General features: G+C 45.8%; 20 protein-coding genes, 5 long non-coding RNA genes and 4 pseudogenes across 37 annotated transcripts; 10 read left to right on the top strand and 19 right to left on the bottom strand.

Moving 5' to 3' along the window:
* The first annotated feature begins 864 nt into the window (after window positions 1-864).
* Window positions 865-6,622, top strand: LOC106866860. Its single transcript, XR_001407915.2, has 3 exons — window positions 865-1,232; window positions 6,217-6,400; window positions 6,483-6,622. It is a non-coding gene; the product is annotated as an uncharacterized LOC106866860 (long non-coding RNA).
* Window positions 1,612-5,378, bottom strand: LOC100835659 (probable LRR receptor-like serine/threonine-protein kinase At3g47570). Of its 3 annotated transcripts, XM_024463485.1 has the most exons (3): window positions 4,786-5,009; window positions 2,323-3,181; window positions 1,612-2,200 (listed from the first exon to the last, which is right to left on the bottom strand). In XM_024463485.1, exons 1-3 carry the CDS (start codon window positions 4,858-4,860, stop codon window positions 1,830-1,832), a joined length of 1,305 nt encoding a protein of 434 aa, XP_024319253.1. In that variant the 5' UTR covers window positions 4,861-5,009; the 3' UTR covers window positions 1,612-1,829. The 3 variants fall into 3 exon arrangements, with proteins under 3 accessions (XP_024319253.1, XP_010237523.2, XP_024319252.1); XM_010239221.3 differs by having other exon boundaries at window positions 2,323-5,378; XM_024463484.1 differs by lacking the exon at window positions 1,612-2,200 and having other exon boundaries at window positions 3,039-3,181; window positions 3,259-5,378.
* A 135-nt stretch (window positions 6,623-6,757) lies between the features above and the next one.
* On the top strand, window positions 6,758-7,960 carry LOC106866859. Its single transcript, XR_001407914.2, has 2 exons — window positions 6,758-6,978; window positions 7,345-7,960. It is a non-coding gene; the product is annotated as an uncharacterized LOC106866859 (long non-coding RNA).
* Window positions 7,961-9,714: 1,754 nt separating this feature from the next.
* LOC100826904 lies at window positions 9,715-11,349 on the top strand. The gene is made up of 3 exons (XM_024462867.1): window positions 9,715-9,750; window positions 9,826-10,123; window positions 11,012-11,349. Exons 1-3 carry the CDS (start codon window positions 9,730-9,732, stop codon window positions 11,092-11,094), a joined length of 402 nt encoding a protein of 133 aa, XP_024318635.1. The 5' UTR covers window positions 9,715-9,729; the 3' UTR covers window positions 11,095-11,349.
* Window positions 11,350-26,809: 15,460 nt separating this feature from the next.
* Window positions 26,810-30,081, bottom strand: LOC104584477. The gene is made up of 3 exons (XR_732186.3): window positions 27,969-30,081; window positions 27,735-27,832; window positions 26,810-27,416 (listed from the first exon to the last, which is right to left on the bottom strand). It is a non-coding gene; the product is annotated as an uncharacterized LOC104584477 (long non-coding RNA).
* Window positions 30,082-64,514: 34,433 nt separating this feature from the next.
* On the top strand, window positions 64,515-68,275 carry LOC104584476 (protein PYRICULARIA ORYZAE RESISTANCE 21). 4 transcript variants are annotated; one of them, XM_024455247.1, is made up of 4 exons: window positions 64,515-64,956; window positions 66,455-66,515; window positions 67,048-67,129; window positions 67,227-68,275. In XM_024455247.1, the coding sequence occupies exons 2-4, from the start codon at window positions 66,504-66,506 to the stop codon at window positions 68,024-68,026; spliced, it is 894 nt and encodes a 297-aa protein (XP_024311015.1). In that variant the 5' UTR covers window positions 64,515-64,956; window positions 66,455-66,503; the 3' UTR covers window positions 68,027-68,275. The 4 variants fall into 4 exon arrangements, with proteins under 4 accessions (XP_024311015.1, XP_024311014.1, XP_024311013.1 ...); XM_024455246.1 differs by having other exon boundaries at window positions 64,947-65,041; XM_024455245.1 differs by lacking the exon at window positions 64,515-64,956 and adding an exon at window positions 64,974-65,041 and having other exon boundaries at window positions 66,398-66,515.
* On the bottom strand, window positions 65,484-67,228 carry LOC112268937. The gene is made up of 2 exons (XR_002960500.1): window positions 67,018-67,228; window positions 65,484-65,981 (listed from the first exon to the last, which is right to left on the bottom strand). It is a non-coding gene; the product is annotated as an uncharacterized LOC112268937 (long non-coding RNA).
* A 38,146-nt stretch (window positions 68,276-106,421) lies between the features above and the next one.
* Window positions 106,422-109,995, top strand: LOC100826384. 2 transcript variants are annotated; one of them, XM_014901874.2, is made up of 9 exons: window positions 106,422-106,633; window positions 107,142-107,313; window positions 107,402-107,727; window positions 107,812-108,066; window positions 108,445-108,591; window positions 108,676-108,800; window positions 108,932-109,136; window positions 109,224-109,471; window positions 109,593-109,995. In XM_014901874.2, the coding sequence occupies exons 3-9, from the start codon at window positions 107,692-107,694 to the stop codon at window positions 109,759-109,761; spliced, it is 1,185 nt and encodes a 394-aa protein (XP_014757360.1). In that variant the 5' UTR covers window positions 106,422-106,633; window positions 107,142-107,313; window positions 107,402-107,691; the 3' UTR covers window positions 109,762-109,995. The 2 variants fall into 2 exon arrangements, with proteins under 2 accessions (XP_014757360.1, XP_010237521.1); XM_010239219.3 differs by having other exon boundaries at window positions 107,402-107,731; window positions 107,832-108,066.
* Window positions 109,996-110,461: 466 nt separating this feature from the next.
* Window positions 110,462-114,502, top strand: LOC100825760 (vacuolar protein sorting-associated protein 26A). The gene is made up of 11 exons (XM_003577277.4): window positions 110,462-110,643; window positions 110,777-110,851; window positions 110,953-111,027; window positions 111,119-111,191; window positions 111,580-111,624; window positions 111,958-112,069; window positions 112,205-112,271; window positions 112,554-112,598; window positions 113,412-113,467; window positions 113,562-113,737; window positions 113,925-114,502. Exons 1-11 carry the CDS (start codon window positions 110,641-110,643, stop codon window positions 114,113-114,115), a joined length of 918 nt encoding a protein of 305 aa, XP_003577325.1. The 5' UTR covers window positions 110,462-110,640; the 3' UTR covers window positions 114,116-114,502.
* Window positions 114,503-119,494: 4,992 nt separating this feature from the next.
* On the top strand, window positions 119,495-123,375 carry LOC100825451 (E3 ubiquitin-protein ligase At3g02290). Its single transcript, XM_010239218.3, has 5 exons — window positions 119,495-119,878; window positions 120,066-120,341; window positions 120,932-121,337; window positions 121,668-121,777; window positions 122,997-123,375. Exons 2-5 carry the CDS (start codon window positions 120,219-120,221, stop codon window positions 123,021-123,023), a joined length of 666 nt encoding a protein of 221 aa, XP_010237520.1. The 5' UTR covers window positions 119,495-119,878; window positions 120,066-120,218; the 3' UTR covers window positions 123,024-123,375.
* A 5,009-nt stretch (window positions 123,376-128,384) lies between these two features.
* On the bottom strand, window positions 128,385-129,455 carry LOC100825145 (BTB/POZ and MATH domain-containing protein 2). Its single transcript, XM_024454544.1, has one exon. It carries the CDS (start codon window positions 129,453-129,455, stop codon window positions 128,385-128,387), a length of 1,071 nt encoding a protein of 356 aa, XP_024310312.1.
* A 1,528-nt stretch (window positions 129,456-130,983) lies between these two features.
* On the bottom strand, window positions 130,984-132,209 carry LOC112272360 (BTB/POZ and MATH domain-containing protein 2-like). The gene has a single exon (XM_024462935.1). It carries the CDS (start codon window positions 132,197-132,199, stop codon window positions 131,129-131,131), a length of 1,071 nt encoding a protein of 356 aa, XP_024318703.1. The 5' UTR covers window positions 132,200-132,209; the 3' UTR covers window positions 130,984-131,128.
* Window positions 132,210-134,667: 2,458 nt separating this feature from the next.
* LOC100833817 (BTB/POZ and MATH domain-containing protein 1) lies at window positions 134,668-135,279 on the bottom strand. The gene has a single exon (XM_010240766.2). It carries the CDS (start codon window positions 135,068-135,070, stop codon window positions 134,717-134,719), a length of 354 nt encoding a protein of 117 aa, XP_010239068.1. The 5' UTR covers window positions 135,071-135,279; the 3' UTR covers window positions 134,668-134,716.
* Window positions 135,280-144,441: 9,162 nt separating this feature from the next.
* On the top strand, window positions 144,442-145,856 carry LOC112272361. Its single transcript, XR_002966060.1, has 2 exons — window positions 144,442-144,568; window positions 145,021-145,856. It is a non-coding gene; the product is annotated as an uncharacterized LOC112272361 (long non-coding RNA).
* A 404-nt stretch (window positions 145,857-146,260) lies between these two features.
* Window positions 146,261-150,778, bottom strand: LOC100833509 (putative disease resistance RPP13-like protein 3). Its single transcript, XM_010240765.3, has 4 exons — window positions 150,602-150,778; window positions 149,964-150,517; window positions 148,293-148,358; window positions 146,261-147,917 (listed from the first exon to the last, which is right to left on the bottom strand). Exons 1-4 carry the CDS (start codon window positions 150,761-150,763, stop codon window positions 146,378-146,380), a joined length of 2,322 nt encoding a protein of 773 aa, XP_010239067.1. The 5' UTR covers window positions 150,764-150,778; the 3' UTR covers window positions 146,261-146,377.
* Window positions 150,779-150,822: 44 nt separating this feature from the next.
* LOC104584935 (ethylene-responsive transcription factor 13-like) lies at window positions 150,823-151,615 on the bottom strand. Its single transcript, XM_024454543.1, has 2 exons — window positions 151,052-151,615; window positions 150,823-150,948 (listed from the first exon to the last, which is right to left on the bottom strand). The coding sequence occupies exons 1-2, from the start codon at window positions 151,613-151,615 to the stop codon at window positions 150,823-150,825; spliced, it is 690 nt and encodes a 229-aa protein (XP_024310311.1).
* Window positions 151,616-155,481: 3,866 nt separating this feature from the next.
* Window positions 155,482-158,927, top strand: LOC100833196 (disease resistance protein RPP13). The gene is made up of 2 exons (XM_003575772.2): window positions 155,482-156,308; window positions 156,416-158,927. Exons 1-2 carry the CDS (start codon window positions 155,482-155,484, stop codon window positions 158,769-158,771), a joined length of 3,183 nt encoding a protein of 1,060 aa, XP_003575820.1. The 3' UTR covers window positions 158,772-158,927.
* Window positions 158,928-159,900: 973 nt separating this feature from the next.
* LOC100832885 (BTB/POZ and MATH domain-containing protein 2-like) lies at window positions 159,901-169,692 on the bottom strand. Its single transcript, XM_010240763.1, is given in 4 exon segments — window positions 159,901-160,665; window positions 160,667-160,819; window positions 164,735-164,744; window positions 169,565-169,692. Coding segments are annotated over 4 exon segments (1,056 nt in total).
* A 2,187-nt stretch (window positions 169,693-171,879) lies between these two features.
* LOC112268637 lies at window positions 171,880-176,512 on the bottom strand (annotated as a pseudogene).
* Window positions 176,513-194,185: 17,673 nt separating this feature from the next.
* Window positions 194,186-195,434, bottom strand: LOC112268636 (E3 ubiquitin-protein ligase SINA-like 10). Its single transcript, XM_024454541.1, has 2 exons — window positions 195,033-195,434; window positions 194,186-194,257 (listed from the first exon to the last, which is right to left on the bottom strand). Exons 1-2 carry the CDS (start codon window positions 195,432-195,434, stop codon window positions 194,186-194,188), a joined length of 474 nt encoding a protein of 157 aa, XP_024310309.1.
* A 1,026-nt stretch (window positions 195,435-196,460) lies between these two features.
* Window positions 196,461-197,566, bottom strand: LOC112268882 (annotated as a pseudogene).
* A 2,780-nt stretch (window positions 197,567-200,346) lies between these two features.
* LOC112268711 lies at window positions 200,347-206,149 on the bottom strand (annotated as a pseudogene).
* Window positions 204,065-210,955, bottom strand: LOC100831974 (putative disease resistance RPP13-like protein 3). 7 transcript variants are annotated; one of them, XM_014903289.2, is made up of 4 exons: window positions 209,734-210,954; window positions 206,217-206,326; window positions 204,987-205,020; window positions 204,065-204,917 (listed from the first exon to the last, which is right to left on the bottom strand). In XM_014903289.2, the coding sequence occupies exons 1-4, from the start codon at window positions 210,771-210,773 to the stop codon at window positions 204,902-204,904; spliced, it is 1,200 nt and encodes a 399-aa protein (XP_014758775.1). In that variant the 5' UTR covers window positions 210,774-210,954; the 3' UTR covers window positions 204,065-204,901. The 7 variants fall into 7 exon arrangements, 5 of the variants coding, with proteins under 5 accessions (XP_014758775.1, XP_010237518.1, XP_010237517.1 ...); XR_001408032.2 differs by lacking the exons at window positions 204,065-204,917; window positions 204,987-205,020 and adding exons at window positions 206,627-206,745; window positions 207,461-209,477 and having other exon boundaries at window positions 206,185-206,326; window positions 209,734-210,936; XM_010239217.3 differs by lacking the exons at window positions 204,065-204,917; window positions 204,987-205,020; window positions 206,217-206,326 and adding exons at window positions 206,447-207,356; window positions 207,461-209,477 and having other exon boundaries at window positions 209,734-210,726; window positions 210,795-210,955.
* A 16,174-nt stretch (window positions 210,956-227,129) lies between these two features.
* On the bottom strand, window positions 227,130-227,934 carry LOC100831365 (annotated as a pseudogene).
* A 3,445-nt stretch (window positions 227,935-231,379) lies between these two features.
* LOC104584934 (BTB/POZ and MATH domain-containing protein 1) lies at window positions 231,380-232,393 on the bottom strand. The gene has a single exon (XM_010240762.1). The coding sequence runs from the start codon at window positions 232,391-232,393 to the stop codon at window positions 231,380-231,382; it is 1,014 nt and encodes a 337-aa protein (XP_010239064.1).
* Window positions 232,394-270,605: 38,212 nt separating this feature from the next.
* On the bottom strand, window positions 270,606-271,868 carry LOC100831061 (BTB/POZ and MATH domain-containing protein 2). The gene has a single exon (XM_003575767.2). The coding sequence runs from the start codon at window positions 271,697-271,699 to the stop codon at window positions 270,614-270,616; it is 1,086 nt and encodes a 361-aa protein (XP_003575815.2). The 5' UTR covers window positions 271,700-271,868; the 3' UTR covers window positions 270,606-270,613.
* Window positions 271,869-274,676: 2,808 nt separating this feature from the next.
* LOC112268865 (BTB/POZ and MATH domain-containing protein 2-like) lies at window positions 274,677-274,997 on the bottom strand. Its single transcript, XM_024455054.1, has one exon. The coding sequence runs from the start codon at window positions 274,979-274,981 to the stop codon at window positions 274,703-274,705; it is 279 nt and encodes a 92-aa protein (XP_024310822.1). The 5' UTR covers window positions 274,982-274,997; the 3' UTR covers window positions 274,677-274,702.
* A 138-nt stretch (window positions 274,998-275,135) lies between these two features.
* On the bottom strand, window positions 275,136-275,807 carry LOC100830757 (BTB/POZ and MATH domain-containing protein 3). The gene has a single exon (XM_010240761.3). It carries the CDS (start codon window positions 275,785-275,787, stop codon window positions 275,248-275,250), a length of 540 nt encoding a protein of 179 aa, XP_010239063.3. The 5' UTR covers window positions 275,788-275,807; the 3' UTR covers window positions 275,136-275,247.
* Window positions 275,808-284,406: 8,599 nt separating this feature from the next.
* On the top strand, window positions 284,407-285,240 carry LOC106866681 (BTB/POZ and MATH domain-containing protein 1). The gene has a single exon (XM_014902307.2). It carries the CDS (start codon window positions 284,407-284,409, stop codon window positions 284,767-284,769), a length of 363 nt encoding a protein of 120 aa, XP_014757793.1. The 3' UTR covers window positions 284,770-285,240.
* The last annotated feature ends 321 nt before the right edge of the window (window positions 285,241-285,561 follow it).

Here is a 285,561-nt window from a genome sequence, read left to right as displayed (position 1 = left end):
GGCCATGGCGGGGTGGGGCCGTACTCGTTCATGGCCCATTGGGTGCGCGCGGCGGCAGCGCCGCCGCCGTCGACGGAGAAGAAAACTAGTGTCTGCTTTAGGGCCATGGGCACGAGCTGCGGCGAGACGACCACGACCTCCTCGTTCCCGGACGCCTTCCACACGCCGGGTGCCACCCCACGGGGCCTGCGCCCGCACCGCGGCACCGCCCGGCTGAAGAAGAACTTTTCCCCGTGCGCCTCGTTGCCTGCACGCACAAATACATGATGTAATTGAATCGATAAATAATTCATCGGCATATGTTGTGAGCGTGGACGGAATTGGATCGTCGTATTGTACCTGGGAGGTCTGCTGGGATGATGCGGGCAATGCCTTCTTGCGAATGTTGTGCACCGTCACCTCCTCGTCGTTCTGCACGAACCGAACCGCTCGACAGCCTCAACAGTCCGCCACCGACCATGCCCACGCACAAGACAACCCAAGTTAGGACTAGCAAAACACAGACCGGCCGGAAATGGTTTCTCTCTGCTTGCTTACTTGCTCACTCTCGCTCACATATCAGATAAATCCATCGTGAGAGCGGGAGCAAGAGAATCATCAAAGGTACAAGCCAATGAAAAAATAATGAACCGTTATATTCATCGTAGATATATAAGAGCATTTTCAGCAGTAGCACCTAAAACAAAGTCCTAAATCCTGTTTAGAGGTTTCTCCCTAAAAAAATTATCTCCTATTTCATCTTTCTCTTCAACACTAGCCCTTATATCTCGGTCCCTATTTATTTTCTCTTATTACACTGACAATTGGGACCCACTTGTCAGTGGGCCAATTTTATCTTTTTTTTGGGCGAGTAATTTTATCCTCTCATCTTTTTCCCCAACAATTGGGGGCAAGCCAAGCCGAGGCCATGGCGGGCGGGTGGGGTCGGCCGAAGGCACAGGCGGGCTCGGCCCGGTCGAGGGCGGCGGCACGACGGCGCGCACGGAGGATCACGGTCGCCCGGCAGATAGGAGCCGCGGTGGCGCAGATCCGACCACGACGACGAACGAGGAGGAGCCGCGCAGGGATCTCCATGGTGGGGCGGCCACGAGGACGAGCGGGGGAGGAGCACGGCCACAGCCGGGAGCTGCAGACCGGCGACGGCGGCTGAGGGCGCAGCCGGTGGTGGAAGGGCCTCGCGGCGGCGAGGCAGAGCCCGGGACGGCGAGACCGGTGGAGGGGCAATTTTGTTGGTAAGTGAACTGAAGATCCCGAGAGTTGCAACGATTTGGGAGATTAATTGGATATATTCGGGGATAGTTCGTAGAATAAGATTTTTGTAAATGGTAAGTCTAGGGCTATTAGGAAATTTAATCTAGCCGAACATCCAGTAGTTACTGGGATTTTTTTACAACGATGATAATTACCCAATGTTATGAATTTCAGTTAAGGATTTTGTTAAAAAAAATAGGCCAACTCAAATGCATTTACAAATTATAGTATAGATGTTTTTTTTTAACCATAAAAACTCCTTTCATTAACTAGCAAAAAGGTTTACATCCCGGATGAGAAAGGGTACAATAGCGGGAGGGGGGGTCTCCAGCCAACTCGCAGTGCCTGAGAACTTGGCAATGGCACTAGAATAGGATAATCTTATATTTCACAGGGACCCTTTATTCGTAGTTCCATGTGCCCCCCGTTTAGTCTTTACAGAAAATGTATCGAATACAAATTTCTTATTACTGTTGGAAGTTAAATAAGATAATAAGATCGTTCTAAAACAAAGACATGTAGAGGCTGCATCTTGCAACCCCATTACTGTAGTAGAAGTGAGTTACAACAATGTTTATCTATTTCGTCAAATGTGAACACTGATACTTCTCTTTGGTGGTGACAAGTTCTGCATAAACAGTCTCCATTGTCGGTCGATCCTTCGGTGATGCCTCAGAGCACTTTAGACCAACTTGAGCCAGCTGTATAACAAAATGTTGTTCTTGGACCATTTCATGATTTTCTCCTTGAAATTCATCATATGTGTTGAGCCTGGGATCGCAGACATCACCAATTTTTTGTGGCAGTGCTGCTTCCACAAACTTGTGAAGATTCATACTATCCTTAAACATCTCATCAGTCGGATGCTTTCCTGTGATCATCTCTAGAAGAATAACTCCATAGCTATACACATCAGACTCAACTGAGATTTTGCACCCCATGCCATACTCTGCAATATTAAGAAAAAAATGCTAAGAACTCTATTTTAATTGATTGAAGCGTGACTAAATTGTTTAGGTGGTAAATAATATGATACATGAGATGCGAAGAATATAAGAATAAGACACTCACCTGGTGCAATGTATCCGACTGACCCTCTTGGTCCTACTATGCTTGATGAGTCACTAAATGTTGTTGAAGAGTCACTGTAAAGAAACTTTGCAAGCCCAAAGTCACTAAGACATGCCACCATTTCATCATTCAAAAGGACATTGCTTGGTTTCAGATCACAATGAACCAAAGGAGGAGTGCATTGATTATGAAGATACTCCAATGCAGCAGCTATGTCCACAGCTATTGTTATTCTTGACCCTAAACTCAATGCTGTTTTTGGGCTATGGTTGTACCCTTTTGGATGAAGCCAACTGTCAAGGTTACCATTATCCATGTACTCGAGAATAAGTGCTTTGAATTCATCTCCTTTTGTGTCAATGGTTGAGCATGAACTAATCACCCTTATAAGATTTCGGTGACGAATGCTTCGCAATGCATCACATTCAGCACGGAAGTTCTTTGGTGCTCCAAATTGGTCAAGTCTGAACACTTTAATGGCAATTGTGTATGGTTCTGACAAGATTTGACCCCTGTATACGAATCCAAGGCCCCCTGAACCGACAAGACTTGTTGAAGGAAAACCACCTGTTGCCTTAAATAAATCCTCGTATGAAAAATTCTTGAACTGCTTGAATGGTTGGTTCAAGAGTCTTTTTTCTTGACTTCTCTTCGCTCGCGCAATAGCAGCAACACATGCCAAGGTAACAAGAACAATCGTAGCAAGTGGAACCACTACAGTCACAGTGTAGCCTGTCTTCCGTTTTGAAGGTGATGTTGCGCAAAGGGGTACTTGTAGCATAGGAGAACTGGCACACAACTTGTTGTTTCCTTGGATGAATACGATACTTGAATTGGCAAAGATGCCACCTTCAGGGATCTGTCCCTCAAGATCATTGAACGATATATTGAGAATTTGTAAAGAGCTCAAAGACGTGAAAAATTGTGGTATTGTACCAGAGATGTTGTTTTGCGAAAGATCCATCATATTGATGCCTCTTAAGTTGATGAGAGATCCTGGGATGCTTCCTTGTAAAACATTTGCCTCCAAGTGGAGAGACTCCAGAACGAGGCACTGGCCAATTGAGGAGGGAATCTCACCTGATAATTGGTTGTTGGAAATGTTAAGTGAATTTAGATTATTTAATCGGCCAATCTCCAATGGTATGTGCCCAGTGATTTGGTTATAGGATAAGTCTAGAGCTTCAGAAAGTGTCAAAATGGAAAAGAGCTCAGCTGGGATGCTTCCATTGAAGTTATTGCTAGAAAGGTTTAGTCTCACTAAGGATTTGCAACTTGCTAAACTTGTAGGTATGTTTCCAGTCAATTCATTTTCCTCAAAATAAATTTTAGTGAGCTTCTTCAGTTGTCCAATTGATGTTGGGATTTCTCCAGAAAGGTTATTGCGGGATAAGCCTAGGATGGACAAGTTCCGAAGATTTCCTAATGTCTCAGGAATATGCCCGGAAAAGAAATTCATATCCATTTCAAGGACAGTGAGGCTTGTTAGTTTTCCTAACTCCAGAGGTATACTACCACTCAACTGGTTATCTATGAGGATCAATACCTCCAAGGTTTTTGAAAGATTGGTAACAGAAGTTGGCATTATTCCTTGGAGGATGTTTCTATCCAACCATAATTTTTGTAACAGGGTGCAGTTTGTTAGAGAGGACAAGAAGCTCCAGTCTCCAGCCATAAGCCTGTTTGCACCGAGATCTAGGTAACTCAACATGGACAGAGATCCCAGTGATGGAATGACACCACTAAATGAGTTGCTACGAAGATTTAGAACCTGGAGGTTTGAAGCATTAGCCAGTGAAGGAGGAATTGGCCCTTCGAATTGGTTCCCTTCCAGTATCAATTTTTTGATGTTTGGAAGGGCATTGCCGATATTGGTGGGAAGTTGGCCACCGAATTTGTTGGCACCAAGACCAAGATAAGTAAGAGAAGAGATTGTATAAAGTGCTGCTGGAACAATGCCCGCCAAGTTATTATAACTCAGGTCTAATCTTTGCAACTTGGCAATTTTACTTATGCTCTCTGGAATTCTTCCTTGTAACTTGTTCTGAGCAATCAAGAGCATAGATAGGGAGGAAAGGTTGCCAATCGAGGTAGGAATCTCTCCTGAGAGGTTGTTTTGGGTTAACATAAGGTATTCCAGTGGTGAGGATATCTGTGGGATAGAAGGAATGGACCCAGAAAGGTAATTATATGAGAGGTCTATGTAAGACAGGGATGTGCTATGGAATAGAGCAGGGGGTATTCCTCCACGGAGACTATTATTCCGTAGACTCACCCATGTGAGACGCTTGGTACTCCCCAAAAGTTGAGGAATGGTACCAGTGAGCTTATTGCTATTTATGAATAGTGCAGAAAGGTTGGCAAGTGAACTGAACTGCGATGGGATACTTCCTTCAATATTATTACTGCTCAGGATAATTTGCTTAAGGGATGAACACTGAGCAAGACCTGTAGGGATCTCACCTTCGAGAGAGTTGCTATATAGGTCGACGATCTCGAGATGGGAGCATGAGGATATTGTCTCTGGTATCTCACCATGAAGTGAATTCATGCTGAGGTTGAGGTATCTTAGCCGGGTTAAGCGGCTGATCATAGGAGAAATTTGGCCGCCAAGTTGATTGTTGGGCATGTGGATCCTAGTGAGGAAAGTGAGGTCAGCAATGCAAGGAAATATTTGGCCAACAATATTTACTGATTCAAGGTTTAGTGCTATGACAAGAGATGCATTGTGTGTGCTGCATGTCACCCCACGCCAATCGCAGTGTGTGGAAGACGACATATTTCGCCATGAGGCTAATGCTCCCGAAGGGTCATGGAGTTGGGACTTGAGGCAGAGGAGGGCTTGCTGATCAGCTTCTGTTTCATTATGGGCTGAAGTTGATGTGGAAAAGGAATAGGGAAGTTGGGTCAGGAAATAAAAGCGGATTAAGAGAAGCAGGGGTGACAGGTAGAGCTTGCTGGTTGCTACATGAGACATCTCTCTTCTCTGCACATTTGTTGAGCTGCTTTGGTCTATCTATGATCTTTGCCGACCAGAACACCGTTGCATCTTATATAGGCAGTCAGGCCTACTGGTTCTTAATAAGAAGTGTGGTGCAAGCCTGTCAACATCCACTTGAATAGTTTTGCATGAAAGACCAGGCATGCACTTCAACTTGGAAGATGTGTAGCGCAAAATTAGTCATCGGCCCTCTCAGTCAGCATTAATTGGAGCCTCAGTTTTCCTCATGAAGTAAAATTAGTTTCCTGTCCATCCAACATGAGCGCCTCCTTTCACTTTCCACGTCAATATTCATGTACATATGACTGATGCCAATTTCATTTGTGCTACATATGTTAAATAGCATTGACATTGACTTGTACCATGGTGCTCTAGTGGATCATGTTCCTTTCAGGAGTTAGGTGTGATTATGGAAATTCAAGTCCAGTGTCCTTGGCTTCCCCATATCCTTTTCTTTGCGGAGCTCGCCGTAGCCTTGTCCTCCCCGTCGGCTATCCCGTTGTGGAGTCCCTGGTTCTTGAGCAATCTCAGGCAGATTTCCATAAATCGCTGGCTCCCTCGGATCGAAGATGCGACGGTGCTATTGCTTTCTCCAACGCACTGATCCATGGATGGGGCCTCGCCAGAGTTGATCAGTGCACACACAAGCATCAAAATCTGGTGCATCTTCTCCCTGGATGGTGACACAGAAGGGATCGAGTACAGGATTGGGGATTGAACAGAGTAATTATTAATTATGGTTTTATTTTTGTACTAATGTGAAAATACCATAATACCCTTCCCTAATACTACTCTATTTAGGGCTAATGGAGTATTGGGTACCGTATAAACTGTCATATATTAAGCATACAAGTTCCACATCAGAACTAAAGAGAGTGCTTCTCTTGAACCAGGGTTAAAACACTTTGATATTTGCGAATGGAAATTAGAGCACGACATTCAGCAATATGTAGTTCCATTCCGCTACAATGCTCTGCTTTTGGAAAATGCACCTGGACATTTTGACTAGTCGTGGTCAGCCAAAATGACTTCATCTGGAAGTGCTCAGGTTGCAGGGCACCGGGAGGTTGACTCCAGGTCAGTTCACTCGGTCAATAGCCTCTTTATTGGAGGCAAGAACTTTTCCTGAGCTAATTATTCTTGTAAACTAATTTTGTAGCGACTCACTGTCATATTGGCCAATTCCACGGAGTTACAATAACCATGGATCAAATGTTTTTTTCGTTGGAGGACAGCACTGGGACACCAATGGTTTATCATGCAACCCTGTCCGGTTAATAGCTTCTTGTTGAAGGCAAGTACTATTTCCTTTTTAATGTTCCTGTAGAACACTCTGCACCATAATTGAAAGCGACATCAGTCATATATCGACCCAGTCCGGTCAATAGCTTCTTGTTGAAGCGAGGATTATTTACCTTTCGATGATCCTGTAGAACGCCATGGTGCTGCACACAAGTCAAGCTCAATGCCCCAGTCAATGGGTTAGGTTGCACGCATGTATTTGAACCTGCTACATATGTAAGTAGTAGTGGTACTTTTTGTCCCTGAGGCATGAAGAAGTGCTCAGGCGACGATGACAAGACTCTACTTTCTTCCAACCATATTGCTGGTGATCCATTTGATCCTGATTCTCACGTCTGGCACCCGTCTTGGTTGTAAGTAATATAACCTTTATCCCTGCGTATAAATTTTTCTTTTCCATAAAAGGATTTCCAGTTCCTGATTTCGTTAATGAAATCAAGTTTGTTAAACTGAAACCGAATGGAAATTAAAGGTAACAAGAAACTGGCTGGCCCAGGTTTTACAGCTAACCATGCAAGAAAGTATCGAACAGCTCGCACAATTAGAGCACTTAAATACCTGAGTTTTAACCTAATGAGAGAGCAGCAGCAGAATGTTGTCCTATTTAAGGAGACGAAACACCTTTGATCCATTTCAATGCGTTGTGTCACGGTAGATATGGAGGTAGAGATGAATTACACACGAATTGCCGTCCTCATTTGCCTTTTCTGATACTGCAGGCACTTATGACCCTCGTGGCAACATAATATATTGTCCAGACACGGATCCAGGAAAGAGGTGTGAGCGTCCGCCATGTTGAAGATGCGCCATGAAAATGGAGTTGACACAATTTATTGTGAACCGTGTTACTCCAGATTGAAAGATGGTGTGATATCATCCTATATGTACTCATGATCTGCTCTTTACCGGCAAAATAAGCAAAATTGTTGCATATGTACAACTAAGTTCTAATGACAGGGTACCATATCCAGATTGATAGGATGAATTTACAGCATCCTGGATCACGTTCTGGGCAGGAGTACTTCTGATCAAGACTCTGATCGGCATTTGGATGCAGGCTTTTAATTGACCTGTGTATGACGCTTACTTTTATGCACATTGTTACAAAATATTGTAATCTGAAACTCATGCACTCCCTCTGATCCTAAATTCTCGTCGTTGTTTTAGTGCAAATTTGAACTAAAACCACGACAAGAATTTAGGATATGAGGGAGTACAAAATTGCATGATTTTATACTTGCACTGGGCATAATTGTTTGTGTGATGTCAGAGAGCTATGTATGTATATTGCTGGTGATTAGAAGGAACCAATTAGGGTGCTATGTCTGGACATAACTGCTTTTGTGATGGTCATCAATTCTTTGAATTAACAACTAACCTTTCAACAGGATAGAAGTGATTTTCGAGAAATTCAGAATCAGGAGTTAGCAACTGAACATTTCAACAAATTCTATTTTGTGTGAGCGGAGATAGGAATTTATTTGTGCGGGTAGAGATGGGAATTTGTTGGAATGAAGAGCCTCTGAATAAGTTCTTAGAATCCAAATCAGAATAAATTGGATAAAGCCTGAAATCTAATGGCCCCAAATATGTCGGACTCTCCAAATTTTATCTGGAATCAGAATTCAACAAACTTATAGCCTATCTTGGTAAATTTGACGAGAACTTTCAATACGGCTCATGATTTGCAAGTTTAAATGTCTGGTAAACTCTATTCCGAATTTGACACTTGCATCTCTCTTCTCGGCACAGATGCACATGTGCTAAGCTGCTTTGGTATGTTCATGATCTTTTGCCCACCAAAACGTGGTTGCATTCTAAATAGGCAGTTAGGCACCATGCTTTCCAGCTATAAAGGATAATGAAGTTTATGACATATGTTTACATAATTGTGTAGGTGCGTTATGCAATAGTACAAGGATACGAGCCTGTCAACATCTTTGTGGGCTCCCACTTGTTCTTAGTAGTATGCAGTGTGGTTCAAGCCTGTCAACATCCACTTGAATTGTTTTCCGTGAAAGACGGGGCAGCTACAACGATTTTGAAGATGTCCTCGGGCAAATGTTAGTAAACAGTTGTCTCAGTCAACACTTATTGGAGGCTGAGTTTTCCTCATGAAGTAAAATTAGTCTCCGGTTTGCATGAGGGATGTGGGCAACCAAGTATACTCTTAGTCTCCATTGACTCCTCCATGTCGATATTCATTCATTTAAGATGCAGATGTTGCAAGATATCGACTTATACTTTATACCATAGGGTGTTCTAGAGGACCATTACCGTTTCAAAACTTAGGTATGATAATGGAAATAAAACCCCACCTTTTGTCCTTTTCTTTAAAACCATTATTCATATGTTGCAAGTCATTTTGTATACGATAACATATGAGGTGCAGGTTGAAGCTGCCACTAAAAATAGAGTTTTTCTTCTTTTACAAGACAGAAAATACCGCCAAACACCGACAAACTATTCAAGATCAACTGTCCCTTGGAAGATCGAGAGTGTAATTTTTTTTGTGGGTGTACAGTGTATTTCCTTTGAAACAGTGCTTAAAAATTATAGGATTATAGACCTCCAGATTTTCCTAGGGATGTGAGATGAATGCAGCAATATGTAGTGGCACTCCAACACGTTGCTCTTCTTTTCAGATCTCCAATGGACGTTAATTTTGACTAGTCATCAGTGGTGGTTAGCCAAATGTGACTAACACTGGAAGAGCTCGTGTTGGGCACATAGTGAGGTTGAAAGACCCCAGGTCAGTCCATCACATGGTCAGTAACCTCACTTTTTTGGAAGGAAGTATTAGCCTCTTATTCAAGGCAAGGACTTTTCCTAAGCTGGTAGCTCTTTAGTTACATTTACTTTTGAGTTACTCCTACCCCTGGTGGCATTTTCGTCAAGTTCAGAATATTTTTGCTCATCTGTTCTTAACTCAGTAAAATTATCAGTGAAACTTGAATTAAAGGATTAACCTTCGGCAAAGGCCTGCAGATGGTCTACAGTTTTCAGTCAACAAAAGGCCTGCAGATCGTTCATGGGATCTTTAAAGGTTCACTCAATATGCAGGTCTCGCTTAATCTGCAAATATATGTGAAAAATGCAGGAGTATGGAACTTACTAAATATCAGGTACGGAACTTTCTAAGTATTCTCACGCGATTCCTATAGAAATGGGACGTAGCTTGAACATTAGTTAATGCTCAGGACCAACTGTTGTTTTCCCTGGAGAAAGACAGCACTGGGACGCCACAGCTTTATTCATGCGACCCAGTCCGGTGGTCATTGCTTTTCAACACTTGCACCATAAATGAAAGCGGCATCAGTCATATATATAAACGTGTAAGACTGAAAGGTTTACTTGGTTGCACACTGGTGGTTTGTATTTCTGGTCCTGGAAGCATGACGAAGATGACAAGACTCTACTTCCTCCCAACCATATTGCTGGTGATTCATTTGGTCCTGATTCTCACCTCCGGCAATAGCACCCTCGTTCGTCGTGGTTGTAAGTGATAGAGTATGATCCTTTTCTTATTCGTGCATGCTTCTTTTTAATGTTTGAAAGAACATCCAAATCATGTTTGTTTAACTGAAACTAAATGGAAAGTAAAGGGAACCAGACACCGGCAGGCTCAGGTTTGCCAACTAACCATGGGGAAAGTATCGTCGAAAAATTCCAATTGTTGTGTTTTTCTTTTGATGGGCAACATTAGGTGAAGCCTTGTGGTATTTTTTTATCTATTATTATGAAAGAAAAGGTGACCAGTCTAAAAGAGGCTGTCTAACCTGAGTTCTAATCCAAGGAGACGACCCATCTAGACAAACAAGGAATTTTGGCCTCAAAGATAAAATCCATTGCTCTCCTTACAAGTTCCAAATGTTCCAAAGCATAGATATATATATAAATATAATCAGGACACGCGGGGAAGACAGCCCCGGGTATTTTTATAAGAAGAATAAGTTCTCACACAAACGAGAAGGTTTTTTTTAAACTCAACTTGAAATTCGCTACCCCCAAAAGTCGAACCCAAGACCTCAGTGTTTCACAAAGACCCCTAACCATTAGGCTAGACACAATATGCAAGCCTCTCATGAAGTATGTCTCTACAAAGTTGGTGTAAGTTTACCGAAGGGTTTGAGATAACCGATGGGCAGACTATGTGATGAAAAGAAAAGACCAAGATCGCTGCGCAAAGCTACAATCAAATAGGACATGAAGTAGCTAGTGCACCAAGTGAAACACCTTCGATCCCTTTCAAATGCGTTCTACACCAAGTGAAACACATTTAATCCCTTTCAAGTGCGTTGTGCTACGGTAGATGTGGCGACAAGAGATGATCCTGCCGGCACACGAATTGCCATGCATTCTCATTTGTCTTTTCTGATCCTGCAGGTACCTATGATCCGAAGGGCGTTCTGAAAGATTGTCCAGACACGGACGGAGGAAAGAGGTGCGAACGTCCGCCGTGCCCATGAAAATGGAGCAGAAACAGTTTATTGTGAACCCTCTTAATTGCGTGGCTTGTTTTTTCTCCAAACTGGCCTAGCTGCAGGTGTCTGTATCCAGATTGATAACATGCTGGTATAGCATTCTATATGTACTGATGATTTGCTATTTACCTGCAAAATAAGCATAATTGTTGCATATGATACGGACAACTAAGATGTAATAACAGGGTATCATATCCATGGCTCTATTCGTAACGAAATTACCCTCAATATTTGCTCTAAGACTCTCGCTCTGGATGCATGCATTCGGAGATCCGGACTTGGTCCAGAAAAAGTTTTCGAGAAAACCTGGATCAGGAGTACTTCTGATCAAGACTCTGATTGGCATTTGGGTGCAAGCTTTTAATTGCCCTCTGTATCCCGCTCACTTTGATCCATATATACCTACTCTCGATCTGCACGCTTAGCATCCCCAAGCATTAATTGTAAAACGCGCTAACCAGAGAAATTAAGTTCTGGTGTTTCCTGTAGAGAATAAAAAGAAGAAAAAAACTACAGTTGTCGCTGTTAGCTTTGGCCTCAAGATCGATCAGATCAAGAAATACGTGCACACACAGTCAGTCGGTTTGGTCAAGGACACGTGGTGTGCTTCTCTTTTATCTTTATTTCCTTCTCAGTTCTCACAATCTTGTTAATTATATAGCAGATATATGTGTATTTATACACACATAACTTGAATAAGGGAGGGTCAGCAAACAAAGGAAGCTCGACTGCAACTTGACTAAATAAACAAGTCACGTAATCAACTCTGATTATCCTCCAAAAATTAAGAAACCATCTTTAGACTCAACTAGGACTATATATCAGTTTGGATTATCCGTAATAATCCAAAGAAGAAGGGAAGCCGACGTAACTTGGATGGCTGGGCTTGGTCGATATCTAGACAAAACTCACATAGTCAAGTATTGTCTTAGAAGCATTCAGTTGTCCGCTGAAGTATCATCCGTGGAAGTTTGATTTTCACGGCGCAAGCCGCATGGTTGGCTCCGCCTTACAACGAGGGTGCGCATGGAAATGCAAATATTCCTGAAGACTCCAAATCCCACGGAGCAACTAGCCAGCTATCTTCCTTGCTGCGAGACTAAAGACCGACATGAACGTGCCAGATGTTGCTCTTGTTGAGTTGTGTTGGCCGACAATGGCGTCCACGACTGAACTGATCTAGCTCCATATATATGTAGGTTGATTTCTAGTCAGTAATTTCTGCATACGTGCCTGTTGTGTTTATTTACCGACCGAGACAGCTACTTGGGCATCAATGGTACATATGTAATTAATATACTGTCACAAAGTGCGTGGGCTGCAACGTTAAGAGAACTCAAATTGACATGGCATGTGAATACATTGTGTATCGATCAAAATTCAAAAGTCATTGCTCCAAGATTTCAATTGCTTTAATTGTTCGAATATCTCATAATTAATGCCATAGACTGCACATCCAAATCACAGGATCATTGTTCAGTTTTTCCCTTTTCTTCCGTAAAAAAATGTCCAGTTTTCTTGAAACAGCCTGTACAAACATGATTTTTTTTTAATTTTAAATGGAAACTTTTATTGATATCAAAGTTATATACAACCAAAGAATATCTAGTTGCTCTAAACTGAGCTTTTATTGATCTCAATTCATAGACTGGACCGCCACCCATTTGTGAGTAAAAAAGTCCCTGTCCACTTGCTCTAAGCTGTTGCGCGTTATCAAAGTCAGCAGGTACAAACATGTCTAGTCATGCACAACAATGTTTTTTGATGAGTCAGTGAAAGTGAATCAAGCTAGTTAACATGCATTCAGGTGCTCAGCTTGTCTTGAAAATGTATTAATTTTTGTAGAGGAAGGGCAAGTTCAGCTCAGCAGGCATATCACGCAAGATTGCGGCGGAATTCGTCTTGTGGATGAGAGCTGGCATGTAGAGCCAGTCGGTGAGTAGTCGTTTCACCTCAGTGAGGTTTGTTGGTGTCTCTCAGGGTATTTGAATTTCTCTCTGGCTAGGAAGAGTGCTCCAAAGATAAACGAGGCTTTTCGAATCCGTCAATGTCCCTACAGCCTTACACTCGCGAAGTTGTGTCTCGATGCATACATCCCAGCAACCAATGCGCTAGTCCTCTACCTGAAGCAGACACAACATTTAGGCCAAATAAAGCCTCCTCTAGTCCTCTGCTCTCTTTTCCGGCGAGTGCTCTATCTGCATATAGACATATAACTCCAAAACTGTTTTTTTAGAAACTTTCTTATAGAAAATTGCAGACGAGAGCTAATGGAGTGATGGGAGACCAAGAAAATAAAATATTAATTCAGCAAGTATTACATGTACCTACCTGGCCAGCACTGAATAAATAATATGAACATGTACACATGGTCCTCCAGTTCTATTTTGATGTACTGAAATTCATGGTTGGAGATTGGCATGTGCATGCTCAAACCGTAATCGTTTCATTTGATTAACGAATCACGTAATCGTGAAGATTTAATCACCTCGCATGATGCGGATCTTTCTCTCCTTTCAACCCCTTTCGCTCAAACTGAAATTGAAAATGCTGTCAAGGACATGCCTTCGGATAGAGCACCAGGGCCAGATGGCTTTAATGGTTTATTCTTCAAAAAATGTTGGGATATCATCAAAGGGGATATAATTTGTCTCTGCAACAACTTTTGCTCTCATAATGTGGATCTAGCTTGCTTGAATTCTTCTTTCATCACGCTCATTCTCAAAATTACTGCCCCACAGACGGTCAATGACTTCAGGCCTATTTCTTTGCTCAACTCCTGTCTTAAATTGATCACCAAGATCCTGGCCAATAGGCTCCAAAAAGTGATTCTGAAGCTCATCCACAAAAGCCAATATGGTTTTCTCAAGTCACGAACCATACAGGACTGCCTGGCTTGGACTCCGGAATATCTTCATCAATGCAAGCATTCTAGGAGGGAAATTGTTGTGATTAAATTAGATTTTGAGAAAGACTTTGACCTAATTGATCACTCTGCCATTCTTCTCATGCTTGAGAATTTGGGTTTTGACAAAAAATGGATAGATTGGATCGACAACATTCTCAGTTCAGGAACATCGGCTGTTCTTCTCAATGGCGTTCCTGGAAAATTCTTCCACTGCAGGATGTCAGACAAGGAGATCCCCTCTCTCCCCTTCTTTTCGTCTTGGCTGCAGATTTGCTTCAGGCAATTATCAACAAGGCTTTCTGCATGCATCTCCTTTTTTTTTCCATCCCCAATGGCGATTCGGAATTTCCCATAATTCAATATGCGGATGATACGCTCTTGATCATGCAAGCCTCCAGTTCACAGCTTCTTTGTCTCAAGGCTTTATTGGAGACCTTCGCACAATCCACTGGTCTTAGAGTTAACTTTGCTAAATCCTGCATTATACCGATCAACACTTCCCCTCTCAAAGCTAGTCTTCTTGCTGGGGTTTTGAACTGCAAAGTGGGTTCTTTCCCCTTTACCTACCTTGGCTTGCCAGTTGAAACCACTAGACCTAAAATCAAAGACCTGATGCCTGTTATTGATCGCATTGATCGTCGGTTGGCTGTTTGTTCCTCATATCTTTCCTTCGGAGGACGTCTGCAGGTGGTCAAGTCATTCATTTCAGCCTTACCTTCTTACCCCCTCAGCATCATTAAAGCTCAAGAGGGGTTTATTGAAGCCATTGATAAAAGAAGGAGAATTGTTCTATGTAATAAGTCTGAATTTACTGGCAAATGTAAGGCACTTCTTGCATGGGAACACGTATGTAAACCCAGGAGACATGGTGGGCTCGGTGTCCTTGATCTCATAGTCTATAACGAAGCCCAGCTAGTCAAATTTCTCTACAAATTTTTCAGTAAACACGATGCTCCTTGGGTCAGCCTAATCTGAAAGAGTCACTATTCTGAAACTGTACCCTCTCAAGACGACTCGAAAGGTTCCTTCTGGTGGCATGATCTTCTTTCCCTCCTTCCGGTCTTCAAAGACACCGCTAAGTGTCTTCCTGGCAATGGAATGACAATCTCCCTTCGGAATGATGAGTGGGAGGGCGATTGTCTGCGAGACAAATGCCCTAGAGCTTTTTCATTTGCCATCAATAAGGCTATTAGATTGCACCACCTAGCTGAAGTCCAGGATCCCTTGGAGTTTCTTGCCCAACCTGTCTCCCCCGAGGCCCTTTGGGAGATTCAGCAAATTCTGAATCTTTTTCACTCTGCTGCTCTTGATCAGGAAGATAATGACACTTGGTTAAGCATCTGGGGCAATGGCATTTATCACCCAAAAAACTTCCACGCTCAACACTTTGCACAATCTAGCCGCTCTCCTTCTTATGCCTGGATTTGAAAACATAGATGCATCCCTAAGCTCAAAGGATTTTGCTGGCTTCTTTCGATTGACAGGCTCAACACTAGGGATCTCATGGATAGAAAAAATTGTAACCCTGACGGCTACACATCCTGTTCCCTCTGCAACCTTGGTGTCAGGGAAACCAACGACCACCTCTTTTTCAGATGCAGCTTCAGTACTGCCTGCTGGGACTCTATTTGAGTGGGCTCTTTTCCTATCGGCTCCTTTTACAACAAGTGTGCTCATGCCAAACAAATTCTTCCGACAAATTATGCTAGTGAAATCTTTGTTACGGCATGCTGGAACATTTGGAAACTTAGGAATAGGTCTATTTTTGATAAGGAACGTCTTTCTCGTGTTGCCTGGCGTAAACACTTTGAAGAAGACCTTCACCGTGTCTGTGCGACTCACGGATAGCAATAGACTCCTCCTCCTAGATTGGCTTGTTTCTATTTCCTCTGTTCCTTAAAGTTGAGCTTGCTCAACACCTTGTAATTATCCTCTCCCTGCTCCCCCTTCCCTTGTAAATATTTTCTTTATTAATATATTTATATAGTGTCGGAATATTTCTTACAGTTTTCAGTCAAAATATTGTATTGTATACATCTTGTTGTTTGTTTAGGAGCAGGTATGTTACATGCATTTTCTTTTCCATGTGACCAAAATGGCCTAGTTCCACTATCAAATAATAACGGAATAACCCAAGTTCACAAGCATCTAAAGTTAGGAACACGATTGAACATGCTCGCCACCTACAGCCAGCAAGAACGCTTTCAGGGCCGCCGAATTTCACGTGAGTGAAGTCAGTTTCAGTCAAGTCGCACGAGCGCAGGAGAGCAAGCAAACATTGTCTTCTTCCTCGCCTGCGAATCAAGTGCGTCATTTGGAGCTCCCTCAATCATCTGCACATCAGTCACGTCCGGTTCATCATGATGCCGACGGGCGTCTCTCCTAATTTTCTCTGCCCTTGCCTTTAAAGACTCAAAGTGTCAACACGCTGGACAGCAATGAATTGCGGATCGATCATTGGCTTCATACGAACTGTTTCAGAACCAACTTAGCGATCCCCCCAATCGTCTAACGAAGTTTGACCCAGAGAACACGAGCAGAATGGCCGTGCCTTCTTTATAACGAGGGCGTGCATGGAAATGCAAATATTCACGAAGCCTCCAAATCCCACGGTACAGCTAGCTAGCTATCTTTCTTGCGGGGACACTAAACACTGACATATACATGTGCCCGATGTTGCTTGTTGATTTGTTGGTTGACAATGGCGCACATCGACTGAAGAACCACTACTACAGAAAAGCTTATTAACGGTCGAAAAACAGCATTAACGGTCGCCGCAACAGTGTCGGTCCCTCATTTTCGGTATTTAAAAAAATAATTAAAACCACAGAAAATACACAAGAAATACACAGAATAATATATACAGCACACAAAAATGTATCTCATCACAGAAAAATACATATAAAGCCGCATCACATCACTGCACATCACATCACATCATTTAAAGCATACAAATGTATATAAGCTGCATCATTTAAATCATATAAAGAATACAAATGTATCTCACTTCATCCCAGCTTCCTCCACACGGTAGTGCCCGTCAGGATCGAATGCAGCCTGCACCGGATCGTGATAGACGAGATACCTCGCATCCTTAACGTTCTGCATCCTACGCTCAACTCGGCCACCTGCCATAAGATACCAGACAGTCTTTGCCGGCCTGCCCTTCATCACTTCTTCCCCATCGTCTTCGCCAGCTCTGACATTTTTCTTCTTGTATCTCGATGCACCGCATATGTGGCAGCTATCATGGTTCTCGTACTCTCCAATGTATACCATGCAGTCGTTTGGACATGAATGATGTTTCACGCAATCTAATCCGAGCGGGCATGTATTATTTTTTGTCTCATATGTGCTCTTGGACAACTTGTTTGGCTGTGGAAAAATCGAAGCAAGGTAACTCAACAAGTTTGTGAAGCTCTTGTCTGACCAGCATGATGCTGCCTTCACCCTCAAAAGTTCGAGCGTCACTTCGAGCACGTTGTTTTCTTCACCAGCTCCATCATATAAGGGTGTGCTTGCGTCCTCCAACATTTTTTGAACTGAGCAGACTCTGCCTCATCTTCGGGGTCCTCCAGCTGGTCCCGTAGGTACGGGTCATCTAGCATTTCGGCAATCCTGCCACGTGGAGCTCCTTCACCTTCCACATTAGCCTCCTCATCGACCCTTGATTCTTACTCGGAATCATTCGCCAGATCATACCGCAGGACATCATCATCTTTGTTACCGCTACCGACATCAACCGCATTCTCCCCGTGACAAGTTCAACGAGAATAACCTTTCACAAAACCCGATGCCAGCACGTGCATCTGAACATCTTCAGGCTTCATCATGCATGTCTTTCCACATTTGCGACATGGACAACGCATCATCAAAAGTCCTTTTCGTTCCATATCACCTTTCGTGAATCCAAAAAAGACCGTCCATCCGGTTATCCATCGAGCATTGATTTTTTCCTTGGCGTACATCCAAGAACGGTCCTTCGATCTACAACACAATACCCAAGAAAACAAACAAAACAAAATAAATAGCCTAATCATTGACAAGGGGATTAAGGTGTTAATTAACCGGAGCTAACTAAAAAATTGAAATTAGAGACATTCGGAGAGAAATTAGAGGCCGGCGAGAAAGATCGGGAGGGGGAGAGAGCTCGCAAGCGAGAGGGAAGTTCCGGGCGACGACGAGGAGGCCGCATTTTGGCCGACGGCCGCGGAGCTCAAAAATTTGAAATTGGGGAACTTCGGAGAGAAATTGGAGGCCGGTGAGAGAGATCGGGAGGGAGAGATAGATCAAGAGGGAGAGGGAAGCTTCGGGGTCGAGAATCGGAGCTCGGCGGCCATGGCCGCCCGCCGGCCAAGAAGGCGGCGCCGCCGGCGCGGGGGGGGGGGGTGGGGAAGGAGGAAGGGGGAGGGAGGAGGGGCAACCTGGGGCGCTCGCCGGCGGCCCTGGCGCCGTCGGACAGCACCTCATCGTCGCCGGAGAAGAAGGGGCCGCAGCTGGTCTGTTACGACGCACGGCGCGACCAGCTGCGGCTTTGCCCAGCGTATTTAAACCGCGACGATTATCAGTGTCGGTCGGGGTTCGGGCGACCGTTAACGATAATCATGGGCACATCAGTAACGGTCGCGCTATGACGGCAGTTACTGATGAATGGTTCATCGGTGGCGGTCGGCTCTTAACCGACCGCCAGTGATGTAACTCGCGAGCTATGATTGTTCATCAGTGGCGGTCGCCTCGCGCGACCGCCACTGATGTATGGCTGGGCGGGGACGGACAGAGCCCACTCTGTTCATCAGTAACGGTCGCGCCGGATCCGTTACTGATGTGTCGTTGCATATAGACCGTTTTGTAGTAGTGAACTGATCTAGCTCCATTTATATATGAGCGATTTCTAGTCATTAATTTCTGCATATGTGTCTGTTGAGTTTATTTACCGGTCAAGACTGGGGCATCAATCTTATTACCTACTTTTCAGTTTATAAGGCATATCTTAAAAATCTTAAATTTTTAGTTTGTAAGACCATTTGCTTTGGAAATTATGGGCAAAATTAATTACATGGATATACATGAATTTCTTTGTAATTTTGGTTCCCAATCTAGAGCCAACCGATACATGAAGGAGAAATGTGGCAATTCATGTTTCATTAATACTTAATTAATCTTGCACTTAGCTAGTGCTCATTGGTTATTTTAATTTTGAGATAGGCCTTGCAAACCGAAATGGAGGGATTATTTAGAGCAAGTACAACAAGGTGATTTAAGCAGGATATAAGAATTTAAATATCATATTTAAGCACAGGTCGAGTCGGACACCTGACGGGTGGGCCCGGTATGTAAGAAAGTGTCAAATTGTCTAAACTTGTTATTCTGGGCTTGTTGTCACATTGTGACCGGAAAACTGTGGTTCTCCGGACAAAACAACAAAAGTGGGGCTGCGTGAAAAGATTGTCCTGAAATGTGTGGTTTTGTGAAATTTACTCATATATAAATGTGAAAAAAACTGCCCAACTAATTAACCATGGAAGTTTCATGGGCCACTTTAAGCTAGTTAGAGCATCTTTAGCAGGGCCCCTAATCAAGGCCCCTATCCCATTTTTAGGGGCCAGAGACAAAAAACATTCTTCAGCAGGGACCCTACTAGAGCCCCTATTCTAGGAAGGCCCTAGAAACACCTCCCAAGCCCCCATTCCCAAGGGCTCACAAGGGAGGCCCCTATTCCCTCCTCTCCATGCGACGTCAGCCTCCCATCTCTCCTCTCTCTGTACATAGCACGTCGCCGGCCGCCACCGCCGCCCCGCGCCTCGCCGCCGGCCCGTCATCGGCGGCCGCCCCCCCCCCCCCCCCCCCCGACCGCGCCGCCTCCTGCCTGCGCGCTCGGCCTCCGCAGCCCCATCGTTGCAGCGACGACCGCGCCGCCCCTCCACCCCGACTCTCTGGTCTCCCCGCCATGACACCCCCCTCTGCTAGCCTTTGCCCACGCCGGCGTCCAGCCCATCCATCCGTCGTCCCGTGCACCACGCAGTCTCGTCCCCGCCGCGTCCCCATGATGGCCACCGTAGAGGTAGGTCGTTGCTTTGTTCGTCTCGTGGGGAAGAAAGGCTTGAGGAAGAAAGGGGAAAAAAGAAAAAAAAGAATAAAAGACGAGTCTTTGACAAGTGGGTCTCATATGTCCTAAAGAATTTTGGGGCTGTGAATTAGGGACCACTGTTGAAGATGTTAGTATTTTTTTGGACCCTAAAATTTGAGGAGAGCTCCTAAAGGCTGTTTAGGGGCCTTGTTTTAGCGGCTCCTGCTGAAGATGCTCTTATGCCATATGGAGTACTGGTTTGATAAATAAGAAAAAATAAGGGAGTGCCTACAGCACAGTCGGCTAAGAAATCGTATTTCTCACTCGACCGGCTGTCCGGCCAGCTTGCACCATACGTCCTCATCTGTACGCGCACGCGCGTGTCTATGTGTGTTTCTGTGTGTGTGAGAGAGTTTGAAATCACAGTAAAAAACATCCGTTATTATAGAAATAAAATCCAGTCCCCACTTATATGATTCTCATGTATATTGTTACAAAATTTAAAACGGTGCTAAAAACTTGAAATTTTGAAAAATAACCGATCCTGACGAAAGCACACTCGCACAGCACAACCAACGCCACGGAGAAAGGAAAAGGCAACAAAAATAATAACGATCAAATTTTAAAAATTGCAGGTAAAAATTTATGCGCGGTTTTAAAATTGTAGGTGAAATTTTGTGCGCGGTTTCTAAAAATTGCAGGTGAAATTTTGTGCGCGATTCTAAAAGTTGCAGGTGAAAGTTATGCGCAGTTCTAAAAATAGCAGGTGAAACTTTATGCGTAATTATAGAAATTGCAGAGGAAAGTTTATGCGCCATTTTAAAAATTGCAGGTGAAAGTTTAGGCGTGATTCTAAAATATTACGGATGAAAATTTACGCGCGATTCTAACAAATTAGGACACAAGAAAATAAAATAAACGTGAAAATTAGTATTGCTATTTCACGTATAGGCAAAATATACAGTTTGTGAAATAGTGAAACTCAAAGTGTGCACTTAGAGATGTATAGAAAAAAAAAGACATAACGCAAAGGAAAGTCTACGGAAAATATACAGTTTGTGAAATAGTGAAACTCAAAGTGTGCACTTAGAGATGTATAGCAAAAAAAATAGACATAACGCAAAGGAAATCTACGGAAATAACAAAAGTTAAAATAAAAAACAAATCAAAAGAAGAAAAAATGAAAAAAACAAGTTACAGGTCGGGGGCACTCGAACCCACAACCTGGGGACGTGGACAGGAACGCCAGCCACTGAGCCAGCAAGCTTATATTGTCTGCTCTCGGTTGTTTCCTTTATTTAGCTGAGTTTAGCATTCATAAAAATTTCAGCACGAATCTCAGCACATGATCCGATGGTCCATGACATCGACTGAGAAAACGAATTTCTCAGGCGACTGCGCCCAAGCAAATCCGAAAAAAATAAACTGTATTCATGAACCAGGCGTGCGCATAGCCGCACACACATTACCTATAAAAATATACGAAAGTATAAAAGCGCATGACAAGGGCACGAAGGAGCACGGAAGAAGCACATGATTCACCTAGTGAAGATTTCTGTTTCACAGCTAGGACGATGACCTTCTGTAGCGTTTCTTCTTCTTCAAATCGGACACAATATAGCTAGGGCTAGGAGACATCGGGAGTTGTTTGGATGAACCAATGCTTTACCGGATTCGCTGAAACCAGTTCCGGACCCGGATCCTGATCGATTGATCTACACCGGTTCTGGATCCAGCTACAAATCGGCTTGGAGTCGTACCCAATTCGTTGATCCCGAACAAGCCCAAAAAAGAAAGCGCTCATCGCTGGCGCATAGGAAACACTCCTGCGGTCTGTCCGTCGTCATCACGCATTAGCAGCTCCTCCCACGCACTGTGGATGCACCCTCAGAGGTGAGATACTTGTCCTCGATCCCGAGGAGTAGGAGCAGGAGGAGAGAGAGAGATAAGCGAGAGGCGGCAAAGATACTAATTGTTAGCGGAGGGTTGCTAGAATAGGCCTCAGCTTAGGGCAGATAGGTCCGGAGCTATCCATTAGGATGAGAAGCTGGAACATGTCATTGGCCTGTTTTGGTTGGGCCTAGGCAAACAAACATTTCTGCATTTTTTTTACTACCTCCGGTACATAAGTGTATTAGATTTAAGTTATAGAAAGTTCAAGGCACTTATTATGAATCTTTTGCGGCTCCTTGTGCATGAATCCAATAAAAGCCTTTTTTTTTTTCGAAAAGGAGCAAAACCCCCGGCCTCTGCATCGATCGATGCACACAGCCATAGATTATTAAAATCATCCAAAGTACAAGTTGCCGGTTACAAAAGGAATATTGCATAGAGTGAAAGGAAAATATCAAAATCCTACCAGTCTAAGACCTACGCGCCATCCAAACCGGCTGAATAACTCTCGCGCTACCGTCTCCAAACGGTTGCACCCAGATTCCATACATTCCTGAGCCTCCGTCCGAAGAAGTAGGAACCACATACGGAGCCAATGGGACGCCTGAAGAACGACCTGCAAGAAGTTAGTCACTCTCTTGTTATGAAAAACCAAATCATTTCTGCAATTCCATATAGACCAACATATCGCACAAACCCCTACAAGGATGAGCGAGGCAAAAAATTTCTCAACACCCCTAAGTCACTGCCCAAACATATTAGAAATACAAAATGGCGGTGGTACAAGGCCATGTCAAGCCGGAAACATCTTATTCGATTCGTACAAGGCGGTGAATCTCGAACACCAACGCAATGAGTCTGATGGATCAAGAATTTGGAACTGATATTATTTGGTTCCTGGATACACAGATCCGATGTTGAATTTTCCCAATTAACCCCGGCTTACAAAACATCACGGTTCAGAAATACCATTTGCAACCCCAACCAATGTGCAGGTCGAGCACGTCCAACCACGTGCCAGTGAGCGCGCTCTAGATCACCATTCCATCTTGTTCTCTGTAGAGCAGGCTTGCATCTGCAAGGAATGGTACGACATAGTTCATCTATAAATGCCAGTTGAACCATATGATTACCGGTATATTCATACATCCTTTCATTCCGAGAAATATTTTTATACATATTGCAATATATCTGTTGCGTTTGACCAATTATACTTCCACTTCTGACTTAAGTCGTCCCACCCTATGAACCCGATGACTTTGGGGTGGGAGGACCTATTGAATATAACGCCTCTTATACTTCACCCTGGAAAAATCACACAAATCTAATAGCAACGCAACTCTGCTGGGTCATCGTTAACAAGGTCTGTTTAGATAACTAACCTTAACTCAAGTTGCCGTACTACCTAGAACCGGAGAACCCCCTCTGAACCTCCCAGCCCAATCAAGGCCCAACGGCAATTTGCCTTGACATATTTGTTCTACCGAGTGCTGTCGCAAGTTATTTTCCATTTCCCTAGCAGGGTATATCAAGATTACGTTCCTGACGCCTTCCAATCTCACGCATGCAGAGAGCATGAAACTCCATGTCAATCATCTCGTGTGTATGTACTCCAATAGGCAAGGATATGTCGATCCGGTTGACCAGTTGTGTGTACTCGAATCGTTTTCAACAACAACAACAACAACAACAACAACAACAACAACAGCAGCAGTAGCAGCAGCAGTAGAAAACCTTGATGCTTCCTCTGTCTCTCCTGATCTATGAAACTCTAGCTTCTACATTCGTCACCCTCCTTTATATTAGTTGAAACCAACAGGCGTATCTACAGATGACCATGGTACATATCAAGATCCAAGTATGCCCATGGTTGTCTCTGTTAATGCCGATACTATCACTACTACGGAATGGCACATCAGTAACGGGCTAAAAACGACATCAGGGGCGGGCGGCGCGCCTGCCACTGACTTGATGTCTGGGATGAGCACCCACATCAGTAGCGGGTTCAACAGCCGTTACTGATATCAACAACATCAGTGGCGGTCACCATTCCCCGACCGACACTGATAGTGATTTCGAGAATTAAAAAAAAAGCAGGCCCCAGTCCCGCGAATTCACAGGATCACAAATCAAATGACACAATTATTCACACAAATTCTATACATACACACAAATTATATGCATACACACAAATTCACAGATCAACTTCCTTGCCAAAATTGCTTCCCGAGCTAGCCACAAAGAAATCTTAGAGAGCGGGGGGGGGGGGGGGGATTTAGAATGAACCGAGAGAGGAAGAGAGAGGGAGAGAAGCAAGAGAGGGGAAGAATACAAATCGAGGTTGATGGAGGCAGATCCGGAGGCAGGCGGGCTCGTGGGCGCGCGGCGGCTTCCTCGTCCCCAAGCGGCGGCGGCCTCCTCACCTCCTGGCGGCAGCGAAGGGGACGACGGCGCTCCATGGCTGCAAAAAGAGAGAGAAAACTCAAGAGTGAGAGAAATCAGAGACGGGGAGAAAGAGAGAGATGGAGATACTCAAGATCCGGGGGCTCCATGGCTGTTGCTTCTCCTGGCGCCGTGCGAGACGGAGGAAGGGAGAGGGGCGGCGCTGCTGTGGAGGAAGCGAGAGGGGCGGGGGCAGATCGAGGAGGAGATCGGGGAGGAGGGAGGCAGATCGAGGAGGAGGGAGGCAGATCGGGGAGGAGGAAGGATCGGGGGGCAGGAAGGAGGGAGGAGGAGGGAGGGAAAAAGAATCGGGGGTGAGGAGGGAGAGATGTGCGGCGGCTGGGGAGGGAGTTCGCTAGCGTAGGGATTTTTATAGGGTCCCTCCAAACCCTAGGACTGGAATTGGACTGAGCCTTAAATTGGCTTTTCGGCCCAGCATTACTGGGGACATCAGTGGCGGGCCTTATCTCTGTGCCCGCCACTGATGTATGTTGTGGTGATTTTTGCAAGTTTTCGCATTGAATCATTAGTAACGGGCGTCATGCATTGGATCATTGCAAGTTTTGTGCGCCCGTCACTGATGAGGGGTCATCAGTGGCGGGCGGGAAAGGCCCGGGACTGATGAGGTTCATCAGTGACGATCGGAAAAGACCCGTCACTAATGACTCGTCACTTATGTTGTGTTTTGTAGTAGTGTATACTCGCATAAGTCGTGGCAGGCACAAGTAGTAAATATTCTACGTACGTACCAACCCATCGCAATGTTAGAAAATAGAAATTTCACTTCACTTTTTGTTTGGACAATTGGCAATTTAAGAGTATACAAAGTCTCTCCAGTGACCTCCCCTTCCTGAGCTACGTACTCTATCGTACTTGTCTGTCCCAACAATCGAAATGGAGCACCGATTGAGACAATGAACATAGAGGTGACTCGGATGGTCAGGCATGATAACAATACCACGGTCATCAACAGCTAGACCCACCTCAAGCCCATCTGCCCATGGTTCTAGCTCGTCTCTGCTCTGTTTCCGGCGAGTGCTCTACTGCTCTGTCTGCATATAGACATATAACCCGAAAGGAAAACTGGAATTTTAGAAACTTCCGTGTAGAAAATTGCATCAGTTCAATAATGGCATACCAGAGCAAAGAGCAAATGAGAGAGCAAGAAATGAAATTTTAATTTAGCAAGTATATATACATGTAACTTCCTGGCCAGCATTGACTGAATAATATGAACACTTACACATGGCCCTCCAGTTTCATTTTGATGTACTGAAATCCATGGTTGGTGATTAGCATGCATATGCTCGAACTGTAATCGTTTCATTTGATTACGAATCACGTAGAGCAATTGTGTATTGTATATATGTTGTTGTTGCAGCAGGTGCTACATTTATTTCCATGCGACTAAAATGGCCTAGTTCCACCATCAAATAATTAACGGAGCAACCTCACAAGGAGCTAAAATTAGGAAAACGAACAGTTCAACACATACTTGCCACCTAGAGAACGCTTTCAGGACCGCCGAAGTGCACAAGCAGCAAGTAAAGGCAGTTTCAATCAACTTGCATGAGCGCATAAGAGCAATCAAACATTGTCTAGCTTCTTCCTCCCCTGCGAATCAACTGCATCATTAATTTGGAGCTCCCTCAATCATCTGCACATCAGTCACCACCGGCTAAACATGACGCGACAGTGCCTCGCTTGTTCTTCTCTGCACTAGCCTTCAAGATGTCGCCATCAGCTCCAGATTATAAACCTGGCCCGTACGCCATAAAGGAACACGCTCTTAGCTGGGAATTTTATAAGCTTGTGAAAACATGCATGGTTCGGTTACACAACTTCCACATAGGCAAGCCCAAGGTAGCTAGGCCAGCTATATGAACATTTCGACTGGCAGGCATCTTGGACGAGTACTAGTCAATAGGCCATAGTAACAGTCCCCATGTTTCGTAGCAGTCCCCAGTTCCTTCTCAGCATATTGTCTTCCCCTTCCGCTTTAAATGCAGCTTTTACATGCTAGAGCAATTACAACCTAGCCTGCATACCAACAATTAATTATGAAACCCGTCTTGACAGAGCCTTTGTGTGCTCATAAGATTCCTCACGAATTCCCGTTGCATCCCAAGCTTATAACACGTGTATTTATGCATCAACGATTTCAGGTTTCTTTGGAGGATATACCAAACTGAGAGCATACTACAGGATAAGAAAAATATGCATTACTTGAACCATATTTATATATGATTTACATGCCGACATGCACATGTCTTCTCATGTGCATATTCAGCCAACACTGACAGATAGTAATATTTGACTAACCCTTTATGGAGTGATAAATTCCGTGTGTGTGTGTGGCTGATTATCTTTGTCCTATTTGGTACGAGTCGTTTCCATGCACCTTATTTATTACATCATGAGTCATGAGAGGTACTGGATCCACTCTCCTTTTAATGTACAAAATACAAAAAAGAAAAGAAATTGAAGCTTACTGAGTACTACATGCATGCAACCTAAATTTATTACATCATTTATTACAAATCAGGAAATTGAAGCTTAATGAATACATGCAACAAAATGCAATTATGACCGTTAAGTCCTGGACCATTTATTATGTCGGACTCTAAAAAACCTTGATACTCTGCTTTTGCCTTGTTCCGAAGAGAATAATGACTTGTTTCTCTCAAATCCCCATGCATGTATTGTTGCTTTCTCGGCGGAGATCAATACTTGTACCACATAGCACCGAGACGCAAAAGCTGTTCTTCAAAAAATAAGACGTGGAGACCTCTAAGAGAGGCTTTCCAACCTGATTCTAACCCAATAGATACGAGCTGAATACCACTATTCAAGGAGACAACCCATCTAGACAAACAAGGAACTTTGGCCTCAAAGATAAATCCATTTCTCTCCTTCCAAATGTTCGAAACTGAACATATGCTCCAAAAAATGTTCGATCTGAAAGCGGACATATGCAAACCTCCACGAAGTATGGCTCTGCAAAGTTGGTGTGAGTTTACAAAACGATTTGAGATAACACCGATGCGCAGATCCTATGTGATGCAAATAAAACACCAACAGTGTTGCGCAAAGGTACAATCAAATAAAAGATGGATTAGCTAGTACACAAAGTGAAACATCTTTAATCCCTTTCAAATGTGTTATGCTACGGAGATGTGGAGGCAAGAGATAAATAACACGCGAATTGCCATTCTCATTTGCCTTTTCCGATCTTGCAGGCACCTATGACCCGAATGGTGTTCTAATAGATTGCCCAGACACGGACTGAGGAAAGAGGTGCGAGCGTCCACGTACCGTGCTGACTGTGCGCCATGAAAATGGAGCTGGCACAGTTTATTGTGAACCAACTTAATTAACTTCGTTTGGCTTGTTTTTTCTCCAAACTGGCCTACCTGCAGGTGTTTGTATCCAGATTGATAACATGCTGGTATAGTAGCATTCTATATGTACTCATGATTTGCTCTCTTTACATGCAAAATAAGCATAGTTGTTGCATATATGGACAACTAAGATGTAATAACAGGTTACCATATCCTGATATCCATGGCTCTGTTCGTGACGAAACTACACAATATTTGCTCTAAGATTCTCGCTCTGGATGCAGGCTCTTGATTCCATTTTTGTTTTCCCGGTAAAGCCATGACTCTGAAAATGAGATGGGAAAACATGTGAGGGGAGCATCACACACGTTCCTGAACACTACTAGGCCTTACCTAAACACAGCAGTTTCTCTGTCCAACCTGAACTTGTTATTGGTATTTGTGTTAGGCAATAGAAGCAGCTGAGCACCATCCAATACCTTCACGGCTCCACGGCTCATGGATTAATCAATTTGGCAAATTAACTAAGGTTAAGAATTCGAATGCCTTCACGCTTTCGCTACAAGGAGAGAAGCAATTATGTGGCTTCTGCCGCCCCGTTCAGACATACGCAGTGAGGAGTTGGACGTCGCCGGCGGCCATCGACATTATGCGTATAGCTAACAGCCAGACCAGAGCATGCGGCTGAATACATACCAAAGGGGCCAAGAGTAACTAACTCGATTGTAACAGCGCGCACGGCGGCGTCCGTCGAAAACGCAAGCGCTGTTGTGGCCAGACATGGCAGAGAAGCGGCGGCCCCAGAGAAGCACATCGTGAGGGTGAGCATGGCGGCCGTGGCGGGGTTACTGCTGGTCCTTGGTCCGATGGGCATTTGCAAACCATGTACTGTGTAAAATTACCCTTATACCGCCGAGATGTGGAAAAAACAACAGAAAGTATCAAAAAGGCCCGTGAATCAACGGCTGGATAACATTTATACTATACTACTATTAGGATACGGTAGAAAAGCTCAATTTGTTTTTGCACTGCAGCCTTAAGTTTCCTTTTTGGCATGGTCTCTGGCCAGTAAGCAATAACATGTGTCATGGGAGCTGGTCTGCACTTACATGTGGTTCATTGGCTCTATTTGAACTGCTTAAGAACCAACTCACTGGTTCATGGGTGCCCAATCGTACAAGGAAATTCCGCGGCAGTTTGATATTTTCGGCGCAAGCTGGATGGTTGCCTCTGGCTCTGCCTAACGGGAACACGCATGTCAACGCAAAAATTCCCGAAGCCTCCAAATCCCACACGGTACAACTCGCGCGCTAGTTATCTTCCTTGCAGCGAGACTAAAGACCGACAGGTCGCGATGGTTGCCTCTGGCTCTGCCTAACGGCCGGGAACACACATCACTGCCGGGAAAACTCACTTTGCCGGCCTCCAGCAAAGACACAAATGCTCCCGACACGGGACCGCATACCGGTAAAGCCTCTTTGCCGGCGGTCTTTTTTTTTCCTTCGGCAAAGCCTTTGTCGTGGCCTTTTTCTGGCCTCCGACAAACAAAAGTGCAAACTTCGTATAGACGGAAGAGAGACGGAATAACCACGGGGCCAGTTGCTTTGCCGAATGCCTGCCTCCGGCAAAGATCGGTAAAAACAAAAAAAAAAAAGTCAGCATCCACCCGCCTGCTGCTGCCCCGTCGCGACCGCTGCTCGCCCACAGGCGCCGCCGAACCTACCCTGCGCTACCCGCCGTTCGCCGCCGGACCTGCACCGCCGCTGCCTCGCCCCGCCACAAAGAGGGGATAGAGGAGGGAGCGCCGCTGGCCGCTGCTCGCGGCGCGCCGTCTGCTGCCCCGTACGTGCCGCTGGCTGCTGCTCCCGCCTGCCGCCCGCACGCGCCGCGCGCCGCTGCAGCCGCTCCCCGCCTGCTGCCCCGCGTTGCTTCTGCTCCTCGCCTAGCCCGCCGCGCGCGCCGTATCCGCTCGCCAAGCCCGCAGCCCGCCGCCGCTGCAGCTGCTTGCCGCGCGCGCCGCCTTGTTCATCGATGCTGCTTGGCCCGCCCGTCGCCAGCCACCGCTCGCCTCTGCTGCCGCCCCGTGCGCCGCCCGCCGCTGCTGCAGCCCCACCACGAGGCTAAGGAAATAGGGGAGAGGGAAGGGGGCAGACCGGAGCCGCCGCTGCAGTCAGGCCTCGCCGCTGCCTGGCTGTGCCACCGCGGGGAGTGGAGGAGCTGCCGTGGGGAGGAGCTGTAGCCTGTAGGGGAGGGAAGGAGGAGTTTGTGGAGGAGCTGCGGTGGTGAAGAGAGAGATACGAAGGGATAAGGGAGAGAGAACAGGGTGGGGAAAGAAAAAGAGAGAGGAAAAAAACGAGGTAAGATGTGCGGACGGGATTACGCCAAGTCAACAATCCATGGTTCGCTCACGTGGATCGGTGACGTGCCAAATGGTCTTTCCCGACGGCCAGCCTCCGGCCTCCGGCAAAGACAATTTTTTTTTTGCGTCCACATATTTGATAAGGTTTGACCCATTTTAGTTTTGTGTATTGATCTAAATTTTTTATGGAAGGCTTATATACCTATAATGTCGTACCATGCTAAAAATTGTGAATTTTTTACAAAGTTTAGTATTTTTTCATTTTTCCCTATTAAATGGCTCTAGAAATTGATAAATAATTATTTTTAAATAAAAATTATGATTTACATCATAATTTCCACTCAAAAAGTGCTGGTTTACATCATAATTTGAAACAAGCGAGAAATGGGATAGAAAAGAAAAATACGAAAAAATATCTTTGCCGTAGGCCCAGCCGCGGGCAAAGGCTGGTGCTGTTCAAGTCCACGTGGCTATCTTCTTTGCCGGAGACTTTTCTTTGCCGGAGGTTTTTCTTTGCCGGAGGCCTTTTGTTTTCTTTGCCAGAGGATTTTTCTTTGCCGGCAAAGAACTTTGCCAGAGGCCCGAAAAAAAGCCTCCGGCAAAGAAAGTTTTTCCCGTAGTGCATGTCAATGCAAAAATTCCCGAAGCCTCCGAATCTCACACGGTACAACTCGCGTGCTAGTTATCTTCCTTGCAACGAGACTAAAGACCGACAGGTCGCGATGGTTGTTAGCTCGTTGAGTAATTGTTGGTCGACAATGGCGTCCATTGACTGAACTGGCCTAGCTCCATTTATATATGGGTCGATTTCTAGTCATTAATATCTGCATATACGTGAGTGTTGAGTATATTTACCGACCGAGACAGCTGTCAGGGCATCAATCCTACGTATGTAAACATACATGGATCGGTTGCAACTTAATGTCACAAAGTGTGTGTGGACAGTGGACTACAACGTTAGAACTCAAGTCGACGTGCTATGTGAATATATTGTGTATTGATCGAAGTTTTCGCTCCCCATTTCAATTGTTTTAATAGTTCAAATATCTCATAATTAATGCTATAGATTTCAAATCCAAAACCACATGATCAATTTTCAGTTTTCCCAAAGCAGCTTGTACAAACATGTGTAGTCATGCATAATCGAGCTAGTTAGCGCGTATTCGGGTACTCAGCTTGCCTTAGAAAATGTAATATTATGGAGGTGGGGTGAGTTAATTTGGTGTTGAGGGGGGTCACAGTAATCAACCTTTTTCAATTAAATTTTACCTATTTTTTCGTTTGGCTAACCATGTTTTGCCTGCTTTTGTGTGTATTTTCTCACGCGAAATTATCAAATAAGTTCACAAATGCTAAACTGAGCCGAAGGCAGCAGGTAGCATGCAAGATTGTGGCGTAAAAATGAGACTTTTGTTACAGATGCTGGCGCATATGCTAGTCGGCGAGTAGTCGTTTCGCCTTCGAGAGGTTATTCGTGCCTCACGGTACTTGAATTTCTCTTTCGCTAGGAAGATACGTGCCTTATGCTCACAAGAAGTGCTCCAAAGATAAACCGAGTTTTTTTGAATCCATCTCACAAGTCAATGTCCCTAGCTAGCCTAACAGTAGCCAATTCTTGTCTTGATGCATAGATGTTTTCTTTAAAACGGAGGTAAAAAAGTTCTATCTCATCTCATTAATTAATTAAATGTGCGTTGTCCAGTAAATTAACGGAAAATTCACAATGGATTCCGAGATCATCTGAGCTCTCGTTATCTAATCACAACATTGTGATTGATTCCCAAAAGCCATGTGTACGAGTGACTGCATTTCTCTTTCTAGTCATGTAGAGAACTGTTACTTGGCCCAGCGTTGAACCCACATGTTAATAGCACTAGTCACACGGGACCAATGGCTTGGTCATGTACGATGTTCTCTCTGCCCAATTTGCTCGAGTCTAGAGGTGCAACATGGTAACCCTCAGGGTACCCATTGAGTCACAAACTTGCAGCTCTACTCGAGCCCCCTCGGCCCTCTCAACCCTCTCTAGGGCCGGCACCTTTATATCATCTAGGTCTTTGCTCTGCCATTCACCGTCGAGAGTTATTTTCCATTTCCCACATGGGGATCTTCAAGTGTGCCATGAGTAGGTTCCTGACGCCTTCCAATCTCACCAATGGAGCATGCGAGTCCATGCATGTCCATCATCTCTTATGTACGAAGCTGCTTGCATTGCATGCAGACACAAAGCTGTGTCCATTTAGTTCACACCGGTGTGTGTATTCGAATGGTTTTCATCAAAATTAACCATCCTCTCTCTCTCTTTCTCTCTCTCTCTCTCTCCGCTTATCTGTGAAATTCTTGCTTCTACATTCGTTCGCCTCCTTTTCTAACTTGCATCTACAGAACGGCTTGTTATTTTCCGCACAAGAAAAAAGAAGCAAGAATGGCTTGTTATTTGTATGCACATGGTGGTCTCTATTGCCCAATACAATTCCACTGATATAACCAGGCTGAACAAGCAATAAATATTCTAACTGCCAACCATTGGAAAGTGAGAAAAGTAATTTCACTTCATTTTTTTTGGATAAATTGGCAACCATTGTAAAGTGAGAACTGCAATTTCACTCCACTTTTCATAAACGAGCAACCATTGCAAACTGAGCAATACTGTTTTATTCGCAATTTGGTAGCATATCAAGCTGATCCGCAGGGCTATAGAGGCTGGAGACCGATTCCCAGTACCTCGTCGCCCCGGCCGATTTGGGACTGCTAGCCTACGTGTGTTTTTTTAGAAAATTTCATAATTTCGTGTAACTGAACCATAGTTAACACAAAGCCGTATGCAGAACCATATTTTTTTTAGAAAATTTCATAATCGTGTAACCCGCGATTAAACACCCTAGTCACCTTCTCACTCCTGCAAGTTTTCGGGACCGACGTGGCTTCCGACAGGTAGACTCCACCTGTAATGAATCAAGCAAAATCGCCAATCCACTTGTTTCCGTGCTAACTGAGACAATTGACTCAAAAGGCGTGATTTTGCGGATGATTTTTGACTCAAAAGGCATGATTTTGCGGATGATTTTTTCGTTAATTGTGATTCAGCAACACAACCGCCAAAAAAACACGGTTTTGTAAAATTTACTCTTTAGAACTTGGTACCGTACGTGTGTGTGGTGCGGAGGCCGCATACAGTGGCCATCGGCCCAGCTCAATTCTTAGCAGCCTATCAGGTACCAGCGCAGCAGTGCAGTGCTAAGTAGTAGAATCAATTACGCGATGCACGTTTGGGCATTTTTTTTCGGGCGATCATGAATGCTTGGATATTTGATTCTCCTCAAGAGAGAACATATTAAGAAGAAATGAAAACAATTTTAATTTTTTATTATTTTGGTCGGTCTTAAAGCAAGGTGTATAATATTTTGTTATGTGTTGCTTAAAATTTCTCATCAGTTTGGCTATTACCGAAACTGAACGGATAATGGATGGCTATTACCGAAACCGAAACAAGTTTTAGTACAAAACCTTAAGAACCAGTATTAACCAAAAATCATATTAACCGAAATAACCAAACACACAACCTGATGCACCATAGCCTCCTCTGCTGGCGACAAGCCACCCGTATGAAGCACCACCGCGACCCTCCTGATTATCACAGAGCATCTCTGGCGACAAATTATGATCACTGATCGGCTGGGTGTGGCAACTATTGCATATAGCCAGGCAATTAATCTTAGAAAACAACACTAGTTCCGGATGAGCAGGTTGGTGCAGGATCATACTCTTGCCTCTCTTCCTGGTCCAAGCCCACGGAGCAAAGAGAGAGAGGAGTTGGCTGGGAGGACCAATCCAAGCTCTGAAGGGACTACGCAGGGAAAGAACGGGATGGGACCAACGAGGTACTGAACGCTTGTTCCATGAGTTCCTGACGACTCCCAATCTCACCATAGGGAGGGCAAACTCCATGTCTCTTGTGTACCAGAGGCTCGGGCGAGCCTGTGCATTTTTAGCTCAACTCCGCGTGTCTACAGAATCGCTTGTTATATACTGCTACCAACCCTACATGTAAGGTTGCTGTCAGGAGTACAATAGCTAAGACCAGGCTGGGACAAAAGCATTATATATTTGACGTATGCACCAACCACATACAAAAAGAGCAACTCAATTCAGTTTTACTAAACATTTCATTCGATAGTAGGCAAATTCTATCAATCTGATACCCAGATACACCTAGTCTCTGCAACTACACAAAGTTATTTAAAATGTAAATCTTTTATCTTTTCTTTTTGAAAAACACCCAATGTTGTCCCTCAAAAAAACACCCGAAGTCATTACAGCACATGAAAATCCCTGCTAAAACCACTGAAATCCAGCATACCAGAAGTATTCCATATGAATCAAGTCAATGACATGTCTGAACACAACTAGACATCTTCAGACCAAAACAAAAACTAGACATCTAACTTTTCCTGACAGTGAAAGAGAATAGCCGACGGGCCTTCGGCTATTTGTCAAATATCCGACAGTCAAATGAAATGCGTACGGTTAAACTCAGCCTCTTGGTAATATCATTTAGTTCCCGACAATTTCCTCCAATAACCGACGGGCTAAAAGTTACACTCAGTTATTTCATGTGTTTGACGACGGTCTAGGCTAATATCTGACGGGGAATAAAAACATACGCTATAGTTCTGTAAGAATTGGTATTAAAATTTCGTGTCAATTATGGTTATTACCGAGACCGAATGGACAATGGATGGCTACTACCAAAACCGAAACAAATTTTAATACAAAACCGTAAGAATTGGTATTAACCGAAAATCATATTAACCGAAATAACCAAATACACAACCTGACCGATAAACCATAACCTCCTCGGCTGGCGACAAGCAACCCATATGAAGCACCACGGCAACCCTCCTTGGTATTTCAGAGCATCTCAGGCGACAAATTACGACCACTGGTCGGCTGGGTCCGGCGACTATTGCATATAGCCAGGCAATTAATTAATCTACAAAAACAACATTAGTGCCGGACGAGCAGGTTGGTGCAGGGTCGTATTCTTCCCTCTCTTCCTCAGGTCAATCCGGTGAAGCTCACGGAGCAAAGAGAGAGAGGAGTTGACAAGGAGGACCAAGCTCTCAAGGGACTACGCTGGGAAAGAACGGGATGGGACCAACGAGGTACCGAACGCTTGTTCCATGAGTTCCTGACGACTCCCAATCTCACCATAGGGAGGGAAACTCCATGTCTCTTGTGTACCAGAGGCTAGGGCGAGCCTTTGCATTTTTAGCTCAACCCCGCGTGTCTACAGAATCGCTTGTTATATACTGCTACAGGCCCTGCTTGTAAGGTTGCTGTCAGGAGTACAATAGCTATAACCAGGCTGGGAGAAGCATTATATATTTGACGTATGCACCAACCACATACAAATAGAGAAACTACATTTCTTTCGACAGTAGGAAAATTCTGTCAATCTGATACCCAGATACACCTAGTCTCTGCAACTACACAAAGTTATTTAAAATGTAAATCTTTTATCTTTTCTTTTTGAAAAAAACCAAAGTTGCCCCTCAAAAAAACACCCAAAGTCATTTCAGCACATTAAAATCCCTGCTGTTGTACTAAAACCACTGAAATCCAGCATATCAGAAGTATTCCATATGAATCAAGTCAATGACATGTCTGAACACAACTAGACATCTAACTCTTCCTGACAGTGAAATAGAATAGCCGACGGGCCTTCGGCTATTTTTCAAATATCTGACAGTCAAATGAAATGCGTACGGTTAAACTCATCCTCTTGGTAATATCATTTAGTTCCCGACAATTTCCTCCAATAACCGACGAGCTAAAAGTTACACTCATTATTTCATGTGTTTGACGACGGTCCAGGCTAATATCTGATGGGGAATAAAAACACACGGTATAATTCTGTAATCCCCTAGAGTAAATTAGTAATTGTCGGCTGTCTGGTACAATTCCTGACGGGAATAAGATATAACCGACGGGAAACTGACTACTAGCTTGCGAAAGCTGCCTTATTTCACTTGCCAACTTCATATGTTCCTAAGCTCGTACCGATGTGGCAATTGAAATATCTTTATTTTATTCGGGAATCAACAAAATGCATTCATCACATTTGCCTCTCCTACGATTCGATTAATGTAAAATCAATCAATCTCATATTTAACAGCTCCTAAGTCATAAATACGGTAAAAAAAAGGTCCAATGTAGTCCGAGAGATGGAGTTAGCATCGTTGTAGACGATGCAGAGGTGCCTTGGATGGCCGAGCATGCTCACATTAGCCAGTTCTTCGAAAATGTTCAAATTTTTATATGAAGCAAAAAGAAGACTTACTCAAATTTGTGAAAAATGTTATAATTACTGTCTCTTTTTCCCATCAGCTCAAACTTTGGAGCACCGATTCAGTGTATGCAATTCAATACCAACTACATGTTCCAATTTCAAAAAGAAACTAAAACTTATAATCCATGAGTCCTTGGTAAACCAGCTGGCTAGCTTTAAGTTCCCTCTCTGCCATTGTCGCTGGGGAGGAAGCAATTATATGTGAGCTGCATATGGTTATCAGCACTACCTTGTCAAATGGAATTAGCGATCATTGGCTTCATTTGAACTGTTTCAGAATAACCTTAGCGATCCCCAGTTGTCCAATGAAGTTGGACCTTTAGAACACGAGGAGGACAGAACTTCCATGCCTGTTTTACAACGTGCATGGAAATGCAAGTATTCCCCAAGACTCCAAATCCCACGGTACAACTAGCTAGCTATATGTCTTCCTTGCAGCGACACTAAAGACGAACATACATGTGCTCGTTGTTGCTTGTTGAGTTGTTGGTCGACAATGGCGTCCATTGACTGAACTTATCAAGCTCATATATATGGGTCGATTTCTAGTCATTAATTTGTGTATACGTGTTTGTTGAGTTTTTTTACCGACCAAGAAGCTGCTAAGGCATTTACAGTACTTCGTCCTTGTCAGTTTATAAGGCATATCTTAAAAATCTTAAATTTTTAGCTTACAAATCCATTTTCTTTAAAAATGGGCATAATTAATTAATTACACGTACATTAATTTGATACTCTTCTATATCTAAATATGAGACCACCAGTGCCTGATCTTCCTGGCTCCCCATGCTGCCAGGGCATCATTTTGCTGTACTCGTGACTTGGGCCGCTTGCGAGCCTTCAGCAATCAGCAGCGCTACCTTTTCTTGAGCAGGACGCGTGAAACAATTATCGATCTTCATAGCCACAAAAATTTAGAAGAAACTAATTATGGGAGCTGACCCTGATCTTCTCCATCTTCTTCCTGGTTGTTGGCCCGGGCCCGTTGCCACATAATCATTTTCTGTTCTTCCAGGCTCCTCATGCTGCCCCCTTTTTTTTTTGAGCGACCTCATGCTGCCACATAATCATTTTCGCTGTTCTCGTGACATGGGCTGCCCCGCGATTTGGGCCTTCAGCAGCACTGCCTTTTCTTGTCCCCACGTTTTCCTTTCCTTCTCTCTTGGCGTTGGCTTTTCTGCCCCCCCCCCCCCTCTCATCCGCAGCGCCACGACGGATGATCTCCCGACCAGAAACGCAACATGACGCATGAAACAATTATCGATCTTAATAGCCAAAACAGTTTCAGAAGAAACCAATCATGGGAGCTGACCAGTCGTGTTCCCTTTAAAGATCCCCCTGGATTCACCATCTTCCCCAGCGTCAATCCCACGGTACAACTTCCATCCAGGACCTTCGCCAGGTTCGACTCTCTCCCTTCCTTTATTGAAGGTTTTTTTTTTTGAAAGTTAGCAGGAGAGCTGCTAAGATTCCATTAAGAAGAGTAAGCCGATGGCAAAGTACAAAAGGAGAAACCCCGCCAGAGAGATCCGGCGAAGAGACTCAAACGAAAAGAAGGCCCTGTTGCCAGGAAGACAGCCGGAAAAATAAAAAGGAAAAGAACACAATCAGCCAGGGTCAAAAGGGATCAAACCACCGGCGAGCTTCCCAAGACGAGCTTCGTCGTGAATCCGAGCAAGGAGCCCCGCAATAGGAAGGCGAGCCCCCTCGAAAATGCGTCGATTCCGTTCCTTCCAGATTTCCCAACAGGTAAGCGTAGCTAAGGACCGGGCACATTTCACCAAGGAAGGGCCAGAAGCCTGGTAAGACAGTGAGCAAAACCAGTCCAGGAAAGCAATGCGTCTCAGTTTTCCATCCCCTCCTTCTCAGAAGCCATCGCACTCCGAACCCGTGGCGACCAGGGGCAATCTTTAAGCAAGTGCTCAGCCATTTCCAAATTCCGGATGCACAGAGGGCAAAAGTATCCATTATCCCAACCACGGCGGAGTAGCACGTCAGCAGTGAGGATACGACCTTGCAGAGCAGTCCAGACGAAAAAACGGCATTTCAACGGAGCCGATCTTCCAGACGGAGCTGAGCCGCGGCACCTTGATCGCCCCAGTGAACTGTATGAGATAAGCAGACTTTGAGATGTAGAGACCTGACGGAGAGAAACTCCAGGAAATGGAGTCCTCAATGCCCGGGTGCAAGGAAACCTGGACGAGGAGAGACGCAAGGCAGCCCAGCTCTGTCCACCGAAAGTCCATGGGCCAACTCTAACAGCCAGTGATCGCCCCGTAACGCATCAGCGACCGACCGGTTCTTATGCGCAGAGATAGCAAAAACTGTAGGCGCAATAGATATGGGCGCAGCCCCAAAGAGCCAGCTGTCGAACCAGAAGGAGGCCTGCTTCCCATCTCCCAGCAGGACAGACGTTGCAACTGAGAACAAAACGCGATCCTCGAAGGAGCAGGGGGCGGCAAGATCAGCGGCATCAGAAGCAGGAGCAGACCATTTTTTCCAAAGCCAGCGAAGACGAAGAGCACGCCCGAACTTGTCCAGGTCCAGCACACTGAGCGTGCCAAGACTCACCGGGCGGCAAACCGCAGTCCAAGCAACTCTGTAGTGACCGCCATGGCAAGAGGCCTCCCCCTCCAGAGCCACGCCCGGCAGCGCGCGTTAATCCACTTGAGGAGCCACTTTGGGAAGCAGTGAACCGACATCATATAGATAGGGAGGGCCCCCAGCACTGCCTTAAAAAGGACTAAGCGACCGCCAAGCGAAAGAAGCTTCCCTTTCCAAGCAGCGAGCTTACCATCAAACTTTGCCATGAGCCCAACAAAGTCCATCCTCCTAAGCGAGCTTAAGGCCAGAGGCATGCCCAGATAGGAGCAAGGCAGAGATTGGATAGGGATGCCAAGAGGAGCCAGAATCACCGCAAGGTTCAGGTCATCACATCTGATGGGAAGTGCCGAGCTCTTGCTGAAATTGGTGCGCAGACCAGACACGTCGCCGAAAGTCCCCAGCAGCAGGCTGGTCGTACGAGCATCATCCACAGACGGGTTGATGAAAAGAGCAACGTCATCGGTGTACAAGGAAGTCCGGGCCTTGGGAATGCGACCCTTGAGAGGCGACAGCAAACTAGCCTAGGTAGCAAGGTCAAACAGCCGGTGAAAAGGATCCATGGCAAGGATAAAGAGGAACGGGGACAACGGGTCGCCTTGTTGAAGCCCGCGGTGGTGCCGAATGCGTTCAGTCGGGACACCATTCACAAGCACCATGGACGAGGAGGAGGAGAGAATCAAGGCGATCCAATCACACCAACAAGCACTAAAGCCACGAGCGTGGAGCATATCCAGGAGGTAGATCCAGGAGACGGTGTCAAAGGCCTTCGCAATATCAAGTTTACGGAGGATGGCTGGAGTGCGTGTCTTGTGGAAGCGCCGGGCCAAGTTTTGAACATGGAGGAAGTTGTCAGGGGCCAACAAGCTCACCGAGCCGAGGGGCAAGACGCCGCGCCAAAAGCTTCATGAAGATCTTCATCAAACTATGGATTAAGCTGATAGGCCTGTAATCAAAGAGATGCTCCGGCTGCGATTTTTTCGGGATGAGCACAGTGAGCGAATCATTGACCTAATGGAGAGAGCGACCACGAAGGGAGAAAATATGATCGAAAGCCATGAGGAGGTCCAACTTGATAACCTCCCAACAGGAACGGTAGAAACTGCCAGGGAAGTCATCCGGTCCCGGCGCCTTGTCCACCGGCATGTCCCAAATCGCCTCCTTAATTTCCTGGAGCGAGAACGGGGCGTCTAGCGCCGAGAGATCGGCCGACGGAAGCTGCAAACTGTCCCAGAGGAAGCGCGAGGAAGAGCCACTAGGCACCCCAAGGATGTTGGCGAAGTGACGATGGGCACTGGAGAGCAGGCGGGGCTGATCCACAATAAGATCACCAGAGTCATCGATCAGAGAGTGGATGGCATTTTTCTTGGAGCGCCCATTAGCTTTAAGATGGAAGAATTTAGTGTTTGCATCACCGGCCTTCAGCCAGTTAACCCGCGCACGCTGCTTTTGCTTGATGCGAAGGAGAACGGCAAGGCCAAGGGTCCGAGACTTCAGACAGGAACGCAAAACCGATTCAGCCGGCGAGAGCAAGCGGACGTCTTGGGCCGAATCCAAACGCAGAATAATCTGTTGGGCTGTAGCAAATTGTTGCTGCAGGTTGCCGATATAACATTTACTCCAGGCCGCCAGCGCCTTCCCCACACGACGGAGCCGACTGTTGAACGCAGAGATGGGGTCACGCCGGAGAACCGGAGCTGCCCACGTTTGGGCAACCACCTCCTGAAACCCGGAGACGAACTGCCAGTGAATCTCAAACCGGAACCACCTAGGTGTTTTAAGGAGGCCCTCATTCACAAGAAGCAAAGGGCAATGATCCGACATATCCGAAGACTGCGGGAGCAGCTTGGCTGCCGGGAACCGCAGCTGGTTGTTTGATGATTTGCACCGGATTCTCTATCCTCCCTGCAGAGAAGATGTTTGATGATCTGTCTCTTTTCAATGATTTGCTTTGCAAATAGCTGAACTTGGTTTCCCTTTGCAAGTAGGTAAGGTGAGTTCAAAACCTACACTACCAAAATTAGATCTGGGAGTGCAAGATCAGACTTGACCGAGGAACATGCTGTAGTGGTTGATTCCTAGTAGATTAACTATAGGGTGAAGTTTACGAAAAAGGTGATGAAACCTACACTACACCAACAGCCGAGAGGCGAAAAATACACTACAGCAACAACTGAGAGGCAGAAAATAAATTTATCTTTTTTTATATAGTTCATGACTCATTCCATAAAGACTTGGGTCGCTTTTTCAAGTATACAAATCCTTACATTAAATTAAGATCGTGGACGGACAGCAAACCCCAAAAGTATTACATCCTTCCGCAGAAGAAAGAAATAAACACAAAATGATACAGGGAGAAAATAGGATACACGAACCGTCTAGGATTGCCTGCCGACCCACCAATATATGCGGGTGGTGATATCTGCATCAGAGCTCTCCAATCAGTTGTCAGGATCATATGAGTCCACGACGGCAGAAACAAATTACGCTTACCGGTGGAAGTCCTATCTGCAGCTATTTCATTGCACATAGCAAGGCAAGGTACCAAAACAGCACTAGCACCGGACGATCTTCAAGAGGCAGTATTGTATCCCTCTCTGCACCTACTCCAACCCCTGGTGAAGCCCACAAAGCAGGCACAAAGAGGAGTTGGCGGGGAGGACCAAGTAATCACGAGATTGCGCTGGGAAAGAATGGGATGGGACCAAGGGGGAACGGATCGCTTGTTCCATGAGTTCCTGACGCCTTCCAAACCTCACTCATACATTAAATCCTGCAACTACATGGCTCATATTGTGTATTAGAGGCTCGGGGGCACCTTTACATTTTTAGCTTAACCAGAGTGCCTACAAAGTCGCTTGCTTTATACTGCTATCAACCCTGTCTGTAAAGTTGCTGTAAGTGGTACAAGACTAGCATATGAGCAGGCTGGCACAACTAGTAAATACAACTATGCACGAACCACATTCAAGAGAGGAATTCAATTTCACTTCACATTTTATTCGATAATAGGCAAATTATTACTCCGATACGAAATACGCCTAGTCTCCGTAGCTACACCAAGTTATTTAAAACGCAATTGTTTGTTCTTTTGTCGTTGAAACATAGTATGAAGTCATTTCCGCATTCCCTTCTTTTGTACTAAAACCATATTAGTGAAATCCAGCATATGAGCAGTATTCCATTGTTGATCTAAGCAGCCGGTGCATCATAGGATTTGTTTAATTCGTTTTTAGAGTCTTCGATTGTAATTAGGACACCATAGTATAAGATCTCCTAAGTCCAGGTCGCGTATGGGAATCAAACCGTATTGCATTAGGACTTTTCTTTGAGTCCGTTTTAAACTCAGATCGCCTGTGATCTGGGGTAGCGTCGTGTTGGACGTGGATTCACGTCGTGTTGGACGCGGGTCAGGCGCAAGCCTATATAAATCAAAGAAGCAGACAGAAAACGCTGCAGGTTATTGCGGCAGAAATCCTCTCCACCGAAACCACAGTTTTCCTTGCTTGATTGCGTGTAAAGGCTCGTGCCAAGTTGCAGGAACTAGGTCTGATCTAACAAGTGGTATTAGAGCTTCGTTTTGATCTCCAGGAATCGGCTGATCATGACGGACGGTGCAGCAGGAGGCGTGTCAAAGGAATCGACGTCGGCGACTTACCCTCGCCTGGATTGCAGTGACTATGCCATGTGGGTGATGAAGATGACCTGCGCATTGGAGGCGCAAGAGCTCTGGGACAGTCTACCCGGGCGGTCCGCTGAATGCCAAGGACGAAGCCCAGTACCGGAAGGATCGTCAGGCGCTGTCCGCGATCTACTCGGCGGTACCGAGAGATGTACTCGGTCACCTGGCCGGAAAAGGCTCAGCCAAAGAAGCTTGGGCAACAATCAAGACGTTGCATCAAGGCCATGAGCGTGTCAGAGAGGCAAATCTGCAAACGCTTATGAGGCACTATGAAAGCTTGAAGATGGATGATAGCGAGATGGTCGACGGATTCGCCGCGAGAGTGGCAACCCTAGTAACCTCCATACGTGAATTGGGGGAAAAGATCGAGGATGCTTCACTGGTGCGGCGTTTCCTGCGGGCAGCACCTCCTCGTTACATCCATATAGTCACATCAATTGAGCAGTGTGTTGACCTCAAATCGTTCGCGATGGAAGATCCCGTCGGAAGATTTAAAGCACACGACGAACGGGTCCGTGTCTGCCTCGGCGACGCGAAGGAAAGTGAGCAGCTCATGCTCACGAAAGCTCAACGGGTGAGCATGAAAAGCAAGTTGAAGCCGGAGGATCTGGAAGTGGAGTAAAGAAGGAAAAGCACCCTGGTACAGCAGAGGCAAAGAAGGGCCAAGGTGCCCAGGAAAACAACTCCATAAAACCTAAACCAAAATTTGATCGAAAGAAGATTAGGTGCCACAATTGTGGCATCTACGGCCACTTCAAGTCAGAGTGCAGAAAACCGCCGAAAGAAACGGCATATATCGCAAGGGAAGATCATGATGATGAACCTGCACTTCTGATGCTTGAGATTTGTGAGCTGCAGGAGGATGTACAGCAGCGCGCGTCCGAACAGTACGTGCCGGAACAGCAGCTCGTGCCGGAACAACAGTTCGTGACAGAAACGGTGAAGCTTGTGGAAAAGAAAGTACATCTTCATCGGAAGGATCGGGTGAAGAATGATGCCAATTCTTGGTATCTAGACTCGGGCGCTAGCAATCACATGACTGGCTCTCGAGCTCAATTTTTAGAGTTGAACACCGGCGTTGGTGGAACGGTGAAGTTTGGTGATGGAACCACGGTGCCAATCCGTGGACGGGGCACGGTGTTGTTTGAGATGAAGACGGGAGAACACAAGGCATTGACAGATGTTTACTATATTCCCCGACTGACAAGCAACATAATTAGTCTTGGTCAACTCGCGGAGAGGGGTTGCAAGATAGTACTTGAAGATGGAGACATGCTTGTCTATGACCGTCAAAGACAGTTGCTGGTTCGTGTTAGGCAGGCCAAGAACCAGCTCTATGTACTGAATTTGGAGCACTGTGATCCGGTGTGTCTCATCGCAAAGATAGAAGAAGAAGCATGGAAGTGGCATGCACGATACGGGCACTTGAATTTTCATGCTCATCGTCAACTTGGTCAGAAGGATATGGTCCGAGGGCTCCCATATATTGAACATGTGGAGCAGATATGCGATGGGTGTCTTGTGGGAAAGTAGAGGCATGCACCGTTCCCATGAGAGTCCAGCTACCGTGCTATTAAGGTGCTTGAGATGATACATGGCGATCTTTGCGGTCCCATCTCTCCACCTACGGCAGCAGGCAATAGATACTTTCTGCTGGTTGTTGATGATTTTAGCAGATACATGTGGTTGGCCTTACTGAAGAGCAAGGACCAAGCCCTGGAAGCATTTAAAAGATCAAGAAAGCAGCAGAAGTTGAAGCAGAAGCAAAAGTAAAAGCCTTCCGAACGGATCGGGGGGGGGGGGGTGAATTCACTTCAAATGAGTTCAATGCTTACTGCGAAGCACACGGAATTAAGAGGTATCTCACAGCGCCTTATTCACCCCAACAAAATGGCATGGTAGAAAGAAGAAATCAAACTATTTCGCCATTGCCCGGAGTATGTTGAAGAGTAAAGACTTACCGGGACGTTTCTGGGGCGAGGCCGTATCAGCGGTCGTGTACTTGCTGAACAGATCGCCAACCAAGAGTGTGAACGGCATGACCCCTTATGAAGCTTGGTGAGGAAGAAAAACTGAAGTGGGACATCTTCGCACGTTCGGCAGTATTGCACGTGTGAAGACCGTGGCTGGACACGTCGCGAAGCTTGACGATATAAGTACACCGATGGTGATGATCGGGTACGAGACCGGCTCGAAGGCATATCGAGTATATAATCCTATGACAAAGAAGGTGGTCGTCTCTCGCGATGTGATATTTGAAGAAAACAAGAAGTGGAACTGGGATGCAATCGATGATCCAAACCAAGTAAGGTATGATGAAGTATTTCATATTACCTATGATCGTGTTGTTGACGTAGGTCATGATGCTGGTCATAATCATGACCACAACAACGATCAAGAGGCGCCTCCCACACCGTCGGTGCAAAGCACAGCACCCGGACGGGAGGATTCAAGGACAATCAGTCCCTCTGCGGCGGCAGCAGGTTCGTCTGCGGCGGCAGGAAGTGAGGCAGGAGAAGCCTCTACCGCGGCAGGAAGTAAATCTGCCGAGGCAGAAAAAGATGCAGCGGCAAGGAGAGAAGCTGAGGAGCGTGCCGTGTCAGGAGCGGATGATGGCACGTCCAGTGACTCCGACGATGAAGTGGAGGCCTTAGTGCCTCCAGTACGTGTTCGACGATCAACTCCTGAACGTCTTTGACCTCTAAAGGATATTTACAAGAGGACCAAACCGATAACTGCAAAACCGGCTAGACGCATGCCACTGAAAGGTCGTCGCTGTCTCCTCGGGGCCGAGGAACTAGCGACATTTGAAGATGCAGAATCGGAGGCATGCTGGCAGCAGGCCATGTCTGAAGAGATGAACTCAATTCGAGAGAACAAGACATAGAGTTTGGTGACACTTCCTGCTGGGCATCTAGCTATTGGGCTTAAGTGGGTCTTTAAAGTATAAAAGGACTCAGAAGGAAACTTGGTAAAGTACAAAGCACGTTTGGTTGCTAAAGGTTATGTCCAGAAGCAAGGCATTGATTTTGATGAAGTATTTGCTCCAGTTCTGAGGATGGAAACCGTGCGATTGTTGATTGCTCTAGATGCACATGAGGGTTGGAAGTTGCATCACATGGATGTGAAATTTGCATTTTTGAATGGTGAATTGCAAGAAGAAGTTTATGTGAGCCAACCTCCTGGATTTGTTGAAGATGGCAGCGAGCATAAGGTGTACGGGTTGCACAAAGCACTATATGGACTTCATCAAGCCCCACGGGCATGGAATGCCAAATTGGACAAAACATTGTTGTCAATAGGTTTTGAGAGAAGTCAGCTAGAACATGCTGTGTATAAAAGAGGAGAAGGGAAAACTCGGCTACTTGTGGGTGTATATGTGGATGATCTGGTGATCACAGGGGCAAGCAAGGTGGAGATTGCAAAGTTTAAGAAACAGATGAAGGATTTATTTAGTATGAGTGACTTGGGGCTGCTCAGCTATTATCTTGGTATTGAAGTGTTACAAGTACTAGGAGGAATATTCATTGGACAAGAAGCTTATGCTAGAAAAATTCTTGAAGTGTCAGGCATGGAAGATTGCAACTCCACACAAGCACCGATGGAAGCCAAGCTGAAATTAAGTAAGCAAAGTGATACACCATTAGTTGATCAAACCATGTACAGGAGCCTTGTTGGTAGCTCGAGATATTTGGTGAATACTAGGCCAGATTTGACCTATGCCGTTGGCATTGTGAGTCGCTTCATGGAATCCCCAACTACAAAACACATGAATGCGATGAAACACATATTGAGGTACGTGCATGGATCAATTGATCAAGGCTACTACTATGCAAGAAAAAAGAAAGAAGCTGATCGGATGGAATGGTTTAGCGACAGTGATATGGCAGGAGATGTCGATGATCATAAAAGCACAACTGGGGTGGCATTTTTCTTTGATGGAAACATTGTCAGCTGGTTGTCGCAGAAGCAAAAGGTAGTTTCACTTTCATCTTGTGAAGCCGAATACATAGCAGCAGCGTCCGCAGCTTGTCAAGGGGTATGGTTGGAGCGTCTCCTCAGTGATCTCCTCAATCGTGAACCAAGGAAGGTAATCTTGAAGATTGACAACAAATCCACAATCTCTTTGTGTAAGAATCCGGTGCATCATGATAGAAGTAAACATATTGAAACACGGTTTCATTATATAAGAGAGCAGGTGGAAGATGGGAAGACAGAAGTTGAATATGTGAGAACCGAAGACCAGATGGCCGACATCCTTACAAAACCACTGGGAAGGATGAAATTGCTCGAGATGAGAACAAAGATCGGCATGATTGCAAGAAGTGAAGCACACGCAGCTTAGGGGGGTGATTGTTGATCTAAGCAGCCGGTACATCATGGATTTGTTTAATTCGTTTTTAGAGTCTTCGATTGTAATCAGGACACCGTAGTATAAGGTCTCCTGAGTCCAGGTCACGTACGGGAATCAAACCGTATTGCATTAGGACTTTTCTTTGAGTCCGTTTTAAACTCAGATCGCCTGTGATCTGGGTAGCGTCGTGTTGGACGTGGATTCACGTCATGTTGGACGGGGGTCAGGCGCAAGCCTATATAAATCAAAGAAACAGACAGAAAACGCTGCAGGTTATTGCGGCAGAAATCCTCTCCACCGAAACCATAGTTTTCCTTGCTTGATTGCGTGTAAAGGCTCGCCCTAAGTTGCAGGAACTAGGTCTGATCTAACATCCATATTAATTAATTAACTGATGTGCGTGAAAGCCATCTTATTTCACCCTTCCAACTTCATCTGTTCCTAATCTAGTCGTACTGATACGGACAACTGAAATATCTTTCTTTTGCTATGGGAATCAGCAAGATGCACATTTAACTTCATGACTCTTTTCTATCATTCGATTCAATCAATATAACTCGATTAATCGCATGTTTAACAGCTCCTAGGTCATAAATACAGTCAAAGGTCCAATGTAGTCCAACGACAGAGATGGAGATGGAGTTAGCATCGCTGGAGACGAAGCAGAGGTGCCTTGGATGGCCAGCATGCTCACAGTAATATGGTCATGAACGAGTACACCAATCCCAATTCCATACCTTCTATAGATCGTCCGGTTTCCTTACAGGGGCAGACACGGTGACATTTTGGCCAAACGAGCCACCTCCGCTCTGTTTCTGGTGAGTTCTAACAGGGGCATATACCCAAACAGTTTTTTTAGAAACTTCAGTATAGAAAATTGCGTACGTTCAATAATTAATGACATGCCGGAGCAAATGTGAGAGCAAGAAATGAATTTTTCACTTCGCAAGTGTTCATGTAATTACCTTGTCAGCACTAAATAAAGACAAGTATATTTTGACTTCAAATCTTCTCTCTCCTGATGATTTTCAATAAATCATTGGTGCTGAATTCTCCTGATCTTCACTATGTTTGCCTTCATGGTCATTGTAATTTTTTGTTCAAGTAGTCATGTATATGTATGTGGTGTTGCTTGTCATATGTATCTGCACGTGCACGGCTTCTTTGTAGCTGCTGTTCAGCCTTTCACCTTTTGCCTTTTCTATACTGTGCTTGCACATGACCATGTACATATGATCGGACTATTATCATATGAACAAAAAATTAACTCACTGGCCGCACGAGGAACTAATGACACTTCCAAGTCCAGCCTCAGAGGTATGTCGTGCACTCGTGCTGCTCAAATTTCCTAAGGGCGATTGGCTGCATGGTTGGGGGTGGCATGCTATCCTGTGTGTTTGCTCCAAATCGAACAAAAGTTGCAAGCTATTACATATGAGCATATTACGTATATAGATCCTGGCTCACGATAACATGGGCAGAGACGCAGTGGGAACCTCTGCTTGTTGCACCTAAGCTCCACAACTTCTTTCTGGTCATGTTTTTTCACTATGCATTCCCGGTGCCTTCCATGCCTAAGGCAGTGTGCATCTACACATTAAAGATGCCATATATTTTCCCCTCTTCATACCCTCAACACTTGCTCTAGCTAGATTATCATTTATTTTTCCCTTTGCTGAAACAACGACAGAACATGGCTCATGCCGAACGGTTGCATATGTGGTAATGTATGGTCCGGTGCTATAAATAAAGGGTTTCTATGCATTTTGTTGTGGCAAGTGCAAAATTATTCGGCCCTTGTCTTTATCAATTATCATCTGTGAATGTTAGTACTGCTGCGCATGCACGGTAAAAGCAATGCTGTACCAGGCATGCAGAAAACATATCAGTAATCCTCTCTTGGTATTTGTTTTCAATCAAGGAGCAATCGCTGGATTGGTACGAAATTTATTTTTGATCGCTATTTTTTAGACCGTGCATTATCATCGAGTCGTAATAAAAATCACGTTGGATATCCTAAGAGACATGAAGTGTAGTTTACCTATAGACAAGACACTCGTTGCCTCGATTGAACAATGACACTCTGTTACAGGTTAAAACGAATGACTCTCTGTTTGTTAACATAAAAGACCTCTTTATTTAACATCGAATAAACTTAATCATTCATTAGAACATGGAATAAGGAATTGCGTTGTTCATCAAGACATCTCCACGTAGGTAAAAACCACCCTCAGTTTATATGAAGGCCCGTGGATTGTGCGTTCCCTTTGCTTTCTAATACTATGAGTAAAATTCACAAAACCACACATATTGAGGTAGTCTTCTCACGCAGGCACCACTTTTTCTTAATTTGCATGGAAAACCACACATTTTCAGTCACAGTGTAACAACAAGCCCGTAATGACGTGATTAAGTGAGTTGACAGTATTCCTTATAGGTCGGACCCACATGTCAGACGAACCCGACCCAATTTGAAGAATTAGAAGGCAAGATTGAAGAGGTTACAAAGGTGTGGGCTAACGGGTCAGGTCAGGTTCGTCCGACATGTCATCTGATACGTGGGCCCGACCTATAAGGAATACTGTCAACTCGCTTAATCACGTCATTACGGGCTTGTTGTTACACTGTGACTGAAAATGGGTGGTTTTCGAGGCAAATTAGCAAAAGTGGTGCCTGAGTGAGAAAACTGTCCCAATACGTGTGGTTTTGTAAAATTTACTCCGATACTATTATATATGCATGTGGTTAATATATTTTTCTCCTTCTATCTTGCTACTCAAAATATTTCATACCAAGAAGAATACACGGAAGAAATTCGACTACTCCCAGCATTACTGTATTAGCGCCGCATATTATTGTGTACTTTTCCCTTTGCTCAAACAAAGATGGAACTAGAGCGATGCTGAACGGATGTATCCAGCAAATTTAAGACATTCTAGTCTGGTCATCTGGTCAAACAAAGATGGAACTAGGCAGTACAGTTTTCTGTTGCGTCGATCGTAGAGATAGTACATATCATGTACGGGTCACGTGCTAGCAAGAAGAATGCGCTGTTTTTTTGAGGGAGGACTAATGCTCTGCTTACTATATTGTGAGAATTATTCTCGTTTCTTTCATAATCTATATATAGAGAGAGAGAGAGTTGAAGTTTCACTACTAAGTTCCCGTAAAAAAAAAGCTTCACTACTAAGCCCTTGACGGTGTATATGTACCTACACATCAATCCTGGATATAAAAAATAACGGTGCTCTGTTTTTCCTTTTGTTCCAAAATGGATCCGCATGCATGCATGTGTTGTGTCGTGTGCTTTCTCCATGGACACGTACCAAAAGTTGGAACTGATATCATTCATAAATATTTCTAATACTCCCTTGGTCTCAGATTAAGTGATTCAAATTTATCTAAATATGAACATATTTATATATACTAAAATACGTCTAGATAAATGTAACATTTCGGCACTTAATATGGGACAGAGAGAGTAGTAATAATGTTTCAAAAGCTGTATCAAAAGTTGCAACTCATATCATTCTATGTGTCACATAGTGTAGTCAATCTCGAACATGAAATACCTTGCTGCCGAATTCTCTAAACAACATGTTGAGTTCACATGTAAATACCTGTGTAGATAGTATCTTTTCATAATACTCTGACTCTTTGAAGTAATATATTATCTCCCCCACCCTTTATTGCCTAAAAAAAACAGCTGGGGTGGGGAGGGGGCAAAACAGACCAATGCAACTCGCCTTAAAAACAACCAACCCTTTATGGTGCCGGCTACGAGTCACAGACAAGATGGCACTGGAACTCTCTCTCGAGCTTCCAGCAGATAGATATCGCCCATGAATCAGCAGGAGACTTTGTCGCCAACGAACGTAAGGCTTGCTGTCGGCGAGCTTCAGCACCGGCTGCCACCAGCAGAACGAAGGATCCTCTGTACTAGTTGCCTCCAGGCACATACTGAGGAGATGAAATTGATGCCGCCATAGATCAATTAGATCCTCTTGACGACAAACCGATCCAAAAGAGAAAAGACCCAGCAATGCGCAGATGACCCCGGTTCAAGAACCAGTCCAAACTCTATGCCTTCCCCATGTTTCCCAAGCCTATGGTGCATGTATATAAGCATTACACATGACATAATTTTATCCTTCTAACTCGAGCTCCTCAAAAAATTCATACTAAGGATAAATGCTCTGAACAAACTGTGATTAAGAAACAGACTCAACAGCAACGCTTATACCATTGTGCGTTTTTGCCTTTGCTGAATAAACACGCATGGAAGAAGGGAGATGCTAAATGGATGCATATATAAACGTATATACTCTGGTGTTCATAAATAAAGGTCATGGTACACTTTGTTTTGTCTTGCAAATCGTTTCAGCTCTACTCCATGGAGCACGTGCGAGCGAGCCTAAGAAATAGCAATGCTCTATACCTACTTAGCGCGTGCGAGCGAGTACTATGTCTATGTAGGAGCCATCCCATGATTTATTACTAGTACGGCAAAAGGTCAAAGCAAAGAGCTAAAACCCAAGCGGAATTGCAAACAGCCCTATCTAACCCTTTGCAAATTGGTGTTTCCTTTTGGACACCCAAAATCAAACGGCTACTTATTTTCATAATCAAAGGAAAAGTGCAATTTTGACCATTAAGTCCTGGACCATGTATTAAGAAAATGATGCTATGCTTTTGCCTTGTTGCAAAGCGAATACTGGGTGCGTTCTTTTCGGCTTTTAGGACCGGCTTCTTGTAGAAACTGCCCTCACCTAGCTTTCTGGAGAAACCGCATCATAAATTTAGCTAGACTTTCAAAATAGTTTAGGCCAAACTAGTTTAGTAGCCTAATCAAATTTAGGTGACGGCTTCTCCAAGAAGCTGGGGGAGGGCAGCTTCTCAGAGAAGCCGGTCCAAGAAGCCGAAAAGAACTGGCCCACCGACTTGTTTCTCCCAAAAGCTCATGCATACATGCATGCATGTGCTTTCTGCTTTCTCGAAGGAGATCAATACTTGTAGAACGTACCATCAAGGCACAAAGGCTCTTCTTAATTTCTTATATAATCGTGCATTTATAGTTATTGCAGCAAAGAACATGATTCCATGCCCTCACATAGCCACTTTTGTGGGAATACACACCTAACACGGTAACACCAAACTTTTATCCTTTGCAAATGAACTAGAAGGATGAAGAGTTCCCCTATGGTCTAAATGCAGCTGCTTAAGTCACCTCTCGATGAATGGAAGATTCAGTAGAGTACTATGATTTGTGAGATTGATCATATTGGAACATTTATCTTCATAACTATATATGTTAAGATTGGTAAACTGAATTTAACATAATACAACGAATCGAAGGAATACTTTCTGTTAGTTCATATCCCTAAAACTAACATTTGGACATGGTTATGATATGTACAACGTAATTTTGACCATTCATTTATGTTGTGGTCATACGTTTATAAAATATAAAGTTAGCATATCATGTTATGGGAAAAATTAGCAAGTATTACAAATAATATATGTAGAGTCTCATAGTTTCACTTTTGCGACAGAATCTACCCCCATTTAACAGAATTTGTACTAATGTACAAACTTGTGACACATATTACCGCCTTTAGTGTTTTTTCTCTATTTTACCCAAATTATGACAGGACAGGCCCACTCGTCAGCCTATGTTTTCCCCTCACCCTTCATCCTGCTCTTGCCGACGGCACCATGTATGACGCACGCTGGCCTTGTTCCACACAAGATGCGTGACGCAGTGATCCGACTGGATGGACCATGGGCATGCACGAGAGAGAGAGAGAGTACAATGTATTGGTACCAGAAGCCATGCATGGGTGCATGGAAGAAGACGCTTCCGGCCGGACAGGGAAGAAACCAACCGTTTTCTAGTAGATCGGATTGCTTGTTCGGTTCGCTTGGGACGCTGCACATATGAGGATTTTTCGCCCGTGAGTTAGGATCCCCGAAAAGATTTTTCGGATTAGTCATCGTTTACGGTATCTATCCGGGTTGTTTTTTCCACGCAAAAGCGAAAACTGGCGGTTATTTTTCGGATCAGGTCTCTTTTCGATATCCGCTAGAGATGCTCTGAGACACCGCCGGCTAGCTAGGCAATGCCACAGCGGCTCCCTTCTGCTGTTTTCCTGTTGATCGATGACCGCGCCATGACCCCCGACTGGTTCGAGTACCCTAACGCGCCGGCGCATGGCTTCTTGTCCTGTGCACGCCTGGCCGCGAGCGTGATCCGTGACGATGGCGGGCGGCGGTGAGGTGCAATCGCAGGAGCTTTGGATGGAGTGGCCGACAGCGTGGGCATGGACGTGAACGATGAACCTGCTTGCTTGTGTTGTCATGGCGTGCCGTCGCCGTGGAGCCGCATGTTAGGGGCATGGACCGAGACGAGGAGTGGGAAACCATTATATGGGGTAATTGTGTCACGAGTTTTAATTAAATGAGGTAAGTTCATAAAAATTATGTTAAATGGGGTAATTGTGTCGTGAAAGAGAAATTAGGGGGGTAAAAAATGGAATTTACTCATATATGTAGGTCTTGCAAATTTCGTTAATCAAAAGTGTCAGGCAACGCCACACACCAATGTCCAACAAGTCGATAAAAAAATAAGTCTGACACTGTTGCGTCTGCATTGCCGTTAGCCAATGCATCTCATATTTAGTTCGTTTGCATGTAGTTAGGCGTTAATAAGGGGCAGAGTACATTTTGTTGTGTCAAATGATTTCAGCTCTACTCCATGGAGCATATGTGTGCGTTAGAAAGATAAATGCATTAGAAAGATCAATGCTCTGCCTACTAGCAAATTGAGGAGCTGTCACATGATTTATTACGAGTATGGAAAAAAGGTCAAAGAAAGCAGAGCTAAAAACAAAGATTGCAAACAACCCTTGTAACCTTTTGCAACTTGGTGTTCCCTTTTAGACATCCGAAAGCAAACGGCTACTTTTTTCATGAGAAAAATGCTTAAAACCCCATATTCAAGTGCATGCACTTGTGAGTGTTATGACTTATGACAACTTACGACATGCTTTGAACATTTTGGTAATTATATTGTTTTAATGTTTTACATAACCCAGACTGGAGATAGGACCACCGTGTACACGAGCAATAAAACATGCTAGTTTGGCAAGCTTGTGTTTATTAAACCTTTCTACAGGATCTTTGAATCGTTTGGTATTTGGATTGCACTCAGGATCATTGGAAATGCGTCTCTTCAATAAATTATTTGCGGATTCGTTAAGTGGTTTGGCGTGCTAGCTAGTGTTCGCCCGCAACATGTTTAGAGAGTCCAGCATGAAAAGACATGTTTAGATAGTATATCGGGTGACTTTTGCTACGCCAGTCAACTATCTTTCCAAAGAATTAAAATCATTAGGAAGTGTTAAGTGGACTATGCTTGGGCAGCACAGAGAAAGCGATTTCAGACACTGTACGTCTTCCGAATTTATTCAGGTGAGGTCTTGTTTAAATGTATGTATCACCAGTCACCACAAAGAAAACGAGGATTCAAATGAATCATGGTTGAACTTTGTATTATTTTTTTTAAACGCTACTAAGTGTGTGCATTTGCAAACATGGACCTAACCGCTATACCGATCTCTTATGCTCCCTTGGTTTTTTTTTTCTGAAAAACGCAGTACAAACGCAGACGATCACAACACGTGTATACACAGATTCCAGCATCAGGTATCAGAGCCATGCATGCATGCTATGCACAAGAGCTTTGGTCCTTTTGTGCTCAATCAACGGCAACACCTGTTGCATCTGCAGGAGTTGACCAGGTTCTACAGACAGACGGTTTAAGCAACCACACCTACGAAGAAAAGATGATGGACCTATCTAGTTTCACAAGCCCGTGGTGATGGATCATCATGGATGGTGTATCAGAAGATGTGTGGAGGTTACCTATAGAAAATATAGGTGGAGCTTTGTTTCGCTAACGGCTATCTGTTCATATGGTTGCTCTATGCATTCCCCGTGCTTCCCAAGCCTATGTATGATGCATGCTTCTATCCTTCTAACTTGAGATCCACAAAATTCCATACCAATGAGGAATAGTCTAGACAAATTGTGATTGAGTAACAGACTGAGCATTGTCAATGCCCTGGGCCTTTGCTCAAACAAAGATGGATATAGAAGAAGGGAGAGATGCTGAAGAACGGATGTATAAATAAACATAAAAAAAACTCTGGTATTAAAAAAAGTGACGACCTATAGTACATTTTCCTGTGTCGTGCAAATCATTCGGCTCTACTCTGCCCTGAAAGACCAGTGCTCTACCTGCCAGTACTGTTGAGGAGGTATCTCCAAGGCCGGTCCCTGGTATTTTGGAGGCCCAGGGCGAAAATTGGAAAACGGGCCCTTAATACAAACCCCATTGATATCAATATACACGTATACAAAATTTCGTAGATAAACAGTGCTCGACGTGTTTGTGTTGTTCTTGAAATCAATCGAACCTCCATGATTCTATCAAATCAATTACTTGTTTTTTTCTGTCACTGCCGGATGCATATTTTCTGGATGACATGACTATGCTAAAATTTCAACGAACAATTAAGGACGTGTTTGGTTCCTGCATGGGCCTTGGCCCGCACCCAAACTGCAAAACCGGATATGTTTGGTTCCTGCATGGGCCTGGATGCTCCATGATGGGACGATATTGTAAGTGTGGGACAACATCAGCTGAGTCTGGCTGACGAGACGACGATGGGCGCCTCAGCCAGCCAGACGCACCAATGGGTCACTGCGTCCGCAAGGCCGCGATTCTGGGCACCAACCTTCTTGTCCGGCGGCTCTGGTTTCTGGGCAGTATCTGCGATTCGAAAAGCCATCTCTGGAGGTTGTCAAGAGTCTGATGCCCTCATCAAATTTTCTATCCCCATGATGCTGATACTATCCTGCGATTGCTATCCCGAGTTTTGACACAGATGACATGGTAGCCTGGCAACCAGAGAAACTTGGCGGCTTCTCCGTCAGATCAGCTTATAGGCTGGCGCTTGACTCGGCTACGGACGAGCAGATGGGGGGCGGCAGCAACTGTTCACAGGGGGATCGCAGAATCTGGGACGCTATTTGGAAAGTTAATGTACCTCCGAAGGTGCGCGTGTTCGGGTGGAAACTGGCAACCACTTCTCTTGCGGTCCAGTCGTTGCGGAGCAGCCGTATTGGAAGGTGTATGCCCACATGCAGTGTCTGCCGAAGGGAAGATGCTGGAGAATACAATGCAATCTTCTAAAATGTTCTCGATATTACAAGAAAGAAGACATTACTATGGAATACTCTAGAATATAAAATAAATAAAAGAGGGAACCTTCCAGTGTTTAGATATGCATGAAGAATTATGTAGAAGTTTTGAAATACTCTAGAATAGGAGTTTAAAATAAATAAATAGGAAACCTTCTAGTGCCTAGATATTTATGTAGAAGTGTGTGAAAGGCTTTAGATATTTTGTATCAATGGCTAAGATTTTGACACATGTCAAAGATCCAATGGCCATGTAGTCCTATAAATAGAGGCACTTACCTCACACCTTGTGTAGTAGAGAATAAGGAAGTGAAGAAGGTGGAGAACAAGGTGTGAGCAAGTGTAAGGTGTGTATGCTCTCTCTTGTACTAATATTCCTAAAGCAATATAGTACTACTTTGTTCATATAACTCCCGGTTAGGCCTTGTTATTTCTAAGTACTTAGTGCATATAAGTTGTGATTTAACGTGAGCGGATTCGCCCGAAATCACAACGGTCTTGTTTCAACGTGAGTGGCATAGCCGTCCGGATTCAAGACTTGCTTTAACGTGAGTGGCTCTGCCGCCCGGAAGCTTGCACTAAGTAAGTAGAAATAAAAAGGGACTAATCAACTACACCAAAGTAGTTGGTATAGGTGAATAGACCCTCTCGTAGTGTGTTAGGTCCACCTCGAATTCTCTACAGTTGGTATCAGAGCAGGCGGTCCGGGATCGTCATTTGGAGGAAGAGTTGTAAGCACGGGGTGCTTGCTTTGTTCGGTGCAACAAGAAGGCGCTGAGGGGAGACTCTGCTGGTGCACAGTCTGGGACTGTGAAGCTGGTCCGGGACCAAAGCTTACTTGACGCTGGGCGCAAGTCACCATGGCGGATCTTGCTAGCTCAAGCAGCGGGATCAGGAAGCTTAATAGCCACAACTATGGCTATTGGCAGACCTGCATGGAGTCCTACCTACAAGGTCAGGACCTATGGGAGGTCGTTGCGGGCACCGAAGCATTTCCTCTAGAGAATGCTGATGCCTTGCGGAAATGGAAGATCAAGTCAGGGAAGGCCATGTTTGTATTGAAGACGACCATCGAAGAGGACCTATTGGAGCACATCCGTGATGAGAAGACACCTAAGGAGGCATGGGAGACTTTGGCGAAGCTATTCTTAAGGAAAAATGAAGCACGGCTCCAGCTCTTGGAAAATGAGCTCGCAGGTATCTCACAAGGCAATCTATCCATCAGTCAATATTTTTCGAAGGTGAAGTTTATTTGCCGTGAGATATCCCAACTTGCCCCGGATGAGAAGGTGAGCGAGGCTCGGATGAAGAGAATCATCATCCACGGTCTTAGACCCGAATACAATGGGTTTATGGCTGCGGTGATGGGATGGCCTACTCCACCTTCAGTAGTGGAGTTGGAGAATTTATTGGTAAATCAAGAGGAGTTAGCTAAGAAGATGGGGAGCATAACCATAAAGGAAGAAGAGGAGGCACTTTTCACTAAGAAGAAGAGCCCACACCAAAAACAATGGAACCCCAAGCCTAAGTGGACAGAAGGTGGGAAAGAACATCCAAAGGAGAGAAGCAACTCTTCAGGGGGAGACCAACGAGAAAGACAAGGACCAAAATGGTACGAGAAGAATGCAAGGAGACCAAGTGATGGATGCTTCAATTGTGGCAAGGCAGGTCACTTTGCTCGAGAATGCCGATTTCCAAGGAGGTCAAATGATGGATGCTCCAATTGTGGTAAGAAAGGTCACCTTACTCGAGAATGTTGATATCAAAGAAGGCGTTATGAAGGAAATGTGGCCACCACAAAGGAGAAAGAGGAGATCACTCTAGAAGCATCCATGAGCAAAGAAGAATGGGACGCCGAAGCTGGATACTCTCAAGAGGTTGACATAGAAGACTTGGAGGAAGACATGGAGGTGCCAGCCCTTGCAATGGATGAAGAAGAGTTGGAGGAAGACATGGAGCCACCAGTCTTTGCAACGGATGAAGAAGAGTTGGAGGAGGACATGGAGGCGCCAGCCCTTGCAGCAATCAAGGATCCAAAAATCAACTATAAAGATGATTGGATCGTTGATTCTGGGTGCTCCAACCATATGACTAATGATGACAACAAGCTGCAAGATATGACCGAGTACAAGGGAGGAAAAATGGTGCTGACAGCCAACAACTCCAAGCTATCGATTTCCCATGTTGGAAAGACAGCCGTTCCAAGGTATGGTCCTCAACAACTCCAACTTGAGAGAATTTATCACGTCCCAGGCTTGAAGAAGAATCTGTTGTCAGTACCTCAACTGACAGCAGAAGGGAAGTATGTTCTGTTTGGTCCACAAGAAGTAGCAATCTTCAGAAGGCTCAAGGTGATCGGCACCCATCATGGAAGGGAAAAAGAGTGACTCACTCTTTGTACTCTCTGCTGAGTCAGCATACGTAGACAAGACTCGAAAGAATGAGACGGCTGATCTTTGGCATGCGCGGCTTGGACACGTCAGCTACCACAAGTTGAAGGAGATGATGGAGAAGCACGTAGTGAAGGGGCTTCCTGATCTTGATATCCGTACAGACATGGTCTGTGCTGGATGTCAGTATGGCAAGGCCCACCAATTGCCATACAAGGAGTCGCAGCATCAGTCAAAGGTACCTCTAGAGCTCATACACTCAGATGTCTTTGGCCCAGTCAAGCAAATATCACTTGGAGGCATGAGATACATGGTGACCTTCATCGACGACTTCTCAAGGTACGTTTGGGTATACTTTATGAAGGAGAAGTCTGAGACCTTTATGAAATTTAAGGATATGATAGAAGGTGAACTCGAGTATAAGATACGGTGCCTACGCACTGACAATGGGAGAGAATATTTATCCAATGAGTTCACCATCTATCTCAAGAAAAATAATATAAAAAGGCAGTTAACTTGCCCTAATACTCCACAACAAAATGGAGTAGCGGAGCGCAAGAATCGTCACCTTGCGGAAACTTGTCGGAGTATGTTGCACGCCAAAAATGTTCCTGGAAGATTCTGGGCCGAGTGTATGAGGACTGCAGCTCATGTGATTAATAAGCTACCACAAGTGAGGTTGGGGTTCAAATCACCACATGAGAAGCTTTGGAGGATGAAACCAGCCATCAGCCACCTCAAGGTATTTGGTTGCGTATGCTATATCTTTGTGCCAGATCACCTAAGAACCAAGTTTGAAAAGAAGGCGAAGAGGTGCATCTTCGTTGGTTGCGATGATGCTCGAAAAGGATGGAGGTGTTGTGATCCAACCACAGGTAAATGTCACACCTCAAGGAACATTGTGTTCGATGAAGCTTCTTCATGGTGGTCCCCTAAGAAAGAAGAGATTCCTGAATCACCTGACGTGGAGGAGGTTATAGAAGAAGAAAGAGATCAGAAGCTAGAAACCCCAAGTGAAGGAGAAAGGAGCTCACCAAGTAAGACCAAGAGTCCGTGGAAGACTGGCATACACCAACCTAAAGAGCCACAAACCGAGGAGCATGATCAAGAACTTCGAAGATCAACAAGACCCAGGAAGCCCAATCCAAGGTACGCTAATGCTGCTCTTGCCGATGAGTCTTTACCTATTGAGCCATCTTCCTATGAAGAAGCAGCACGAGGCCCTGAGTGGCAGAAGGCGATGGAAGAAGAGATTAAGGCACTAAAGGAAAACCAAACATGGGACTTAGTGCCAAAGCCAAAGGACGTGAAGCCAATATCCTGCAAATGGGTCTACAAAGTGAAAACCCGAACAGATGGCTCAATTGAAAGGTATAAAGCTTGACTTGTGGCACGAGGTTTCTCGCAGGAGTATGGACTGGATTACGAAGAAACATTCAGTCCGGTGGCAAAAATCACAACAGTTCGAGTCTTGCTTGCATTGGCTGCCAGCAAGTCTTGGGAGTTGTGGCAGATGGATGTCAAGAATGCCTTTCTGCATGGAGAACTTGACAAGGAGATTTACATGGAGCAGCCAAAGGGGTTTGAGAGCAAGAAATACCCCGAGCATGTCTGCAAACTAAAGAAGGCACTCTACGGGCTAAAGCAAGCACCAAGAGCATGGTACGGAAAGATCGGTGAGTTCCTAGTACACAATGGCTTTAAAGTTGCTCCATCAGACTCTAGTTTATTTGTGATGGCAAAGGAAGGAAGACTAGCAATAGTTCTAGTCTATGTTGATGACTTGATCATCACGGGAGATTACTCCGAGGAGATAGAAAGGACAAGGGAAAATCTCTCCGTGAGATTTCAAATGAAGGAACTTGGTGAGTTAAGACACTTCCTTGGACTTGAGGTGGAGCACACTAAGAATGGGATATTCTTAGGCCAACAAAAGTATGCGAAGGGCCTTCTTAAGAGGTATGGGATGCTTAACTGCAAACCTATTTCCACTCCTATGGATCCTAACGCAAGACTTCAAGAAGACAAAGGAAAGAACTTGGAGGATGCAACCATGTATCGGCAACTGGTCGGGAGTCTTATCTATCTGACACTTAGTCGGCCAGATATTTCCTATGCCGTTGGAGTGGCAAACCGATACATGAGCACACCAAAGAAGCCTTACCTTGATGCAATAAGGCGAATACTCAGGTATGTCAAAGGCACCTTAAATTATGGCATCCTATATAAGAAAACAAAAGAATGCCAGGTTATTGGTTACTGCGACGCCGACTATGCCGGAGATTGTGATACACGGAGATCAACCACTGGATATCTCTTTAGTCTTGGATCGGGAGCCATAACATGGTGCAGCAAAAGGCAACCTATAGTGGCACTGTCAAGTACTAAAGCAGAATATCGATCAGCGGCAGCGGCAGCACAAGAAAGCACCTGGCTTAAACAATTGATGGAAGACCTTCATCAAACTCCAAAAGATCAGGTATGGATTTTCTGTGATAACTTATCCACCATAAGGCTAGCAGAAAATCCTGTCTTCCATGCAAAGACAAAGCACATAGAGGTGCACTACCACTACATCAGAGAAAAGGTCCTTAAGGGGGAAATTGAGATGGTGCCAACAAAGACAAAAGACCAGACTGCAGATATCCTCACCAAGAGTCTCAACAAATCAAAGTTCGGGAAGTTTCGAGAAGCTCTTGGCATGGTCACCAAAGAAGCTTTGCATTGAGGGGGAGTGTTGGAGAATACAATGCAAGCTTCTAGAATGTTCTCAATATTACAAGAAAGAAGACATTACTATGGAATACTCTAGAATATAAAATAAATAAAAGAGAGAACCTTCCTGTGTTTAGATATGCATGAAGAATTATGTAGAAGTTTTGGAATACTCTAGAATAGGAGTTTAAAATAAATAAATAGGAAACCTTCTAGTGTCTAGATATTTATGTAGAAGTGTGTGAAAGGCTTTAGATATTTTGTATCAATGGCTAAGATTTTGACACATGTCAAAGATCCAATGGCCATGTAGTCCTATAAATAGAGGCCCTTACCTCACACCTTGTGTAGTAGAGAATAAGGAAGTGAAGAAGGTGGAGAACAAGATGTGAGCAAGTGTAAGGTGTGTATGCTCTCTCTTGTACTAATATTCCTAAAGCAATATAGTACTACTTTGTTCATATAACTCCCGGTTAGGGCTTGTTATTTCTAAGTACTTAGTGCATATAAGTTGTGATTTAACGTGAGCGGATTCGCCCGAAATCACAACGGTCTTGTTTCAACGTGAGTGGCATAGCCGCCCGGATTCAAGACTTGCTTTAACATGAGTGGCTCTGCCGCCCGGAAGCTTGCACTAAGTAAGTAGAAATAAAAAGGAACTAATCAACTACACCAAAGTAGTTGGTATAGGTGAATAGACCCTCTCGTAGTGTGTTAGGTCCACTTCGAATTCTCTACAGAAGAGGAGACAAACCATCATGTTGTCATCTCCTGCACGAAGGCGAGAGGACTTAGGCAGCGTATGAGAAAGGAATGGAAGCTGCCTGACGAATGTGAGCTGAGACACTCGGGCGACGACTGGGTGCTCATCATCCTCGACTCGGTAGATGCAGCTACAAAGCAACGCCTGTTATTCCTCTGGTGGAGGGCCTGGCATTTAAGGAATAATGCTATCTTTGGGGATGGCAAAGAGACGATCGAAGACTCTGCCAGGTTTATTACAAGCTATTCAGCGGCTATGGAAAATATCAAGAGAAGTGATAGAGAAATCCTGAACTGTTTTGGTAGCCTAGGTGCCTCTGGGGAGTCACAAAATGACCAAGTTGCTCAACCGGATGACATGGTGTCGCACACTGTCAGAGGGAACACCTCTGGGCGGGGGAAGGACACCTGGACACCACCGGACACAGGGTGGATGAAGCTCAACGTTGATGCAAGTTTCATCGAACAGACCAAGAATGCTTGGTGGGGAAGTGATTGCCTCTGCCTGGGGTGCAAGTGGCGGGTGCAATTCTGCTGCGGAAGCTGAGGCAATGGCAGCCAGAAACGGCATTGTGTCCCTTCAGCGCTTCGCTTCGCCGATCCTCCAGGTTTAATCCGACTGTAAGTTCCTTATCTCTTGTATGCAGGAGCCAGGTACAGACCTTTTGTTTCATCACCCAGGAGGCCTGTAATGCACTGTCACTGCTCCACCGCCACAAGTGCACTTGGGTGAATGGCACAGGGAACTCTCTTGCCCATGAATTAGCTTCCTTTGCTAGGAGCAATGGATCTGATGGGATCCTCGAACGCGATATCCCTGGGCCTGTCCGGGGCGTCGCTTGATCAAGTGTGTAATAGTGGGAGGTTGATTTAATGGAATCTGTTTCCTTAAAAAAAAAAAGAGTCTGATGCCGTCCGTCGATCTGCTGCGTGAGAATGCCGTCTCGTCCCGTCATACGCTCGATTAACATCCAGTCCCAAGTTAGAATCTGATCAGGCCAAGGTTCCAATAATGGACCGGCTGGCCAAGCCCATACATGATCCAGTGCGCCAGCCCACTAATACAGGTCTAGTATACTGTACTGTATACATGGATACCTGCGGGCCTCCGTGGACCTGGATTCATGGGCCCAGGGCCTATCCCATGATTTATCACTAGTACGAAGAAGGTGCAGACCTAAAAACCAAGACTGCAAACAGCCCTAGCTCGCCGTTTGTAGTTTGGTGTTTGCTTTAAAACGCCTGAAAGCAAATGGCTACTTACTTCCATAACCAAGGAACGCGAACTGAAATTATAAGATTTTCAAATCTAAAATGAAATTTTGACCATTACATCTTCGACCATGTTTTATCGTCAACGAGGGCGATAAAAAATCCATGATGCTCTGCTTTTGCCTTGTTGCAAAGCGAATGCTGAGTTGTTTCTCCAAATCCCCATGACTGTGTTGTCTGCTTTCTCTAAGGAGATGCTTGTACTAGCACGTATCATCAAGAGGCAAAAGCTCTTCTTAATTTTTATACAGTATAATTGTGCATGCATAGTTACTGCAACAAAGAACCTGATTCCATGGCCTCACATAGCCACTTTTGTTAAGAGTAGTAACACAACCAGAGAAGGCCAGCAGCACCAAAATTTTAACTTCGCAGTTGAACTAGATGTCCCAAGAAGGATGAAGTGTCGCCCTATGTTCTGGACACGGGCTCTCGATAAACGAAAGATGCAGTAGAGTTCTTGTTTGTTACATTATCATATTGGACAAACTATCTTCATAACTGTGTTAAGATTATAATGGATCCTCCTTGATCTCTTTGTACTGGTTCATAATCATATCCCTAAAGCTAACATTTGGACATGGATAATATGGTATGTACAACATAATCTTGACCATTGATTTATGTGTTTATCAAATATAAAGAAATTATTGTGTTCTGCAAAAAAATAGCAACTAATACCAATAATTTACGTAACAAATAAAAATGTTATGTTTTGGAATTATCAAAATCTGTTGACAGCTAGGCATGTTTATACTAATTACTGCAGCTAGTATTTGGTCTGAGTTTACTAGTAGGAGGTTACTCAGTGGCAGGAGATATCGATTTTGCTAACTCACACACATCCTCAATTAGTCAACAAATAAGGACAGCGTTAGAAGCAAATTCAATCGCAAATAAATTAGGATGGTAATTAAAGCTAACCAATGGCATGCCTACTCTGGAAAAATGTTGTTTTCTTTCAGTATTGATGCCATCCTTTATTTTCCTTGGAAAAAATAATCATATCATTCACTCGGAACTCCAAAGTTTGTTTTTCATGTACCAGTAAAGGAAGACTACTCAATGTTTTTTCTATCTCACTAAATGGGGTTAGTAGTGGCACAACTTTTACTAAATGGGGTCAAAAAACAGAAATCCCATTAAATGGGGTGAAAGCTGTCAAAGAACTGAAAATTGGCGGTCAAAATGGAATTCACTCCAAGTAATAATTAGAGCCTGGTAAACATGTTCTTTCTGCATTCTGTCTACGGCAAAACTGACCCACCTGCAGGACTCGACTAGGCTCTACAGCCAAACAGTTGGACAACCACGCATATGAACACAAGGTGATGGACATATTCACTTCCCTTAGCCAATGGGCCATGGTTCATGTGTGGTGTACGGTGTACCAGAAGATAAGAGGTTACCTAGAAACAATATACATGGAGCTTTGTTCCAGTAAGGTATGTCTGTTTAAATGGTTGCTCTATTCATTCCCTGTGCTTCCCAAGCCTGTAATGCATGCATCTAAGTATTCTATCCTTCCAGGTAACATGTTTCTATCGATTTCTATCCTCCTAGCTTGAACTCTAAAGAAATAGAATAGTCTAGACAAATTGTGATTGAGTAGCATTTTGGCCTTTGCTCAAACAAAGATATATAGAACAAGGGCAAGATGCTGAATGGATGCATAAATAAAGATAACAACTCTGGTGTTAATAAATATATGAGGTCCTAGTACATTTTGCTGCCCCGTGCAAATCATTTCAGCTCTACTCTACCGGTGCAGAGCGAGCGCGCTAGCAAGATATGCTCTACCTACTACGGAGTAGTACTTTGATCGGGAGCTATCCCACGATTTATCGTTAGTACAGAAAAGGTCAAAAAGCAAAGAACTAGGGTAAAAACCAAGATTGCAAAACCCTAGTAATAAAAAACCTGAAAGAACTTTGATCGGCCGTTTGTACTTTGGTGCTTTCTTTTAAACACCTGAAAGCAAATGACTGCTTATTTTCATAACCAAGGAACATGAATTTGAAACTGTACGGTACCAAAATGCAATTCTGACCAAGTCCGGAACTGTGAATAATCGTCAACTCTAGCCTAGCAATAAAAAACCTACTATGATGCTCTCTGCTTTTGCCTTGCTGCAAAGCGAAAAGGGACTTGTTTCTCCAGAATCCCCACGCATGCATGTGTTGTCTACTTTCTCAAAGGATCAATACTTTAAATTTAGCATCAAGATCCAAAAGCTTCTTGATTTCTTATAAATTGCCATGCATAGTCAGTGCAAGAAAGAACCTGATTCCATGGCCTCACCCTTACTTAGCCACTTTCATGGGAATGCTTAACACGGAAACACACTGACAGGCAACATCAAACTTTCTCCTTTCCAAATGAACTAGCTGTCTCCAGAAGGATGAAGTGTTGCCATGTGTTCTAGACGGCGCCTAGTTAAGTCTGCTGCCGATGACCACTCATTTAAGTTCTGGTCATATGTTTATAAACGTAAACAAATTATATTGTTATGGAAAATAGATAGAAATTATTGTCAACAATGAATACGTAACAAATCAAAATGTTAAGTAGCCTTTTAAAATATAAAAACTTATTCGTAGCAACTATCTGTTGGCAACTAGGAATGTTTCTGCTAATTACTGCAGCTACTATTTGGTCAGAGCTTATTAGTAGGAGGTGACTCTGGCAGGAGATATCGAGTTTGCTAACTCACACAACCTCAATTAGTCAACAAATAAGGACATCGTTAAATGCAAATTCAATCCCAAATAAATTAGGTTAGTAATTAAAGTTAGACCGATTGCATGCCTACTTTAGAAAAATGTTGTTTATGGAGGAATTAGGAAACACGTTACTAGTCTCTGCAATTTATACTCCTCTCTCCAGCCTTCAGACTTGACAGACGCCTACCTCTCTCCCTGCCTCTCTTTCTCCACACTACAGACTGCTTCTCTCTCTCCATGTAAGAAGCCAAGGAGGTCACACAACAAGCATGGCAGAGAAGGTGAGCTCTGTTTCTCTCTGTTTTGGTTTGCAAATTGCAAGATAGATGGCATGGTGTATGTGTTCTCTAATTGTGTGTTTATGCTACACGGATCACTTGGATTGATCTTAGAAAAAACCCAGAAAAGAAAAGAAAAATCTCAAGGGAATGGGAGCTGAGACCGGAGGGCATATATTCTAGTCTCTAGAACTCTGCATATATTCCTGTAGATGCATATGTTTCTTGTAGAACAAAAACCACATAGATGCTATCTACAGAAATACATGTGTCTGATTCAGCTGCACTGCAACTAGCAAAATTCAAGATTGAATTACTCCCTGTATATATATATTAAATAATTGCATAAGCTGAATGAAATTTGCTAATTAACTTTGATGTTGTAATCCTTAATTTGCATTCATTTATTCATGATGTAACATAAGGGAAGCGAAAAACAACATTAATTTGTTGAGCCTCCTAATTCTATATATGCTGTATATAAAAGAAAGGAATGTCTAATTACCTTTACTAATTCTGCTGTGTCAACATGCAGAGCTTTGTGCTAATCCTAACGGTTGATCTGGATTGCCGCCCATGCTACAAGAAGATCCGCAAGATCCTCTGCAAACTCCAAGGTACAGATTAAACATTAAATTCATCTTCATCCGTTTTTTATATATCTTCGTCTTGATCACTGCTACTGACTTGCAATTTCTGATCTCTTTGACACAGATAAGGAGAGGATCAGGACCATCTCCTACGACAACGGCAGCAAGACGATCGCGGTGGTCGGGCCCTTCGACCCTCACCGGCTCTCATGCAAGATCCGGTGCATGGCCGGCAAGGTGATCAAGGGCGTCGAGATCATCACGCCGGAAAGCGGCGGGCCGCTACCTCAAATGGAAGGGCCCCCACAGCCGCAACCAGTGAACAACGGCAACGGCAAGAAGAAGCACAAGGAGAAACCAAGGGAGACAGAACCTCCTCCGCCGCCGCCGCAGCAGCAGCCCGTGGAGCAACCGCCGCCGCCGATGCAACACGAGCACGAGCAGCCGCCACCGCCGATGCAGCACGGCCCACCGGACAGCCACATAGCGGCGGGGATGCCGGCGATGGTCGAGGAGATGCACCCGGGGGCGGGGGAGAGGCCCGCCATGCTGGAGTCCGAGCCGCCGATTGAGATCCCGCCGCTGCCCGCCGCGCCGCCGCCGGAGATGGAGGAGAAGATGAGGCCCAGGGAGAGGCTGCAGCCGCGGCCCATTAAGTCCGCTTGGGGCCCACCTATCGACGTGGGCCTGGGCCCGCCGGCGTCAGCGATGGTGGAGATCCCGTCGTGGCCGGCGGCGCCGATGGCGCCCTGCGGCTGCCCGTGCTACCAGGGGTACTACGAGGGGTGCAGGTGCGCCGGCTGCGGCAGGGTGTACGGCTACGCCGTCACCGCCGTGCCCGCGCCGTCGGGGTGCTACGGGGGCGGCGGGTACAGGCCGCTGTTCGTCGAGGAGGATCCCTCGAGCGCCTGCGCCGTCATGTGAAGTGAATCCGATTCTATTCGTCTCGACATTTTGGGGGGCATCTTTTGGTGTGGTGGGGAATTTTCAGTATCGATGCCCATCCTTTTTATTCCTTTGGCCTTTTGATTTCTTTCGTTTTCTTCTTTTTTCTTCGGAGAGCCCGGAGAATATATTAATGCCTTGCGTTAAGTGAGTTGATATATACGCTTGTGCAGAAAATTAATCTTCGCTTTGTAAACTCTGTGACATGCTTTACCATACCTTTGCACCGATCGTTTGGGCCTAGTTCGGTTACACCATTACCGCTCGGGATCCGCAGGGAATCAAGAGATTTTAGTCCAAATCCCATCGGATCCCCTCCAATCCCCCCAGGGAATCTTCTAACCGAACGGGCCCAGTGGGAATGGCAACCAACACAAAGGGTTTGTTCCGTATTGATGCTCTCGTGGTTTATCCTTTTCTTCCTGTTATCAAAGTGCACAAGAAAATGTACCTTTAGATTCGTATTCAGACGAATTAAAAAAAATTGTCACAAATATTATATTTCGTAACCAAAATTAGGATGGCCAGAAGAACATCATGTGTTGATTTGATTTTACGGGTTTATATTTTGTAACAAAAATAGGCCACGGAAAATAGGCATATTTTGTGAACAACTCTGTTTTTTTTCTTTCCCCTACATTTTGAAATTGAAAAGCTCCTCACGGCCGCAGGATCTGTCGCGGCTGGAAATTAGCCCGAGCTAGAGACGGTGCCTAGTCCAGCGGCCTCGGTGGCAGAAGGTGTGTGTGGGGGGCGGGGGATGTAGCTCCTGGACGGCCGGCGAGTAGCCCCTGTAGGAACGGTGACGAGACACAGCACGGTCGGTGGGCGGGATGGCGAGGCGTCGGCTGCGGGGGAGAAGGGGATCCTGGGCAGGTGGTGCGCGCGCCGGTTGCGGGGTAGATGGAGAAGGCGGCCGGCGGTGAGGAGGAGGCAGGATGGCCGGCGGTGGGGAGGGACGGGGGGAGGAGCGGCGACTGCACGGGAGGGCCCAATCCCGATAGGGTTGGGTAATGGGGACGAGTCGAGTGCGAGGAGGTCGGGTGCCTGTTATTTCCTGTGAATTCGGCGGTGGCATTTTCGCCGTGGGGCAAACTCGAATTGCTCATGCGGAGAAGCTTGGGAAACTGGTCTCGGACAGTTTATCCCGGAAGCTCCGTTTACACGTGATTTCAGAAGGGCTTCTCATTTCAGCCTGTGGGGAATTTTTTCTTCTTTTTCAGCTTCAGCTGACTGGAAACCGTAACCTGGCCCAAAGGCTGAAAAGAAGGGAGCCAAAGATAGGTATGGCACCGGCCTAACCGGTACATGAATGTTAAGGATTTGACACAAAGCAAGTTCCTAACTATTGGCAAACTAATTGCCAGATCGTTTGGAATATGCTGAGCATACAAAGTTCCCAAAGCTTCCCGTTCCCATGCATGGTAGCTAGCTTCTAGCATGGAAAGCAAGATTGATAGAGAATTGGAGATATGCATCGTGGTCGTGGGTGAATGCGTTGCATGTTTGCTAGAAAAAAAGATTTTTATCCATATTGGTTGGTGCCCAAGAACTAAACTGGCGTTGCATGTATGGATGAATACATATATCAATTGTCTCGTGGGTGTCTGTTAGGCCCATGTGTTAAGATATGTGTCGAATATGTGTATGAATAGGGTTACAATTGGACTTGGATTAGCGGAGGGTTAGATGTTAGAGTCGAATACGTGTAACCCGGGCTTAATATATAAAGGCACCGCGGGGTAGATCAAAGAGATTATGACAACATAATAGCAATAGGCTCGCAGGGGGAGCCGGCGGCTTTGTGCCGGCGCCTAGGGTGGCCGGTGTTGCGGCGTTGGGGGGAGGAGCGCCCGTAGTCATGTCCCGGGGATGTAGGCTTTGGCCGAACCTCGTTAACAAATATCGTGCCTCGGTGTCATCCTTGATCGTGCATCCGCCGGATTTCGTAACAAGTGGTATCAGAGCGAGGTTGAGGGGATGCGGAAGATCTTGTGGGAGGTGCGAGGATCATGCTCGACGGGCGCCGCGGAACGTCCAATGCGGTGCAAGGTGGAGCATGGCGGCGATCAGATTTGCGATCGGTGGAGTCGAACACTTCAGGCAGGCGGCTTGAACCGTTTGATGGGCTGCAGTTGGCAAGGATCGACCAGGCGTGGTGATCGGGCCGACACAGTGGCTGGGAAGACGTCGTGGATCGGACGACGGCTTCGGCTCACGATCAGACCGGCGACCAGACGCAGGGACGATCGGATAGATCAGGGCAGGATGCATCGCGGTCTAGCGGTGGATCGGGTGTGGTACAGGGCGGCATGGTGGCACGGTGGACGAGTTGTGTCGACAATGCAGGTGGCCAGGGTGCAACACGAATTTGTGCATATAATTTGCACAAGGGTGCGACTGTTACAAAGTGCTGGCGGCTGCGTGCTCGTGCAGCAGGTGACAGACACCAGAGTTTCGTCGGACGAGGTTGCGGAAGATGGATTGAAAATCTGAGTAAGAGTTCTACGGCATACGTGTAAAGACGGCGGCACACACGGATTTTTGTTCGCAGGTTTCCTTTGAATCGACGAAGGAAAGTCATCGGCGTGGGCACAGAGTAAAGGAAGGATTTGCATGCAAGACTAGTTTGGGCTCGGATTCCAAGAAGAAAAGGAAAAGGACATGCTTTGAGGGTACTAATCGGATTGGAATTCAAGGAGCGAAGAAACAAAAGAAAACTTGCATGTATATGTATGTTAGGCCTTCACGTGTGATGCTATTCTGGTCGGGTTCAAAGGAAAAAGGCAAAGGACAAAAGGACAAGGGAGGCCAGGTGCGGGGCGTCTAATTCCAGGATTGATAGGAAGGGGGTCAGGAGCAGGTGCCGGGAGGCCGACGGACCGCGTGCGTCGTAGCGTGGGCAGAAGCCGAGGCCGAGTCTGTGCGGCAAGAGGGCAAGGCCGAGTAGGACACCAGGAGAAGAACAGGGACTCAAAGAACTGATCCATGACATGATAAAACGTCAGGCAAGGCAGGTTACAAACCACGGAAGGCTAGCTGCAGGCTGGAGACAGAGGTCAAGTTCATCTGTTGCATATCATATTTTTCCAAGTGCCGAAGTTCTGCAGGAAGGAAAAAAAAGGATGATTGCATACAGAAGTGAAAAGATCTCAGGAGTTTCTCTGAAGAGCAGACTAGTGTTGGTTTGTCGGGAGCTTTGACAGGACGGTGGGTGCGTGCAGCGTGGCTTCAAGTGACGAGAGACGGTGCGCGTATAAGGCTAGGAGTAGCCTGGAGCGTGTCGTGAGGATCGTGTATCTACAAGGCGTCAAGCAATACACTTGGTGTTGAGATGACACGTCGCAAGGTGGAGCACGGTTGCAGTCGGACAAGTTCGGCTGGGGTTAGACGACAGTCTGGCAGATCGACAGAGATGTCGGTCGGAACAGAAGAGGACGGTGAAATCGGCGACAACGACATAGGAGCGTGAGTGCTGATGGTGTCCAAATTCTGTGGCATGGCAACACGTGGCACGGTGGGGCCTGAGATGGTGTGGGTATGCTACCCAGTAGACCTTGGCCAAGATTGCGGATGCTCGACGCGGTAATAGCGGCGAGGTGTGCGCTAAGCACGGGACACAGCAACAGACCAGGGCATATGCGGTCAGACAATGGTTTCACATGTGTGCAGGGGTGCTGAAGCAGTGTTGGCGAGTATCAGGTTCAAGTTGGTGACTGGGTCTATCGGGATGGTGATGGACAAGAATCGGCCATGGGGAATCTGAGAAGGTGTATTTTCAGAAAGTCTGGATTGTCAAAGGCTTAGAGAGCACATGGGCATATATTCTGTGATGTTCGATGCACATGGCAAAGTGCAGGCGATGGGATGCAGAAGGAGGCGGAGTGCTATAGCCGTGGGACATGTAGAAGACTATTCGAAAAGGATGAGAAAACTGTGAATTTGACTCAAGATGACTCAAGGGCGACAGCGAAATTTCTTCAAGTTTCATGAGGACAGTCAACGATAGCGAGGATGATGAGTTCGGGTAACTCTTATGTGTGGCACCTAACATGTGAGTTGTTCGACTTTCACATAGATCAATTAAGAAGCTACCAGGGTGACGATACATCGGTGTTGTCGAATATGGTGACTTTATGATCGGTGTGTGATGGTGTTGAACGGATACTCCGGGAAGTTAGGAACACAAGGCAGGAGTTTGGAGAACTTATTTTTGTCGGGAGAATTGACTGTTAATGAAAAGAAAGGGACTACTGTTGCAGGTGGAGTCATGTGATGTCAAAGAAGTACCAGTGGAGCTCGATGTTTCAAGTCCAAGGTACACGGAGGTTCGTGCATGACGGCTTCAAGATGGCGAGGGACATATTCGCCAAGATGGAGTTTGTTGAGATATGTGTCGAATATGTGTATAAGTAGGGTTACAATTGGAATTGGATTAGCGGAGGGTTAGGTGTTGGAGTCGAACACGTGTAACCCGGCCCTAATATATAAAGGCACCGCGGGGTAGTTCAAAGAGATTATGACAATATAATAGCAATAGGCTCGCAGGGGGAGTCGTCGGCTTTGTGCCGGCGTCCAGGGTGGCCGGTGTTGTGGCGTTGGGGGGAGGAGCGCCCGTAGTCATGCCCCGGGGATGTAGGCTTCGGCCGAACCTCGTTAACAAATACCGTGCCTCGGTGTCATCCTTGATCGTGCATCCGCCGGATTTCGTAACACCACGTACAATGAATACACATTAATAGAATGAATACGGATACAATGGACATTCATCCTATGTACTGTACTACCTACATATGGATGACTTTTAGCTATATTGATTGTGTGCAATTTTTTGCGCACATGGAGGTTGTAAATGACTTCAATTAAGCGTGTAGGAGCGAGACATCACAGTTCAAGAGCAGATTAATTAATCAAGCCGTCCATGTCGTGTCGTGTGCTTCCTCTAATCGCGTCGGACTCCCATGCATGTCGTCCCCGGAGGGATGACAACCAAACCCTACCGTGCTTTTATCCCCTACTTTGTGTTAAAAAGAAAACTTCATTGGCTCATACACGCATTACTTGTGCAACGAGACTCTGGAAATTCTAGTATTTTAGTTTGTGCAAACATTTATACAGTCAGTCTGTCAGTGCAACCGTAATTGGCACTCATACCACGCATGTCAACAACAATTCAGTTCGGGCTCCTTTGACGCTCTAAAGGCACACTCACGGCTGCCATTCCTCCTTGGGCAGAGCAGGGGATGCCTCTAGCGGAGGCGGCTGGTTTTCAGAAGGAGGCTACGGCTTGGAAGTGGAAGGCAAGGGCAGGCTAGCTTGTAGTGGGGTGTGTTCTGTTCATCTTCCTCCCTGGATCTTCATCTTCCTCCGAATTTCTCTAATACATTTGGCTTGTAATCCGAATCCTGTTCTATGGTTCATGCGACATCGACCTCATCGTCGGCACGCCCACCACCTGTTCGATGGTTCGTCTTACAAGCGATAACCCAGTAGAGTTTACTGCAAATCCGGCTAAATGTTTTCTTTTTGCGTGTGGGCAACGACGACCTGCTCCGCATATCACCTCCAAACTGTGTGATACCTATCACCTACACGGCCTGCTCACGGGATGTTCCAGATGCGGAGCATCGTGATGCCAAGGAGGTCCTCATGCATGAGACCCTCTGCAAGGTGTCACCGAATGTGGACCCAACATTGAAGCCACCATGGCCTTCATTTGGGTACTTCTATGGAGAACTGTATCAGCAAGGAGCAATGATACTTCCAACAGTCGATCGTATGGCATTTGCTCCTATACTATCCTTGTTTCCTTGGAACCCGAGTGGTTATTTGCCCGAAAATAGACCCAAGCTGTTCATTATACCTACTACTGCTTGTGGAGGTTCAACAATTCATGCTAGAGCCATTAGTTTTCAGTTCAGTGCTAACAAAAAGTGCTTGACATCACCGTGGGGTCCTGGCAGATTAGTCGTTGGTGGCTATAAGTGCATAATTGGCTTTTCTTGTACTGCCGTTCTATATCTTCCAACTCATAACAATTGGCTGATGCTTTGAAGACCTGATAATAGAGCTACCATACTGCAGTTCCTTGGTGGTTTGTATGAGAGATTTTGGTCCAGCAAGTTTTACTACAAGGGGAAGCAGCAATCATGGCCATAATTATTGCACGGATGTACTTTCTTGGTCCTTCTGTTGGTCCGTGTCACCTTTATGCAAGTGGCAATGCCATTCTTCTTCAACCAGGTGTAGCACCGGGGCACTCTGTACTAGCAACTTCTCTGCAGTCTAGAGGAATTCAAGCTACTGCTGTGTCTGATTGTGTGGCATCAATATATTTGGTGGTTTCTAGTGCACACACAGGTCTGAATTTTCCTGGCAGGCAACCAAGTCAGGTTCTTGTTCTTTATCTTGCTTTGAACCAGATTACTGAATTTCATCCAAGGGAATGAGCCCACGGTATTATGTCGTGCACAGCGTTCACCAAAGAATGCTACAAAGGTGCATGCTTTATGTTTGGCTTTCCGTTGAGGTCATGCTAGTCATTGACAGTTTATTACAAGCCTTGGCTCACTCATGCCTCACTGGTCACACTATTCAATGTGGTTCTGAACCTATGCAATGGAAGATTGCATGGTTATTCAGTCTTCAATTTGGGGCGAGTAGGTTTCAGTGTTATCCTGTCGTTTGTCTTGCTTTGGCATGGGAGCAGCAGGGCTCTACAACAGTTAAGGTTGCTAAATGTTATCCACGGGAAGGGAGCTACAGAGATTTTAAAATACCAATTGTGGAACAAAAGATGCTGACAAGAAGACATTTTATTCAGTGTGCAGATTATCCAATGGGAGATTGCATGGTCACTTGACATGGGGTGCTCTGGTGGCAACAAGTATAGACAACCATTCTCTGCAATAACGTTGATACATGAAGTTTATCTTGAGCAGAGCATGCAACTACACTCCGGTGCTTCGCTGCAATGCAAGCGCCTTGGGACCGTACCATGGCAGTTCGACATCACGTCCTTCTTACTTTTGGAATTCCTTTGAAGTAGCACTGGCGATTGATTATTTCTTGCAAGCCTTGGTCAGCTTATGCCTCAGTGGTTATGCTATTAAATTATTCATTGTGGTTCTGAAGTTACGCGCTTGATCATTTCATCTATATTCAGTCATGTCCTACTGGAGAGTGAAGTTCAGTTTTATTCTACTGAAAAGGGTTCCATATATGACTCTGCACAATTTCAGTGGAACATTGCATGGTCGAACATGAAGATCTCTGATGTTGGAAACAGGTTCATGCAATTCTTCTTTGAAGCTAGGAGGTATTCTCTTACTCAGGGAGATTATCTCGAGAAGTAAGTTGCAGCAAACCTCCAGTACTTCGCTGCAATGCAACGGCCTTGGGACCCCGGTGGTTCGCCAAGATGTTGGCTTGGGGACAAGACGAAGTTCAAGGGGGGAGGATTGTCAGCTACCTTATACCATTCGTGAGCTGGACAGTGGGCCGCGATGCTTGGGCTTGAGCCTAGACTGGACATACAGGAGACCTCTAGCACAAATAGGAGGAGCGGGACAATACGGAGAGGCGTCTGGTTTTCAGAAGGAGGCTACGGCCTGGAAGGCAACGGCAGGCTAGCTTGTAGTGGGGTGTGTTCTGTTGATCTTCCTCCCTCGATCTTCATCTTCTTCTGAATTTCTCTAATACATTTGGCTTGTAATCCGAATCCTGTTCTATTGAGTCGACCTAGTCGAGAGGTGTTCACAAGCAGATCTGGATGCCCAGCGATTCACCACTGTAGTACCTATGGGTGCTTGTACATCAAGAACTTGGAGACAAAGCTAAAGCTTAGCTACAACCTACTGGCAAACTAATCGCAGATGGATCTGCTGCAATATGTAGAGCATACAAAGTTCTTGAAGCCTCCGAGTCCCATGGTTGTTGTTTTGATGGTAAGAGAGATTAATTACTGCAGATTCATCAGTGGAGATATGCATGTACGTGAAATGCATTTGTCTGTTTGCTAAAAGGTTTTTGTCCACGTTGGTGTTCAAGAACTGAACTGAGACATATATGGATGGATCCATTAATGTAACTGGCAGTATGAGCCACGCATTTACCGGTAGAGCTCTTTTACGGTACTCCGAATTTAATATGAACCGTTCATTTGTCTTCATCTAGCGACCGGTATTATCTGGTACTCCATGGTTAGGCTCACGGAGTACCGATCAAAAACTACCGGAGTACCATGAATTGCAGGGCAAAATCGTAATTGCGTGACGGTGCTGGTGCTCAATGTGCATTAAAAAAAGGGATCTTGCTTTGCCAGACGCAGATGTTGCCACGCCAGCGGGCGATTAGAGCGCCGTGCCAGCGGCCGGACTAAGAGATGGAGCGAAGTGGACGAATCCGCCGCCTGCCGCGCCGGACAGCGGACGAACAGATGGAGTAGCTCAGCGCCGCCCCGCGATGATCACGCATGCACGCATATGGCTTTTGATGAATGGATTTATCTCTCTCCTAAAGACTTGTTGATTAATCACTTGATGCTCGAAGTGATTCATGCATCTTATCAAGATAAATTGATCGGGTCCATCCAACTCTAAAATTAATGATTCCTGCGTGTTCTTTTCTAAATGGCTGCTGACTAATCTAATTAATCACTTGATGATTCGTGCATGCATCAACCATGCTCCGCCACCGCTCGATTGGAGTTCCTCCGATCAGGATCGGGAGGGACCGCCACCACCACTTGACTGGGCTGGCCCAAATCGACAGTTTTTTTTCCTGGATCTTGTACCCTTTTGAAAATGTCTAATTTGCCCTTCAATATGGACGGTGAGATTTGCTCGGTACTCCATATAAGTTTTTGGAGCACCGGGGTACCGTTAAAATCCTCTATCGGTATGATTTGGTAGATACTTTTATTTTACAATTTCCCTATAAGATATTTGAATTCTAGTCAACTATTATTATTCAGACTATTAGAAAACATATAAGCTTCTCGCAAAAAAACATATAAGCTAAATGTACAGCTTGTGGATACATAATTGCTCTTTTGGAAAAACAAATAAGCTAATGTATAATAAACTGCTCTTTAATTTAATTAAGTGTGTTAGCTTGGTTACAATGCTTGGGCGTGACAACAAGGGCTGACGTGGTGTAAAACCATAGATTTCCCCTCTTCGCTCCTGCTAGGTCCTTGCTATCTATATTTTCTTGGAATATAGAATGAATTTCAAAATTCTAGGCCCAAAATGATGGCAACAAAACAAGCTGTAATAATATTTCGAGGATTCTTCTACGCACCAAAGATCTGAGCACACTGCTGCATTGCTAGTACTCATATACGTCACTTACTGAGCAGAGACAACGCGAGTTCTAATAATATTTTGAGAATTCTTCCACGCACCAAAAATAAGATCTGAACACACTTCTACGTTGTTACTACTTGTACGTCGCTGACTCATACAAATCCATCAAGCTAACACAGTTCTACATTGTTACTACTTCTACGTCACTGGCTCAGATACAAATCCAAGTTACTACCAAACTGTTGGTGATTTAAAGAACATATAGTATTCCTGAAGCATCTCATTCCCATAGTTGCTTCTTGGACAAAGAGACTAATTTGATTGCAGATCGATGGAGATATGCATCATGCGTGCATATTCTTTGTTTGGTGAAAAGGTTGCTGCCCACATTGGTGCTAAAGAACTGGCGTGGCATGTATATGGCTCAATGGCTGGATCAATTGTCTCGGGACTCGGGAGTGACCTGATCATCTGAGACAAAGCAAGTCCCTAACTACTGGCTACTGGCAAACTAATTGCAGATCGGTTCATGTAGTCTCTCATTCCCATTGTGGTTGCTTGATGGAAAGCGAGATTAATATTTGCAGATTGATGATCTATATATGCATATGCTTGTTTGCTAAAACGTTGTTGTCTACAGCGGTGCCCAAGAACTGAACTGGTGCCGCATATATATATGGATGGGATGGATCATTGTAGTATAACAGTTATCGTCCTGGCTGCTTCATGCGGATCAGCGGGAATATATGACTTCTGGGTGGATGACGATCGATCCACTAATTAATACAGTCGGTAATGTTTTGCTGCTATTATTTACTCATTTTTTGTTGATTGAACTTTATATCTACTTTGACTGACCTTTATACGTAAATTGGTAAAAATAATAATTTGCAATGAAATGGTTATGTGTGGGCTTCGCTCGATGCAAAAGCCGGGCTCTCTCCTTTTTGAAAAAAAAATTAACAGTGTGACCCACGTATTTACCGGTTAGATTGGATAGATATGTACTTTATTTTTTTTTATACTCACTCCGGTTGGAATTATTTGTCACGGATTTAGTACAAATACCTTTTCTAGATATTTGATGCGTGGTCAACTATTATGCAGAATATTAGAAAACAAATAAGCTAAAATGTACAACCTGTGGATACATAATTGCTCTTTTTTTAAAAACTCTTTTCATAATTATGCTACGTAGACACACCCACCCTACCGTATGAGCACTTCCGAAAGACTGGACCAGTAGATCTTGAAAATAATTAAGCTTATTATTAGTTTGGTTACAAATGCAAGCTGGAGTACTAGCAAAACAAATTGGATTCGCCGGAAAGGTACTGATGGCATTTGTAGCGCAGGCAGGCGCACGTGCACGTCGTCACGGTACTCATCTCCAAGAACACGGTCCACGGCGATGGTGGACTACTGGTGGTCATGCGATGGAAGATCCAGGCCCTGGCGGCTGCCGGCGATGCTCGTGGCTGGCGGCACCGATGGCGGGAGCGCCCTAGGGCAGCCCGTGCTACCATTGGTACTACGAGGGGTGTAGGTGCGCCGACTGCGGCAGGGTGCTTGCGGCGGCGGCGGCGGCGGCGCCTGTGCCGTGATACGAACTGAATCCGATTCGCGTGAAGATTTTTGTCGAGGGATCTTCCGCTGGAGCACCAGTAGGTGATGGGGATTGGGACCTCGGCTAGTCGGCTTCCTCAATCCAGATCCATGTGTTTCGTACCCGTTCTTCCCCCAATGGGTCAAATGAGATGCCCATATGAAACATATTTATAAAAAAAAATGAAAATATTTAAACGGGCCGTGCTCCTCAATCCAGATCGGGAGGAGGGGAGGAGGCAGGTATAGGGGCGCTGGCCAGCAAGAGGCCTTGGGCTGGGTTGAGAGATGAGATGGCCTGACCTAGTGACTTGTAAAATATTAAAACAAAAAACTGCTAAACGGGAAGGTAGAGGCCTGAGCACGGCCCGTTTAGAATCGTGCCGGGCCGAGCCCACAACGGGCCGGGCACGGTGGGTTCATGGGGTTGTGTCCTTGGCACGGCCGTTTGCCAGCTATATTCTCCGGCCTCTCCTCTCTCCATATGTCAACTGGCGTAGTATTTGACGAAATCACGCACAATCTACCATCATGCATATAACGAAATCTTCATATTTTCTTCTCTTTTGCCCCGATGTAGGGTGTCAAGTGGGAACCCACCAATAACCCACTTGTAGGCCAATTTTTTAAATTTTAGTTCAAATTTGAGTCAAAAAATTGAACTAGCAAAATCCCTTATAAACTAGAAGTGGGACATAAGCGGGATCCCGCTTACATTTCTACCCTCATGTCAGCGACCCCTCCTGCCCGATACCTCCTGCTGCCGAGCACTTCTAGCCCGCGGCCATCTTCTTCCTCAGATCCGGTGGCTTGAGCTTGCTACGCTCGAACGCATGCCTCCTCTGGCCGCCCTGGACCTCCGAGCGCCTCCCTTAGTTCCGGTGCCAGAATAAACAAAACACTAGAAGAAATCTGATTTCAGTTGGATTTTCTATATATAAAGCAAATCTGATTTCATTTGTGTGCACAAAAGTGTCATTTATTCAGAGTTACCGAAGCCTCCCACTCTCATCGTTGCTTCTCGGACATCCAGATTAGTTCGATTGCAGGTCGATGGGGTACGTGCGTTTATTGTTTGGCAAAAGGTTGTTGCCTATATTGGAGCCAAGAACTGAACAGGGTCTGGCATATATGAATGGATCAATATTTAACAGGTGTCTCGGAAGCGCATGTGATAAGCCTATATATCGTGAGTCTGTGACATAAACACAACGGATCATTGATCCTGTGTAACTACATCGATGATTTTCAGCTTGGTTATGTTCAGTACTTTTTGCACACCTGGGTAGCTGTAACTTACTTTAACCAAGTGAAGGGGTGGGGGCAATTCCTCACAGCTCAGGAACCACATTAATTAAATTTGTTCCTTGTGGCGTCATGTATATATATGCAGTATCGCCTGTGATATATACATGTTCACATGCACGTGGATTATCTATTGCTTGGTGTACAGTCCCTCTGTCCCATAGTAAGTGAAAAAATATTACATGTATCTAGACATTTTTGTGTATAGATATATCCATATTTGGACAAATTTGAGTCGCTTATTATGGGATGGAGGGAGTAGTATTTTACCGAGACCGGCTGCATGCAGTAAAATGGTGTCTGAAAGTTGTCACTAGTAAGGCATCGTCCCACATTAGGCTCACTACCGGAAAACCGGGCTTTGCCAGCGGCAAGCCGCCTGATAAGCCGATGGCAAACAATGGCTCGCCGGCAAAGGAAGCAAAAGGCCGTCGGCAAAGCACGGCCCACGGCAAACAGCAGGCTGCCAGCAAATAAACACTGCACGTGGGTCCGCTTGCGTGGTTAACGGCGAGCGAAACAGCGACCGAAAAAAAAATATGAAATTACTCTTTGCCGGCGGCCACGCGAAAAGACCGTCGGCAAAGAAATTAGTTTTCCCGCACATTCCCGTTCGAAATTTGACGTAGGCGCGAAGGAAAAAAAAAAAGAATAGCCCCCCCCCCCGGGGCCGGCCCGCCCGTGTGCAGGCCGTTTCCTGGGCCGGCCTGGCCTAGCGCGGCCCGGTCACCCGCACGCAGTGCATTGCAGGGCGGGGTGGGACATTTAGTCCCACCTCGCCACTTTAAGGGACCGCCGACCTGCGTAAATAGGGAAGCACCCTTAGCAGGTTGACTTCCTTCTAAACACTACTACCGCCCGATTTGCTCCCGGTTCGCTGCCCTGTGGGGACCATGTGTCCCGTACGCTTGCATGTGGGGTCGGTTCGGTTCCCCGTGGGCCCGACCTGGCCGTTTCGCTCCCGGGTATGCCTGGTTGAGCCTCGTTCAGGCCGGGCGGGCACTTTATTTTTTGTTAAATCTTTGCCGGCGGCCCCGAGGATAGGCCGCCAGCAAAGCTCGCTTTCACTTTTTTTTTAGTTTAATCTTTCGGATTTCCTTTTTATTTTTTCTTTTTAAACTCTTTGCCGGAGGCAGGCCGCCGACAAACTATTTGTTTTCCCGCATCCCCCGTCCGAAATTAACCGCCAACCGAAGGAAATCCAAAAAAAAAAGAGAAAGTACTCTTTGCCGGCAGCCACGGGAAAAGACCGCCCGCAAAGATTGCTTTGCCGGAGGCCCCTAGAATAGCCGCCGGCAAAGCTTTTTTCTTTGCTTTTTCTTTGTCTAGTTGTGATGTAAATGAACCATATTGTAAACACATGGAGCAACATATATTGTTGTTTAGATGAACCCAATTTGTACTTATAAAATTTAGTTTCCCAAATCATAAATTTGCATGCCCGTGAGTTAATTGGTTACGATTCATCGACGCATGAAATGACGAAACAAATGGTTTCCCGGCTTTCCCCTTGTACGTGGTGTGCCATGTATATGTAAATGAAGGGTGTGTTAGTGGTAAAATCAAATCCATAGCCCTTATGCGACAATTCCTTTGCAAACTATACTAGCGAATGGGCATGAATGTTCCACACTTGAGGGGAAAACTCTCAATTCAGACCGACGGAACATAATTTAGTCGGTCCATGGGATAGATGTTTGCTTTTTCATGTCCCCGTGTGCTAATAGAACCTCGAGGAAGATTAAAGTGTCATGAAAACACTAAGGAAGATTAAAGTGACATTTTCCGCACGAACATTCTGGAATTAGAGGGGGGAAACTCGCAACTGACACGTATGGAGAAGATTTCTGAGACGACTTGTGGTAGCCTTTTGGTTTTACATGTTCACATGTCCTAATACAACAAAAAGGAAGTCTAAAGTGACATGAGAACACAAGTTTTGGTGAAAAGCTACCCCGTAGACGCCACGAGGCCCGCAGGAGGAGACGATGCCTCAAATCACATGACGAATGGTCCAGAGAACTTAAAATCTTGGATGATGTCATCAAATGGGTATATAAAGATGGTGTTAAGAGGAAAAAACAATCCAAGTATCTGAGGTTGCACTTTCTTCACAAACTGGACTAACCCGCACGAACGTCCTGGAATTAGAGGGGGAAACTCGCAATTCACATAGACGACTTGTGGTAGCCTTTTGGTTTTACATGTTCACATGTCCTAATACAATACTATGATAGAGTAAAGTGACAGAAAATCCCAAGTTTTGGTGAAAAGCTAGTAACAAAACACTAAGGAACTATATCAAGGGAGCGTGAACATAGATGGCTATATCAACAACTATGTATGTGTTCTGTTTCACCCCTAACAATCTTGTTGGCTATATCAAGTTCTTCATTCGCGAGCCTCACCCCTAACAATCTTGTTGTGTTCTGTTTCAGGTGAAGGCTCATTCGGATAAATGACGCCTCATGCAATTTGAGGCTGTAGACTGCTCCCTCACGGGAAGGGCGAGCTCCGTGACGGATTACAATGCGACCGTCGAGCCCGAAGCCTACGCCAGCCAACTTGGATTTACCAAGGTGAGAACCTACCATGAGGTGTTTGAGGAGGTGCACGGCCCGGGGCTGATCCTAGACAGCAAGACCTGGATCCGGAAGTGATCGTGAGGGCGGGAGGAGGCAAGAAGCACGAGAGGTATACTTCTAGGGGAACGGCTGCATCGATCCTGCCACCGCTTCCAGCCTACCTCACCTCAAGGCTGCTTCCATGAGCTCAAGTGCAAGTATACGCAGTCGTCCCACCGCATGACAGTTCTCGGAGTAGGTTAGTTGGTCTTCGTTCACCACAACCCGTCTTTTCGCATTTCATTGGAACGACGATGATCTTGTAATGACATTGCAGGAGGTGGAGGGTCTTACCGAGCAAGTAAGGGCGCATATGAACGATGACATGGAGGCTAGGATGGCTCATATGCAGGCTCAGATGGATGCTCAGTTGAGGGCTCAGGCGGTTCAGGTGCAGGCTTCAGTGCAGGCCGCACTGAAGGCTCAGTACGAGCATCTTAGGGTATGTTTCACGCACATAATTGCCAAAATACCGTGGTATTAGTTTTGTAACTGCTACTCTTTGTCTTTTTAAAAACAATACGCAGCCGTTCCTCGCAAACTCCGCTCAAGAGGCGCCTCCCGTACCGATGTTCGACTTGGCGTTTCTTAATCTCCAGATTGAGCCTGCTCCACAGCCTAATCCACATACTCCGGTGAGTACACTTGAAACTTTTCAATCTCCATTCATTACTTTTCTTGCTTCCATTTAGGGTCGGGGTAAATGTCTAATCATGTGTTCAACAGCATCAATCCGGCCGTGGCTCACACGATCCTTCTTCGCACGCAAGCGTTGCTAAAGGCAACCCTCTTGGCCAGTCACCAGCTCCCGGTCCCTGACTCGAGTAAGTTGCCTCAACCTTGTATCATCTTGCCGTTTGTTGGTTTGAAACTTACTTTCTTGTCTGCACACGTAGAACTACACAACGTAGCATCACTTAGGCATTTTTTAGCCTTATGGCTCACTTTGCACCATCTTGGAGCAAATTGAGCCTCTAGGGCATAGAATGGTGCCATGGTGGCAATTATGAGCCAAATAGCCCTTTTATGCCTCATTTTGGAGCCCAAGTTTTTGGAGAAAAATGCGCCTCTTGGGCACAAAATGGTGCCATGGTGGCAATTATGAGCCAAATTGCCCTTTTATGCCTCATTTTGGAGCCCAATAGGCTCAATTTGCTGAGCAAAATGCGTCTCTTGGGCACAAAATGGTGCCATGGTGGCAATTATGAGCCTTATGGCTCATTTTGGAGCTCAAGAGGCTCATTTTGCTCCAAAATGGTGTAATGTTGACTAAGTGGTGCATAAATGCCACCAAGACACCATTTTGGAGCAAATTGAGCCTCTTGGGCACAAAATAGTGCCATGGTGGCAATTATGAGCCAAATGGCCCTTTTATGGCTCATTTTGAAGCCCAAGAGGCTCATTTTGTTCCAAAATGGTGCAATATTGGCTAAATGGTTCATAAATGCCACCAAGACACCATTCTGAAGCAAAATTGAGCCTCTTGGCCAAGCTAATGCTCTTGCATGCGACCAAGTCACCATTTTGGAGTCAAATGGCTAATTTCCCCCTTCAAATACGACGTATGTCACTTCAATACCTTATTTTGTTTCTAATTGTGCAATTCCAACTCTATTTCATAGGTTTATATTGGTGCATGTCCAAGGATCAATGGATGGTGGATGTAGAAGGTTCCCGAGTCACTCTCTTCTTTCTTTTCATGTATATATGGATATTTGGCGGATGAACAGTTGTAATATGTTGCAATCTTGTGAGACGAACACTTGTAATATTATGTCGTGACACATAGATGTGATGTTTCGGACTTGTGAGATGTATGCTTGTGATGTGAAATGGTCGCGTCTATGATTTGTATGTGTTGTGCTGTTTGAAACGAGCTGTCGTGTTCATATATATATATATAATATGTGCTGTTATATATGATTTTAATTGCTGGGATAAACAGAAAAAAAATTTGGCCTCTTCTCTGGCGGCCACCTTCGGCAAAGCGACCACGTGGCGGCTGCCTATGCTTCCTGCGGGGCACGTTTGCTGGCGGGTTACCAAGGGCCTCCGGCAAACATTGGTCTATTTGCTAGCGGTATTATATGGATGGCCGCCAACAAAGATAGCTTTGTTTGCCGGCGGTTTCCCTAGGGCCTCCGACAAACATGGTATTCTTTGCCGGCGGTAATATACGAAGGCCGCCGACAAAGATAGGAACGCGGGCCTTGCAGGGTTGACGCGCGGCACGTTGCCCTTCTTTGCCGGTGGTTTTTCCGGGGCCGCCGGCAAAGGCTTGACGAGCGGGGCCCACACGGCGAGACGCGGCCCGTCGGGCTCGTGCCGCGTGGCAACTGTTTGCCGGCGGTTTTTCTTGAGGGTCCGCCGGCAAACAACTAACATGTGGGTCCTTTCTCGGGCGAAACGGCGTCGCCGTTAACGAGGCCAACCGTCAACTACTTTATTTAGCCGGCGGCCGTTGTTTTGGCCGCCAGCAAATACTTTGCCATCGGCCCGACAAAAAGCCATCGGCAAAGATGAGTTTACGGCTAGGGTCCATACCGAATGCCTTTGCCGGCGGCCCCGAGGGAAAGCCGCCGGCAAAGACTTTGCCAGGGGGCTTTTTGCCTTTGCCGGCGGCTAGCCGCGGCAAAGGAGGTTTCCACCGTAGTGGCTAGTGAACAAAGAAATGATATACCGAGACTCGGAAACTAAAAGTGTGTTCTATTTCAGGTAATGTCATGTCGTGCTCATTTCTGACGTCACTGTATCAATCGTCGCCATATTCTCCTCATTAGCTTTCCATCTCTAGCTCCAACCACATGCAAAATTGTGAATTTTCTTGCTCCCACCACTGGTAAACCATGGAATGGCACTCACATGCCATAGATCAGCTCCCAGGGGTGGCGTTATGATTAAGCTGTGACATCACTCTACAAGACATCGATATTAACTTTGCAAGAGGATTCAAACACTAGCACTGCACATGGTGAGAAGATGATCATGTATATGTCGATTTGATTTAATGGGTTTTTGTCCTATCTTGTACATTACTCTATGCTCTGAAACTATTTTTAACCAAAAACTAGTATCTGTTTATACTTTTCTTTACATCATGAAATTGGCAACGAGACTCAGAATATTCGTATTCTATTTTAGTTGTGCATGCGTGCAAACAGTAATTGGCAATTTTGGTATTCATACAGGCTCCTTTGTCATTATAGAAGGCACATCGATCTCGGCTAATATATCTCCTTCGGCAGAGCACTAGAGCAGCATGCCGCGGACAGCCGGATGTAACTCTTTTTTTTTCGAAAAGGGGGCTCCCCGGCCTCTGCATCGAAGTGACGCACACAGCCAATTTATTGTAAAGTAAAAACATCTCAGTACAAAATTCACGAATCACACAAAGTGAAGACAAAAATAAGCCAAATAAAACAAAGATCCTGAAGGTAATTCCTATGCATCTTGCAATCTACCAACAGGCCGTCAGCCAGCCAGGTTGGAGATATCCGGAGCGACCGTTTCTAGCCGAGTGCACCCAAAAGTCGAAAGCTCATGCTTGTCCACAGAGAGGAGGAGAGGCCAAAAGCGGATTAGAACGGTGGCCCTAAAAATAACCTGCAAAAAGTAAACAACTCTAGCCCTGTTAAAAATAATATCATTTCAACAATTCCAAATAACCCAACAGCAGACACTCTCGCCCATATCAGCCGGATGCAACTTATCTGGCCAATTTGTGAGTCGCTCGTTTTCTCGCATGTAGGAGGCATGAAGGCACGGCAGCCGCGACGTCCCTTCGAGCACATCTGTAGAGACGGATGCCCAGGAATTCGTCTATGGGTACTTGTACATCAAGAGGTTGGAGACAAATTAAGCCAGTCCTTAGCTACAGCCTACCGGCAAACTAATCGCAGATGGATCTATGCAATACTTAGAGCATACAAAGTTCCCCAAGCCTCCCAGTCCCATGGTCGTTGCTCGAAGGAAAGAGAGATTAATTTTTGCAGATTGATCGATGGAGATATCCTGCATATGTGAAATGCATTTGCTTGTTTGCTAAGAGGTTGTTGTCCCGGAACTGAACTGGCGTTGTATATATGGATGGATGGATGTATCCATTAATGTATACAGTTGGTAGTATGAGATTTGGTAGGTGTACTTTATTTATTTATTTATTTTGTGGATACATATTGCCTTTTCGTAAAAAAATATTCTTTTAATTAATATAGAGTTTTTTCCCCAAAAATGAGAACAATCTGACTTTATTGATCAAAAACAAAGTACACCATAGCATGGCAATGGAGATGAAGCAAAAGGGAAAATATTTAGTTAGCGAGTGCACTGCGCCCGCAAACTACAGTTGCTCAGAAAGAGGAGGGAGATCGCACAGAGAGAGAGAGAGCGCGTCATCTACGGTCTTCAGAGAGATAGCAGAGAGAGAGAGACCATAGGTGACAGCCATGGCCTATTTGCCACGGGTCCGTCACCTACCACCTGGCCCTCACATGGCGCGACAGCCACCACATGATCTGCCGCCGCCCAGAGACGCTGCCGCGAGGGCAGGGGAGGCGAGATGCACGCAGGCGAAATAGCGTCCAAGTAGGGTTACGGCGGGACTGGGACCCAGCAGCAGTGGAAGGAGGCAGTTTATTAGAGTATATGGGCTCAAATCTCAATGCAAATTTGAGGGGGGTGGATAGGAGGAGCAACACGCTTAGGGGTACAAAATCCACTCTCATCTCAAAAGATACTTGATGAAACTAAAACCTTCGTCACGATTCTTCATCACGAGCAGCCGCCGTCGGTGCGGTAAGGCCCACTTGACAGCCACATAGCGGCGGGGATGCTGGCTGTGGTCGAGCTAGGAGATGCACCCGAGGGAGAGGCCCGCCATGCTGGAGTCCAAGCCGCCGATCGAGATACCGTCGCTGCCCGCCGCCGCAGATGGAGGAGAAGATGAGGCCCAGCGAGAGGTTGTCGCCGCGGCCTGTTAAGCCCGCATGGGGCCTGCCGTCGGCGATGGTGGACATCCTGTTGTGGCCGGTGGCGGGGATGCCCTGCGGCTACTCGTGCTGCGCCGGCTGCGACAGGGTGTACGGCTACGCCGTCACCGCCGTGCCCGTGCCGGCGGGGTGCTACGGTGGCGGTGGTTACAGGCCGCTGTTGGTCGAGGAGGATCCCTCGAGCACCTGCGCAGTCGTGTGAAGTGAATCCGATTCGATTCGTCTTGACATTTTTCCTTTTGAGAAAATTGGCTGGGAGACACAGTTATTTTGTGGCTTTTGCCGAAACAGACCGCTGAAATGTGTCTTTGTCCAGTACCATTACAATTTCGTGCACATTTTTCCGAACACATCGTATGGTCCAAAACGAAAAGTTTGACTTTTCTTCACATTGAATTATCATTCTACCCTTAGCTAATGTGTCTAGAATTTTCCAAACTCTTTGTCCGAAGCGTTTTACTCTCCTGCGGAGTGCAGCAACAAAGGGGATGAATGCCCACATCGACCAACGGCGGACCCTAGTAGATGTCAAAAATCGATTTGTACAAAGGAAAAAACTGTTGAAATCAGATTTACGATGGTAGTCCCAAGTAAAAATGTCAAATTCTCAATTTTAGTCGATGCAGTGTGTTCTAGCAAATGTCCACGAAATTACAATGGTACTGGGCAAAGACACATTTCAGCGGTGTGTTTCGGCAAAGTCTACGAAATAACGGTGTCCTCCGACAAATTTCCTCTTTCTTTTTTGGGGCATCTTTTGGTGTAGTGGGGAATTGGAGAAAGTGTTAGTTTTCTCTCGGTATATATCGATGCCTTCCTTTATTTTCCTGGGTCTATGATTTATTTCAGTTTTTTTTGTTTGCTTTTGAGAGAATATATCGATGCCTTCCTCGCAAAAAAAAGAGAATATATTGATGCCTTCCTTTTTCAGTGCCGGAAATACTTCACGTACGACACTACGTGTACGATTTCTGCACGACGTGTGATCTGGCTTAGTGCGTTGCCTCTGCTATGTCCGAGGAAATACTAATCGATAGCATATCTGTTTAGATAATCTATTCCTGTAGCTTTGTGAATTTGTATATATTCATTGTCAGTGTTTTATTTATTTGTTTGCTAAAGGACGCTGATCTATCTATAAACTCTACAAAGTTGAAACCCATTAACTACAGTTAATTTAGCGAGCTGCACATACAGCCTATCCACATCACCACCGCCTGCGCCTAACATCGGAAGAAAATCCAGTTGCCACCCCTTCCTCTCAGTTCGTCCACCGCGGCTCGATCTGCGTTGACCGGTGCCCTCTTCTCGCCGGCGGAACAGAGACGCTCTCCTCTGGCCATCGGAACGGATCCATCATGGCCCAAAACAGCCACCGCCTCCAAGCCCCTGGCCCGCTGGCCGCCGCCGCTCGATCTCCGGCCACCGGTGAGGCCGCCCTCCTTTGGCCGGTGGTATGAAGCAGTCGTGTCCCCCGAAACCTTCCTGAGGTCCTGATGCCCCTGCTCCCTAGAGTCCCGAGGTCCCGCCGCCTTCTGCTCCCTCGAATCCCCCTCCCGCCTCACCGCTCCGAGCTCCCAGCCTCTTGCCGCCACCGCCGCCGCTCGACGATCTCCGGCCACCTGTGCAACCGCCCTCCTTTGGCCGGTGGAACGGAGCCTTAATTCGTGTCCCCCACCACCGCCCCGAGGCCGAGATCCTGCCAGCCCCTGCTCCCTCGCGCCCGTGGTCCCGCCACCCCTGCTCCCCTTCCTGCCTCCGATAGCCAGGTCAGCGGCAAATGGGGTCAGAGGCGGACGTGGTGGAGATGACCGCCCCCCTCCTCGGCAGAGCTAGCAGTGAGGTTCATCCTCTCGCTGCTCCAGCAGCCTCATGTGGCAGACTGCTTGATCTGAAGGCGAGCGTGCCCACGAAGACGAAGGCATCGGGATCCATTTTTGCCCAACGATGCGCCTCCAGCCTCCTAATCTATCTACATATTTAATTCCCAACGGCCCAGCCCACTTAGGCCTATCTATATTAATCTGTCAGCACTTACCTGGACGGTTGGGCCTTGGCCTTGGAAAAGACAACGCCCAACACGAGACACACCTGGCTGTTGATTTTTCCTTTTTTTTTACCAGAGTTTATTACTTGAACTCAAGTTAGTATAGACAACTAGGATTATTGGGATATATACAATGTTTGAAGTGTCAAATCCAGTGAAAATTTTGTCATTTGCATCGAAAACAACTCTTAAAGTGTTCCACTGAAAATTTTCTCATCTGCATCAAAAACAACTCTTAAAGTGTTCTATATTTCTGTTTTGATTTTCGTTGAGTACCATATTTAAGTTCCCGCAGCAACTCGCGGGGGAATCACCTAGTTATAAAAGTTCATCGGCAGTACAAAACAGCTCGAACTTAATAAAAATTACATCGAGATTTTTGGACCACCTGACGAACGCTACCGCAGCCAGAACGAGCCGTGACCTGTCGTTGTCACCGCTCCCATGCCGTTAAAGTTTGACCAAGTTTAATTAAAATTTTGCCTACATTTACACCTCGAAATTATTTCGGTTAAAAACAACATGATATGTATCTTTGTAGTATAATTATTTGATATTGGAATTGTTAGTACATTTTTCCATAACTTTTTTTCTTGAAAGAATTTTTCCTCAAACTTGGTCAAACTTTATGAAATTTGACCTAGGACAAAACTATAAGATCGTATATTTAGGAACAGAGATAATACGTCAGAATATTTTATTGTTTCATTGAATAAAATACTACTCTCTCCGTCCCATAATTCTTTACGCTATTTTAGTTCATAAAATATCGACAAGAATTTTGAACTAAAACAACGACAAGATTTATGAAACGGAGGGGGGTCCGCCCATCTCGCCGACAGGTTCGTGTAGAAGAAGTTACACCCCGAATTCAGAATCTCCCATTGTAGCTACTATGTCAAATGAACCCGAAATCCCGGTTCCGCCTGAACCAAGCACTCACGACATTCTAAAGGCTCTGTTGGCCAAAAAGGAAAGCTTTAACCGGGCCATCAAGAAGTAAGTTCCTTCTACTGCACCTCAAGCACCTCCGGTTCAGGTCTTTTATGATTGTGACCAATTTCCTGGCCCGTTGGAAGGCCAAAGCTGCCCAAGTGATTGATCTCCCCCCCTAAAAGGAACAAGTTCGGATAATGAGAGTAGCAGCAAAACCCAATAAGGTGTTCGTAATTCTTTTGCGTGAACTGACCAAAGCCATCTGATAACTAAAATAGTGCGCTCAGTGCTTTGCATCTGCTGTGTGCAAAGAGAAGAATAATGGCAATCCTAGTATCATCGTACAGAAGTCGTACGAATAACATATACGTATATCAGCGCTCGGTTTTCCTTTTTCTTTCTGTACTACTTTTTTCTACTCCCTCCGAACCATTGAATTAAATCAGCGATATTATTATGAATTGGCGGGTACCAAATTTCACAAATTGGAGCAATTTTTTTTTATAATTTTGGCACAACCCAACATCTCCTCACACCTTAGCTTCACCTCACCCCGTCATCTTCTACTTTCATAACAGCCGTTGGATTTAATCGGCGGTGCAGATTAGAAGATGCCTCTTCGAACGCGTATACAACTTGCATAGGACCGTACTTGGCATCACTTAAACAACATCATGATGTATTCCGTAGCGACGAACCGTGAGTTTGATGACTAAAATGCACCAACTTTTCAAATTCGATGACCGCACGTGCGTGCATTCTACTCCCCTAGATATGATTGATTGGACTAGTTGTATTGTTGTATCTATTTACTCCGACCGTTGGCATGGAAACACTAAAGATTGTTTGGCGCTGCTCCTGTCCTAAATGGTACACGAATGTTAAGGATTCGACAAAAACAAGTCCCTAGCTACTAGCAAACTAATTGTAGATTGGTCTGCTGAAACGTGCAGAGCATACAGAGTTCCCGAAGCCTTCCATTCCCATGCAAGGGGGCTTCTTGGAAAGCAAGATTTGTTGCTACAGATCGACAGAGAATTGGAGATGTGCATGTTGTCAATCCCCTGACAATTGCCTCCGCCTGCCAGTTCTTTCGTGATCCTCAAAGTCGTGTGGAGCAGAGAGATAGGACGACAAACTTCCGCTGCAATACCTTGTATCCAATCAGTGATTTACGAAAGGAGATGAATTTCAACGGTTTTTCCGGGACCCAGTAAATTACCACCGTAATATGTTACCAGTGGAAAATTCCTCGGAGTCTCCAACGGAGCCTAAAGAATGGTTTGGCGCTGCACCTGTCCTAACAGATGCATGAATGTTAAGGATTCGACACAAAGCAAGTCCTTAGCTACTGCCAAACTAATTGCAGATTGCTCTGCTGAAATATTTAGAGCATTCAGAGCTCCCGAAGCCTTCCATTCCCATGCATGCATGGTAGCTTCTAGCTCGGCAAGCGACATTTGTTTTTGCAGACCGACAGAGAATTGGAGATATGCATAGGTGAATGCATTGCTTATTTGCGAAAAGATTGTTATCCATATTTATTGGTGCCCAAGAACTGAACTGGCATTGCAAGTATGTATATGTCAATTGTTTCGCTATTTTTTTTAAATAATACGATTTTTTTAATCATTTTTAAAAATAATACGCGTTTTTTAAAAATTTGAAAAATAATACGGCCTCGGCCTCTCCCAAGCCGATTAGGCCCAGTCGGCCTCGGCCCGGCCGACTGGAGGCGGGCACTTCGGTGCGGGCCGACTGGCGCCCCAGTCGGCCCAGCCCAGGCCGACTGGCCTTTCGGCTTAGCCAGGGCCGACTGGAGCCGAGGGGGGCAGGCCCTCTTTTCCTTTTTCTTTATTCCTTCCCTTCTTTCTCCCTAGGCCGAGCAGCCCAGCGCCCAGCTCCCTGCGCCCGTTTTCTCTTCTGTTCTTGCTCTCCTCTTCTTCTTCCTCAAAAATGCCTCCAATTTCTAGCCAAAGTTAGTGAGTTTTGATCCCGTTTAACGCACAAAACTGCATCCCCTTGCTATTTAGCACCCAATGACACCTTGATCTACTGTTTTCGTAGAACATGTAGAGCTAATTTCGTGTTGCTAAGTTGGGGCAATGGTGGTGGTTTGGAGGAGTTTGGAGGTGGTGGTGGTGCTCATCCGGTGACTGTGAGGCTGCTCGAGGTTGGCGTTCACACGCTTCAAAGGTAAATCCCAATCTCTCACATATTTATCCTAGCACTATCCTATAATGTATATGTTTATGAGGATATGTGTGTATGTATATATAGAAGTATGTTCTAGCATTTGGTAGTGCTCATTAGTTTGAACAACGGTTAATGTCGTACTGCTTACTATTTGATGCGTCTAAATATTATGGCCGGTAGTAATATGTTTTGATAGACTAGATTTTTTTTTATGCCGTACTGTTTAGTATTTGACGCGTATTAATATTTTAAATCTGCCGTACTGCTTAGTATTTGACGCGTCTAAATAGTATGGCCGGTAGTAATATGTTTTGATGGGCTAGATTTTATTTATGCCGTACTGTTTAGTTTTTCACGCTAATATGCCGTACTGTTTAGTATTTATCGTGTATTAATATTTTTAATATGCCGTACGGCTTAGTATTTGACGGTCTTAATATTTTTTATATGCCGTACTGCTTAGTATTTAACGCATCTAAACAATTTTTTAGGCATCAGAGATGTCTGGTGTAGTGAAGTTTGTTTTTTACTACGGTTTCGGTACTGTCTTAACAACTGAGCACGGAGCTGATCTGAGTTAGTTTAAGTATGTGGAGTTGGATCTAACGGCCCCTCAAACATGGACGTTTAGTCAGTTGCAGGAATGGTTGGTAGGATGTTTAGCGGTCAATCCTGAAACATACACCGTCCGTGTGCAAGCATTGTGGACCAAGTCAAGTTCAAATATTTTCTGAGTTTTGAGGCCGTTAGACCGGACATCAAAGTGGGTGCGCTGGTAGAAAGTTGCGAGAAAAGGGGAACTACACCTGTCGCCTTAATCCAGGTTGTCGCTCATGAGACCAATCCAGCTGAAGGCGAGGGTGAATCAAGTTATGACTTGTCCAATGCAAACTCTGTGTCGAATGCTGGAGGTGGTGGTTATGAATCAGGCCAGAGCTCCGGCGCAGTAGGAGAGGATGAGTACACTGGCGAGGCAGATGCGGACGAAAAAGATGGTCACTTGCAGAACCAGATGAAGGATGAAGATACAGATGGTCATAGTTCTTATGACGATGAGTCTCGTGAGTCGGACGAAGAGGAGGTGCCGATTCCTGCATCATGGAATCAGCACTTCTCTTCAGCTATGACTGTGAACGATGGGCACGACTCTGCATGGCAATATCATCAGAACAACATTGTGAAGGATGCCAGATTTCCTGAAAAGAAACATCTGCAGGATGCGATAATTGCTTCGGCAATGTCCACGCAAAGGGTTTTCAAAACAACAGTCTCTTCACAAAAATATCTGACAATGGAGTGCGAACAAATAGATTGTCCCGGGAGCGTGCATGGCTATGTTCCTAAGTATGACACAGATTGGGTTGTGAGTGACTTGGTGTTGCACACATGTGTCATTCCCAGTATCCCTCAAGACCATCGTAACCTCTCGTCGACGCTTCTTGCTCGGTTGCTTTACACAGAGATAGTGGAGAGCAAAGCAATGGAAGTGAAGTCCATCATGCATAAGGTCAGGGTAAGGTTTAAGTACAACATTTCGTATGGCAAGGCTTGGAGGGCTAAGCAGAGGGCTCTTGAGGAAAGATTTGGTTCGTTTTTTGACTCGTACGACTCTGTTGTCCGCCTCCTTCATACACTGCAAGCCCGTAATCCAGGCACCTATGTCGACATCCAACACTTCCTGCACCCAGAGTATCCAACTGTGAGGGTACTGCAACGATTGTTCTTCACTTTCGGTGCATGCGTCCAAGCTTTCCATCATTGTCGACCGGTGATATGCGTAGATGGCACTTTTCTCACTGGCAAATACAAGGGGCAGATCTTGACCGCCATTGGTCAAGACGTCAACAATCAAATTGTTTCGCTCGCATTTGCTTTCGTGGAGGGTGAGAACATTGAAAGTTGGCTATGATTTTTCAGGCAGCTCAAGAGAGCAGTTGTGCATGATAAGCCGAATGTGTGCATCCTTCATGACAGACATGCAGGCATACTCAGTGCGATAAGGACACTGACAAACCCTGGGCCTGATGAACAGACTCCATGGCAGGACATGCAGAGTCGTTGGTGCATGCGGCATTTGGGGGCCAACTTCTTCTCGTAGTTCAGGAACAAGTCACTTATGAATCTATTCAAGAAACTCTGCAAACAGAACCAACAATGAAAGTACACTAGGATACGTGGTTATCTTGATGAGTTCACAAAGAAACATGTTAGGGAGAGGACAGCGGCACGAAACGCAGCGGTAGCAGCACATGTAACAGCAGTGGCTGCACAGACAGCAGTTGGAACAGGACCATCTGAGGAAGAACCTGTTGGGCTTTGTGACTTGCCAGGGTTTGACCCACCCGGCACTAGGAGAAGGGTTGGGAGGCAGATTAAAAACTTTCAGCAGTGGATAGAGCACGAGCCTCTGGAGCGGTGGTCTTTGCTGCACGAAACACATGGCGCTAGGTACGGCGTCATGACTACTAACCTGGCAGAGAGATACAACTTTGTCCTAAGGGGAAATAGGGCTTTACCACTTACAGCCATCGTCGAGGGTATTTTTCATGGCACGGTGAAGTATTTCAGAGATAGATGCCAAAGAGCTGAAATGCATATCATGAACAACCCAAATACACTGTATCGTGAAAAGATTATGAAGTACATGGATGAGAAGATGGAAAAGGCTAGGTCTCATACTGTCGTCGCTATCGGTAATCAAGAACACATGTTTGAGGTGCGCTTGCCAACTGACAAGTTAGGAGTTGGAAATGAATTGAGGACACAGGAGGTGAAGATTGGAAATGAAGCGTGGCCAACGTGTGAGTGCACCTGCAACAAACCAAAGTTGCTTCACCTTCCTTGCTCACATGTACTTGCTGCTTGCGGGCAGCTAGGGATGGACGCAATCTCATTTGTGTCTCCCTATTACCTGAAAGAGTCTGTGCTTAGTACATGGACGGGTGAGATGTTAGGGTTTCGTGCAATGGGCAATTTCAACAAGGTAACCCTCGGTGAAAAGCGGTACATCCCTGACCCCGGGCTACTGCGGACAGGCACAGGCAAACGCCCGTCCAGGCGCATCCAAAATGATATGGACGAATCTGAAGCCGGAGGACCGTCACGACAATGTTTTCTATGCAACCATTTTGGCCATAGGGACACTTATTGTCCAACTTTCGGCACTGGCAGCCCGTGGAAGAGGGAGAGTGGACGACGAGGGAGAGAAAGAAACTAGACTATGGCCTTAATATGTACTCTATGTGAAACTATATGTTAATTTGTACCCTGTGTGGAACTATGCTATAATTTGTACTCTATGTGGAACTATGTTTTAATTTATACTATATTTGAAACTATGTGTTAATTTATACTCTATGTGGAACTATGTGTTAATTTGTACGCTTTGTTCAATTATGTTTTAATATGTACTCTCGGATTAACTATGCTTAACTTTGTATTTTATGTCTAACTATGTTTATAAATGTTGCAGGTACAAAATGGAGATAGTATCATTGCTATCTCCGGAGATTGAGAGTAAGCATCGGGCTGCTCGATTGGTGGCGCATCCTGGGAGTGTCGAGCCCCTTGTCACGCGCACTCCTAAGGAAAATTGGATGATACACCCTGCCTGGATTCAGCGGTATTTATTCATTCATCCCTTGCATGTCCATTTTATTTATTCATCCCTTGCATGTTCATTTTATTTATTCATCACTTGCATGTCCATTTTATTTATGCAGTTTGAAGTGGTCTGGCCTTTTACCTTCCGCACGACTTGTTGAGGCAAGTCGTGCGGAAATGGTAGAGGGCGAGTGTCGAGGCTTCAACTCTATACGGCTACAAATTGACCACTCGCTGCTGAGCTGCTTAGTGGATAGATGGAGGCCCGAGACACACACGTTTCACTTTCGCTGGGGAGAGATGGCTCCTACTCTCCAGGATGTGTCGATGCTGCTGGGACTACCATTGGTGGGTGATCCCATAGGACCGTTGCAGGCACCAGCTGATTGGCAGGAGGGTATGGCACTACGTTTTGAAGGTATGAGTTAATTTGTACCCTATGTTTTAATTTCTACTCTATGTGAAACTATGTGTTAATTTGTGCCCCAAGTTTTCAAGGTATTCTTGCCGGAGCTGGGCCACTCACCTCGGAGGCTCATGGACCTAAGCTAGATTGGTTGCTCAATTACCAGGTTACATCGATGTGTTTTAAGTTAATATATCTAAGAGCATACCTCATATACTTGCATGGATTTACTAACACTTGGTTTTTGTTGCATGCAGATTCAGAAGTTTGGGTATCCAGAGACCCAAATGACTGAGCCTCAGATCACTCGGAGCCTTGAGGCATATATAATGTGGCTTCTCGGGAAGGTGATGTTCACCAAGAACCACGTCACCACCATTAGCGCATGCTACATCCCTATTGCAGTGGAGATCGCGAATGCAACTTGTGGTGACGACATCACACAGAGGAGTTGGGGTTCGGCTGTCTTAGCGGCTACGTACCGAGGTATGTGCAACGCTTGCCAGCTTGCGTCGCCCAAGCATGTGTTTGTTACGTACTTTGCCATATATATGTAATACTCTTCGTGCCAATTGCAGGCTCAGTTGACACAGGATTTACAGGCCGAGTTCGCTGCGCATGGACGTTCGCTTTCGACCGGTCCACTTCTACTACCACGGGAGCCCCACCAGCCCTGGCTTAAACGAATGGAGGAGAAGCTACGCTCTGTTTACGCGGCTATCACGTGCACCCGCACTTCGGACGTCGTTCACCACCAGGCATCCGTACGGACCCTCGTCCCTCCACGCACCAGCAGCGGCCACGTCAGCAGGAAGCACCGCACCTCCGACACCACCCGCGTCCACGTCTACCAGAGCAGTCGACGCCTAGGCCACCACCTCCTGAGCAGGCCGGAGGTTCGTCGTGGCACTAGCCGCAGTCTTCTTTCGACTATTGGCACCAGCAGCAGCCCTCTTTTGAGGCTGGAGGTTCGGCGTGGCAGCAGCAGCCCCCCTCTTTTCAGGCTGGAGGTTCGGCGTGGCAGCACCAGCAGAGTCCCAGGATGAACTTCGAGTTTCGTCCACAGACCTAGCCACAGGGTATGTATATTTCTATCTATTGTGTTCATTACCATGACTGCTACACAATTCTAATGCTAAGTACTTTCCCACATGCAGGAGCCTACGGGCATCAGTCGTCGTTGTCCGAACCCTCGTGGGGTAGTGAGCAGGATCACGCTCAAGGAGAGGACTATTCTGTCCAACACAGCTGGATGTTCAATACTCCGCCACCAGACCCCACACAGGAGGATACACAGTATCGTGAGGATGGGTCCGTGATTCCTCCGCGCAACGTTGCGCCACCTCATAGGTATGGCTAGACCACGCCACAGGCACCCCCGGAACGCCGTCCCAGACGCCGTGCCTGATATTTGCATGTAGGTCCTATGTATGAGACATATTTCTACCTATGTATGAGACATATTTCTATCTATGTATGAGACATATTTCTACCTATGTATGAGAGAGACATGTTACTATTTTTCGCATTCTTATTCAAGTTACATTTGCAAATAAAAAACGGCAGGACTAAAATACATATGCAATAGAAAGACTGAAATTAAAACCGACAACTTAAAATAAGATAACCTAACTCTAGCCCTACGAAGATGAAGTGCTTTTGCCTTAGACGATGATGTGCTCTTTCCCTTCGACGGTGCAGTACTCTTCTCCTTGGACGATGAAGAACTCTTACCCGTTTTGCTTGGCATGAAGATATCTTCATCGGACAATGATGTACTCTTCCCCTTGGACAATGATGTGCTCTTTCGCTTTGATAGTGCAGTACTCTTCCCCTTGGACAATGAAGAACTCTTACCCATTTTGCTTGGCATGAAGATATCTTCATCGGATTGCTCCTCTTCAACCCATAACAATTGATGTTTTCTAGCCCATTGTAGGTATGACTCACTCTTACCTTCACCGTGCTTCTTCCACCTTTCGTGCAACCTTAGCAGTTCTTGCCGTATCTCCGCAGAAGTCCTCAATGGGAAATTGCACCTATATAATTGGTGGCCCAGCTCAGTTAGTAGGGTGTCACTACTAATGAGTTCGTCCCATGGAACTATCCTATTGTCTACCTTAAAATCATCGGCTAACCACAATAGCTCACGGGACATACCTGACCAAAATCTACGATCATCTGGGAAGCCAAACGACATCTTCCCATACGGAAATGGTGAGACTACACTTCCATACCATGGACGTTCTTTTATAGTTACAGAAGATACAAATAGACGGGAAACGGTGGCGGGAAAAAAGGCGGGAAACGGTGGCGGGAAAAGGAGGCAGGAAACGTTGGCGGGAAAACGAGGCGGGAAACGCTGGCGGGAAAACGAGGCGGGAAACGGTGGCCGGAAAAGGAGGTGGGAAACAGTGGCGGGAAAACCAGGCGGGAAACGGTGGCGGGAGAATGAGTTTGAGAGCCTATAAATACCTCATCTCCGGTAGTCATCCAAGCAACCTTCCCACTACAGTTTTTTCCAATATTAAAGTGTCCCCCAATGAGTTTGCCTTGATCCGACCAGGGCGAGAGGCCGAGGTGGATGAAAGATGCGATGTTGCCTCGGGGGGTGGAACATCTCAGGTGTTGGTGCGGCAATCTATGCAAGGTGAAGGAGGTGACAGATTTTTCAGATAAGCTGGGCATGAGGTTTTTCATGTGCGCGAACTATGAGTATGAACCACCTGTCCCGGTTTCGCAGTTGTCGATTTTATCCAAGTTGTCGAATCTTTTAGTTCAAAAGACCGCAAAGATCCGAAACAAAAAATGGGCCTAATTGCTGAAACCGACTGCGCCAGTCGGCCTGGGCGAAGCCAACTGGGCTTCAGTCCGCTGAGCAGCCTGCCTCCAGTCGGCCTGGCCGAGGCCAACTGGGCCTAATCGGCTTGGGCTAGTCCGAGGCCAAGGCCGTATTATTTTTAAATTTTTTAAAACATGCGTATTATTTTTGAAAATGATTAAAAAAATAGTATTATTTAAAAAAATTATCAATTGTTTCGTGGGTGTCTGTTAGGCCCATGTACTGTGAGTCCATGACACAGATACAATGGATCATTCATCCTATATATGTACTTGCATATGGACGATTTTTACCTATAGAGAAAAGTATTTTTTCCGTCCCTCGGCTTGTCGAAAAGTTCATTTCTCGTCCTTCAAAAACAATTCATACTTTTTTCATCCCTCAACTTTCAAAACCGGACACTTTTAATCCTTAAGGCTATCCAAAGCGGTTTGTCTAGCCACATGTCCGGTTTGCACTTAATCCCGTGACCGCTGAGGCTGTTGAAATTGGCTGTCGTCGTGCTCTGGATCTCATCCAGGCACTCGTTGTACTTCTCCTCCATCTGCATCATCCATATCTTGATAAAAAAAAATAAGTGAAAAAACTATGCGAAAACCAGACACGTGGCTAGGAAAACCACTTTAGATGGACCGAGAGACTAAAAGTGTCCGGTTTTGAAAACTGAGGGAAAAAATGCAAAAAAAAATTTGAGGGACAAAAAGCGAACTTTCCGAAAAGTTGAGCGAAAAAAAATTTGCTTTTCTCTTAGATTGACCAATGTGCAATATTTTTTGCGCACATGGAGGTTGTAAATGACTTTAATTAAGTTGTAGGGGCCAGACGTGACAGTTCAAGTCTTCAAGAGCAGACTAATTAATCAGGCCGTCCATGTCATGTGCTTTCTCCAATTACGTCTGACAACCAAACCCTAGCCCTGCTTTCATCCTCTACGAAAAACTTCATCTCTTAGGCAGAGCAGCGATGCCGCATGTCCCCTTGAACCGGAGACAACACATGGCCATGCTTTTTTTTTCTCTAGGAGAGTCCCGTCTCCGACATCTGCATCAAAATAATGCACACAACCATTTTTTTTTATTCAGACAAGTTTGACAAGATGAATAAAACAACCAAAACCTAAAGCCACCAACTTATATACCTACAGAAGACCAACAAACGTCATGAAGAGGGTGGCTAATAACGAGTCCCTGTGTATTTCTGCACATCACCACCCAACATCGAAATCCAGAGTCACATTATGACACAACCGATGAGACAAATCCTTAACATGTGTCGTATCGCATGCGCGTGCTTCAGATTCTGCCGACACCGCCTTCCAACAACCAATTTTGAGGACGAAGATCAAAGCACACTGAACTGGCCAGACTTAACTGAGGAAGCAAGCCTGAGGCATGCATATGAACAATTTAAACTTTTTCATCACTTTCTTTTGTTGCCCGATCCCGTTCGATCTATTGTTGTTGCTGAGAATAAAAAGGAACACATATGTTCAAGCAAAATGCGGTGTTGTCGTGTGGCAAAGAACTATTGATGTCAAACTAAAAGGGCCATCTACGCTGCACGTGACAAGCACCATATGGGACAGCATCACTAAAGGGAAAGGAGAGCGGGCGTCTTGTTGCTGAGAACAAAAATGAACAAAAATGCTCAAGCAAAGTACTGTGGTGAAAGCAACAATTAATCCTCGAGAAGGGAGGAAAGAGTTCACTTGTTTGGGCACCTGCTGGGCTCCCTATTCGTAAATGCACTTACGTACGTGACGGTGGGTGGCAAAACACCAGTTGATGTAAAAGTAGAAGGGCGATCGATCTACGCGATCCTGGAGAAGTACAAGTTTTTGAGAGAAGGGAAAAGAGAGCACGTTTTCTCGCTGATGACGGAGGCAATGAGGCACGTACAGCAGGGCGCCGTGACGTGTCTTCTAGCACGGCAGCGGAGCCGGATGATCAGCAATTCGCGCCACTGTAGTCGCTGAGGGTACTGCGGTGCAAGCACTCGGAGACAACGCCAGAGCTTAGCCAGGGGCGGAGGCACGAAAAAATCATAGGGAGGGCCGATTAAAAAAGACAAAACTTTATATTCAAAATTTTGTCAAAAAAATAAAACTGTTGGTAATATAAAAATAATTTCATTGATTCTTCTGCCATAGATAACATATTGTTTATAACAAAATGGCATGCAACCGTTGATATCATATAAAAGAAAAATCTAGGAAAGGACAATAGAAGATAGGAAACTAACATGTTTCAGGCTTTCATCTAAACAACACTCGACGTGGTGCTCGATCGAACTCATCTGTAATTGTATCCGTCGATATCCCAATTGCAATCTCCTTCTCAATATAAGTTACCAAGCAATCCCTTAGAAATCCATCTTCCATTTTACTCCGAAGCCTTGTCTTCACAAGTTTCATTGCTGAAAATGCACGTTCCGTCGTCGCTGTTGAAACCGGTAAAGTAAGAACAAGCCGAATCAATCTGTTCATGAAAAAACAGTTAGCGGTTTTACCAATAATTATTTAAAGCAACTAATACAACAGCGAAGAACATTATATACCTGTCGATCAAGTGATATTCATCTGCTTTCCCAGTTGCTGCAAGTTGTTGACAAAGTTCTGATATGGTTGTTAAATTCTGAAACTTGGGGCTTGTGGGTATGACACTCTCATAATGCCGTAACTAACATCTCAGAATGTTTCTTTCTTGTTCTTCAAAATCAGCAGGATAGAACTTTGTAGCTAGAGAACATATACTATCAATACTACATGAACTGAATGAATTTTTTGGGTCCAAGGAAGTGCATAGAATGAGAAGCTCCGTCGCTTGTTCGTTGAATCTGCAATTCAACTCTTGTGCTTGCTGATCAACAGCAACCATGAAAATATCATAGCGATAATGATGCTCAACCGTAGATTCATCCCGAGCACGCGAGTTAATGAAATCCACATATAACTCACTGAAATCAGGAGTTGTAACTCCATGCTTCCCACAGAACAAAATCACATCAGCTTTTAGCTCATTCCAACCATTATCTCTTAGCTCCTGAATCAACATTTTTGTAGTCTTAACATCATCCATGGCATTCACAATATCTTGAGATTTTTGTTGCAACTTTTTGCACCGCAAGTCTGTAATTCCCATAAGACCTTTGCTCGTGCTGAAGGTGAAGTTCCTGAACCTTGAGCAGTAGCAATACTTTTAAGTACCAAAAATGTGGATTTGTATAATTTCAAAAGGTTGCAAACGGAAGCATAGTGAGAACTCCACCTAGTGTCACAAGGCCGTTGTAAAGTTCCAACTTGATTAGCCCCCGTACCAGTTTCAAGCTCACTTAGCTCACTTAGATGCTCCATTTCAGCAACTTGATTAGCATGCAGCTCATCATTTCTCTTATTGGAAGACACAACCGTATTGACAACAAGAGCAAGATGGTCAAAAAAGTTGTGAACATCAACTACTTCTTTATATGCAGAAACAAGAGCTAGTTGTAACTGATGAGCAAAACGATGAACATAATATGCATAAGGGCACTCTTCCATGAATTTGGCTTGTAGTCCATTCCACTCTCCATGCATGTTACTGGCACCATCATATCCTTGTCCACGAATATTTTTCACATCTAATTGATGTTGAGCCAAAACAGAACACAGCTCTTGTTTTAGAGTAGCTGAACATGTATCCGGAACATGAACAATATCAAGAAAACGTTCACGAGTGAAGCCAGATTTATCAACGAAACGAATAACCACGGCCATTTGCTCTCTTTTAGACTCATCCCTCGACTCATCAACAAACAAGCAGAACTTAGCGTGACCAATTTCTTTACGAATTTCACTTTGCACATTACAAGCAATGATATGCAAAATCTCTTTCTGAATTGTAGGTGAGGTATAGTTAGCATTCTGTGGAGCATTACCCAATACAACTGCACCAATTTCCTCATGTAAGAAACTAACAGCTTCACCATTTCAAGGAAATTACCTTGATTTTTTGAACCAGCACTTTCATCATGTCCTCGGAAGGGGCAGGCTTGGAATGCTAACCACCGTAGTGCATCGATTGTTACTCTAAGCCGAAGCCTATTCCTCTTGATATCCTCTGCTGTTAGCGTCACCACTAACTATTCCAAATGACATGGCTTATTCTTCAGACTATCATAACACCTGACAGCATAATTGTCAGCAGATTTGTTATCCTTTCCCATGTGAGTTAAGAACGCACATTTTTTCCCATCATTAACTCTCTTCCACTTATTGAATCCTTGTACTGTGAACACATCAGACCCTCTCTTTCCAATTGGCTTCTTGTAAAATAGAAAGCATGGAAAACAATAGACTGCATTTTTCTCTGGTGAATATTCTAACCAAGGAAAGGTCTTGAACCAATGATACTGAAACCTGCGTGGATGGAGTACTGAATCATCGAGAGGGTACACATCCATGTGAAACTGATATGGCCCATGCTTCATATATGCTTTACGAGCTTGTTCTTGATCATTAGGAGGATATTCTGAAATTTGACACCGTAGACCTGGTTCCCTTTCTACTACCAAAACAGCAGAATCATCATTCCCTCTCCCTCTCTGAACCTCAGGTGGTGCTGCTGCTGGTGGTGTACTTGGAGTTGGTGTACTTGGAGTTGGAATTTCTTCTACTGGTTCTTGCTCTTGTTCATCACAACTGACGCCTTGTTCATCCACCAATTTAGGGCCAACAACCGAATTATGTTGTCCCGAAGCTTCGGCTCTTACTCTCTTCCAAAAATAAGAATGCATTGTTATAGGCTTTCTTTTATTTTGTGCCATGATGAACTGATGATCACTTCGGAACATGAACAATATCAAGAATTTTTTTTTTGATAGCCCGGGCCGTGGCCCCTGCTGGCTCCCCCGCTATCTCCGCCACTGAGCTTAGCTACGACCCAAACTAATCGTAGATGGACCTGTGGCAATCTCTCGAGCATACAAAGTTCCCCAAGCCTCCGAGTCCCATGGTTGTTGTTTGATGGAAATATTGCAGATCCATCGATGGAGATATGCATACGTCAAATGCATTTGTGTGTTTGCTAAAAGGTTGTTGTCAATGTTGGTGCCCGTGAACTGAACTGATGTTGCATATATGGATCAATTCATTAATGAATAGTTGGGTTCTTTTTTAGGGAAGCCTATTATGGCTAGCTTTATTACTTATCAAATAATAGTAACATCGTCAACAAGAGATTGAAGAAGAAAACTGGGAGGTTGGTAGTATGAGCCACCCATTTACTGGTAAGATTTGGCAGACACTTTTTCTCTCCCAAGGAAAGGCCTGGGATCCCGGAGGGATTACGGGTTACCAAACGAGACCTAAAAGGGACAAGCATGAAACGGGTGCACGGTGGACCAAGACCCAATACTAGGGAGTTAACTCAATGGTGTATGCGCATGCTTCAAAGACGCACCAGTCCATCTTCTGCGCCCGTTCGTTTGCCAGCGTCAGCGAGCCAAATCGGCTCTCCTCTTAGAGCAAGGATTTATCGACGGTTATAGCCCACCAAAAGCTAGATTGATCTGTCCATCGATCCCAAACGTGTGTCCTTGCCCGGCAAGGCTAGGTTAGCTTTTGCCTTAGATTCAAACGCTCCCTAAGTCGCCAAGCTTCACGTGCAAGTAGAGCCAACCAGATTATTAGATAATCCAGTCGTCCATGGCTTGTGCTTCCACCAACCACATCCGACTCCCGTGTCATCGTCCCTAGAGGGACGGCAGCCCATACCCTAGCTAGCCCTGCCGCCACCCTCCTCCCATCCCCTTCCTCCTCGTTACTGTCTGTGAAGGACACCAAGCAAGCCCGTGTGTCCAAATTAAGGTGATGACAATGAGGTATTCCACCTTGGTGGTATGCTCACGGAGAAGTTAATGCATGCATCGATGTTGTCGCGGGAGATATATAACGGGGTCGTCACATTGGTTCTCATCGATGTGCCTTTCGAGGCGAATGCATGGTCCCTAACCCCTCCCGATCGAATAGTTCAGCTGCTGACTGGGATCCGTACCATGGCATGGTTTGTCTCGCATTTTACAAAATCCATATGACAAACAAACAAACATGATTTTTCAGTCCATAGTTCGGATTTGGATAAACATAATCCTAGTTTCCAGCATAAATCAAAATTTTGATTCCCATTTCATTTCTACCCCCCCAAACGAAATGGAACCAAGACCCCCCAAACAAACAGGCTGTAAAATGCAAAAATGATAACGGGCCGGATATATATGGGCTAACTTACTGACCCACCCAACCATGGAAGTCGCCATCACTGGCCCTGCAGGGCTATTGCTGTCGCGTAAAAGGAATGGAATCAATCCCAAGCAGAAAAGGCCCACGCCGGCGCTTCTGTCCACAGAAAATAACAACTCGCCGATAACGCTGCCCCCTTTCAAAAAAAAAAAGATAACGCTGCCGTCCTCCTCCTCCTCCTAAGCGTTCGTGGACACGCCCCCACCACGTCACCCCGTAAACCCCCTGCCACCTGACGATCTGACCCCAGGCGCTGTATCCACGGTGCACCGGTCATTCGCTGGACCAGGTCCGCGCAGATCTACCTGTTTCACTCGGTACATCCAGAGTCGCTCGCCACTGAAGCCGTGAAAGACGAGGAAATAGCGGCGGAGTCGGCGACGAGCGAAGACGGCGAGCGGCGGCGGAGGCGGAGGCGGAGGCGGAGGCGGAGGCGGAGACTGTAGCAGGTGCTTCTTCAATCTCATGTTTCTTACTCTGCTTCTATTCTAGTGTGGATGTACTGTGCGGGTGGGACGGGCGGAACCGCGAGGGGAGGGATCGACCGCGGGGAGAGGGGAGAAGCGGCGATGGCGCGCCGTGGACAGGGAAGGAAGAGGAGGAGAAAAATCAGGGGAACAGTGGGGGATTAGTTCGACCGAGAAGAAGAGAAACGGTGGGAGGGAGATTCGATCGGGACAAAACCGTCCGGTCCTGTTGAACCGGCTTTTTGACCAAAAAGAATACTCAGCAAAGTGCTCCGTACTAAACAATTCAAGAAGGGCAAATCAGCAGAGTGGCGAGCAAAGTTGGGGCAAACGATCAGTTACATTAAAAGAGAATGCAAATGGCCAAACTAGCAAGAAAGTAGGGGCTATAGATCAAATTCCCCGTGGCTGCCTCTGCCCGTGCCCCAGCTTGCCGTTGTGGCGTTGTCTCGAGATCACTAATATTGGCCATCTTCATTTTGTTGCGCAGGGATGCTTGTTTCTTCCTCTCCAGCTTTGTGATGCATTGAACAGGAGTTGGAAAATTCTCTTGTAATGGCTGAGTGCTCGCTGGCTACAGTCAGAGGCCAGTATCGAGCGAGATGGATCCATTCCAACGGCAGGCTCTCCTCAAGAAATGTATCAGCCAGGATGTCGAAGAGGTAGTAGATTTACTCTTGCATTTTGTTGGTCCGGACCATCTTTAGTCCCCGGGCTATAATTCATCTTTCTGTTTTCTTATACTTCTAGGAATTACATTCACAAGACTCATATGCCATGTCAGTCCAAATTTAATTCTGCGAAAGAATGGAAAAGCGGTGCATTTACCTCGTTTGGTTCTCATGGAAGGGATCACAGGCTCAAGACTCAAGTTAAATGTTATTTCTTTCAGTCCTTAATTGGTTCCGGGAGTATGGTCTCACCCAACTTAATGCTACTTTCCGATGAAGTTCTTCTGGTAATCAGCATAGTTTTTGCATATTTGGCCGGAGTTGCACCCTCCCAACGTACAATTACTCAAACCAGAAGTCCCAGTGCTAATGAACGTCTTACAGCGCCAAACTGCTCTGATTCTGGTAGGTAAGAATAGCTGCTTTAGTATCACTACTTATCTAGATGTCAAAACATTGGCTTGATAGGAAAAAGAACTACTAATGCAGTTTTATTTTGCACTTGCTAGGAATGCAAAAAAATTGCTTAACAAGAATACAGAATTTCATCCCAATGATACATGGAATGAAGTGAGAGCTAAACTTTCTTCAGCCTTAGAAGCAAATTGTCAAGATGGCAGTTTTGATAGCAAAGAGGATGTACTCAAGAATGATAGGAAAAACTACCCTTTGAGTATGCTTGCAATTCATGGTGGTCCCAGGTTGCGGCTTCTTCTGATGACATTTCAACTTCTCGAAATGGAGGCAAGAAATGCACTGCACGTATTCTTCTATAATGTTATGGGTACAATTATCGAGTGCTGAAAATTTTCTATGCATACTTCACGTAGTTTAAATAAGTAGCTGAGCTATTTTCTACTAAAAAGCAGTGATACTCTCCTCCTCTAGGTTTTGTTGGCTTCAACTAGCATAGTACCTCATGTAGTAAAATTGTTTTCTTTCTAATTTATTGACAATTTGACTGACACTATTATGGTTGTGCAACATCATTTCTGAAGTGAAGGGCAGCTGATATCCTGATTTCCTTTTTGCTCAAGTAGCATTTGACCCAATCATGTTCATTGTTATAGTATGCCTGAAATTCATATGCTAAGATTCTACTGGCTGTCTGACCTTATGCAGGCTAGAAATATCTCTGAAAGTTCTAAACTTTTAGATGGGATTGGTTGGTCGCAGATGTCAATTTTGTTGATAGATTGCCTGATTCAACCAGCATTTATGAAATGGATTGAAGAAGAACAGACCTTGGAAAATGGCAAGATCGATGAAGTATATCATCAGTTTGAACTGACGTCCATTTCTCCATATTGATTATACCCTCAAGTGTCTTTTGTTTATTTCTTTCTGTTCCAGAAGCTTATGTTGGTGATTAGTAGAAAAATAAAGGAGGATGATGGGATCTTAAAGAGATTCAACAGATTAGGGAAAGCTGAGCTCTACTTGGATCTGCTCTTTTTCGTAAGATTTGGTTCTGCCAGGTACTATTGATACGCCTTTCTTGAACACTATAAGCTTCTTCTGTTCAACCTCTGCGCTGTTTTTTTATTTAGTGTCATATTTAAGAAGTGTAAGGTGCATCATGACATTCTTATTGTCCATTTCATGGCAGGTCTGACAGCTACTTTGATGCCAAATTTCTGGCTGAAAATGGAGCAAGAATTTTGGAGGACCTGGTGATTTTCTTAGCTGATGTGATTGCTAGTATTTATCTAGAGATTATGTCAGTTGATGGTGATATGCCTACCGAGGTTGTTGGCTCCAGCTTAGCTCTATGTTCGCTCTCAACAAGAGAACTTCAGAAGCAGCGTAATGAGGTACTAGCTGTGGATGGTACAAGCTGTTTGTTATTTTTTTGTTCTTTGTTGTGGGTTTTTTAACCGAATGTTCCTGTATTTTTGAAGGTGGCAATAAATGGTTGGTTGCACCAGTACTTCGAGTCAGTTGTGTCAATGTACGAGGACAGGTTCGAGTTGTATGTTTTACGCAGAAGAGCGCATGAAAGCCCAGTAGATAATCAAGATGAGAAAACTAATTGGTGGAGGCCTGCATTTCGAAAGACTTCTACTTCTACTCCACTGGATTATGTTTGCATAAGCCCATTTTCTCTTCCAGTGAGAAGGACGAAGGAGCTAAGAGCTTTGGCTGGATGGTATCCCTTATCCGCTTTCTATTCCACGAAAAGTTTATTCAAATAATATTTCGCATTCAACCTGGGTTAATGTATATCAATTCCTATAGCATAACTATGTTGTGATGTCATCATGTTACAGGAGGTATTACTACAGCCTGGTCTTGGAGTTGTCGGATATCGCCATGCCTTTTGCAAGGGCGGTTTTCAGTAGAGTGAGCGCTGGCGTGTCATACTTCTGGGTGTCGATGATTGGAAGATCCCTGGGCCTGATTTTCTCAGGGATAAGACAATCGCTCGGCTGGAGATGAAGTGGTGTTTCTCCAGCTTTTATTCTGACTCCTCCAATCACCATTCAGCATTATTTCTGACTCTAATATCCATTCAGCTTTATTTCTCACTCTTGCAATCCCTCTTCAGTTTTGTCAACTGTTAGGCTGTGCATTCGTCCCCAAAAGAGAATGATTCTCGTGCTCCTTTGTAATGTTTCATTTCAGATTATGTATAAGGAAGTTATTAGTATTATTTAATTTTTGCCATCCTAATCTTGTCAACTCAGATATCAGTGTTTATCTTAAGAAATATCGGTTTTGTCGATGAAAAGTTTGTTGTTCTTTCTCTCATTTGACGGCACGTGGATGTTCTTGAAATCAAAATGCAATAATACTCTCTCCGTTCCATAATAAACGTCGTTGATTTAGTATGGATCAGAGGAAGTAGGTTTTACAATCTCATGGGAAATCGCATGCCTTGATAAAATGGACAAGCAATGAAATGAAATACAATAAAGTTAACAAATCCCATTTTAAATAAAAAGTTAGAAAGGCACACACGCAAAGTTATTTATCAAGCATCAATACGGAACAAGCTTTTCAGATGCCAATATACCATGGGCAGAGGTGTTTTTCTTGATAGATCTAACATAGCAACAATGGACGGCTCAGATTTTTTCGGCCCACCAGATGGACGGTGTCAAATGCATCCGAAGCCCCATACGCAGCGCAGTAGAAGCCAGAAACGCCAGCCCATCGAACTCTCTCCCCTGAAGCCCCACCCGGCAGTTGACGACCAGCTCCAAGCCCGTCCGCCCGCGAGCGACGCCGGCGATCTCCCCATCTGGACTCCGGCTGCGGCGACCTTCCCCGGCCACCTTCTCCGCTCCTGAATCCGCTCCCTTCTCCGCCGGCGCCATGGTAACTAACGCGATCACGCCCGATCTTGACCACCTCGCTACTACTTCCCTTACTCGTTCCCCACCGAATTGGCATCTTTTACCATGTCAGATTGTGCTAGATCCCACTCTGATCCCCGCTCTTCTTGGCCCAGAATTACATCATAGGCGCCTTCAAGCCTCCCTGCGACATCTTCGTCACCTTCTCCGATGAGAGGGGCCGGAAGCAGGTACGGCGGTCCGGTCCCTTCTTCATGTTGCGCCCCGTTTACTGGAGAGGCTGTTTGGGTTATTAGACTCACTGTGGGTGTTGTGATTCCTTTCCTTGCAGGTCCCCATCAAGAAGGATAACGGGAAGACGGCGATGCTGCCCTCGTTCCAGAGCCTGGAGACGATAGCAGGAGAGGTGGTGCCAGTGCTGCTTCTTGCTTGCCCTGTGTTTGTTATAGCGTGTGAAGTCGATTGTTGGCATAGAGTTGTGATTAAATGGTTTGCAGGTGTCGATAGCGCCGGTTCCGGGTAAAAGGATTGAGCACACGGGTGTTAAGATTGAGCTGCTTGGTCAGATAGGTACTGCTATGCTACTCCCTCAAATGCTTCCTTGGTGTGATTGGTTATTGGATATGATATAGTATGATTTATGAACATAAGTGCCCCAGTGCCTGTGGTAATTGATCTATATGATGCCCTGTTCCGCTGTTAGGAATTTAGCATACGTGTAGTTCCAAATTGTGGAATGCTATATTTGTCTGTACATACCGTCAATGGTATTGTGAAGTTTCATTGCCATGACAGTTTACAAGATTTCTTTGCTGGAGGAACTGAAAAAATAAAATAAAATAAATACTCCTGAACACTGATCATTCTTTTGCTTATCTATAGACTATTTTAGTAGTGTCCTTTTCAATACTTCAGATCTTGCTAGGTATTAACATCTTTTTTTGACCATTTCTTACAGAGTTATATTTTGACAGAGGCAACTTCTATGACTTCACTTCATTGGGTAGGTTCTCTCTTGAAGTCATCTTGAATGCACTATTGTACGATAGGCCAATAACTTTCTGTGTGTTTTTATTGTCAGTTGTTCATTTCCTTTTCTTTTGCTATTACACATTAAAACTTGCTAAACTTATTTTGAAGTTTCTCTGGATGATACTTTGACTTGCCCGCAAAATGTTGTTGGTATGTCACTGCTTTATATGAAGTTTCTCTGGATAAAAGCATGAATGAAGTGACCAACGTATTCTCATTTTATTTCCTTTCTTTTTAAGTTAGCTTATTATGTATACATCAGCCCATTTCATCACCTGAATTGCCTTTTTTTTTGTATATGCAGTGCGTGAATTAGATATTCCTGGTGAAATATATGAAAGAAAGACATATCCATTCGAGTTTTCTACTGTTGAAATGCCATATGAGTCATATAATGGAACAAATGTCAGACTGAGGTAAGAAAGAAATGTTGAAATACATGTCTTATGGTTTGCACAATTAATACAAGAATTGTTTGCATGCTGCACAGCATCAAACAATTAATTAACACTATCTCTAAACACTCTAATGTACACTTCTTATGCTTGCAGATACATCCTGAAAGTGACGATTGGTAGAAACTATGTTGGCAATATTGTGGAATCTCGGGATTTCTGCGTAAGTACTATAAACTCCATTCCATTGATCTCCTATTTGTGACAGTCAGCATAACTTTGGTAGATCCAACTGGAAGAACCACCATAATTTACTTTGCGTATACTCTAATGTTTGTTATCTTAGGTAAATTGGGTGTGAGAATGTCATATGATATGTATACTTTGCTGTATTACACCCTTTGCTAAAATGTTCTTCAAAGGGTTCCAAGGAATCACATTTCAGCTTTGTAGTATTCGTAGATTTTTGTGGATTATTCAGTTACGTTTGTTCTCTCCTTTTCAGGTAAGAAACTATTCTCCTCTTCCTTCAATCAACAACAGTATCAAGGTTAGTTCCAAGTAACTGGATGGGTTGTAAATATGTAAATTATGGCCTGAGCAAGGTCTTCTTACCGATTCATAATATGTCATTATGATGGTGGTCCTTCAAATTATTTTTATGTTCCGTTTAACCAAGTTTAAAGAAGTTAGTAATATTGTTATCTGTTAACTTAAAGAGAGGAAGGAAGGTCACACCTTACTAACTTACCTGGTGAAATACTGAAAATGGTGCTAGCACCACTTCGACATCATTCATGAAATCGCAATGGTAACCGGACAAGTTAACAATGATCTCGATCTTCTTGAAAACCAAGTCCTTGCAGTCAGCGGTTGGTACCAAACAAGAAGGGGGGAAAAGGTTTTACTAGTGTGCAAACAGCAGGAAGTCTGAAGGGCTGGAATATCACCAAAGAACTAGCCATGGACAGGGCTGCATGGAAGCTTGCTATCCATGTGCCAGAACCATGAGTTGGTTGCGAGTTTTTATGGGTTTCACCTCTAGCCTACCCCAACTTGTTTGGGACTAAAGGCTTTGTTGTTGTTGTTGTTGTTGTTGTTGCAAACAGCAGGAAGTCCATTCTGATGTTTATTTGTGTTTTCATGGTCTTTCCCTGACTAGCTGTTCGCTGGAGTACTTAGTCAAATTACTATTATAAAAATGCAACATCTATAGTAGTTCTCATGTCTCACTTCCCACTTTATACTCTCAAATGGCACTAGTCGCTTATCTGCATCCTTGTATAACTTTCATTGTTCAGTGTGCTGAAGATACATGTTCTAAACCTTGTAATATGATAATGAACTTACCGTTACTTTTCAGATGGAAGTTGGAATTGAAGATTGCTTGCACATTGAATTTGAGTACAGCAAAAGCAAGTAAGTTTGGTACCATCTACTCTGTCCCAGTTTGGCAATATGTTCTGATTGCCACCCAATTTTGCACACTCAGTATACTGACCACCTTATTCAGGTACCATCTCAAGGATGTGATTGTAGGAAAGATCTATTTTCTTCTAGTCAGAATAAAGATAAAAAACATGGAGCTTGAGATTCGTCGTCGTGAATCAACAGGATCAGGTCCTAACACATATGTTGAGACTGAGACACTTGCAAAATTTGAGCTGATGGATGGTGCCCCAGTTAGAGGTATATTACACATCTTCAACACCTACTTTCCAGTTTTGCAATGTTTTCAACAAACACTACCTGCTGAACACTTGGTTTGCTCCAAGGATTAAGTAATACCAGTTGAGGTGCCTATTGTAAATCCATAATTTCTTGGTGAGAGGTTCTCTTTACTGGTTGCTGAGGTCACTGATTTTCTTTTCTACAGGAGAATCTATTCCAGTAAGGTTATTCTTGACTCCATACGAGCTAACCCCAACTTACCGCAACATAAACAACAAGTTCAGTGTCAAATACTACCTGAACCTGGTCCTTGTCGACGAGGAAGACCGGAGGTACTTCAAGCAGCAAGAGATCACGATGTTCCGCCTTGAGGAGACTCCGCAGCAATCGTCATAGGCTCCGTACTCTTGCTTCTGGAATCTGCCAGTAGCGTTTCTCTCAAATGTCAACAACTTGGCACGATGTGCATTCCTGTACAGAAACTCTCGAGAAGAGCCATGCAGTTCCTAAGTACCGTGTGTCATTGCCCCTTTCGTTCTGCCTTCTTCACTCCTTCCATGTTGGTAGGATACAACCATTTCTACATTCTGGTACTGATGTCCTTTCGCCCTGTTTATTTTCTGGCGTGTAGACGTCTTGGGATAACCATCTCTGCTGCTACTTTGCTTCATGAGTTTTAGTTCAGTTGAACTTGATGATGTATTGTGGTCACTGTCACATCGTCTAGTTGCATAAAGTTTCTGTATTTTCCTCTCCTTTTTCTCAGCTATGATTTAACGTTAAGGGCCCCTTTGATTCAAAGGAACTTTATAGGAAATTTAGAGGGTTCTATTCATAAGTAATTTTTCCTTCATAGCTCGTTTGATTTGCAGGATTTGAAACCATAGGAATATTTTCTATGGACTACTTTGCATGCAATTCCAAAAGAAAATTTTCATGAGGTCCAACCTCATGGAAAATTTCCTTTGTCTCTATGACAACAATGAGAAGAATGTAATTCTTTAAACAAATCCTGCATTTTTCCTGTGGGTCAATCAAACAACTTCTACTACACATTCCTGTATTTGAATTTCCATAGGATTCAACATGCCATCACATTCAAATCTTATGTTTTTTCTATTCCTGTGTTTTTGAAATTCTGCAAATCAAAGAGGCCCTAAGGTTTGCAACTGTTGTAATATGAAAGGAACATGTAGTCTTTGAAGTGAAAAAATAGTAATAAGATAGGGAAAGAAGAGGCCAAGAGAGGGCCTACAGAATCATGGAGAAGTAACATGAACTCAACCGAAAGGGCCATATCAACCAAAGTGATGTGGGTACTTTTGTAGATGGTTCACACAATTTTGTTGACAATCCAGAAAAAGTTGCTGCTTCTGGATGCCAGCTAGTTTCTAAACTTGGGAGGCTCTTGGCCTTGATACCATCTTAATACTCTATTAATACTCCCTCCGATTTTAAATTTTTGACTCAAATTTGTCAAAACATGGATATATCCATATTTAAAAAATATCTAGATACATGTAATATTTCGATAACAATTTAGGATCGGAGGGAGTAGCAACTTAGCAGTGTGTTTCTCCTTCGGGTGAAAAATCTATTTTGTAAATATCAAATTTTTGGGAGAAAATATACATATAAATGTTCACGGGTCGTTTTGTGATTGTAAATTTCTATGAGAAAAACAACAACCTGTGTAAAAATACTTGATGCTTCCAAAATGTTGGTTTCATAGCTCTAAATTTAGTTTTAAAGGAAAACAAAATTATTATCAGGGGCATTTAAAAAAATGTCAACCCAAAAGCAGCAGCTCTCCCCCCTTGAACCCGTTCCTCCCTCCTGCGGGCTGCGTTCACTGTCCAAAGCAGAGAGAATCTAGCAAAGACCACAACGCTGCTGCATTATTCTGCACCAATGCAGAAAGCGTCAAAGCGGCAGTGCAATGTTTATTCCAGGCCTCAACCTTTCTCGATCATGGAATCTCCACGGCTAATTTCGGGCGACGGAGTCAACACGACATTGCTTGGTGTTTCTTCTTTCATTCGTGATGCTGTCGGCGTACGTGACGGATCCGCCAAGGCGCCGATGCATCCCCGCCGCTCGCTGCCAAACAGAGCAGCCATCGGTGATGTCGTTTTCTACAGTAGGTGATGCTTTCCCCAGGTTCTCTTTTGGGCTTTTGGCAGATTGTAGCTAGATTGTCCTGCTCAGCTACTAGTATGTTGCGCTCAAAAAAAGAAAAAGAAAAAAAAGCTACTAGTATGTGAGTGGTAGATAATTGATCTCGCGCAGGCTCCGTTTGTTAAAGAGGTGTTCAAAAATATAATCTACTCTGTATATGTTTTTCGAGTTTATTTTAAAATTGATTTGCTTTGAGATGCACTTGTATATGTCTCCATACATGCCTGTAATTTTTTTTATTAATAAATATCTTCATTTTAGATACGAGAAGAATGTGGGGGTCTGTAATCAATATTAGCAAATAGTGTATGAGTTGTGCCACCGCTTTATAAACATACATTTTTTCCATGAATATAAATTTTTCTTCATGGGATCGGCGCCAGCATGTAGTCATTGATAAGGAGAAATAACACACGTTAGGGCATTCCAGCGCTCGCCCCTTAGCTCTGGAACATAAGAAAACAACTGATGTGGCACTGCAGTTGATGTAAAACGAGGAAAAACCGGTTTTTATGTAGAAGCTGATCCTTGGCCCGTAAACCGAACACACATTTATTCTCTTACATCCCGTCTGGCCGTTGCGGCAAATTTTCTCTCGATGTGGGAGCTGGAGTGAAGATCCTGAAGAGGTAATTTATTGCAGGGACGATTCCGAGAAACAATCCATCAAGAGTACTCGTTCTTAGGTGACGTGGCAGCTATGGGACGGAATGTCTCGCTAAACTGCTTATTTCACTTTTCCAAGGGGTACCGGTTCTAGCTATAACCAAAAACACAAAACCAGAGAAACAGAGAAAGAGATTGAAAGCTAACAATGAAAATAACCATGACCAATAAGACGGCCTATTCGGTGAAAACCTCTCTTCGATGCAAATCATGCAAACTCCATAAAAAAAACCATGTATGCAAGTTTCAAAAAGTTGTTACAAAAATTCCTTACGTTGGAGGTATGATGTTATATAAACATGGAAAATTTTAAATTGAAAATCAAATACGTTGGGAAGAAATTAAAAAGAGAAATATACAAAAGAATAGTGTTAAAAAACAGTGAAGGAGCACTAATTTCGCTGCTATCAAACGCAATTGAATTTGGACATCAAATTTATACATGTATAAAACATTACTTTTTTAACATATGTACTTCCTCCTATCCATAACAAGTGTCGGAAATTTAGTTCTTTCAGAGTTGTTTGACTTTTTTGATGCATTTTACACAATTTGAACTGTAAATATGATGGTTTTCACCGGATACGACGCTAACGCTAACGACCGACGGGATAACAAGACATATCAACAATGATCCTCGTAACTTTTACCAACGGATGGAAATATTTTGAGATGAACCCAACAACCCTAGGCCTGGTAAATGGTTTGGTATTAAACGGTTTTAATGGTTTGGGTTCTTAAATGGGTTTTGTTTGGGCGGGTGGAAGTGATTCGTGTTCACAAACGGTTTGGTCTGGTGCGGTTCTTAGGTGAACGTGGTTTCGTTCGGTTTGGTCTGGGGAAAAATGGTCAGATCTCAATCCATGGGTTCCAACAGGTTCAATCCATCGATTCTGGACGGGTTCATTTGTTCTTTACTCCCTCTCTCCCCGATCTCCCTCCAACACCCAAATCCCAATCTCCCCCGCCGCTGCCAGAATCGCGCCGTCGTCGACCGGCCAAGTCCCCTCTCCCCCTCGCCCTACCTTACCGTATCCCCATGGTGAGAGAACGGCCGTTGCGGAGTCGCTGGAGCCGGGGATCAACGACGCCGGCAGTGGGGCGAATAGTCGGAGCAGGGCGTCACCATCGGCGGGAGCTTGGGCGAGGTTGCGATGTTGCCCGACGCCGTCATGCGCGAGCTTCCTCCTCGGGTTCCCTTCGTCTTCACGTGGCAGGTGACGATTTCTTACCCCGAAGCAACAAAAAGGAAAACCTCATCTAGTGTTCTTGATTATTATTTTCGTAGGAAAAGTTGTTCATCTGTGTTCTTGTTAACAATTGGTGCTTGATAGTTGTTTCTTTCTTCTCGTTGGTTATCAAACCAGCTGCAATTTGCATGTAGAATCATTCATATTCAGTGAAAATTTTAAGCATGCAATTTATTATTGCAAGTGTCAATACTGAACTCCATCTAACATATAAAATCTCGTAGTTAATCACATGTTACACCCAAAACTCCAACCAACTGGTATTTTGCTAACCAAAAAGGATGGTAATGTGTGTCTCAAGAAAACCAAATGTAAGTAGCAGTAGGCATGTGCTTTGGTAAACCAAATGAAGTAGCAGCAGACATGTAGTCAGCATGTATGATAATTTTATTGCAGGTTCATTGAAGCCTCAACCCAGTACTTGTTGACTAAATTAGCTTTAAATATTGGAGAAAATTGCAGCTTAATATGTTCAGCAATTAGAGAAAATGGCAGGCGTTCCTAATGAAAATATCTTGGTGGTATGAGGTCGACAAGGCATGTCTAAGCGTTTTATCTCTTCAAGAGTGGACACTGCTGAAAATAGACACATTTGATTATCTTGAAAGAACGCAATCTGTTGGTGATGATTTGCAGAACCTCCTCTGCTGAAGCTCCTCCGAAGAGACTTGCAGTTGCAGCAGATGATTCACAGTGTGAATTTTAATCTCGTTTTATGTCCGAAAACTTTAATTACCGTATATTCCAGATTGTTGAGCTACTAGTACATTGGTTCCTTCCACTTATCAGGTTTGATTTGTGTACTCCTATGTTCATGGTGATATATGTAGATGATCAACTGAAGACTTTCTCTGATGGTTTTGTTGCGATACTGCTGCATGTTTCTTCTTCACTATCTCAGTGTTGTCAGTCCAGATTCATGCTAATTCAGTGAAGTAAAATACATCAGTCCTCAGTCCAGTAGTGACCTTAATGTGTGCTTTGTAATCAGTCCATATTCTTCCAGTGTGTGTCTATTCTGTTATGCTATAGTCCTTCTCTGTTCTAGACTCTGTCCTGTTTATTAATGAACATGCAAAGTTTCTGACAGAAAATCGCAAATTGCAACTGAGAATGAGAAAATAATGGCAGCTGGGATATATTACTGTCTGCTGGTCTTTTTATTTGTTATATAGTGCTGGTAATAAGCATAGATTTTTACACTACCTTCCTTGCCAGTTGAACTCGATCAAACATCCACGCGGTCGATGGCGGCACAGCAGCATGGGGGATGCAACAGAAGATCCCGTTGGCCAGCTATATGCACAGCCATAGTTGCTGGAGTCCGTGCGTGCACGGATAGGTATCTCAGGTCATGGTTTGAAACCATTTGAGAAAAATGGGTTTGAAGAAATGGTTTGGACTGGTTTGTTTGAGGTGTCATTCGGTTTGGGCTGGTTCGGTTTCTCACAAGTTAATCATAAATTGGATTGATTAGGATCTCCGTCCTATCCGGCTGTGGTTTGGCTTGGATATGGTCTGATTCTAAACCATTTACCATGCCTAAACAACCCTGCGAAGGACGAAAACAGCAATATATATATCTCGATCTCGAAGTGTGTAATCATCGGACGTGACGGTGAACGAGATGCCTAGTAGGCTTTTAAACATGGACCCGTGGAAAGAAAGAAAGGGTCGTTGTACGCCGGCACGCCGCTCATCGCAGCTGGTGACGCGACCTCTGCTTCACCCCGTGTCATCGTCCTCCTGACGCGTGCAATCCCCTCTCCGGTTCCTCAATATCCCCTTCCCCTCTCCCTCCGCCTCCTCGCCGAAACCCCCCGCCGCCGCCGCCACCTCCCTCCGACGCAAAAGACCCCCCTCTCCCCTCCGCTACCTCCCCCCGTCGAGCGCCGACCGGACCCCCCGATCCCTCGTCCCTCCCCTTCCGGTAAAAAAAAGGCCTAGCCGCTTCTCGCTCCGGAATCCCGCCCTTCTCCGTCGCGGACGATCGAATTCCGCCGCCGGGTGGTGTTTCTTCTCCGAGATCGGTACCAGTCGACCACACCCCACCCAAAGGCCAAAGGTACCATGAGCTAATGCTACTCCTGATAACCAGTTTGTTTATCCGTTCCATACGGAATTAATTCTATGGTTCTGTTCAATCCAAACCATCTGGTTGGACAGCACTTCGATACGATTTTTGTTTCCTCCGGGACTGGGATGGTATACGATGGGATGGTCTTGACTTGCTTTCCGTTGATTGATCATAGGTGTCATTTCGAGGTGCCCTCCGCCCAGAAATCTTCGGATTTGGGCTCTGCTGCTGCCTTTTGAGGAGTAGTTGGTGCCCTGAGCCCTGTCGGTGGGCGGTCTGCTGTCCTGGTTCGAGGAGCTCTATTCAGGGCTTTTTTTTTTCTCCCCTCATGGGTGCTTTCTGCTCGTGTTTGCAAGCCGATTACTCCGACCACCATGGGAACCAGGCGTCCGGCAGCGTGTACCGGAACTGCATGTGCCTCAGGTGTTTTACCCAGCAGCTGATCAACGCGGTACGTCGTCTCTCTCCTGCGCGTTGCTTCATTGGGGTTGGTGTGGGAATGATTGGTTGGTTTTTTGCTGCCTTCAAATTAGCTCTCCTGGATTATCATGCCAATACACTTTTAACATGCCAATACACTTTTATGTTCTCTGTTAAGTATAACCTGATGGTATCTATTGGCACATAGTCCAAGGAAAAGCAATCACCAGTGGCTATTTGTCCATATAATCCTTGTACGAAAATAGTCAAGCACTTGTATTGGATATAGTTATACTGATTTTGAAGGTAAGAACTTGCTCTTCCTTCCACTTATTTGGAGTCTTGGACATGATTTATCAAAAACAAAGAAAGTATCTAATTCACTACTGTTGCCCTGCTTATATATTACTCATAGTGTTCTAGTAACTTAACCTTTTGTGAGTTCTCGATGTGAATGATTGCTGGTAGAAACTAAAACCATGAGACAGCCACTACAAATTATTTCTCTACCACTTATGTACTGAATTCAAATACGTAATCTCTCCTGTAATGAGTTACTTTAACATGGATTTATCTCATACATGTAGAAAATCATTAGATTTTGTCTCTTTTCTTTTTCAGTACACTGTTTTATTCCGAGTTGGAACTGTCCATGCCGTTTCTCAAGCTATTGAAGCCACTCCACTTGATTCATCTGAAAGTTCATTCGATACATATCGTTCACCTCCAAGACCACTGCCGTATGACGATCCTAGATTCTCCCCTCCTCTGCGCGACTGGTTTGCGTCAAGGCATGATCCTTCAAGCCATTCACCAGAGGAATCAGAACCACTCAGAGCAAACTATGATGAGGAAATGGAAACAATGAGTTCAGTGGACAAGCCAATTAAAACAAACTATGACACAAAAATGAAAAGGTGCAGCTCTGCTTATGGAGATAAGCTGTCCAGAAAGGAATCTGGAAACTACTTCACATACTTTTCCCCATCTGCTGAAGATGAAGATGTCTGCCCAACATGCCTTGAAGGTAATACTCACTAATCTTACCAGTGTTAGACGGAGTGGACGTAGTACAGAATTGAAAGCATAAGCATTGCCTATGTTTATTGCATGACCAAAAATGACAGCAAGATGATTAATCCACTTCTTTCGTCTTTAACTTCTTGCTTGGATTCAATTTCTGGGTGATGTGATCTTACCAATCTTGCATTATATACATATTATCCTGCTACTTTGTCACAAGATAGATGGAGAGCAGATTCTGAAAAGCTTTCATGAATTTATGTTCTATGCTGATTAATCGAAATATACTTGTAAATAAAATAACCTGATAAACCATTACCTATCTCAATTGCAGATTATACTTCTGAGAATCCTAGGATAGTAATGCAGTGCTCACATCATTTCCACCTTGGCTGTATTTATGAGTGGATGGAAAGAAGTGAGGCATGCCCTGTTTGTGGAAAGGTAACTCTGCTCTATTAATGCTATTTCATTATACTGTTACATTTTGTTCTACAATGGGGTCAGTAGACCGAATTTACTTTGGAATAGTGTAGGCATTGCAGGACGTGTCTTTGTATTTTACTTATTCAGGTGCCATATTATGTGCTTCAAACCTCCAATAGGGCAGGCCCTTAGTTGCAATTGTTATACAATGATTGCGATGCAGCATTTCTTTGTTGGTTACACTAAGTTCAATAGGGCGGAACTTGATTTGTTAGTACCATTGCAGAGCGTCTTACATTTTGTTCTGTTTGTGATCAAATTTACTTTGGAATAGTGTATGCATTTGCAGGACACATCTTTGCATCAACTTCTTTTATGTGCTACATTATTTGTTTAAATAAGTCGGACCTTTTATTGCATTATACAATTGATTGCACTTCAGGATTTACTTAGTGGTTGCCTTCAAGTCATGAGGTTGCATAGCAACATGATCAGGAACATTTAGCTTCCCCTTGCGGAAGTGCCATCTCATTGCCGTATAATTGATTTCACACCTGGAATGTTGGAATCTGAAAGCAGATGAATGCTGTATCATTAGTGTTCAGGGAAATGGGCTAGTACCAATACGAGTAAAGCTTTGAGCTTATTATTATTCGTTGTCCTTAGATAGCTTGTTAATCTCCTATTGCATCTGAATGCATGGCAACTGATAATCTGAGACTCCTCAGTTTGTTGATCTCCTCTTAATGTCTTAGCACTGAACGCATGGTGGGTCCAGGGCAGATGACTATAGGTCTAGTTTACTTACATAATGGTACGGTAATTTTTAAGCCTCTTCAGGTAGAATGAATGGTGATACCATAACTGTTTATTAGCACAACAATTTTTGCTGGGAAGGGAAACTGAGCATCTACATTAGACAGACGAAGATAGGAAGGAGAATGCTGTTTGGGGCAGAAGAATGCCTACCTAATTCTGATGTTGAATTCAAATTTAAAATAACTAAAGTAGCAGGACCATTGATCAAAAGATGGGAAGCCAATGTTTGTTGACTTGATTGCCCCCAGCTTTTGTGGGTTGCTGATTTGATTTTATATTCTCGATTTAGATGCCGTAAACCTCTGATAAATATGTTAATGTTATGCTGTCGTCGCAGTATATCTTGCTGCTATTTTTTGCAGTATGTTTTCCTTGCATTGACTCAACTGATCTTTTGCTTCCTCGTGATTCTCTGCAGAAAATGGAGTTCAACGAGACAACTTAGTCCTCAGATTGAAATCTGTCTTGGATTAACAACTCAAATGGTAATCTGAAAATACAGGTACCTAGTCCTGCAAAACTCTGTACATACACCCTTTAAGTATTAAATCAGCAGCGTGCTCTCCTTAGGGATACTGGAATCCTCAGAATTTGGACAGTGCATATAAACATTCTTTTTTCTTTTCTTTGAAATGGCCGGCAGGGGAAAACTTGTTCCCCTTGGTTTGTCTGTGCCTCTGCGCTGTTGCGACATGTTTTGATTTCCAGTGGTTGTGCCACTGGAAGACTGTAAATTGATGGTATGTGTTCATATAATATTATTCATATGAAATCCATGGCTCTGGGGATTCATTACATGTTTGGCTCCATGGCTTTTAAAATACTTCCATGGGCTTCCATGAGGATAACGGTGCCCAAACGACTTCAGACCAATTATCACTTATTCTCTGAAACTCCTTACTGGATTGTTTGCAAATCAGTGATTTTTTGGAAGTAACGGACCTTTTTTATTCATCAAAAGCAAAGCACGATTGTTCATCCATATGGAAACAGGCATCCAGTGGAAACATGGTTGGCATTAGTACAAGAGAGAATGGAAAGTTGCCTAGTATTGGAGCGTCTAGACCTGACTGCTATATGAAGAACAGAAAAGAAGCCTTGCAACGCCTGAAAAAATATCCACGTCTATGGTGCCAAATGAAGGTCATTAGGTCCATTGTGAAATATATTATTATACTCCCTTCGTCCCACATTAAGTGACTTAAATTTGTCCAAATAGAGATGTATCTATATCTCAAAAGTGTGTAGATACATGTAATGTTTCGTCACTTAACATGTGACGGAGCGAGTATTATCTTGGTTTGACACTTTAGATGTTGATACTTTTGCTGTAAGTTTGATCAAACTTTCTAAAGTTCAATAGTTAACAAAATTTATATGCCCCACGTTTTAGAAAGTTTATAGTATAGCTCGGGACCTGAAAAGCATTTTGATCAAACTTTCTGTTCTTTAGTCATGCGGTTGTCCAAATCGACACAAACCATTCAAATTGTGTATCTCACCGTACATGAAACATGTCTTTCTATGAATAAGTACCAAGGTCAAGCCCAATTACTGGTCGTTCTGGCTTGCAAATTGGTGGACGTATTAATGTTTAGTATTATTAGGACCAGCAATGAACAATATTGCCAGTATATGTGGATCAAACAGAAATGCTGCGGATAACTAATGTGAGCAGAGCAACAAATCAGAAGGATCAAAATAATTGCACGCACAAACAAAATCCCAAGTGCACGACACATGCATGGTTCTTTACTGTGCGGACAATTAGTTCCCAATTGCACAAATTCAGCACGCACCCCTCGAGCCTATCAATCAGGCATACATTTGTTTGCTGCCAAAGAAGCAAGGGGCGGCCACCATTAGAGACTACAGATTAGAGACTACAGGCAGATTAATCTTATCCATGGTGTTGGCAAGTTGGTGGCTAAGGTCTTCGTGAACCGTCTAAGTCCTGCCCTCCCTCAACTTGTTGGTGGTCACCAAGGGGCTTTCATTCGAGGACGTTGTCTTCATGACAATTTCCTCTTAATTCAAGGAACGGCCAGAAGGTTGCATGCCCTTCAACGTCCAGCAGTCATCCTAAAGCTTGATATCTCTAAGGCCTTGATTCACTTCACTGGGACTTTCTATTTGATGTGCTGCGTTGGATGGGCTTTGGTGATAAGTGGTTGGGCTGGATTGGGGCGCTTCAAGGCTCCGCATCCACGAGGGTTCTTGTCAATGGTGTGCCGGGTGACACCATTGTGCATCGCCATGGACTCCGACAAGGTGATCCCCTCTTGCCGATGTTATTCATCTTGGCCATGGACGTGCTCAATTGGATGTTAAAGAAGGCAGAATCTTTTGGTCTGTTGGAACGACTTGCTCCTCGCGGTCTTACTCAACGGGCATCCTTCTTCGCAGACAATGCCATCATTTTCATGAGGCCGGTGGACAGTGAGCTTCTCGCCGGTGTTGCTTTGCTGGAAAAGATTTTGGGGAGGCATCGGGCTTGCGTATTAATTTCCAAAAGACGTGGGCACATCTAACCCGATGTTCTGAGGAGCATGATACCTTAGTGAACCAGATTTTGGTCTGCGAGGGGAAACCTTTTTCATGCACATATCTGGGCTTGCCTTTGGGCTTGCACAAGCCATCTGCGGCCAAGCCTTCAAATTCAAACTAAAGTTAAGGTAGATCCAGAGGTTCTCAAGTCATCCTCCCCAAGCAACTGAACAAAACATAGAAAAAGGGCACTCGCCAGAAACTATAACACTTCTCAGATGCAAAGGATTTTGGACCAATTGGATCGTCTGGGCAATGGTAACTCAAAATTGTATGTTTTTCCTTGGGATTCTTTTCCCCAATACTCACAACTTGGAAACATTTTCCACATAATAGAAAAAGCTTCTCTGTTTTGAATGTTCGGTGATTCTAGGTGGGGCACGTGCCCCACTCGGTCTTACCGTGCGGCGCGATTTCAACTGTTCGATCAATCCCTATTCCCGATCCCCTTTCCTCTGTTCTCTCACGAGTCACGATCCCCTCTGCCCCTCTCCCTCTCCCTCTGGTTTTTCCCGGACTGAAGCAGGGCACGACGGCTCCCAAATTCCGAGCAGGGCGGCGCCGCAGCAGCAGAGCGGAGCCCAGACGCAGCGGTGGAGCGGCCAGGGAGCAGGGCCCGGCCACAGCGGCGGAGCGGGGCGCGGCAGCGGCGGAGCACGCGCAGTTTTGACGGAGCGGGGGGCGGCCTCAGCGGTGGAGAACGGAGCGTCGGCGGCGGTGCAGGGCACATGCACTTGGGGCCGACGTCTTTCTCTTCGTGCCCGAATCTGGCCACCGCTGCGCTTGCCGCTGTACGATGAGTCGGTGACGCCCCATCCGTTCCACAGTTCACTGCAGCAGTGGCGGAAGGCTATCACATGGAGCTTGTTTTCCTAATAGTTTCTGTTATGCATTACAGCGATGGTCGCGTGCACCAAACGGAGATATCAAGCAATAACTACTTCACCAATTTGCCGAATGAAATGGCCACTACAGCCTACAGAGATTTTGAACTATCTCGTCCACGCATCAACGAATCACTAGGGGATTCACTAGAAGCGAGTAAACACAACCTGTTTTGTCGTGTTGATCCTGTATTCTGTTCTTCTCATATGTGGTCGGGATTACCGCTAGTAAGTGTATTTTCTAGATGATCTTCTAAATGCTTTCATTGCAATGTCTATGTCTTGTTCCATGAAGTGTGTATGCATGTGTGATCTGGCATTGAGGCGAGTGTTTTTTTTATCATCCTATTAGGTACTGCCAACAATTACAGCTCGTTTTGGCTCCGTTGTTTCGGCACCCATGGTCCTCTTATTGAACCTAATCGTCATATTGTGTTTATTTGACATGCAGTTTGGTAAAAATGTCATATTCTTTAGTTTTACGGCTTTGCTATTTTTTAGGCGATTAAGAAATAACTATTTTTTAGTCGATGATAACAATATTTTGATTCAATCATCGAGATTCGTGTAAAATTAATTTCGGTCCCTTAGTTTTAGTTGACGTGTCGGCCACCACCCTACTCCCTCCGATCCAGTAAATCCAAGACACTTTTTTTGTATCCAGGGAGTGCGTCCCAAAATAAGTGTCATAATTTTGTTTAAACATGTATGTATGTAGACACGTTTCATTGTGTAGATTAGCTCATTTTGAAGAAAAAAATTGACACTTATTTTGAGACGGAATGAGTAGTAGATAGTTGCCGTATTGTTTGGTCTTAAATACTGTTTGGCTCTAATTGACATATTCTTTGCTCATACTTGTCATGTCCCAACAAGTACGCATAGTTAATTCGGCAAGTAGGTATAGGTAGATACAATTAATCCGGCAATTAGGCACGGTTAATCCGGCAATTAGGAACAATTAACCTCGCAATTAGGTTTAGTTAACGTGGTAATTAGGAACAGTTAGCCTGACAATTAGGTTTATTTAACCTGGCAAGTAGGCACAGTTAACCCGGCAATTAGGCATAATTAACCCGACAGTTAGGCACGGTTAATCTGGCAATTAGGGATGGTTAATCCGGCAATTAGGCATGGTTAACATGGCAGTTAGGTTTAGTGAACCTGGCAGTTAGCTTTATTTAACCCGGCAATTAGGCTCGGTTAACTTGGCAGTTAGGTTTAGTGAACCTGGTAGTTAGGTTTAGTTAACCCGGCAATTAGGCACGGTTAATCCGGCAATTAGGCATGTTTAACATGGCAGTTATATTTAGTCAACCTGGCAGTTAGGTTTAGTTAACGTGACAATTAGGAACAGTTAACCTGGCAATTAGGCACGGTTGAGTTAACCTGACAATTATGCATAATTAATCAGACAATTAGGAAACAGTTTACCGGGCAATTATGTTCAGTTAACCGGCAAGTTGGATCAGTCAATCTAGCAATTAGCCAATTAGACGCAATTAATCTGACAATTAGGTTTAGTTATCCCGGTAAATAGATATAGTTAATCTGACAAATAGACACAATTAACCTGCAATTAGGTACGGCTAAACTGTCAAGTAGATATTAATAAATCGGCAAGTAAACATTGGCTAAACTGGTAAGTAGTTAACAAAGATATGTTATCCGAGAGTACTTGATGATGTTTTTTTCCCGTTGTTTTTACCCGGCTCTAGTTTATACTACCCAATAAGGTTTTTTAATAGGTTTGGGCTAGTATAACTAAGGCCCACTATTTTTTCCTGGCAAGCTGCTGCTGACATGGGCTGGTCATAGCAAGACCACGCGGGCAAGAATGGGCCTCCTGGTGCGCTGGCACGCGAAGGAATCGAACCACCGTACGTACGTGGGGGAACCGGGGAATCGAGCTGGCGCAGCAGACGCGCAGCACGCGGGCGTCGCGGGGGAATCGAGCGGGCGTGGCCGCGGGGGGCGCCGCTGCGTAAGGCAAACCAGCGACGCCGCTCCGTAGTCCTGTCCTTGAATGTTCTATACCCAGTTTATAATGCATTATATCTTCAAAAACGGTTGAGCTCAAATATATGCAGGAAACTAGGCAATATTGTTGACTTCATATAACCATAAGTTCTTTAAGCATACTACTAGCGCTTGCATGGCAACTTGTAAAAACTTGGCGATCAGCTGTTGTAACCTTCTCCTCGAAAGATCAGGAAGCAAGCTTTGGCGATCAGCTCATCTAGAACGGAGGGCCAACTCCCCTTTAGGTGTTCATAACCCTCGTATGTAGTTGCATGGCCACTTCGATCTGAAAAATTAAATATCAGGATAATTTGGATAAATCTCAAGAATTTGAAGCTTTGAGCTCGAAGATTTCAAGGAGTGGCGGCCAGCTCCTCAAGAACACAAGGGCAACTTCGCGTCAGGTGATCAAAGCCCTGACATGCCCTGGCCGCCTTTAGGTTTCCCGGAGCAACGAGGAAGTTCAAACAAGCCTCCTTGAGTGCGCCACAACCATGCTGCTCAGCTAACGCCAACGTTGTCCCGACCGTGCTGCTGCAGATGCGGCTACACAGCTTGTCCTCACAAATCAGTTTCAGCCTGTCCATGTTGTACTTGTCTGCTGCTACAAGCAAATGTTGAGCCACTGCTGCCGTTTCATCCTTGTCCATCTCAGGCAGCGAGTCGGTGTAGCTGAAGTGTAGAAGAGCCTTGAACACTTTAGCTTCCACGTCCTCAATCTTTACACAATCTGCTTCCTTCTCCTTCATCGAACCGAGAAGCTCCTCCTTGAAGACCGGTGACCGAGCGGCGAGTATGCACCGGTGTGCGGCGAATGTCTCTCTGCCGACATCAAAAGTAACATCGGCAGCATCACCGGACAATAGGACCTGGCCAAGATGTTTTGTGATGTCAGATAGTGGCACCGCAATGGCCGGCGCTGTGGGCTCGGTGATGATCTCCTTTGGCATGGTGACATCGCACCGGATGCTGAAAACGTCATCCCTGAGGTGGAGGGATTCCTCTAAGTCCTTCCACTTGATGAATTTAGTGTATCCCCATGATCGATCTTTGCTGGAGAAGGTGCGGATCTGGTTGCTCTGGAAGCTGTACGCCGGCACTGGTTGCATGTCTTGGCCAAGTAAACTGAGCCTGTACTGTGCCTTGACTTCATTGGCATCATCGCCGTGTTCGAGACGTAGATAGATGGATATACAATCGGTGGTGTCTGAGACGTTGCCATCAGGATAGTACATCACACACCAGCGGTGGCCTCCCTCGTCAAACTTTCCGAATTTGATAAATTTACCATTACCAAGGCCCTTGGTGCGGGAGTTGCCGTCGATCTTGAGGATGTGCGACCCGGAATCGGCATGGGCGACGATGGCCGACGCGGATAGCGGCGACGCACTGTGGACGGAAGACGACGGGCAAGAGGCGGACATGGTGACAGAAGCGACAGGCATATGGAGACGTCCGGTTTGGGAGCCCCTGAGATTCGCTTCTTATTGTTACGATGTACTCCATACCCTAGCTCAACCTGGGCCTGGGCCGTCTTTCCATCTCCATCGCTGCCGGAAATCTTAGTCTGAATATTATCGATACCATCTTACATACTCCGTAAGTCCGTATTGGGCTGGCCTGGTAGACCCAACCAATCAACCATGGCAGAACCGTCGTGTGCTGGGGTAACACATCTGCGCCATCAGGAGTAGCCGTCGATTCTATTCTCAAAAAAAAAAAGAGTAGCCGTCGATCTTGAGGACGTGCGACCGGGAAACGGCGTCGGCGACGATGGCCGAGGCGGTCACGCGCACAGCGCAGACGTGCCGACGGAAGACGAACAAGAGACGGACATGGCGACAGAAGCATACGGCAGAGACGTCGGGAGCCCCTGAGGTTCTCATCTTTTTTTTTTCTTGAGTTACGGTGTTCCTTATCTTGGCCTGGGCCGGCCGGACCTCTTTCCCTCTACTGGAAATATTAATCCTAATCAATTTGATGCACCCTGTTAATTTCTAAAAAAAAATCAATTTGATGCGCCCAAGAATTAATCGATCTAACATACCTGAGTACTCCGTATTAGGTTTCTGATCTTGGAATGTTGGATTTAATCTTGCTAGTCCGATTATACATATGTGCTAGTGTGTTGGAGTTGTGTTTCAAGTTAGATGTGAATTAGAAATCGATCAAGTAGAGTCCGTGTGCTACTAGTACTAGGTTTTGTTAGTTCTCTAGTGTTCTAACGTGCTGTTAGTCCTAGGTGTTCTTGTTAGTTTAGGAATCGTGTGTGTGCATGTATGGTTTTTTTTTCGAGAAGGTTGCATGTATGTTTTAGCACGAGTTATTTGTGTTCAAGTAGGTCAATCAGTTTGGCCTTTCCCCAATATATGTACATGCAAATATATGCTATCATGTGAGATTAGGGAAAAAGAAATAAAGAAAAAGAGGGTACCTGAGGCACCCCGGACAATAACTTTTGATCGTCCTATGAGTGCGTGCGATTTTTCATGTGATTGATCCTCACAAAGCCAACATGCAAGCGAAACAGAGCAATGTTTTGCCAAGCTAGCTACGAGCACAATACTGATTGGTACCTAATGCAATCCGGAGATTTGATGAGTAAATTTTTCATCAAAAAGATTTGATTAGAGTAAATTACGTTTCAACATAATAGCATGCAAAATGTGGTAACTACACTAAATCTCAGATAAGCTGTTCCGTTTACACTAAATTCTCATAGCGAGTAGCAATATCTGTTCCCCTTTGAAATCTTTCCCCTAATTTCCCTCAAAAAAATATTTCCCCTAATAGCCAGAACAGGGAACAGTTATGTACAATGATCAAAAGCTTCTGATCTTTTTTTATTTTACTTTTTGTATACCCATGCTAAAAACTTTATAAAATGTGTTCTTATATTTTGAAAAGACTACTGGGCTCAGCAATATATGCAGGAAACTAATCCTCGTTTCTTAGACTTTATATATATGTAACCAAAAGTTCTTAACATACTACTACTAGTACTAATTACATGCTCACTTCAGAAAATAGAAATTGCAGCACATATAATTCAGATAAATCTCTAGTTTCTGCGTGCTACTTTCAACCGTATAAGAGATCATAGTGCAAGCTTGGCCACAAGCTCCTCTAGAAGAGAGGGGCAACTGCGCTTGAGGTGCTCATAGTCCTCGCTCGCCATGACCGCCTTTAGGTTGCCCGGAGAGGTGAGGAACTTGAAGCAAGCATTCTTGAGCGCGCCGCAGCCATGTTGCTCTGCCAGCGCCAACGTAGTCGCCACCGTGCTTCTGTTGATGAGATTGCACAGCTTGTCGCCGCATATCAACTTGAGCCTCTCGATGTTGTACCTGTCCGCAGCTTCAAGCAAATGTTGAGCCATCGCTGCCGTGTCGCCACCATCATCATCCGTCTCAGCAGGCAGTGAATCGGTGTAGATGAAGTGGAGCAAAGCCTTGAACACTTTCGCTTCTACACCGTCGATCCGAACGTGGGCTGCCGTCTTCTCCTTCATCGCACCGAGGAGCTCCGCCTTGAAGACCGATGACCGGGCGGCGAGCATGTACCTGTGCGCGGGGAACGATTCGCCGCCGACATGAAAAGTGACGTCTGCCCCATCGCTGGCAGAGAGGAGCTGGCCAAGATGTTGTGCCATGTCAGACGGAGGGACCTGGACAGCCGGCTGGGATTGGGTGACGATCTCCGTTGTTAGGGTGACATCGCACCGGACACTGAAAACATCATCCTTGAGGTAAGAGGATTCCTCCAACTCCTTCCTTCTGATGAATTTACGGAAGCCCCAAGCTGTATCTTTGCTGGAGAAGGTGCGTGTCTTCTTACTCTTCCTGCTGTACGACGGCACCGGCTGCATATCCTGGTCAAGCAAACTGAATCCGAATTGTGCCTTGACTTCATTGGCATTAGCGCGATCGAAAGCTAGATAGATGGATATCCAATCTGCGGCTTTTTCTGAGACGACGTCACCGTCGGGGTAGTATAGCATGCGCCAGCGATGGCCTCCGATGGCGAACTTTTCGGATTTGATGAATTTGCCGTTGCCGAGGCCCTTGGTGCGGGAGTAGCCGTCGATCTTGAGGATGTGCGACCCAGATACGGCCTTGGCGACGATGGCCGAGGCGGACATGTCAACGGAAGACGGACAAGGGACGGACATGGCCAGTAGCGCCCAGTACAGCAGCGACGTATACGAACGTACGGTTGGGACTTGGGAGCCCCCGTGAGGTTCTTATTGTTAGCAAGGCCTCAATCCAGACCGGCCGGAAGTCCAAAACCTAATCCACTTAGGACTTTTATTTTGGACGTGATGTAGAACTACTAATATATGGTCAAAGTCTATCTATCTACCTACCCAAATAATAAAAGGAGGAACGTTTCCTTCGTCGTCGTCCGTCCGTGAATTTTGCAATTTGCTCCTTCAAGTTTTTGTTAATTCAACCCGCCGTCCAAATAAAGGACGGAACTGGGTTTGTTTTCCAAGGTTTTGGCTAAACTGCAATTTTGCGTCTCCTTCCACGGATCTCTCCCCGACTCATCCCTGAGTCCCCGACCCGCATCTCGCCCTGCCTCCTATTGGGTTGGGACCCAAGGCGATGTCCCGCCGTGCCACGGATCTGAGTTTTTCTGCAAGTTTGCCGCCCTCCCCGCGCTCTCTCTCCATCTGCCGGCCCAATAGCTGCGGCGGCGCTCTAGTTGCCACGATGCTGCTCCACCTTCTACGGCCGGGCGCTCGCCTCCGCCCCGACGCCGCGAGCCGCCCGTCCCTTCATCCACACCGACCTCCTGTGCTTCACCGCCGCCGTTCACCCACCGGCCACCCGAATCTAGAGCGCCACCCATGGCCTCCTCAACCCCCGTCTCGCCTGCCGCTGCCGCCTTCTTCGGCAACCGCCGCTGCCTCCTCCTTCCCTGTTCCCTGCGTCGCCTCCCTCGCAGCCGCTCGTGCCCGCGCTCAAGCTCCCGCATCTGCTTCGCCGCCTGCCACGCCAATACCCTCCTCTCATCACCTGGGGCCAGGTGCCGTCCGCTGCCGCGGCGTGCTCGTCCACCTCCTCCGCTAGCGGGTTCTCTGTATGGTTGCTCACGCACGGGCTGCCGCTGGGCAAGGAGGCCATCCTGGAGCACCCAGTGCCTAGCACCGGTGGGGGCAAGGACCGGCCTCTGCACCCTTTGGACAAGGTGGCCATCCTGCAACGCCCCGTGCCTAGCTTCGGTGGGGGGGCAAGGACCGGCCTTTGCACCCTTTGAAGAAATCAACGATAAGTCGGTAATACAGTCACTGACTCAGAATTCTCACGTTCAGGAATATGAAAATTATGGATTCCATGGCAAAAGCAATTGTTCCGTTAAATTCGATTGAATGTCAAATTATCTTATTGTCATTTCAATGAACGTGAATTTTTGTGTGCATATGTTTAAGAGGCCGTGGCAACGCACGGGCACTGTACTATAGATCAATAAATAAAGAAGAAAGAAAGACAAAAAAGCAAGGGCCTGTTTGGTTCGGTGCCCATCTAGATCTGAAAAAAAACCCAGAAGTTTATGTTTATTTTGTTCTTGTTTGATAACCAATATTGGTTGCAAGTATTAGCAATCACACATTTTTTACCAAACGATTGGCAAAGTGTGGACCAAGAAATTCTTGGCCACAATATTGGAAGCTAATTTTTGTCAACATTTGGTACCTAGGCCAGCATATATATGGCACAAACCAAACAAAATTTCATTAAGCCGCCACATGTCATTTCCTGATTGGACCGACAGCTTAGTGCACCCGCTAGGTCGAACCTTCTTGGTCATGCATGACCCATCCTTGACTCACTAGCTAGCATGTTTTTACTGCTGGGCTCCATTCTGCTCGTGAGACCCATCGCCTGCCCACGAGACCGAGACCCCCTATGTGGCGGTCACCTCCGAGCCCGCTTGGCCGTGCCCGGGTGACCACCTAGCCGCCGACTGACGTGTGAGAAAAGGAACCGGAGAGGGAACTTTTTTCCATCCACCTGCCAAACACGATGACCACACTCCATTCCAAAGCATAAACAGAGTAGAAAGTCTTACTGGAGAGGGAACTGGGATGGACTAAAGAGAAGCTGGTAGGTTCGGAGATAGATTTCCAGTCCTTTCTAACAGCAAAACAGGTTTCCCAAAGTCAATTCATCCAAGTCGGAGTCTCCACGCTGTGGCCCAGAACCATAACCATTACAAGGCTCGCTGTGGACCATTTATGGGCGGCAGCCCAATGGACCACTACGGAGTGGTCTTCTGCGCCCCCCAATCCTTGGTCGGACGGTTGATGGGAACATGAGTAAAACCATGATGTATGTTTCCTTTGGATTCGTAAAATCTCCCCCCTAATTGGCCGAACTTGTAAATGGCTATGTAGAATAATAAAAGTTTCCGTCAGTTTTTTTTTACTGTCCATGTTGAGAACTCTTATAATTTCAAAAGTATGCAGGAAACTAATTAAGTAGTCTCGTTTAATAGAATTTATGGAACCAAAAATTCTTAAACATACTTTTTGTACTACTTGCATGGTCACTTCAGAAATCAGAAGATAGAAATAGCAGGACATATAATTCAGATAAACCTCTAGATTCTGTTAATTTCAACTGGAAGTGGTCATGGTGCAAGATTAGCCACCAGCTCCTCTAGAATAGAGGGGCAACTGTCCCTAATCTAGGTGCTGAAAGCCTTCGCTGGCCATGACTGCCTTTAGGTTGCCAAGAGAAGCGAGGAACATGAAGCAAGACTTATTTAGCGTGCCCCAGCCATGCTGTTCAGCCAGCGCCAACGTAGTCGCTGCTGTGCTTGTGTTGATGAGACTGCACAGCTTTTCTTCGCATAGCAACTTGAGCCTCTCCAAGTTGTACCTGTCTGCTGCAACAAGCAAATGCTGAGCCATCACGGAGATGTCCTCTTCTTCCATCTCAAGCAGCGAGTCGGTGTAGATGAAGTGGAGCAGAGCTTTGAACACTTTGGCTTCCATGTCGTCAATCTGAACGTTGGCTGCTGTCTTCTCCCTCATTGGGCCGAGCAGCTCTACCTTGAAGACCGATGATGGGCGAGTATGCACCGATGCGCGGCGAATGTCTCCCCGCCGACATCAAAAGTAAAGATTATCCTTGTGTTTTTGGTAAGAGGAGCGGGGGGGTGTATTGAATCAAAAGTCTTACTTAAATTGTCTATTGTTTCCTATTATATGTAATCGCTTTCTGAGATCACAAATACAGAAAATTTCTTCCTGCATAATTGCTACTACCATAGGAGTGTCAGTATAACCTAAGCATGACCATATATAATCACAACGTGTGTCGATGCGAGGGGTAGCTGATCTATTGAAGCGCCATTGATCCAGATTCCAAAGCAAATCCAACACATTGTGGCACACCTATCGGATTTCTTCAAACGCCATGAACAATCGCATCTACAACATTAAGAGGGTTTATGAACGGACGAGTCACGAGCACCGGAAGAAAAAGGAAGAAGCACACCAACCAAATCAAATGTCTAGGGCACAAGCAGGTAATTGTTGTACTGACCATTTATGGTAACGCCCCGAGGTGGCTCGCCGCCCTCCCGGCGCCGCCAATGGTTGCGCCCCGCGGCCGGAGGGGCTCCTTGGCTTCGCGTCTCCACAGCGGCGAGGGAGATATCCTGGCCATAAAAAATACGCGAACAAAAAAACAGCAAAGTGATCAAACTGTTCACTTGATCGACCGAGAAATTCTTACTTTTGAGGCGTCTGAGCCCCTAGCTAGCAGAACTTAAGGAAAAAGAAATAACATCACATTACTGCCCCAAGACAAAGAATCCGGAGCCCACACTGCTGATCTCACATCACTTATCTCTGCGTTCCTCATCTTGACATCCAGCGTCTCTCGTGCTTCCTCTCATACCAAACCCCAAACCCTAACTCTCCCAGATCCCTCTGTTCGCTACGCCGCGGTGTTCAATCACCCACTCACCCAGCCATGCGGATCTGCGACGCCGCCAGCCGCGTGCTCGGCTCCGAGTACTTCGACGCGCTGCGCTCGCCGCCCAATCCTGCACCCCGATTGGAGCTTCAGGCCCCGCGTCCGCCGCCGCGGCCAGCGAGGCCCCATCTCTGGAGCAGCGAATCCCATGCTGGAGGCGACAGCTTCGCCGCTGGGGCTTCCTCCGAGCTGCTCTGCAACACCAGCCAGTCGGTATCGAGCTTCGAGGTCCAACATGACCTCTTAGATCTCAAGGTCAGCACCCTATGCCCCCGGCCGTCCTCTCTCCTCGCTGCGGTCGTCAGTATTGTGATCCGCTTTCATTTGTGTGCCATAAGATCTAGTCCCAAGCTCGCTTGGTATGCGGATGCTTTGTTCACTTCTCGCTGCTCCCTAGGGTTCATCCGCGGTTCAAAACAGGTAAGGAAGTAGTCGATCGTGTCCAGTAAGTTTGAGATATGTGTTGCTATATGCACAAAAGTGTGTTGCTAGCTCCTATAGCAACACATATAGTATGTGTTTGTTATTGCTAGTGTTGCTAAGGTTGATCAACTGCAACACAATTTGAATGTTGGTATAGAAACAGAAATGTGTTGCAATGCAGCAACACTCTTTTTGACATGTACCAACACACGTTAACATGACCGAGTTTACACTTACTAGAAACACAAAAATTAACTATTGAAACACATGTAAAAAAGTACATGCAGATTATGTTCTGTGTTCACTCAGCATGTGCAAATAATCTTTACCCGGTAGCTAGAGAAGCCAGTGGTCAAACAAAGAACACTCAATATATATAGCATTGAATTAAGGAAACAATTACATATTAATTGTTCACATCATTCCAGATATAACAAGCACAGCTGATTTTAGGTCTAAACACTATGAAACACAAGAGAAAAGTTGAACAATAGTCGAGATTTTAGTTCTAAACTATGAAACTTAAGTAGGCCTATATATTCTTCACAACTTCAGTGCTTCATCTTTATTTGGCTAATTAAACTCTCATCAACCATTGACCTTTTCAACCTGCATGGATAACAATATATTGCAAGGGCATAAATATGAATTATAATATATACGAATCAGTGAATTTGATTCAAGCAAAAACATTTAACGTACAAAAACTGAATGCCAAGCAATATATTTCCCTTTGGCATCACCAATTGTCTTGTACTGCCCCCATGGTCTTATGAGCTCCTCTTTTTCTTCGAAGAGGGTAAGTAACATGCCCTTTGACGTCTGGATCAAAACTCAAGAGAGTAGCAAATGCTAGATTCACTTTGTTAATAGAGGTGAGCATGACTGTGGTGCCAACCTGTATTGTCATTTAATAGATCATTAGGGAAACATTACTTTATCTACAAACAAAAAAAGTAACAGCAGTTTTCATGATTACCACAATCGTAGAAGGACGACTCTTCTTTGACGTCGCCTGGCTCGAGATCTTATTTTGACTCACTTCGTCCTGTTCTTGTAGGTAGCATCTTGTTTTTTTGACCCAAAAACATTAGGAGAGGCTCCTACTGCGGTATATTAATAAATAAAGGATATGTACAGGAGATTACATAATTACAAGGTGGGACAAGCCCCAGAGAGGAAAACTAGAGGAAGTCTAGTATAGTGGCAATTTCAGAGGACAGGTTTTGAGGCACCCTAAAGCCTAAGAGAATGAGATCAGCTTTCAGTCTAGCTCTCCAGGTTTGGATGGTTGCTGGAGCTCCCTTGAAGATTAAATCATTACGGATTTTCCAGATATTTCAGGTAGCTAGAGCAAAGACCTCAAAGAAAATAGGGCTGCCAAAATTGAGTTTAATCTCTGGGAGGATATCCAAACAGTTAGCCTCAATGGGCCAATGAATCCCAATCTGTAACCAGCACTCAGAGCTAAAAGGGCAATTAATGAACAAACGATTGAGGGTTTCTTCCACTTCAGCATCACAAAGAGCACAGTTTATATCACCACCAACCATGAAGTTCCTCCTATTCAACATATTCCTGGTGTTAAGTCTATCACTGAGCAATAGCCATGCAAAGACTTTAACCTTCATTGTGACTTTAGACTTCCAGATCCATTTAAACGGCCTAGGAACCTCAAGCCTTTTGAAACAAAAGGAGTAAAATTTGCTAGAGGAAAAAACATTGCCCCAAACTGGTTTCCAGGAGTCATTTCTCATAATAGACATATCAGCATCTGCAATGGCCTGATCAAGGAGCTCAATTTCAGAAAAAGCTTCAGGGGACAGAGGAATATGGAAAGAATCCTCCAGATTTCCAATGTTGCAGTAATCAGCAAGGGAAATGTCAACATTCTTAGCAAAAGAGAAGAGACAAGGCCACTTCTCAGATAGAGTTTCATCAGCCCAAGTGTCCTTCCATAACAGGATAATGTCTCCCCTCCCAGGTTGGCAAGAGGTGATACCACGAAAAATAGGCATTAATTTGAAAATAGATTTCCACCAAAAGGAGCCGACAGGAGTAGCAGCAGGAGGAGCACCTTGTGGATAGTAGGACTCATAGATGAGGTTAACCCAAGGGACATCCATCTTATTAATGAACTTATCTAGGTGCTTCAGTAGCAGGCCTTGATTTTGAACTCTGAGATTGATGGCACCCAGTCCACCTTTATCTAGGACGACACACACGGTCCCAAGCAACAAGGGAGTTACAAGAATCACCATTTGCAGTTTTTTTACTCCACAAGCATCTTCTCCTGATTTTGTCAATTTGCTCAATTATCTTCACAGGGAGCTGAAGGGAGCACATTGAGTAGGTGGCAAATGAGGAGAGAACAGAGTTAACAATCGTAAGTTTGCCCCCATAAGAGAGAAGGGCAGTTGTACTGGACATTCTCCTCTCAATCCTGTCAACTAGAGGAAGAAAATCAGAGAACAAAGGTTGAGTGGTGCCAACAGGGAGACCCAAATAGGTGAAAGTCATAGAGCCCACTTCACAACCAAAGATGCCAGCCAGGGCCATTGCTCTATCAGACTCCATGTTGATGGGAATAAGACTTGACTTATGAAAGTTGATCTTGAGTCCAGTGGAGTCAGCATAGGCAGAGAGAAGGTGCTTGATGTGATTGAGCTGGGAATCACAGGTAGGTAGCACAAGGATAGTATCATCAGCATATTGTATGACAGGAAAATCCCCCTCTCTCTACTGATAGGAGCATGAAGATTTCCAAGAGAAAACTCTTTATTGATGATGGCTTGTAGTAAATCAGCAGCAAGGACAAAGAGCAAAGGGGAAAGAGGGTCCCCTTGTCTGACTCCCCTAAGGCATTTGAACTGCTTGCCAGGCACACCATTTAAGAGCACAGCAGATTTCCCAAATAGCATCTTGTTGCTGCTTTTGCTTCTTGTTCTCTTGTAGTTAGACAAAATATAAATCACAAATATAAATTTGAGGCCATATTTTACGCTAAAAAAGTAATTCCTTTTTTCTCTATAAACAAAAGATATAATATGAATAGTCTTGCATGTGTTGCCACTGTTTTTCCATACACATCAAAGTTTTTGTCTTGCGCATCAATCTGAATACGGCATGCACTAAGTTGATGCTACAACATAAATATTAGAGAAAAATTATTCCATAATAAATTTTGATATGGGATGATAAGGTACCTGAGCACTATGCTCTATCATTTCCTGACTTAAAACATTGGAGTTCTATATCAACAATGGTGCCTTTTGAATCACCATGATAATTATGTCAGGAAGGACTAGGAGAAGGTACAGGCAGATGAATAGAAGGTCAGGACGAAATCTGAAGTGGATAGTATGTGGATTTGTTCGATCAGTTTCTTTCTCTATTCTCATATGGTTTCACAAGTTTAAGATGTGTTTTGGATGCAACCTCCTTTGTGGAATTGGTTCAAATCCCCTTTTGGTAGCTAGCTGTTGTTACTGCCATGTTGTGCCATTGTGCTTTCAGATCCAACTAATTATAGGGTTTTACTCCAGAGTTTTGGAGGAGTTCCTAATTTACATGAGGGAAAACTACGCTGATATAAAAATATCTGTTCTGGATTTTACCACTAAGTCGAGCAGTAGAACCTTACTTCAGGTTTTTAAATGTGTGTATGGCAAAACATATTTTCAAGTAGATGGTAGTTGTAGTTATTAACTAAACTGAGATAATGATAAAGCACTTAAATCACTGCATGTGGAGTTGTATAAATATACTTATGAAATTATGAATCTGTCTGACTATTGAAAACAGAGTATAGTGGGCTGATTTTGTATACATGTGGGTGCTGTGATTTCGGAAAATTGACCAACCAATACTATCCACTATGCCCCATCCAAAAATTTATACTGAACATGATATGAAATCCAGCTAGAAACAACAGAGTATGACATCATAAATTATTTGAACGGATCAACAAAAATGAATTACCCTTTCATGTGGAAAATCATGCGCAGATCTTGATTCTTTTGATTCTTTTTCTAGGTTGTAGGTTGTGGCCAGCGGCCAGTATGTCAGGGTTCAACCCTAGATCGATCCACGCCTGTTGTTTTAATTAACCCATGTCTTCTTTTTCTTATCTTGGTCACTCAGGATGTGGACTTCGTCAACAGAACTTACTACGCTGGCGTCGATGTCCCAGTTGGCCGTCTCGTTCAGACCAGCATAGGACACCGTAATGTTGTCCAGAAGAAGGCTACTGAGAGGGAGCCACAGAAAAAGGTGATGCTTGAGAGTGAGGAGGGAAAGGGTGTGGCTGCGGGAGGAGCGGAACAAGTTATCTGGAGGTGCAAGAAGAGTGATGGCAGGAGGTGGTTCTGCAAGTGGACAGTGAGCAAGCCCAATTCGTTCTGCTCCTACCATGCCAAACAAAAACGTGTGGCGGCACCACTGGCTGCACCAGTAGGATCCAATCCCTCCATGAGCTCGGAGCTTGCAAGTAAGAGAAAGGCCGTCGACGCATATGAACCATACATATATTACGACGGTTTCGGCCCATCCCGCAGCAAGAGGTGCTAGGTAGAGCACTAATTTGCTCCACACTTAGCTTACCTTAGACATTTAATGCAAACTGTGTGGGCATCTTATCTGTTGTATTATCTTTAGTTTCTCCGGGAACCACATACTTAATTTTATCAGTCAAATTTGGAGTTTGGACAGAAAACTTGTCCTTCGTATTGTGGAATTCAGAACAGATATGTGGGTGCTCTTTTGTATGACAGTATGACAATGTGACCCCACATTCGGAAAGGAAAGAGAAAAATTGACACAGTACCACTATGTGAAACCTAAGATTCCAAAATTCCACTAAAAAAGCCAAGCTTTCCAAAATGCCACTGCAACTCAGTTTTTTCATTCCAAAATACCACTACTGTCAACTGTCAATCCTATTCCGTTAGTCAAACCATTAAGCACCTGTCAGTTTTTTCTTATTCCTGAAATTGCCCCTCCTGGGAAGAAAGAAGAGCCCCCAAATCCAGCCCTAAACCCAGCCAAAGACCTCCTCCGACTCCTCTTCGCATGGCTGCTGTTATTTGCTGAAGAGCTCACATTTGCAGGTCCTGATGAGTGTTTCCACTCCCAACAGGTTGTTAATTATCAATTAAACCAAAGCAGCAGCTTATCTTTCAAGAGGAATCCACTCACCTGGAGCGACTCGACGGTGTTGGCTTGGCGAGGCCTAGCGTGGTGGCGGCGCCGGTGTGTGCCATGTGGGTGCAGCACCTGAATGGCTGTCGGAGGAGGGGAGTGGCGAAAAACTGACAAGTGCTTAACGGTTTGACTAACGGAATAGAGTTGACAATTGATGGTAGTGGTATTTTGGAGAGAAAAACTGAGTTACGGTGGCATTTTGGAGAGCTTGGCTTTTTTAGTGGTATTTTGGAATCTTAAGTTTCACATAGTGGTATTGTGTCAATTTTCTCGAAAGGAAATCACATGTGCACCTCCGCATACATACTCCCTCTATTTCAAATGTAGGGCGTATAATTGTTGACTGTCAAAGTTTATACAGCTTGACCAAGTTTATAGCAAAAGGTATCAACATACACGGTGTCAAACCAAGGTACTGTGATTCCAATGTATGTAATGATACTCATTTGACACCCCGAATGTTGATATGCTTTGGTATATGGTTGGAAAAAGTGGTATATGGTTGGTCAAAATCTAGAAATTCTAAACTTTTGACAGTCAGCAAAAGTTATACGGCCTACATTTTGAAACAGAGGGACTACATGACAACAAATCCCATCACAGAGCATGCCCTACAACTGCGAACACGCAACAGTCATGTTCTTACGTTTGAGTATAACAGTATGGAAAGCGGTTGCAACAATAAATTACAGTCTAATAGATGCCAGTAAAAATACTGTATATATGTTGATATGTTGCCTTTGGGTTTGTAAAATCTTTCTCCAAATTAGCAGAACTTGTAAACAACTATATGTTGAGAACTATGAAGTTTCTCAGTTTCTATGTCGAATGATCAAAAGCTTCTGTCAGTTTTTTTATAATTTCAAAAGCATGAAAGAGACTAATATAGTAACCCCGTTTAAATAGAATTTATGTAACCAGAAGTATTAAACATACTACGAGTAGTATGACTTGCATGCTGACTTCAGAAATTAGAAGAAATATATAGCGGGACATATAATTCAGATAAATCTCTAGATTCGATTACTTTCATGGTCACAGGGCAAGATTGGCCAACAGCTCCACCAGAATAGAGGGGCAACTGCTCCTGAGGTGCTCAAGGCCTTCGCTCGCCATGACGTCCTTCAAGTTGCCCGGAGAGGCGAGGAACTTGAAGCAGGCTTTTTTTTTATCACGACACATCCATGTTGTTCCGCCAGCGCCAAAGTAGTGGACACTGAGCTTCCGTCGATGAGATTACACAGCTTCTCTTCGCATATCAACTTGAGCCTCTCGATGTTGTACTTGTCATGCCACTACAAGCAAATGTTGAGCCATCGCGGCAATGTTCCCCTCTTCCATCTCAGGCAGCGGATCGGTGTAGATGAATTGTAGAAGAGCCTTGAACACTGTTGCTTCCATGTGATCGTCATCAATTTGTACGTGAGATGCAGTCCTCTCCTCCATGGAACCGAGGAGCTCTGCCTTAAAACTGATGACCGAGCAGCGAGTATGCACCGGCCGGTGTGCTCGGAATGTCTCCCCACCCACATCAAAAGTAACCTGATCCACTTCGTGCACGAATAGGACTTCTATTTTGGACGTGCTGTAGGACTATTATATGGTCAAAGTAGATCAATAAATAAAGAAAGAGAATGAGCGGGGGCCTGTTTGGTTGGGTGCCCAATTAGGTCTGCCAAAGAAATATAAGTTTATGTTTATTTTGTTCTTGTTTGATTACCGATATTGGTTGCAAGAACTAGCTATCACAGCTTTTCTTACACATTTCTACAAAACGATTGGCAAAGTGAGGGCCAAAAAATCTTTGGCCAAAAAATTGGAAGCTAATGTTGCCCAACATTTGGTAGGGCAGCTAGTATATGGCATAATTAACATAATTTCATTACATGTCATTTTCTGATTGGACCGACAGCTCAATGCACCCGCTCGGTCGAACCGTGTTGGTCATGTATGAGTCTCGGAATGAATTGACCTTTTTTGCTGGAAACCTGCTTGCTGTTAAAAAAAGGGATAGGAATCTATCTCCAAATTAACCGCCCGCTTCTCTCTGTCCCAGATATTGAGTTCCCTCTCCGTTAAGACTTTGTACTCTGTTTATGCTTTGGAATGGAGTGTGCGAATGGAAAAAAAAAACTCCCCCTCTCCACTTCCCCACTCTCACGTTAATGATCGTTGGGTTCGTAACAAACTTGGTATCAGAAAGCCTTCTCCATCGAGACGGTGAACAACGAATGGAGGACATGTCCCAGCAAAACAAGCCATGGCCGTGATCATCGACGGCTTCAGCTAGTTGAGTGGCTTCAGCAACTTCAAGGAGTGCCTTATGGAGATGTAGGCCGCATTCCGCACAATCCAAGTGATTCCATTAATTGGTGGCAGCGACGATCGAGTGCTAGTTCGTGGTGGTTTGGCGGGATTGCAGACGGCAATGCAGTGCCCGGCGGTGGTTGGTCCGTTGGGGTTTTACAGTGAGGTTTGTGCCGGAGATAGGGAACATGAGAGTGGACGGGAGGCGACCGCCGCATAGTATAGTAGGTCCCGTGCGCAGGCTATGGATCTCAGGAGCAGAACGGAGCCCGGCAGTGAAAACAGGCTAGCTAGTGAGTCAAGGATGGGTCATACAATCCGAGTTGAAGTCTCCACGGTCCACAGGCGCACCGCTGTGGCCCAGACACACAACCCATTACACAGCCCACTGTGGCCTGTTTATGGGAGGCAGCCCAATGGACCCCTCCGGAGTGGTCTTCTGCGGCCCACTAATCCTTGGTCGGCCGGAAGACGGATGATGTTGAAGAGCTGGGCTTCCGCGGTCGGCCGGAGGGCGCGGCTCTGGGGTGGTGTACATGGTGCCCGGCGGCGGCGGCGGAGAACGACAGCACGTGGCAGAAACCCTTGACGCCTACACCCTCACCGCCAAGAACATGGTATGCGGTCGCCCGATCCATTGCGAGACGGTTGCCCCTTTTTGCGGCGTGATTTCTGTTCCTTGGGTCTATCTACTTCCTGGATCGAGATCCGATTCCCATCTTGGGGTAGTTGCCGTCTGCTAGCTGTAGAAGGCACCTTGTGGAGATGATCAGTGCCAGTGTATTTCAGTACTACTAGTATATTGGTCTTTTTGATGAATTGACTGGTAGATCCGGCAAGGAGTGCAGATCCGCTGCAGCTTAATTTGCCTTTGAAAGGGATTCGCTTGGGCAACGAAATCAAGTTCTGTTCCCCTTTTTTCTCTTATTGAATTAACTACAGTAACTGATTTTGTTTTTACTTTTGGATTTTTGGATATTTTTCTGGATTTGGTATAATTCAACAAGAAAAAAATAAAAATTTCGACAAATTCCTTTTTTATTATGTGATAATTTTTTTTTTGAAACAGGAAAAACTCAATTAACTGGAGAAAGATCAGGGTTACATAAGTTGTTTGCCACATCATGCTCCCAACTCGGAGGCAAACCAGCTAAACTTCTTGAAGAGTTAGACTCTCTAGCGAAACGTGCCAAGGCGTGAGCCGTAGAGTTGGCATCTCTGCGGATCCAACTGAACTTACAAGATAAGAAGCAAGAAGCTAGCTGCCGGATTTCCTGAAGAAGGAAGCATAACTCAGACCTGCTAGCAACATCACCCTGAAGGTAATGGACAAGGGACAGGCAGTCACTTTCAACCACGATATTAGCATGATGCTGGCCATCCATCGCCTTCAGAGCCTCCAAACAAGCCAGGGCTTCAGCCTGTAGAGCCGACGAGCAGAAGCCACTAGCTCCCCAGGCGGAAGCGATAGCATTGCTCTCGTTGCACCGCAGAACAGTGCCCCACCAAGCTTGATCCATCTCAGCAGAGAAGCTGGCATCAACATTCAATTTCAGCCAGTTCTGAGCAGGGGGTTCCCACCGAACCCCACCGGTTCCATGGAGAGAAGGACCAGGAGGCCTCCGGGAAGGAAGCGCCTGGCTTGTGATCCGTCCATCGCTGAGCCGCTGAGCCGATCTTTAGTCCCGTTGCTTCCGCCCAGGCAGCACAGGATCGTTTCGTCGTCGCTTCGCAGATTTTCCATCGTCGTCGAGTAATTCGCAATAAAAGTGGCCGAGTCTTCAATTGTAGCTTTGCCATTACCAAAGATGACATCATTCCTGAGATGCCATGTCCTCCACCACAGGAACAAGAGATGTTGTCTCGTCACCATGTCCGCCGAATATTATGTGATAATTATGAGAACCAATCCTACTACTTCTTTTTTTTGCGAGGAAATCCTACTACTTCTCGTCCCGGTGGTTGTTAATTTGTTCCTCAGCAGCAATTAGGGCTAATTTGGTTGCAAGGGTGAAAGTATCTTTCAAGGGCAGGTTAATGGAGTTTGGTAGATCGGGAGCTGGATGCACACGTGCTCTGGCAGAAGCCCAAGCTCGGTTGACGACGAGACAACGGCGATGAATGATCTCAGCAGCAGTCAAACCTGCCCTTAGGAAAAGAAGGATTGGACGCCCGAAAGGCTAAAATGCACAAACGGGAGACTTATACTATATACTCGCTATTCAAACCCCATTTCCATACATGATCCACAAACTTTTCAAAAGTTCCAGTAGCCTTCTCTGGATCATATAAACATCAATTTCAAAACTACTCCATCTGACCAATACATTTTTCAGTGGCATTCCAAATTCTAAGTTCAAATCTACTCTGTCACCATGTGAAGCAACCCCATGGCATGTCATCAGAATATCCCCCAACTATTCATACTAGAAGTCCAGATATTTATCCTCATCTCTCCCTCTATCACTACCATGGTCATCATAAAATACCCAATCCACTAACTGTATGTTGATTTTAGGATTCCATGGGTGATTGCTAACGGTGTCCATCAAGGCGGACTCTGCATCAGCACCTTCACCCCCAATTTTCACGGAGATCTCCTTAAGACCCGTCAAGCGCTCGATGTTGATACGTGCAGTGCCGTGTTGATCCACCGTCGGACCATTAAAACCAAGCTTGAGAATCTGGAGATTTGGCATTGCGTATGTCTCAAATTTCAGCCAAGGTACGCTGCACCTGAACTTGAAATACTTGAGAGCAGAGAATCCTGTCTTTCCAAAGACGACCCTTTCTGCAACTCTTGTCCGGACGTAGAACGAGACAGCAGTTAGAGCAGGCAATTCTTGGAGATTGGCCACATCATTCATAGACAGTGCCTCGATGGAAATCTTCAGAATGCAGAGGCTGACAAATTCTCCAATCCACTTGGGAACCCTGGAAAGTATGCAGCTGCAGGGCAGCCACTCGAATCTTTGAAGTTGGAGAAGAGGCGTCAACCCATCCCAGGAAACAGTTGTTACTTCGGATGCACTGCCACCGCGGACAAAATTATTTCTACAAGTTCCAATAGGAACAATGGTTAAAGTTTTCAGCTTGTCATGTCCTCCGACCAAAGAGGAGAGAGCTTCCATGCTTCTCGCAAGATGGTCGGAAGGCGGCACAGAACATGTGAGGCGAATATCCCTAAGGTTGATGAGCTTTCCACTTCCAGGGCTCCCCGGGCTAATGGATCCTGTGCTGCCAATACAATCAAACTGCACACTTGTCTCGATAGGAAGATGGAGGTGAAACAGGCATGGAAGATGAATAATATCCAATGGAACAGCACTCACTTTTGCATCCATGTCCAATGTTTCCAAGTATTGCAACCCTTTCATATGGTTTGGTAGTTCTACGCAGACACCACGTGCAGATGCAACCTTCAAGTATCTCAGCTGAAACAGTTCAGAAATCCCAGTGAGGTCTAACCTGTCGTCACCGTGATGACCAGATAATTCAATGTTGAGAACGCGAATAAGCGTTAGTTCTGCAACAGAAGGCATGCACTTGGATAATCCAGAAAATTTAAAAGACCGAACTTGTGAGGTTCTGATGTTTGCTGGCATCTTTGCATATTTTGAGTCGCCGAAGTGAAGAGATAGGCGATGAACATTATCAGAAAGTGCCATAGTTTTTCGACGATAATCTGCTGCCGTAATGAAGTTCTCTTCTGCAGACTTGTGTGCAACAAAATCATGTATCATGTCATGAACCGTGCAGGACAGCACCTCATTGTTGTGGTTCATACATAGAGGTTGGAGGAACCTTCGCTGAACAAGTTCATCAAAATAGCTTGCTGCAACTTTCTCCATGTCTTGCCCTTCTGCTGCATTGATAAAACCTTCAGCGACCCATTGTTTCACCAAATCATCCTTGCAGATGGTACGGCCCTCTGGATACATACTAAAATAGAGCAAGCATGTCTTCAAATATTGAGGGAGATTGTTGTAACTCAGGTTCACTACTTGTCTCATTTCTGAGGTAGAATTTGCGCGCAGAAAGGTGGTTAACGAATTACGTATGTGTATCAACATATCCATTAATATGACAGGCTGGCTTGCTAAAAGACCAGCAATGCTGGCGGTGGCCAGCGGTAAACCACCACATAATCCAACAATTTCATTTAAATCTTCTTCAATTTCACTTTCAGAGCCAAGAACTTTGTCAAAAAATAGTTTTCTTGAGTGATAATCATCCAGAGGTTTCATCTCAAGTACATACTCAGAGCGATAACAGCAACATGATAATGCAACATCTTCGTTTTGTGTAGTTGTTATTATTATGCTGCGTTGATTATCCTTTGGAAAAGCGTGACTGATAATATCCCATACTGATGCATCCCACAAATCATCAATAATAAGCAAATACCTGCATGCCAGTAATTTTTGCATGTTAGGTATGTTGAAATATATCAAGAACACTTCCTAACAGTTTGAACTTTAAACCTTTAGGTTAATTGGTTGGTGCATCTGTTTAATAAGGTCTCAGAGTTAAGAAGTCTCTAGTTCAAACCTTGCCAACACACTATTAATTAAATTAGTTGGTAAGGGGTGTGTTCCCTCCTAAAAAAGGATATATTTTCAGGCTAATAATACTAAGATCGACATTACATGGAACTAAGTAGAAGCAATATTGTTCTGAGATCTTAGATAAAAATAATCAACACAAAGTAAATTGTTGAATAGCAAGAACCAAGTAGATATGTGTGTGGCTTATTGGTGGTATCACTCGAGGACAACCCTTGAAATGACAATAGGCAAAAAATATGAAAACTGGAATCTGGTCATGCCAAATGGGAGCTCGTGCTCTCTCATCAAGAAAATATTCTCCATACATCCGAAATATTTGGTAAGAACCATAGATGACAATGTCCGAGTATTATGCGCAGGTTTTAAGTTTATTGAAACGTGGAAAAAAATCAACTACGTTGATTTTCTAGCTCCTCATGCTTCTAATGTTTATGTAGAAGGCAAACAAATTCATTTTATCTTGAAATTTTTGCAGATGTATAACCCATTCCAATATATCCATACAAGAGTTTTTTGGGGAATATATTGCACTTGCTAGACACATCTTTTGAATTTTTCAAATTAAAGAGATCTTATGGTTCTAAAGCCATACACTGGTCCTCATTGGGCAAAATGCCCATATATAAGTATATAATTACGACTACATTAATTGGCTATACCAAAGAAGGCGAGGTCTGAGCAAACTGCAGCGTAGTGAGTAAGTGAGCAAGGGATCTATGTTTATAAGATTCTTTGATAAAAATGCCCATATATAAGTATATAATTACGACTACATTAATTGGCTATACCAAAGAAGGCGAGGTCTGAGAGCAAACTGCAGCGTAGTGAGTAAGTGAGCAAGGGATCTATGTTTATAAGATTCTTTGATACATTTGGCAATCTTTAATATAAAAGTTTATGGACATACATGGACAAAGGTCGTATATAAATTATAGAGTAAAATACATCATTAGTCCATGAACTCGGCAAAAATGAACACTTAAATCTTTAAACTGGGACTATTGTGTCACTTTAGTCCAAAAACGGTTCGGCGAGGCTCAATCCCACCACGTGCCCGCCACGTCGGATTCGATCACCCTTTCACCTGCATCCTCTCGTCAAAATTAAGCATTGTGTGCTTGATAACAACCTTAGGCGAGGCGGCGGCTGCAACGGCGTGGTTCTCAGGGGTCAGGATCCCTGTCTGGGTGAGGCCGCCTTGCCCCTAGCGAGCGGCTCGGGCATGATGATTTTGCAAAAAAAATCCTGAGAAAATCGAGTAGCTGCCCGCGGTCCTGACCGAAGCTGACGTGGTGGCCACGTGGCGTATTTAAGCCTGGATGAACCGTTTTGGACTAAAGTGACACGGTAGTCCCAGTTTAGTGGTTTAAGTGTGCGTTTTCCGAGTTCGTGTGTATTTTACTCTAAATTATATGTGTGAGAAAAGAGGTATTACTAGTAGTACCTCTTATCTTGTAGATGTTTCCTGATGCTGTCAATAAGCTCAAGCTGCTTACAATCTTGAGGGGGCTGTTGACGTTGGAGTTGCCAAAGAATGTCCCTGAAAACCCTCTTCATATCAGGCTTTTGGGACACCCGAACGAAAGCTCGGCAATCATATTGCCCACCAAAATTCTTGTAGAACACTCTGGCAAGTGTAGTTTTACCAAGACATCCAGATCCAACAAGAGATACCACCTTGAGTTGTTGATCCCTATTGTTAGCCAGAGAGCTGATAAACTCGCTCCTCCAATCATCAATTATTACATCAAAAATTTCTTCGAACGGTGCCCTCTGAAGCATAGGACCGACAGACACACATCTACGCCTCAAGCTGCGACAATCGAGATCATACCTCTCATGCCGTTCAATGGCCTCCCGGACAAACACTCTGAAGTCCGATACCGTGTTGACGATCTTCTGGTGCCTGTTGACCCTCTTTGGGAGAGGAGTGATCTTAACATGTCTAGTTTCTGCCACCAGTTTGCTGCTCTTGACATTCTTCCGGGGACGAGTGATCTTAACACGTCTAGTTTTGGCCACGAGTCTTCTGCTCTTGATCTTGGCACGGTGGACGACGACAGGGACAACAGGCTGCAGCACAAACTTGTCCATGTAGTCCTCGATGTCGTAGGACAGCTCGCGCACCTCTTTCATCCAGCACCTGGCCGTCAGGGGAGGGTCCTCCACCTCTGACAGGTTCTCGAGGTATGCGACTATTTCCTCGAGATCATCTTTGAGGAGTCCCACCCTTTCCTTGACCATCTTCGGCAGAGTCCTGGTTCCGGGTCCGGCACCGGGAGCCAGCAGTGCGTGGAGCTTCCCTAGAAGGGATCCCATGGCGCCCAGGGAAGCACAGTGAGGAGAGCTTCTTTGAGGTTGAGAACCAAGCCAGGAACAGAACTGCAGCTCGTACTGGAGATCGTGCTCCTCCTCTTCGTCCCACCCCCCTAGATGCAAGGGCAACGGTAGTGCAAGCGCGGTGTTGCTGCTGCTGGTGAACAGCTCTTGGGGCAAACCAGGGAGCGCATGCGCATGTACTGCTGCTATTGCCGGTGCTGCTGCAGACCCGTCGACGGACGACTGTGCCAGCATCGAGGTGATCCTTTCGGTAATCCCATCCGTCAACCCATCGACGAAATATGCCGGCTGCAGGGCATCATCATCATCATAAAGGAATTTGAATGGCGACGCATTATTCAGCTCCCAAATTTGTTGTGCATAGGGGAGGTGGTTGAGCCGCTCCGACCCCTCCATGGTCAACGATGCGGGCTCTTTCATCTCCTTCTCGTAGCTCATCCGCCGCTGTGCCAGCGCGGCGGCCTCATGAGGGAAGTTAAGCCGGGGAGAGGACTTGCCTTGGAAGTCGAAGCAGGCACTGTCGTAGGCCCGCGCTGCCTCTTCAGGCGTATCGAACGACCCCAGGTAGAAGCGCCTTTTATTGCGGGTGATCTCCGCCACAAACTTTCGTCTCCCCGGCCGCGTGCGCACGCCGCGGTAACCACGTGCTACCGCCAGCGGCGCGGGCGACGCCGAGGCTGTCACGTGCGTTGTCTCCTCCTTTGCCGCCGCCGCCGTCGCCGTCAACTCCTCGCCCTTTCCGGAAGAGCTAGCCATGCTCGCCATGCACCAGCCAGCTGCTCCTGCAACGAATTGTACTAGTATCTAACTGGGGAGTAACTTCCGGCTTTGGCCTGCTTAATCAATTTTCTCCGTAGGTGGATGGGTGGAACAAGACATACATCCACGGGTATGGACGGGTACTCCAAAGGGCAGCCTACGAGGTGGAGAGAAGAAAAAAAAAAGGGGGCCGACGCTAGGTGCCAGTCGGTGATGCATGGGAAACCCCGTCCACCGTGCGTGATCGTCGCAGCATGCATCATTTTTCTTTACGTTTGCAACATTCGTTACTCGCAATGTCAAAATCCCATTTAGCATTTCGTTGCAACGTAGTACATTGGAACACTTGTGACTTGTAGTCTTTTCGTTCCATAATTTTTTATACAAGTTCATTCTAAAATAAACGAATGTACACACTAAAACGAGTCTAGAACTGCGTCAAGAATTATGAAACGGAGGAAGTAGCATTTAAAAACACTGTTTGCTACATTAAAAGAAACACCGACCTCTTCTAATCTCTGCAGGCAGCTCCAGCGACGGTAGCATAGAAGGGCTGTTGTTCCAGCAAGGGAAGACGAGAGCGGGTCACGCATCCTCCAGCGCCGGCAAAATTTTGCAGGTAGCAAGAAGTCTCGGTACTGTAAGTCTGTAATAGTAGGGACGAAACAATTTATGGTGTGTTCGGACGTGGTATGCTCCATCGATCCAGCTTCTCATCCCGATTCCAGCTTCCCGTGTAGAGCTAGAAACGTTCGGTACTGCTCTGCTCTACTATTGGGCTCAAAGCCCATTAAGCAAAGTTGGCCCAGCCTGTTGTTGCCTCCTTGAGCTGGTCGTGACGGACTGCCGCCTCCACGACGTCGTCGCCATCCTCCGCTTCATCTACGACGCCACCATGGTCCTACACCGACGACCTCCTCATCGCCGGGAGTAGACACCGACGATCTCTTCACCGCCGGGAGCAGACCATGGGGTGGCCCTCGTCGCCCTCGCCGAGTCTGATCGCCGGCATCGTCATCCCACTCCAAGGAGGCGAAGCCAGCGAGGGAACCTGAGCAGCCCCAGGAGCGATGGTGGGGAGCCGCTGCGTCGCCGTTCACCACGCCTCCTGCTCGTCCTCCGCCTCCCGCCATGAGCCTGACCGCAAGAAGCGAGAACCCGCCTCCGCCATCTAACTTCTTGGAGTTACGGTGTTCGGCATTGCTCTAGTTTGGAGAGTTGGTAAGCTAGAAGCAAGCGGACTTCCAAACACACCTTTAGCACACCTTTTTTGTTTGCTCCAATGCTTCTAAGTATGACATCTCTGTATGGCATACAACCTTCCTCTGTCAGCATAGTATTTCGAATAGAGATAAGTGTCTTCTTCGTCCATAAACTATTGTGTGTCTGCTAACTTCGTCTCTCAGCTTGCAATATCGGGTCAATCTTGTCCTCTGAGCGGTTTAGGGTGGTCAACCACGAGTTAGAACCGACATGGGGATGTTTTCTTTGACACGTAGGCAAATTGAGTGGCAAATTTGGTTGGGCCGTAAACATTTAGGTTCATTTGGGTGAGGATTTTTTAATCTCGGACTTGTGTGGAAGAAAACATCAGAGAGGGAGGGAGAGAAAGAGATGGAGATGGTGTCGGTGGGCCCACCAAAATTGTCAAACCCGGTTTGAGCACGCTAAACTGGGCTGAGGATGATATTGATCCGATATAGCAAGTTGAGGGACGAAGTTGGCACCAAAATTAGTTGGGAGACGACGTTTTGAAATACGCAATAGTTGAGTAACGGAAAATTCAGTTATCTTTTGCGAAAAGAGCATGTGCCTTATGTTGGTCTACATGGAATTGTTATAATAATATTACAGTTTTGCTATAGAGTAGTTGCCTATTTTTAAGTTAGAGATCAGCCGACTTGTTTGGCTGTTGGATATTATTAAACGACAAGAGAGGGAGTAGTGGAGATGACATTTGGTAGTAGATTTTAATTTAACGACTCTTATACGTTAACTTAAATTTAAGTCTTTTAATTTACTTAAAAATCAGATGACCGAAAAATAGCCACACCCATAATATTATGTTAATAGTAAAAAAAAACTATGAATAGTTCAGTTAGTTGAGAGGGTAGCTGGCACAGTTTCACTACCTAGGTTTAAGTCTTTGCAAATGCGAGTTTAGGTTTTTATTTATACTTTCCGGCTCGGTCCGAGGCCACGTTGGCTTGGTCCGGCTCGTCCTGAGCCTGCAATACGTCCAGCCTGAGCCGAGAAATATTTTGGGCTCGTTTACGATCGAGCCGAGCCTAGCTCGCCTCGGACCAGACGGCGGCCCATCTTAGCGTGCTCTCTTCTGAATTCTGATCCCCTCTGCGCAGTCATTTTAATCTATTCCCCTCGATATTCCTGGCCATCGGGCCGACCCGGCACGGCCCAGGCACGAGGAGGCAGTGGCCCCGCAAGGCACAGCCCGGCACAGGTCGGCATGAAATGGGTCCGTGCCGTGCCGGTTTGGCCCACGGGCCTCATCTGCGAAAAAAGCCTGGCATGTAGGGATTTCGTGCCTGGTCCGACGGCACGCTAGCCCGACAAGCCCAAGAAGGCATGGTGGTTGCTGGTTCGGCCCGTTCGCCTGTTTCCACCGTTGGGCTTCGGTCGATTCGTTAGAAGGGCACGATCCAGAGGTGCCGTTCGTGCTTCCGATAGAAAACGGTGTGTGAACTCAACGCTCTCGCGAAATCAGCGCTCGAAATCAACGCCCGCAGGCTGCAGTCCCGTACCATTGGCCGGTCGCCCCGCGCGCGCGAAATCAACGTGCCGCGTGACCACGCCTGCGCCCGATTGGCCTCGCGTCTGCGCCCGATCGGTCTCGCCCGAAATCAACGCGCCTGCCTAGCGCGGACGACCGGGGCTGGCTACTGGCGGCCTGGCGCGGACGACCGAAGCCCGATTGGGTCGCGCGGTTGGCCCAGAAGCGGAAAATCGGGATCATGCTTCCGTGCGATCGTTCCTCTCGTTCTAAAAACCGTGTCTCGTACCACTCGTTACGGCTTTTTTCCTGCCGTGCCGTGCCGGGCGATTTCGTGCCGATCGTGCCGGGCTCGTTCCCGTGCCGTGCTAGTCCCGCGATTTGTCATGTCGTGCTCGTGCCAGCCCACGGGCCGCATCTAAGAAAAAAGCCTGGCATGTGATGGGCTTCGTGCCTGGCCCGGCCCGATTTGCCCGTGCCGTGCCGTCCCGATGGCCAGGAATACCCCTCGGCCACTCAACCCGACCCGATCCCTCCCCCAACCCCGCCGATCTAGCTAGCCGCCCCAACCCCGACACGATCCCTCCCCCGCTGTGGCACCGGGCCGCCGTCGCCACGCCATGGACAAGGGGAAGGAGCGCAGAAACTCGCAATATCTCGGCCGGTTTTCTCCAAATCTGGCATCTCCTTCTCCCCCGACTCCGGCGTCACGCCCCACGAGCAGCAGCTTCCAGAGCTTGACGGCGCGGGCATCTTCTTCTTCTCCAACCTCCGTGGACCAGCCGAGGTGGACGCGGACGTCACCGGCGACCAGCTCGCGGGCCGGACTGAGCCACGTCCGGTCCCAAGCCGAGCTCGCCGGCAGCCACGGACTGAGCGGATCGCCTCGTCGACGTTGAGCCCGGCTCGGACCGGCTCGTGTCCATCCAAATTAGTAGTAAGTCGAAGGAGATCTCTCTAGGAAACTCAGCTGGTCTGGTTTAGAACATCACGTCAAGATAACGACTTTCTCGTGGAGCTCAGCTGGCCGGCTTCATTTTGTCTCCATGCCTGTGTTTCTGGCCTCTTTCCCAAATCCACCATATAAATTCTAACGAGGGAAGGAAGGAAGTTGGCAAAGCTGTGGAGGAGAATGGAGACGGCGGTGGCCACCGCTTTCCTCGGCAAGATCGCGCCGAAACTATTCGCATTTCTGAAGGAAAAGCATGCGCAGCGGCGGAGCCTGGAGCGCGACATCCAGTACATCAGGAAGGAGTTCCGCATGATCACCGCCGCCATCCAGGACCACGATCGTCGTCGTCGTCATCTACGGCATAGCAATGGCGGCAGCGACGACGACGTGCAGACAGTCTGGATCCAGCTCGTGCGCGACCTGGCCTACAGCATCGAAGACTGCGTTGACCGCTTCACGCACCGCGCGAAACTGCCTCCGGCAACGTCGTCGTGGCTCCGGCAGACTGTCCACGGAGTGAGGACGGCGACGACCCGCAGCAAGTTCGCCGCCGCGGTCCGTGAGCTCCGCAAGATCTCAGAGGAGGCATCCAAGCTGAGATCGTGTTATTATGTCAGCAGCGGCGGCGGTGAATATAACACCTACTTCTTGGATTCGGAGACGCCGACCCACACCATTGCAGCTGATCTGGTGGGCATGGACGAGCCCCGTGACGAGGTCCTGGAGCTGATAAGGGAGACCCAAGGCCAAGCGAAGCAGCTGAAGGTGATCTCCATTGTTGGGTTCGGTGGTTTGGGGAAGACAATTCTTGCCAGGGAGGTGTACGAGCATGAGCGCTGTGGCCGGCAGTATGAGCCACGTGCTTGGGTTCATGCCGGGGAGAGAGGCGCCGGTGATGTTCTTGAGGAGATTCTCGATGAACTCGGCATGCCGGTTGATGCGGCCACTAATTGCGGCAACGTTATCAAGCTCAGCACAAGAATCAGAGACTTCCTTGGGTCCAAAAGGTATTCATTTTAAGAAACCTTTATAGCTAGCTGTTCGGAATGAGTAGTTGTCCTGCTCTGTCTCCTGGATTTTAATGTTTCATTTTCTCAATCGGACTCTTAATTAGGTTCTTCATTGTGATCGATGACATGCGGAAAGAATTTTGGAACATCATAAAGAACGCCTTCCCTGCACTCAATGGCATGAGCAGCAGAGTCATCGTGACAACGGCCGTTCACTCCATAGCAAATGCCTGCTCTGCTCATGGCCATGTGTACATGATGAGAACTCTTAACGTGGAAAACTCGAGGAGGCTGTTCTTCAAAGAAGCTTCCCTGGTTGATCCACCGCCTGATGCCGAGCTCGGTTCCGAGGCGCTCAAGAAAGGCGACGGTCTGCCACTTGCTCTTGTCACCATTGCCCAGTTCTTGCAGAGCAGAGGCAATCCGACAAGGGTAGAATGGGCAAAGGTGGGCAACAATCTTGGTGAGCTCCTGGAGACAAATGACACCTTAGCAAGGATGAATAAGGTGCTCGTCCACAGCTACAGCAGCCTCCATGATCATGTCCTCAAGGCCTGTTTGCTATACATGGGCATTTTCCCGGGTGGCCGTCCGGTCAGGACAGAGGGCCTGATAAGGCGATGGTTAGCCGAAGGATTTGTCGAAGATTGTGGTGCTGCAAATGACAGATTCAGGGAGCTTGTTGACCGGAGCATCGTTCTGCCTGCTGCTCTGAACAGTAACAATAATACAGAGGTGAAAACATGTCAGACCCATGGTATGATGCTCGAGTTCGTGTTGCGCAAGTCGGTACGGGAGAGCTTCGTCACGTTGTTACATGGCCAAGATCGCCCACCCGGTGATGATAAAATCAGGTGGCTTTCTCTTAACCATTACTCGGGGAATCCAAGCAATGATTTGTCTCATGTCCGGTCTCTGACCGTATTCGGGAAGACGCACAAATCTGTCCTGGAATTCTCCAGATACGAACTGCTGCGGGTGTTGGATCTAGAAGAATGTGATGATCACTTGGATGACAAGCATTTGTTGGAGATATGCTACCTGTTGCTTCTCAGGTATCTAAGCCTAAGAGGCAATAGTACCATTGAAGTGCTTCCCAAGGAGATCTCAAAGCTTAAGTACTTGGAGACGTTGGACCTAAGAAGGACGAACATAACGGTTCTGCCTATACAAGTCCTGAAGATGGCATCTCTGATTCATCTGTTTGGAGCGTTTAAGCTCCAAGATGTTGGCCGGAAGCTGATGAGTAAGCTACAAGCATTCCTGTCAGAGAAGAGCAAGCTGGAGACACTATCAGGATTTGTTACTGACGAGAGCCGCCAGGGATTCGCACAGCTCATGGGTCATATGGAGCACCTGACGAAAGTGAAAATAAGATGGGAGTCCACTGTGGATGACAACAGCAACCACAATCATCTCTCAAGGGCCATCCAGGGCTTCATTGAGAGAGGCACCAACATGAACGATACCCGTTCACTATCACTGGGCTCCACCTCCAGTACAGAATGGCCCCAAGACTTGCTCAATTTCTCACTGGAAAATTCATGTTATCTTCACTCGTTGAAGCTACATGCAAACAACATATGCAGCCTGCCACTGTTTGTCACCATGCTGAGTGGCCTTACTGAGCTATGCTTCTCATCACCAAACAGTCACCTCAGTGGGGATATCCTTGTTTCTGTCAGTAGAGTGAGCTGCTTGCATTACCTCAAACTTACAGCAAGCCAAATGGGCAGTTTGGAGATAGAGAATGGGGTGCTCGATAGCCTGCGAGGCCTATGCATAGTGGCCGAATCCATGGCCGGATTAGAGATCAAGCAGGGTGCTCTGCCGCGGCTCGAGTCGCTCCGGCTTCTCTGCAAGGATCTAAATGGCCGGGTTCTTTGTGGCATAAAGATGGAGTGGCTCGGACGACTTAAGGAGGTGGCTCTCCACGATGGAGTGAGCGAGGGAACGAAGCAAGATTGGAGAGAAGCAGCAAAGAAGCATCCGAAACGGCCCAAGGTACTGTTTATGCAAACAGCACATGTTGTCGACAGGATGCAGATGGGAAGTGGTGACGAAAATTCAGAGAGCTACGTAGCACCAACTCCCATGGCCGAAGACACCGTCCAAGAGGAGGTTAACTACGAGGGATCTGTCGTGCGGAAGAGGCCGGCAGGAGTGATTGCCAGACTGATCCATGGTTCCAAACTCTGTGAATGTGAATATGAAAAGCAGAGGAAGCAGGAACGGGAAGAGGCAGCGGGGATGCACCCGAAACGGCCCAAGGTCTCGTTTGTGGATACAGTAGTGGTGGAAGAGGTTGAGGTGATGATGCAGATGGAGCAATCTGCGGCGGCAGCAGCTCCCATTGCTGTGGGTGACGATGAACTGCGGCCGGGAGAAGGACGTGAGCTCTCTGTTGCGGGGAAGATAGCCGGACTAACACGACACTTCAAACGACGTCGATTCTTCTAGCAAGGAGGCCCAAGTCCTGATTCCTGAGGAGATGTGCTTTTACAGTGTCCTGCATCTTTTGTTTCATTGAGGGAACCTGAATTATCTCCCTTGGCAGTTTATGATTCATAGATTACATATTTTTCTTGTTTTTTCAAAGAGGAGGGCAACTCTCAGTCTCTGCATATCAATTGAAACATAGCAGTATGGAAATCGGTAACAGCACAAAATTCCAGATGACATTAAAACCATTCTGTATGTTGCCTTGGATTATTAAATTTGTTTCCCCAAATTGGCAGAACTTGGAGACGGCTGTGTAGAATGATCAAAAGCTTCCGGCAGTTTTTATTGTTTTGTTATCCATGTTCAGAACTCACATCAATTGAATATAGCAGTCTGGAAATCGGTAACAACACTAAATTCCAGATGACAGTAAAACCATGCTGTATGTTGCCTTTGGATTTGTAATTTTTTTTCCCCAAATAGGCAGAACTGAGACGGCTATGCAGAATGATAAAAAGCTTCTGGCAGTTTTGATTGTTTTGTTATCCATTTTGAGAACTAGTATAAAGTGTGTTCTTATAATGTCAAAAGTATGCTGGAAACTAATTAAGTAACCTCGTTGCATAGAATTGATGTAACCAAAAGTTCTTGCACATACTTCTAGTACTACTTGCATGGTTACTTGAGAAATCAGAAGATAGAAATAGCAGGACATAATTCAGATAATTCAATCTATAGATTCTGTTACTTCAACCGGAAGAGATCACGGTGCAAGCTTGGCTCTGGAATAGAGGAGCAACTGCTCTTGAGGTGCTCAAAGCTCTCGCTTGCCATGTTGCCTTTGGATTTGTAAAGTCTTTCCCCTAATTGGCAGAACTTGGAAACGGCCATATAGAATGATAAAAAACTTCTGTCAGTTTTTTTAATGTCCATGTCGAGAACTATAAAGTTTGTTCTTGTAATTTCAAAAGTTATGCATGAAACTAATTAAGTGACCTCGTTTCATAATATTTATGTAATCGAAAGTTCTTAAACATACTACTAGTACTACTTGCATGATCATTTCAGAAATCAGAAGATAGAAATAGCAGGACATATAATTCAGATAAATCGATCTCTAAATTCAGTTACTTTCAGCTGGAAGTTGTCACGGTGCAAGCTTGGCCACCAGCTCCTCTAGAACAGAGGGGCAACTGCTCTTGAGGTGTTCAAAGCCCTCGCTCGCCATGACGGCCTTCAGGTTGCCCGGAGAGGCGAGGAACTGGAAGCAAGCCTTCTTGAGCGCACTACAACCATGCTGCTCGGCCAATGCCAACGTAGTCGCCACCGTGCTTCTGTCTATGAGATTGCACAACTTCTCCTCACAGATGAGTTTCAGCCTCTCCATGTTGTACCTGTCAGCAACTACAATCAGATGTTGAGCCACTGCTGCCGTGTCACCGTCGTCCATCTCAGGCAGCGAGTCGGTGTAAGTGAAGTGAAGAAGTGCCTTGAAAACTCTGGCTTCCACATCCTCAATCTTTACACGAGCTGAGGTCTTCTCCTTCATTGGACCGAGAAGCTCCGCCTTGAAGACCGATGACCGAGCGGCGAGGATGAAACGGTGTGCGGCGAATGTCTCCCCGCCGACATCAAAAGTAACATCTGCAGCATCACCGGACGAGAGAAGCTGGCCAAGATGACATGCCACGTCGGACGGTGGCACCAGGACGGGCGGCGGAATGGGCTCAGTGACGACGATCTCCTTTGTCACGGTGACATCGCACCTGACGCGGAAAATATCATCCCTGAGGTAAGATGATTCCTCCAAGTCCTTCCTTTTGATGAATTCATTGAATCCCCATGTTGATCCTTTGCTGGAGAAGGTGCGAACCTGGCTGCTGCATCAGACGTACAAACGGCACTGGTTTCCTATCTTGGTCGAGTAAGCTTATCTTGAATCCAGCTTTGATTCCATCAACACCAACGCAGTCAGAGCCCAGATAAATAGATATCCAGTCGGCATCATCCGAGCCTTCACCTTCGGGGTAGTAGAGGATGTACCAGCTATGGCTTCCGACATCAAACTGATGGGTTCGTTTCATGGAAAACAAAAAATTTCGTACGAGAAGTGCGGAAGAAAGCCAAGATAATATCTACTAGATGTAATAGATGTAATAGATGTGAGGGATTATGAGTATCATACCCTCGTAGACCACAAAGCGTTACGATCACGGGATCGTTGTTGGCGTAGTGGTACTTTTGATGAGATCGATCTCAATGCCGAACGTACGGCACCTCCTTGGTATCCACACGTACGGCTTGATGTCGTCTCCTCCTTGATCCAGCAAGACGAGGAGGAGAGGTTGACGAGATCCCGGCAGCACGACGGCGTGGTGTAGGATATGGTGGAGAGCTCCGCGGGCAGGGCTTCGCTGCGCACGGGAGAGAAAGAGAGGGGATCAGGGTAGAGAGATCCAGCTGAGGGCTTGGTGTGTTCTCTCCCCCTGCCCCTCACCTCTATTTATATAGGGGATAGTGATCAGGATTTGCCCCTCCTCCAAGAAGGGGCTAGGGCCGGCCAGGGGAGTCCCGGAAGGATTTTTCCTTCTATCCGGCCTCCCCACGTATGTGGAGTTCCACCACGTGGTGGAGAGCTCCACCAAAGGCTTCCTTTCCACCTAATGGGCCTTTCTCTAATCAATTACTACAAAGGCCCAATTAAATTCTCAGGAATAATCCGGAACATTTCGGAACCTTCCGCGAACTTCCGGAACCTTTTAGAATATTCTCGGTCAATACCGGAAAATATCCCGAACTTTTCCGAAACCCTGAAACAGCTTTTCCATATATAAATCTTTATCTTCGGACCATTCCGAAGCTCCTCGTGATGTCCTGGATCCCATCCGAGACTCCGAATCAATATCCGATATCACCATCTATTTTCTCATCGAACCCTAACGACATTAATCGTTAAGTGTGTGACCCTACGGGTTCGAGAACATGTGGACATGACCGAGACACCTCTCTGATCAATAACCAATAGAGGGACCTGGATGTCCATAATGGTTCCCACATATTCCACGAAGATCTCATCGGTTGAACCACGATGTCGAGGATTCAATTAATCCGGTATTCAATTTCCTTTGTCTCGCGATATATTACTTGTCTGAGATTTGGTCGTTGGTATGACCATACCTATTTCAATCTCGTTACCGGCAATTTCTCTTTACTCGTACCGCAATATAATATCCCCATGACTAAATACATTAGTCACATGCTTGCAAGCTCATTAGGATGTTATATTACCGAGAGGGCCCAGAGATATCTCTTCGTCACATGGAGTGACAAATCCCAGTCTTGATCCATACAACCCAACAAACACCTTCCGAGATACCTGAAGAACACCTTTATGATCACCCATTTACGAGATGAGGTTGATGTCCACAAAGTATTCTTCCGGTACTAGGGAGTGGTATGATCTCATGGTCTAAGGAAATGATACTTGACATAATAAAATCATTAGCAATTTAAACTTAAGTGACACGATCAACAGCTATGCTTAGGTTTGGGTCTGTCCATCACATCATTCTCCTAATGATATGACCTCGTCGATAAATGACAACACATGTCTATGGTTAGGAAACCTTAACCATCTTTTAATCAACGAGCTAATCTAGTAGAGGCGTATTAGGGACACGGTATTTGTTTATTTATCCACACATGTATTTAGTTTCCTGTTAATACAATTATAGCATGGATAATAAACATTTATCAAGAATAAGGAAATATGATAATAACAGGCATATTTCCAACAGTCTGCCACTTGCACTAGAGTCAATAATCTAGTTTACATTGTAATATATCTAACACCCATGGAGTGTTGGTGTTGGTCATGTTTTGCTCGTGGAAGAGGTTTAGTTAACGGGTCTGCGACATTCAGATCCGTATGTACTTTGCAAATCTTTATGTCACCATCCTTGACATATTCACGAATAGTGTGAAACCGGCGTTTAATATGCTTGGAATTCTTGTGAGACCTTGGCTCCTTGGCATTGGCTATGGCACCAGTGTTGTCACGGTAGATGTCCATAGGATCCAACGCATTCGGAACCACACCTAGTTCGGATATGAACTCCTTCATCCAAACTTGTTCCTGCGCCGCTTCTGAAGTAGCCATGTATTCCGCCTCAGTTGTTGATGTTGCCACAACGCTCTGCTTGGAACTCCTCCAGCTAACAGCACCACCATTCAAAATAAATATGTATCTGGATTGAGACTTAGAGTCATCCGGATCAGTGTCAAAACTAGCATCGACGTAACCCTTTACGACGAGCTGTTCGTCACCTCCATAAACAAGAAACATTTCCTTAATCCTCTTTAGATACTTAAGGATATTCTTAACCGCTGTCCAGTGCTCCATTCCTGGATCACTTTGGTACCTGCTAGTCAAACTAACAGCACGAGACACGTCCGGTCTAGTACACAGCATAGCATACATAATAGAGCCTATGGCTGAAGCATAGAGTATATTATTCATCTTTTCTCTATCTTCTGTCATAGCTGGACACTGAGTCTTACTCAATATCTTACCTTGCAACATGGGCAAGAACCCTTTCTTTGCTTGATCCATTCTAAACTTTTTCAGAACTTTGTCAAGGTATGTACTTTGTGTAAGCCCTATCAGGCATCTTGATCTATCTCTATAAATTTTGATGCCTAATATATAAGCTGCCCCACCAAGATCTTTCATTGAAAAACTTTTATTCAAATAGCCTTTAACACTTTTAAAAAGTTCTATATCATTTCCGATCAACAATATGTCATCCACATACAGTATCAGAAATGCTATAAAGCTCCCACTCACTTTCTTGTAAATACAAGCTTCTCCATGAGTTTGGACAAATCCAAACCCTTTGATCACCTCATCAAAACGGAGATTCCAACTCCGAGATGCTTGCTTCAGCCCATAAATGGAACGCTGAAGTTTGCATACCTTATTAGCATCCTTAGAATCGACAAAACCTTTGGGTTGCACCATGTACAACTCTTCCTCAATGTGACCATTAAGGAACGCGGTTTTGACATCCATCTGCCAGATTTTGTAATCGAAAAATGCAGCAATTGCTAACATAATCCGAACAGACTTTAGCATCGTTACGGGTGAGAAAGTCTCATCGCAGTCAACTCCTTGAATTTGCCGAAAACCTTTTGCGACAAGTCAAGCTTTATAGACGGTAATATTACCATCAGCGTCAGTTTTCTTCTTGAAAATCCATTTGTTCTCAACGGCCTTTCGGTCATTGGGTAAGTCTACCAAAGTCCATACTTGGTTTTCGTACATGGATCCCATTTCGGATTTCATGGCGGCTAACCATTTTTTGGAGTCTGGGCTCATCATCGCTTTCTCATAATTCGTAGGTTCATCATTGTCTAACAACATGACATTCATGACATGATCATTATGCCACTCAGGAGTGGTACGTGTTCTTGTCGACTTGCGAAGTTCTGTAGTAGTCTCATTCGAAGCTTCATGATCATTATCATTTGCTTCCTCTCTAGCTGGCGTAGGCTGCACAGGAACAGTTTCTGGTGCTGCGCTACTCTCAAATTCGAGAGAAGGTTCGAGAACCTCATCGAGTTCCACTTTCCTCCCACTCATTTCTTTCAAGAGAAACTCCTTCTCTAGAAAGGACCCGTTCTTAGCGACAAACACTTTGCCTTGGGATCTGTGATAGAAGGTGTACCCAATTGTTTCTTTAGGGTATCCTATGAAGATGCATTTTTCCGACTTGGGTTCGAGCTTATCAGGTTGTGGCCTTTTGACATAAGCGTCGCATCCCCAAACTTTAAGAAATGACAGCTTAGGTTTCTTGCCAAACCATAATTCATACGGTGTCGTTTCAACAGATTTAGATGGTGCCCTATTTAAAGTGAATGTGGCTGTCTCTAATGCATAACCCCAAAATGACAATGGCAAATCAGTAAGAGACATCATAGACCGTACCATATCTAATAAAGTACGATTACGACGTTTGGACACACCATTACGTTGTGGTGTTCCAGGCGGTGTAAGTTGCGAAACAATTCCACAATGTCTTAAATGCGTGCCAAACTCGTAACTCAAATATTCACCACCACGATCCGATCGTAGAAATTTAATTTTCTTGTTACGATGGTTCTCCACTTCATTCTGAAATTCCTTGAACTTTTCAAATGTTTCAGACTTGTGTTTCATTAAGTAAATATACCCATATCTACTTAAGTCATTTGTGAAGGTTAGGAAGTAACGATATCCACCGCGCGTTGTAACACTCATTGGTCCGCACACATCAGTATATATGATTTCCAACAAGTCACTCGCCCGTTCCATTATGACTGAAAACGGGGTTCTAGTCATCTTACCCATGAGGCATGGTTCACATGTATCAAATGATTCAAAATCAAGTGATTCAAGTAGTCCATCAGAATGGAGTTTCTTCATGCGTTTTATACCAATATGACCTAGACGGCAGTGCCACAAATATGTGGAACTATCATTATCCACTTTGCACCTTTTGGCATTAACATTATGAATATGTGCATAACTACTATCGAGACTTAATAGAAATAAACCATTCACAAGTGGTGCATGACCATAAAAGATATTACTCATATAAATCGAACAACCATTATTCTCTGATTTAAATGAATGACCGTCTTGCATTAAACAAGATTCTGATATAATGTTCATGCTCAACGCAGACACCAAATAACAATTACTAAGGTTTAAAACTAATCCCGAAGGTAAATGTAGAGGGTGCGTGCCGACGGCGATCACATCAACTTTTGATCCATTCCCGACGCGCATAGTCACCTCATCTGTTGCTAGTCTTTGTTTATTCTGCAGCTCCTGTTTCGAGTTACAAATGTGAGCAACTGAACCAGTATCAAATACCCAGGTGCTACTGCGAGTACTAGTAAGGTACACATCAATAACATGTATATCAAATATACCTTTGACGTTGCCAGCCTTCTTATCTGCCAAGTACTTGGGGCAGTTACGCTGCCAGTGGCCAGTCCTCTTGCAGTAGAAGCACTCAGTATCCAGCTTAGGTCCAGATTTGGGCTTCTTTGCGGGAGTGGCAACAGTTTTGCCACCCTTCTTGAAGTTTTCCTTCTTGAAACTGGTGGTCTTATTGACCATCAACACTTGATGCTCCTTCTTGATTTCCACCTCCGCGGTTTTTAACATCGCGAGGAGATGAGGAAGTGTCCTATCCATCCCTTACATATTGTAGTTCACCACAAAGCTTTTATAGCTAGGTGGTAGTGACTGAAGAACCCGGTCAATGCCTAATTCATTAGGAATCCCAATTCCCAATTTTTCTCAAGCGGTCGGCGTACCCAGACATTCTGAGCACGGAGCTGTTCTCCTCCATCTTGCAGTTAAAGAACTTTTCGGAGGCTTCATACCTCCGCACGGGCTTGGGTCTGAAACAAAGTATTCAGTTCCCCAATCATAACATTTGCCGTGTGGTGCTCAAAACGCTTTTGGAGCTCAGGTTCCATACGAAGCAAGAGGCCGCATCTAACTACATTGTGGTCCTCAGATTGAGTCAGCCAGACGTTCCTAGACTCAGTTGCTGCTGGTTCTGCACCAAGCGCTGCATCAAAAGCATAGACCTTTTTGGCAGCTTCGAGGATAATCCTCACATTACGGAACCAGTCCGTAAAGTTGCTTCCACTGGACTTCAGTTTATCTTTCTCTAGGAGAGTATTCATATTGAACATAGTACGATCCATTGATCTACAGCATATTTGCAAAGACAATTAGACTATGTTCATGATAATTAGTTCAAGCTAATCAAATTACTAATGAACTCCCACTAAAATCAACATCCCTCGGTTTGTTTAGTGAAACATGATCCAAATCCACTACACCAAGTCCGATCATCACGTGAGATGGAGTAGCTTCAATGGTGAACATCATCATGTTGATCATATCATTCATATGACTCATGTTTAAATTTCGGTTCCTTGTGTTCTGAGGCCATGCCTGTACATGCTAGGCTCGTCAAGTTAACCAAAGTCTTTTTGCATGCGTAAAACTGGCTTACACTTGTTGTATGCAAACGTAGAGTTTATAACACCCGATCATCACGTGGTGCTTCAAAACGACGAACTTTTGCAACGGTGCATACTAAGGGAGAACACATTATTATCTTGATATTAATAATGCGGGATCATCTTATAATGCTACCGTCGTCAACTAAGCAAAATAAGATGCATAAAAGGGATAAACATCACATGCATAAATAATGTGACATGATATGGCCTTTTCTTCATGTGCCTTTGATCTCCATCTCCAAAGCACGGGCATGATCTCCATCACCAGCCTGTCGCCTAGGTCCTCGGGCGTCAAGTATAGTTGCCTCCGCCAACTATTGCTACTACAACTATTGCTACTAGTAGCGATAAAGTAAAGCAATTACATGGCGATTAAAATGTTGACACGAAGGTCATACAATAATTAATGAGACAACCATACGGCTCCTGCCGGTTGCCAAACTCATTGACATGCAAGTCGTGAAATATTACAAAACATGATCATCTCATACATCAAATATATCATATCATATCTTGGCCATACCACATCACATGCTCCTACAAAAACAAGCTAGACGCTTCTATTTTGTTGTTGCATGTTTTACGTGGCTTTAGGGGCTGCACTAAAAGAATCGTTCTTACTTACGCAAAAGCCACAACGGTGATATACAAATTGCTTATTAACCATATAGGCCTCCCATTGCAAATCAGATTTCAACTATACTGGGAGAGACAGACACCCGCCAGCCGCATATGCAATACAAGTTGCATGTCAATTGCGGAATCGGTCTCTTGTGCGATGACAAGTAAGGTTGGTCCGGGCCGCTTCATCCCACTATCCCGCGAAATCCAAAGTGCACAAAAGAGGTAGCAACATGAACATCAACGCCCAGAACCAAATTGTGTTCTACTCGTACAAAACATCTACGCATAGATCTAGCTCTGATACCATTGATGGGTTCGTTGCATGGAAAACAAAAAATTTCCTACGAGAAGTGCGGAAGAAACCCAAGATAATATCCACTAGATGTAATAGATGTAAGTAACGAGAGGGATTATGAGCATCATACCCTTGTAGACCACAAAGCGTTATGATCAAGGGATCGTTGTTGGCGTAGTGGTATTTTCGATGAGATCGATCTCAATGCCGAACGTACGGCACCTCCTTGGTATCCACACGTACGGCTTGATGTCATCTCCTCCTTCTTGATCCAGCAAGATGAGGAGGAGAGATTGACGAGATCCTGGCAGCACGACGGCGTGGTGTAGGATATGGTGGAGAGCTCCGCGGGCAGGGCTTCGCTACGCACGGGAGAGAAGGAGAGGGGCTCAGGGGAGAGAGATCCAGCTGAGGGCTTGGTGTGTTCTCTCCCCCTGCCCCTCACTTCTATTTATATAGGGGATGGTGGCCAGGGTTTGCCCCTGCTCCGAGAAGGGGCTAGGGCCGGCCAGGGGAGTCCCGGAAGGATTTTTCCTTCTGCCCGGCCTCCCCACGTACGTGGAGTTCCACCACGTGGTGCAGAGCTCCACCGAAGGCTTCCATTCCCCCTAATGGGCCTGCTTAGGCCCATTATGGGATAATTAATTAGATTTCTCTAATTAATTACTACAAAGGCCCAATTAAATTCTCAGGAATAATCCGGAACATTTCAGAACCTTTCGAGAACTTCCGGAACCTTCTAGAATATTCTCGGTCAATATCGGAAAATATCCCGAACTTTTCCGAAACCCTGAAACAGCTTTTCCATATATAAATCTTTATCTCCGGACCATTCCGAAGCTCCTCGTGATGTCCTGGATCCCATCCGAGACTCCGAATCAATATCCGATATCACCATCTATTATCTCATCGAACCCTAGCGACATTAATCGTTAAGTGTGTGACCCTACGGGTTCGAGAACATGTGGACATGACCGAGACACCTCTCTGATCAATAACCAATAGCGGGACCTGGATGTCCATAATGGTTTCCACATATTACACGAAGATCTCATCGGTTGAACCATGATGTCGAGGATTCAATGAATCCGGTATTCAATTCCCTTTGTCTCGCGATATATTACTTGTCCGAGATTTGATCGTCGGTATGACCATACCTAGTTCAATCTCGTTACCGGCAATTTCTCTTTACTCGTACCGCAATATAATATCCCCGTGACACATTAGTCACATGCTTGCAAGCTCATTAGGATGTTATATTACCGAGAGGGCCTAGAGATATCTCTCCGTCACATGGAGTGACAAATCCCAGTCTTGATCCATACAACCCAACAAACACCTTCCGAGATACCTGAAGAACACCTTTATGATCACCCATTTACGAGATGAGGTTGATGTCCACAAAGTATTCTTCCGGTACTAGGGAGTGGTATGATCTCATGGTCTAAGGAAATGATACTTGACATAATAAAAGCATTAGCAATTTAAACTTAAGTGACACGATCAACAGCTATGCTTAGGTTTGGGTCTGTCCATCACATCATTCTCCTAATGATATGACCTCGTTGATAAATGACAACACATGTCTATGGTTAGGAAACCTTAACCATCTTTTAATCAACGAGCTAATCTAGTAGAGGCGTATTAGGGACACGGTATTTGTTTATTTATCCACACATGTATTTAGTTTCCTGTTAATACAATTATAGCATGGATAATAAACATTTATGAAGAACAAGGAAATATGATAATAACATATTTATTATTGCCTCTAGGGCATATTTCCAACACAAACGGTGAGGACTTGATGAATTTACTGTTGCCGAGCCCCGTGGTGAGGGAGTAGCCATCGATCTTGACAACGTGCGACCCGGACACGGCGTGGGCGACGATGGCCGACTCAGACGCCGAAGACGGAGAAGCGGCGGACATGGTGGCGAAAGCGATCGAGCTAAGGATCTGAATTCGGTGGTACTTACGGAAATGGATCGAGTTGCTTCGCACAGGACGGTTTCTTATATAGTCGGATGATATATAGCCGGATTATACACGATGATATACTCCAGCCAGCGCTATATAGCTGCGCGCGACACACGAGCAGTCGTCGTTGGCCGCCAGGCGAGGAGACGCTTATTGATCGTTGCGTGTGACCATTAAGTAATGTGTTGCATGCATGCTGATGATAGACGGAGGCGATCGAGGAGGCGAGACGGGAACCGAGAAGCCGCGCGCCCGTCTGGCTTTTCACGTTACTTTCTCCTTATAGTTGTTGTTGTTGCTGTTTAAGTATTATTTCAGTTTCTCTATTAAACAACTCTTGAATATTTTAAAAGAAATATTACATAAATTGAGTTATTTTAATTCAAAATTATCATCACTAATGCTAAATGAACTTTTGAAAAAAAATTGGTCAAATTTATTACAAAACTTGGAGATTTGGAACCTAAGTTTTAGAAACTTCTTCCGAGATAGTTCTTTTTATGAAGCTTGTAGCATTTTAAATTGTGTTTTGCTAACTTATTATTTTTATACAAAACTTAGTTGCCCATAACATGGCACCATGTCAAAAGTTTTGAATTTATGACAATGTTTATGTATTATTTCAGTTTTCCTATTAAACAACTCTAGAATATTTTCTAAAAACAACAGTTGCATAACTGGGGTGATTTTAGCTGATGATAATCATCATTAATACTAAATGGAAGTCTAGTAAAAATTGCAACTCAAAAATTGGCCAAATTATTAGAAAACTTGGTTCGAACTTCAAATATGGAGGTTTATTTCTGAGATTGTGTACATTGTGAACCATGGACCATTTCAAATTTGTGTATTACTTGTATTTTTATTCCAAGCTTATATAGCCATAACATGTCACTATGCATCACAAATGGTTTTGATGTTTGACAATATTTCGGTAACATTTCAGATTTTCCTATTTTCTATAAAATGGTAAAAAAATGTCTACATAAAAGGGGTGACTTTAATTCACATCACTCATCATTAATGCCCTAGTAAAATTTTCAACTAAAAAATGTGTGGTTTACACCATATTTTAAACAAAGAGGTGAAATGAGAAGAAAAAAAATATGACATTGGATTGGTCGATTGTCTTATGATGGACACTCAACAAAGAGGGTCAAGCCGACAGCCGCGATGGAGGACACAATGGGTCCACCGGCTTTGCTGTGTGCACTACCTTTGCGTAGTGTATTTCATCTATTTTGCCGAGAGTATTTGTTTGTTTTGCCTAGTGCTTTTCCTTGCCAAGTGTGTGTTGTATATTCTGCTGAGTGACATTGATAAAAAGCCACCGGCCTGGCAAAGCTACGACACGAATAGGTCTCTGCCGAGTGGCCGAGGAATAACACTCGACAAAGCCCTCGGCAGACGACAAAGAACCGTTTTCCTGTGGTGATCAATCTTACATTCTTACTTGCCAATATTACCTCTCTTCCTCAAATTAATATATCCTCTAGCAATCTAACGTTTGAGAAATATTGGATAAGAGCTTCTGATTTATGGAGGATTTATGCTCCGTGTCTTTTACAACATGTTTCAACCTGAATCTTTTTGTCGTCTAGATTTGTTCCTGATCTTGCACGAGAAACGGTGCAATGTTTGCCAAGCTACCTGGCAGCACAATACTGACATTGGTATCTAATCTAACTCACCGCCCACAACACTGTCAGCACACACGACGCCGTGGGCACTCCTGCATCGGTTCACCGTCTTCGCCACGCTGCGCCGCGACCACGCGACAGCCGTCGGCTTAATTAGACGCATAGCAGCACTGCAACTGAACTTAGCAGTACCGAGTTTGGAAATCGGTAGGAACACTAAGTTCCAGATGCCAGTAGAACCATATTGTATGTGTTGCGTTTGGATTTGTAAAAGCTTTCCCCTAATTAATTAGCATGTAGAATGATATCAAAAGATGACTGGTCTGATATACACAGGAAACTAAGTAAGTAACCTCGTTTTTAGAATTTATGTAACCAAAAATTCTTACAGACAACTAGTACTACTTGCATGGTCACTTCAGAAAATATAAATAGCAGGTCCAGTAGGACATATAATTCAGATAAATCTCCAGATTCTGTTACTTTCAACAGGTAGAGATCATGGTGCAAGCTTGGCCATCAGCTCCTCTAGAACAGAGGGGCAACTGCTCCTGAGGTGCTCAAAGCCCTTGCTCGCCATGTCTGCCTTCAGGTTGCCTGGAGAGGTGAGGAACTTGAAGCAAGCATTCTTGAGCGCGCCACAACCATGCTGTTCTGCCAGCGTCAACGTGGTCGCCACTGTGCTTCTGCTGATGAGATTGCACAGCTTTTCTTCGCATAACAACTTGAGCCTCTCCATGTTGTACTTGTCTGCCGCTACAAGCAAATGTTGAGCCATCACGGCAGTGTCTTCTTCCATCTCAAGCTGCAGCGTGTCAGTATAGACGAAGTGGAGCAAAGCCTTGAACACTTTGGCTTCCATGTCAAATATCTTAACATGAGCTGCGGTCTTCTCCTTCATCGGACCGAGGAGCTCTGCCTTGAAAACAGAGGACCGGGCAGCAAGCATGTACCTGTGCGCGGCGAACGATTCACCGCCGATATCAAAAGTGACATCTGCCCCATCGCCGGTGGAGAGGAGCTGGCCAAGATGACTTGCCATGTCTGACGGCGGAACCAAGACGGCTGGCAGGATGGGCTCGGTGAAGATCTCCTTTGCTACCGTGACATCGCACCTAATGTTTTTTTTTTGACGAAAGAAGCACAGCATGCCTTTCATTAATAAGTAGTCGAGAAAACTCAACCGGAAGAAAAGTAACAAGTTATGAATTTACAAAGGAAGAGAGAAAGACAAAAGACCCCAAAAGAAATCACGGGACATCATCGTTTCCCAGACAGGAGGGCACCAATCCCTAAAGAGTCGGCATGACTCCAAAGACGGGCGTCCTCTTGAATGAGCTCCACCGTCACCCTCGCCGAACGTCTGCGATTCTTGAAGATCCTCCCATTTCTTTCACTAGCATGGTGGCCCTCGCAAATGCGAGGGCAATGTCTAAAAATGTCCGTTAAATAGAATTTATGACTTGAAATGTATTTATATTCTACGAATAGAATCATGACCAATTCATTTTAATTATTTAGAAACTCATTTACATGTACTGAAACATATTTTTTTTGCGAATATGTATTACAATATGAGCATTCATCTGTTGGATCCTCCTATAATTATGGAGTTCGACCAACATATCCTCAGTCCTCACATACTCACTCCGTCCCATATTAAGTGCCTAAATATTACATGTATCTAGACGTATTTTAGTGTATATAGATACGTCCATATATAGACAAATTTGAGTCGCTTAATATGAGACGAAGGGAATATATAGAATGTGACATGGCACAACGGAAAAGATCAACAAAACAACTGCAGCTTTAGTTGATACCAAAACAGCATGCATATTTGCCGAATACATTCTTGACCAATACGCACCTGTTGTTTCACCAGTGTAGGCTGCTCTCTGTATGCAATACCACCAAAGAAAGCCAATATGAATTAAACCATTAAGCACGTAAAGCCTGGAGGTTCGCTAGATGTTGTATTATATGTGTTGATAGATCCACAGAAAGAAAATAAACATAGTGTTACATGTACCTTAGCCCTGGCCATGAAGCATAAGATAAAATGGAGCTCTTGGGCAGAACGCGCAGAAATGGTGATAAGATCGAGTTGATCATTTTGCGGCGGCTAGCAATAGCGTTGAGAGCCGCCAGGGAGTGAATGGCAAGAGAAAGTTTAGTTTGGAGTTAGGGAGAAGAAAGTCTACATTGAAGTATAGGTGGTCAATTCTCTTCAACTTGTTCTTAAAGTGGAACTTCAAGTTCTATGCATTGTTGTGGTTGATTAATGGACTCAAGTACTTGCCGGATGTATTGCGTTTTTGTACAATACTACATCCCATGGAAAAAAAAGCACTGTGTTTGAAGTATGCTCATTCTTAGTAGGTAAAGCATATATTGTTGTTTACAAAAAAAGCAAACTTAGCCATTGCTTATAAAATTGATTTCAGTACACCAAACCGTCAAAATTATTGCACTTAACACACTTTAAATAGCTCCAGAAGACTTAATCCAGCAGATCTCATCCTGACAAAACATTGGGTCCAGTGCAAGGCATATTAATTATGTTAAAGTTCAAGACCCTACATTAACACATAATGAGAAGACCTTATGTACTCATTTCTATTTTGAAAATTTAGTTTACTAATAAATGCTCAAAACCTATAGCAACTTTCTGCCAAGAGGAAAAACTAAACCATGGAGATTCTTTAGGTGAACTCACCTTTGAGCTACATTATTCTCTTTCCATTCCTCCTGAATTATACATGCATGTTCACGTTGATGTACCCATACGGTCAGGCCTGCCAATTAAAATGGCAGGTTTGATTATGGAAGTGCAAAATAAAGTGAGGCATATGATCAAATCTGTCATGAAGAATTTTAACTTCATTTTGAATGTTTGCACTGTACAGAGCAACACCACGAATTAATGCTTACCTCTTTTCAGATAGGCAATGAATTTTATAGTTTAAGTAGTAATGTGGGGGAATTGAAATCTATTTACACTGATTGAGCAGATTGTCCCAACATATAATTATAATTTGCTAGCCATTATATGTTTTTAACCCATGAATAAAATGAAAACAGAATGCATGATGCATTGTTTACGATTTGGTATAGCACCATAATTTCAGTGCGCATTTCGAAAATCCAACCGAGTATCGAGCTTCTCAATTATGATTACATGTTAGCTCAAAATCATTTTCGGGCTTATATTTTCCACAGCAGTTTCTGTACTCCCTACCTATATGGATTTTCTAAATATAGTATATGTCTACATATGCATACATGAATAAAGTTCTTTCCCCAATGGAGTTAAACTTGGCAAATGTTATTCACTGTCACAATGTTGAGTCAAAGCTAACATAATGTACTTCTAAAACAATTACGACATGAGTTGCAGTGGAACAGGAGATAATATGCTTACCGAAACCAAATCAACATGAAGTTCCCAGTAACATGTGAAAGTGCATTTGGTCTAGAATTTGCTTGTAATCTGCAGAGTTGTTAATATAACAACATCCATCGATATAAGCGTACCCAACGTGGTTGTAGCCAGATTTAGTATTGCTTCTCATTGTCGAAAAGCATTTACTTTACTTGCTTTTGCATTGATTGTTCTATGCTCTCGCATGCACAACTATGTGTTTTTAAATACTTATTCTTACTTTTTTGCTGTCAAGAATGAAGATACAACCATGGCACACTGATCACTCAAACATATCAAAATAATGCAGCCAGTAATATGGAGTGGAAAACGGTAGAGATCAAATTAGTTTATGACATACACCGAGGCTGACAGAGGAGGGTGTAGCGAGGGGAGGATGGAGGAGGCGCCGCAGTTGAAGGGCCGGCGGCTCTGCCTCTGCGGAGATCGGGAGCCTGGTCGAGATCGAGAGGCCGGTAGGTTGAGGCCTGGAGGCCCACGTTGATTAAGAAAGATATCAACGGCTCTGATTTAGTATTCTACCACATCAATGGCTAGATGTTTTGCTTTTTGTTGGAATTTTCTAGCCTTTCTGTCTTTTTTGTGGTTGCTCCGTCATGTACTTTTAGTATATAATAGATTCCAGATAGCCCATAGTGTAAGAAGGAACAAAGAGGTAGCCCCTTTGATTTCCGCTTTGGTTTTGCCGATGGAGATGGCATTCATCCTATCAGACCACCAAGAGATGACTGAGGAAGTGTCGTTCCAACTAGGAGGCCGGAGAGGGGGAAGATTGAAGCGGTTCCCAACGAGGCACCAAACCTGCCGGGCGAAAGAACAGTCAATGAACAGGTGCACAACATCCTCAGGCATAGATGGGCAGTGAGAGCACCATTTATCACAGTCGATCCCTCTCAACATGAGAACATCAGCTGTCGGGACCCGTTCATGCGCCAGCAGCCAACCAAAAAATTTGCATTTGGCAGGAGCACGACAATTCCAAATGAGTTTCGCAAGGTGAACCTTGACAAGGCCATGGAATTGAGCCTGATAAGCCAAGCTAGCAGAATAGACGCCTGAACTTGTTAGCTTCCAGATAATACTGTCCGGCAAGGTAGGATAGAGTCTGATGAAGGAGACGAAATGGAATAAATCCACGAATTGATGTAAGGCCGCCGCACTGATCGAGAACGCCCTTCAAATCATGAATCCAGTTATAATTGATGAGCGCCTGAGAAAGAGACCGGTTCTTCTAATGTTGAGAACATCATCCCTGAGGTATATAAGATGATTCCTCCAAGTCCTTCTTCTTGATGAATTTAACGAAGCCCCACGATGATTCTTTACTGGAGAAGGCGTCGATCTCTTTGCTCGACTTGCTGTACAACGGCACTGGTTGCATATATCGGTCAAGTAAACTGAACCCGAATCGTGCCGTGACTTCATTGGCGCCGCCGTGATCGAGATTCAGAAAGATGGATATCCAATCGGCAGATTCTGAATTTTCGCCGTCGGGATAGTAATGCAGACACCAGCGATGGCCTCCGACAGTAAACTTCTCGGATTTGATGGATTTGCCGTGCCCGAGGCCCTTGGTGCAGGAGTAGCCGTCGATCTTGAGGACATGCGACCCAGAAACGGCGTGGGCGACGATGGCCGAGGCGGACAGCGGCGACGTGCCGATGGAAGACGGAGAAGAGACGGACATGGCCACAGCTAGCAGCGACGGTTGGGATTAGGGCCCCCGTACTTGAGGGTTTTTATATATTGTTACCAAAAAGGCCTGCAAACCGGCCGGAAGTCCCAAACTAATCCACTTGGTGCACGAATAGGACTTTTATTTTGGACGCGGTGCACAAAATGACTAGTACAAGCGGACCCCGCAAGAAAACAGGCCGTCTGCGACTAGCCAGCAGCACTGCAGCAGGAGTAGAGCGGCGAGCTAGCGACTTGTTTTTAGGCATTTCTCTGATTTTTTTTTTAAATCGGTACTTCCTCTGATCTTAAATTCTTGACTCAAATTTGTCCAAATATGGATGTATCTATTTTTTAAAAACGTCTAGATATATGTAATATTTCGACAACAATTTAGGATCGGAGAGAGTACAATGTCGTAATTTTCTACACATAACATACAAATTCCACTTGATGATATATTTGTATCGTGTTTTTGGTAAATTCAATATTAGCATGTTTACTGTTGGGGAGTAATATTTGGGTTAAAAAAATCACTAGTTGCAGTATAAATCGGGAAAAAAAAATTATACATTGGACCACCCTGACGCAAAATCCTAGATCCGCCACTGCCCACTTGAACCGTGTTGGTCATGCACGACCCGTCCTTGACTCGCCGGCCTGTTTTTATCTTCTTGATTTATCCCTTGCAATCCAAATCTATCCAACGGTTCATTTGGAGGTACTAGTGTTAATTTACAAACCCTTTGAATTACCCTTGTACCAAACAAGGTCATGGGTAAAGCGGCGATATTACCGGGCCCGGATCCTCCCGGTGTGTTTTTCACCATTGATGGTAGCTTCGAGATCCGTGGACATAACTGTTCGTAGTGTTTATCAACTGTGAAAACGCACCCCGAAAAAAGAGTGTTCCCGCTAACGTGAGAGAATTGGGACCGCGCGCCGGAAAGGAAATTTGGCATCTAGTCCACATAGTAGTAGCAGGTTAGGAGCAGCTCGGGCAGAACCGTAGTTGTCACCGCCCCCTAGATCCTCCTATCCCCTCGCCCCTGCCAGAGGAAGCCGACGCGGTACGGTGGACGGCGGTGGCGGGGTCCTTTTTCGTTTCATGAGTCCTCGTCTCCTCGATCTTCACGGTGTGGTGCAGGCGTTGGTCCAGACACCAGCGAACAACTTCATCTCATCACGTGAATAGCTCAATTGGGGCAGGGTGAGGCCGGGGAGGTCGCTCTGCCTCACCGCGTGGCCGAGGAACTCCTGCCAGAGCTAGGTGGCGCGATGCCGCTGACAAGGAGTGCCGCCACCGCGTCTGGTCAGAGGCCTTGTGAAAGCGCGTCGCCCTTGCATGGAACCGTTGGGATGGGATTGACATCGGTCTTGAGTAGGTGCTTGACGATCGGCGGCGGTTAGAGATGGAGATGGCCGAGACAACCACGCGCTGGAGCCAGAGAGCTCCTAGCTCGCCATCAGCCGCCTCCGAGACCGACTCCGGCGACAAGGCTTACTAATAGCTTTTGTTTTTGGCTCATATTTATGTCTTTTTGTCATTGGAATTGTCATTTGACTTGATATTGTGATATGATGGTGTAAGTAAAAGGCTAAAGTCAAAAGTCACATTTTTACGTTTACAATTAATTTCATTTTTACCCCCTAATTTTATTTTTTTGACAAAATCTACTTTATTTAACATAATTTTGTTCTTCCTCCGTCCAACAAAGGATGTCTCAATTTTGACTAAATTTTTGAATGTATCTATACACTAAGTCATGTATAGATACATCCAAATATTAACAAACTTGAGACATCTTTTGTTAGACGGAGGGAGTATAAATTTAACTAATTTAAGCAAACTTGTGACACGAATTACCACATTTACGCTGCGGCAGAGACACGATGCTACGTATAAGCAATATTTTGCGCTATGCCCCTGTTAGTGCTATTAGCACGCTAAACAGTGCTATATGCTATTTCATATAGCGTCGCTATTTCTTTTAGCGTCCAAAATCAAAACAGTGCCCTGTCAGCCTAAACGCCCAGCTGGCCCAAACTGTCTCTGGCTCACCCGCTCAGACCTAAGACCTAACACACGCACTCGAGCCATCTCCAGCTCGACCCCGAGGGCGGCGGCGGCGCCAGCAGATCGTCCAGCTCGCGTCAGCCGTCTCGGCAGCGGTGGCTCCTAGCTCCGACCCAACCTTTCCCACCCGCACGATGTCGCAACCAACTGCACCGCCGGCAAGTGAGCCACCAGGCAAGTTTCGTTTCAACATTTCTGCTTTGTAGATGACTAGATGTAGCGAACTAGCTTGAGCACAGCTTGGCAGTTCATGACTCGATGTTAGTCTAGCTTGCGCCGATCTCAATGGTTGGATCGGCATCGACTTAGAAATAGTTATTTCTCGGTCGCCTTAGAAAGCAGCTAAACTGAAAAGAACAAAAAAGGTCCGACTATGACACACTATCATAGTAGACCTAGAAACAGCAATTTCTCATTCAATGATCATAATCGTCATCTACATAAAAAAAAGGCAAGACGACTGAACCCTAGGCGCTAGCAGAACTGAAGGAAAAATAATCATGTTACTGCCCCAAAAGTATGTTATCAGAGGGTTGTTAGCTTTGACTTATTAGGAATAGTTATTTCTCCTTCGTCTTCAAAATAGCAAAACCGAAAGAAAAACGGATCCGACTACGGCACTATTGCATTGATAATCGATCTAGTTTTGCAGGTCTTGTCCAAGTCAACGGGACTTGTCCAATGGGTACTGGAGATGAGGTCTCAGGGAAAGCAGATTGAGATACTAGGTCTTTGGGATGTACACTGAGAGAAAGAGGGCTTGAAGAACAAATGTTGAAGTTGCTTACAAGTGTATCAACCATAATCCTTGCATGAGGCCAAGCATTCAAGATGTGGTCTCCTGCCTGGACACTGCAGATGTGAACCTGCCGGTGGAGATGTAGTCAAAGGAGAACAAACCAATAGGAAGTAATCTTGTATTTCACCAGACTAGGTTTAACTTCATTACTCCCTCTGTCCAATAAAAAATGTTTCAAGTTTGTCAAAATTTGGATGTATCTGGATGTGACTTAGTGTATAGATGCATTCAAATTTAGTCTAAGTTGAGACATCCATCATTGGACGGAGGGAGTAGAAGGTTTTTCTAACAAATTGTACAGTCTTGTGTGTAGTGCACATACCTGTAAAGGAAAGGCCCCTAATCATCAGCCTATGTATTCAGTTTTTCCTTTTTTGTGTGTGGAAGCATTTCAGCTCGAGACTCAATTCCATGATCATCGGAAGTGGGTAAAAATCTGTTATTAAATTCATATTCATTCATTTAATTAGCTGTTCAGTGTACATACTTCCAAAAGCAATCATGTAAAGCATGCAAACGTGTGGGTAAACAATCTCAAGGTCTCAGGGAAGGCTGCGGATTTACATGATAGCTTTGAGAACGATAAATGACGTGGACTGTGTCCTTGCTTCAGCATTTCAACACCTAGTCTCACTCCGCAGTACAATACTATGAACTAATATTTCAGAATTTGTTTCATTCAGAAGCATCTCCTCATACTCTATAGGACTTCCTTTTTTCAGGAGGTTTATAAGCCTTTCTCAGGTGCATTACTCTTTACTTAAATTGTCTATTGTTTCCTATTATATGTAATCCATTTCTGAGATCACAAATACAGAAAGATTTCTTCCTGCCTAATTGCTAATACCATAAGAGCGTCAGTATAACCTAATCACGACCATATATAATCACAATGTGTGCCGATGCGAGGCATAGTTGATCTATTGAAGCGCCATTGATCCAGATTCCAAAGCAAATCCAACACATTGTAGCACACCTATCGGATTTCTTCAAACGCCATGAACAATCGCATATACAGCATTAAGAGGGTTTATGAACGGACGAGTCACGAGCACCGGAAGAAAAAGGAAGCAGCACACCAACCAAATCAAATGTCTAGGGCACCAGCAGGTAATTGTTGTACTGATCATTTATGGTAACGCCCTCGTGGTGGCTCACCGCCCTCCCGGTGCCGCCGATGATTGCGCCCCGCGGCGGGAGGGGCTGCTTGGCCTCGCGTACGTCTCTCCACGACGACGAGGGAGAGATCCTGGCCATCATCTACCAACATAAAAAATATGCGAACAAAAACACAACAAAGTGATCAAACTGTTCACGTGATCGACCGAGAAATTCTTACTTCTGAGGCGTCTGAGCCCCTAGCTAGCAGAACTTAAGGAAAAAAATAACGTCACATTACTGTCCCAAGACAAAGAAATCCGGCGCCCACACTGCTGAGCTCACATCACTCATCTCTGCGTTCCTCGTCTAGACATCCAGCGTCTCTCGTGCTTCCTCTCATACCAAATCCCAAACCCTAACTCCCCCAGATCCCTCTGTTCGCTATGCCGCGGTGTACAATCACCCACTCAACCAGCCATGCGGATCTGCGATGCCGCCAGCCGCGTGCTCGGTTCCGAGTACTTCGACGCGCTGCGCTCGCCGCCCAACCCTGCACCCCGATTGGAGCTTCAGGCCCCACGTCCGCCGCTGCGGCCAGCGAGGCCCCATCTCTGGCGCAGCGAATCCCATGCTGGAGGCGACAGCTTCGCAGCTGGGGCTTCCTCCGAGCTGCTCTGCAACACCAGCCAGTCGGTATCGAGCTTCGAGGTCCAACATGACCTCTCAGATCTCAAGGTCAGCACCCTATGCCCCCGGTCGTCCCCTCTCCTTGCTGCCGTCGTCAGTATTGCGATCCGCTTTCATATGTGTGCCATAAGATCTAGTCCCAAGCTCGCTTGGTATGAGGATGCTTTGTTCACTTCTCGCTGCTCGCTAGGGTTCATCCGCGGTTCAAAACGGGTAAGGAAGTAGTCGATCATGTCCAGGAAGTTTGAGATAGCAACACACATACGTGTTGCTATATGCACAGAAGTGTGTTGCTAGCTCCTATGGCAACACATATTCAACACATATAGTATGTGTTGTTATTGCTAGTGTTGCTAAGGTTGATCAACTGCAACACAATTTGAATGTAGGTATAGAAACAGAAATGTGTTGCAATGCAGCAACACTCTTTTTGGCATGTACCAACACACGTTAACATGACCGAGTTTACACCTACTAGAAACACAAAAATGCAACACATGTAAAAAAGTACATGCAGATTATGTTCTGTGTTCACTCAGCATGTGCAAATAATCTTTATCCGGTAGCTAGAGAAGCCAGTGGTCAAACAAAGAACAATCAGTATATATAGCATTGAATTAAGGAAACAATTACATATTAATTGTTCACATCATTCCAGATATAACAAGCACAGCTGATTTTAGTTGTAAACACTATGAAACACAAGAGAAAAGTTGAACAATAGTCGAGATTTTAGTTCTAAACTATGAAACTTAAGTAGGCCGATATATTCTTCACAACTTCAGTGCTTCATCTTTCTTTGGCTAATTAAACTCTCATCAACCATTGACCTTTTCAACCTGCACGGATAACAATATATTGCAAGCGCATAAATATGAATTATAATATATAAGAATCAGTGAATTTGATTCAAGCAAAAAATTTAACGTACAACAACTGAATGCCAAGCAATATATTTCCCTTTGGCATCACCAATTGTCTTGTACTGCCCCCATGGTCTTATGAGCTCCTCTTGTTCTTCAAGAGGGTAAGTAACACGCGCTTTCCAGAATTGGTTTCCTAACCTAATACCACCAACTTGTGCATCTGGATCAAAACTCAAGAGAGTAGCAAATGCTAGATTCACTTTGTTAATAGAGGTGAGCATGACTGTGGTGCCAACCTGTATTGTCCTTTAACAGATCATTAGGGAAACATTACTTTATCTACGAACAAAAAAAGTAACAGCAGTTTTCATAAATTAATCTGTACCACAATCATAGAAGGACGACTCTTCTTTGACGTCGCTTGGCTCGAGATCTTATTTTGACTCACTTGGTCCTGTTTTTTGTAGGTAGCATCTTGTTGGTGCTTTTGCTTCTTGTTCTGTTGTAGTTAGACAAAATATAAATCACAGATATAAATTTGAGGCCATATTTTACGCTAAAAAAAGGAATTCCTTTTGAATCACCATGATAATTGTGTTAGGAAGGACTAGGAGAAGGTAGGGGCAGATGAATAGAAGGTCGGGACGAAATCTGAAGTGGATAGTATGTGGATTTGTTTGATCAGTTTCTTTCTCTATTCTCATATGGTTTCACAAGTTTAAGATGTGTTTTGGATGCAACCTCCTTTGTGGAATTGGTTCAAATCCCCTTTTGGTAGCTAGCTGTTGTTACTGCCATGTTGTGCCAATGTGCAGTTCAGATCCAACTAATTATAGGGTTTTACTCCAGAGTTTTGGAGGAGTTCCTAATTTACATGAGGGAAAACTACGCTGATATAAAAATATCTGTTCTGGGTTTTACCACTAAGTCGAGCAGTAAAACCTTACTTCAGGTTTTTAAATGTGTGTATGGCAAAACATATTTTCAAGTAGATGGTAGTTCTAGTTATTAACTAAAATGAGATAATGGTAAAGCACTTAAATCACTGCATGTGGAGTTGTAGAAATATACTTATGAAATTATGAATCTGTCTGACTATTGACAACAGTGTATAGTGGGCTGATTTTGTATACATGTGGTTGCTGTGATTTCGGAACATTGACCAACCAATACTATCCACTAGGCCCCATCCAAAAATTTATACTGAACATGATATGAAATCCAGCTAGGAACAACAGAGTGTGACATCATAAATTATTTGAACGGATCAACAAAAATGAATTACCTTTTCATGTGGAAAATCATGTGCAGATCTTGATTCTTTTTCTAGGATGTAGGTTGTGGCCAGCAGTCAGTATGTCAGGGTTCGACCCTAGATATCGATCCACGCATGTTGTTTTAATTAACCCATGTCTTCTTTTTCTTATCTTGGTCGCTCAGGATGTGGACTTCGTCAACAGAACGTACTATGCTGGCATCGACGTCCCGGTTGGCCGTCTCGTTCCAACCAGCATAGGACAATGTAATGTTGTCGAGAACAAGGCTACCGAGAGTGAGCCAAAGAAAAAGGTAATGCTTGAGAGTGAGGAGGAAAAGGGCGTGGCTGCAGGAGGAGCGGAACAAGTTATCTGGAGGTGCAAGAAGAGTGATGGCAGGAGGTGGTTCTACAAGCGGATAGTGAGCAACCCCAATTCGCTCTGCTCCTACCATGCCAAACAAAAGTGTTTGGCGGCGCCACCGGCTCCACCAGCAGGATACAATCCCTCCATGAGCTCGAAGCTTGCAAGTAAAAGAAAGGCCGTCGACGCATATGAACCATACATATATTACGACGGGTTCGGCCCATCCCGCAGCAAGAGGTGCTAGCTAGAGTACTAATTTGCTCCACACTTAGCTTACCTTAGACAATACATGCAAACTGTGTGGGCATCTTATCTGTTTCATTATCTTTAGTTTCTCCGGAAACCTCATACTTCTATCAGTCAGATTTGGAGTTTGGACAGAAAACTTGTCCTCCGTATTGTGGAATTCAGGGCAGATATGTTGGTGCTCTTTTGTATGACAATATGACAATGTGACCCCACATTCGGAAAGGAAATCACATACATGCTCCCTCTATTTCAAATGTAGGGCATATAATTGTTGTCTGTCAAAGTTTATACAATTTGACCAAGTTTATAGCAAATCATATCAACATACACGGTGTCACACCAAGGTACTGTGATTCCAGTATATTTAATGATACTCATTTGACACCCCGTATGTTGATATGCTTTGGTATACAGGGGCGGAGACAGGTCCCAGGCACACCAGGCCATGCCCTGGGGTGTGAGTGTGCTGCCCTTCAGACTTTTAACCATTGTTCATTACAGTTCACTTGCTGTTTAGCACTGTTCAATGAGGTTGGCCTGGGGCGTGGCCCAATCCTGGCTCCGTTACTGTTGGTATATGGTTGAAAAAGGGGGTATATGGTTGGTCAAAGTCTAGAAACTCTAAACTTTGACAGTCAGCAAAAGTTATACGGCCTACATTTTGGAACAGGGGGAGTACATGACAACAAATCCAACCGCAAGCACTCCTGTGATGCATCGGCTCACCGTCTTCGCATGCTCTACACTGCGAACACGCAACAGTCATGTGCTTACATTTGAGTATAGCAGTATGGAAAGCAGTTGCAACAATAAATGACAGTCTAATAGATTCCAGTAAAGATACTGTATATATGTTGCCTTTGGATTTGTAAAATCTTGCTCCAAATTAGCAGAACTTGTAAACGACTATATGTTGAGAACTATGAAGTTTCTCAGTTTCTATATCGAATGATCAAAAGCTTCTGTCAGTTTTTTTAATTTCAAAAGCATGAAGAAATTAATTTAGTAACCCCGTTTAAATAGAATTTATGTAACCATAAGTATTAAACATAGGGACTAGCTAGGGCTCAGTCGACTGAGAAATATGATTTCGCGGTCGACCGGCCAGCATCCCTGTCCGTATGTGTCTGCACATGCATGTGTACGTGTGCGAGTGTGTACGTGTGTCAAAATAAAAAGCATTAGTCCTTATATTAATAAATCAAGTTCCCACTTGTATACTTCTCATGTGAATTGTTACGAGTTTGAAACAATGCTAAAAACTTGAAATTTGAAAAATGACTGATCCTGACGAATGCACAACCAAACTCCACGAACAAAAGGAAAAATGCAACAAAAAAATAAAAATAAATTTTCAAAATTGCAGCTAAAACTTTATGCCCGATTTTAAAATTGCAGGTAAAACTATATGCGCGATTTTAAAAATTGCAGGTGAAACTTTATGCGCGATTCTCAAGATCGCAGGTGAAACTTTATCATGATTCTAAAAATTGCCGGCGAACCTTTATGCCGATTCTAAAAATTGCAAGTGAAATTTTTTGCGTGATTTTAAAAATTGCAACTGAAAGTTATGCGTGATTCTAAAAATTACAAGTGAAACATTAAAATTGCATGTGAAATTTTTTAATTGCACTAAAATTTTCAGAATATGCAACTCGTCCAAAAAAAAATCGGGATGCAAAAAATAAAATAAGTGTACAAATTATCTTATAATGCTATTTTACGTTAGTGCACATATATAAAGTAAACAAAAGGTAAGAGAGAAAAATAAAAAGCAAAAATGAAGCGATTTGTAAAATAAAAAACAAAAATAGAAAAAGAAAAAGAAAGGCAGGGTTGAGAATCTAACCTGCAACCTCTGCAAGAGACTAAATATCAACACACCACCAGGCCAACTGCCTTTCACTAATTATTGTTCTGTTATTTACTTACTTACCTTTTCTTTTTTCCGCTGTCGGCTGATAAATTTGTTTTCTCATGCAACTGATCCCTAGGAAATCTGTTAAACATACTACGAGTGGTAAGACTTGCATGTTGACTTCAGAAATTAGAAGAAATAAATAGCGGGACATATAATTCAGATAAATCTCTAGATTCGATTACTTTCATGGTTCCCGGTCCAAGATGGGCCAACAGATCCACCAGAATAGAGGGGCAACTCTACTGAGGTGCTCAAAGCCTTCGCTCACCATGACGTCCTTCAAGTTGCCCGGAGAGGCGATGAACTTGAAGCAAGCATTTTTTTAGTGCGCCACAGCCATGTTGTTCTGCCAGCGTCAAAGTAGTGACACTGAGCTTCCGTCGATGAGATTATATACACAGCTTCGCTTCGCACATCAACTTGAGCCTCTCAATGTTGTACGTTTCACCACTACAAACAAATGTTGAGGCTGGTCATAGTGAGGAGTAACTTAGAGTAGTAATATTCTTGACTCAAATTTGCCCAAATATGGATGTATCTATTCTTAAAGAGGTTTTTTACTGTACCTTTTGATACTAGAGGAAGAAATGAGTAGTAGAACATTGATTAGTAGGGACCGGACCTTTTTTCCCTCGAAAAAAAAACCTTGACCGGGCTAGGCCCATCAGACCCAGAACTGCCAATGACAAGCCCAGAACTGCCGATTAGAATAGAAAGAAGTCCATATTTCACCCTCAAATGTCACGCTCCGGCCGCATAACCCCCTGAAGTCCAAAACCGGTTATTTAGGCCCCTAACTTCCGTAATACCACTTAAATCACGCCCCTAAGCGGTTTTAGAGCCCCTAAGGGGTCCGAATCGGTTAAATGGGGCTGTCTTCTTCCCGTAGCTCCCGAAATCCCCAAATCCGCCCTCGTGCTAACCCTAAAAATCAAGAGGCCCCAATCCTCGGCCACGGCAATCCCATCCCGATGGATCGCAGTTCCGGCTCATCGACAAGGTGGTATGGTGCTTCATTACCAGGCAGCTCCGGTGGTTCGAGCTCGTCGTTTCCCCCATTGTCGTCGCCCATCCCGTACCGTGAGAAGCCAATGGAATACTCGCCGGCAGTGCTACGCGACTGTGGGATGAAGTCGCCACGTTGGATTTCATGGAGCCTGAAGAACCCAGGGAGGAGTACCACACATGCCCCTTACGTCGGGTAAGTTTTGCAGTTAAATGGGGCTGTCTTCTTCGCGCTCTCTGTCTCTGTCTCTAAAAATTTAGGGTTTTCGTCATTTGAAAATTTCCTTTGTGGGTGTTTTAGGTTTCTGGCGGATGCAGCTTTTTTCGTTGGCATGACCCAGCAGCTACATCGTTTTTGAGAGATTTAATTGGAGATCTTCGTGACTGCTGTGTCAAATCGAAGAAGGAAAATGAAATGCTGAAGTCTGAACTTGGAGATGTTGAAATGCAGCTTCTTCAAACAAAACAGAAGCTGGATGACGAGGAGAAGAAGGTGGTTTCACTACAGAATGATGCCAACAGAACAAGGAATGAGATGCGAAGTCTGAAGATCTTCATTTTTTTTCCTAGTTTGTGTCTTAGTCTGTGTTATGTGGGCAGTGATTGGTATGTAGAATCCACTGAAATGTGGGCAGTGCTTCCTATGTAGATTCTGTTATGTGGGCAGTGGTAATAAAATCAGATTCTTGAATGTTGTTGTTTCGCATGAGAATGAGAACAGAAATTTGGCATGTTATGTGGGCAGTGGTAACAAAATCAGAACAATAAACCAAAACCACAGTGATTAATTGATTCCAGAACAATAAACCAAAACCATAGTTATTACTAATTCCAGAACATAAACCAAAACCACAGTGATTACTAATACCAAAACCACAGTGATTACTAATTCCAGAACATAGACACTTCCAAAAGACTTTCAAGTTTCACAACATTCCAAATGTAACTATTCCTATTACATGGATCACTTCTCAGATGAAGAGCCTTCGTTACCATTTTTTGCCATTTTGGCAGCCTTAAATGCAGCCAGGTTGAAAACACAATGAGAAGGTTGCAACATCTTCATTTTGGTTGGCTGGGAGCTTGTCTGTGAACTCTGGCTTCCTCCAATGTTGCAAGAAGTTTCTTTCCTTTTGCTTGGTGCTCCCCCAATCTTTAATGCAGTTTGTTTCCTTGTAGCTACTGATTCCTCTTGAGTATATATTCTTTCTTGTTCCTTGGTGTAGGTTGGGGTGCAGGATCCTAATAATTCAACTTGTGTTAGTATTAGAAAATGTACAGATGAGTATTGTAAATAAAATGCATACCTTTCCTTTACTAGCTTGTTTTAGCATTTTCAGCTTCAAAAGCAGCCTTGTCAGCTTTTCTCTTCTTTGTTGATTGCTTCACTATATGAGCATTGACATTATGGTTGACATTGGGGTTGTTCTTGCAGCTCTTCATGTTGTGGCCCTGTCTATGGAATAGTCTACATGTGATTTTTGTGCCAACCTTTGACATCTTACTTCCCTTAGGTGCCTCTCCTGGTTCTCTTCTCCTCTCTAGCTTAGGCCTACCTGGCATCTTGATGAAACCAGGTGCTAGTGGCCTAGGATGGTCTGCTGTTGGCCAACTTTCCTCTCCCTCAAGTGGCGCCAGACAGTGATCATATATCTTGTGATATACTGCAATAGAGAAGCAGTTTGCAATATAATCATCAACCTGCTTGGAACTCTTGTAGATTGCACTGATGGCATGGCAACATGGCAAGCCTGACAGCTGCCAATACCTGCAGGTGCAAACCCTGTTCTCCAATGAGACAGTAAACTTAAATCTACCATGTTCTATAACCTCAAACCCATCCTTTCCATTCCAAAGAACATTGCAATTTGCAGATCTGTTGATGTTCTGTTTCAACTTCTTGAACACATTAGGACATATTGTCCCTTTCCACTTGCTTGTCTTGCTTCTGCACTCCTGTATCCTCACCATCATCTTTCTTCTAATCCACTCTAGCATTGAGACAATAGGCAGATACCTTGATCCCAGGATCATGTTGTTAAATGATTCACACATGTTATTATCAACTGAATCACAGTTAGAACCTAGCTTCAAGTGAGCCCTGCTCCAGTGTTCAGGAGATGTTTTCATCATATTTGCTGCTCCTTCTGGTGTTACCTGAGCCAGCCTTGCCCTGTTATAATTTAAGAGCACTCTATTTGGAGATTTTGCACCCCTCCAGAACAGCTTCTGAAGATCATGGTCAGGGTGTTTTTTCTTCCAATTAGCATATATGTGTCTAGCACACATCCTGTGCTCAGCCTTTGGAACTAATAGCTCAATAGCTCCAATCAAACCCTGCAAGTGAGTTGTACATAGTCAGCATAAGCAAGTATTAATTGAGATTATGGCAGTGAGACAACAAATTACTAAGTTGTATACCTTTTGCTGATCAGATATGAATACCCATCCTTCTCCTTGGTCTTTAATTTTGAGATCTTTATCCAGAAAGTTAAGAAACCAATACCAGGAATCTGTAGTCTCCTTCTCAACTACTGCCCAAGCTATTGGGTACATCTGTTATTTGCATCTCTACCTAATGCACATAGCAACTGCCCATAGCAAGCTCCTTTGAAGAAGCACCCATCCAGCCCAACTACTCTCCTACATCCAGCTAGAAAGCAATTTTTACATGCATTGAAGCACATGTAAAACCTCTGAAATACATGCCTGCCATCAGGCTGATCTGAGTCTAGCATAACATGCACAGTACCACCTGGGTTGCTTCTCAACAATTCCAGCTGATAATCAAAGACTTGAGAATATTCACCATGGGTTGCATCAAACATTTTCTTCAACGCAATATTCTTGGCCCTTTTACATTTGGAAATGTGTACATCAACTCCAATGTCCTGAAGTACAGTTTCTTTTATGTTTTCAAGCTTCCATGTAGGGTTTGTCTTAATCAACTTTCCATATTTGGCAGCAATCACATTTGTTGTTACCAAGTTGTTGTCTCTTCTAGGAATACAATGATGTTCATCCACTAATGTAGAAACTTGCAACCACTTATTCTTGGTTGTCTTTGATGCATATATCATCCATTTGCAATCAGGCCATGAACAATGAGCTCTTATCTTATCCTTCTCATCTTTAGTGAAAAGCAGATGTACATGTTGTTTTATCCCATACCTGATGAGAGCCTTCTTGATGTGTTCCTTGCTCCTAAACACCATACCAAGCTTGAATTTTGCCTTTTTAGCTTTGCTGTCATACCTAGGCCATTCACTTTTCCTCCTTTTGAATATCTTTCCTCCTTCACCATCACTCTCCTCATCATAAGAGCAATCATCATCTGAATCGAAGTATTCTGTTTTAGACCCTTCATCTAGATCTGCTACATTCTCTTCAACAACATTATTATCATTGACAATTTGACCTCTACTGGCACCCATTTTCTTAGCCCTCTTCTGCCTCCTTATCTCTCTAGCAATCTTCCTTACTTGTTCTGCTTCTGAGTCCTCACCTAAACTGCATTCTTCTGGAGGTACATATTCAATGTCACTTTCATCTTCAGTATTTTCAGGTTCCACTTGTTCCATCTCACTTGTTTCATTCTTGGCCCTTTTACTTGATGGTGCTACTTCAGGCTGAGTTGATGACTTTGGACCTGGATGTTTCCTCTTGGCTTCGCTTGCAGCTACTGATTTAGGTTTAGGCTAAGTTGATGGATGTGGAACTGCAGGTATTAAGCTCCTCTTTGCTCTCTTCTTCTTATCTTCCTAACTGTAACCATAAAACTGCCTGAAAGACTCTAGTTGTGCATCTAGTTCATCCTTAGTTGGGGTCACATCTTTTGAGGTGTGTGTCCTTCTCAGAACTCTTGGGTGTGCTAAACCCTTCTCTCCTTGGTGAGATTATAAGATTCTCCATGTCATCTTTTATTGTTTCAACAGAAGGTGCATCACATAAAAGTGCAGACATAAATTCTGAATCCACTTCCTGTGCTTGGACTAGAGGAACTTTACTTCCTTTATGCTTTGAATATGTCTCACCAATTCTTATGTCAACCACACCATCATCTTGCTCCTGCTCCTGTGCCTCATTGTCTGCCTCCCAGTCACTATCCTCAGCATTTTCCTGTTCCACTTCATCAGAATCAAAATGCTCCACATAGAGTTCCGCAACACCACCATTTGTCATGGCATTATCCATCCTCTTTACTGAATCATCATCAAACAACAGAAACAGTCCATCCTCCAATGAGTTCCCAGGAAAGAGCCAATGAATCTTCAGTTGCCTCTTAGCATCATACCATTCTGTTTCAGCACAGATCAATTCCTTAAGGGATTCCTTGATTTCATAAAAGGACAGCTTATCTCTCTCCAGATGAAAAGTATACTCTGCCCCACCCACATACTGCAGTGTCCCTTTCGATCTAACAAATAGCCCACAAATGCGGCAACTGATTGAGATGTAATCGAGCGGGTCGAAATCCTCTGAGCCTAAAAATCGAAGAAACCCTACGTCAATTTCGGAACAATCTGCACTAACCCTACGAACTAACCCTACGAAACGAAGAACACTAACACTTAGATGAGAAGGAAGTGGAAAAATCTGATGGCACTGACCTTTATCCATGGTGAGATTCCGCTGACCGACCCGTGCTGCAGATCATTCGCACGCGCCTTGCTCCGATTCGCCGTGAAGGGTGCGTCGCCGCCACGATGGAGATGGCGACGGCTCGACTGGGAAGGGAGAGGAGATGAAATGACAGAACCGAATCGCACGGCGATTTGGTTCCCGTACCAACCGATTCGGCCACGTCAACGTCACCAAAAAGCCTAATCAGCCCCTACACCGCCCTAAATGTGCCACGTAGGCTGTAAAACCTCTTAGGGGCGTGATTTAAATGGTATTACGGAATTTAGGGGTCTAAATAACCGGTTTTGGACTTCAGGGGGTTATGCGGCTGGAGCGTGACATTTGAAGGTGAAATATGTCGATAGATCGATACCGTTGTCGCTGCCTGTGTCGTCGCCGCCTCCACCGTCTCCGCCCCATCGCCGTCGACGCCTCCGCCGGTGCCGCCCCGTCGCCGTCGCTGTCGCCGCCCCCTTCAAGCGGTCGCGGATCTCGATCTCCTCCGCCTCTCTGAGTCGGTAAGCCCAATCACAACTCTTGTTCGATGGTGCATGCGAGGTTATTAGGTTCGACGAACTCATCTGCTCTGTGGTGAACTACGCCCTACAAAATTCCTTCTGTAGGTTAATTATTAGATGAACTTAATCAAGTGATCTTTTTTGATGGGTTTTTCTTGTCCGCGGACAAAAACAGACAAATGTCTTGTATTTGGCTAGTGCCCTTGGAGATGCCCTTTATAGTTGTGGTACCGTGTAGCACGCCTCGCTGAAGTTGCGACAGATAAGCGAGGCACCCACCTACTCGGTCAAAGAAATCGCCCTCATCTTCTTCCCTCTTCATCTTCACCAGAAAGAGCCTCTCAAGAATCACTTTCTCGTGCGTGCAAAGAGGAGGAACGAAACGAGATGCAGGGCGCCGCGGGGAAGAGCAGCAGCACTTGGCCCTACTCCAACGTCTAGGTGAAGCAGGAACCTGGCGCCGGAGCAATCGTCGCGGCGGAGCAGCAGGGCTCTCCAGTTGGCATCACGGTGAAGCTGGACATTAGCGTGCTCCAATGCCCCATCTGCTTCCGCCCCTTCAAGCCTCCAATCTTCCGGGTACGCACGCACCTACTTGATCATCTTCTTCAGTAGTTAAACCTCCCATGGCCGTGGATCCATTCACCTGGAACGAAGGCAACAAAACATTTCTATTTTGTGTTACTTGTGCAGTGCAAAGGCGGCCGGCACACGGCGTGCGAGAGCTGCCTGGCGGAGATCCCGTACAAGCAGTGCCAGGAATGCGAGCATGGTGGCGGCTTCGAGCGGCCGGTGCCCGGGGCTGGAAGAGACAGTCTCCTCCGCCCTGATCCAGTGCGCGCATGATGGCTGCAGCCTCTTCGTCCCCTACCACGAGGCCAGCCAGCACCAGAGCGTCTGCCCGCACGCGCCCTGCTCGTGCCCGGAGCCCGGCTGCTTCTTCCAGGCGCCCCCCGTGGCGCTGCTTGCGCACCTCACGGCCTCGCACGCCATGCCGGTCCACAAGGTCCCTCACGCCAAGCTGCTGGCCATGGGCATGGGGCTGCCGCCGCGCCGGCACCTGGTTGTCGTGGAAGACGACAGCGGCTTCCTCCTCACCGTTGCCGGCTGCCCGGCCGGCATCACCACGGTGTCGGCCGTGTACGTCATGGTACACGGTGAAGCTGTGGGCCAACGGGCCGCCCCCGGCGCCAGCGCCGGGGATCGTGTCGGTGGAGATCGTGGCGGTCTGCTGCGCGGCGCCCGGGGCCGTCTACATGGAGGCGCTGCCCGTGTTGATGGTGCTGGGCAGCTGGGGAACTTCTTGGTCGGAGCTGGAGCGTCCAAAGAGCTGCGGCTCAACATTCGCGTCGAGAAGATGAGCTGACCGGCCGTATATGCTAATGCAGCCAGCGATTGTAAGTGTCGTCTGCAGGTGTCACTTCTTAATTAGCATCCGATGATCTAGCTCAAACGAAGCAGTAGCTGTTTGGATCAAGTAATTAACATCTTTAGGGTTAGAATGAGCCTTAATGTGATGCCTGTGCAGGCTAAGTGTTTGACAAATTGATGGCTTGGCATCTATGCTCATACCGTCTATGTTAACTGAATCCTACTACTTGCTTCCAATCTGATGTTACTCCTATGGGTGTATTATCTCCTTTACCTGATTTGCTAATACATTCGCATGCTCTAGATCACTGCTGGGTCCAACGCAAATGTTTATTCTTTGTTTCGAGTTAAGGAAAATGCAAGTGCTCTGCCACAAAGCCCAGAACAAATGTTTATTTTCCGTTTCCAGCTTAGGAATGTGCCAATATGTTCTTCCAAGATTGATAGCATGTTGTGTTATTACTAGACTAGAAATTCCATAGTTAGACTGTTCAGTTCATTTGCAATTTTGTGTGTGTCATCTGTATTTCAGGGTTGTTAATGAATCTAGAGAAGAAGCTCCTCTATTTTCTTAATCCAATCAATTTTGGAATCTCAAAATTCATCAAAATTAACATTGTCAATCTGTTTTTGTAGCATTGTCGAGTAGCAGTATTAACAGATACATGCAAGATCATCTACAAGTCTCGGCCTTTGTGTGTCCTTTGGTTTGGAGCGGTATGTTAGGCTAGACTTGTTGATAATAGGGTAGCAAGTGGGGGCCCACTTAAGTCCCACTTCTAGTTCATTTGGAATCTGCTAGTTCAAAATTTTGACTCAAAATTTGATCTAAAATCTAAGAATTGCACTAGAAGTAGGACTTAAGTGGGCTCCCACTTGCAATCCTAGTTGATAACATTTCAGGAAAGATTACGCATTTCTGTTTGCGAAATCAGAAGAAAAATAATACCTATAAATAAACCATAAACTTGTGATTGAGTGAATCGGCTATGTGATATTTATCAAACATGAAAACCATAGGAAGACTTGTTAAGTAGGATTCGAATCTCAGAGCATTGTACGGGTTGATTAAGATGGGTTTCTCTACTTGTGTCTTCTATACATTTTTCATTACCAGCTCCAACTACTTTTGAAAAATTGTTTTTTGAATAGTGTACTGCTCTGGTCTAACTTGCGGCATCATAGGTAACACCTCAAATTGCAACCTTTTTTTCCAAATATTCTTGGCTATTAGAAAATTGAAGTGCATTCTCTCCATATGTTTATATAGAAAAAAATTGAAAAATAACATTTGTGGCATTGTGAGTGTCAAACAAAGCTGCAATGTTATTGTTCAGACATCCCTTATTGGGATGTGAGTTTGTTTTCTGTTTAGTTCCTTATTAGACCTGAAACCCAGAACTGTCATAAAATGTGGTCTGAAGAAATTAGTGACCTTGGCATGGACAAATGTGATGAGTGGTTTATTGAGTTGCATTGTTTCCTTAGATTGTTGCACAAGGTGTGGGTTTAAAAACTTATCATCTCTATTTTGCAACACCCTTTTGGGTTAAAACTTATAATCTGCTTACTTTGTACTCTAACTGTATGAGTTGAACCGCGGTTGACGAACAGAGGACCGTGAATGATGGGAAATGGTGGGAAAGGGAAAAAAATTTGCCGATGCCACGGCGCCGTCCCCCCCTGACGCGGACCAGGGACATTCCCATGGCCGAGCTGCTGCCATTGAGCGTGCCGGCCAGTGACACAAGGAAGACGGTGCGGTCGTCTTGCCCGAGGACGAAGTGCCATGGCTGAGACAGTGGAAGGGTGAGTTTCAAAGGGTGGCCGTAGCTGACGGTGAATATGGCCCGCGCGTGGGCGGTGTCGAAGTGGCCGAGCAGCGCCAGCGGGGTGCCCAGGAACGAGCAATCGGGCTCAGGGCACAAGCAGGGCGCATGAAGGCATGTGCGCAGGTGGTTCATGGCGTTGTGGTAGACGATGTGGAGGCCGCAGCCGAACTCTCTGTACACGCACGACACCTTGGCGGCGGCGAGGATGGCGTTTAGCGCGGGGCGGGAGGGTCGTTCCGTGCAACTGCAGAGTTCGCCGTGCATGTGGCGGCAGTAGTCGCGGCAGCACACCCACGTGCCCCTCCGCCTCGCACTGCAACAAAGAAAGAAACCCATTCAAACGTAAGAGACCAAACAAATTTCATCTTTCCTCTATTCCTAATCGATCTAGAAATAAATATCTTTGCATCGATCGACAACTTGGTTGGGGAGACTCGCCTCGTAGAGTGGGGGCTTGAGGGGGCGGCAGCAGCTCTTGCAGTGGAAAATCCACGTCCATGCACGTCATTGTGTGTCGGAGGGGCGAAAATCCATGTTGGGCCTCCCGCCAAGCTCGTGCGCTGGTACGTGTCGATCTCCTCGCCCTCTCCACACGCTGGAGTCTATATGCCTTGAGTCGGCCAGCCAAGCTGCATGGGCTGAGAGGTAGGGATGGCTCAAAGGCCCATTTAAGATGGGCCAGGAGTAAAAGACAAAAGAGGGAGAGAGAGGAAATAGCAGGCCGGCCTTGTGGAACGAGCAGAAGGCAAAATCCATCGAATGTTTGAACCATTTTGAGTTTGAATAATAAAGCAATATTGTTTTATTCTGTATCCGTAACAATAAAAATCAAAATTTCAGTTAAAATATAGTGTTTTCCCTTTGGATTTCTAAATTTTGCACTATTTCACAATCACAGACCTTAGAAGCAATTTATGCAGAACTAATGGCTTTAAATTTCATATATTCGTGTTTAAAAAATATCTTGTGTTTTAAAGACCGGAACTACCTCACGTATGACAGTCCATGTACGATTTGTGTGCCATGAAAGGAATCAGTGGTGATTAGGAATGGTGAAATTATGATCAACTGTTGATGTGCATTGCAGTAAGAAAATCGTACTGCTTTCGTCGTACGTCAAGCAGTGCTCTAGAAAATCGTACTCCTTTCTTCTAAGGCAACCACAAGTTCTTAAGCATACTATTAGTAAAAGTAGGTGCATGGTCACTTCTAGAAAGAAAGAAAAATAGCAGGATGATTTGGACTAATCTGATACAGATTTTTTAACTTTGAATTAGAAGATGTCAGGACCTAGGCAAGGTTGGCGATCAGTTCCTCTAGAATATAGGGGCAACTGCTCTTCAGGTGCTCAAAGCAATCACTCTTCATTATTTCCTTCAGGTTTCCTGGAGACGCAAGTAACTTGAAGCATGCCGTTTTGAGCTTTCCACAACCATGCTGCTCTGCCAGCGTCAACGTGGTTGCCACGGTACGGTGCTTCTGCAGATGTGATTGCACAGTTTCTCCTCGCAAATCAGCTTCAGTCTCTCCCCGTTATACCTGTCCGCTGCCACAAGCAAATGCTGAAACATTACTATCGTGTAAGCCTCATCCATCTGGGGCACCATGTCGGTGTAGATGAAGTGGAGCAAAGCCTTGAACACTTTGGCTTCCATGTCATGAATCTGTATGCGAGTTGCCGTCTTCTCCTTCATGGGACCGAGAAGCTCCGCCTTGAAGACCGATGGACCGGGCAGCGAGTATGCACCGGTGTGTGGCAAATGTCTCCCCACCGACATCGAAAGTAATATCTGCCGCCTCGCCAGCCAAGAGGAGCTGGGCCAGATGTTGGGCCATGTCGGACGGTGGCACCGGGACCTTGGCAGTCAGCAGCGACGGCAGGATTGGTCCGGTGAAAATATCTTTTTGCACGGTTACATCAAATCTGATGCTAAAGACATCATCTTTCAAGTAAGGCGATTCCTCCAAATCCTTCCTTTTGATGAATTGCGCGAAGTCAAATAATGATGGTTCTTCGCTGGTGAAGGTACGACTCTTGCTGCTGGATCTGCTGTACGATGGTACTGGCTGCCCATCTTTGTCAAGCAAACTAATCTTGTACTGCGCTATGACTTCACTGGAATTGTTGTGATGGAGACGAAGATAAATGGCTATCCAATCGGCGTTATCTCCTAGGCCGTTGCCGACTTGCCGTCGGGGTAGTAGTGTATACACCAGCTGTGGCCTCCCACGTCGAACGCTTCAGACTTGAGGAATTTTCCGTTGCCGAGGCCCTTGGTGCCGGAGTAGCCGTCGATCCGGACGATGTGCGACCCGGACACGGTCGGGGCGACGATGGTCTATGCGGACAGTGGCGATGCGACACCGCCGGCGGCGGCGGCAGAAGAGGCGGACATGGTTTCAGCGGCGGAGCATGAGCAAAAGGGAAGAGGGGGCCTAAATAATTGAGTGGAAATCTAAATTAACAGAACATCTCAATCTCGATCAAATATCAGAATCACAAACGGGACAACGACATACCTAATAACCGGTAAGCACGGCGTCGGGCCGACGGCGGCTGGGCGCCGCCGATCAAGGCAGGAAGAGGGGTTAATAAGGGGGAATGGAGGAGATTTGAGGTCTTGAGGAGTGTGCTGATAAGGTCGCCATTGGGGATTTGAGGAAGAGAGCCGTCGGCCCCTCGGGTTCTAGGGATTATAGGTCGCCGACTCGCCGTTCGGGGGGGGGTTTGGGGAAGAACAGTCGGCTGTTGGATTGTGTTGGCAATGAAGCTTGTCCGCTGACGGGCTGCAGTATGGGCTGGGATGCTGAGAAGTTATACTGGGCCTTAGTATTTTCTGCACATCTGAGGGGTTGCGGCCCAGTTTGGCTCTAGTATTTTCTGCACTTATGAAGGATAAATTGGTGCTCTGAAAAAAAGGATAAAAGGAACAAGAAGGTGAAGCCATTTGTGTTCTCTTCGTTTCATAAAAGTTGGCGTATTTTGTTTCGTTAAGACAAGCTTTTGATCAAGAATTACCCTATTAATATTTAAGCTATATGATACGAAATCATGAAAACACACATATCAATAGAGTTTTTATTGATCAAAACCTTGTCTTAACGAAACAAAATATGCCAACCTTTGTAAAATGTGGAGGAAGTACAAATTGTACAATGGTTGACGATTTTAGGAACCGTCCAACCGAGTTGATCCAACGGTGGAAAAATAGTTCGTAAAACAAAAGTACTGAAAGTACTAGAATTATCGATAAAATATAGTTTTATAGGATCGATGAGACAAAATGCTGCATCTAGTTTCAGATTATGAAATAGGGGTGTCCTACAAGTTTATGGGAGGAAGCGGGCGGCGGCGATTCCAGGACGAAGGACGCCGGCGGCAGCCAGATCGAGGTCGACAACGGCGGTGGTGGTGGTGATTTCATGGAGATGACGACGGTTCCTGGAGGCACAGCTGCCTCTGTCCACGCGCACCGTGTCCAGCAGGCGGTTGCGGCCGTGCAGGAGGCCGGCGGCGGGTTTGATCGTTGCTTCTTGTAGTTCCTCTTTTCAGAGTCGAACATCAGAGTCCACGGCGGGGACAAATCAACACCGGATCGGTGGCTCATTGAGTTGCGGGCACCGGCGGACCTACGTTGGGGCCAAAGTGGGCCGTGGCCCGCCCTGGTTTTTGGCACAAACAAAATCTACTACTCCGCGGCAGCCCAGCAGCCCCGCAGAGGCCTACCCTCCTCCCCTTGCGCTGCACGACGGACTGCGACGGATCGAAGCTCGTAGAAGCCAGCGCCGGCCCGCACGCCCCCGCTGCTCGCCCCGCCGCGCCGCCTGGCCCCGCCCGGTGCGCTGCCTGGTCCACGCCCGTTGCCCTGCTCCGCCTCGCATCGCCGCGCCCGCCGCCACTGCTGCTCTGCCGCGCGCGCCGCCCCACCCCGCACGCCTCGGTTGTTCACCCTGGTCGGTTGCTGGCTTGCTGCCTTGCCTCCTCTTCCCCAATTTCAATCACATACGTTGGTTCAGTTGCTGCCCTGCGCCTGCTGCGTGCTGCCCCTCTCCACTACACTGACGTGCGCCTGCTGCCCCTCCTCTACTACTGTCATCCTCTATCGACGGCCTAATCGCTGAACTGCACCTGTTTTCAACAGGTAAACAGCCATGACGGAAAAACGGTCCAATTGAACGCTACATAAACCATTCGAACCGGTGGAAACCACCCCGTATTAGTGCATTGGACCAAACTTAGTTCAACATGATTTTTTCATATTACTTTCGGGCTGCGAAAACATATGTAATATTGATTTATGTACCAAATATAGTCAAAAAAAATTCAACATGACTTTTTTATCTGGACTTGTGATTGATTTATGAACGATACACATGTTTTCGCAGTCCGAAAGCAATATAAAAAGTCATGTTAGACTTAGTTTAGTCTAATGCACAAGTTCGGAGTGGTTTCCACCATTCCAGGTGGTTTATGTATCGTTTAATCGAGTCGCTTTTCCGTCTTCACCATGCACTCCACTTGAAAGTTGGTGCAGTTCAGCGATTGGCCCTCTATCAACACCACTGTCTATCAAGATATTTTTCTTTCTTTCCTCAAATCCCTAGTTTGCAATTTATCAATTTGATGAAATTTGTTTAGTGAAGTGCTATGATTCAGAACAAAAGTTTATGTTCTCTTTCAGTATGGCCCGTCCATGAATTTATGAATTTTTTTATAGCTCCGCCACTGATTGCGGGGGTACGATCGCTTTCCAGGATGGGCCAAGCGATTTGACCGGCTAGATGAACTCCAGTCGAAGCTGAGTTCCGCGTCTTCCATCCTGTAGCTGGTTCCGGCCAGAGGCAGCGGGTCTTCCAAGCTAGCGGATCGATCTGCATCGAGAAAACGATTTTGGTGCATACCCACGTTACAGCACATCAAAACGTGCAGATTGTTTCCTTGAGCAGCTTCTTCGTAATTCACAAGTGAAATCGGTTGTTGCTAGGAGCAAAATCTTGGCGACTAGCGATTTGAAACGGAGTACGCAGCGGTAGAGTTCGCCGGAGCAGCGATGAGACGCGGTAGGCCTTGATCCCATCTCAAAACTGAATGCCGGCTCTGATACCAAGGTAATCATCCGATAATCAACATACAGAATTAATTTCCGCGGGAGCATTGAGAAGTACTACTCAACAATCATCGTAAGAGCTCGTGTGTTAAACATGTCACAGTGCATTCTCGTATCTTTAGGAGACGTTTGAGCTAAAATATATGCAGGAAACTAATCAACGACGGTCCCATTCCCTTCTTCGAGGTAAAATCCAAACGGCTGCTACATTAATCAACAAATTTAACAGAGGGGCAACCTGTCTTGAGCTGCTCGAAACCATCGGTCGCCATGACTGCTTCCAGGTTGCCAGGAGCGGAGAGGAACCGGGTGCACGCGTCCTTGAGCAGGGAGCAACCATGACGCTCAGCCAACGCCAGGGTTGCAGCCACGGAGCCCATGTCGATGTTCTTGCATAACGCCTCCTTCGCAGATCTTCTTCAGCTTCTCCAGCTTGTACCTGTCCGCCGCTGCAAGAAGCGGCTCCGCCATCGCCTCGAGCTGGTCCGTCTCCGGCGCCGAGTTCGTGTAGATGAACTGGAGCAGAGCCTTGCACACGTCGGCGTCCATGTCGTCGATCCGTAGCTCGGCGGTGTTCCCAGGCAACTCGAACAGTGGCAGCGGCGGTGCGACTGCTGCAGGTTCCGGCACCGGCACGGCGGCGCCATCGAATTCAAGCCCAAGGTCGACGGTGACATCGCACAAGAGCGTCAGGGAATCGCCCTTGAGATGCTTCTCCTCGTGCAGATCAGCGTGCTTCATGAACTTTGCCCAGCCCCAGGTGCAGCCCGGGTGTTGGGATCTACGCGTGTGCAATGCCTTACCGTCCTGGTCGAGTATGCTCATCTCGAACTTATTAGCCGTTGCGTTTGCGGGCTTGATGAAGTTTGCCCAGCCCCAGGCCGGGGCGTGTCGGAGGAGGTAAACGGAGATCGATCCAATCCTCGTGCTCCTTGTGCTGGCCGTTCGGATAGCACCTTATTTGCCAGTCGTGGCCGCCGACGGCGAACGTGCTTGAGTGGACGGCCGCGCCATTGCCCACCGTGTCCGTGACTTGCGAGTAGTCGCGGATCCTGAACACATGCGACCCCGTCGCCTTTGTCGGGCGAGTCGGGCTGGACAAGGTGGAAGCCGAGAGCTGTTTCCGGCCGGCGGCGCGCAGGGCAGCCATGAGCGCCGACATTGACATGATATTGATGGGAGAGCGTGCGTAGATGCGAAGGAGAAGATCCACCGGGTAGGGGCAACTCAATGTGTGCTTTCATTGGCTGTCTCTGGGACCTTGAACGGGGCATTTGTTGTGACTTGATCCGCGCCGGTGTGAAGTGCGGAGCGCGTGGAGGGCGTTCAACGGGGCATTCGTTGTGACTTGTGAGTATACTGACTCCGATTGTAGGTATAAACGACAAACGTGTTAACTAGTTCATTCATCATTGTAATTTTAAACAATTGGGCAACGGACTCCGATTTGAGGACAGTTCGCTCGGGACTCGTTGCCAAATCCTGCAGTGACGCAGGTACAATACAATAACTAGCCCCTTTTAACATTCAGACTCGCTTTACAGAAGATTACCTTTGCTAGATAGATAAAAATAAAGGTATTCAGAAGAAGAAGAGGAAAATACTGAATTTTGACCGTCCAGAAAAAATTCAGTATTTTGTTTTGGACAACACAAATTTTTGGTGTTAACCGAAACCGTAACCGATTTCGTGGCTAATTCGGTTGCCGGTTGCTGCTAACCGAATTGTGAAAAAACCGAAAACCGAACGCCCAGTCCTTACAATAATTGGGCTATTGCAGGAGCAGCAGCTGAGTGTCAGCAGATCAAGGCCCAGGAATTCAAATAATGTTCTGTACCATCTGTTTGGGTGATTACAAGAGTGGCACATATCGCGAGGTGTCAGTGAATCATCTAGGATTCAGAACGAACGGGCGATGGGCCGTGATGCAGCGGGACCATGGTCCCAAAACAGGTCTCGTTATTCCACATTTAACATGATGGAAACAAAAAATAGACAGCTAACCAATCACTTGATCAAACCAGAAATCCTGATGCCTCACATGCCTACGTAGCCACCGAAGTTGGAAATTCGCTAAAGACGACATCAGAACAACTTGGTCGTACATCGTACTATATGGATATAGCTATATTTACATATATATATATATAGCTCGGTCAGAACTCTCAGCTCAGAGTTCTTTAGCTCGCTCGTCTCATATTTATAGGACAGAACGTGAACACATACATAATTTTTTTAGATGTTATGAAACTATCCGTCCCTCAGTCTACCTACTTCAATTTTAATGTGCACCTACCAACTCAAGTATTTCCTTCACTACCTTCACGGCTTGGCATTCCTTGCAAAATTACAACTTGAAGTAAGTTGGGAAAAAGAAAATAAAGTTACTTGGAAGCCTGCAAGCATGGATAGTGGGGCGACCCATGATAACTGTGGTCTTCATTTTCGGTTTAGAGTCACAAAGTTAACTACTCGACCAGTCCCATTGCTGATGTATTCGAACCGACCAAATGTAACTTGTGAGCAGATCACCAAGGTGTCCAATAGTAGGTTTAAACGACCAACATGTTAACTAGTTCATTCATTATAATTTGAAACAATTGGGCAACAGACTCCGATTTAAGGACAGTTGGCTCAGGACTCGCTGTAAAATCCTGCAGTCACGCAGTACAAAACAATAACTAGCCCCTTTTACCATTCAGACTCACTTTACAGAAGAAAATTACCTTTTCCAGATAGATAAAAATAAAGGTATTCAGAAAAAGAAGAAATTAGTGAATTTTGACCGTCCAGGACAAAATTAAGTAGTAATTTGTTTTGAACAACACAAATTTTTGGTGTTAACCGAAACCGTAGCCGATTTTGTGGCTAATTCGGTTGCCGGTTCTGCTAACCGAATTGTGAAAAAACCGAAATACGCCCAGTCTTTCTGGCATCAACAGTGTACAGTGAACCGACCAAATGTAACTTGTGATCAGATGACCGATATGTGTCCAGTCTTTCTGGCATCAACAGTGTACAGTGAACCGACCAAATGTAACTTGTGATCAGATGACCGATATGTGTCCAATTGTAGATAGCAACGACCGACGTGTTAACTAGTTCAAGTTCTCAATTCTTTTAGGACCATTCATCCTTATAATTTGAAACAATTGGGCAATGGACTCCGATTTGAGGACAGTTGGGTCAGGACTTGTTGTCAAATCCTGCAGTGACGCAGGTACGATACAATAACTAGCCCCATTTACCATTCAGACTCACTTTACAGAAGAAAATTACCTTTGCTAGATAGATAAAAATAAAAGGTATTCAGAAGAAGAAAATACTGAATTGAAATCACTTTGTCTGCGGATGCAGTTGTAGAGTGAGGCAAAGAAAAGTTAGGAGTAAATGATACTTGCACTATATGCATATACTATTCTCATCTTTGCTCCTTTTGCTGCATGTGAAATTACATTCTCAAAACATCGGCCGATAGATCTGAGTTCTTAACTTTACTATTGGTGTTTGGAAGTATGGGGAAAGAAGCAGAGCCATGTTGCTTCCATGTCGATAAATCGATGGGTTATTTCTATGTCCCTAACCTTGGGTGAAAAATTTAGCATGTGCGAACTGCGAAGGTGCATGGACGTAAGTTAGAAGTTCAGCTAAAACAGAAGTCCAGAGCTTGCCAGCCAATCATATGAAAATAATTGCTTAAATCTTTTTAAGCGGCAAAAGAATACTATAGGCCTTAGGCCCTTAGGTAAAGATATGCAAATGTTACACTAAGCTACGCACTTCAACTTGTTCAACGGAATCTCAATATTGCATGTTCCTGTACCAACAGAATAAGTGGTCTCTGCACTGTATTTGCTGGTTTCTCTTATGTTACCAACTGAGCTCTGTTTTTCTTACTACACAAAATCCTGGTAAATTTAGTGATTCTACTCGTTTCCAAGGGCAGATTCCTGATTGTTTGTAGATGATGCAGAAAGAACTGGACCAGTGGGAAATCACACGATCAAACCAGAAATCCCGATGCCTCACAAGCGTGGCTATATAACTGGTTAACCGAGTTGCGGGTTTAGGTTTAAGCCCGACGTATATGCATACGCACATATATGACTTGAGGAAGCATTTGGCTCTCTGTTCAAGTATCTTTTGCCCTCTCATTTACTAGTATTTATAGGACCAAAGGATATCACACCAATATTTATTGAGCTAAGGCCAACCCCCTCCTCTAACATCTTCCACCCTCGCCGCTACCTGAGAAGGCTGCCTGGCAACTTGGCAAGCCCACGGTGTCCCTGGTGGCAGGCATGTCTCTTAAAAATGAACAAGAAACAAAAGAATGTAAAGCATGCCTAAGGGCCTAAGCAGTCCTGTTGTCTCGCAGTCCTAAGCAGCAATTGGAGTATATATCTTGACAATAACTCCACCGAAATTTAAGAAAAGAAATGTAACTCCCCGGGCTCTGCAGAATGAGATGCATGTTGCCCAAGCCTTTATAGGAACCTATATGTGACTTAAGACGAAACATAGACCATGAAACCTACATATGACTTACACAGTTAGACGAATCATTTGCGACACACTCCCGTAGCTCTTCTGCTCTCCCATGTTATATATGATTCAGACGCATCATTTGCCCTGAAACCTGTATATGACACAGACGAATCATTTCCTATGAAACCAAAGCACTGAATATAGTTCACCGTGCACCTACCACTTCAATATGTTCATCAGTTCCTTTTCTTGTCCTGCAAAAGAGCAACAACCCATCCGATGAAAAAATTAAGAGAAATATTGGCTTAGAGACTTAGACTCATGCAGAGGTTCAAGCCTCCTAAGATTCTCAACATATAAAGGTGGCTGGCCATGAGACCAGAGCGGCAAGTGAAAAGAGTAAGACCCCATGTTGTTTGATTATTCCCCTTGCATGAGAGTGTAATAGAACATAATGGAAAGAGATTAAGATGGCATAGACACAAAACTCCAATACATAGCATGGCTCCAGGTTATATCTTGTTGTGTATGGTGTTCCGATCTCAAATTTCAGACAAAATGCTGAGAAGAGAACTAAGAGAACAATCAGTTCAGTACTGTATTTGCACTGACCAAGAATAAATTGTGATAAAATGGTCAGTGTCCTAACCATCAAACGTTAATTCAGTTAAGCATTTGGTCTATAAAAATGAACAAGAAACTCAAATATAAACTACCCTGGCAAACTCAATGGAATTATTAAAATAAGGATTCTACTTTTTGCTAATATAATTTCTATCCACTAAACAAAATCCTGATTAGTTGGGCTGATAATATGTTGAGCACACTCGAATAAAGCAACACTAATTTCTTCAAGTTCTAAATCAATGACACAGCACAAACTAGGAAGTGATAACAAAGTACTTCTGCCAGTTCTAAGTTGTAACAGCTGGATGCACAGGCCGTGGATAATAAATTTTCCAGTTTCCAGAAAAAGTTCTAAGTTGTCACGGTTGGCAAGAGATAGTTACTAGAGTAATTCTGCATCAATTCACAGTACAAAAAGCATATCAATCCACAGTACATTCATACTTTACATAAAAGGAAATTCGAGCATAAAGCCTTCTAAAGTGAGGAAAGAGAAGCTAAGTTGTACAGATGAATAGTATCTACAGTATTTACAACTACTACTTACCTCTCTCTCATGTATATAGTGTTCACAAACTTTAAACTACTTCCTCAGTTTCTTTTTATAAGACCTTTTGGCAAGCCAAATTAAGTTGCCAAAGCGTCTTATAAAAAAGGGAACAAAGGGAGTACATCCATAAATTGTTTGTGATAGCTTAGAAGTGCTTTTCATTGTTGGAGATAAAACAAGACAACGGCATTTTTTGCAGACACTACAAATTTGCAACAAATAGCATTTTACATGATAACTGATGGAAAAGAAAAAAGAATGTATGCACTGAACTGGTACAACCATAGGAGCATGCCAGGGCAGAAAGAAAATCAGATGCAGTCCTTTTTTCTCCCTCAACCGGTGTGTCCTCTCTTTCACAAGCTCCTGCTGTTTTGCCACTTCTGCAGAAGAACATTTCTCACTACTAAGCTGCTGTTTTTGTAACAATAAAGATTAAATAACCTGATTCGATTGGAAAATTAGAGAAAATACAGAACTAATTAGAACGATTTCTCACTGCATGGAACTAAACAGAATGGGAACTATATTGCACAGATAGAGAACTTATGGTCTCATGTCCGCACAATAAGATGTGTGTGACAACTAGTTTGGAGAACTGATTAAGCTTGGATATCACAACCAGTAACTTGATTCAGTTCAACATCAATTGTGATCCGAACAATTAAACAAACGAATCTCACTTGGATAGCTCAGCCTCATCATGATCCCTGATTTCATTGTGGAAGAGAATGTGGAGATACAACCAGAAAATCAAGTGTACAAATAAGAACTTGGGGGTAAAGATCTGCACTCCCAGAACCTGAGCATGTAATGTAAGCAAAATTTTGTGACCAATGAGTCTATATTTCTCAAAAGCATGAGCAAATGTGCAACAAAGTCTCCTTATATAGATAAATTTGTGTTACCAATCAAGGGAGTAAACCTACTGGAATGTTGACAATGGAATAGAAATGATGTTTAGTCCACGATGGCATGTCACATTGTACAACAGAATACAGCCATGTAGATAGATGTACTAGATATGTTGCCACTAGCTATCTTTTTCTGTTAGTGTGAGGTGTGTGTAACAGAATATGCCAGACTTGCAATAAACCATATTCAAATGGACATAAGGTGTAACAAATACTCAATTAGCAGGCTGTATATTGCCACCACTTAACAAGAATAACTATGCAATTTTGACTAATTTCTGCACTACAGATCTGTCGTGAAATTAACTGGTAAACATAATTAATGTCAGTTATGACAGTCAACAAGCTAAGAGACGGTTTGCACAATGACATGTGTAATTGCACCATGAAGTTGATGAAAGTATCAATTCCTATGTCTACCAAGACAGAGACATATGGAGTGGAATAAAGTAGTGTAGCTGCAAGCAGTAGCTCCAGTTTAGCTGTAACAAAAAAATGCCTGGAATTGAAAGAGAAAAATTGCTATGAGAAGTCCAGTGAGTACCATCAGCAAAAAAAATAGTCCCAGTCTCTCAGATGGGTGGGGATTGTACCAATCAATACCTTAATGTGTGGATGCAGAGCAAGGATGGGCGTGTAAGTTGATTACTATCCTGCATCATCTGTTAACATCTCTGGTTCACGAAATCTACGTAATGTCAGTGTTGGATTGTTTGGAAGCATACTGGCTGCAACCTGAATAGCAGCCTCTAATGCCTCGACCCCTTCAACTCTTGCACACTCACAGTAAATGTTGACAACGAGGTTCTTCAGAGCAGAGAGGTGGCGGATACCAAGATCAGGAGGACCAAATCGAGATGCAGTTTGCACCTCATGCACTATGATTTGAAATTCAAGAGTTTCAAGCACTGGCACAGCTCCTTCTAGAAATAGCAAGTTTACCCAATGGACAAAGTTGAACTTTTTTAGGCATCGGAATCCATTTTTGCTGACAACGAGACACCTTTCTTTGGGGTCAGCTGCATTCGAGTATAACTTCAGAAATTGTAAGGCAGGGAAGGCCCCAAGTAGATGGATGGTTTCCTGTCTCACTTGAACCTCAATATCCAGGTAGGTGAGGTTAGCCAGTGAGGCCATCCACACTGGAATCTTGCTGACAGACCAACCTTTGATTGCTAATTCCTGAAGGTGGTGAGGAGGAGGGGACCAAGATTCCAACAAGAAGTCTAGTGACCAAGGACTGATTAGCGTTAAATATTGAAGGTTCGAGCTACCTAGTTTGCCAAGGGATGAAACAAAATTATCTGCATATTCTATTTTATCCTTGTGCGAGCTGCTGATGCGCCAATCCAGTCCAAGGGTTCTCAATTTTTTCAAGCTGCCCAGCTCCTTTAACACAGTTACTGGGGTAGTGTAGTCCACAACTGTAAGCGACAGAAACTCTAGAGCTTGCATATTGCCAATTCCATTTGGCAATGTGACACGATTAACAATTAACCATTTCAAATGTGGAAGTTCAACAATACTTGCAGGCAATTCGCTTATATGGGAACAGTTGAGAAGATCCAATATCACCAACAACTGCAGCTCTCCTAATTGTCGTGGAAGTGTGATGTTACTTGCTCTAATCCGTAAGTACCTCAACTGAAATAACTTCCCTATATCTTCAAGATAGCAACTTTCCAAATTCTCATTGCCATCTAGATCTAGCACTCTCAACGCCCTAAAGTTTGAAAGAGGAGGCATTTGTTCAGAGTATTTAAATATGTTCAGAGATCGAACATGAGCAACAGACATGGAATGTGCTGTCAGGTTTTCTACACTAGGGTTGTCAAATGAGAGTCGGCGAACCTTAGATTGGGGGCACAATATGTGTCTTCTGTCAGAAACTACAGTAACAAAATTATCTTCAACCGCCTTGGATATAATTAGATCAAGAATCATATCATGCACCCGGCAAGCATATACTCTACCATCATATTGGAAATCTACTGGCTGGACCAGGCTTCTGTTTATAAGTTCATTGAAATAGCATTCCCCTTCCTCCTCTAAATTCCTGCAACCAGAAACCTTGATGAACCCCTCTGCTATCCACCTTCTTACCAAAAAATTCCTGTTGATCTCATGATCTTCAGGAAACATACTCATATACAATAAGCAGGTCCTTAAATGACTAGGAAGATCATTATAACTGAGAGATAGTATCATGTTCATCTCCTCCACATCAGAATTTTTTTCGAGTCCTGAACCAATCGAATCCCGAACCTTCATCCACTCTTCTGTTCCAACTGACTTAGTAGTCAATAGGCTAGCCATTGTAATGATTGCCAAAGGTAAGCCACCACACTTGCTTACGATTTCAGTAGAAACTTCTTTCAAATTATGAGGGCATTTATCTTCAGAGCCAAAAATTCTTCTAAAGAATAACATCTTAGAATCACCGTGACTTAACGTCTTCAATTCATATACAAGATCATAGTCAGGGGAGGAGCATGATTTGGCAACAGTGCCAATTCTGGTTGTCACAATAATTCTACTACCACAAATATTCTCAGGTAAAGCACATTTGATAATCTTCCATGCTTGGCTAGTCCATATGTCATCAATTACAACTATATACCTATCAAATTAAAGAAAATTATGATACAGGTATAACCTATAAATCTTATCTGCATGATGATAGAATATCAAAACTGCTACAAATAATTTTATATAGACAAGTTAAGCTATACTTTGGTTCCCTAACACCTGGTTAGTTTAGGCTCAATTTGGAAATGTAGCTCATATTTGATTTATAAAGTACTACAGCTGCTTTGGCATAAGGCAAAGTGGCTTCATGAAAAGACAGCTAAGAGTAATTAATCACATTTACGCACCTCTTGTCCTGTAGGAAATCCCTCAATTCATTGATGAGCTGCTCCTTATCACCTGATCCACTGACTTCACATTCATCCTTCTTGAGTTGAGAGAGCATGGTCCTGAAGACCATCCCAATGTCAGGATTCTGCGACAACGACACGAAGCATCTGCAATCGAATCGATCCCCGACGTTCCGGTACACCTGGTTAGCAACAGTGGTTTTCCCCAATCCTCCAGCCCCAACAACCGACACCACCTTCATCCTCCTCTCCTCCCCATCGTCCACCAACCTGACGAGCTCGTCTCTGGGGCCGTTGACGCCAACAAGGCCCCCCAAATCCGCGTAGAGCGCCGGCAGCCGTCGATCCACGGGCACCACACCGGAAGAACCAGAGCTGCCCGCCGCGGCATCGTCGATCTTGTACCGCTTCCGGCGGTGCCCGGCCTCGACGACCCGGGCCTTGAGCTCCTGGATCTGCTCGGCGATGCCGCGGCGGGATACCATCTCCCGCACGGTCTGCACGTAGCCGAGGACGAACCCTAACACGCCGCCGCTGCCGCCGGGGGGGAAATCGCGGCGTTGGCGGCAGCGGAGGTGGTCCGTGTAGTCGTCGACGCATTCCTCGATGTCGTAGCTCATCTCCCGCACCTGGCCCCGCCACTCCCTCGTCTGCGGGTCGAGCGGCGGCGCCCCGGAGGAGTCCGCATTGTCCAGCCGCTCGAGGAGCGCGTTCATGCTGCTCAGCTCGTCCCGGAGGAAGGCGACCTCCCGCCGCGTGCCGCTCTGCATCTGGTGGTAGTTGGACTCCAGCAGGGAGGCGAGCTTGGCCAGCAGGGACCCCATCGCCCCCGTCGCCGCGCTCGCTATGATCCCGCTCCCGTCCATCCTCGAATCCCTCCCCTTGTTGTCCCGAATCAAATCAGCGAGCTGCGATTCAGTAATCTCTGCTTGACAGTTCCAGTTGTTTCCTCCTTCAGAAGCTCGGGGATGAATTGCTTGATGCAGATTGCTGCAGTTGATGACACACCAGATTAAACAGATTCGATGCAAAATCATGTGAGCTGGACAACAAATCACCTCCTTGAGAAGCTCGAGGATCTGGGAGAAAACAGATGGGCAAACACGCGCCGTGCTCTGCGAGCGGCGAGTGAAAACGATAGACCGGAGACGGAATGGATATTCGCTGGGAAATTCGGAGAAGAAAAGTCGTAGAAATCTTTTGGGTGTTGGTCAACGACGCGACGCGGCAACGGAAGGAAAAAAAGGCAACATAGCCGGACAGCAGGTGCAATAGTGCAGGCATTACTTGCAGTTAAATTTGTTGCTTAAATACTTGCAGAATACTACTAGTACACTTGTGTGTCTTGTTTGCGCGATTACTGGGTGATGCTCCGAATGCTTCTGCTGGAAGACGAATGGTCATAATTTTATTACTCCATTTTTTCACCATATATTGCACAGGCTGCCCCTCTGTTCTGCTTGAAATCGTCGTGAAGAAGATCGCTGGACAGGAGCAGTAGCCAGACATTACTTGCAGTTAATTGTTGTTATTAATTGTAAGCTCGGCCATGACAGAGGCGTTCTCCACAATGGTGGCAGCCCCAGTTGCCTAAGAAAAAGACGGGCCCTATTCCAAGCAAATGGTTGGTTCTCGGTGATGGAAGTAGCTACTACTAGCAGACATATTTTATCCATACACATGGTGATTTCGTTTGTATTTTTTAGAGTAAATTACATAGAAACCCATATTCTGCGGCTCTCGTAACAAAGAATCACAAATCCAAAGGTTTTTAATTGATACCCACAAGTCAAAGACTAAGGAGTAACAAAAAACTCGTAAATCACAAGTTTAGCCAAGTTAATAATTCTGACCCACATGTCATACTCACGAGTCCGATTTTCTGGGTCAACCTTTTCTGAGCCATCAGCTTGAGCCGAGATAAGAGCTGAGCTGTGTTTTCCTTGGTGGCGGCAGATTTCCACGATGGCTCGTCAAGGTCTTGCCCGCAGCCGTCCGGCACCGACAAACTGACCATGGCCTCCAGCCACCCTCGCTGACGCATTTCCAGTCGGAATCGAGGTCGACCCCGCCTCCATTTTGCCCTCGACTCCTGCCGGCCGCCGCCTTCAATCCGGACGCGCGGACTCGCCGGTGCGGGTGTCGATGGCGGCTGCCACGACTCCGTAGCTGCCCTTGCCGACCATTTTGCCAACCTCGTACTGGTTCGCCTTGTCGATGCGTACGAGGAAGCGGAGTTGGTCAAACCCGCAATCTGGATCCCGCGGGTCGTCGCCCTCCCCATCTGGATCCCACTCCTCCGCTGGGTCTGCAACCTCCTGCGTGCGGTGGGCCGTGCTGCGGCCGGTAGTGGGCGTATGCATGCATACGGCGGGTGAGGTGCGCGCATGGGCAATGGATGATTGGGCGCGCCGCTGCGTCGATTGGCACCGGACGTCGGAGAGAGAGAGAGATCCATCCATCCTGCCGCCGGAGAGAGAGATATCCATCCATCCGGCCCCCGAAGAGAGAGATCCATCCATCCGGCCCCCGAAGAGAGAGAGGGAGGGGAACGGGAGGAGAATTGAACGGCTCGGCTCAACCGCGGCTCTGGCTGGTTGGGAGTGAGAATTGAGCCACATGAATGGCTCGTGCCTATGACAAGTGGGCCAGGATCGTTAACTTGGCCAAAGCTGCGACTTTTGGGTGTTTTGTTACGTATTAGTCTTGTACTCGTGGGTATTAGTTAAAATTACATTTACTCTATTTTTAAGGCAGTGGAGTCAAGGAACCAATGTAGCTGTTGGTGCAGATTGAGCTAGCAGATCATTAAAGTAATGAATATTGCACATAACAAAAAATAAATCAAACAATATATCTTCAGCATATGACGTGGCCAGTCTATACTCGTGCCCATAAATAGCGGGAGTAGAGAGAAGAGGAGCTAGCAGAGATAATACATACGGTTATATATGTAGGTTTTTATCTATCCATGATCGATGCACTTGTCTAATGTGTACAGTAAGTTCTAACTGCGGTGATTATTATAGGCCTAGGAGGTGTCGGGATCCGTCATGATGTCGTAACAACCCACAGCAACATGTTACCAAGGTCTCAGAGCCATGACCATATGCAGAACCTTCCTCATGAATCCTAAATTGCATCACAACACTCTGACTAGAGGTATTGACAACTGTAGTGAAAGCTCTATGATAACCAGCAGTGCCAGACTAAATGGGTCGTTGCCGGTCTGAAACCTCAGGTGTCAGGTTGCTGCAAATCCTTGTAGCGCAAGCACTGTCGACCTACCCAGCATGGCCATGCATTTCTTATCCATTTATCGACATGCCAATGCATGTAATGTCTTGTAGTTCTTTTGTTTTGAACATGCAAATGTGTTGTAGTTCTATGGCAGGCCTCCAAAAGTCAATCTTTCTTTTCTTTTTCCTAACTTAGTTCAAGTTGTACTTTTGCAAGGAGTGTCAACCAGTGAACGAAATACACACGAGTGGTAGGTGCACATTGAAATTGAAGTAGCTAGATTGCACATTTTTTATTTCATGAAATTGAAATTGATTGTCCGTTTCAGAAAATAAGCACGCACACCCTGCGGCTACTCCTCTCTCCCATCGACCTAGCCGGTCTATCCATCTCTGCTTCTGCGATTCCAATTTCTCAATAGAATTTGGGGCTATGCGCCTACGCTCCAATTGAAAAGAAGTATATACGGAGTACTACTTTTTGTTTCTTTCAATCCAGCGGTAGTATTTCCAGGCACCTTTAACATGAAATATCGGTAGATTCGTTATCAAAAATACTTCATAATATTTGTGTTTCATGTCATAAAAAACATATCTTAACATAGTAATTTGTGGTCAAAACCTTGTCTTAACGAAAGCTATTATGACATGTTTCAAGGAACGGAAGGAGTATATACGGAGCACTACTTTTTGTTTATTTGAATCGAGCGGCAGTATTTCCAGGCCTGATCAACTTCTTAATTTTCTTGAAGAGAACCATTGCTGAAGCAACTCTGGAGTCTGGACGCCTCCGGGCTGAACCACATCCTTATGTGCAGCGTTAGCTTTTCTGCTACTGGAAGTTCAATCTAAAGCAGAATATCTCCGGGTAATTGCAGGCACTAGGCAGTGTCTCCGCAGCCTCGCTCGACCGGCTCCGCCATGCGGACGCTCATGGTGGCTCAACAGTGTGCGGCGACGCTGGTGTGCCGTATATATCGAAGACGTACACACGAAAGGTGTATATATCGAAGACGTACAGCGGATCAAATAACCACCGCTATCAAACTATCCCAATGACAATCCTGACATCCTGCCCTTCAGATTGTGGTACTCCGGAGTACCACAAAGTACCGTGGTATTTTGTTTGATTACAAAAAAAATTATATCTATCAGATTAGATCGAAATGGATGGTTCTTATTAAACTGGAGGTACTGTAAAAAAGATTTGATATTTTGACTGTACAGAGTACTTCGTAAGGGATCTCTTTTAGGCCAGTCATAGTAGAAGTAACTTAGATAGTAACATAAGATGCTAACTAGGCATTTGTGACATGGCATGTTATTAAATGAAGAAAAAAAGAAAAGTGGTAAGTAAATATGTTACCATAACATCACACAAACCAAGGCAAGATGAGTTTGCAACCTAATAAATGACACTATGTATGACACCACATATATGTTACTACCCACTGTGAAGGTAGTAACTTAAGCTAGTAACATATACATGTTACTACTCTAAGTTACTCCCCACTATGACCAACCTTCGGGAACAGGGTGAAAATAGAGGTGCGCATTGAATTACATTGCATGCCTGAATAATAAATATGTTTGAGTGGTATAAAATGAAATACTCCCTCCGTTCCTTAAAGATTGGCATATTAGTTTTCCTTAAGACAAGCCTTTGACCACAAATTACCATGTCAAGGTGTGATTTATATGACATGAAATTAGTTTAGATTCGTTATCAAAAGTACTTGGAGGCGGTGGGGCTGGCTCGGTCCGCTGTGGCGGGTGCGGTTGTTGTTTCGCTGCGGCTCTTATCACTCGGTGCTTCGTCGGCTTTGGCGAAGACGCCGTGTTGGTGGTGCGGGTTTGGTACCGGAGGAAACCCTTGGCTTGGTCGGCATGCCCGACCACGATAGCGGTGACGTTTTTTGACGTCTCTCTCCTTCCTTTTGGCGTTGTCAAGGTACTCCCACACCACCTGGATCTAAGTTCCTGGGTGAAAACCCAAGTCCTCGGACTGGGTGGCGGCGGCGCTGGTGGCCTCGCTCTCCCCCTTGGGGACGTCGTTGGGGGAACTCTAGATCTATGGGTGAGGGGATATTGGTCGGCGGTTGGGCATCTGTGATCTATGGGTGGGGGAACCCAAGTTCAATGCGTCGTTCTCTGTCCTGGAGATCGGTTTGTGGAAGGCGGTGGCGGCTGATTCTGGAGCATGAGCATGCGGCACATGCTGGGAATTAGCTTGACCGGTTGTGCCTTTGTGGCCTCCGGATTTTGATGTTGGGCAGTGCTCTACGGTCAGGGCATACGGTTCTGATAATGGCCACCTTTCATCAGTCTAGTAGATACCGCTTGGTAGCTTTGGGTGTTCGATCGATGTATTCGTCTCTGTCAGGCTTGTTAACTAAATCAATAATAAATGGCTGTGTGCATCATAGTGAAAAGAGGCCAGGGTTTCAACCGCCTTTTCGAAAAAAAGTCTAAGTTACTTCCATACTTTGAGTTTCCATTTAGCCGCCTGGATTTAGAGTTGCCTGGTTAATTAAAAGTCATGGACTGATCGAGGAAAGCAGTGATGGAAATTATAAAATTGACTCCTAAGGCAGCCTCCTAAGTCCTAACTAAACCACGTCGATTTAAAAAAACCGTAGCCATCAAATTAAGACCAATTCGAATAAAACAACTATGATTTACTACGTAATACTTAACTGTTATTCCACCTTGCACGTACGTCAGCTAATTGGCCACGAGCGTACAGGTAGACGTGTATCTAATGAACATATGCATCGATTGGTTCAAACAATGTATTGTAAACTTCGATTAAATGTTCAATATTATTGCTTCCGTATCTTAATTTCATTTGAGGCGTACGGGCAGACAGGACACAGGTGAATTAGAGCTTACGAGCACGTACGGTGCACCATAGGAGTTCTATTCTCCTATCAACTTCCTTTCTACCGCGGCCTGGAGAAAAATCGAGTTGTCCTTTGTCCGAGGAGTTCAGGACATAATGTATACAATATCGTCATGCCTTTTTTTCAAACCTATTCGGGGCATATAAGCATCTAACCAGAATTTGATAAGACACTTATTATAAATCAGAAGTAGTACTATTTTTGGTAAGATATGTGTCCATATAACAGAACGGAGTGAAGAAATACCACACCGCAGCGGTGTAGTATACATTACACGCCTGAATGTGGGATAAAGTGAAATGAAAATGGTACATGTATTTTGCTACTTGTGCTTCCACACTTTTAATTTGGACTATAAAATAGAAGGAGGGGCAGTGGAGGAAAAACTTCCGATGAGCGGCCTGGTTTGTGTCCAACAAACATGCAACTTCAATGGCCATGCTTGTAGGGATGTGAGGCATCAGGATCTTTCGTCTAACATTCCTAGAGGCATAGGTTATGGATTGCTTATATTTCTTCCATTGAGGCACCTCATGACATAGGAGCGAGAGCACACGTCCGCCCTGGAGAGTCCATGTGCCAAAGCTCACCCATCCGTGTTGCTGGACCAGCACCTTCGCTCAAACAGCAGACTCTGACCACTCTGACCTAGCAATAACACCCCCTTATAATATTTAGGGCTTATTCGGTTTGAAGGATATTTAAAGGATTTTTACAGTATTTCAACGCTTAGGATTCTTTCCCACGTGTGTGCACATGCTAGAATACTAAAGAATGTGTTCAAACTGGCCTAATTGCTAAGGATTCTAAGCAATTGGCCTAATTGCTAAGGATTCTAAGCATTAGGTGAGACCTTATTTAAAAATCCTATGGGTTGGAATGTGCAAGACATTCCGACCTTCTACTTTTACTATTCCTATGAATTATAAATTCTTTGAACTGAATAAGCCCCTCTCCTCTACTGACAACACAAAGATGGTACAGATCATTCGGTACCCTTCATAATAAATGGCATGATGCGCCTTAAATAATCTTTCTTTCTCTCCGTTTCACCTGGCTCCGAACATCACTCGGTGTTTTCGAGTTTGTCGGAGATTGCGTCGTTGGATCGCAACAAAATTTCACGAGATTGTAATAGATAAAATTCCACACAATCCGAACGAAGGGATTGGCGAAAACTTTCCTAAGGTATTCGTGCTGTCCCACACGGCTGCGAGAAATCCAAACAACACTAGGTGTTTTCACGTTTTCTGGAGATTCCACCGCTAGATCGCGACAAAACTTTACATTGTAGTTACAAACAATTCTGCACAATCCCGTCGAAAGGATTGTCGAGACAATGCTTGAGTCCGCGGAAAACATGCGAACTATTCGAACCCTCGTGCTGTCCCGCACGGCTTCGAGAAATCCAACCAGCACTTGGTGTTTTGGAGTTTCCCGGAGATTTCACCACGACGAAATTTTAGAGGATCATAGTCGCCAAGATTCCGCACAATCCCACCGAGGGGTTCGTCGAAACAATGCTTGACGAACGCAGTGTGAAACAGGTGAACAAGTCAGACATTCGTAATGTCACGCACAGCCGCACGAAATCCGAACAACACACGGTGTTTTGGAATTTGCAGGAGATTCCACCGTTGGATCATTGACGGAATTTCACAGTGTCGTAGTAGACACAATTCCGCACAATCACACCATAGAGATTGTCGAAAAATATCTTGCGAGAGAGGGAGGAGGCATGATGAAGGAAAGAGCATGCGACGAGGGGAAGAAAAAGAAAAAAAACGTGAAAAATACCATCCTGACTTTCTGAGTTTGGGGACGGGGTGTGTACAGAATCTTAAGTTGTTCTAAGAAATACAATAGCATATATGGCGTGCATGCCAACATATATAGTGCAAACAACATGTGGACGATTTGGAAAAAGACCAGGCCATTTAGTTGTTCTAAGCAATATAACATACTTAGTGCAGACCAATCCATTTAGCTGTCTAATTAGATAACAGTATAGTGATTGAAAAAAATTAGATAACTGCAATTCCTCCTAACGACGAGGCGGTTCAAGGAAGAAAAATGCTAAGTCTATATACAAGCCATCAATATGTTGATTTAGTTCTGGTTCAAATGCCACGATGTAAATCCGCGATGGAAATGTTTTGTAGCGTTGCGTTGAGTACAGTCTGAGCTCGTGCATATGTTGCCACAGAACCAAATGAGTTCTTTTGTAAGTGCTGATTCTGGTTGTATTTTTCAAGGCAAAGGAGACGTAAAATACTGCAATGGTAGGTTCGCATTGATCTCGATCGCAAATTGCAAGCCATCATTAATCACACACACAAAAAAAAAAGACGTCGGCGCCTAGTTGGTCTCGCTTTGCCTATAAATGACAATGGGAAGAAGAGGAGCTCTGAGCTGATAGAGACTATTCATACAGCACATTGTTTAGGACTTATCTATTCATGATTTCTTTAGCCGGCCCTTAGTGTGCACAGTAAGAGAGTTAACGGAGGTAAACTACGATGGGCATAAGAGGCATCCGGATCCCATGCAACAATGCACAGGACTTCCCCTGGCTGGATGGGGCTGCTCTTGTAACAAGGATGTACATCTCGCCGTTCCACCGAAAACACAGGTCGCTGCCATCAGCATATACCTGGAAAGGACTCTCTCCAGCAAGAATCATGGAGGCAAACTTGAATGGTTTCACATACAGCGACGTCACTTCTATTTCCACAGTACTATGTACCTGCCTGTAGGTCCGCTTGGGCCTAGCCCAACCTTTTTCCCTCCTACATACATGCTACACTACAAACTTGCACATCTATGTTATAGAGGTAATTATACTGGTCCAACTAATTGAAAGGAGAGAGTATTTTAGTCCATTTTCTTGTAAAATGAATAACCTAGTTCTAAACCTTGTGACGATTGTGCAAATTAATCCAAATTAGTCCAAATTGGACATGTGGCAACAACCTAGACTTTCGTCGTGGGTGGCGGAAATTTCACAAAAAACCCTCGACCTGTAAGGATTCACACCTAGGTGCCCCGGTAACACATGCGAATGAATCAATGTAAATTTGACAGTTACCTTTTCATCTCCACCCAAACACATCATATTTCAGACCATTAAGTTACCAGATGTATCAAGATTAAGCCTACCGAAAACCGCCGACAAGTGTGATCAGCCGCTGCGTCGTCGTCGAGGCGCGAGGAAATCTACGGTTTGATCATGTTCTGTGAATTCATTCTTTTGTTTATTATGATGATGTATTCTTCTAGTATGTTTGAGATGCATATGCTAGTTGTTACCGTAGTCATTCTTTATAATCTGGAATTACTCATTAAATTGTTAATGACAAAATTGCTTAATATTCCAACAAGTCGGACTATATTCAAACGTCACCTTGACCAACTCACAAACAAGATAGTATCGATCGTCCAAAATTTTTGCAGCCGCCGTACTACTGGTCGCCCTGTCTTCTTTCGGTGCCGCAATTACCTCATCATTTGTCTGAGTTTAGTCGTTACCACCACCCTGATACATCCTAGACTCCATAGTGTACAGCACTATAAACAAACATTTAGCTTAACCATCCTTGGCGGGGGCTTGGGCGCTTGGCGCAGCCTCCCCTCCGGATTTTATTCGTCTGATTTGCAGCAAAGCAGCAGCGATCTCGGAGGGATAGGAACGTGCCAGGCAGACGCTGGGCCAGGCCGCATGAGGTGCGAGTTAGCTGGGCCGCAGCAGCCCAGGCCCATCCCAGGCAGCCGACCCATGCGGGAGCGTGCGCAGCACAAGGTCCATAAGATAATCCTAAGTAATAACACTAATATAGGCCCATAAGAAAGAACGAAAGCTGTGATGTTAAGTCGTCGTACTTTCTGTTCAGCAAACTGTGTGTGAGATTCTAAAAAAAAAAGTAAACTGTGTGTGCGTTTCATGGGCTAGTTAGATTAGGAAGAGGTGGAAAACCCTGGTAGTTTCCTGATTCAGTCTCTTATACTCGCTCCGTCCTAAAATAGATGATGCTACTTTAATTGATTTGATTTGTAACAGAGCTTGCCATGCTGCACTTGGTACTTCGAGCTTTTTGTTTTCCTGTTTTGTCTGTTTGATTTCGGATATGTAAACTTGTGAGCGCGCTCTATTATGTCTGAAAGTGGAGTATAGGGCCACCTTTGCGGACGTTTGGACAAGAAATCATTTTAGGTTGTTACCGATCCATAGGCCTACATTCGAGGTGCTAAATGAACTTCTTTTATACATTTTGTTTTCATGCACAACGGCCCGGGCTCACTACCAGAAGAGAAAATGCAACAGTCCACAGAAACAAGTTTCTGGTGGAGACGTACTATACTGCATTATACGCCCGGGCAGTAGTTACCCTCTGTATCCTTGATTATTTCAATTTTTGAAGGCAATGGAGTGAGGGGGAAATGCAGTTGTACCCTGGTAGGTGCGAACTATACTTGCAGATTGATGCGATGATTAATTACACAGGGAAAAAAATTGAAGTACAACATCTTTGGCATGCCGTGGTCGATCTTCTTTTGCACATAAATAGCAGACACGAAGAAGAGCTGCTCTTAGCTGCGAAAGATAGTTCATAAGGTTATGTACGTAAGTTTATACGTACACCTGAACAATGCACACAACTTCTTAGTTGATGTGTGCGGCACAAGATTACCGCTGTGGCCACATTAGGCATAAGAGGTATCAAGAGCTTTGATGTTACCAACCATCTTATTATCCTAGAGGAGACACAACTTCTTAGTTAATGTGTGCGACACAAGATTACCGCTATGGCTACATTAGGAATAAGAGGCATCAGGATGGCGCTTATTCGTGCAAGATAACTGGATGGAGATACAGCCTCAGCTTCTCTGGCCTCACCTGTTTTCCTTTGCACTGAAGAAAGATGCTACAATTGCTGAAATTCGGCTTGCAAGGGATCGCACTGAACATTTCAGGCCTACCTCTTTCCATTGAAGCTTACGAGGAATTTCAGAACTTCTCTAACCAATTGGATCGGATTGACCTTGATGGTGAGGATGACGCATGGGCACTTCTTGTATTCACCAGGAGCATATGGCACGGCCAAGATTTACCTCTCAATGGTTGATCACATTGAGATTGCTGACACCTTCGCATGGCTATGGAAATCATGCAGTCAACTAAAACATAAATTATTTTACTGCCTCCTCATTGTTGACCGCCTCAATACTAGAAGAATGCTGGAGAAGAAGAGCTTTGTACTGCCATCATATGAATGTCTCCTATGCCAGCATCACATGATCGAATCTCGGGATCATCTGTTCTTCGAATGCCCATTTGCTCTTTGTTGCTGGAGATATATGTTTGCCCACAATTTATCCCAACCCAATAATGTCCATGGAAATATCAAGGCACCTAGAGACCAGCTTAAGGTTCAGTTTTCAATGGAGATCAATAATCTTATTTGCTGGAGCATATGGAAAGTTAGGAATGACTCCATCTTTAATGGAACCACCCCTTCACTATACAAATGTCAAAGGATCTTCAAAGAGGAAATGAACCTGATCTTCCACCGGGCAAGAAGAAAAGCATATGCTGGGTTCAAGGATTGGATTTCACAATTTCGTTGACGTCCTCTCTCCTTTTCTGTTTCTTTCTTTTCATTGTGATAATCTTCTTGATTATTCATTGTACATTGGACATTGTCTTTGGACTTTCTTTTCGTTGACGTGCCGACAGAGTCGCGTTCATGGAGATGAAGGGCGTGGCATGGGGCAGCCTGTGATTGCGTCAGATAGTATTGCGGTCGAGCGAGGAAAGGAGCAGTGTTGGTTGATTTTTTGATACTAGAACATGTTATATTTATGAACGGAGGAATGTGAACACCTATCTTGCTCACAGGAGAAATCAACTAAGATCCGTGAATCAATCAACGAATTAGGGACTAATTGGTGTTGCTGTGTTTGTTCCTCCCATCCTCCCTCACAGCGAGTTCGATTACAAGAGATAAGTTCTATCCTAGCCTTGCCAAATGCCGAAAGCCAAATTCTACAAGCAACTCCTCTGGTAGATAAGAACTAGTTACAGGATCAACGGACCAATTCTGGGCTTGCAAGCCGCGCTGGTAATTGACGTTGTTTCATGGGCTGAGTTGGACGAGGCCCAGTCGTAGCTTGGTCCAGTTGCTCAGGGGCCAGCTCCTCCAGGTCGCTGACACCCCCTTGTTCTTGAGAATTGGCTTGTCCCCAAGCCAACGCCCTTGGAAATTGCTGTTTGAGTGACTCCAGGTTTTCCCAAGTAGCTTCAATTAAATCAGCGTCGCTCCATTGGATCAACACTTGAGCAATGGTTCTGTGTCCTTGTTGACGAACTCGATGCTGCAAAATGGAAACAGGAACACGAATAGAAGCTTGCTCTGAAGGAAAATGAGGTTGTACTTGGTACTTGGAAGACACCGACCGTTTCAATTGTGAAACATGGAACACTGGATGGATTCTGCTGGTAGAAGGAAGAGCCAAACGATACGCCACCTTACCAATCTTCTGCACCACTTTGTATGGACCATAAAAACGAAAAGCCAACTTATGATGAGCACTATGAACAACCGAGGACTGAACGTAAGGCTGCAGTTTCAGAAAAACCAGATCCCCAACAATGAATGAACGTTCAGTGCGGTGCTTATCAGCTTGGATCTTCATACGCTGCTGTGCCCGTAACAGATGCTGTCGAACTGACGCAGTTACAACCTGACGTTGATCAAGCCATGTCTGAAGGTCAGCAGGTAAAATAGTATCAGAAGCTGATATGACAAAATAACGTGGACTGTGACCATAGAGAACTTCAAATGGTGACTTGTTCAGAACTGAATGCCAGTTAGTATTGTACCAGAACTCACAGAGAGGCAACCATCGAGCCCAACGATTGGGATTCGTACTGATGAAACACCGGAGATAATATTGAATTTGCTGATTGACCCGTTCAGTTTGACCGTCAGTTTCAGGATGATAAGCTAAGCTCATCTTCAACTCAGATCCCGTTAACTTAGCTAAAGCTTGCCAAAATTGACGGGTGAAAACTGAATCACGATCTGAAACAATATACTTGGGCATACCATGCAATTTATACACATGATCGACAAAAGCTTCAACAACCTTTTGAGCATTGAAAGGATGATGTAATGGAATAAAATGACCATACTTGGTAAATTTGTCGATCACAACGAAGATGCAGTTAGAAGAACCTGATGTGGGTAGACCATTGATGAAGTCCATGAAGATCATTTCCCAAGCTTGCTGTGGCACAGGTAAAGGAGAAAGAAGACCAGGATATGGTACACGTTCAGGCTTAGCTTGTTGACAGACAACACAGGACTGAACTTGATCTTTGATAAAGGCCTTCATGCCTGTCCAATGAAATAAGGAGTGAATTCTTAGATAGGTAACAGGAAAACCTGAATGTCCACCCATAGGACTGGTGTGAAAAGCCAAGAAGATCTTGCGACGAACATTCAGAGAATGACCAATCCACAAACACCCCTTGTGCTGCAATAAACCATTAGCCAACTTGAAATGTTGTTTGGCAGCAGGATCAAGTGTTAGCTGCTGTAGAAGCTCCTGAGCTTTTGGGTCATCTTGGTAACTGAGAAGTACATCAGATAACCATGCAGGCTGGGAACAGGAAGCTGCTAAAATCTAGAGGTGATCGTGTGGCCGTCGAGATAAAGAATCTGCAACAGTGTTGGTAGAGCCCTTTTTGTAAATAATCCTGTAAGTCAACCCCATCATTTTTGTGAGAGCCTTTTGCTGCCATTCTGTATGTAAACGTTGGTCATCAAGATGTGATAAACTTTTTTGATCAGTTCTTATGATGAACTCCTTAACTTGCAAGTAGGAGCGCCACTGTTCTATGGCAAGCAAAATGGCCAAACATTCCTTTTCATATACTGACGGAGACTGGTTCCTGGGGCCCAAAGCTTTGCTAACATAAGCCAAGGGATGCCCTTCTTGCACTAACACTTCTCCTATGCCCACATCACATGCATCAGTCTCTATGACAAAAGTTTTGGAGAAGTCAGGTAAAGCTAACACAGGAGCTGAAATTAGAGCTTGCTTCAACACTTGAAAAGCTTGATCAGTGACTACTGTCCACTAAAATATTGCTCCCTTCTTCAATAGTTGAGTTAGGGACCTACTAATGATACCATAATGCTTGATAAACTTCCTATAATAACCAGTAATACCCAAGAAACCCCTAACTTCCTTCACATTTGTTGGAGTGGGCCACTTCTGGATGATACTGATCTTACTGTGATCTGTTGCCACTCCTTCACCACTGATAACATGTCCTAAATAAGCTATTTTCTATTGGGCAAAAGCACATTTGGATAACTTCACTTTCCATTGATGCTCAGAAAGAATTTGCAACACTTGTTCAATGTGAAGCAAATGATCCTCATAAGTTTTGCCGTAGATGAGGATATCATCGAAAAACACTAGGGCAAATTTCCTTAAGACTGGCGCCAAAGAGCTGTTCGTAGCACCTTGAAAAGTTCCAGGTGCTCCAGTGAGACCAAAAGCCATAACCTTGAATTCAAAATGGCCATTATGTGTTTGAAAGGCAGTCTTGTACTCTTCACCAGGGGCCAATCTGATTTGGTGATATCCTGCCTTGAGATCCAGCTTAGAAAACCATGCCGCACCAGCTAATTCATCCAACAACTCATCTATAACCGGTAGAGGATATTTTCCCTTAACAGCTAATGCATTAAGATGCCTGTAATCCACAACCATGTGCCAAGTAGAATCCTTCTTCTTAACAAGAATAACAGGAGAAGAGAAAGCACTATTGCTGTGCTGAATCATACCACTCTGCAATAACTCGGTAACCTGAGCTTCAAGTTCATCCTTTAAATGAGGTGCTATGCGATAAGGACGAATGGAGACTGGTCAAGCGCCAGGAATAAGTGGTATAGTATGGTCATAACAACAGCGAGGAGGCAATCCTTCTGGAGTAGTAAAGACATGAGTAAATCTATTCAGGAGTTGCTGAATGTCTGCTGGAATTAACTGAGGTTCCACATGAACAGTGGCAGATAAAGAAACTAGAGTGAGAGCACACTCCTCGGGTAATAGACCTTGTAAGGTAACGACTTCACCCTTTCTAATGAATGACATCCACTTCTAGGCCCAATCCATTTGCCTGGGACTATGAGCTGCTAACCAATCTAAACCCAAAATGCCATCATAAGTGCCCAAAAGAAGCAAACGAAAATCACTGAAAAACTGATGGCCATTGGAAGTCCACAAACAGTGAGAAAGTTGGTGCTGACAATTGATAACTGTCCCTCCAGCAACTTGGACCTTAACTGTTGGTATAGATTGTCCCTGTTGTAGCTGATGCACATAAGAACTATCCAAAAAGGTGTGGGTACTGCCTGAATCAACAAGAAAGAGGAATTTCTTGCCCTGGATCTCTAGCAATAACTGAAACGTAGTGGCAGAAGTGGCCTTACCCACTGCAGCAGCTGACAAGGACATCAACTGGCTAGGTTGTTCAGTTTCTTCCTCTGAAGAAGACAAAGAAAAATCTGGTTGCAATTGTTCAATCAACTCTTGCACGATATGTAACTGTTCACTCTGCCTGCACTGATGGTCCTTGCTCCAGCGTTCTCCACACACAAAACATAGGCCTTTTGCTTTCCTGTAACTGCGAAGAGCATTCCATTTATCCTCCATGGGAGCTGTTTTTGGTGTGTCGTGGATCTTATGCTCATCCAACTGACGGGATCTTGTTGGTGGAGGAGGAAGTGGTAATGGCTGTGCACGACGGGTTAACCCGGCCGGTGGCTGTGAATTAACTTCGCCTAATTCCTCATGAAGTAAGGCCAATTCATAGGCTGCATCCAAATCCCTAGGCTTCTGCAAAGCCACCATCAAGCGTACAGGCGCTTTTAATCCATCAAGGAAACGAGTGAGATAGTGTAAAGGATCTAGCACTTCCTCATATGCTGTCAATTGATCGTAAGGTCAGAAAATCGCTCAACATAATCTTCCACAGTACCAGTCTGCTGTATATGGAATAATTGCCGAATAAGTTGTTAATGTTGATTGCGACCAAAGCGAGCTTGCAACACAACACAAAACTCTTCCCAAGTAGCTCGGGGCATACGGCGTTGCACTGACTCAAGGCAACGAGCGGCAGAACCCTCAAATTGAGCAGAGGCATATGGAATCCAAAGAGCTGGTGCTGTTCCCCACAAACTGAAATAATCTTCACAGCGAGCTTGCCACAAACGTGGGTTGGATCCATCAAATCGAGGTAGCTCCACACGAGGACCCGAACCAAAACCATCATGAGCGTCAGAACCAGGCGAATTGAGTGGAGAAGTAAGATGCCTAGTGGATTTAGAATCGGATGCACCTCGAAATCGTGGTGGAATGTAGAGACCTTGTGGCTTTGGACGCACAGCCCTCTCCCCCGTAGTGTCGTCGAGATTCAAGCCAGGGCCGGTCTTGGGCAAGGGAGAGCTCTGAGGTTGTGGAGCCACACCTCGTCCTTCGCGTCCCATCTCCAGCCGGATCTGGCCGATGTCGATGCCGACATCATCACGCACTGCATCAATCTTTGTCGTGAGATCGTCGATCTTTGTAGACTACGGCCTTGACCAACGGATCTTGTTGCTCCTTGAACTCGCTCTTGAGCAAATCGTAAAGGACGCGCCCTTCTGGCTATAGACTCTCCATCGCCTGCACACGCCGCCGCTCCTTGAACCTGGTATGGTGGTGGTGGCCGGGATGCTCCAGGACCGTGGGCTCTGATACCAGATTGTGAACACCTGTCTTGCTCACAGGAGAAATCAACTAAGATCCGTGAATCAATCAACGAATTAGGGACTAATTGGTGTTGCTGTGTTTGCTCCTCCCATCCTCCCTCACAGCGAATTCGATTACAAGAGATAAGTTCTAGCCTAGCCTTGCCAAATGCCGAAAGCCAAATTCTACAAGCAACTCCTCTAGTAGATAAGAACTAGTTACAGGATCAACGGACCCATTCTGGGCTTGCAAGCCGCGCTGGTAATTGACGTTGTCTCATGGGCCGAGTTGGACGAGGCCCAGTCGTAGCTTGGTCCAGTTGCTCAGGGGCCAGCTCCTCCAGGTCGCTGACAAGGAAGTACTAATTATGAAACAAGAGTTTCAAAAGGCACACACAGGCTATTCATAGGAACAAATTTAACTGCAAATAATTAATGCCCGTAGGCTATTGCTGCCGTCCGGCGATTTTCTTCGCGACGATTTCAAGCAGAACAGAAGGGCATCCCCGTCTTGAGCTGCTCGAAACCATCGGTCGCTATGACTGCTTCCAGGTTACCCGGAGCAGAGAGGAACCGGATACACGCGTTCTTGAGTAACGGGCAACCATGACGCTCAGCCAACGTCAGGGTTGCAGCCACGGAGCCCATGTCGATGTTCTTGCACAACGCCTGCTCGCAGATGAGCTTCAGCTTTTCCAGCTTGTACTTCGCCGCTGCGAGAAGCCGCCCCGCCATCGCCTGGAGCTGGTCCGTCTCCGGCGCTGACTCCGTGTAGACGAACTGGAGCAGAGCCTTGCACACATCAGCGTCCATGTCATCGATGCGTAGTACGACGGTGTTGTCATCTTCATCCGTTTTTGAGGAGAGCTCCGCCCTGAAGACGGGGGATTGGTCCTTGAGAACCGCCCGGTGCGCGGCGAACGTCGTCTCTCCTCCGGAGACCTCAATCTGCACGTCCGCTTCGTGGCTCTTCCAGATGGCGGCTTCTGCGGGGTGCCCGCGCAGATCGAATGGCGGTGGGGCAGCCGCAGGTTCCGGCACCGGCACGGCGGTGCTATCAAGCCCAAGGTCGATGGTGACACCGCAAAGGACCGTCAGTGAATCACCCTTGAGATGCTTCTCCTGATCGTGCAGATCTGCGTGTTTCATGAACTTACTAAAGCCCCACTCGTAGTACCAGCTGGAGGAGAAGCATCGTTGTCCGGATCTCATTGTATGCAATGGCTTGCCGGCCTGGTCGACCAAGCTCATCTCGAACTTAGCCGTCGCGTTCCCCGTCCTGGCGTGGCTGGCGTGTCGGAGGTAAACGGAGGTCCAGCTTCTCCCCGTTGGGGAACCATCTTATTTGCCAGTCGTGGCCCCAATGCTGAACGTGCTTGATTTGACGGCCGTGCCAATGGCCACCTTCTCCCTGACTTTCGTGTACTCGCCCATCCTGAACACATGGGCCCCCGTCGCCTTCCTCGAGCCTGACAATGTGGATGCGGAGAGCTGCTTCTGGCCGGCGGCGCGCAGGGCGGTCAAGAGCGCCGACATTGACATGATCGCACCAATTAAGGAGAATTTAGATCCGCACAGCGGCTTTGCAGATGCAGATCGATGGTATGTATAGATATTAATCTGTGTGTTGGTTAATTTATGGGAAGCGAAAGAGAGAGACCCGGCCAGATCGTTATATCTCAGGGCGACGATCGGGTGCGTGTACAACTCAAACTGTCTTGCAACTTGCGGTACAATTAATTACAAGACATCGTTTCGTCCACGACGTCTCTACAAGGTGTTCTTCCGCACCACGAACTAAAATACTGCTACGTATCTCCTTTTTATCTCACACCCCTGCAGAGCGTAACAGAGCACTGCATGTTTCAATTAGTTATGAATTACTGATATTATTGCTTCACAATGGTAAGCACATTAAAAATAAAGAATTTTAAAAAAGAACCATATTTTTATGTTTTTTAAATTAGTTATGAATTTTACAATTTTCAGGGGTCTCTTTGAACTCAAAACGGCCACCGAAGGGGGTTGGGGGGTCACCATAGTGGTGGTTTCTGAGCTCAAAAAGGCCACCGGAAGTTGTGAGATCATAACTGAGATTTTTTTTGGCTGAGTTCACTAGTGGCGGTTTTCGTAAAACGACCACTAAAGGAGGATCAGCAATGGCGGGTTTGTGAAAACGGCCATGAAGGGGATCAACAGTGGCGTTGTTAAACGCTGTTGAAAGGGGAGTCAACAATGGCGTTTTTTTAGAATGACCACGGAGGGGGGGTCAACAGTGACTAGTTTTAAAAAACGGCCACTGAAGGGGATACATGAGAGGAGTATTTTGTAGTAGTGCTGTGGTGGCCTGAATCGGGATTGAGAGGGAGCTGGATTATGATATTTTCATTTATATTTTTATTACTAATGTGAAATGTCAAGAACGCCCTTCTCTAATACTCCGTTTATTCTGCGTGGAGTATTAGGTAAGGTAAATCTGCCATGTATATAGCATTCAGAACTAATAAATCCTAACAAAGTGTTGATGACAATTTATTCATTTCTTTTTGTCACAATCATATCTATATACCGTGATACATTGTCGACGGTCAAATTAGAGAAGTATGCATGATAATATATATGAATTTTAGGACATCATATTCTTGGAAATACCTATATATCATGATACACATCGACGGTCAAATTAGGCAATAATATCTCATGTTTTTGGAATACATCTTATTGTTGTTGTGGTGTCCAAGCATTCCCACTTTGCTCCCATCTGTAAGTGCAACAGTTTTTTTCCCACTCGTCAATCCAAACATTCCCACTTTGCTCACATGCACACGACTGTACATCGGCTTCAGCTTGCCATAGTTCAACAACAATCTCATTTTGAGAACAAGAAAAAAAAATGCAAATTTGATCGGCCTATTTTCCAATTTCGCCCTGAGCCCTTATAGCCAAATGGGCCAGCCTTGGGTCCATGCTCTTATATCGCCATGTAATCTTTGACGTGTTCTGAGATTCATGGAACCGTAGAGAACATTCAGTTACCATGCATGGGGTAGTCTCTCGTATCCATCGTTAAGACTAGTGCCTAATAATAATTCACTGACAGTGCTTGGCCATATATACTGCGGGTTCCTCACCTACTAGTCTCGAGTGACCCGGTAACATTGTGAGCATATGAGGACTAGCTACCCTATTCAATCCAGCTGATCCTTGGCTCAAACTTCATTCATTTGCTTCTAGTGTCCCTACGTACTAGGCTTGGAAGGCATAGGGAACATGTGAAAAACATTGAGTTGTTCAATCACTTTAGATAAATAATTCGTGCTAGCTAGTTTCTTTTGGAGAGCAAGAACTATATATAGCACAAAGGGTACCGGCAACTGCAAGGTATGTCATGGGGGGCGTGAGCTTTGTGGCTATGCCGCATGGGGGCCACCGGTGAGCCGTGCCTGCCAGCAGGTTGCCGCCACTGGCTAATGGATCAGTCGGCGCTTTTTTCTTCTTTGGGGCAAACAAATCAAACTTGATTCTGTATAATATTGGAAATGGTACCGATGGAGTTGCGAAACAAGATGTCTGATAGCTGGCCTAGTGACTTGATGATGCACATTAACGAGGGGGGATATTGAAAAGATTAGATCTTAATTGGTAAAGTTAAAAAGATTTTTGAAAAGAACTTTAGACAACATTAAAAACGTGATCATCATTATGTTTCTATATTCTACTTCTATTTAAATATGTTTCTATTTCCTTCATACCGAGTGATTATATTTAGGATTAATATAATATTAATGTGTATGGACTATTTTCACTCCTTTCAATGCTTTAAAGTTCGCCCCACCTTAAAATCATTCCGCCTCTGTCCATACTACAACTTATGGTGAAAAGTAATAAAATTATGACTGTTCTTCATGAGGCATCTTGCAATGGCGTCTGGTGCATCATCTAATAATTGAACAAACAAGATTACACAAAGTATTGAATCTTACATCCCCCGTCCCATTATAGTGGGCTTATTTCGTATGCTTTGAACGAGCCTTTGACCAATATATAATTACTCAGTTAATATACAATTTATGTGAGGTAAATTGGTATCATTGTATTCGGCCTCAAACTCTAAAGCAAAAATGAGGAAGCTGCGCCTTTACTCACTCAAATTAGAGGAAAAGGGGGATATGTAGCAGTAACAGCTTTTATTTCAATAGTAAGCAGGAAATGAGAATAAGAGAAGGCAGAAGAAGTGATCCGCGCAAGGTTTGGGTGGCCCCTCTCTCAATAGTAGCCGCCTTACCAAGGCTATGCTTCGTATGTACAATTTTATTTTCTAAAGCATCAAACTTCCACATTTTAGGAGATGCCGTATCTTCCCTTAATCGAGCGGGCAAGGGATCGCAAACACATTATATTGAATAGAGTTGTCACTCCTTAACTTACCTAAGACCCTTCGGGATATCTTTTGAAAACCTTTTCTCTCAAAAGAAAATATCTGTTTGTGATCCCTTGCCTGCTCGATTAAAGAAAGTAACTTACTTAAGGATTGCGTACGATCGAGTTCATATGAAAAATTCTTATGATTTCAAATCCTACATATCAAACGAGTAGTGAAAGAAAAATTCCATAGAAAATATACAATCCTCTGAAGTTGCCATGAAATTCATTTGGATCAAAGAGGCATTAACTGTAAGTCTGTAATAATGGCTGGCTATTGCTGCTGTCCGGCTATCTTCTTCACGACGACTTCGAGAAGAGCAGAGGCGCATTCCGCCAAGAGCTGCTCATAATCATCTGTCGCCATGACTGCTTCCAGGTTACCCGGAGCGCAGAGCAACTGTAAGCACGCTTCCTTGAGCAGGGGGCAACCATGACGCTCGGCCAACATTAGATTTGCCGCCACAGATCCCATGTTGATGTTCTTGCATAGTGCCTCCTCGCAGATCTTCTTCAGCTTCTCCAGCTTATACGTGTCCGCCGCTGCGAGAAGCCGCTCCGCCATCGCCTGATCAAGCTGGTCCATCTCCGGCGCTGAGTCCGTGTAGATGAACTGGAGCAGAGCCTTGCACACGTTGGCGTCCATGTCGTCGATCCGTAGCTCGGCGGTGTCCCCACGCAACTCGAACGACGGCGGCGGCGGTGCAACTGCTGCAGTTTCCGGCACCGGCACGGTGGCGCCATCAAATTCAAGCCCAAGGTCGACAGTGACATCGCATAAGAGCGTGAGGGAATCACCCTTGAGATGCTTTCCCTCTTGCAGATCCGCGTGCTTGATGAACTTTCTGTAGCCCCACCCCATGCCGGTCGATGAGGAGAAGACGCACCGTTGGTCTTTGGATCCACCTCCTCTGTGCACTAGCTTACCGTCCTGGTCGAGTATGCTCATCTCGAACTTAGCCGTCGCGTTTGCGGGCTTGATGAAGTTCGCCCAGCCCCAGGCCGTGGCGTGTCGTCGGAGGTAAACGGAGATCCAATCCTCGTTCTCCTTGTCCTCGCCGTTCGGGTGGTTCGGGTAGCACCTTATTTGCCAGTCGTGGCCGCCGACGGCGAACGTGCTTGACTGGACGGCCGTGCCATTGCCCACGTTGTCCCTTACTTGCGAGTAGTCGCTGATCCTGAACACATGGGACCCTGTCGCCTTAGTCGGGCAATTCGGGCCAGATAAGGTGGAAGCTGAGAGCTGCTTCCGGCCGGCGGCGCGCAGGGCGGCCATCAGCGCCGACATTGACATGATGGCAGATCAGCGTGCGTTGACACCAAGGAGAAGATCCACCGCGGTATATATGGATAATTCAATGCTGGTATGGGAATCGATACATATCAATACTACGATACACCCAGATCGTAAATGTCTCAGCCTCTCAGGTCGATCGATCGGGTGCGTGTACAACTCAAATAGTCCTGACGACTTGCGTTACAATTAACGGGATTTCTAAGTAGGGCACGTGCCCCACTTTGTCTTACGCAGCGGCGCTGTTCTGCACCGTGTGGTCTCTCGTAGTCTCCTTTCTCTCCGTGTTGCTCGAGTCCGGAGTCCCCCGTTGCCTCCAGTCGCCCCCTCCACCTGCAGGCCCGTCTCTGCCGGCTCCAGCGCCTCCTCCGCCTGCAGGGCCCGGCTCCGGCCGCCCTCACCGCCTGCAGGCCCCGCCTCCGCCGGCACCGGCCGGATCCACCGCCTGCCGGAATCGCATCCGCCGGTGCCTGACCAGCCTCCTCCGCCTGCACGACAGATTTCCCCGCCTTCATAGTTTCGGTTACGAATTGGGAAGATTAGGGAGATGAGACGGGTAGGAAAAAAGGCAGAATCGGCTCGTGGAGCGATGAGAAATAACTTTCATGCTTCAACTTAAGAAGAAACGGTTGGGAACGAGAGAATCGAATGAGAGATCAACCGGCGGCAGTGGAGCTTTCTTACCGGAGTCGGAGCGTGCCAGAGGAGGAAGACGACAGGGGCTGGGCGCAAAAGGAGGGATGTGGTCCAAAAAAGAGATGAATAGGCTTTGGCCCAAGAACATGTGGACCATCACAATGGTAATAACGTTGTAAATGTGCATGAAAACCGGTTGTCGAACGATTAATTACATGGTAGTACTAGAAATAACCTGATAAGTGCAGACAAATAAATGGGTAATTATTGGTAAATGAATTGATTAGTCTTAATTGCCGTGTTATTTGGTCTTAATTGTCATGTTTTTTTGTCTTAGCTACCATGCTATGCACTATCAGCTACCATGTTGTGTACTACTAGTTAATTGTCATGTCGTTTCGTCCTAGTTGACATGTTATTTGGTTCCACTTGCCAAGTTGTTTAGACCTAATTGTCATGTCACTACTAGGTGCCATGTCGTGTATTATCTAGTTGTCATGCCGATTGGTCCGAAGGCATGTCGTGCACTACTATCTGTCATCACGTGCACAACCAAGTTTTCATGTCGCGTACTACTAGTTGGCATGCCGTTTGGTCCTAGTTGCCATGTTTTTGTGTACTAGTTCATATGTCATGTACTAGTAGCTCACATGTAGTATACTACCTAGTTGCCCTATTGTTGGGTCATAATTGTCATTTTGTTTGGTCCTAATTGTCATGTCGTGCACTAGTAACTCACATGTCGTATACTACCTAGTTGCCCTATTGTTGGGTCATAATTGTCATTTTGTTTGGTCCTAATTGTCATGTCGTGCACTAGTAACTGACATGTTGTGTACTACCTAGTTGCCATATTTTGGCCCTAATTGTCATGTTGTTTGGTCATAATTGTCACGCCATGCATTTCTAGTTGTCATATCGTGTATTACATACTCCCTCTAATCCTAAATTCTTGACTCAAATTTGCTTAAATATGGATGTATCTATTCTTAAAAAGTGTCTAGATACATGTAATATTTCGACAACAATTTAATTAGGATCGGAGGGAGTAGTTGCCATGTTATTTTGTCCTAATCGCCATGTTGTTTGGTCCCAGTTGCCATGTGCATTACTGGTTGTCAGATCGTGTACTATCTAGTTGTCATGTTGTGTCAGCCTAATTGCCATATTGTTTGGCCCTAATTGCCATGTTGTTTGGTCCTAATTGTCATGTCGTGCATTACTACCTATCATATCGTATACTACCTAGTTGCCATGTTGTTTGGCCCAAATTGCCATGTTGTTCTGTCCTAATTGCCATGTGCATTACTATCTTTCACATTGTGTAATACATAGTTGCCATGTTGTTTCGTCCTAATTGGCATGCCATGCATTAGTAGATGCCGTGTACTACCTAGTTGCCATGTTGTTTGGTCCTAGTTGCTCTGTTATTTAGTCTCACTTGTCATGTTAGGTACTAGTTGTCATTTGACATAATTTTTACGTCTGGTGACAAGATTATTTAGTTTTAGTTATCATGTCATGTTTTATCACTGCTCAATTGCCACATCTTTAGCACTAGGTGCGCTGCCCTGACGGATGTGCTCCTCTAGTTGTTTCTCTTGTCTTATTTTAGGTGTTTAGTGTTAGTAAAGCGTGAGATTTTTAGTTTTTATCACTGCTAAATAGCCATATTTTTAACCGTTACCGTATATTACCAGATTCTTTACCCGATCAATTATTTTATTTTATTTTTAATCTTAGTCAGTTGCCGTAGAACTTTTCTTGCGGGGAAGGAAAATGGATCTACATGCCAAAAAATGCTGGTTGTCATGTTGTCTTTCTCTAAGAAGCAATCATGGCAAAAGAAAAAAAAAATGTGCACTACTTTTTTTAGCGCAAACTAGTTGAAATCCCCGTGCGTTGCAACGGGCCACCACACTCTCTCCTACAAATGCAAAGTGACAAAACTATGCAGAAATCGACATGAATGCTCGAAGTCAACCGAATTTGTGTCATTGCGGAGAACATATCCCACACAAACAAGATTGCTGTGGAATCGCTGCGAGCACTAAAGTTTCCCTAGCCAATGAAGATCACATGGACTCATGCGAATTTGTCCCCATTGTTCCGTCGCTTCCACCTGTCCTGGTACCCGTGAACGCCCTGGTACCGTTGCCCGGCAAGTTACGGGGGCGGGGGTAGCTTCCTGGGTTCGCCTTTTTCGGGAAGCTGGCCTTGTGGGATTTCATTAGTTGCGACCCACGCATGCTGTGTCAGTGGGGCCCGTGAGCCATTGTAGGACAGTAGCTTCTGGGTGTGGGCTGGTAACCTTGACCTACCGGGCAGTATTGTCCTCAGTCGGTTACTGGGCGACGCCCTTCTGACGTGTGGGTCCCCAGACCAAGCTGGAAACCCGGACACGTAGGCCGTCGTTACGCATCCTCCCGTCGGACCGTGTTGTCCCTTATCGATGGGCCTCAGTGTGTTGGTCCTGGAATATTTAATGAATGTTATGGGCTGTGACCCATTACTGGTAATTGGGCCAGTTAGATTGGACCACGGTGGGATTGATGCTATAAGTACTTCGTCGATCGTGCTACGCATTCCTTCACCCTCTACCTGTTCATTTCAGTCCTCATAGCTTACTTGTTTTACCAAGTTTTTTGCCTATGCCTACCGGTTCAGGCCTAGCCCATGTCTCTATGAAAGAGCAAGTGTGGGAGTATACAGTGGCTTTGCATCCTATGGCTCCTACCTCTTTTCAGGTGCCCTATTCACAGTCGCCGGTCGTAGTGAAGAGAGATGTGATGCCTGCGGTTTCCGGAGTGCATGTTGCCGCAGCTTCGCCGGCTCCGGTGCCTCTAACTCCTATGGCCTCTGGGGTTTACATTGGCGGAAGTGCGCCGGCTCCGGTGCCTTCGATGTTTCCACTGGCACAGCCTACTTCCGGGCCTTCTCAGCATATGGCTACTATGCTAAGGTACTATCGATCTGTGGAGGGAGCTAGGTACGCGGAGTCAATGCTTGAGATAGGAGGCGTGCATGCGAATGCGACGGTATTTTCTTCACGCACATTGTTCCTATTGCTTTTTTTTCACTGGTTAGAATGTTGGATTTTATCTTTGTCATTGTTCTTTCGATTATGAGCTACATGCATGCTTGATTTGTATAGTACATTTTTTTGAGTTCTGATGGATTTGTGCTATGACTGTGCGTGTTTTGTGGATATTTTGGTCTTGGTGGAAATGGATCTTGACTGAAGCTATGCATTGCTTGTGGATTGATTGTTCCTGCAACATGCATGGCCCGAATGATTGCAGAAATTGATTACTTTTCTGTGTATATATATTGCGAATTAAGGATTTACATTTGAGAACAGCGAGATAGATCTTCTTTGAAAATAAGCGGTTAATGGTTGTTTATGTGGCGTGCATGTCTTGCGTATTTACAAGGTGATGTGTACTTTGATTTGGAGGGAGTTACACGTTGTATTTTTGCGGTTTATCTTTCTTCTTTTAATCTGATTTTGTTGGAAAGTGTGGCTATTCATGTAACTTTCCTCTTTGAGAGCATTACGATTTAATAAAAAAAAACACTGATGTAACGAACATGCGTGACTGCATGGTTGGTGTTCCAGAATTTCTTGACGCCTTATATTACATGTTTTTTTAAACGAAATATGTTTTTTTATGTATAAGATCTTATGTGGACGTCCCCTTTCCACTTGTTTTGTTGTACCGGAAAACCTACTTGCGTGGTGCCTGTTTTTTTTTTACCTTGTGTGTCCATTAATCTGGGTTATGCTTTGATCCACATCTCTATGTTATTTATGATTCTTATTGAACTTTTCTCTACAATGTAATTGGGAGACACTTGCATATGTTGCGTCAATGGCTCTCTTTTTTTTTACTGGGCCTTAGCAAGAACATGTTGTATGACATGTAGGCGGGATAGAGGCACGACGTCATCGTCATCATCGCTGTCCCCTTCAGCGGGGCTGTCGGCACCCCGGGACCTCTCGTCCTCGGAGGTGTCGGCGACCTCGTAGGGGGCATCGTTGCCCGCGGAGGCGCCCGCCGGTCCCTCAGAATCACTGTCTGAGTCATCCTCCTCCTCGCTCTCGGCCACGGGTTGCTTCCCGGTCCAGGCCCTTGGTCGCGGGGGAGGGCTGCTTGACGGAGTCCCCGCCATAATGCCCCACTCGTTGCAGGGTCGGTAGTTGCTAAACCCCTGATTTGGCGACATTCGCGTGGAGCGCGGTCACACCCGGAGGAAGCCCGGCGAAGGGGGAGTTGTCGCCGGTAATCCCCCTGAGCCACGTGCGAATCTGCTCTATGGTGAGCCCGCCTCGCTGCAGCCTCATTCGGTCGTTCTCCCCCGAGTACGTCCAGACTGGGTGAGTCTGGTGTTGTAGCAGCGCGATGCGCCTCGCGATGAAGTTCCGGGCCACGTCCAGATCTGTGAGCCCCGCACGCCGTAGCGCGGTTGGCTTGGTGTCGCGGATCGGAGCGAGCTCGGCGTCCCTGGCGTCACGGTCCCGCCAGTCGCGGGACTTCTTCGGCAGCACGGTGGGCTTGGTGTAGGCATCATCGTGCTCCTCGATGTAGAGCCAGCACCAGTCCGCGCGCCACTCCGACTCGATCAAGCCCGTCCCGGAACCGGAACGAGACCCCGGAAGACATCGCCTCGCCCTTCTCGACACGGGGATAGTAGTAGTGGCGGAACAACGCCACGGACGGCATCACCCCCACGAACGCTTCGCAGAGGTACTGGACGACGGCGAGCTTGAAGAAAGAGGTAGGGTGAATCTGCGCCAGCTGCAAGCGGTACACGGAGAGGACAGCATGGAGGAAAAGGGAGTGCGGCGGCACAAACCCGGAGAGGATAAACCTCACAAATACCCGGTAGTAATTCTCGCCGGGGTCTGACCCGACGGGCAGGATGCGCGTCGGGCCGTGCTCGTTGTGCTTGGTGGCCACGGCCAAGCGCAGCTTCTCCACAGCCTCGCCGTTGTAGCCGGGCTTGAAGAACGAGAACTGGGCCCTCTTCTCCTTGTCCCTGCGCTCGCGCTCCGAAATTTCCTTCTTGCCGCTCTTCCCCCCCTATGCTGCTGGCGCCCTTGGGACGTGCTGGACCTTTAGGTGCCATTGATGGAGGGAGGGAGGAAAAAGGTGGGAGACTTTTCGGAAGTTGGATCGCTGGAGACTCGGTGGAGGCAATGGTAGGGGCAGTGGCGGAGGGGAGTCCCTGTGACCCCGCTCCTGTATATTTATATCCGGCAGGCGGAATTGCAACGGACGCCCCCCCACAATTAGTAATTAAGTGCCCTAAAAATGTGGAGGAATCAAGACAATATGCGCAACGTGGCCATAACTCCCTGCTCGCAGAGGCATAGTGGGGCAATCATCGATCGTGCATCCGTCTCTCCCGTTCCGACGGGAGGATGCGTAACGGCGGCCTACGTGGCTGGGTGCCCAGCTTGGCCTGGGGACCCACGCGTCCGAAGGGCGTAGCCCGGCAACTGCGTGGCCTTGGGACCCACACATCAGAAGGGCGTAGCCCGGCAACCAACCGAGGACAATACTTCCCGGTAGCTCAAGGTTGCCAGCCAATACCAAGGAGCTCCTATCCTCCCAGTGGCCCACAGACCCCACTGGCATGGGACGCGTGGGTCGTAATTGATGAAACCGCGAGCCGAACTTCCCGGAAAGGGCGAACCCGTGAAGCCACGAGATACATAAAACAAACAAAACACGAAATACAACAATACTATTTTTATACATCGCGATAATTATTAATCACTTCAAACATTGCAATAGCTAACAAACAGCTAACTACAAACTTGCATTGGAGGTTGTGATAGGACAGACGACTTCTTTATGTAGCTTCATTAAAGGCAACATTTGCTTCTGCCATTGCTCTCTCAGCCTGCTCTTCGAGCTCAACCGTACTGCCAAGTACCTCGCTCACAATATTAGCTATCGTACCAGTATACGCGTTAAACGCCGAGCAGCACGTTGAATATGCCATTTCGTGTAGAACCTTTAGCTCTTGAAGCGTGCCTTTCCATCCCTGGGTCATTCGATTGATCACTTGTTTAAGTCTAACGCCCTCTTCCCTCACATCCCGCGGTTCTCGAGCGCAATTGTACCTTGCGTGTTGAAGTCGATTTTTTTCATCCCAGTTTACATCGTCCACCTCGAATCCAATGCGCCTCTGCAGTGAACAGATCATTCTCTGAGTTGCTTCTTCCTCTGCATCGTATGCAGAACGCATAGGACCATCACTGTAGATCCACGTGTCAATGACAGGTGAACCTCTGCTTACCGTGGTCTTAACGAATGTGTAGAATCCTTTTTCAATGCAAGTTGTGATGTACGATGCTTCCACCGCTTGTAAAACTCGTAGTACATCTCCTAATATGAATCTTCGGCTAACACGCACTTTCTCTGTATCACCTGAGAAATATTATCGCATTGGACGATACACTAAAACTTAACAATATACGAACCAACAAAGAATAAACATTGCGAAAGAACTACCGATATGTTTCGAAATCAAATTCGAACAGAAGTACCTTTCGATTTTGAAGGTGTGGTCATTTCTGACCCAGCACGGTCATTTTCTTCTTCGATGTCACGTACACAAAGATCATATTCATCAACTCCAAGCGGTTGTACTTCGTTGAATTGAGCCGCCATTACTGTATCTTATACCACACACTCCGTGACCGACGGAGATTTCCACCAGGTAGAATTCGAAAGTGCAGGGAGATAGCTTTTATAGGAACCCAAGCCTGTGTAATCCACGACCAGTGCCATATATTCACTAAAACCTGCCCCCATGCATGGATGCAACGTGGCCCACTATGTATGTTGCCGCATGTCCTGAAATGCATGCGTGCCGTGTGTCCCGTTACGTGTGTCACCACGTGTTGTCATGAAATTGAAGGTACGTGGCAGTGCGGATAACGCTAGAAACACATGGTAGAACAGATAACAGTCACAAATAGCCACACTTAATGCACCCAATGTAAATTACCGCACTTAGTCCATCCTCCTTTCTGTAAAGGCTCTTTTGTTCCATCGGCTACTCCATTGAAGAAAATCTTCTACTGCGCACCCGATGGGTCGGATACAAACTTTTACCACTGTTCACCTTTTTGTTGTAGTGACCTCTTTCTTTGCTCAACGAGTGATCTCAGATGACATGACCAGACGCTGATCACATGACGCTGATATGCGTACAACCACGTCATCTTGACCTCACCAAAGCGCTCGCTGCATCCAAGGATCCATGCATGGAAAGAAACCATGCATGCAATTATAGAATCCGCGACCTGAGTAGTAACACATAACTGCGGAATGAAAAATCTAACTTACTTACCTAACACTATCTAATGTAAATAAACACACCGTGACTACACTTGTTACATTACACAATGATAGCTTAACCACATATATGCTCCTCGCATATACTAATCTTACAGCATACCGTAGATAGAAACAACGTCATTAGCACTGGACACCGTAGCCAGGCCACACAGCCAACTCACACAAACCCACGTATACTCAAGTAGTCTACATGAAATTACTACTCAAGCGAGCAATACATAAAGTAACAATTAACATACGTTCCATCACATCACATAAACCCTAACTCCTAGCCTATAAAGCTAGCTCCCCTCTTCTTCTTTTCCTCTCTCCCTCTTTTCCACAAGCCGCCGCACCGTCTCCTTCCTCCACCCGATCCCCTTCTCTTCTCCCTGCTCGAGCTCTCTCCCATGGCCTCTCTCTCCCTGGAGCTCTCCTTGGCCGGTGCTCCCTTCAATCACCTCACCCCTGAGCTCCTCTGCGCCGCGCCGCTCTCCCTCTCCCGTGGCCGCCTCGCCCCGTCGCCGAGCGCCTCCATCTCCCCACGCGCGCCCCCTAGATCGCTCCCCGTGCCTCTCCACCTCGGCCGAGCCGTCTCTCCCCGTCGCCCTTGCTGCCCGCGCCTCTCCACCACGCCGGCGCCGCCTCCACCTCGCCTGGCCGCCCGCGTGCCTCTACCTCCGCCGGCCAAGCTGCCTCGCCGGAGCCGCCTCCTGCCCCTAGCCGCCTAGCCGCGCCGCCCGCTGCCGTTGGCCTCCCGCCCGCAGGCCAGCTCCCTCCTAGGCCCAGCCGAGCCCTCTTTGGCCCGTCTCCAAGCCCAGCAAGCAGGCCCGTGGTCTTCTTCCCTTCTTCTTTTCTTTTCTGTTTTTCTGAATTTGCTTAAAACCTGACGTGTGGGCCCTGCTGGTCAGCGTCTCCGTGTGCTCGCTGCTGTGGTGTTGTTGCCGCCGCTCCGCATGTGCTTCGCCGCGCCGCTGCCCAAGACCTTGCTGTGCGCCGCGAAGACCGACGAACCACGGAGTCGGTGCCATGAACGGCTATGACCACGACAAATGAACGACTACATCGTCTACTCAACTATGACGACTACGTGTACGACTACCTCGTATTGAACCGCAGGGGGAATATTCGCTGACCACAGGCTGGTATTGAACCCAGCGAAGTAAGTTCTTTTTCGTTAATCTGTGATTTCTATTTCCCTTGGCATTTTTTCGATGAATAATTCATCTTGCTTCAGGCCGGCGGGAAAGAGGGGTCCGGTGAGCTATCCACCGGCAACCTCGAGCAAGAAACCGTGCACAGCCCCCGACACTGGTGATGGAAGCCCCCAGGTCGTGACGGGAAGCGTGGCGACAGAGGCAGCAGCAGGTGGGGGCGACACCGCCAGGGCCGCAAGCAAGCCAGCGGCCCCGGGAGCAGGTGCACCCCGCAACCTGGTCATGTACATTCCTCTCTTATTTCCTTTTCAGTGACTGACACCCTTTTTCTACTCTCTTATCCAGGATCGGGAAGTGTTGGCGGGGTCGACCCGGCAACCATTGACGGTCGCCAAGAGGCCCCCGATGCAGGGGGAGGTGACACTACGCAAGGTATGCCACGCTTGCCGCTGTATTTCTCCCTGCCGCCTTTTCTTGTATTGCGCTTCATCTCTTTCTAATAATTCTCCTTGCAGCCCCTCTTGCCGCTGCAACTGCGGGAACGAGAGCCGCAGAACACAGGTCGGGAGGCACTGCGGTTGACAAGGAAGCCACCCCTGAGGTGATGGTGGAGCAACCCCCCACTGGAGAGAGCGGGGACAGAGAGGATTCTCCCGGCGTCCAAGCCACCGACCCGGCATTAACCGAGGAGGCAGCGGACACTGGGGCTGAGGCCCTCGATCTCGCCACATCAGAGGTCTGCCGCGAGCGGCCTCCCAGCCCCCAGGCGGAGGCAGTGGATGAACTCGCGGCGGGGGAAGTGGAGGGGCGCGTTTGCCTTCGCCTGCACCCGAGGAGGTGGTGAGGTCACAAACGGTGGCCGCAGGTGCCTCCTCGAGCTCCGGGGCGATTACGGGCGCAGGTTGGGGTCCGCTGAACTGGGACCCCAGCATCTTCGACCAGGGGCACGAGATCATAGAGGGCATCAAGCGGCAGCAGCTGGGATTCGTCAGCTGCTACAACAGGGTGCGCCAGCAGCTCTCGGAGGCTCAGGGTCGTTTGGACCGCGCACGGGAGGAAGTTGAGGAGCGGCTCCAGTAGGATATTCGAATGGCGTAGCAAGCCCGGGCTGAGGTATCCGAGCCATCGGTTCCGGAAGCACACTTCTAACACCAGCTACAGGAGCTGCGCGTGGAGCACCAGCAGGTGCTCGAGGAGCTGGAGGCAGCGCGTCTTCGCGCCGAGGGGAAGCACCAGGAAGCACTAAGGGGCTTCCAGGAGCGCCTCGACGAGAAGAGCCGGCTCATTTCCAGCTACTCCTCCGAGATCCAGCAACTGCGGCAGCAACTCGGGGAGCAAGACACGGCAACCCAGGCTGCAGCGACTCGAGCCGCGTCCCAGGAAAAGGAGTTGCAGGAGCAGCTCCAAACCCGGGAACGCGAGTTCCAGGAGCAGTTCAAGGCCGCGACCGACGCCAACGCAGCCCTGAAGGGCGAGTTGGACGTCGCGAGGAACGATCTTCGACAGCTTGACGAGGAAAACTCGGAGAAGGCGTTGAGGATCTCCCGGCTGAAGGACGAACTCCGGAGGCAGAAGGAGGATACCGAGCTTGTCTGCCGCAACCACGCGAAGCTTGGGAGCCAGCACCAAGAAAGCACGGCCCTGCTCCGCAAGTTGGCGGAGGTAGGGAACAAGTCACTGGCGAAGCTGGGGGTACCCCCGGCAGTTATCGACAGCAGAGACATCAGCACCCTCATTCCGTTCTTCGCGGAGTTCGTGGGGAGGCTGACGGCCGTCGAGGAACGCATCCGCAGATTCGGGAACCGGCAAGTGAGTGTCGCCGCATCTCAGGTTGCCAGCGCCATCCTGCCGAGGGTCCACCAGGCCTACCCGGAGTTCCCCTTCGAGACCATCTTCAATGACTGGTCGCCGGATGAGAACAAGGAGGAGCACGCCAACGCCATCAGCCACTTTGTCGACGAGATGGTCGCACGGATGACGGGGCAGGCTGGTGCTGGTGACGATGAGGGGGCCGCCGCCACCGAAGAGGCACCCGCCGCTGAGACCACCACCCCGGAGGCACCCCCTGCGTAGCCTTTCCCTGTAGTTTTCTTTTTTTTTTTTGGTTGTACTCGTGCAACTGGCGCGAGGCGTCTTATATGACACTATGACGGAACGATTGATCACATCAGAAGCATGGACCGATTTATCCAACTTCTTTGTTTTGTTTGTCGCTTCAATTGACTATACATGTTATGTGGCCACAATGGCAATCCAGTGTAGCAAGCGAATGTGACAATCAAATAAAAAAATATACAAACAGATTAAAAAAAATGATTCCAACAAGCTATTTAAGAATAAAATATATTACATGGGCCAAACCGATCATACAACATGTTCTGGCTAAGGCCCAGTAAAAAAAAAGACCCATTGACGCAACATATGCAAGTGTCTCCCAATTACATTGTAGAGAAATCGAGGACAATTTGAAGTTCAGTAAGAATCATAAACAACATAGAGATGCGGATCAAAGCATAACCCAGATTCCTGAATTGCATAGAAAATTTGTGTTGAGAAGGTGATGTAATTTATTCTTTACAATTCGTTTACACGCAGAGGTAAGATCACGGGTAGAAATACATACACATGCAGGATAAAAATGCCCATACAAATGTTGGTTACAGAGGATCTGATACCGTTTTTTTGACTGAAAACAGTAGGAGAGGCTCCTACTGTGCTATATATATAAAAAAGGGTTATAATTACAGATTTACAACAGGGGCATACCCCTGTTTTGTTTCAGAAAAGGTCTATCAAAGTTGAATGAAAAGGTGTTAGGGATGGAGGCACCCTAAAGCCCAGAAGAGCAAAATCTGCCTTAAACTTAAGAAGCCAGACCTGAAAGCTAACCCTTTCCCCCTCAAAAATTAGCTTATTCCTAATCTTCCAAATATTCCATGCAGCAATGGAGAAGACCTCAAAGAAAAGAGGGGTGCTGAGTTGACTTTTAGCTTCTGAAATGGCCTCACAACATGTGATATTATCTGGCCAATTGATACTCAGATGTTGCCAACATCTTCTGCTGAAGGGACATTCCAAAAAGAGATGAGCAAAGGTTTCCTCAGAATTGGAATTACAAAGCACACAAATCAGATCTGAATCAATATTATAATGTCTCCTTGACAGCATATTCTTCGTATTCAGTCTATCATTAAGCAGCAACCAAACAAAAACTTTGACCATTAGGGTGATCTTAGCTTTCCAAATCCAAGTGATGGGCAAAGGAGGAGAAATTCTTCTGAAACAGAAATTATAGAATTTCATTGCAGAGAAGGAGGTCGCCCATACAGGAGTCCATTCATCAAATCTTTGAATAGAAATGTCAGCCTCCATAATCACTTCATCAAGCTCTTGCATTTCAGCCATAGCCTCAGGAGAGATTGGGGTGTGAAATCCTGCACTCACTGAGCCTAGATTACGATATTCTTCAATAGAAATATCAACATTCCTGGCATAGGAGAACAAACAAGCAAATTTAGAGGCCATATCATCCTTAGTCCATGAGTCTTTCCAAAGTAAGACAGTATACCGTTGGTAGCCGGCTACGTGGTGAGTAAATAAAAATATAGCTAACACCTACTAGGGTAATGGCCTGGTACACACGTTTTGGGTATTGGTGTGCTACAAACGCAATAGACAACTCAGACCTCATCGTCTGATGACACGATGATGATATCCCCGTTGGCATCCGAAATGAAGTCTCTGCCGCAATATTTGCAATGCTTCCTATTGCCACCATGAAAAAATAAACGTTGTTCCTCTTTCGCTGTTTCGTTGGTAATCTTTTCCGTGTGAGCAGTTGCCGTCGATATTCTCACAACGGAGTCTTCCATGGTTTCTGCCGCCGCTTGTTCAGCCTCATTGGCCACTGCGTTTGCAACTGCCGTCCGACGAGCAGCTTCGGCTTCGACGTCTCTTGCGGCTATGGCAATTCGTTGGGCACGACGACTGTCTTCTTCTGTTGTGTCAGTCTGTCGCTGAGAGCAAACCATCGCGCTCCCAACAAGATCAACATGCATGCATGAGCTATGATTTACAACAGTTGGACGAACAAGCGTTGTTTTTCGCGTTTGTTTGCTTTCGACGAACGACAATTCAAGTTCAGACGAAGTTGACTCATAGGAAAGAGATGGTGAACTGACCGAAAGAGAGAATCGGGCGAAAGGTTCCGAGGGCATATAAGCGCAGTCATATGATAAACTGCTAGATGATGATGAAATACCGGAAGCTTCAGACCGACCAGCTTTCTTAGAAGTCGTCGCCGGTGAACAGCATTGGCTCGATAAACATCGGCTCATGATAAAGCAACGATGAAGTTACTAACAAATGTTGCAGTATATTGAACTAGAGCTCGAAATGGAAAAGAGGAGAGATTGTGCTATGTCTGGAGGCCACACGGGATGCATCTGAATTTATACTGAATATCAAGACACGTGTATGTCATTCGATGTGATTAGTCACCAGATGTCACGTCAAGTGAAAGGAACACTGCTCCGCTAAGACGTGGAAAGCTATTCCCTTTGTCTCCCTGGTCAGGGAGCCTCCAGGACTCCATTTTTTTTTTTTTTTTACACGTGGAAGACATTTCATTTTTACACAGGTTAGCTACCTGTGAATCTTCCATTTTACATTGCATAATTCTTGCGTTCCAAGTGGAATAGCATTTAGCAGGATAATAATACATGAAAAACCTAATAACATGGTTAGCATAACAAAATTACATTCAAGCCCCGACCACGGACACCAGCATCGTCAATCGCATCAACAGGCCACGGAACCTCAAAACATGTACGACCACGCCCACGGCTACCACGCACACGACCACCACCACGACCCACGCTCACGAGCAGGCACAGCCGCAAGCTCCCGAGCCCTAGCCAAACCCAGCCTAGAACTATCCATGACAACAAAACAACGCAACAACAACGCTTGAGATTGACCCAACTAGAAGTGCATATGAAGTGCATAGTAACGTCGGTTAGACCGTCGATGCTATGGTAAAACAAGCATAATGTTTCACCGAGGAGCGCATCACATGACCAAAATTTGACGGCCACAGCACCACAACCGTGTGTGCTACTAAAAATAAAAACAACACAGAACCACGCCTACATGAGTAACGATGTCTATATAGGAAGCTTTGTTAAACACAGAGCTCCATATAATCCCTCGATGTGACCAGCCACCATACTGTTTCAAGAAGACGTGCTCCCTCTTGCTGCAGTGAGAGCGACCATACCTTCATCGAAACGCTCCTGCATCCATGCACCAAGAGAGTGGACAGCGAAAAGTGTCTCACCTTGCGGCGTGGGCTCTTCGCACACGTCAAGTGTGTCACCACTGCGTGACGAGATGTCAGTACATATGTCACGAGCAGCCTTGATTTCGGCTAGGGATTGCTCCCAGCCCTTTTCCATTAGACGAGCCCTCTCTGACAGCTCACTAAACCTCTGCACCATGGTTCTAAGGGAAGTATGTGCCATGGTAAATCTGTGATGGAACCGATTGAGACGTGTCCAGTTCATATCATTGAACTGAACTCAGAATCTCCTACGCAAGGCATTTATCATACACTCAGCCGCCTTTTCTTCGGCCTCAATCACGGAAGTCGCAACGCCACCCACGGCGTGTGCCACCCGTGTGCAATCAGGGTGGCATCTCATCGGCAGGATCAGCTGAACGCTACAAGTGTACTCTCCGTTGGCATGATCTGTCAGGTACATCGGTGCAGGAGTGCCAAGTGTCCTCGCAGCTTCGGCCAGGATAGGCCTACGGGAAACCAGCACCACTGGCGCAGCTGTGGAAGAATTAGAAAGACAAAACAATTATCAAGTTTGTCTTACAAGACGACTGAAGCACCCAGTAATAAACTCAGTATAATTACATTTTGCCTCACCAGATGCAGCAGGATCCATGTGTAGCTAAGAAGAGCACACGTGATGAACAACCACGAAACAAGCGCTACAGGCTCTTCTTCTTGCTGACTTAGGAACAACCTTAAAGAGAACAGCAAAGCATGCATCCGCATTTATGCAAGAGCCAGGTGCACGAAGGAGATGACACGTACGTCGGGGCACATGACAACTCATGCATGCAATCGTTCGACACGTATTTTACCATGAGAAGTTCTACCGCGTAATAGTGACAAGATGGAAATTACCATTGCGTATGAGTGAGTGGAAGGGAGAGAAGAAAAAGCATTTGTGCATAGTTGGAAGCCAACAAGAAGGCAGTGCGAAGTATCTCTCGGATCACAACCACGGAATAAAATCCATGCACACGAGAAATGTACACAGTGGGATATGCAACTGCATAAACTGAGCACGGTGCAAACAAATAAAACAAACATTCAACTTAAATTAAGATAAATAAACACAAAAGAGTATAACGTGATTTACATCGTAGGAAAAGTCGCTTCCTGACCGGGTTTGCGTAGCGTTTCCAAGCGGAACCTCTGCGATGTACTTCACGCAGTGAAATATCATGTCTCGCCTGAAAAGTGAAAATAGTATCTACCACACCATTACACCCGTCCATGGTATCATACGTACAAGCATCATACATAACAAAACATAGTAAAAAGGTAGTGACCATTGGGTGTTAGTAACAAAATGTATACAAAACAATATTCATATAAATATGTTATAGTTGTTTAATATATTTGAGATCAAATGTAACAGGAATTTGAAAACACTTCAAAGTTGAAAACGAAAGGTCCAACATCATTTTGCCTCTGAGCAACTCGGCACGGGTCCTTTCGCTTTGTACCCAGCACACGCAGGCCGTTCTGTTATAGAATAAGCCCACAAAGGCTGATTACGTTCCCATTGAGCCCACGAATGCTAGCTTTGTTCCCGTGGAGCCTGCGAAAGATGGTGTCATACCGTCGCACCCGTCGAGGTCCGTTTGCTTACCGTCCAGTTAACAGACACTATTTTACTTCCCAACGAGAACACATGTGTCAAGTTCCTTTTTGTCTGGCCTATTTCATTGTCCATTGTCAAAGAGGAATCACGTCATGGATCACATAGGTGACTTGAATATAGAACGGGTATACAAAACAATGCCAGTCGTATTAGAAAAGGAGCAAAGTGCTTATCAACGAGGCAGCTCGCATGCTTAGGCTGCAGTACACGTGTATGATTCACGCAAAGTGCAAAACGATGAACCAATGTGACATCCAACTGGAAAAAAGCTTAACGACTCGAAAACCTGTGTTGCGGCGCCAATGGTACGTGTGCGTCTTTTGGAGTACCGGCGTGAATGCCAGGGATGCACACATACGGCACGACAGTATCTATGGACGTGCGTACTTATGCGTGCTGGAGTCTGGGCGTTAGGCGTGTTGTCTATCCTTTTTTCACATTTATGGCCAAGCAAGGACAGCAACGCAGCCACTACATGAGCTGCTTGCTTGCAAAGCCAACAGGGTGAGTGATGCGGTCCGACTAGCGCGACTAACCATGCAAGCACACCGCCGTGTTAGCAACGCGATGGGTCAGCGATGCCGGTTCACGAGACAGGCGTCAGTCAGCGTCGTGTTACAGCAGACGCTGGTTTCCACGGCAGCGCAGCATGCGTCATATCAGGTGACGAACCCCGATAGTCTTCGTGGGAATCAGTATCGTCTCCTGTCGCGCGGTTTCTATGCGAGCATGAATACTACGACCGTATGGCCTTTACACCGCCGTAAATGCTACCGGCTGCTCATCCGCTTTTATAACACTTGTCAGCACAACGCACCAACGCATCCACTTCCACCCACATTCGCTACGCAATCACAGACGCGTGCGCAATCGTCATGGCCGGATGGAGGAGCGGCCGTCGGTTCAGAGGTGCCTTCGACAAAGGTTTCGGTCCGTGCAGCCTGATAGCCGGCGAGGCTTGGGGCTGTACGAAGCGAGGTACCCCACCCCGCCGGACACCAGGCTACCGACTGGCTGGACGCTCAGCTCCGACGGCATCGGGATCCCGCCGGTGCCGCGTCCAGGGACGCCGGAGTTCTTCGCGGAGGTCTATCGCCATCGGGAACATGTGCTACAGTGCATCCAGGAGAGGTGCAATCCTAACAACGCCACGTGGTGACTTTCTGTCCTCTAGCAGCGCCGCGCGGAGCTGGTGGGCCCTCCGTCCCACAACAGGAACGCCACTGACCGTGCGGCGTTCTGGGGTGTGCCGGGTCGGAGCTTGAGGGCCGTCATGGACCACCTCGAGCGTGGCACCCCTCTACCAGGCGACCCTGCACCCGTCCACGTCGAACCGGTTGCAGCGGCGCCGCCCCCCCACGCTCAGCTCCGACGTCACCAGGGTGGCGTCGTCATCCACGAGCCCCACCTGGATGCGCCTGACGACCAGCATGGTGGCCAAGGGGTCGGGGAGGAGCCCGCGGATGATGATCCAGGGTGGGCGGCAGAGGAGCATGTGCAACTCACTCGTTGCGCCCGACGACCCCGAGGACGTCCCAGGCTGGAACGCCGCTATGGCCCTGTCTTTGGACGTCCTGCAACCGATGCCCGACGCTGCCGCCCGCGAATGGTCACGGCGGGATTACCTGGCGATGACGGGAGGCGACGACGGTGCTGGCCCAAGCCGAACCGCCGCCGACGACGACAGTGGGTCTTTCAACTGGGACACCACCGACGACGACGACGACGGCGCGGGTGACGGCGACGGCATGGAGGAGTAGGGCGGTGAGGAGGACGGCTTCTACATCTGGGCTTAGCCCATTATTATTTTTATTTCTGTTTAATATGTGTTAACTGCGTACTCTTATATATATGTTATGACAATATGCTATTGTAGAAACTACCCATCGACTTTTTTGGTGAAATTTCTTTTGCTAATACTCACGTAGCACACCACGTAGGCTATCACAGCAGAAACGATGTCGCGTCCCGTTTGTTGCCACGTGGTGGTTCTTAACGTAGTTCATGACTGTTGGCATATAGCCATGTGTGTGCCAACACCTGCGCAGTTGTTAACGGTGCGCCGAAGCGCGCATTTCCAGCTAGTATATAGCAGACATGAAGAAGAGGAGCTCTGAGCCAAGTGATACTACATTTTGTTCTACCTCTCGGTGATCGATGCAATTTCTCAATGTGTATGATTGAAGATAGTTTTGTAGATGATAGGCATGAGAGGTATCGAGATCCCGGATGTAACTCGGATGTAAAACGGGCCATATTGTCACTATTCACTATCGGGAGCCATCACTGACCTGAGTCCTTCAACTCGTCTAGCACCGTCGTCGCCATGTGCAGGAGCAGAGGAGCGGTCGGACAAACCAATCTATTATCCAGTGGCTGCACCATGGGGATTGAACCACGGTCTGACCTTGGTCGGCAAGTGTTAAACGAGTTGTACTTATCGAGTTATTCTCTCGTAGGATTCTCTAGCGGTAGTTCAAACCGTGTAGATATATCTATAGCTTGAGTGTCAAGTTAATCAAGGTTGTTGTAACCAGATCTATAATCTGTTTTGTCAATCAATATAAAGCACACAGCCTCCCAAAAGAGGTAGATACCCTTCACAATTTTACAACAAGGGCTTGGCGACGGCGCCGCCAGACAGTGAATCAACCGAGCTATTCAACCAAGGGCATACTCTCCTGGTGAATCTAGATAGAGAAGGTTTGATTCTGATTTCTAGTTCCAACTCATGGGCGAAGCACAAAAATACGCCGACGTACGGCGAATTCGTATATAAGACATATAACATTAAATGTTTATTTTATCATTGCAAGAATGTATTCTAATGTGTTTAGTTTGTATATTTTAATCATTCTTATAATGTTTTGTATTTTATATTCAATATTTGTATGTGTGGATTTTCTTTGTTTTTTGGGATCCACTTTGATATTTGAACTAATTTTATATTTGTACTATCCGAACTCATATAAGTATAGACTGTTAAATGTGTAATAATCTTGCTGCTATATATATCTTTCTAACAATCCAATGTTTCACGGAATGATAAAACACGTGTAGATGGATTACCAAATTAGTTTTTTTATAAGAGTAAATATATAGTTATATTTTTTTGTTTCCAGAAACATCTCCATACTTACATATTTATAAAAAAAATATTCGGGTTTGGTATATCTAAATCACATGACTTTAGTCAAGGATAAGTTGATTGTTCAGCCGTTGGATGTATATTGTTTTTTAAGATTCATAACAAAAGAGAAGGGAGTGGCTCGGATACTATCGACTAAGAAGAAAACATGTTGCTTAAAAAATCAGGCACTTGAGATATGGACACACACATAGATATTTGGCACCCTGGCCACCAGGTCGAGGGAACAGGGAGGGGTCAAGCCCGAGGGGATCAGGGAAGACTCCGAGTCCTCAGACGGTGTTTGCTGGCGGCGCTTTTTACCTGCTCCTCTACTTGGTGGCGCCCCACACACTGAGAGGGAGGTACATGTTGGGAGAGGTGACTATCGACGACAGCAGTTGCGGGCGACAGCCACACTAGCAGAGAAGGAGAGAGATGCGAGGTTCATGGAGGGAAAAGGAACGAAGTTGGCCCGCGGTTGCTGGCAGCGGCGGCACTAGAGGAGAGAAGAACATGGCCAGCGAGAGAACCGTCGGCACATAGATGATTTGGGGTGGGGGTGGGGAATAGTCCTGGCCATTAGGCCGAGTTTTTTCAGGCCGGCCCGAGGCACGTGAAAAAAGCACAGCCCATAGCACGGCACGGCCCGGGCCAAATTGTGTCGGGCCAGGCACGAAGCCCACCACGTGCCAGGCTTTTTTAGGGATTTCGGCCCATGGGCCGGCACAAGCACGGCACACAAAGCACCAAGACGAGCACGGTACGGGAACGAGCCCGGCACGAAAAGCATGACACAAAAACAAGCCAATTTTAATTTTTTTCAAGTGTTTTTTTTATTTTTACAGAATTTTTCCTTAAAAACGCCCCGAACAGGGCCGAAACAGCCCAAACGTATACAACTCGGGCCTTCGTGCTTTCAGGCCGTTGGGCCAGGCCCGAAATGACTGCGTGCCGGCCTTTTTCCTAAATCAGACCCGTGGGCCAAACCGGCACGGCACCACTTCATTCCGTGCCCACCCGTGCCGATGCTGGGCCGTCGAAGATGCCCGGCCCGTGCCGTGCTGGCAGGATTAGTGGGGAATGAAATGGGAAAGGAAGAGGATAATGTGGAATTCGAAATGCGCCCCTGGGACGAGGTCAGACAGACTTGGAAACATGAACCCCATCGCTTGTCTTCGTCTTCTTCGAGCGAGCGCCGCCACCCCTCCCTTCCCATCCCGCTGCCGAGCAGCCCCAGCCCCCTCGCTCCATCTCTCGTCTTCCTCCTCGTGCGAGCGCCTCCACCGCAGGTATCTATCTCTCCTCGTTTCCCTCGCTCCCGTCACGCCACGAACTGATCCCGCCCTTTAGCTCCCCGTTTCATCTCCTTAATATTTGCCAATTCGTAACTGAGGCAAAAATCAAGGTAGGGCGGTCGCCCTACCGGGTCCTCCGCCCTTGACAGAAACCACAGTCATGCACACCAGACTAAGGATCAGTTCCTGGTGATAATTACATATATTGAATGGATCTGGATTTTACAGCCGTATACATATTTCCACTTTTTATCCCTAACATGGATAATATTCTTGCAGATTTTATACAATTTCGAAAAGTGAAGAAAAAAATAAACTTTTTTGATAACTACGAGTCTACAGTAGTGCATGCAAGGACCCTGAGCTGTACTTGGGCAAAGATTGCCGCCTTGCCGGAGATATCTCCGGTATGCTTGGTTCCATTAAGAGTTAGGTCAGGTTGTTACCTAGTATATGTAAAAAGAATTACACTTCGTCACGGCACTGGCCTTTTGCCCACAAGGTCTTCAGCAAAATCGTGCCATTTTAACGCTTTGAAAGTTCAGGAGGTCCTCAACTATGAAACTCGTCTCTGATCTATCCCAGGCACTCCAACGAAAAACATTAGTTTCTCATCTCGATATTTACTTGCTAGTTTGTTTCTTTATAATCTATAATGCATAGAAGGAAGCTACATATGCCTGTCTTGTGCTGGTGAATGATCAAGCAGCCTAAGAGTTAAGGTGTTGTTGGCAGTTTTCTCATATATATACAACAACATTTATCGGAAAATTTACAAGACATCATGTATTTCAGAATCAGGGAAGCACAGACTTGATAGAAAAATAATGGCTCCACCCACCTTGCTAGTAAACAGATATATATTTCAGAAACGAGGCAGAAATTCATCTCAATTTTTCAATATCAAAAGTTCAGAAAAGTTAAACAGAATGAACAAATTCCATAGTGATGTAGGAAATACACACGTCATCCATCTACTGGCTGAGCTTGGAGATTGCAGGCCATGATTAATTAAATGTATAAAGAAATGAAGTGGGCACTCTCGCGCCTTTTGCTCATAAATTGTAGACATGAAGATGTGGAGCTCAGAACTGAGAGAGGCCGTACGGTTGTACCTATTCATGATCTATGCCATTCATTAAAATGTGTAAGGTAGAAGATAATCTTTCAGGTGACTATTATAGGCACGAGAGGCATCGGGATCTCTCATGTTACAAGGATGCGCAGAATTACATACCTACCATGCATAGCCACGACAGGTGGCAGTGTTGTTCCTCCACAGACAACACTGATCGCTGCGAGCCACTTTTGTGACAGTGAGAACAACAGCCCTTGAAGTGCTCCGAGAATCATCCGCAAGACATTGAGAAGAGATCTAGTCACAAGCTGCCTGATAGAAATCCCACTGCTCAGAGTAGGGCTTGCCGAGATGTTGCGGAAAAGCCTCGCCATCCTGGGATGCAACGACGTGGGCTACAAGCGGTGGGAGACCTTACTTTAAATTCTGCTCCTCTTGTAAATTTTTGTTCCTTGGAAACCGGCACCTCTCTGCTGCACTCCAGCATACAGGCTTACCATTTCTACACAAACTAAGTTATTACTCATCTAAAGTGCGTAATGATTGCGCGCCAGAAACATAGAGCCGGAGCAAAAAGAAAGAGATATGCAGGAACTGAAGACTGGGATTGACTCATTGTGCAATTTATAAAATTTTGCAGAAGGTTTTCAACCTACTGTTTTGAAAAAAAAAATGTCAGTTCAAATATTATTCCATCGCCTAAGATACCAGACGCGTTTCTCATGAACCAGCATGATTTACTACGCCGTGTTGCATCTGCCATGTTGTACGTGGGGCCGGCGGCAGTCCATTATTTCCAAGGGTGGACACAAGCCGAGCCATGCTCGTCCCGAGGCTGCCGTCGACGAGCAGAGCCAGCTCGGTCCGAGGCTGCAGGCGAGCCAGTCGCGTAGGGAGCGGCGGCGGCTACAGAGGTGAGCGGTCGCGGCAGCGATTCTGCGATCAAGCTGCGCAGGGGGGCAAGCGGGGATCCTGGCGGAGAGGAACTGTGTCAGGAGAAGATGAGAAAACTCCGGGCCGTCGCATCGAGCCAGACCGGGCCGAGCCGGACTACTGAACAGGCCAGAAATGGAGGCTCAGCTCGGGCTTACTGTCTTCGGCTGAGCCGGTTTGAGCCGCTGCGAGCTTGGGCCGAGACCAAAAGCTTGACCCAAGCGTCCCAATCTGAGGTTTTTTTTTTCTTTTCTTTTCTTTGCAAGGAGCGTCCCTTCTGAGCTTAACTGATGCAAAACAACCTTTTGCTTCACCGTGCAAAATCACAGTATATTCAAGTGCGTGGAAAAGTAAATAGACGCTGAAAACTTATGAATTGATAATAAAATTGATTAAGTGAAGCATTTGTAATGACATGCATGCTTGTCCGCAAAACTTCAAAATCATCCAAGTTTATGTGGAGAAGACAATTATGTCTTAGAAATTCATGGATCATCGACGAGTAGGAAGGTATTCCACAGGAAAGGGAGGATGTTTTCAGAATATTATATGAACCAGATGGACTTCTTGCGAAATGGACTCCTCCCAGGTCTACGAGCATATGCACAAAACACGGACCATCACACCGGGAATGTCTCGGTGTGGCGGCAGAAGCCCATGAGCATGCCTTCGGGCGCGTGTTGATATTCCATCCGCATCTGGATAAAAGGATGAATACCTCGGGGCATGGATGTGATTTTTTTTATTTCGGGGGTCTTCATGCATACACACTTCTTATATTTTAGAATTCTTATGTGAAATTTTGCAAGGCATATATCTCAGAATAAAGGAAACACAAGCTCAACGTACATGGGGGAAAAAGGCTTCCACCAAGATTGCCAGTAACTGGATATGAATTGATACATCTTTGGCAATGACGTGGGCACTCTCTCTTTGCTCATGGTGATTTCTACCGTACCTAATACTCCGGTGGAGCAGATGGAGTATTAGGGAAGGGTAGTATCGACTTTTCACATCTAATAAAATAAATCAAAAAGCAAATTCTTCAGAACAAGCGCGCCGTCCTGTTCCAGCGCCAGCGGGTCCTCTGGGGCCGCCGCCGCCACAGTCACAGCGGCCGGCGCTGCCCTCCTCCAGCGCCGCCACTGCCCTCCCTCGCCGTCCCCCAGCGCCGCCGCTGCCCTCCGAGCAGCGCGCCTCTGCCGGAGTTCGCCGCCCGCGCCGCCGCCGCCCTCCTCCACCGTCCCCCGGCCCGCACCGCCAGCGCCTTCTTGTAGCAGCCGCCGCCCGGCTCCGGCGCCGACCGGTCGTCCAGCGGCCACCGCCTCCTCCCAGCGTCCGCCACCGGCTCCAGCACCGTCCTCCAGCGTCGCCACCGCTCTCCTCCACGCCAGCGTAGTTACCCGCGTAGCTTGCCGGCGATGCCCTCGCAGCGGCAGCCGTTGCATCTTTTTTTTCCTCTCCGAGATTTGATTTTTCAGTTGGTTTGTTTACTTTTTTACCCTTGTTTCTTGATACTCCGTCTAGATACTTCATACATCTAAGTTGGAGTATTAGGGAGTAATAGCGAATCTGAGCATGTAGATTGAAAAAATTGGCGGTTCACATTAATCTCGGAGTACCGAAGAAGAGCTCAAATAGAACATACGGAGAAGAGTAGCTCCAAGCTGAGAGAGACAGTGCATACAGTTATACCCCTATTTGTGATCCACATGCAGTTCATTAATGAAATACCGAAGATAATATTTGAGGTGGCTATGATAGGCATTAGAGGCACCGGGATTCCTCATGTAACAAAAGGTATCTTTGCACGGTAGTAGCTAGGGACCAGTCCAGCAGCATGACTGTCGTAGCCTTGTCCATCGCCGCTTTGTTAACCTCCAAACACAATACCGATAGGCATGTGTCATGACTCGTGACCTAGCCCTAGCTGGGCTTGTAGTAAACTCATTTCAATTAATGATACAAGATTTATATATAAAAATCAAATTCAGAAAATTTAAACAGAATCAGAAACTTGTGTAGTGATGAGCGGAATGAGCCCATTTCTCATCCATCTAAACATTCCTGCTGCTACTGCGTTGGAGTTACACAACCGTTCCTGATCCATCTAAAATTTCAATTATTGAATTTGCCCCATTGGGTCTATATAAGCATTGTCGCAACTGATTATACCTGTCTATAGAGGAGGCTGTTTTAATCGTCTCTCAAGTTTCTAGTACAGAGTACCGTCTTTGCTTTTACACGATGTTGTGAGCTGTACATTTGTGGGTGATATTGCAGTGCTAGGTGTGGACTGAGCATCCAGACCGCGAGCAATTATTAATCACAGGAAAAGAAACGAAGTAATGTGTCCTTGGCCTGACTAGGCTGTCTCCTTTTGCGGTTTTGCCCATAAATAGCAGACATAGTACATTTTGTTCTACCTTTTGGTGATTGATGTAATTCCTTAATGTGTAATAGTCTTGGAGATGATAGGCAGAAGAGGCATTGGGATCCCAGATGTAACTTGGTTGTAAAAGGCACCGTAGTGTCACTATTTTGACCACAACCATGACCATCTGCATTGTTCCTCTACACAACGGTCAAGATCATGTGGATCACATAGACATGGAGAACAGTCCTGGAAATGCTATGACCACCATCAACTCTGATAGGCAAATCGCGAGCTGCTAAATTGAAACTCCCAATCGAGTAGTTTGGCCTTCTAAGGCTCTACATTTTTCCTCTGCAGTTTTCCAAGAGGGCTCTTTTACACTACCCTGAAATTAATTTGGACCATCCATTTACTTTGATTTAGGGTACAGATTGGTTGATACTCCCAGGTACTTCAATTTATATATATATGGAGTATCATCTCAAAGCAATTTGGAGTATCAAGAGGACGGGGGTAAAATCGTAAGGAAGAAAACGTCGGCAAGTTCTCTTTTTTTTTTTGCTTCACGGGTTCTCAGAGGAAGACGAGACGCCGGCGGCGCACCGGAATTGGCGCCGGCTTCCACGTGCACTGCCGTGGCCCGAATTGGCATCGTCGAGGCTCCCCTCCCTACAACAGTGCGTTATTTGCGCCTGCGAACAGGCAAATTATTTTGGGGACCGAGAATCGCATAACGGCGTTGCTCCTTGAGGAAATGCGGCAGCGCCGCTGGGAGATGGAAGGATGGCAGAGGCGGTATCAACCAAGGGCGTTCTCTCCTGCTAGAGCAGGATGGAGAAGGTTTGATTCTTCTTTGTAGCTCCAACTCTACCAAAACTAGTCAAGCTAAAAGAGCTCCGCTCCGATTTGATCTGAAGGGATAAGACAAGAATCGAACCCTTGACCTTTGAATTATATCAAAAAAAATTTGAAATATATCAAATATATTGAAAACATAATAAAGTAAGACAAGAATCGAACTGATTGAAACTAGATAAGATCGAGCACGTGACGCTGATCTAATGCAAGGGCAGATCTGCACCCAGGGCAGCCTGGGTTATCGCCCTGGTCCTGTCCTAACAATCATTGGTAATTTCACTAGTAGATTGCTAAAAACACTAAGATCTAGCAATTTAGCCCTGGATATTTGTTCAGATCATTGAAAATTTAGCCCTGGTCACAAAAATATCCTGGATATTTGTTCACTACATGTATTATAGCTGCTAGCTATTTAGTTTTTTTAGCCCTATTTAAACAGTAAAAATTCAAACCAGGCCGAACTATTTGCCCAGGTTACACATATTTCAGGCCTAAACGAAAATGCCGAATTTCGGCCCATTTCAGCCGAACCCCAAAACTCTACTCTCAACTCTCAAGCGGGTACCATAGAAAAAGCTCTTCAAAAATATGTATTTCATTTACAGTACTTAGTCATACTATAAGACAATTGACATGCTGCGTGTTCCTCACTTCTAGTTACAAGTGACTCGGTAACTTTGGGAGGATATGAGGACAACCCCTATTCAATCCAGCTGATCCTTGGCTCAAACTTCATGCATTTGCTTCTAGTCTCCACCAGTTGATATTTGTACAAGTGCAAAACCTATGAAAAGCAAGGATGGAATTGCGTGTGAAAACAACGGATGAGATCTTCGTAGGCTTGGAAGGCATAGGGAACATGTAAAAAACTTCTACCTTCTGAAACACTTTGTTTCCAAGACAGCTCAGCCTTTCACAATACAGAAGCACTTCTCTTTTTTGTAACTAGAGTAATTATGGATTTATGGTAATCTGAAACAAAATCGGATCAATCCCTCTTTAGTTGTTCTTGTGTTATTCTTAACTGAAACACAGCAACCACGTTCATGCACACTGGATGGATTAATTAGCCCCTCCTCTGCATTGTATTTGATCGCTAAAATGTTGGTGTAGTAGTCAAAAGATCAGTTCCTGGTGATAATATGCATATATTGAATGGATCTAGATTTTACCGCAGTATATAGATTCTATCTCTAACATGGATAATTTTAACAGATTTTATACTATTTTAAAAAATAAAGGAAAAGATAAACATCGATTATAACAATGAGTTTACGATAGTGCTTGCAAGATGCCTGAGCTGCACTTGGGCAAAGATTGCCGGAGAGATCTCCAGTATGCTAGGTTCGATAAGATTTAAGTCAGGTCGTAACCCGATATATGTCAAAAAAAATTACATTTCGTCACAGAAATATTTTTAGACTGGATTGGCCATTTCACCACAAGGTCTTCAGAAAAATTGTGTCATTTTAACGTTTTGAAAGTTCAGGAGGTCCTGAACTATCAAACTCGCCTCTGATCTACCTCAAACACTCCAACGAAAAAAATTACTTCAGAACCTCAGTATTTACTTGTTACTATTTTGTTTCTATAAAATTCATAATGCATAGAACGAAGCTACATATGCATGTCTCGTGCGGTGAATAAACAAGCAGCCTAAGAGTTAATGTGTTGTTGGCAGTTTTCTCATATATGTGCAACAAATTTATCTGAAAATTTTACAAGACGTATGTATTTAATTCAGAATCAGGGAAGCACAAACTTGATAGGAAATAAATGACTCCACCCAGATTGCTACTCGCTCTGATCCATATAATATGTGTTTCAGATTTTGTACAAACTTAGTATAAAGTTGTACTACACTTATTATGGATCGGAGTGAGCGGTAACCAGATATATATTTCAGAAACGCATTTCAATTTTTAAATATCAAAAGTTCAGAAAAGTTAAACATCCATAGTGATGTAGGAAACACACACGTCATCCATCTACTGACTGTCTTTGGAGATTGCAGGCTATGCTTAATTAAATGGATAAAGAAATAAAGTGGGCATTCTCATTTTGCTCATAAATAGCAGGACACGAATAAGAGGAGCTCAGAGCTGAGAGAGGCAGAAAATACTCCTATCTATTCATGATCCAGACCGTTCCTTAATGTGCAATGAAGAAGTTAATCTTTCAGGTGACTAGATAGGCATAAGAGGCATCGGGATCTGTCATGTAACATGGTTGCGGGCAAGAGCATACCTAGCATGCATAGCCAGGACACATATTCCACCACAATCAAGACTGATTGCTGCAATCCATCGCCGCAAGCTAAAGAATCGCCGATGAAGTGCTCAAACAGGATCCTAGGGCTAGGATCTCGGCGAGCTCGCCCGCGGGTACCCGCCCCAAATTGAGCCAGAGCAAAAAGAAAGAGACATGCAGAATTAATGACTGGCCAACTCATTATGCGATTTGTAAAAATTTGCAGAAAGTTCTGGTTTGACTAAAAAAATGTCAATTCTAATATTACTCCAACGCCTAAGGTATCAGACTCATCAGTCACCATCATTTTACGGCCAATGGCAAGGGTGGACACGAGCCGAGTCAGAGTCGTCCTGAGCTCACCGCAGACGAGCAGAGCCGGCTGGCTGCCGCTGAGCCTGAGGTGTAATTATTTGGGCTGGGCCGCGGCAGCGGCCGCAGTGGAGAGCCTGCTGTCAAGCTGCAGAGGAAGCTGTCAAGCCTCTAATTATTTGGGCTGGGCTGCGGCTGACCGAGGGACGGAGAGGATCGGGGAGGCACTGTGAGAAAAATCCAGGCCGTCGTAGCTTGTCGAGCTGGACCGAGCCATACTTCTAAACGGGCCGGAAAAGGAGGCCCCGCTCGGGCTGATCCGCTTCGAGCTCAGGCCGAGCCCAAAAGGCAAAAGCTCAACCCAAGCGTCCAAGCTGAGCTTTCTGAACGGCCCCAACTTGCTGAACAGCACTTGCAAACTGCACTGTTCCCTCTTGCTGAATCCCCTGTTGAACCATGCCTCCCTGCTGAACAGCACGGGCCGCCTTGGAGAGTGCCATGCTGCCCAACACCACCTCGATCGAAGCCTTCTCTGTCTCCATGACAGCCTTGATGTTCTCCAGAGATGCCGAGCAGTGACGATGAACTCCATATACATAAGCTTTCAGCCTCTCGATCCGTTTGATGTAGTGCAACCTAAGTTTGTGTCAAAAGTAATCTCATCCGGTGAACTAATTTTACTGGCAGTCAGTACTTAGTACTGCATTGGCAAAATGCACCATAAGTCTTAATAGTATACAGCGTGTCAAGCTAGTCGATCTAATAGTAAGAAAATGCTTGTTTTGGTCCCATAAGCATACAGTTGAATTACCGTTGACCCTAACCAGGCCAAATCAGATTTCACCAATTTCAGTCATGTTCAATCTCTTCGATCCCCTAATTTGACCCATATTGATATGCTTTGATCAGATGTTGAACTCGTTGTGTCGATATATGCTGCGGGGGATAGGATCCTAGCTAGGATTTGCCTAACCAAACAAGCCACTATGATGATCAATAAAGTGCGATCTGCAGTCCCGACATCTCGCAAGCCCAAGTGAGATTATTTACATCTTGCTTATGTTATTTCTCCTCACGTCCCAAGACACAAAGTACCACAGAAGAGTCTCCTTCTATAATCTGGCTGATCTTTACATATCATTGAGCTCTATATTTATAACCAAAAGTATGCGTTTGTCTTCGAGCTATTACTGTCTCATAACTTCTTTATATAAGAGAGTACTATGTTATCTATACCAATATATTAAATTGGAGTTGGTGGTGATGGTACGGACGTCGCCGTACGTCCTCATCCTTTCCGCGCGATAGCTCCACCTTGCGCAGTTGCGCTCCCGCATGGAAAAAAAAAACCCGTGGCCCGACCCTCTCGCACGCGGCCCGACCAGCCCAACCCCTATCCCCTCTCCCCCTAGCACGCCGCCCCTGTCTCGGCCGATCGATCCATCCTCCCCGATCCCTCTCCCCCTCGCCCTGATTCCATGCCGCCAGGGGCCTCTCTTCTGGTCCTTCGCGCACGCCGCCTCCGTCGCCATGGCCTTCCTCTGGCTCGAGTTCTCCCAGTCGTTCCAGATGCTCGCCATCCTCGCATCCACGCAGGCCCACTCCATCGCCTTCGGGTTCCGCTTCTGGGCCGAAACGGGCCTCCCGGCCGCCATGGGCGCTGCCTAGGTCGCACTCGCCTGCTAGGTGGCGCTATAGGCTGCAACCTGTTGTGTCACACCAGCAGGCCCGGCCCTAGGGGGGTGCCAGCGGTGCCCATGCACTGGGCCCCAAAATTTGGAAGGCCCCCGACATATACAGGTCTAATATATACACTTGTTCGGTTGGGCTGGCCCAGAACAAACTCTAACTCCCGATCAGGACTCTCTGGGCCGATGGACTCCCTCGATACCTCCACGATCGCTGACTCGCGGCTCTTCCCTCGATCGATCTCTCCCCTATTCGCGTGTTCCCGTCGCCCCGAGACAGAAACCCTTCGCCTCCCCGACCGATCGTGAGCCCTCCCTAGGCAGTGTCGCCCCTGCAGACCGCTGCCCCTGCTGTGATCGTCGATCGGGGACTGCATCGCCAGGAGATAGCCAAAAAGGTGAATATCATGTTATCAATTAATCCAATCCACGCCCATGCATCCAGCCCTGAGCCCTCCCCTCTTTAATTCTTAATTTGTTTCCAATTTATGATTGTGTATTTATCTAGTATACTTAAAAGGATTATGTCGTCAAGAATTAGAAAATATCCATCCGGCAATGAGAAAAGGAAAAGAAAGAAACAAGATGAGGAGATGATAAAATCGCCGACAGAGCCCGAAATCGTGGTGAAATTACATATATACATACATTACATTAGTTATTATTATTAAATTTTATTAAGGGCCCCGACAGAGGCCGAAGTCTTGATTTCGCACCGGACCCCCGAAATCTCAGGACCGGGCCTGCACGCCAGCGTTGTCTGGCTGCAATTCGGGGAAGCCGTCGCCGGCGGATACAGTGGCATCAGGGCGTGGCCCGCGTGGGTGTTAGCCCCTTCCCCTGCCTTGCTCCCCTCCGCGGGAACCAGGCGTGAAGGCATCTCCTAATGGCGCCGCAATTGCCGCAGACACGGCCGAATCCTTCGCCGCCCCGTCGAGTTGTTGCCGTGCCACACGAGGGACGCTGCTGCCCCGTCTACTGCATCTGCTGACCTTGTGGACGGTATGTCGTACCTGCGGAAGGTGAACCTGGATGCATACGCCGGGCTTCCGGACAAGTTCTTCTCCCACTTCACCATCAGTGAGTGCCTTCCCCGTTTCTAGTCGCTGCTAGCTCCTGTTGCTTCCTCGTTGTTCTGACTTCTGAGCTGACGAAGAGGGAGGGAAGTTTGCGGATGAAGCAGGATTCTGCTGACATTAGTTTCAGCATTTGAGGGTGGTATCAGGTTAGCTGTCTCAATATCTTTTCTAATCGTGCAAGGTAGGAATTAAAAATTGTTTTAAGTTCTAAGTAGTAAATTAATACATTGTGTGCCTTTAGCCCTTTGCAGAACTTACGTCTGGACCTTGTATAGTTAGTTAGGTTCATCACATCCAAGCACGGGTAAGCATATTTTCTGACGGTGAACTCTTGCTTGTTATGCCAAGAAAGTAGCAGCAGGAACAGTAGTATAGCAGTTACGAGATCCAAGAGTGTCACTTCTGTTCATGCCATCATGCTGCATAGTTGAGTAGCGTCTTCAGGATGCCCTCTCGTGGAATTGGAACTCAGACAATCTACTGTTTACAGACAACATGTATTAGCAGTTTTTTTTTTTTTTGCTTTGTGAGTATGTGCTTATCAAATTGGAAAGTCAATCGAGTTTACCAAGTATCCTTATTGGTTGAGCACTTATTTGCAAGGAAACGCTTGGAATAAATTAGGTGCTATGCCCACAGAAGAAGCTATGGAGGAGTACATTACAATTGTTGATGAGCTATTCCCTAACTGGGCTGCTGGTTCCAGTGCAGTAAGTTTCATAAGTCCTCATTAACCATACAGGCTACCATTTACATAGGAATCCCCATCCATGCATTGGCTTATATTTCATAATCTCTCTGACATCGTTTCAGAAAAAGACCTAAGAAAAGAAGTTTTCATTCGTGTCTTCGAGTGTATCATTTTATTTTGTTATTCCGTTGCAACGCACAGGCATGCCCAGATTCCTTCCCGCCATCGGCGTCTTTCGGGTCTCCTCCATCCCTGCAGTCGCGTGCCGTTGTAACGCATGGATGTTTCTGCTAGTAACTTATAATTTATCTGATCTTCAAACATAGAGTAAATTTCACAGAACCACACTTTTTGGGGCTAGGATTTCATCGGGTCACAGTTATCGCTAATTGTCTCACAGAACCACACTTTTTGGGGCACGTCGTCTCAAAGAACCCAAATCACCCAGATTAGGCCGTTTGATGGAATTCCCGACAGGTAGGTCCAACCTTGTCAAGTGCCACGTCGGACGACCCGACCCGTTTTCTCCACGTCAGCTCACGGCCCCGTTAACCCAAGCCGTCTTCCACGCGTCCGCCGCCCTCCCCTCGCCTGCCGGCCTCCCCGCGTCTGCCGGCATCCACGCGTCCGCCGCCCTCCCCTCATCCGCCGGCCTCCCCGCGTCCTCCGCCCTCCCCTCACCCGCCGGCCTCCCCGCGTCCGCCGCTACACGCGTCCTCCGCCCTCCCCTCACCCCCCGGCCTCCCCGCGTCCGCCGGCATCCACGCGTCCTCCGCCCTCCCCTCGCCCGCCGTCCTCCCCGCGTCCGCCGCTACACGCATCCTCCGCCCTCCCCTCGCCCCCCGGCCTCCCCGCGTCCGCCGGCATCCACGCGTCCTCCGCCCTCCCCTCGCCCGCCGGCCTCCCCGCGTCCGCCGGCTGACGTGGAGAAAACAGGTCGGGTCGTCCGACGTGGCACCTGACAAGGTGGGACCTACCTGTCGGGAATTCCATCAAATGGCCTAATCTGGGTGATTTGGGTTCTTTGAAACGACGTGCCCCAAAAAGCGTGGTTCTGTGAGACAATTAGCGATAACTATGGCCCGATGAAACCCTAGCCCCAAAATGTGTGGTTCTGTGAAATTTACTGTCAAAAATATATGTGGAAAGGATTTTACTCTACGTGTTTTTGTTTTACGAAATTTTTCTCAACGTGTTCGTTCCTGTTTCCGGTATAGAAAAATCAGGGGCAACACCTGTTCTTTTTTCCATCCAACTAGACCCAATAATAACCTTTTAAATGCCACGAGACAACACACATCTCAGAGACTCAAAGCATCTGGGACTCTTCTTCTACGCGAACGGGAAACGATAATACTTTCTTCCCCAATTTGCAATCACGTCAGAAAATCGCTGGTGAATGCAGTGTTGCATGCCGCCTGCATCGTACAATTATTCGCAACTACTCCCTCTGTTTCCCGTTGTAAGACGTTTCAGCACACTAAATTAGCCTACCAGGAGTACTAATAAACACGAGAGATTCTCAGACACGGACCTAGGCGGCAAACTCCGACCCAAACCAAGGCGGCGAGTTGGCGAGGGTCAAATTTGCCCAGGCTCGCGATGCTCGGTGTGGCCTCCGCCGAGCCTACCTTCCATTTGGCCTGAGCCGAGCCTGCTCCTGTGGCGGATCCGGAGTTCCAGCGCGGAGAACCGCGGGCGCCCATCCACAGACCACAGCTCGCAGCAGCGCTTCTCGGCCTCGCTCAGCACTGTGGAGCTGCTTTCTGGCCCAAGAGGACCTTCTACGGGTACGCGCCACCGTGGACGTACAAAGCAGCTCGTGAGCCAGACCAAGACGCGCGCTCGAGCTCCAGCGGAGCCGAGCCCCGATGTCTCGCTGGCAGCATCGGACCAAGCCCAAGCACGTCGAGATCATGGTACTTATATTCCACTAACCATCAGAAACGATGTAGTTTTGTACCCAACTGTGGTCGTATATGCTGCAACGTTATAGCTTGGATCATGGTACTTATAGGCCAGAAGAATATTATCAATTGGTGACGTTCCTGCTGCACCGATCATTGAAAATGATCCTGATATCTCCCAAGCCCAAGCACGCGTCGAGATTACTAGATGGTATTTCTTGTGGGATGTCGTGAGACTTGAGTTAGCTAACAATATAATGTAGTATATATATATGATCTATCATATGGTTCATGGTTCACTCTCCTCAACCGGCCGAAGAAAGCCATGGGATCCCATATTTATAGACGATAGAGTGTTATCTTTCGAGCACTATACGTACGCACGTTACTTAATTGGACATTAATTTTATCACAAATTGAAGAGGGTCCACCTAGCGAGGCGTCAGTTGCTATGTGGCCCATATATGTGGAGTTTGATCCATATCATGGTTAATTCACTCAGCCGGCTGGAGCGGGCTCACATATTTATAGGTGAAGATAGGATCTTCGTTACGAGATCCCTCTTTGAAAGTTCACAGCATGGCGCGGTTAATTAGCTTCCAACTGTGTCAACCTGAATGAGCAATAAGCAGCAACTGTAGTACCATGGGCGGAGGACGGAAGAAAAATAAGGTGGGGAGAACTCTAAAGATTCTAAACATAATCTCTTAGTGCAATCGAAATAGAAAAATATTTAAATAGAAGTAGAATTTTGAAACACACCAATAATCAAACTTAACTTAATGCCATCTAGAAGGCCCAACCAATGGCATCGCTCTACTTTATTTCTAGAAATCCTTCTTAATTGCCAAGATTAAGACTTTTAAATATCCCTTGCTCAATGTACCACATCGTCAAAGGCCACCATCAGACATTTGTTGCGTAACTTGGTCTTCATAATCTCGATAGTTGAGAAGGCCCTTTTAATTGTTGCCCTCGCTAACAGTAAAATCAATGCCACTCATGAGGCGGTAAATTGTACAGGGAACATGATGTAACTTTCAAGTTCATTCCATCTTTTTAACACCTTACTCCGGCGGTGCGCCTTGCGTCCGCGGAGGGCACATGGAATTGTGTGTCCAACTTGGTATCCGGCCGTCTTTTTGGGTTTCCGACAAACCCCTTGGGGGTTCGGGTGGGCTTTCGTGCATGTTTGCTCGTGTGGTTTCAGGTTTGACTCTTTCGATCTATGCCTCTCATCATTAAGGATGGGTCTTCATCTATTTCTTTGGCTAGCTCTACCCGGCTCCGGTGATGGAGGGGCAAGGATGGTGGCTTGTCTTCGGCTTATCAGATCTATTGCTTGTTGCCGTCGCTAAGTGATCCAGATTACCTATTTTAAATTTTTATTACTTTTAAGGCTTCTTTGTATTGATGTTGATCATTATTAAATAGATCAGTGATCCTCTACACAAAAAGAGAGAGTAAAAAATATCAATATACTCGATAAGTAATTAACCATAGCTATATATCTAGCTAGCTAGAGAAGGGACTCCATTGCCCCTGATGGCGCACCTGCTTCACAATCAGTTTGGTGAGGCCAGAGGGGCAGCCTGCTTCCATGAGCTCCTCGAAACCATCCATCCACACGACCGCTTCCAGGTTCCCCGGACATGAGAGGAACTCCAAGCACGCATCCCTCAGCACGGGGCAACCATGCCGCTTCGCCAACGCCAGCTTGGCAGCCACGGAGCTCGTACCAATGTCACTGCACACGGCCTTCTCACACACCTCCTTCAGCTGCTCCACCCCGAACCTGTCCGCCGCCACCAGCAGCCGCTCCGCCATAACGACTCGAGCCGCCGGTCCATGTCGTGTAGCGCGACCGTGTAGATGAACTCCAGCAGCGCTCTGCACACGTCGGCGTCCATGTCATCGACGCGCATCACGGCGGTCTTCTCGGAGGTTCTCGAGAGTTCCGCCGCGAAGACGCGGGACCAGGGCGCGAGCATCCACCGGTGACCTCGATCCTCACGTCCGGCCTCCTCGCCTTCCAGATCACCCCCGCGAGCTCCCCCCTCAGCTCGAACGGCGGAGACACGCTTGCCGTCTCGGGTACTACTTCAGGACACGTGTCGCCAACACGGATCCCGAGGTCCACGGTGACGTCACAGAGGACCTTCAGGCAGCCGTCCTGACCGAGGCACGTCTTCTCGTCCTCGAGATCGTCGTCCTTGTTGACAAACTCTCTCCATCCCAGTCCTCGTCGCCCGGCTTGAACGTGCGAGCCGGCGAGGACTTGGTGAGCGAGGGCTCGCCGGTCACGCCGTCGAGGAGACTGAACTCGATCTTGGCCGTGGCGAAGTCATCTCATCTCTGCCGCCTATCTTGGCGTCGCGGACGCGGCGGAGGAAGAGGGACACGTGGCCGTGGGCTTCCCGGACGCAGCCTTTCGGGTAGAGCTCGACGCGCCAGTCATGGCCGCCCACGGTGAAGGTGCTGGATTTCACGTATTCGCCGACGGAGAGCTTCTTCTTGATCTGGGCGTAGTTCTCGATCTGGAGCAGGGTGGGATCCGGTGGCCTGCCGCGTGCCAACTGTGGAGGCCGAGAGGTGCTCCCGGCCGGCGTTCCGGAGGGCCGACAAGAGCTCCGAAATCGACATCGTTGTTGGCGATCGAGCAGCTTCAGCTTGTTGTTGGCGATCGAGGAAGAAGGCAGAGCAAGCGTGGGAAAAAGAGATCTGTTTACTTTTATTTTCATGGAAGAGAGATATGTTTACTTGTTGTCGAGGAACACGTAAACAGATTTTTGATTAGGTATGTGCAACCGTGTTGTACGTGGGTTGTTGGAAAACGTACCTGCGTGTGTTTGTTCCTGAGCCGATCCAACATTCTAAATTTATTCCTACCAATATCCACGGCAGAAATTATGAAATCGCCACAGCACAGCCCATCATCGGCCCCTTAGTTGGGCCAGACATAATTGTTTTCGGCCCGAGGAAATTTAGTGGCGCAAAAGAACATTTTATCATATAAGTATCCATAGCCCAGTCGATGTTCTGGACCAAGCCCATATTCACTTTTTTTTTTATAAATCTATCAAGCCCGTTATTATAGTAGTACTCTGTACTCCTATTTTAGGACTTAGGGCACTATCAGGCAGAACCTGGGTAATTTGATTTTTGTCCAAGGAGCCGTATTAAAGAAAAATGAATCTAATAGATAGATCGGTGCATGCATCCGCATGCTACACATCTTATTCTACCGAGTCATCGGTAGCTCTACTTTTTTTCTACATAAATCTGTAGTTGTGATAAAATTGTTGTGGGTGAAACATAAATAACGAACGCCCAAGTGAAGGAAAAATTACTAATGCATGACCAATCGTTTGTTCTTGTACACAAGGGTCGAATCAAATTGCTTTTGTAATTTGGTAGGCTGAGGCCAGTGTGCTGTTGATATGGGCACCTGTCATTGCACCGGCCTTCGGCAAAGCCCATGACACGTGGGCTGCCCAGGGTGAGCCACATTTCACGCCGTCTCCGCGGACTGTCATCTCATTCTTTGCCAAAAACCTTCACTGTGATTTGTTCAGACGGAGGTAAGGCTGCGCAATTCAGACGGAGGTAAGGCTGCGCAAAAAAAGGGCTTTGCCGACGGCTTTTGCCTTCAGGAAAGCTCCTTTGTGCCGGGGGCATAGAAGAATAAGGCGATGGAAGGAACACATAGTGGGTGTCGAGAGGCGTTTCAAGATTGAGAAAAAGGGCCTCAGTGAATCGAAATCTGGCCAAATGTTCTCTAATACACCCTGTAGGTGAAGTTTGGTGACATGCATGCTCTAAGACGTCATGTGTTTGGAACTTGGCAAAATAATTAAGCAAGCTAGGTTTAATATTTCATCAAAAATTCAGTTCGGTAAAAAAAATCCAGTCCGACTACAATTTGAGCCTAGCACAAAATAGTTTACGTAAGCTACTCTATTCGCAAATACAGTATGTTAGTTTTTTTTTTAATGAGAATCAAGTACTACTTCCAATCCTAAATTGTTATCGTTGTTTTTGTACAAATTTGAACTAAAACAACGACAAAATAATTAAGGATCGGAGGGAGTAGTAATTAACTTGTGTTGGATAAATTTATGTTCTGGTATACAATTTAACAAATTTCAGTGGAATTAAAGCAGAAATCCAAAATAGTTTCTAAATTTTTTTTTGGTCATTTTGGTGTGTCGGAATTAATTAATTTTATCCAAAATGAAATTAAACATTGATCATAAGCACTCTTAATATATATTATTAGAATTGTGTTGCAAAATATATCGAATTATAACTGCTAAGCTAGGACAATAATAACCAGACTTAATAGCTATATTATTAGAAATGTGTTGCAAAATATATCGAATTATAACTGCTAAGCTAGGAAAATAACCAGACTTAATAGTAGAAGATTTCAGCGGCTAGCTAGAATTGGAGAAAATTAACTATGAAGCTGCATGTATGCATGTTTCCTTCCTTTTCCTTGGATCAGGGCATCAGTTTCACCATGACATCCATCAGAGAGGAGGGGCTGCTTGTCTTGAACTGCTCAAAGCCATCAGTTTCCATAAGTGCTTTCAGGTTACCAGGAACCGAGAGGAACTGGATGCATGCCTCCCTGAGCAGCGGGCATCGATGCCGTTCGGCGAAAGCTAGGGTGGCACCCACAGAGCCCATGTCGATGCGCTTGCACAACTCCTTTTCGCAGATCTGCTTCAACTTCTCCAGATTATGCCTGTCGGTTACGACAAGCAGCCGCTCCGCCATCCTCGAAGCCTCAAGCTCTTCCGTCGCCGGCGGTGAGCCTGTGTACATAAACTTCAGCAGAGCCTTGCACACATCGGCGTCCATGTCGTCGATGCGTAGCTCGCCGCCGGTACCGGAGGCGATGAGCTCCTTAAAGACCGGGGATCGTTCGAGAGCCCACCGGTGCGCTGCGAACGTCTCACCACCGATCTCGATCGTCACGTCCGCTTCATGCTTGTTCCAGATGGTTCCGGCCTCTTCCCCGCTCACGTCGAACGGCGGTGGTGCCGTCACAGGTGCCGGAGCAACCTCGACGTAGTCCTCAGATTTCAACCCAAGGTCGATGGTGACGTCGCACAGGACATTGAGACAGTCGTCCTTGAGATGCTTTTCTTCGTCTAGTTCTTCCAGTTTCACGAAGTCATCCCAACCCCAACCGGATGGGACAGTGTACCGCAGATAGCGGTGTTGCTCTACGTTGCGTGTTCGCCATGGTTTCCCGGCCTGGTCGAGAAGACTAAACTCGAACTTTGCCGTCGCGTCGCCCGTTTGGGCGAGGCTGGCGTGACACAGGTAGAGCGAGATAGAGCCCTTGACCTTTTCCTTGATGCCGTTTGGGTAGAGCTCGATCTGCCAGTCGTGGCCGCCGACGGCGAACTTGCTTGACGTGATGGACTTGCCATTGGGCGTCATGTCCCTGACCTGCTGCTTGTAGCCCTCGATCCGGAGCAGGTGGGATCCGGTCGCTTGCCTCCTGGTGATGGTTGAGGCGGTGAGCTGCCGCCGGCCGGCGCTCCGGAGAGCGGACATGAAGGCAGACATCGACATGATGAGATCCGATTAGGACTTCGCCGCCGCGGCTTGCAGATATGTATGTTTATGTGCGGCAAATTGATGTGGGGGACGTTATTGTTTCAACCTCTTGGCGTATTGTGTAGAGATAGAGATGGTGTTAACAAATCAGAGATCGTGTTAATAGGATTTTTGGGCAGGTCCACCGTCCACCGTTGGGTCGTTGCATATCGGGCCGCGTAGGATTTTTTGCCGTGTTAATATGCAAGTTGGGAACCGAGATGCGAAGTACCAACAGATCAGATATCGTAGAATCTCTAGCTCCATGTCCGGTACGTGTAGTACAAAGCCAAATATGATGTCACCACGTGACTTCCGTTACAAATTAATTAATTAAGAGTCAAGTCTATTTTTAACCCTTGCGTCCTAGAGTATATAACTTGTTTGATTTGAACCTTAAACTTATAATCCCTGAAGTTGGTACCCTCATTTGTTGATCCCGATCAATTTAGACCAGGGTCACATGTTGTCCCTGATACTCTCACTAACATCCTGGGCTACGTGTAAGGTTCGTCCCCTATCCTCCATTCCGAATATTTCTCTCTGTATTCTCCATGCTCGATGGAAGACAAAATTACTTCAGAGTATTGCACCGCAGCCTCAAATTTATTACTGTTGTTTACTCGCCTGGCTGCTGCATGCGTCGGACGAATCGCTGCTCCGTCGCGTGCCACGAACTGGTGTAGAACTTGACAGCCGCTCCATGGCAATTTAAATTTGCGATTGACCTTGCCAGTGTTCCCGCAGTGAGTTGTTGACCTCGCCTTCGATACGCCACGATCCCACACAACCCAACCACGGCATCGACCGCCACCAGGCCAGGATGCGGCCACGAGGAGTTCATCGCCAAGGAGGAGCTGAAGAGGATCGAGGGGCTGGTGATCGAAGACCGCGTCACCTTGCGGTGTGACGTGGGGTTCACGGAGGTGGAGACGAGGTCGATTAGAGAGCCAGAGTATTGGGAGACCGGCGGTGAGTGCGAGCCGGAGGAGGATGATGACGATGAGGATCAGGATCAGGATCCGGATGTTCTGGGTCCGGGCCGACGGCGTGTAGTTCGTCGGAAGATCGATGATGTGGAGTACGTCAAGTGGTGCTTGGCCCAAGACCACGCTGGGACTCGGACCCGACGTTAGTTTGGCTAGTGCAGAAAATAATTGAGGTCAAAATTAGGTCATTGTTCTTCACTCACATTTTTTTGCGAGATTTTTACTCATATTGATCGTAGTCAAATTGTTCAATAAATATTTGTTTTTCCCTGCGCCATGGTTAAGGTCTTTACTGTTATTATGAACTTCATTCCGTTCCTAAATACTTCCTCTAATTCTAAATTCTTGACTCAAATTTATTTAAATATGGATGTATCTATTCTTAAAAAATATCTAGATACATGTAATATTTCAACAACAATTTAGGATCGGAGGGAGTAGTAGTAAAAGTTTTAGCTTTTGTACCGAGTCAAAAATCTAAAGTCTGAGAAGTTTGTAGCAAAAATCTACATGCATCTACAACTCTAAATTAGTTTTATCAAATCAATTATGATACAGTTTTTCTATTAACAAGTTGCCTGATTTTTAGTTAGAGATCAGTTCTCTCTAAACTCAGTTACTGTAGTTTTGTGCCTGAAAGTGTAGTCACCGAGACATACCAAGCCGGATAAACTTTTGATTCACTCGACACGATGGACTCAATAATGAAAGCAGATCGTGGATCAGGTGTGTTGTTTGAGAGTTAAAACATTTTGAATTGTAAAAGGTGTGGCTATATACCAGTCGCCTGATTTTTTTAAGAGAAAACTTAAATCTCAGTTATTGCTTTAGACCCATTGGATTAAGACCTGAGTGTCATCCTAAATATCGGTAAAATATCTCGAAACAAATCAAGCATGCCGACTTCTTTCTAACTAAAATTCAGACAAGACATTTCTCTTTTGAAGCATAGATTTAAACCACCTTGGCTCAGTTCTTTTGATAGTTGGCTAGCTGACTTACCTTAGCTTTTGTTTTATCCTTGTGTAAATACCTGACCCTGTACATATCTTTTTATATATCAATATACAAGTGCTGTCGGGGACTCCCCTACAATTTTCGGTCAAAAAACTAAAATTCAGACGACTTCTCAGTAACGAACTCATTTTCAAAACATGGTTTTAAATAGCGGGTTAAGCCATTTAGCGCCAGCACTTGCTACAGAAGCTACAGGTGCTATAGCGACGCTAAGCCATTTACCGGATTTTTAAAATCATAAATAAATGTCAAAAAGTGAGGCATCATATGATCAGATTTTAAACCATCTATAGATCATATCACTAAATAACACCATTAGTTCATTACATTACTCTTTATGAATAGTACGGTAAGTACAAAACCAAGGTCCAGTAGGTTCTGAATGGATTGAAAGTTGTCCAAACTCCAAAGTTTCCAACAACATTATAACTGCCCTACTGCGGCAAGCTGAAATAAAGGCATGGAACGTTGCGTCATTTGACTTGCACAATTAAAACTATTTTTGATAAAATATATTGTAGTGATACGACTCTCTCAAATTAAGGTAGGCGAAGTTGGAGAGACATGACATGATGCATTTGGAAGGAAGGCAGTATATCATAATAAGACTAGTTTAATATTAACTCTTTTTTTAGGATAGCTTAATATGATAAAAAAAACTGGACGTGCCTATATCTCAGGCATCTAATTTTTAAGAAAAATGCTTAACTCTCAGTCAACACAGAAGCATTGGATTAAGATTATAGTGACATTCCACTCGCTAATTCCCAAATGCTACGTACCGTTCGATTCAGATCGAATCCAGCGGTCAAATGCGTACTGATTTTTAATTAAAAACATGTGACTTCTCAATAGCAAAACCGTATTAGAACTGTGCTACAAAATATGGAGAATAGCTAAACTAGCAATAGCCAGACTTAAAACTAACTATGAAGCTTGTACGTGCATGCATCCATGTTGCCTTTTCAGTCGATCACGGCATCTTCTTGACTATGAGTTCCATCAGAGAAGAGGGGCAACCTGTCTTGAGCTGCTCAAATCCATCGGTTTCCATGACTGCCTTGAGGTTACCAGGAGCGGAGAGGAACCGGAAGCCCGCGTCCTTGAGCAGGGAGCAACCATGACGCTCAGCCAACGCTAGGACTGCAGCCACGGAGCTGAGGTCGATGTTCCTGCACAAAGCCTCCTCACAGATCAGCTTCAGCTTCTCCAGCTTATGCCTGTCGGCGGCGACAAGCAGCCGCTCCGCCATCGTCGATGCCTGAAGCTGTTCCGTCGCCGGCAGTGAGCCGGTCTACATAAATTGCAGCAGAGCCTTGCACACGTCAGCGTCCATTTCGTCGATCCGTAGCTCGCCGGTACCGGTGGCGATTAGCTCCTTGAAGACCGGGGATCGTTCGAGAGCCCACCGGTGCCCCGCGAACGTCTCCTCGCCGACCTGGACCTTCAGATCCGCTTCATGCTTGTTCCAGATGGTTCGGGCGTCTTCGCCGCTCACGTCGAAAGGTGGTGGTGCCGTCACAGTGCCGGAGAAACCTCGATGTAGTCCTCAGATTTCAACCCATGGTCGACTGTGACCTCGACCAGGACGTTGAGACAGTCATCCTTGAGATGCTTTTCTTCGTCTAGATCTTCAATCTTCAAGAAGTCCTCGAAACCCCAATTGGGTGAAGAGTCAGACCACTGAAAGTGGTGCTGTGTTACGTTGATGATGTGCCATGGTTTCCCAGCCTGGTCGAGTAGACTAAACGTGAACTTTGCCTTGGCGTCGCCCGTTTCGGGGGTGCGGCGGGCGTGGTGTAGGTAGAGCGAGATAGAGCCCTTGACCTTTTCCCTGAGGCCGTTTGGGTAGAGCTTGAGTTGCCATTGGTGGCCGCCGACGGCGAACGTGCTTGAAGTGATGTACTTGCCGTTGGGCGCCATGTCCCTGACGTGCTCCTTGAAGCCCTCGACCCGGAGCAGGTGGGATCCGGTCGCTTGCCTCCTGGCGACGGTCGAGGCGGTGAGCTGCTGCCGGCCGGCGCTACGAAGAGCGGACATGAACGCCGACATCGGCATGATGAGATCCAATCAGAGGAGACGACCCCGCGCACGGCTCTTGCAGATTGGTGCTGGCATGTTTATGTGTTTATATGGAAATTTTAATTTCGACGTCGCTGGTATGAGCACTTCGTGCACAGACAGAGTTCGTGTTAATTAATATGGCAAGTTGCAGTTGGGAACCGATCGAGATATCGAAGTACACAACAGATCAGATATCGTAGAATCTCCATGTCTGGAACGTCTAGTAGTGTACAAGCCAAATATGGACATGTCATGACGTCACTTGTGCTATCTTTATCTTTACTGCTCCCTCTTTCCCAATTTAAATGACGTTTTAGATAAATATCGAATACCAAGGCAGCAACCGAAAAGATCTCTTAATGAATTGCTGCGTGCTTCAGCAGTTAATTTTTGAGGTAATAACAACGGAGGTACAAGAACTTGTATTGTGCGATCAGTTTAGTACAACAAGTTGCAACGTTGGGCCAAGTGGTACAATAACTTACTTGCAGGTGCACGTTTGGTACGTGTCATGACGTGACTTGTGCTACAATTATAATATTTAACAGATCGACATGCTTTGTAGAACTACATATGAGTACATTTTTTATAATGGTTCATTGTATACGATAAAAAAGTTTATGTTTGCCCCACAAGTATTGGAATTTGGTTATAGATTTATCTCTACGCTTTGAAACCAGATAAATTTTGAAGTTATCTGCTCAAGCCGCCTAGCTATCGTCCCCTAGAAACCTATCTAGGGTTTCAACTCCGACGTCACCCCTGCTCCTCGAGTACAATGCCTATATTCTTCTACCACACCGGCTCTGCCCGGTGGGGTTTTGTAAGAAGGCTTCAATCCGTGGGGTTTTGTAAGAAGCCTTCAATCTACCTGTACTGTCGGGTGGTGTTTTTTTAAGAGTAAATTTCAAAAAACCACACCTTTTGAGGCTAGATTTTAATTCCGACACAACTCTAAGGGTTTGTAACAATTAGTCACAACTTCAGGGCTAATGATTTAAAAAAAAACCAAATCTACCATATTAGCGAGTTTGATAGCAAAACCGACAAGAAGGGCCCACATCATGTGTACGGCCACATGTAAGTCCTACGTGGCAAACTTTGACGAATCCATTTATCCATCTAGTCCCCCAGGTCTTCTGACATTTATCATATCTGGATCCGACGGTCCAGATCGGTCGACTAATATTTAAGCTGTCGGGGGATGACCCTGGGTAGTGTCATGGCGACACAACTCCAGCCGAGATGACGGAGGCAAAGCCGGCATAGTTACGTATGACGGCATCGTAAGGTTCAACTAACACTAAGCCGACATCCTGGGTGTATGCCGGCGGGGCTATCTTGTCTTATGAGTTTGCAGGATTTGGACGAACACATTGGTCTCAGCGACAGCCGAGATCCCTCAACGGTCTTATCCTGACCATGCGGTGCAAAGTAAAGCAGCGCCATCAGCATTCCAGGAAAAGCAGTCAGCGCCTGCATGCCAGTGTCAGGTGACCAGGCTAGAGAAGCATCGAAAGGGAATCTATGACGGAAGCCGGTAGAGGATAGCTGTACCCGTTGCAGGCTGGCAGGGAAAAGTAAAGTTGTCTTGTCCCCTGCGGCACTGCCTGGAGGGAACCAAGCCGCGTGCCAGGCGGGGCCTAAGGAAGATGACGTTAGACTCGGCCCGCATGTCAGTGTGACTTGCCTGGCCTATAAATAGAACCTCATCGCTCGGTAGAAAGGGAGGACACGGAAGAGAGAGTGAGAGCACTTAGGCATCTAGGGTTTCCCCTTCTTCTTCTTCTTCTTCTTCCTCAAGGATACAGCTCAAGGAGCACCATTGTAGAGCTTGCCTATCTTGGCTAATACAAAAAAGCAGGAGTAGAAGTCTTACCTCGGCAAGAGGGGTCCGAACCTGAATAAATCTGTGTGAGTTTGAGTAACTTGTGCATGTTTCTCTTCACGTCCTCCCTCCTCGGGTTCCTCCTTCGTCCATCGGCCCCAAGTTAAGCCATCCTATGGCATCTGCCGTGACACCACCACGACAGTTGGCGCCCACCGTGGGGCCAGCAGCGGTGCTGGCTGGAGTTTTCATCCGGACGGGAAGCTTCCTCATCACCGGAGAGCGCGTGGTCTCCGGTTTGGTCCAGAGATTCGGCTCTCTGGGCTTCATCGACAACAACGCGGGCTGCTTCAACGGCGCACCGCTTCCTTGCGCAGGCCGCTTCATCAACTTCGGCATGCATGAGGTTTATGTTGCTACTGACAGTCCCTGCAGGTATCCGGAGCAGGTGGTGATGGCCGAAGATCCCCCCGCCATCTGCATGGTTCGCGGCCGGCATGTCGACTGCTCCGCTGACCATGTGGAGGTTATGGTGACGGCTCATGGCGCAGATGCGGGAAGGGACGCTGCAGGAAGTGGCGCGGTCCCAACCAAGTCCGGCAGAATGGCGAAGCTCCCTCTGGAGAAGCCGGAGAACATTGCCGCTCAAGCCGGCACATCGGCTCTGCCGCCAAAGCCAACCCAGATTCGGGCCTCCATCGAGCGGCTGACCGCACCGGTGGCGTCGAATGCTAACCTGGCCCAGCTGCAGGCGGAGTTGGAGGTGGAGAGATAGAAGCTGCTGAAGGAGGCTGTTGATGTCGCCAACGCCCGGCAACAGCTCGACATCTCGCTCCGTGAGTATAACAAAGCTCATGGTCTCAGTTCTACTGCGTTTACTAACCCTAGCAGAGTTGGGGAGGTGCATAACCGTGGCAAGAACTTGAATGTCAAGATGACAAGAGATGGCAGGGGTGTGCTAGCTGTGTCGGCAAGTTTTGCCTTGGCACTAAAGCCGAAATACAATACCCCTGTCAAAAATCTCAAGGCTGCCGAGGCTGCGGCTGAGGAGTTGCCGAATCTTACGGGAGAGGCATTCCGGCAGCAGCAGTTGCGCGTAAAAGAACTGCTACAAACAGCTAATGAGCAGAATGAGGCATACATGGGAATGCACGGTAAACCCGGTGCATCACAGGTCATTCATTCGGCTGCAGATGCCGGTGGCCGGGTTGACAAGCAAGCGTCCTCACTTGGTGGCAAACGGGACAAAAGCGTTAACTCTGGCCGGCATAAGCAGTTGGAACGCAATGACCCGGCCCTGGCCGAGAAACAAATAGTCAGAAGGGTTGACGACGGTCAAAGTGGTCTGCGTCCCGGCGGCAACCGCCGAGATCAGCAGGAGCGTTACTCGTTTGACCATGGGCACCGATCTCGGGGTCCGGCGCCCAATACTGGTGCGGGACAGCAGGGTGTCGGGCGCAACCCCCTGTATTGAGGTGAAGATCACCGTTATGACCGTTATGATGACGGATATTCGGCCATGGCTGACGAGGGTTATATCAGGCAAGAGTGTGACAATCTCGGCCCGCTCGGAGGCCGAATTGGGAATAGGCAGGTATCGCCCGATGCTCGACATCGGCTTGACAGAATTTATCTGTCCGAGCTTCTGGAGGAGCAAGGCCCTCCAGGACCGTGTTGCTTCGTGCATCGGATCATGAGGGAGAGACCAGCCCCGGGTTTTCAGCTGCCCAGGGGTACAAGAACGTATGACGGCAGTACTAAGCTAGATTGGCTGGAAAACTATGTCACAGTAGTAAGTGTGGCAGGCGGCAACCACAGATGGCCAGTACGTTATGTACCCCAGATGCTCGTGGGACCGGCAAGGATATGGTTGAATAACTTGCCGGAAAGCAGCATCAATTGCTAAATAGACTTTGAGTAAGCCTTTGTCAGCAATTTCACTAGCACTTACAAGAGGCCAAATCGTCCTCAGCAGTTGTCCCACATGTGCAAGCAAAGAGACAACGAGACTGACCGGGATTACCTAACAAGGTGGAACAATCTCCGCAATTCATGTGAAGGGATAGTGGAATCGCAGGCCATAGCATGGTTTGCTCAAGGATGTCGGCATGGCAGCATGCTGTGGCAGAAGCTGCAAAGAGAGATGCCGGGCACTCTGTCTGAAATGATCAGGATCCCCGACATGTACGCGCTTGGCGATCCGACTCAGCCATCACTGATGCCGGCAGAACCACAAAGGGAGCAGCCGACATACAATCCAGCTAGAGCATTCCGGAGGAATGATCATCAAGATCATCGCAACAAGAGAAGGGATGACAGGCCGGATTACCGGTATGGGCCAGCCCATGTCGCTGCAATTCAGGACCAGCCTGACGCCGGGTCTAGCCAGCGCCAGAAAACAGGAAATCAACAGTGGGTCAAGAAGGGAGAACAAAAGAAGCCCTGGCAAGATAAGCCCAACAAGCTGGCGAACCACATAACGCGGCAATGCAGCTAGATGCAACGAGCCGAGAAGGGCGTGGCAAGCCGGTTACCCCCATCTCCACCCCTCACAGGCGCGAACGTACAGATCCAAGGACCCCCTCAGGCAAACAATGCAGTCAACCAGGTGGAGGAACAAGAAATCCCAGGGTATGCCGGGCAAAACGAGTACAAGGAGCATCACCAGAGCTACATGATTTTCATCACCGAGCCCACTGACAAGCAAAGTCAGTGCAGGCGAGAGATGGAGGTCAATGCTGTTATGCCAGAAGTTCCAAAATTCATGTATTGGTCGGAGCAGGAGATAAATTGGAACCGGGCAGACCATCCCAAGGTTATGCCCAACCCTGGTGGATATGGCCTAGTGGTCGACCCGACACTCATTGGCCCCGACATTAATGTCAAGTTCACTCAGGTTCTTATTGATAATGGGAACAGCATAAACATCCTGTACCGGGACACGCTGCTTAAGCTCGACATTACAGATAACATGCTTGAGCCTAGCCGGACTACCTTTTACGGTATTGTGCTGGGAGTATCTTGTGCTCCGGTAGGCAAGATTCGAGTGGACGTCTTATTCGGCACTAGGGAGAACTGACGGACTGAGAACCTAGTGTTCGAGGTGGTGGACCTCAGCAGTCCGTACCACGCGCTGCTTGGCAAACCGGCACTCGCCAAGTTCATGGCAACTACTCACATCGGCTATCTCAAGATGAAGATGCCGGGACCAAATGATACCATAACCATCACTGGCAACCACAAGCGTTCAATCGAATGCGCGGCGGCAGGGTCAGCTTTGACAGAGTTGCTAGTCATTGCTGGCGAGAAAAAGAAGTTACAAGAAGCTGTTGCGATGGCTCAGGCCGCACAGATTGGTTTGCCGGCTATGACAAATCCTCATGGAAGTGTGACTTTCCAAGCAGCCAAGGAGACGAAGAAGATTCAGATCAACAGCGAGTTCCCAGACCGCTCCGTCATCATTGGTGCCGGACTGGACGAGAAATAGGAAGGCGAGCTCACCAGCTTCCTCCGTGAGCATCGGGACATCTTTGCATGGTCGAATCAAGACCTGCCGGGTGTGCCGAGGGAGCTGGCTGAGCACTCATTGCATGTCAGACCAGACGCGAGACCGGTGAAGTAGCCCCTTCGATGCTTCGCCGACGACAGAAGGAAAGTCATCTCAGAGGAAATATCCCGGCTTCTAGCTGCCGGCTTCATCATGGAAGTGTTGCATCCCACTGGCTGGCAAACCCGGTCATGGTCGAGAAGAAGAAAGACGACCCAGCTGCTGCCAAGGTGTGGCGCATGTGTATCGATTACACCAGCCTCAACAAGGCATGTCCCAAAGATCCTTTTCTCTTACCTCGGATCGATCAAGTGATCGACTCCACTGCCGGGTGTGAATTGTTGTCTTTTGTGGATGCGTACTCTGGTTTTCATCAGATACCACTGAACCCTAATGATCAAATAAAAACATCATTTATCACCCGTTCGGGGCTTATTGTTATCGCACTATGCCGTTTGGTTTGAGAAATGCAGGGGCTACCTATGAAAGGTGCATGCAGAAATGCTTGCACGATCAACTCGGCAAAAATGTGCAGGTATATGTCGACGATGTCGTCATAAAAAACAAGGAAAGTGCTACGCTCCTGGAGGATATCCGGGAAACATTCACGAATCTAAGGAGATTCCGAATGAAACTGAACCCGGCCAAGTGCACATTCGGTGTGCCGACAGGAAAGTAGCTCGGTTACTTAGTGTCGAGCCGAGGTATAGAAACGAACAATGTGAAAATTGCTGCTATAGAAAGAATGAAACTGCCAAAGTGCCTCAAAGATGTGCAGAAATTCACCGGGTGCCGAGCGTCGCTGAGTCGTTTCGTTAGTTGGCTGGGTGAAAAGGCTATGCCCTTATACCAGCTGATGAAGAAAACCGACAAATTTGTGTGGACGCCACAGGCTTCTTGTACTTTGCAAGCAAAGTCTTGAAGGTAGCGGTCCGTTTGTTCATGCAGGACTGCAAAGCAATGATTCGCTGGTCAGTTTGGTACGCTAAGGGGGTTGGCATTTACAAGTTTCAGGCCGACTATTCCAAACCCGGCCTGAATATCGGGGAATAAGGGTTTGAAGGTTCTAAAGATTCAGGCCGATTATTCTAAACCCGGCCCGAATTTCGGGGAATAAGTGTTTGACATTTCTAAGTGTTGCAGAGTGTTTGAATTTTTTACGGAATAAGCTTCAGGCCAACTAATTCTTACTTGTCCTAAACCTCGGGGACTAGGAATATGGGAACTATACCGGAATTGAAAGAAAAATATTTTAAGGAATTCTTCATACCTTGGCAGATCGGCTGGCCTCAAACAAGGCCACCCTCGCTTGGTACATCCGGGAGGACACTGATTCTGGAGTTGCTGCGGGTGGAGGTCCCACCAGCGGGCTTTGCCGAGCTGCCTGGAGGGTCCTGGGGGTCGTCTCATAACTGTCGGCGCTGTTCCAGTCCGTTACGAACTAGCCCAGCGACCCCCAGCTGTGCCCGCTGGTCGTCCAAAGGGGAACCCCTTGATGTCTGCCAGAAGGCTGCGGGCCAGTTGAACCCGGAGCCGCCGATCCTGCTGCGGCAGCGAGGCCTTTAGCCTTCTTAGCCCGTGCGGCAGCGGGTTGGGTGTCCTGCGGCCGCGATGGAGACGGAGGCGGCGTTGGAGTTGGCTGCGGCCCTTGAGGTCCTTGAGGACCTACCGCCGGCTGTTGCGGCATCTCCGAGGCTGGCGGCTCCTCGGCTAAGGGCTGGATGAACGCGCCAACCCGGAGTCCCGGAATGAATTGATGTCGGCTAGGAGAACCTGGGGTTGTCTCGACATCCTTCTCGACTGAATCCAAGTAAGAGTCAGTGGTCTGTCTATGGGAAACTGTCGCAACCCAACATCCTTCTATGCTGGACTACAACAGCTTCGGGGACTAGTGTCGGGAGGATGACCCCGGATAGGATCATGGCGACACGACTCCAGCCGAGATGATGGAGGCAAAGCCGGCATAGTTACGTATGCCGGCATCATAAGGTTAAACTAACACTAAGCCGGCATCCCAGGTGTATGCCGGCGGGCCTATCTTGTCTTATGAGTTTGCAGGATAAGGAGAAACACATTGGTCTCGGCGACAGCCGAGATCCCTCAATGGTGTTATCCTGACCACGCGGTACAAAGTGAAGCAGCGCCATCATCATTTCAGAAAAAGCAGTCAGCGCCTGCGTACAGGTGTCAGGTGACCATGCTAGAGAAGGGGGAGAAAATTTAATGGTCCGTTACTTCAGCCGATACCAGAAGAAGGGGGAGAAAATTTCACCCATCGTGACGACTGCTCCAACGACCGTTTCTTCGATCTCTTACGAAGACTAGTACTCGAGCAAGAGATTCCGAGGGCTGATTGCTTTTCTCGGTAACGGACCAAGCTCCAACATGTTATTAATCGATACTTTCGTCTTGGTATGTGCGAGGTAGTCGTTACTCTTCTCAGATACCGTTTCTTGCTTTCTTATTCCAATTTTCTCTCCACGTCAAACTAATGGTGAGACTAAATTTCAGAGAACAATATTTTTTGTGCCAGTTGTCTCGCAAAACCACGGTTGTTAATAATCTTACAAAACCACAACTTTTGAGGCAGCTGGTCTCAGAAAATCCTAATTTCGATAATTAAGCTGGTTGATGATGTTTCCGACAACGGAAGGCCACCAATCAGATGCACGTCATCTTTCTTTGGTCTAATGACAGCTAGTGATGTATTCGGTCAGGTAGAAACTGACGTGACATCAAAAACAGACGTCGAAAACGGGTCAGAGAAAATGACGTGACATTTGACTGGTGGCCCCGGGTTATCGAAAAACGTCATCAACCAGCTTAATATTGAGATTAGGCTTTTCTGAAACCAGCTGCCCCAAAAATTGTGGTTTTGTGAGACTTTACAAACAATCGTGATTTTGTGAGACAGCTGTCACAAAAACTGTGTTTCCGTGAAATTTACTCTAATGCCGAGGTGTCATGTTTTAGTACCTGGCTACATGGACTGTTGGAGATGTCCTAATAATTATTGGATCTCCGTCCAGAAATAATCAAAGATTCAGATCATAAAAATAACCGAGTATACTAATAATTCCTAGTAGTTTTTCTCGAGTGATGGTCCCGGTGGACAAATTTTACCAGGGATTGGTGCCCAAGAAAGAAAAGTATCGTACTCCAAACTTTCCTCCGTGTAAACCATCCAGGAAAAGTGGGATGCGCACAGTTGGAGCCTTGCGAGAGAAGTTGCAGGATTATGACAATTACGAGCGGGTTCCACCTGCTGCGCATCGACGGGCACTCGCAGACCAAGAACATTCCCCCGGGCCAGAAGCTCTCCTCCCAGGGCTTCGCCATCGGCGGCCACAGCTGGCGCCTCGACTACTACCCCACGGGCCTTGCCACGGCGCCGAACCCCGGCTCGGCCGTCTCCGTGTACCTGCAGCTGATGACCCACAACGTGAAGAAGCTGCTCCAGGCGCGGTACAGCTTCAGCATCCTCGACCAGTCCGGTGCCACCGCCTACGAGCTCCCCGCTTCCACCGGCACCTTCGCCGGCGTCCCCTTAATTATTACACAACCACCACCACGCCAACGCCAACAAACATGTCGAGGATGACGGTCCGGGGTGCGGGCACGAGGAGTTCATCACGAGGGAGTAGCTGGAGCGGCGCGAGGGCCTGGTCCGGGACGACGCCCTCGTGCTCCGCTGCGACGTGCAGGGCGTCACGGAGATCGCCACCGGCTTGCTCGCGCACGACGACCTCCATGGGTTCGGTTACGGGAGCGACGACGACACGGATGACGAGGATGAGCAGTACCCCACGTTTGGGGCTCCTCGGCACCGGCGGCGGCGAAGGCAGCACCGGAGGCCCGATGACAGGGAGTACGTCAAGTGGTGCATGGCGCAGCGGCCTGCTGAACCACCGCGCCGCCGTCATTAGCCATCGACGATCATAACGGACCGATCCACCAACTACGTATGTGCGATCGCTCATTGGATTCCCTTAATAATCGGAACACAAAATGTTTCCATTTTTTTCTCAAGCTTATATGTATGAGCCGAGGCTCCGATCTAATGCAAGGAAAATAAATATATTTTTATAAAGAATTTATATTTATTTAGATCGTTCATTCATGATTTCTGAGTTTCTTTTACTTATTCAGGTCTTGAACACCCATTTTTTTATTGATTTGTTTTTCTGATTGATGTACTACTCGTCTCGGCCATGCCGTCAGGCCAGCCTCTTGGCTGCCGCATCAACATCGAAATTTATCTCTTTTTTTTCGATAAAGGTTCATCCGAAGTACAAACAACCACAAACGTAATAAAAATTAGTCCCTCGATCCTAAATTCACTCAAATTTGCTGAAATATGGATGTATCTATTCTTAAAAAACATCTAGATACA

The sequence above is a fragment of the Brachypodium distachyon genome, chromosome 4 (assembly GCF_000005505.3).
Source record: "Brachypodium distachyon strain Bd21 chromosome 4, Brachypodium_distachyon_v3.0, whole genome shotgun sequence".
Classification (NCBI taxonomy): Eukaryota; Viridiplantae; Streptophyta; class Magnoliopsida; order Poales; family Poaceae; genus Brachypodium; species Brachypodium distachyon.
The sequence above is the reverse complement of the archived record's forward strand: the minus strand, read 5'-3'. Positions and strand labels throughout refer to the sequence as shown.

Coding starts and splice junctions, on each gene's coding strand:
- LOC100835659 (XM_010239221.3), bottom strand. CDS start 5,299: ATGTCTCATGTAGCAACCAGCAAGCTCTACCTGTCACCCCTGCTTCTC. Junction 2,201..2,322: donor AGTCGGATACATTGCACCAG/GTGAGTGTCTTA, acceptor TTAATATTGCAG/AGTATGGCATGGGGTGCAAA.
- LOC100826904 (XM_024462867.1), top strand. CDS start 9,730: ATGGAACTTACTAAATATCAG. Junction 9,751..9,825: donor TGGAACTTACTAAATATCAG/GTACGGAACTTT, acceptor GTTAATGCTCAG/GACCAACTGTTGTTTTCCCT. Junction 10,124..11,011: donor CACCCTCGTTCGTCGTGGTT/GTAAGTGATAGA, acceptor CTGATCCTGCAG/GTACCTATGATCCGAAGGGC.
- LOC104584476 (XM_024455247.1), top strand. Junction 67,130..67,226: donor GATCCTCTGCAAACTCCAAG/GTACAGATTAAA, acceptor TCTTTGACACAG/ATAAGGAGAGGATCAGGACC.
- LOC100826384 (XM_010239219.3), top strand. CDS start 107,207: ATGGCTGAGTGCTCGCTGGCTACAGTCAGAGGCCAGTATCGAGCGAGA. Junction 107,314..107,401: donor TCAGCCAGGATGTCGAAGAG/GTAGTAGATTTA, acceptor TTATACTTCTAG/GAATTACATTCACAAGACTC. Junction 108,592..108,675: donor AAAATGGCAAGATCGATGAA/GTATATCATCAG, acceptor TTTCTGTTCCAG/AAGCTTATGTTGGTGATTAG.
- LOC100825760 (XM_003577277.4), top strand. Junction 112,070..112,204: donor GGAACAAATGTCAGACTGAG/GTAAGAAAGAAA, acceptor TTATGCTTGCAG/ATACATCCTGAAAGTGACGA. Junction 112,272..112,553: donor TGGAATCTCGGGATTTCTGC/GTAAGTACTATA, acceptor TCTCCTTTTCAG/GTAAGAAACTATTCTCCTCT.
- LOC100825451 (XM_010239218.3), top strand. CDS start 120,219: ATGGGTGCTTTCTGCTCGTGTTTGCAAGCCGATTACTCCGACCACCAT. Junction 120,342..120,931: donor CCCAGCAGCTGATCAACGCG/GTACGTCGTCTC, acceptor TTTCTTTTTCAG/TACACTGTTTTATTCCGAGT. Junction 121,338..121,667: donor CTGCCCAACATGCCTTGAAG/GTAATACTCACT, acceptor TCTCAATTGCAG/ATTATACTTCTGAGAATCCT.
- LOC100825145 (XM_024454544.1), bottom strand. CDS start 129,455: ATGTCCGCCTCTTGCCCGTCGTCTTCCGTCCACAGTGCGTCGCCGCTA.
- LOC112272360 (XM_024462935.1), bottom strand. CDS start 132,199: ATGTCCGTCCCTTGTCCGTCTTCCGTTGACATGTCCGCCTCGGCCATC.
- LOC100833817 (XM_010240766.2), bottom strand. CDS start 135,070: ATGAGGGAGAAGACAGCAGCCAACGTTCAGATTGACGACATGGAAGCC.
- LOC100833509 (XM_010240765.3), bottom strand. CDS start 150,763: ATGGTCAAGGAAAGGGTGGGACTCCTCAAAGATGATCTCGAGGAAATA. Junction 148,359..149,963: donor AAACATCTACAAGATAAGAG/GTACTACTAGTA, acceptor ACTGGCATGCAG/GTATTTGCTTATTATTGATG. Junction 147,918..148,292: donor ATTATCAGTCACGCTTTTCC/AAAGGATAATCA, acceptor CCCTCAATATTT/GAAGACATGCTTGCTCTATT.
- LOC104584935 (XM_024454543.1), bottom strand. CDS start 151,615: ATGGCTAGCTCTTCCGGAAAGGGCGAGGAGTTGACGGCGACGGCGGCG. Junction 150,949..151,051: donor ACGGGTCTGCAGCAGCACCG/GCAATAGCAGCA, acceptor CCTTGCATCTAG/GGGGGTGGGACGAAGAGGAG.
- LOC100833196 (XM_003575772.2), top strand. CDS start 155,482: ATGGAGACGGCGGTGGCCACCGCTTTCCTCGGCAAGATCGCGCCGAAA. Junction 156,309..156,415: donor GACTTCCTTGGGTCCAAAAG/GTATTCATTTTA, acceptor ACTCTTAATTAG/GTTCTTCATTGTGATCGATG.
- LOC112268636 (XM_024454541.1), bottom strand. CDS start 195,434: ATGCACGGCGAACTCTGCAGTTGCACGGAACGACCCTCCCGCCCCGCG. Junction 194,258..195,032: donor CGGCCATGGGAATGTCCCTG/GTCCGCGTCAGG, acceptor TTTCGCAAACAG/AAATGCGTAATCTTTCCTGA.
- LOC100831974 (XM_010239216.3), bottom strand. CDS start 210,773: ATGATTTTGCATCGAATCTGTTTAATCTGGTGTGTCATCAACTGCAGC. Junction 209,478..209,733: donor GATTTCCTACAGGACAAGAG/GTGCGTAAATGT, acceptor TTAATTTGATAG/GTATATAGTTGTAATTGATG.
- LOC104584934 (XM_010240762.1), bottom strand. CDS start 232,393: ATGTCGGCGCTGATGGCCGCCCTGCGCGCCGCCGGCCGGAAGCAGCTC.
- LOC100831061 (XM_003575767.2), bottom strand. CDS start 271,699: ATGTCGATGTCTGCCTTCATGTCCGCTCTCCGGAGCGCCGGCCGGCGG.
- LOC112268865 (XM_024455054.1), bottom strand. CDS start 274,981: ATGGCGGAGCGGCTGCTTGTCGCCGCCGACAGGCATAAGCTGGAGAAG.
- LOC100830757 (XM_010240761.3), bottom strand. CDS start 275,787: ATGCCGATGTCGGCGTTCATGTCCGCTCTTCGTAGCGCCGGCCGGCAG.
- LOC106866681 (XM_014902307.2), top strand. CDS start 284,407: ATGACAATTACGAGCGGGTTCCACCTGCTGCGCATCGACGGGCACTCG.